This window comes from Rissa tridactyla, chromosome 6, assembly GCF_028500815.1.
Source record: "Rissa tridactyla isolate bRisTri1 chromosome 6, bRisTri1.patW.cur.20221130, whole genome shotgun sequence".
In the NCBI taxonomy this organism is placed as follows: domain Eukaryota; kingdom Metazoa; phylum Chordata; class Aves; order Charadriiformes; family Laridae; genus Rissa; species Rissa tridactyla.
The window spans coordinates 45,169,450-45,407,852 of record NC_071471.1 but is presented as its reverse complement, the minus strand read 5'-3'; the positions used below and the strand labels follow the sequence as shown (position 1 = coordinate 45,407,852).

General features: G+C 38.7%; 2 protein-coding genes across 7 annotated transcripts; one reads left to right on the top strand and one right to left on the bottom strand.

The window, feature by feature from the left end:
- The first annotated feature begins 4,544 nt into the window (after positions 1-4,544).
- On the top strand, positions 4,545-37,858 carry CSGALNACT2 (chondroitin sulfate N-acetylgalactosaminyltransferase 2). 3 transcript variants are annotated; one of them, XM_054206420.1, is made up of 8 exons: positions 4,545-4,668; positions 21,589-22,840; positions 30,248-30,464; positions 31,023-31,124; positions 32,605-32,783; positions 34,366-34,460; positions 35,959-36,040; positions 37,206-37,858. In XM_054206420.1, the coding sequence occupies exons 2-8, from the start codon at positions 22,177-22,179 to the stop codon at positions 37,496-37,498; spliced, it is 1,632 nt and encodes a 543-aa protein (XP_054062395.1). In that variant the 5' UTR covers positions 4,545-4,668; positions 21,589-22,176; the 3' UTR covers positions 37,499-37,858. The 3 variants fall into 3 exon arrangements, with proteins under 3 accessions (XP_054062395.1, XP_054062396.1, XP_054062394.1); XM_054206419.1 differs by lacking the exon at positions 4,545-4,668 and adding an exon at positions 4,919-5,522; XM_054206421.1 differs by lacking the exons at positions 4,545-4,668; positions 34,366-34,460; positions 35,959-36,040; positions 37,206-37,858 and adding exons at positions 4,904-5,522; positions 33,461-34,359.
- Positions 37,859-49,878: 12,020 nt separating this feature from the next.
- Positions 49,879-220,565, bottom strand: RASGEF1A (RasGEF domain family member 1A). Of its 4 annotated transcripts, XM_054204812.1 has the most exons (14): positions 220,446-220,560; positions 106,026-106,140; positions 74,844-75,023; positions 68,144-68,272; positions 62,882-63,019; positions 59,267-59,488; positions 58,900-58,974; positions 58,573-58,665; positions 56,704-56,806; positions 56,328-56,407; positions 55,494-55,685; positions 53,867-53,990; positions 53,564-53,636; positions 49,879-52,512 (listed from the first exon to the last, which is right to left on the bottom strand). In XM_054204812.1, exons 2-14 carry the CDS (start codon positions 106,065-106,067, stop codon positions 52,488-52,490), a joined length of 1,476 nt encoding a protein of 491 aa, XP_054060787.1. In that variant the 5' UTR covers positions 106,068-106,140; positions 220,446-220,560; the 3' UTR covers positions 49,879-52,487. The 4 variants fall into 4 exon arrangements, with proteins under 4 accessions (XP_054060787.1, XP_054060790.1, XP_054060789.1 ...); XM_054204815.1 differs by lacking the exon at positions 68,144-68,272 and having other exon boundaries at positions 220,446-220,565; XM_054204814.1 differs by lacking the exons at positions 106,026-106,140; positions 220,446-220,560 and adding an exon at positions 104,282-104,468.
- Positions 220,566-238,403: the final 17,838 nt, after the last annotated feature.

The window sequence follows — 238,403 nt, the reverse complement described above, 5'->3', positions numbered from 1 at the left end:
TTTTCTAACCGGAATTTCTGAAAGGAAGTAATTTAGCAACTGCGATCTCAAAACAGCAGGAAAAAACAATCTATAGCAGTTCATTTCTCAAACATTTTACAAATTATATGCTTCTAGGTCCAAAATTGAGTACGTTATAATACCAAAGAATTAGTATTTATTTGATACCAAACCACTACATAAATAAATGCAATCCTTCAACACTCAAAGACGTAGAGGCGAAAGGTCTAAGCGTTGCCAAAATCACAATGTCGCTACAATGCAAAATAAAGGGACCAGTAACAATAAGTATAGGAAGATCACTGCATGGTGGGCTTGCTCCGGTGTGTTGGTACAAAGTGAGTTTACATACGCACCGTCTCTCCTGAACCTATCATAAGTCAAGAGGTTATTTCAGCCTCTAAAGCAGTGAAGTAAAATACCCCGACCTTCCAGGCACCTTTAATACTCATTGTAGATGCCCCATGATAACAATTAAGGTAAAACGATAAAAAAGGTACCGCACAAAGTCAGCCCTAGGTCAGCCTTTTGGTGACCCGGCTGATGCTCACGCTCCAGCGTCGTCAGCAGAAGCCGAGGCCGAGGTCAGCATTTCCCAGGCCAGACATAAGTTAATTGTACTGTAGCGTGCCACTGCTCCTACGGCCCCTTATTTCATAGCCCACAGCAACAAGATTGGACAGGACCACCGACAAAGTATTATGGAATATAATTTAGAATAAAAGCTCAAAATTTAGAATAAAAGCTTAAAGAAAATATAAATCAAGACAAGATGATTAAAATACTGTAGGATGGTTTATTTCAGGCTATTGCAAATTCTTTATACTTTTGGTTGCGTTGTTCAATATCTGTTACAAATAACTCGCAACAATTAAAACAAGGATAAAGAAAGCAGCTTTCACATGGGATGGTGTTGGAATTGTGCCATCGGTAAGGCTGAGCTGTGGTATTTGACAAAAAGCCCTGTGTCAAGGCAAACTAATGACTATTGTTTGGCAATTAAAGCTCTGAATTTTCAGGCAAAATAACAGACCATTTTTCTTATTCCACATACACATTTCATTTCAGCTCGAGAGGATAAGAGAACAAAAATACCCACTGTTGAAGGATTGCTTTTTTTTTTCCTTTGGTCTCATTTACATTACTCCTTCACTTTGGCTTCATGTTCTCAGATCAGCTCCTCTCTCTTTTTTCTATTGTTTCTTCCCCTCCAGCCCACACATACACTTTAAAAAAAAAAAAAGGGCAAGAAAAAAAAAAGAAAAGAAAAAACCCCAAAACCACTAAAGGCTGGAGTTAATGCTGTTCTGGAAAACTCTTTCGAATCAGCTGTTGCCAGTCACTTCCTTTCTCCTAGCTGTACCAATTTAAGAACAGCCTTTACCAAAGTTTTGCAAAGCATTTTTAAAGTCCGTCTCTAAAATAATCATCCTATCATAATATTTTAATAAAATTCAAAGCTGTGTCACCTATATATATATACACACACTTAACTGCTTTTGGATGCTAGGAGGTCTGCAAATACCTCTCAAAGGAGAATCCCCAGGCTGAAATGAATTGTGTCTTAAAACACAGACGTTAGCTAAATGTTTTATTGCCTGCTTTATTCACAAACGACCCAGGAATTCCTCTGTAAGACTAACACCAAATAGGAACTACAACATTTGTCAGCATAAATATAGGTCTGAGTTAAGAAGGAATGTCTAATCTGGGAATAGCTCATTCTGACAGAAGAGTCAGGAAGTTATACACAACATTACTGCAAAAACATTGTTTTTCCTGTCCTGGTAGACCTCTTATACAAAGGCAACTATGAATACCCAAGTTGTTATTACTAGAGTTTAAGAAACCTATTCTTCTTTCCTTCTCTTAATCTGAAGAAAAAAAATAAATCTTTCTGGAAGTGAAGGATCTCTGGTAAATAGAGGAAACTGGTGCTTAAAGAAAAAGAAAAAGCATTCTGTGTACAGTCTGTAAGGCACTGTAGAGATCTCCCCACACAGTGGCAACCAGCTCTTGTGCAGAAAAGAGGGACCTGGGAAGCCTGAAGGACAATATTCAGAGACTGGTTGCTCTCTACAGACCAAACGGTGGGTGTCAGAGTTTGTTTGAGATCTACATTTTAGCATTAGTAAATGAAATCAGTAATTTCAGTTAATTCCATTCTGTTATCTTCTTGTACTTCCAAATAATTTTATGTCTACAGAACACTGCAGTCTCTGCTATCAGTAAAATAACACGGGCGTCTAGTAAACACCTACCCATTTACCACAGCACAGAAGACAAGCAGGAGCTCAGGGGTACTCTGTAAGTCATCTGTGATGCACAACACTGAAACTTCGCACAAGGTCAGGTTTAAAATAGCAGTGTATTTACATACTGGTTTAAAAAAAGAATGAACCCACATTTACCTACTTTCAGGAGTGCATACATGAAAATCTAAAACTTTCCAGTAACTCTCCGTGAGCGTCTTCAAATATATTTTTGATGGATACCTAACTCTGACGATCCAGCCTCATGAAAAGCTTCAAAGGACGGGAAAGTGCCCGCATGGACGGCTGGTCGCACCAGCCAAGTGTGCTTTTCCTGTTCATGGGCCAGCACAGCAAAGCAGAGCCTGACTGCGGAGTAGTACGAGGGTTCCCAGTCCATAGGGAAAAACCTTGTCTATTTAAAATCACTGTTTATTGGAGGTATTCCCTGGAAAGACCTTTGTTCTCTGAGGGCTTGAAATCTAGACTGAACAGACCAGGCCCTTGGGCACCCAGCCCCCTCCCAGGCTGTGCGGTGAAGCTATTTGTGAACGAACGGGTTTCCATCTGCCTGAAGACAAAGGGCTGCTCTGTGCTGAGTGGGGTGCAGACCTCGAAAGAGCAATAACGTGACAGAGGAGATGATGGCCTCTGCTGCCGAAACCACTGGGGGGTCCGCTCTGTAAAGCACTTAGTGCCTACCTTTCAGGCAGGTGGGTGGTCACGGGCAAATCAGCAGAGTGCTGTCAAGTGGGGGGTGCAGGTTTTTACAGAATTACTTGCTTTTGCATGCGTGTAACTCCATTTTTGATGGGCAGGGCCAGAAACATTTGATAAAGTTATGAAAGACCATTAATACCTCACCCGCTTCCTAAACTGTTGTTAATCTTACCCTTTTAAGCTGTTAAAGGCCACCCCTCATGCACATGGCTGAAAAGTGCATGAGATCCTAAGCCTGGCTTCCTTTCAAGTCAAGCCCTGCCGAAAAATAAAATAAAATTAAATTAAAAACTAATGAAATATTCCTCTGGAAATACAGAACTGTACATAAATATTTGGGTAAGTAGAAAATAATTATCACTAAATTCTGCTTGTTGTACACCCTGCATCTCCAGCATAAGGGCTACATCACAATTCTACAGTTTTGTTAACATTTGAAAAAATGGCCTCACTGCGCTGCTGCTAGACCTCTGCTAGCTGGCCATCTCCACGGCTGGCACAGCAGCGGCTGCTCTCTGCACTTGTGTAGTGCTGTGGTTGTACCCAGACAATCAGAGTTATAGAACAGTTTGGGTTGGGAGGGACCCTGAAAGGCCATCTAGTCCGACCCCCTGCAATGGCCAGGGACATCTTCCACTAGATCAGTTTGCTCAGAGCCCCGTCCAACCTGGCCTCGAATGTTTCCCGGGATGGGGCATCTACCACCTCTGGGCAACATGTGACAGTGTTTCACCACCCTCATTGTAAAAAATGTTTTCCTTCTATCTAGTCTAAATCTATGTTCTTTTAGTTTAAAGCCATTACCCCTTGTCCTATCGCAATAGGCCCTGCTGAAACATTTGTCCCCAGCTTTCCTGTGGGCCCCCTTCAGGTACTGAAAGGCCGCAACAAGGTCTCCCCCGAGCCTTCTTTCTCCAGGCTGAACAACCCCATCTCTCTCAGCCTGTCCTCACAGCAGAGGTGCTCCAGCCCTCTCATCATCTTTGCGTCCCTCCTCTGGACCCGTTCCAACAGATCCACGTCTTTCCTGTGCTGAGGGCCCCAGAGCTGGACGCAGTGCTCCAGGTGGGGTCTCCCCAGAGCGGAGCAGAGGGGCAGAATCCCCTCCCTCGCCCTGCCGGCCACGCTGCTTTTGATGCAGCCCAGGATGCGGTTGGTTTTCTGGGCTGCGAGCGCCCATCGCTGGCTCACGTCCAGCTTCTCACCCACCAACGCCCCCCAGCCCTTCTCGTCCGGGCTGCTCTCGATCCCTTCTCCCCCAGCCCGCACCGATGCCGGGGGCTGCCCAGCTGCAGGACCCGGCACAGGAGGACGCTGCGCCCCAGGGTTACGCACACCTGCCGGGCCCGAGCAGCGCCACAGGCCGAGCGCGGCGGGCCCACAGCCCCTCAAGGCGAGCAGGGCCCACCCGCGGGATGCGGGCGGAGAGGCCCCGGGCGCGCCAGGCCTCGGGGCGCGCGGAGGGAGGCGGGGTGCGGGGCGCTGGAGGCCGCGGGGCCCCGCCGGCCCCCCCGGGGGCTGCCACACGTGCGGCGGGGGCGGGGGGGCGGTAGCGGAGGCCGGTCCCGCCCCGGAGGCGGTGGGGGGCGGCCGGTGCCGTCCCCTTTAAGGGCGGTGGCGGCGGCGGTGGGGGCCCGCCCGCTCGTTTCGCAGCGCACAGGAAGTGGGGCCGCGGCTCGGTGGCGGGGCCCGCCCGGTGAGTACGGCCGCGCCGCGCCCCTCCGGCCCTCCCGCTCCCCTCCCCGGCCCGCGGCGCGCCTCGCCCGCCGCCTCCTTCCCTCACCCGGCCGTGGCGGCGCCGCCGCCTCATCCCTGCCGCCGGGCGAAACGGCTCTGGGAGCCGGCGGGCAGCGGCATCGCGGCGGGTCCGTCCCCGGCTGCCGGCCGGGAGCGGGTCGGGCCGCACTGAGCGTTGCGGGGCCGGGGGCGGCCCGCGGCGTGGAGGGGGGGGTGCCGTGCGGCGTTGCCGGGGGATAAGCGGATGGGATCGCTAATCTGAGCTGCTCCTAATCGTCCTCGTGGCGGGGGCCCCGCAAACCTAATTGTTTTGGTTTGGGTTTTTGTTTTGTTTTGTTTTTTGTTTTTTTTTTTATCTTGGCGCTATCTCCACAATAAAATTGATCGCTGTTCCCGCTGGCGGCTGCGTTTCCATTGTGTTGGGTGGCCTGGGAAGGCGGCGGAGGTGCGTGTTTGGGGGCGCGGCGGGGCCGCGTCTCCCCGCAGGAGGCACCGCCGCTGCTCCCCCCGCTCCCGCCTCCCCCTCCGTCGTGTCGCGACCGGCGATAGCGGGCCGGGACGGGCCGCCTGTCACCTCCCTCTGCGCGGCGCGGGCTGGCCGGCGCTGGCAGCCCAAATAGCGCAAACCGCCAGAAACCCCAGTTCTGCCACCAACCCCCCCAGAAAACAGAGGAAAGGATGATTAGAGGGCACTTAATTCTTTTCAGCGGGCTATTTAGGCTAGTGGCCTACCTCTGCTGCGCTTTGTCAGCCGGGCTCCTGCTCAGTCAATTCCGTGCTATCCTGAACTGTGACAGTCGGAACGTTTTGGTGGTGTGAGCATCAAAAGTAAAATTGTGTCATTGTTAGCAGTCCTGGAAACCACCAATCCTGAAAACTAACTCGTGTATAGGAGGAATACCAAAGCAGAAACGGGGGGAGTGGGGTTGCAATTTACAAGGCCGTTTTTAAAGCTGAGTATATAAAAACTTAATACTAGGTGTTTTCAGTGAAGTATAACACAGATCTGCTTAATGAACGTTTACTTTATTCTGTGGTTTTGTAGTTTGTTTGTGTTTTCTTTCCACCTCTTCACCATCCCTCTATCAGGCGGAAATTGAGACACCGATCTCTTCTTGCTAAGCTTGTAGATGATGGATGAAGACACTAAGTGTCTTCTATTGCTCTGATGGGTAACACAGAAGAGCTGCTAAAAGGAGTGAGGCTGTTTTTTAACACAGAGTGAATATCCCTCAAGCTTAAGGTCATACAGTAAAAATTCTCTTTTTTTTTTTGCTGTAAATGCTGGGGCCCACAAGTAAGACAGTTTCTTCTTTTCCAGCATGCACTAGCTGAAAGTTCCTATCCTGCTTCAGTGTGTTTAAAGGAAACTTCTGGCATCCCTTTATTTATTAGCCTAAATAGTGAGTCCCCAAACGCTGTTAGAGACAGTGGCTTGGAAGTATTCCCAGTAGCTGTCAATGGAGGTAGATGTGTTTTGTGGATGGGGTGTTAGCTGTGGGCATCAATTATACCCTGAGGCTTTTATGGGAGACTCTTGCCAGTAGTCCTTATCGTAAGGATCGGGACACCCACACTGAATGTTGCTACAGCACCACTGTCCTAAACCATCAGTAAGCTGATAATGGAAGGAAGAACAATGATTTTGAAGTACAGGACTGTACGGCACAAATAGAAATTGTTTAGTTTGTCTGTTCCTGGAGGAAACTCATGAAATCTTCAGTGTGATTAGGATCAGTTGATCGTGAATAGTTCTTTCCCTTCTTGGTCCCATGACTTTGTTTTAGTGCCTTCCTCAGGCTTAAAGGGGGAAGAAAACAAAACAAAAGAAACAGAAAACTCCAAACCTAACATTAAGGCTGCTGCATCAAGGTTGAAGTTGCACCAAGTTATTCTTGAATTTAGATTCTTTGCTTTTAAGTTCCAGCCCCGGGATATGGGTCTTCCCAAGTCAGTGAGAAACATCATCTGAGGGCATAGTTAAACGATAAGTAGCTGTGGTCCATTGCCAGGAAAACCCACAAGCGTATCTGGCACAACAATTTCTACCCTGCACCACAATCTGCTACTTTTGCGCCTGCCAGAAGTGTTCTGTGGACCTCTTTGTAAAAAGCATCACCGAAATGACCTGAACTTCTAAAAGAGTTAAAACGAAACCTGGGGGAGGGAGGGTATGAGAAATATGAGGCCAGGATTTTTTGACTGCAGAAGACAAATTGCACAATATTTTTCTTAGCTCTGAAACAGTCTGTCATTGTGAAGCAAGCTTCATGACTGGCAGTATTTTCTCTTTAAATAATGCTGAAGCAGGATCATGGAGGTGGGATGAAACTCAGGCTTTGGATAAGGATTTGGGTGGCACTGGAACGGATAATGTCCTTGGCTTTCAGTTAGCTCATGTGTCTTCTGCCCTTTTAGAGGACCAGCCCTACAGAAAAAAAGTATGGGAAGAGGCTATAATAATCTTGTTTCTGGAAAAATAAAATCACAAATAGACAGGGATTTCAAGCACAATACTTCATTTAAAAAAAAAAAAAAGTATTTTAAAAAAGGGTTCTCAAAGGGCATAATGGAAAGAAAATGTTTCAGGAGCATGATAGCTTTTATAAGAAAGAAAAAAAATGCTGTGCTTTTTCTATGCAGCTAATTATGTTCTTGCAAGCTTCATGCTGGAAATGGGAAAATGAAATCATAACTCAACAAGATGTTCAGAAATGTAGTGCTTTGTGAGGGAATGGGAATGTAGTTTTACTTCTGAGTTATAGCCACAACTTGTAAGAAGAATTTGCAGAAGGGCACTTTTCACTGTCTGCCAGAACAGTTTCATTTTGAATGATCATCAGAAAAGCCCAGCACTTCCATTAATGTTATTGTTTATTAGAAATAGCTGAAAGTGTGCAGTGACTTTAATACTCTTAATTTCATTTTTATGAAGCTCTTTTCGGGGACACACACACACACACACATATCTTTCTGAAGGCAAGAACACTACTGCAAGTTGCAGCCTTCCTTGTCCTAAGTGTCGTCTTGTGCAAAAGAAGTGGGACAGGATACTGTCTGAGGCCTTTTTTAGGTACATGTAGCTACTGCTTTTATCTAAGCCTGTTTAAAAATTTTTACAGCAAAGCTGCGGGTATCTTGCATATGCCTAAAAATGCAAACAGACGGGTTAGACAGCATAATAGTTCTTGGGTATCTTGTACCTTGTTGTGTGTCTCATCTAAATTGGTGGCTTGGATGGTCACTTACTTTTTTTTTTTTTAAAAAGTAAGACTAAGTAGATAATCATTGCAAGCTATATGTAGTCACTAAAGATCAGAGGTTCAAGGGGAAAGGAAAATGAGCTTTTTTTCCTAATCCTGGAAGACTTTGCTGCACATGAAAATATGGCACTCTAAAATATGTGTGAGAAACTCGTAGTCTTTCTATGCTGGCGCGAGGCTGTCCGTGCTGCTTCTCTTCCGTGTGTGGTAAGGCTGCCAGGAGACGCTCGCTCCACAATTATTTCAGAGTGGAGTATGGTGGGAAGAATATCTTGGAATGATCTCTGCTTTACCTTGCCTGGTTTTTTTTGTTTTGTTTTTTTTTTTTTTAAGACTTTTCCTGTTCACAAACCAAATGCTCTGACACTCCTCTTTGCGAGCTGATAAAGCTGGCAAGCCACTACAGGTGCTGGGAGTGCAAATGTGAGCCTTGGAAAGAGCATCAATGGAGCGTCAGCGTTTCAAAGCGAAGTTCAGAGCATCCAAATATGACTTGAGGCAAGGAAGCTATAGTGTGAGGAAATCATGCATGGAGTTTTTTTTTTTTTTTTTTTTTTAAATCTAACCATTTCCTGCCATTCTTAATCATCTCCAACTGTAATCAGAAATAACTATCGTGATTAGCCGGTTTGCTCATTCGTGTCTGCCTGCAGTACGTGTGCCTTCCAGCACCATGCTCCTCTTGGGTCTAATCGCCTCCTTTTGCCCCCACCATGGTCCTGGGGAGTTCTTGGTCTGGACCCCATCTGCCTCTCCGCCCTGCGGTGGCGGCTGGGCATGTCTGCTCAATAGCTGCATTTGAGGATCTTGCTGTTGGCAGCTGTGTTGGTGGGTGGCAGAAAGGGCAGATCTGCCCGTGTTTTTCTTTAACCTTCTTCCTCCTTCATATTGAACAAGTCTTTTACCGGTGGAGTGTGTGGGTGACAAAGGGCAGGTCTGTCTCACTATTTTTCTTGCCCTTTCTTCCTCCCCTGTACTAAGCCATGCTGTTTCACTGGTGAAGCAGCTTCTGGAAGAGGATCCTTCTCCTTTATGGTACTGGGCTTTCTGGTAGGGATGTCACTTTAGGGCAGCTGTCTGGAAAGCCCAGACCAGCACCTGTCCTCCTGGTGTTGAAAGTGAGTCTTCCCATCAGCTTCTCTACTATGGCCAGAAATGACCTAAGGATAGGCGCAGGGGTAACAACGTTTGCCGGTGGGTGTCTGAGTGCAAGTGCACAACAGGCGACTAAAGAAAAAAGTTGCAGAGCCGAAGCAGCACGGCTGTCGCGGCAGCTGGGGGGCGGCTGGACTGATGCCACCAGAGGGTTGGGTGGGCAGGCACATTTGGCACTTGTTTCCCCCAAAAAACTAAGGGAACTAATTTTACTTTTCTCTAGCCTACTGCAGGGAATTTCAATTAAAGGAAACTGGTATTGCAGTTGTAGAACAGAAGTAAAATTCTTTCATGCCTAATGAATCCTCTGGAGATGGGTCCTGCCTCATACTTAGTGGCTGTCACAGGCAACAGTCCTCTTATTGAGCTGAACTTAACTCAAGACTGTTCCTCACGTGTTCAAAGGTAAAACAATACGACGTAGAATAGCTAGGAGTTAAAGATAGACTTAGAAATACAATACTTGCACTTATTAAATATTTCCAAGTAGAATTGCTAAAAAGCTTAGGTTTTTTTAATCCCTGTATAGATACCTGCTTCTCGTATTTAACTTTGACAAATGAACATCAACCACAAAAGGAGGTTAATGTGTCTGCACTGTTAATCATGGTTTTTGTCAAGCCCAGTGCTTTCAAAAAAGATCAAAAATGTAGGATACCCAGGTTCTTCAAAAAGTTGGATACAAAGCTAGGCTAGTTTTGTATTAACATACTAGGACTTGGAAACCAAGGTGACTAGTCCCAGATAATCTTGTAAGGAAAAGACCAGGCTGGATGGGGCTTTGGGAAACCTGGTCTAGAAGAGATGTCCCTGCCCGTGGCAGGGGCGGTTGGAACAAGGTGATTTTTAAGGTCCCTTCCAACCCAAACTGTTCTATGGAAAAGGGCCCTAATACTTTTTCAGATGGCAGTTGCAGGAGAAGGACGTGGAAGGACAGTTTCTGCTCACAGGTGTGTAGTGGCAGGAAGCCATGAGGGTGCTGCTGTGCAGAGGTGCTGCAGATAGTTCTGTCTGCATGTGGCGTGGGCATATCCCGTGACATCTAGCGTGTGACAGTTAATTGTAGCAAGGCAGCTAACCAGGCAGAGTTTCTGCTACTCCAGTCTGCGTCTGGCGTTTGCATATGTGTATCTTCTCTATAGAAACAGTAGAAATAATACTTAAACAGTTCTGGGATGCGTTTGCGTTGCTGCTGCAAGGGCAGGAGTTGAGCAGCGATGCACAGGAAGCAACAGAAGCTCGTTGGGTACGCTGCTGCGTTAAAGGGGAGGAAATGAGGTAAACAAGCATGTGTTCTGTAGCACAAAATGCTAGTCTTAAGCACGGTTTGGAGTCCTTGGAATTATGTGGAGGGCTAATAAAATCTGTCCTGGAAGAGCATTTTGGGTGATAGCTTTTTTTGGGGGGGTGGATGGCTTGTGGTAGCACTTTCTCTTAAAGGTTTCCCCAAGCAGCGGTGTCAAAAATCATAAGAGGCTTGTCAGCGCTGTTGATAGGACTCACAGCCCCAGGGGCAGCAGATGGCTTGCATGGCTTCCTGGTGCTCTGGCGGAGTGGAAATTAAGACTGCTGAGTAATAGGAGTTTAGTCCATCTTTCATGTGATCTGGGAGCTCCTGATACGGATAGAAGTCTTCTGAAGAAGAAATGTACAGTTTGCAAAGTAGGACGCGTGTGGGTTGCGATTGGTGCCGTCCGGGCAAACTCTGCCCCAATGCTCCCAGGGTTTGGAACAGAACTGAGTTTAACATCCAAAATGCTGTATTAGATTTGGCTATTAAGTAAGTGCTACTAAGCATGTTTCTTTAAGATGGCTTTTTTTGTTTGGTTTGTTGTTTTTTTTTTTTTTCAGATTTCAGACATAATCCAGTGGCTTTGAAATTATTTTTTTTGTTTAACCCTTGGGAATTGCTCCTTAGTTGTGCAAGGTCCTGAGCTTCTATTAGAGTTTCACCTACCTAGATGGAAGTGTGTTGGGGTTTTGACTGTCTGAAGGGACAAGAGGAGAAGGTAACAAACAAAACTTGAAGCCAGTGTTCAAACAGCATAATGCAAGTTGCTGCCGTAGGACCGTGTGTCAAATGTGGCATTTTGAATAGTTTGTGACAAGTGTCTGTGGTAACAACCCCTATGTCCCTGCTGGGAAGCAAAGCTAGAAAAAAAATAAAATAAAATTGTGCAATATGAGCACAATGGAAGCATGGCACAAGGAACCTGCAAAAATTCGGCAGAGGTTTCAGAAACTCCTGGCTTGGCTCCCCCCTAAATCATGATCATCTCTTCCTGAAGAGAAGAGGAGGAAAGATGGTCCGAGTGGTCCAAAGACTGACTTCAGGGACTTGAAAAACAAAACTAAGAGAGATGGAGCAGGGTAGTGCAAAGTATTGAGTGTTTGGGGTTTCTAGTTTTCATACTGGTGTATTTTTCAATGCAAGGCAACTTTAGGAAAAAAAAAAAAAGACTATCAAGATAGAGAGTTCTGACAAGCTGCTAGCTTCTCTGCTTTCAGTGAAGCCTGGTATTGCTAGTCCTTTAAGAGTAAGTTAATGCTTAGTTATAATGTCAAATTGAAAAATTACAGATGACATAAGTGAATCTAGCTGTGCTTCTGGAATGCACCAGATGTTTCTCAATCGTTTGGCATCCAGCTTTCACTTCTGGTGACATTCATGGCTGATACGTCGTGCTGAAAGCAGAACCTAAACTACTATGCTGATTTTTAGCCATTCTAGAGATATTTGTAGGGTCTGTTCCTCCTTCCATCTCAGATTCATGGGCTGAGGAACAGCAAAGTGAGCCCAGTTTTGAATACCACATGTGAACTTAATCTAACTTATTCAGTTTATTTAAGAAAAACTTTAGGGTGATTGATTTTCAAGGCAGCATTTTTCTCAGGATTTCTGTATCAAATTGTATTTCAAACTTGTTTTAGGCATTTTAACACTCTCAAGCCAAAGTACCAGTTGGACAAAATGCACAGAAATGTCTTCCAGTGGTCACTTCAGGAGTTTTATTGCTCTTCAAACTTGCGATGAAGAGATTTCTATGCAAATATTACTTGGTCCAGGGTACACCCCCCCCCAAATTTGGCAATAAGTCATAACTTTTAAGTAAAACATTGCGGTGGTAGCACTTGGTGCACAGTTGTTCAATGAAACTTTTTTATGAAATTTAAATCAATTGCCTTTATATGTTTCTGCTTTTAAGGCAGATATTAATATAAGTCTGGAAGTCTTTTTAAGCAAGTCAGGTGCACTTCAGAATTTAGCTTCTTGCTATTTTCACTTCAACTGCTACAACTTCATCATAACCTGGATTTTTATCTCCTTGAAAGCAGTGTAGCACTTACAATAGAAAAATTACAGAAAAGGGAAAAAAAAAAATATTCTAACTCCTCCACAGCATTAAGTCTCCAACTGTTTTTAAAATGCTGGCTAATTAGCTGTACAACTGTTAGAAAGAGCACCCTGGTGAAGAACTGTCCTTTTTCATCTCTTCTTTTCATAGGGTAAAATAAGAAATCTGTATGTGACACCCACCTGTTAGTACCTTTGAGAGCCTGAGAGGGGATCTGGTTTGCCCTACAGCATTTCCAGATGTGCTTCACAAGTGTAAGGAAGCTGGGCGCGTGGCCTCTCTCCTTACCTCCCGCAGCAGGAAATCGTGCACGGGCTCTCTGTGTGAACTTGGGTGATGACTATCCTTTAAAAATAGCACAGAAGTTTACATATATTGGCATATGTATCTTCACTATGCTCAGGGTACAGTAACTACGTTGTCTCAATCTCCATGCGTAGGGAATTAGATGACAATTGGAGAGAAGTGAGAAAACAGAAGACGACTTGATTCTGCGAACGTAGTTAGATGTGGTACTTAGGTGAAGTAATGCCAGGAAAGCCACATCATTTTCAGCTCTTTGTTTTTGCCTGCTGCCATTCCCACGATGGACAATTTCAGTCATTCTCAGTGTATGTTTTTTTTTTTTTAATGAATAGCAAATGGCATCAGTGAAAATAAAAGCCGAGCTAGGATCACTAGTTACGTAAAAAGTGACTTATTTTTTATGAGATGTTAGGAATTAGTAGAAAGTGCTTCCCTGATAACTGAACTGAGGTAGCTACTTGTGCTTTTGTTCCCATCTCTATGGTGAACTTCAACAATGTATAGGGTAGGCAAAATAAGCGTAGTCATATAATACTGCTGTTCCTTTCATTCCTTTACAATAAGGGGAAGAAGAGTTACTTCTCTAAGTTTGGAGTTTGTGGGGCTTTTGCCAAATTTAGAAAGGGGAATAGTACCTACAGCAAGCTAAATAACGTAAACTATAGGAAAAGATGTGTAAAATAGAAAAGTTATTTATCTTACGGAAGCCGAAGGTAGTGTGTCATTTGGCATAGTTACTCAATAATAATAGTTTAAAACCAAGCCATTAGACAAACAGAACTCCTTCTGCTAGCCTTACTGAGGACATTTTACCTAACTTCTTTCTTGCCGAGCAGATGTCTCTTCATAAAAACAGTAAAGTGACTATGAGTTGACTTTTATTTCCTGGCCTTATCTGAAATAGGATGATCCTGACCAGATTAGTTAAGGTGTAGCTGGTTGTGTTTCAAGTTCCAGTTTCAATTCAGCAGTTTCCAGACAAATGGGCTTGCTCTGGCTTCACCGAAGCCAAAGCAGGCCTCCTATTCATAAGCTCATTGCTTACTTTGGATTAGGTATAAAGTAAATATTGTGAATAACGTTGTTCTTTCATTTATCCACTTAACCATGTAATGGATTCAGTTTTGTGTAGGAACAACAAGTGCTGGGACAGACGATAATTTGCTTGCTTCTCTAACTTACGGAAGATAAAACCACTTCAGCAAAAGGCCTTTTTTTTTCTTGTCATTTCACAGTAGGTTACGTAAGGATTGCATTTTAGCCGTTTCAGTACAGTTAACGTTTCCTTTATTTGAGGATGACAGCATTGATTGCTTTCTCCAGGGCCTGTTCTGGCAAAGCCATCACCATTTCTAGGTTGTTGGATCTCACCTGCTGCCTGCTTTCTCTGCTATGGTAGCTGTAGCACTGACAACAGAGACAACAAACCCCATATTATTTCCTGTGCTTTCGGCTTGGCAATCTGATTTATCTTTTGGTCATGTACGCAGGGTGGGGATGGGGTACGTGGTGCGGGGCAGGACAGGTCCTTCGCACTGCCCTGCTGGTCTGTGTTGGTGTTGTAAACAATACAAACAAAAACAAAAATGGCAGTGAACTCGCTGAAACTGAGGATGAAATTCAAGAGAGGGTTTGGGAAGGCTGCAAAGAGCAACACCTGCTTGATTGACCTTCATAGGCTAAACATAGGTAGACTCAATCTTATGATGATTAAACTCCACTGTTAAAATGAAACCTAATCTTTTTGATCTTTTCTTCTTAAAGAAGGTTGGTATAAAGTGTGCCGCTTCAGTTGCATCTCCTGAAAAGATGCAATTAGTGCAAACAGGATCGGAGCCTGCAAAAAGGCAGAACTTCTTATTGATAAAGTTTCTCTCTAGCATTGAGAGTGGTTTGATCTATTGCATGAAACAAGGGAGATAAGAAACCCTGTATCTTCCCCGTGTACTGGAATCTCTAATATGACAGTGGAAACTTGTGGAGGGGTAGTCTTAATTTTATTTTGGAGCACAGCATTTCTGCTGGCAAAAACACAGTGTTACTTTTGTAAAATAAACCATTTGTATAGGGAATATTATTTTTTGAGTAATAAATCCTGTGACTGTTGTCACCCATCACTGAAGTAGCTTTTTCCTGTAGGTTCCTATGCCTGAACTCCTAGTCCCTGCTGTACTCTGAGTACTACTATGATCCTTGTGCCAGAGGCATGAATTTTCTTCCTTCCCCTTTAGGAACTAAACAAATGCCTGAAGTTACCTGTTGCAGATGTGTTCAAGCATTTGACAATTCATCACATGCTGTTCATAGGCATAGAATTATTTAGGTTGGAAAAGACCTTTAAGATCATCAAGTCCAACCACAAAAACCTAACACTGCCAAGTCCACCCACTAAACCATGTCCCTCAGCACTGCATCTACACGTCTTTTAAATACCTCCAGGGGTGGCAACTCAACCATTTCCCTGGGCAGCCTGTTCCAATGCTTGATAACCCTTTAGGTGAAGAATTTTTTCCTGTTATCCAATCTAAACCTCCCCTGGTACGACTTGAGGCCATTTCCTCTTGTCCTATCACTTGTTACCTGGGAGGAGAGACCAACTCCCATCTCGCTACAACCTCCTTTTGGGTAGTTGTAGAGAGCGTATAATGTAGGCAGTAGTTCTTGTGTTGACTGTGTGGTGGGTTGGTTTTTTTTTTTCCCCTGTGTCTTTAATTAAAAATGAGGGAAGATGCTCAGTGATCAGTGTGCAGTCCTTGTCATCCCCCTGCCCTTCTCCGTGGGACTCTGGCTTTGGCAGTGTTTGCCAGTGGGAGTTTATAACAAAGAAAGTGGAGGGAGACAAAAACCCCCAACCTGTGAGTGAATGGGAGCAGTGCTAAACTGATAGCTCAGCGTTTTCCCTGGCTGTTAGTTGATGAGCAGCCAGGTGAGGTTGGCTGCAGAAACACAGATGACTGCATATCTGATACTGCTTGGAGTCTGCTGCGTGACAGAGGGACACAAGCTGAATTCAACTGTTTTTCAGTTATCAGCCAGGTTGAGCTGGTAAGTTTATAAGAATTAAGGACCACGGTTTTTTGTGGAGTTGAGTTAGATTTGATGAAGAGCTGATTCTGTCACCTAGTCTCCCAAGGCAGAGGCCGTCTTTTTTGCTGTTGGGTTTTTTTATTTTTTTTTAACTCATGGACTTCTGGTTTACGCCTGCAATGTGTGGAAAAATAACTTTTTGTAAGAATTGCCCTGTCCTGTTTGAGGAGTGCTGGTGTGTGCCCTTGCAGGTATTACCCTATACAGGTTGGTCCATGTGAGCGTGCCAAGGTAGCATGCCATGCAATGGGAATGCTGCAAAGGTACAGGAGGACACAAGGAAATTTTGATGTAAGTCATAAGAGGTAGGTGGAAGAAAAATTCACTTTCGTCTCAGTCAGATAATGTGAGTAGCAAAGCTGCAGTTCTGCGCTTACAAACTAAACTTGCATGTCGTGATGAACTGGAAGTGTGTTATGCTCTAAACTTGCAGAAGTTGAAAATAAGCTGCTGCTTTTGCCTGATGTGATTGATTTACCATGGCTAGTGGTCACAATGTGTATAAGCACAACTTTCAAATTCTTCAGGATTTATTATTAAACCGGTAAGGTCTAAAAATATCTCGTGATTATTTTAGCTTTTCTGCTGGTTTTATTGAAATAGATTTTGTTTCCATAAATTGACAGTGGCTTTCATCTTCTCTCCCATGAAGCAATGCGTGTGCCTGTGTGCTCTGGAGGCTGTAGCTGAAAGCAAATCAGATGGTGGAATTGTGATAAAAACATTTTATTTACAGTCAGTCCAATGAGGGTGAGATACTAGACTAAAGATTAGTTTTCTGTGGAAAGTGAGAACGATGGCCTCTAACTCTTCTCTTGGATATTTTTTTCTCTTTTTTGCTTTTCCCTATTAACCTTCCCAACAGCAGAAAAATCTGACTTGGATACTCTTTTTGGCTAGAACTGTATGATAAAGCTCTGAACAAATGTATTTCTCTTCTCTGAAGCTATACCTCAGCACACTGTCTAAGCCAAGTTGATGTGTTTCTGTGTACTCTAAAATATGGTTTGAGGTTTCTCACTCTAGGGTTTATGCAGAGATTGTCGACAACAGCAACAGTGGCCAACTTTGTGTTGGTTTCAGCAAGCGAGAAAATAACCGTGTGCAATCTTTCTCTGGCATTCATAAGCAGTTCTGTTTTCAGTGACACTTTTCTTCAGAGTAAGATGGAATAACCAAGGGATGATATTGGACCTTATGTTTTCATTGTTTAACTTGCCAAGGAGAGAAGTGTGTGTGTGGAGGGGGTTTAAAACAGTGAATATCTGTGGCATCTGGGTGAAATTATGAACAATAAAATAGCTATGAAAATCAGCTGGAATTTCATAAGCAGCGAAACTATGACCATCTAGGGCATGCTGAACAAAAAGGACATGTCTGAAGTAGAACATGCAAAAATGAGGAATGTCCGTGCAGTCTGGCATGAAGCAAGTGCATACGGAATTAGGTCACTGCTGTAAGTGTGAATGTTTCCCTCTTTAGAAAGACATACTCATCCTTTGCAACAAGGAACCAAAACAGAATGCTAATATAATAAAAACAAATTTAAAAGCATTTTCAATTAGCATGCTGGTCTGTTCCCTTGTGCTTAGAGAATCAATGAGCTCTTTTGTAAGGAACAGAAGCATTTCCATAGTTGAATATACATAAGGCCCTGGAAATGCAGCAAGAATAACAACCAGTTGCTTCTGGAAAACTTGCAAACCTTTAAGCATTGTATAAGATGTCTTGTTCTTTGGAGATCATAGGGAGTATTGCAAATAGGCTTGTTTCGAAGAATTGAAATAAAGTGAAATATCAGCATGTGGACTTTGAAGATTTGGAACTTAATCTTTAAACACTGAAATGCTGATCCTAGGGACGTCTGCACAATTACTTATTTCCAGGTAATCTTACTGTTCTTTTTTATAAACTTCAGAATGTATTGTGTGACACTGAATTAATTTTCCTATTGTGATTGTTGGGATCCTGTGTGCTTTTGCTAATTCTGAGGTTTCACAGCCTGCTTTCTCTTGTAATCGCATCTTCTACAGCCTGGGAGTAGTTAGTGGAATTCCTAAAATAGTGCTGTGCCAGGCCTAATTCATATCAAATTTGGGTTGTAAATACATGAAACCAGTACTTTTCTGAAAAGAGAGGGTGGTGAAATAAAGGGCTCATAAACCTTCCTTTTCTGATGGGATGAGAATTAAAATTCTTAGCGGCCTCCCTCACTCCGTGAAGGACGCAAGGTGAAATCTGTGTCTGATTCCTTTATTATGACCATTCTCATCAGAAGTGGGGAAAAATGGAGGGGATAAAAAAGGTGGGGGGAAGAGATGTCCAAATTGGCTCAGTCCCTACTGCTTTAGTAAACTAATTTTCCTCTTCAGCTCTCCAGGTGCAATTTAAAATTTTTATGTTCTTTAACATAACTGGTTGCACAAACATTCCTTGCCTTTAAAGGCCACAGGGAAACTAGTGTGGAAAATGCCTGTTCTTTATGGTGTCGCACAAAAACTGTCAAAGATAAATAAGCAAGGCCTATCTCTGTGCAAAAAGGCTGCATTGTTAATAGGATTGTCACTGGCTCACTAAAAAAGGGTTTTGGCTAATGAGGGAATAATTAGAGCCTGGGAGGAAAAGGACCAGCAAGCTCTCTGCAGCCCACCACCTGTAGTTTCCATTGCTTCAGAAGCGGCCTGTTGTTTCTCATCTCTAAGCACCCCTTAAGGCAGCTCTCCAGAAAACAGCCCTCTAGTGTAAATAGGTAAAGTGCCAGTAGGAAGGCTCGGAAATCTGCAGTTATTCATAATCTTTTGTTCTTGCATCGGTGATGCAATGTGAGCAGCGAGGCCCTGTGGAGGCGTGCTGACTTTCTTAATCAATGCTTACCATACTGATGTACATTTGGCCACGGTTAAGTTATTAAGAACAGAGTTGTTCTTTCATTGCCCCCTGCTATTGTCTGAGGGAACCTTAATCTCCTGGTACATTGTGTCCTCTTGACACCACATCAGGAAAACTGTTGTCACTTGCTTCTAAGGCATGAATGAGACCTAAAGAAACTTAGTGACTCATCAAAGTTGAACACAAGGCAACTTACTGGTAGAGCAAGAATTGAATAAAGGCCTACTAGGCTAATGCCCCAGCTTCAGGGTGTCTATTTATCGCTTAACAGTTCGTGATTGTTTAAAGCCCATGGTGGTAGGAGGTTGTGCCACTTAAGTGGCTTTAAGCTTAGGGGTTCAGCGTTGAACCAAATCTGGCAGTGGTTTGTAGCCGCTTGTGCAAACCATCACTGAGCTGTACCTTGGTAGCCCAAATAATCTCTTAAGACAGTCTTAACTAAAAATATTTTCCCCTGCTTTCTAGTACATGCTTCCATTTTCTTGAGTTATCCCATAAAAGTGAGGAGAAAGTTGAAGGAAAAACACAAAGCGTGGTTCTTCATGTCCTACTGAGCTGTGAGCCTTCTTTCCTACCCTGTCCCCAGTACCAAAAGCATCTCTACTTGAAAACCTGATTTCTGCAGGGATATGGTGGCTGTGTTTGTGTATACAGCGACGAAAAACTGCTGCTGTTCTTGACAGCAGTAATAAGTCTGTGCAGTGAAAAATACTTGGTACTGGATTTGTCAATATTTTATGCAAGTCAGATAGATTGATCTTTCTTCAACATGCCTTGACTGATCTAAGATGTGCCAGCTTCTGTGTGGAGTGGCTTTAGGACAGCCTAGCATTCATCTAGGTTTAAAGAAACATATGGTTCTTTATGTTATTAGTTGTGGCTTCACCTCTTGCCTTCTAACAGAACAAGAATTCAGAGAGAAATGTGCAAAAACATCATATGGGCAACTTTGTACTAAAGAAAGTTCGGGATGATGTTACATCATTTCTGTGAAATGGTTTTATCCTGTCGATGGTTTTTTCTTCTGTCTCCCTTGATTCACCATATCTGGACCCTGGTCAATAGTCTGAGGATACATCTGGTGTTGATCACTCTTTATAGGCGTTTGACTTGCATTTATATAATGTGTTTGCTCAGTGAGGAGTGACTAATTTCTGTCTTACTTGGACTTAAAAGAATGTCATCTAGAATTCAGTTGATAAAACTGTTGCTTACTTTGTACCAAAGTGTCTGGTAGCTTTACATGAGTTCAAAAAGCTTAAGTTTCAGATATCTACTGCCTTTAAGCTGCTGTATTAAGAATTTCTACATAATGGATATTATTTATTTTTGAGCAGGGTCATAGGCAGGGACTTTGGCACTAGAAATACTAATAACTGCTTCAAGCAGTCCGGTAGCCTTCAGCTGGACAACACCAAAGTGGGCAGCTCTTGTAAGACTTCATGTGCATGACACGCACACAAACTTAGGATCAGCCATCGCAGGCGTTGGTGTTGGTGGTGTGAATAAATTACTTAATCTTTCAGGCCTTGTTATTGGAGCTTTCTTGCAAATGAGGATGCTGAGTATCATGATACCACTGATACGTGGTACCTGGTTCTCACTAAAGCAATATCCTGGTGCTGGAAGCCAAATGGGAAAGGAGAAGTGTCGCAAGGATGTAATGGGGGGGAAACGTTGTAAGGTGGTGTAAGCAGCTGGAGTGCATTGTGGCACCGTCACTTATTTGCAAAGATGGAGGAAGATGGGGTTTGTGGCTGCGAGCGGCGTTAGACAACAATCTGTCCAACCCATAAATAAGGAGTATTGGAGGGGGCATTTTTTTTTTCTAATCACATAAACATACTCAAACTAAACTGAAGTTACTCAAGTCCCAGAACTTCTCCCAAATAATAAGTACACAACAAGCCCAAATGGATGTAGAGCTAATAGATCTCTGGATAAATTTTAATAAGCCTCACTTATTTTCTACAAACAAGTTTTAAATGAAAGTATTTTATTACTGTTAGAAAATAGACTAACACACATTGAGCTTACTGCTTAGCCCTTTGTGCAGTCATTGAAGAGGCCCATAAACTGTTTAGCTGACTATTGTTTCGTAACTGTTTCTCCCTGGTCTCCTCCTCCGAGCTGGTTTGGTCAGTGGTGTGAGAGGGTGACCCATACAAACAGACAGTGCCCCTTCACAGTCACCGAACCAAATCAAAAGGTGTAAATGTTAGTAAATGGATAGTCTGAGGCTCCCTTTCATCAGTCGAGAATTGGGGTTTGAATTTCTGTTGAATTTGACCTGTTCTGAAATGCTGTGTCTGTGACCTTTGATATTTAAATTTGCAGTATTTTATTTATGAGTGAATAATTACTCCCTAAAAGATACTTACTTAAAGTAAAAGCAAATGGAAATGCAAGCTGCTGCTGCTTCAAAATAGTTCTTGGAATTTTTTTTACTGTAGAGGAGTAGGAAGGGCATGGGTTTTGTTGGTGGTTTTTTCCTCCCACAGAGGAAAACAAAACAAAAAAAACAAGAAGGAATGGGTGAGTTAAAGCAAGTAAGACTTGATGAAACTAGAAGAACCCTTACTGCTTTAGCTAGCTATGTGAAAAATGTATTTCATTAGACTGTCCATACTGCTATTTTCCAGACACTATGTCAAAGGGAATCGCTAATGGGTAATGCAATGGAAAGAAATAATGTTTTCTTTCTCCTTTTCCCACCCCTTCCCCCAGCAATCCTTTGCATCCATGTGTTACAGCTTTCTTCATGTGTTTTTCAAATGACTGGCTGCTTTGTAGTTCTAATATGCACCTTTCTTTTAATTTTAGGTTCTGTCGTCTTTTTGCTGACTCAAACCGCAGATCCTGAGGAAAGGAGGGGGAACTGGAATAAAATACTCAAGTGCCAGAGGAAAAGCCAGACTAGTCAATGAAAATTTCTGTTGCTAAACTGTAGACTGCTCTCACTTACACGTAGTGGGGGAAAAAAATTGCTGTCAATTCAAAGTTTATAAAATGACTTTTGCAGACGTTGCTCACTGAACTTCAGATAGGCTAAAACCCTTCAACTAGGGTTGAATTAGAAAATGGAAATATGACTTGTTGCTGGTGTCTTCCATCTTCCTCCCCTTCTGCAGGGTTTTTTTCGGTGGGTAGGAAATCCTGAACAAATTGTATGGCGTCAACCAAACTTAGAGTTGATGGTTATGGATGACATTGGAACTTCAGATTTGTCTCTCTGCAATGACACCCGATTAAGGCAAAGGTTGAAAACTGCCCATCATCTACTTTATCAAAACTTGTAGTAACTATTATGGTCATGCTTTCTCTTTCATTCTAAGCTTTGAACTCTGGGGTGATGTTCCCTGGAAGGCATGAGCAGATAAGTCATCTTTTTGGATTGGAAACGGAAATAATATGAGAATGCCCAGAAGAAGTTTAGTAATTCAAGCCAGGACTCGTTGGCTATTAGTGGGCCTTGCTTTACTATTCAGTTTAGTCTTGCTCATGTATTTGCTCGAGTGTGCTCCACAAACAGATGGGAATGGATCTCTACCTGGTGTTGTAGGTGAAAACATGGGTAAAGAATACTATCAAGCTCTCTTGCAGGAACAAGAAGAGCATTATCAAAACAGAGCTACCAGTCTGAAACGTCAGATTGCCCAGTTAAAGCAAGAGCTTCAGGAAATGAGTGATAAATTGAAATCCCTGCAGGAAAAAAAGACCCCCAAGGTCAATGGTATGAACTACCAGAGCACCAAAGAACAAGCATCCAATGATCTCCTAGAGTTTCTTCATTCCCAGATTGACAAAGCTGAGGTGAGCGTGGGGGCCAAACTGCCTAGTGAATATGGCGTCATTCCTTTTGAAAGCTTTACGTCCATGAAAGTGTTCCAATTGGAGATGGGGCTTACTCGGCATCCAGAAGAGAAACCTGTTAGAAAGGACAAACGAGATGAATTGGTGGAAGTTATTGAGGCTGGCCTAGAAGTTATCAATAATCCAGATGAAGAAGATGGACAAGATGAAGATGATGGAGTGGGAGAGAGGCAGCTGTATAGTGAAAATGATTTCATAGAAGGTATGACTATTACATGCTTTCCAGCCTGTTAACAGAATGTCACAATGGGCATTTAATGGTGTTTGTATTTTTAGGGGGTTTACCCACTTGAATGTAGTCTTGAACATAATTACCAAGTAAGAACCTTTATTTCTAATTATGAGAGTATTACTGCTTCATTATCTTGTGTTTTGAGTAGGGAGCAAGAAATCCATTTCAGAAGAAGGGCTTACCACAAGAAGTGTACAGGGGAAGTTGTAACCGCTTAAAATACTGAGGCATTCGTAGTTGATTGTAGCTGAAGTCAGTGTGAGACAACTGCTTATGGTACTGAGTAACTGAAAGGCTTCCAGTGAAACTGGTGGCAGTGGGAGGGAGAAATTGATTCATCTCTCTTGTTCCAGCGTAGTTAAGAAATTCAGTATGAAGCTACAGGGTTTTTCTTCGTTCATCTCTGTCCTACTTTTAGTTAATATTCAGGCTTTTGACTTGCGGTAGAGCTGGCATACTTATATTGGAGAGGGAGTGTTGGTAGTCCTAACATGTTCTGGTCATGTCAGGCTGAAGAACTTGGTGTCCTGAATAGACCCTTCATGGTATGCTAGTTATGGGGTTTGCTTAGCTGTGCAACCTTGAACTGTTCTCTTGTTCTCTATTCAGTGCTTGTAAATTTAATTACAGGACACATTATTATTAAGAACAAATGTAGCAGTTATGCTTTCAACATTTAGTGACACCCTTAAAAGGTGCATTAGTGATCATTCCTATGGAAGTTGGATTTCAAGGTATAGCTGATGGATATAAGTATTACCAAAAACTGCCCTAGTACCTCTTTTTTGTATTTACACTATTAAATACAGTTCATGCTGCCATTAAAAAAAAAAAAAAAAAAAAAAGTTGGACCATGTTGTAAGAGCATTACTGTAAAAGGGATTCTGGATCTCAGCAGCACTGATGTCTGCACTATTAAGCAAACACATGCTGGAGAAAGGTACCGTTGGCCTTGAAATAATCAGTTCTTTCAGTCCAAGATGATGTAATCGGTCTATAGCACAAAAAGTCTCTGCTTTTAACAGCTACTGTGCTTAAAGTTTAATGCAAGTACTCTTCTTCGTTCCAGAAGGTGAGGCAGGGCGTATAATCCATTCAACTGTCTCGGTGTAACACAGCCAGCACAGTGTTAGCCTCTTGGTACAGTTTTCACTTAAAACCATATTATTTTGTCTGAAAGTAGTCATTCTTGCAGTCTTTTAATTGTTTTATTTTTATATTAAGCGTGCAGCTGCTTTTCCTTTACTGTTTTAGGTACTGCTTGTACTCTACCAATTTATTTTTTTTTTTACCAGCACTGAAATAGTTGTTCATTTTAGTGTATTGCCTTTAATGACTGCAGACCTCCAACAAAACAAGGAGATGTAGGACCTTAGATCTGTACTTGCACCTCTGCCTCTGTTTACACCAGTATATGGGTAATTCGTTTTGGAAGTGGAACTAGTTTCCTTTTGTTGTAAAGGCAGCTTCTTCAAGCATAGGTAGAAACTGTAGAAAAAATGCTCAGCACTTAAAAGAAAGTATTTTTATGTTGTAGCTCATATGGCCGTGTTAGCAACTAGCCATAGTGATACATAGCAGTGTCTTCTTTCAAACAGAAGTTGTGGGTTGTGTGGGTATTCTGGTTTACATGTATGTGAGAATACTACTGGCTAATTTAGACACTGGGCCAGCAAAAAAGCTGCTTCTGAATAATAACACCTCTTCTCTTTTTCCTTCTGTCTTTCCAAAAGTTAGAGGTGAGAAATGGAACCAGCTGGTTCCAGTGGTACCTGCAGGTCCCTTGCCCTGCAGCCCCGTGACGGGGCTCTAGCACCCTACCTGGGCTGGCAGCTTGTGCATCGTCCTTGTTTTGGTGCAAGTGCAGTTGGAAAGCTGATGTCTTTCCATTTAGGAAGTACTTAAGCTATCATCAACTGGTGGGTTCAAGTTTCATAGCAGACTTGGTGTATCTACTGAGTCACAACGGTTCCTGTAAATGTCCTAAGAGCACAACTAAATTGTTGCTGGATTAGCATTGCTTGTTTAGAGAAACAGTTTGTTTAAGTCAGCTTGAGTTAAAACAAATAGTTTGTCACAAGTTCTGTATCCTCTTCAATTGCTAAAGATTATTTTCTAATATGTGATTTAGGACTAAGACTAGTGTTTTATCCGAATTGAAATGGGGCTGAGAAACTTGGTGCATGGATTATTGGGGGGAGGCAAAAGAGAAAACTGATTCTGCATTAGTTAATGCATAACCATCATATTTTATGCTTGAGATAGATGAACTGATTTTGCTGACATGCAGGATTTTTTTTTTTAAAACTAACGCATATCTGTCTACAAAAACTTATCCACAGAACTGTGCCACAAGTACGAGCTAAACTAGAAACAGGCGTTTTTATTCTAGAAGTGTTCTAGCTTCCTACCTCATAGGTTAACTTTTCGTGTAGGCAAATGTTTGGTTCTGGGAATTATTTCAGCTTTTTTTCTAGACTTGTGGAATACCAGACTAAACCTTGAGCTATGTAATCTTTTGTGGTATGTACTTTAAGTTGTATTAATAAATCTTTAGAGAATTAGGTGGCTGTTTAAATAAGTTTAGAATCTTTTCTCTTACAGACAATTTTACCTTACCTAATGGTATCTCTTCATCACCACTGAATGCCTGAAGTTCTTCCCCAGCATTTACCTCACATGTCTTTGCCCACTCAGTGGATTATCACTGTCTTGATCTGTAAAAGCACCAAGAATTTTTTTCTTACATGGTAGTCTGAATCAACGGATTTTTATTACTCTAATTACTACCACGTGGGCCAAAAAACTTCAAAATACGTGCTGGTGGATGGTAACTTTATTGTTGCTGCTCTGTTTTTTGCTCTCTGCCCTTGATTTAACTGTTCAAGCAGCTCCTTTGCTGCGTGCTCAGCCTCGGTGGTCTCTACACAAAGATACTCTGCCTTCTACCAGTGGCGCAAGGATGCTGTAGCCATGATAGGGGACAACCTGGTCAAGTGTTATCCAAATTGATGCTCTTTTTTTTAAGTGTTTCAAAACAAAGGAGTGACCCAAATGTGTTTTGGAGTTGTGATTAGGTGGAGCTGCTACGGCCACATCATGGCTATTGGCAAGCTTTGAACGATAACACCAAACTAGAAAAAAAGATTTGCAAATATGTATTGCAACTATAAAGATACTTTCTGAAAGCTGCAAATTATTTTTTCTCAAGGCTTGCTGTGCTAGTGAAGAGAAAACCAGCAAGTTTCTCAGCTCTGCAGGGCTCTGTTTGCTCTATTGTTACCTTTTTTGCTCTGCTGCAACCCAAAATGAAACTTACAGGACTCTAATATTAAACAGAACAAAAACCTGACCTTAAAAAAGTCTTGTTCTGCAGTTGCTGTTTGAGAAACACTTTGAAGTTTTTTTTCTTAAGATTTCCATTAGATCTTCTAACTCTCAAGGGTATGAGAAAAATAGGTGAAGAGCACCTGTAGAGAGGATAAAAGTTGCAATATTACGTATTTTCACAAATGAAGGGGTCTAGGACTAAAAACAATGAGCCTAACTGCTGAATTGAGCATTCTAAGATAGTCCTTCATGAAAAATAGGTTTCTTTGAGGTCTGCGTTTGATAATATTGAGTGACAGAGAATAAGTAACATGGGAAGAGCACAGCAGTATTACCTCTGTCTGTCCCCTTTCTTCAGAAGCCTGAGACATTAGATCTTGAATAGTGATGCAAAATGTATTGAGGAGCCTTCATGGACATCTGTACTTTACTCTCAGTGTAGCTGGTTTATTTAGGTTACTTTCATCAGTGTAACTGGTTTATTTCATCAAGAAATTGAAAGCTCTTCCATTGGGCAGACATTCAAAATTAACCTTTGGAAAATAGAGGCATTAGCATATTTTCAGTTTCAGCAGCTAATTAGCAATTAGCTAGTCTCTAATAAAGGTCTTGTTCCTGAATGTCTACTGGAATTTGAGTGCTGCTGTTTGGGTCCACTTCTCTTGCTTCTGTGTTTCCAGTTGGAACTGGGCAAACTCCATAAACTATCTTTAGGTCTGACTCTCAAGGGAAGACTCCCCACCCAAAATATGTCCTTGGCATGTAAAAATTGTTTATCCCGGTGCAGCAAGCTTAAAGTCAAAACTCTTCCAGAGTCCTTGCCAGGTATAGAACAGCGTGGACTGTTTGCCATGCGAACACCCCTTTTAGTATGTCCTGTGTAGGACTAGAAACTGGCCAGTGTCCTGGGAACTTCAATGGTGAATTTTAATACACCAAAAAAAAAAAAAGGGACCTATGTCTTAAATTCCATAGACCAAATACTTTCTTGGTAGTTGTAAAACAAGTAATAGTATTCGAGGCAAGAGAAGAACAACTTTTTGGCTTTGATAGTAATTGATCCCCAGAATTTCTAAGACTTGATTTGTTTGGTGAGAAGCAGAACTTCTGCAAAGGCAGTAAAGCTTCATGGACCAGGAATAACAGCTGTTAAATTATTTCTGCTGCTTTTTACCTCTTTGCTTAGAGAGCTCTATTTTGGATGGCAGCCAGTGAACACTAGTTGGAAGGTGAGATAGCAGTTTTTACTACATGAGTCAGTCCCAAGTGTTAAAAACCTGAATACGCTAAGAAGTAAAACAGATGTGGGTTCTTTTTCTGGTTGTTCTCAATTCTGGCTTCTGTGTATAGAAGTTTTAATCCCATAAAAGTATTCAAATTAGTAGATTTCCTGTGGAGGTTAGCTCATAGCAAGGAGAATACCTGGAGGAGCATATAATATTTAAAAGTGGCTTGCTGGTAGGATCACAGAATATCTTGAGTTGGAAGGGGCCTATAAGGATCACTGAGTCCAACTCCCAAGGATGTTGAGATTCAGAAGTTTAGAATCTTACATTCCAGCAACTGAAAATTGGTGAGGCAGTACTCAAATTTGGACTTGCATATTAATGTATTTATGAAGTTACAGCAGAGGGGGTTTTCTTGAAGTTACTTTAATCTGTAAGTTTTTCTGTCCTACGCCAACCTTCTGTTGTAGACTGACATCTAAGCTTGTCCTTTGATTAAAGATAAGCCATTGGCAACTGTGACATGTTTTTTTAGAGACTTCACTGAAATTGTAAACGGTCATTTCATCTATAAACAGCTATTGGATACTAGAGAAAGGAATATAGTAAACAATACTGAATGTTACTTTATGCAAGAGTACAAGCACAAAGTATTTGCGTATCACATGAGAGCAAGGTCTGCAAGCACTGTGGTGCATCAGCTGCTGCCGTAACTAAGAAGCTGTTTTCAAGCTACAGCGCTGGGCTACTTGGCGGAAAGGGTTGGACTGGAAAAAGATCAAGAGGGATTTAAGACTTTTTTTGCTCCTAGCAGTCAGCACTGTGGACTTCCATTGTTTGATTTTTAACATCCTTTTCAGTACTTGTAATTAATACTGATTTGAAACTGTCATGCTTTTCACGAGCATTAAAGTGTGGTGCATATTTTTATGCATCTCTGTGTTCACAAAGGAATAAATGTGGATTTCTGTCTCTTAAAGCAGTGCATTGCAAAACTTTGTTGAAAGGGTGAAAAGCATTCAAGTTGAAAGGTTAGATTCAGTCACTGTTAACTTCTAGCTTGTCTCCCACAGACCCTGTGTGGTGGTGGCCATCCACCCTTGCTGTCGGGTCTGCCAGTCCACGCACCTGCAAGAAAGAGTGTGTTAGAGCTGAATATTGGAGGTGGACGGGGAGCTTGTTGTAAAAGAGAGGCCGTTGGGCAGATATAGGACAGGGAAAAGAGGGGACATCAATGAATGAAACTGGATGTGGTTTGGGGAGGGAAGCTGGAGCAAAGGAACATGGAGGGGGTTGGGTAGTTTCAGGGAAAGGACTCTCTTGTAAGCCTGCGATATAGAGGAAAAAATCTGGGGCAAGGTGGTGTACCCACCTGCAAGCTGTAAGATCACTTCTTTCTTGTTCCTGAGCTAGACAAAACCAAGCTGCTCTTTGAGGGCTGCTCACATACCTTGAGCCCTCCTGATTTCAGTTGCAAAAACAACAGTACCAAAAAGGACAGTATCAGTGCTGAGCCAGACGAGTTCATCTGTCTCATCCCTCGCCATCTTCTTTCTGGGTGGGAGGCCAGGAGAGGATTTCAGAAGCGGGGCTGCAGTAGCTGCTCGGTGCCTGGCTTGCAGGAGAAGAGGTGGTTCAGGCCACCCAGGTGAAGGGAAGTACACTGCTTGTGCGGTGTAAAGGCAGGTGTGTGCATCGCACTTTGGGGTATGCAGCTGTTGCTGACTTTCTCGATGGTCTGCGTGGCCAGCTCAACTGAAAGTTACTTGGTTCATAGTGAACCTTATGTTTCTTTACTGTGATATATCTTTCTCTTGTGGGGGAGAGAGGAGAGCTGAGATGGGATGAACATAGGGCAGTTCTGTTGGAGGATCTTTCCTGTCATCATTTCATACTCTCAGGTTGGTTACCAACACAGAGCTCAGTTCAGTCAAAGCCACAGACGAGTCTTGGGCTTTTCCTTTGTGGTGTAAACTTAAGAGAGGCTGTTGACTTGACTTGCTTCCTTGATGGTCCTTAAATGAAAGCAATCAGCTAACCTAAATATTTGTTCTGAAGGGGATAGATTTCCTTACCTATTAGGAGTAAAATGTCTCTAAATAGGTAATCCTGTTTATGGAGAACTGGTATTGTTTTCTCAAAGTGTTACAACCATGTAGAAAACTTCTGCTTATGTCTTTAGAGGACCATAGTTTCAGTAAAATGCCACTATCCTTATTTATGGGATAAAGGACTGTATCTAGTGGTCAGCAGTGAAAAGTTTTAAAGCATTCCAGCATTTATCGCACAGATTATTTTTTTTAGATATCGAATTTCAGATGTTACGGGCTTTGTCAAGCGAGTTATTGTGTCGTTTGTTCTGCCCACAGCTTGTGTTGTGTTGATCGCTGGCCAGATGATCTCAGCCTTTACTGTGGACTAGCTCAAGGGAAGATCCTTACTGAAGGGCTTTAGAACAGGCAATATTAGATTTCAGCCACCCTTTTCCATAGCGAACAGTTGAATTCCCTTTTTGTTGGGAAGACTCAACTCTTAATTCTGCCTGAGAAGTTGCTGCAGGACCATAAAACCTATCTAAGAAGCAGGAGAAGCTGGAGTTTGTTTGAGATGGTTTTTCAGATCTGGTGTAAGAGGGTAGGAGGGTGATTGTGATTGGTGGCCATGGTTTGTGGATGTTTTTATTTTTAGGAAAAACCCAGAAGCTTTCCCCCCAAAGCTTTATTTTTTCATTTCTTTATAGTTCTCAGGAAAAACAGTGTTTCTGAAATATGATTGCTGAGATCTTTGACTTTACAAATTACTTGTGTGACTTATTCTTCAGGTTACTATCGTACAGAAAGAGATAAAGGGACACAGTATGAGCTGTTTTATAAGAAGATGGATGGCATGGAATACAGGCATGTCACCTTGTTCCGACCTTTTGGACCCCTCATGAAAGTGAAGAGTGAAACGGTCGATATTTCTAGATCAATCATTAACATTATTGTCCCTCTTGCTGGAAGAACTGAGGCATTTGCACAATTTATGCAAAACTTCAGGTAGGTGCATGAAATTATATAGTGAGCTCTATTGCTGATTTTCAGTATTTTGTTTCCTTTTCAAAATGAATTTCTGTTCTGGTGGATTTGCGACAGAAATAATGATTCCAACATTGTGTGCAACTGCCTTGGGATGTTGGTAATTGAACGAATTGTATGGAGAAAATATTCCTTCTAAAAGGATTTAAGAGATTCTCAAACTGCAGACCAAATTCTCAAACTTTTAGACTGAACGCCAGGGCCACTGTGAACCTGGACACAGGTGAACATCACTTTTGTATTTGTGTCAGCTTTTGAGCTCCAGTTTATAAAATAATGTGTTAGAATGAGACACACAGTATTGGAACCTTCTGATTCAAATGGGAAAGATGGGGAAAGAAGAGTTGAAAACCTTTTTTTTTTTTTTTTTTTTTTATTTTGTTTTCTTTAGAAGCTAGTTGAAGTTTGACTGGAATACTTAGATCTGCGAATACTTTTAAATGCAATAGCTTTTAAGTACCTGAAGCTTCTGTTGTGTTGCAAGTGGTTATTGATATCAGCTTATCTTTGTGCTTATAGGGATGTGTGTATTCATCAGGATAAGCGTGTCCACCTCACAGTGGTGTATTTTGGACAAGATGGGCTGTCAGAAGTAAAAAGCATCTTAGAATCCGTAGCAAGGTAAGTGTGTTGATCCAACATCAATCAATACAAACAATGTTGATTGGCATTTAAAATGGCTTTTAAAAAGGATGACATAATAAAAAGGATAATTTTATAGTCCATTACAGGTTAATAGGGAAAGTAAGCTTTATTTACAGCGCACCATTTTTTGGTTGGCATTTTACAGCTTAACTTGCAAAAGTCTCCTGAAGACTACTAAAAATCAAGTTACAGGCCAAAAAAGATTAAGAGCAGTGGCTTTGACGTTTCTTTCTGACAGTCCGAAAAACAAGAGGGGTGAGTTTTGCAGTGAACATTCAGTCATGCTAACAGATTGATCAGAGTTAAAGTTCTTTGGAGCTGGGATGTACATTTCAATAGCTCTTTCGCTAGAAAATCAGTTTTATTTAATGATAAGGAAGAGAAATGTAGTCGAAGTAGGCTGCTGGGCTGCTGAGTCTGAGAAGTTAAGCTTTGCCCTCTGTCCTCTGGGTACTAGGTAATTGGGCCCATACTTGCCCTCTGCTATAAAACACCTTTAAACACTGTTTCATCGTGGCTGTCTCAGCAAATAACACTACAGTAGTGCAGATATAACATGTGACGGCGAGTTGGCCTGATGTGCACAGACATCTCCTAGGAAGGGAGGAGGAGTGCTTCTGCCTTCCTCCTGCAGAGCCTCCCTGCCATCCAGCTTGCCCAGTGCCGGCCGCCTCTCTGCCTCTGAGGCCTCTCTGCCGCCTGCCTCGCTCCCTGTGAGATGTTCTCCTCTTCGCACAGTGTGGAGCCAGATTCAGTGCTGCGAACTCACTGGGTGTTTATCTGGTTCTTTATCTTCTCAGTGGGGCTACAATTGAGTATCTTCAATCTGTTCTCTGCGAGCATTGCCCTCTGAAGCATCCCTGAAGTGGGCACTTAACTTTGCTTGAAGATGTTCCCCGGATGTATTTGCTTTCTCCCTTTGCTGCTCCTTCCCTCTCCTGGGATGAGTACAGGCATGTGTGCTACTGGTATGAAATAGCAAGGAGAAGCAAACTGACCGGGCTATGGTGGCATCACCACACAGGTGGTTCTTTGCCTCATGAGTTTGGTGGTGCCAGGACTCTGGCTTTCCGTTTGCCCTCCCCACGGAGATATTGCTCTATTAGTCAGGACTTCTTAGTTTGTGGAGACAAATTTTAGATGGCATTGTAATTTTAGAGAATACTTTAATTCACATCAGTTGCCAAAAGGCCTTTTTAATCTGTCTGAATGATTAAAGGCAAAGCGAAGTTATGAAGTAAGACTGAGGTCCATCTTTTTTGCAATGTCTAAACTCTCACACTTAAAATAGGCGCTAAGTGGAAAAGATTATTTTTTTTCTCATCCTGATGATATAACTTTTTCAAAAAAAATTTCCGGAATGAAATTACTGTAGAATGCTGAAAAAGTATAAATGGTCCTGTCTGCCCCCTCACCCCCCAGATTAATTTTGGGTTTGGCTGTGTTTTTCTTCTAGAGAAACTGACTTCCACAATTACACGCTCGTCTCTCTCAATGAGGAATTTAACCGAGGCCGGGGACTTGACATGGGCGCCAGAGCCTGGGAAAAGGGCGAGGTCCTGATGTTCTTCTGTGATGTTGATGTTTATTTCACAGCTGAGTTCCTTAACAGTTGTCGCTTAAATGCTGAGCCTGGTATGTTCTTTTACAGTATGTTCCTTTACAGTTGCTGTAAGTGAGTCTTGTAGTCTTCTTCGGTTTAAACTGAGCTGTGTTGAGCATATAGAAAACTAACTTGAATGGTGGAGCTTATTCAATATCATGCACCTAGGAAAACGGAAAATACTGTGTGCACAAAAGACAATAGTACTTAGAAATAATTTTTGCCTTAGTGTAGCTTGTTTGAAGAACACATCTTTCTTATACGGTAAGTACGGCTTTCACAGTTTCTTAAGATTTGGCTGTCTAAAAGAAAGATGGACAGTTTAATTGCTTTAGCAACTAGGCTGCGTGTAAATTTGTATAACAAAACTCAATGTAGCACTTACAGTGGAAGAAGATTTTTGCTGAAATCTCTAACAAGTTTGGTTTATGTCTTCTCATGCTTGTATGGCCAAGGCATCGTGTAGAAATGGCTTTCAGTAGAGCTACACGATGTGCTCCTTACAGAGACTGGGCTAATGTTCCACATTTACATCCCAAGATCTGAAATTTTCTGACCATTTTTCTCAAGTTTGTATGAAGCTTGCTTGTTCTACAAGCTTCTGCCAAGAAGGGTAAAGCTTCCTTGAGTTAACAGGCATGCTAGTTAAGACCTTCTCCTGTCAAACATTTGTTTGGGTTATTTTTTTTAATGGTTACTCTTATTCCAGATTTGTTGCAGCCAGAAACCATTTTCTCCAAATGTCAATTTGGAATGAATAGATACTTTTTCTTCACATAATAAACAAGCAAGAAAATCTGCTATAAGCCAGATATTTGGATTCTATTTCCTGCCTTTTCTTTTATTTCTGTCTTGGCACTTCATGAAACGAGTTTTATAAATAATTGGAAAATCTTTGGAGAGAAGCGTCTTGTGAGCTTTCACAAGGAAGGGAGTTTGAGAGACTGCTTGACAAGTCATACTGACAGTTTGTCACCTTTGCTTCTCACATGTTCAGAGTTCACGCCCAAATCAAGGTACTGACTATTCTCGTGGGCTGTCATTGATAACATTTGCAGCACTGACAATGCAAGAGATACTTGGAAAATAGTTATCTGGCTTCTGTAATAGGCATAGAATTGGTGTCACAGCGTAATCAGGATACTCATGATGCTTAACGCCCTTGCAGGACATCCTGGATGTATGCACTTTTAAAATGCTTATGGAGAGAGGCAGGTTCCTAAAACTCAAGCTATGCAAGGTGTTACTCAGACTTGGTATTTTTTAGCTTTACTGCATACCATTATTGCAGGGATTTTTCACTGTCATCTAATGTGATATTGTGATATATATAATATTTTATATGCATATAAGTATGTATAACTACATATAAATGTATACCTATAGGGTATATATAAATATGTGTACATACGTATTTTTTTTAATCCTGTGGGCTCTACCCTGCTAGATGTTATGGGCTACCTAAATGGGAAATCTTAGCAGTTAGACCTTATATTTATTTGTTTTCACGAGATGGCTAATAGCTAATATTTTACATAAAGGGAATATTTCTGGTTTCCTTTTGGCTTCAGAAAGCGTGCCCACAGTGAGTAACAATTACCTTTTGACTTGCAGGGAAAAAGGTTTTTTATCCTGTGGTATTCAGCCTTTATAATCCTGCTATTGTCTATGCCAATCAAGATATACCACCCCCTGTGGAGCAACAATTGGTAAGCAGAGTGATTTATTCTGGATAGAATTAGTTGTGCTTTGTATTAAAACAAAAGTAAGTGCAACTTTATAGTCTGTTTGGGATATCTTATGACCTTTGGCAGTGCATATCTAAACACTTTCTCTCCATTATGGGCAAAGCACTTGGAAGAAAAGCTTATCAAACAATACAAGACTTGTTCTTAGGTAAACTTGGAGTTCTACCTACATTTAAAAAAAACTAATTATGTTCTATTAATCAAATGAGATTTTAAAAAAATAATAGTGTACTATTAATCAAATTATCTATTGTTTAATTCTGGCTTGGAAAGCCAGTATTTTAGGAGGATAGTGTAATAACATAGCAGCGGCTTCTGTCTTATGTCCCAGCAAACAAAGAAGTGGTGAAAGGGAAAAAAAAACTATGAATGGTGCTTGATAAGCTTCCCTCAGTATTGAGAGTCTTTGCTAACTGCCAAATGGCAGTTGCAGCAAGTGTGCCATGTAACTCGAGGTGGGCTGAGAGGTTCATCAGTTGCTTTTTCCGTGCTGTGGACAGCTGTGCTCTGTGCAGATTGTTTCTTTATCTTGGCCATCCAACATCTGCCAGAGCCGTTGGCTGTTACACAGCTAACTTCATCTTGCTTTTGGAATGAGAAACACTGCTTCCAGGGAAGCTTATAGTCAAAATAATAAACAAATAAACCCTGCAAACATTCAAGAGAATGGGTTTAAGGATAATTTGGGACTCAGCAGAAAGAAGGAAGTACTGTATTTCTGGGTCTTTGCCTGTAGATGGAATGGCCACGGTTAATGTCCAGCCTGACTCTTTCAAGAGACTGCATAAATGAAACTGGGTTTTGCAGCTGGGACTTCTGAGGTAGACAGGCTTGGAGGAGAGAAAGCAGAGTGCAACACAGCCTTACTAAAAGAAAAGAAAAACATAAAAGCCCTTACACCCTGACATTGTTTGCAAGGATCCTCCTCAAAATAGGAGGGAAGCTTTAGCATATGGCCTCAGGTGGGCATGGCTGAGGGAGGAGCAAGCTCCTGCCTGACAGCTCTGCTGTTTGCTTTTTTGACTCCCAACAATTTCGTGGTTGCTGACTTCAATCGCAAAACTTACTTTTCTTGTCATAGCAGAACAAGAAGAGACAAATGTGGTCTTAGAAACCAGGTAGGAATTGGAGTATCAGGAACAGATGATCTGGCAGTAGACTACCAAAAATTTACTGCTTGGTCTGAGCAGATAAATGGAAAATAGGGGTGGCGTGGCAGAAGGTAAACGTGGAAACTGCAATGAGAGTGAGTGTTTGGAATGGATGGCAAAGGGTGAAGTGAACAGCAGGTAATTAGGAAGCCCACATCTGTGCATGGCACAGACATACTAGAAGCGTTATATGCTGTATCCTGCACTGAGCAAATGGTTGAAAGCGCTTAGCTTTCTACAAACCCAAGTGCAGTGCACCTCCTTTGATGTATTTTGCATTTCAGAATGATACTGTTTTAAAATTGCAGGTACACAAGAAGGATTCAGGTTTCTGGAGGGATTTTGGCTTTGGAATGACTTGTCAATATCGGACAGACTTTCTGACCGTTGGTAAGATAAAAGTGTTAAAAAAATTTTTTTGTGTGGTTTAAAAACTGATTCTCTGTTCTTATCTAAAAATAGGAAAGTAATGCATTTATTTCTTTTGTTATTTTCCCAAGCCCAGCAGTCAGACTTGCTTGAGAAGCTCGATCAATGAGATAAATGTTTTTCTAGGTTTTGATGTCCCATCTGATGAGTTTGTTGAAAGTCACAGTAATTTTAGTAGCGACACTTCCACTCTAGAACTTCTAAAAAATTTTTCTTTTTTTTTTTTGTACTTTGTGACTGTCTGAAGCAAATTAAGAAACACGTCCCTCAAGTAAACCTGTAACGTAGACAAGAAGCATTCAAATTCTTTCTTTTAAATAACTTTGAGTAGTCGAACGTAGTTGTTCGAGACTTCAGAAATGGGCTTTGGCACCCCCTTGTGGCATGCTGTTCAAACTGAGAGCAGCTTGGTGTGCTGCAATTTGGAAGACCATCTTGAAGATAGTCTGCCAGGAGGTGTAATGCTGCAGCCCTGGGTGCTGTGTAATGGCTTGAATGCAGGCTGACTTCTAATAACAGCCACGTTGCCATGTGTATGGTATATGCTAAATGAAGACTTCATAATTCTAGAGTTTTGAAGTTGTGCGTGAGTCTGGGTCGATTTTCACTACGGTCCTGGAAAGGCAAGAGGACTTAAAATGGTGGAACGGGTTCCTTTCCTTAATCCAGCTTTTTGAGTTGTGACCTACGGAGCAACTGCTGGCATTTTTAGAGAGGGCTTTTCATATGGTGCATGACTGCTTCATTTCCCAGCTGCTAAAATCCATTATGATTGCTAAAAATAACCCAAAAAGCATAGCCAGTGAGGTTTGCCTACAGTTTTCTGCAGCTGTCACATGGGATGTCATGCATAATGTGATTTGGAGACACTGTTCTAAGAGGCTCTCTGAAGCCAGTAGCGCATGATCTGTGTCCTGGGTGGTTTCCACCACAGAGGATGTGCTATGCTTGAAGCTCCTCTCCCTCAATTTGCCATGCTTTGGTAGGGAGAACTTAAAGTGAATTGCTTCAGAATTTCTGGTATGTTGTACCAGATTTGGTAATACGTTACAGGAGGAGCGTTGCTCTTTTTGCCTTGTGTTTAGCTTATGTGCCAAAATAATGTTTTCTGCTGTCGTTTTTATAGGGGGGTTTGACTTGGAAGTGAAAGGCTGGGGCGGTGAGGACGTTCACCTGTACAGAAAGTACTTGCATGGTGACCTTATCGTCATCAGGACACCGGTCCCTGGTCTCTTTCACCTCTGGCACGAGAAGCATTGTGCAGATGAACTCACTCCAGAGCAGTATCGCATGTGTATCCAGTCCAAAGCCATGAACGAGGCCTCTCACTCGCACCTTGGGATGCTGGTCTTCAGGGAGGAGATCGAGACTCACCTCCGTAAGCAGGCTTACAGGACTAACAGCGAAGCAGTGGGTTAAATGTCACCCCCGTGACATTTGATGACTTCGAATTCACAATGAACCAGCATCATTTTACAGCCTTAATTCAGCTTAAAAATGCAGTGCCTCTCTTTTTCAGTGAAGAAGAGTTTAGGGGGGTTTTCGGTTCTTGTATTTGTTTTCCAAGTAATTCTTTGACTAATATGCTATTACCTACATATCTTGCAAGTTTAAGCACCTCAAATAAATTGGAAAGCGTATGTAGTTCAAGGAATGTGTTCAGTATCGATTGGAAAAATCAGTGGAATGTTCAACTCGACACTTTTCCACGTGGTACATTTCAATTCTTATATTTGCATTACTTTAAGAATTAAATTAAATCATCTTTTGGGTTGAGTATTTTCAGTCTGTATGGCTCACCGTGCTGTGACTTTAGAAGGATGCTATACCTACACTCCATTGTAGAAACAAGAGAAAGGTCTGAAAAAGCATCTCACCGTGAAGGGTATATGGGATGTGCTGACTGGTATGCCAACTGTTCAGGTCGCTGATTTCACAGCAAGGGCTTGGTGCCACATTTGCTTGTTAACAGACATTCACATGGTCGAATGTAGAATGATTCGTGTGAAGCGGCGGGAATGAAAATCTTTTAAAGTGGAATTTTAGAGCATATAATGTAATTTCACACTGCAAAAGAGGCACCACCATCTTATCTCGGTGATGGATCAGAAATTTGGGAACGTTCCAGTTGGGCATTTCTGGGTCTGGTCTTTTCCCACAGTAGATGCCACATCACAGAACTCCTTCTATAAACTGAGCTGTGCTATGAAACTTGTTTGTTTAAAGGTTTTGGCCCCACTCCTCCATATTCAAAGGCCCTGTCTGTCCATCTCGTCTGTTAAGTTGAGGAACCATCTTTTCATTTCCACATAAGTTTATTAGAGGCCCATTTGCTGTTATGCCAGTATTGCCCTTCTGCTTTCTTTTTGTTTCTGTCATTTTCCTGACGCGTTTTTGGAAGGCAGTCATATACTCTTAGCTGTTTCAGTGACTGAAAAAGCAAGTGCTATTACAGTCTGTCTTCATACAATGCTCTCCATTCCACTGATTATCCTAGTAGCCTTATTTTTCACTTTTTCAGTTTGAGGGGTTTTAGGGTGATTTTTTTTTTCTTTTCCTCCGTTTTTTTTGGTTGGTTGGGTTTTTTTGAGCATGCATAAGCAGAATTATGCTGTGGTCTCGTTAGTGCCTTGTACAATGGCACTACTACGTCGCTACTTCCCTTTGGGGTATTTCGGGATGCATAAGCAGTTTAAATGCAGGCAGGTCATTTTTCTCCATGTTGTCTTATATGCTACCATATGGCATGCCTCATTTTTAATAATTTGTTTATAGAATGAATGCTGAGAATGCTAATGCAGTGGTTAAACCATTTGCATGGTCTCCACTGAATTTAGAAATTAGTTGAAAACCCTTCTCAAGCCAGGTAATTAAGATCTGTTTATGAATTCAGTTTGCTTCAAGAATTCGGAAGGCAACTAAAGATTTAAATTGTTGATTTCTGAATAGCAGATATGCTGTGCAAATGGTTCTGGGCACTGATCCTTTTTATATGTACATAAAATTTGCCTTTATGTAACTTATTGTGGAGAACAGTGTACTGTATTGTACTTAGAGTGAAGAGAACACATTGCAAGACTTCTTGCAACTGTTGTTCTCAATATAATAAATGGAATTTCTGCATTTTAGAAATTGTTTTAAGCTGTTTCTTTGAAATAAGTTTTTACAATGATATTTTACGAGGCAGATGACGTGCCAGAATGAAGTAAGAATATTTGCAGTGAGAAGTTCGACCAGCTCATTTTTGCATTTCAAGTGAGTATCTCCCCAGACCAGACACAAAAGTGCGGTTAGTTCCCCAGACAACCTAAGCTTAAACCGGATGTTGTCTTATTTTATCTTGGTGGCCCCTAACAAAAACAAGGTACCAGTGAGGAAAAGATTAAATGCATTGGCATTGATGATTTGGGGTAAGGATGAAAGTGGGACCTTCTGCTGAGACTCTAGCCCTTAAAACTTCAGCTACTACTGCTGTCCTGGCTCTGCTGCAGGAGAATAAGCATCAAAAGCGCCTCTCGCTGACGCCACCACTGCTTGGCATGCACAGGAATGGATACAGAGGGTGTGCGGAGGTGTTGAGCATCGCTGCAGCTCAGCTCTGAGCACTCAGCCACTACCCCAGAAGGAGCTGGTTGTCCTAGTTTCCATGTTTTGGAAACACGGCAGGCTGCTGATGCTGATATCCAGATCTCTTACCTTTTGCTATTTTCCACTGAGTGGTTGTGCTTATCAGCAATGGTGAGGAAGGAGAACAGCGTCAACTGTCCGCATCCGTGCAATCAGAAACTGCCTATGGTGTCGGTGCTGGAAGACAGTCGGGGAAGTCTGGAGCTGAATGCAGTCAACAGGAACCACTTTTGAAACCCTGTTTTCCGTTCATCTTCCCAAAATATGGGAGCGAATACACTGGAGTTAAAAGGAAGTCAGAACTCTTTGAAATAGTAAATGTCAGGGTTGGGTATGGACACGAGTAGTCCAAATGACTGATTATTTGAGGACTCCTGTGCTTTTCTGGAGTTTCTCTTGTCTTAGTTCAGCTCCCTGCAATACCTGCCTGTGTAAGAACATGTTGGGATGGCACTTGTCAGCTGGGCAGCTTGTTGGGAGCACAGGCAACCATCACCTATTGCCTTTGTTACAAAAGCCAGAGATAGTGGTACAGGCTGTGTGCTGTGGTAAGTCAATGCGAGGTACTCGCAGCCCAATGGTAGTAACAAGAATAATTTTAAGCATGGGATCTCCTTGGATGTGTTTTGCTGCTGCGCAGTACTGGATTTGGTGCACACACCTCACCGTGTGCGTCTGCAGGGAAGAGGGTTTTACTGCTCTGAAGCAATCTGTAGAACATTTACAGCAGGAAAGTACTCAGCCCCAATAGTGCTTTACAGGTTTTGGGGTAGCTTATTAGCCACTTTGACACTGGAAATTAAATCAGTTACTTAAATAAAAAGCTGTTATTCATGATTTAAAATTTCCACTTCCAGGGAATTATTACTAATCATGTACAGTTCATGTTCCCTAATGACTTATTATTTTACCTACTCATTTGTCTCTAAGTTGTTACATAATTAGATTAAAAATTATAAATAACTACCTTAAACTTACAGCTTTCAATTATAATTCTCAAGTATTTTAAACTTTGCTTTTGGGCTAGGCTACAAGCTTCGACTACTTCATTAAAAAAAGGTATCTAAAATTCTTAGTTTGGATAATGATTGTCCCTCAGTGACTTAATGGGTATTTTTTCAAAATAAGATGCAATGTTTCCCTGTCAGCAAGGCCCTCACTGAGCTGAATTAACTGATGAATATTACATGGATGGGTTATTTTGTCTGTTTTAACAGGGATTCCCCAGAGAGGACAGGATGCTTTATATATCCCTAGTAATCCCAAGATAGATAGAGAAAAGGTTGAAACCTACAAATTGCAGAGAGAATGATTCTGTGCAGTGCTCCAAAAGTTACTCAGATTTATACCAATACATCATAAGATTACTGCATAGCAGCTACTTTCCTGGTCTTGTTCTGCTTTTCTTCATTCTTTGTCCAGGAGTTTTTCTGGCAAAAAAAGTCCTCTGGAGGCGTTTTGCTTTTTCTTGCTCCTCAACCGCAGTCTTGGGGAAAGGCATGGGTAGAGCCTATTTCAGGACTCAGCATTTGTGGTTGTTATCAGTTACTGCTGCATTACCCCGAGCTAACTCATCAGGTGTCGTCTTTTCTGTGTGGCTGTGGATGATGGCAACACATTGATTATGTACCTGAGGAGTCAACACAAAGCTGAGTCACTGCCCAGCATTGGTTAGAAAAATGCATGAATCTGGGGAGCAGTTTGTTTTGCCCAAGTCCTTAGCATACCTAAAAGAAATTACATGTGCTGTATAAATATATTATATCCTGAAAACTCTTTTCTTCATATAATCATCATAGAATGTTTGGGTTGCAAGGGACCTTAAAGATCATCTAGTTCCAAACCTCCCTCCCTTGTGTGCAGCCATGCAGCCAATTCCTTATCCACCAAGTGGTCCATCCTTCAAATCCGTTTCTCTCCAATTTAGAGACCAGGATGTTGTGCGCGACAGTGTCAAATGCTTTGCACAAGTCCAGGTAGGTGATATCAGTTGCTCTTCCCTTATCCATCAATGCTGTAACCCTGTTGTAGAAGGCCACCAAATTTGACATACGCGAACCAGTGTTTGATTGCCCCATAATGGAACTAGAACAGAAATAGTAGGATATGCTTTATAATAAAAGTGAGTTTACAAGTGATTGCAGTACCTGAGTGTATTGAACTTCTGATTGCATTTTGGCATAGCCACGATACGAGCGCATGTGTTTGTGTACAGCTCTGCTGCTGTTCCAGTTACTGCTGTGTGCTGTAATACAGCATAAGTTTGCTCCTTCCTAGTAAAACGTGACTCGTCCTTGAAGGTGTTTCCTAACCTCATCTAAGAAGGGGAGGGAGGAAATTAGTCATGTTTCAAATATGAAAATATCTCACTTGAATAATAAATTCTATTCTGCAGGTTGCTTTTGGCATAAATCTGGCTCAACGGCTGGAAAATGTTAGCTAAGTGTCTAGTCTCAAGCTCATACCTGCTGCCGGGGAACTGCAGAGATAACATTATTCCCATGTGGATCCACAGCTGCGTGTTGCACCTTGGGCACAGAGCCCAGCTGCTGGGACGGGAACGGCGCAGCTGAAGGCTGCAAACTCAGCATCACTGTCCTCCCTGCTGGGGAGAAGATCCTGGCAGCCGGTGCCTGCCGTAGGAGCTGCCGGCTGCCTGGCCTTCTCCTGGTGGGCCTTGGTCTGGGTTTACTCTCTACTTTGGCAACAAACATGGAATTGAATCATAGAATGGTTACAGTTGTAAGGGACCTTAAATATCGTCTAGTTCCAACCCCCCTGCCCTGGCCAGGGACACCTCCCGCTAGACCAGGTTGCTCAAAGCCCCGTCCAGCCTGGCCTTGAACACCTCCAGGGATGGGGCATCCACAGCTTCTCTGGGCAACCTGTTCCAGTGCCTCACCGCCTTCACAGTAAGGAATTTCTTCCTAATATCTAATGTAAAACTACCCTCTTTCAGTTTAAAACCATTATCTCTCATCCTATTGCTCCACTCCCTGATAAAGAGTCCCTCCCCATCTTTCCTGTGGGCCCCCTTTAGGCGCTGGAAGGCTGCTATCAGGTCTCCCCGGGGCCTTCTTTCTCCAGGCTGAACAACCCCATCTCTCTCAGCCTGTCCTCACAGCAGAGGTGCTCCAGCCCTCTCATCATCTTTGTGTCCCTCCTCTGGACCCGTTCCAACAGATCCACGTCTTTCCTGTGCTGAGGGCCCCAGAGCTGGATGCAGTGCTCCAGGTGGGGTCTCCCCAGAGCGGAGCAGAGGGGCAGAATCCCCTCCCTCGCCCTGCCGGCCACGCTGCTTTTGATGCAGCCCAGGATGCGGTTGGTTTTCTGGGCTGCGAGTGCACATTGCCGGCTCATGTTGAGCGTCTAAACCCCAGGGGTTTCTCTGTGCACAGAACAAATTCAGCAACTTAATTATTAATGCGTCCGTGTTGACACTGAGCTCATGTTATTGCTGGTCACCTCCAGCCTGATCCGGCGCAAAAGCAAAACCCATCAGCTCGAAGGGCTGAGACCCTTCGGCTGGGGCCACAGGCAAATTCTGGAGAAAGGCGGAACAGCAAGGTTTTGATGGGTGCTCTTAGGTCGTCGTCAGCTGTGGCAGCTCTGGCCTGCCCGGGTGGCTCCTGGGGGTCAGCACTGGGGGTCTGCCATGCAGCCCCCATCCCTGTTGGGCCTGGGCAGCCCACCCCTGGGGCATCGCTATGATAAACGCCAGTGTTGTGCTTTGGAGCCGGCAGGTAGTGCCCGCCTGGGCTGGGCGGGCGGTGCTGGGCCCCGCTGGGTTTTGACAGATGCTGTTTGTATAACGCACCATTTCCCTTTTCTAAGCTGTGGTCTGTGTGTAAAAAGCCAGCTGTGTTTTCCTGGAGGAGTCACTGCATTTTAGTGTTAGAGCAATAAATATAGTAACATGCATTTAAACAGGAACATGCTCTGCTGAATTGAGAAGTAATATTTTTATATTTGTTTTTAGTTGCTGTATGCTATAGGCATTAATTGTAACCTTTTCCAAGGAACTTGCAACCTGCGGAGGAAAGGGGAAGTGTTCTTGATTAAGGGAAGTCAAAATGAGATTAGCTCAGGGCATGCTTTTTTGTTAGACCCTTTACAGGAATGAATTCAGGTCATGCTTTTGAGTTTGCAAGCTTTAATTTGTTTAAAAATATGTCATTCAGTGGGACTAGTTTTGGAAATCAGAAAATACAGGTGAAAAAGTACAGGGAAATACTTAGTTCTGGGTCCACTGCCTCCAGAAGGAAATACTTTGTGGCTTTTTTTTCTGATTTCATGAAAGCCTGTGACCCTTTGGACTTTGAGATACACGCGCATACAAAACACTTATTAAAACTTCTTTGTAAACTGGTTAGATTGTCCTGGTGAATGCTCAGCACCTCTCAGTGTTTTGGACTGGAGAATTGCGTAAGGAGGGCAGAAGCGGTGGGTAAGCCATAACTACTTCTATCTGAACTCAGGCACATATTTAAATTGCAGGTTTTAGCGCATGCTGGAATATAAACTTTAGAATAAAATTAAACAACTTTTTGCTTCTTCAGATGGGTGAATGAAAGGGAAAGAACTTCAAATAGCCTTTAAAGTGACAATTCAGCATAAATGCAGTAACTAGTTGACTGCTGCATGGGTGTAATGGTAAAGCTTTCTGTGTGGCCACGGTGGTTTTGGCCTTTGTTTGGCTGAGGTGCCCTTGCTGTGTGTATGACCCCCCAGCTGCATCTTAAAGAGATCAGTCATTCGAGTTTCAGTCAGCTGTGAAGTAGGACGGGGAACGTGGGGATAGGGCTGAAGTTAGGCAGTGTTTGGTTCATGCCCCCGTGGTGCTCATCTCCTCCTTCTCAGGCCCGGCTGCAGCCGAACTAAAGGGCCCCACCTCTTTCTTCACTGAAACAGCTTTACGGCGGAGGAGACTTTTTACATGTCTGTGGTTGCACTGGCTCTGCTGACCCCTGCTTTTACTGATATCAGTTCTTCTTAATGCATCAGGGCGAGAAGCCCGTTTGGGCTGCCTGGCTGTAGGCATCAGGGCAGCTGTGTGGGACACAGCTGGGAGCGGGGGTGCAAACACAAACACAACCCCCCTATTCTGCGGGCTCCATGCCTCCAGCTGGTCTAGATTTTAGCATCAGGATTGCCGTCAGCCTCGTGTGAATTTGTGCCAGCTGGGAGATGGACCTGCATGTCCCTTGGGAAGGCGCGGAGCCAGTGCTGTCCCTTGTCGCCGGGCGGTGGGGGAGCAGAGCTGGCCTGGGGCTCACCCGCACCCCACCGTGAGGGGCTGCCTCTGCCACAGCTGTTGCATTTGCAGTAATGATGGCAGCTGTGTGCTTAATTAGGGCCTTGTGAAATAATGGGCTACTCTCATTCAGTACCTGATGCTAGCAGGAAGGTTCTTCTGCTTTCCTCCCTAGCAACGTGGTTTCTGTCCTTCTGGGTTGGAACAAGGTAAATGTTTTACTGATTTTTCTGAGATTTGCTACTCTGAGATGACACCAAAAAGGGAATGGCTTCCATCTTTTTTTAACAGGAGAGCTTGTGTGCTTCTGCTAAGGATGTGTTGTGCTGGGTTTGAAGGACAGCTGGGGTCCGTATGGCAGTACCGTGTGGCAAAAGTACTTCTGAACTCAGCGTTGAATGTTAAATAAATCCCTTTTAAGTCTAAATGTTTGCATGTATTAAAGCATGGTTGTATTAAAGCACAGGTCTGATTTGGTTAGCTTAGTGCTGTCCTGGGATAAGTGAAATAAGTCCCTCTAAACTTGAAATAAAGTGCCCAGGTAGGAGTTTGTGGTGAGATTTAACTGGTTTGTTTGAAGTGCTGTAAGTTTGTGTGTAATGTGGTGAGTTTTTCAAAAATAGCGTTTTTAACCCCAACAGTTTCAAGGTTGCTTTATAGCTACAGGACTCTGTCCCACATGACTTAAGCCTCTTGACCCATATCCTTTCGTTTTTCACTGCAACTGCTGTAAAACCCCTTTGCTGATGCAAGTTGACTTAGTTAAAGGCTTTATCGTTTTCTTCCATAGGTAGAATTCTTTGCAGTCTGTACTTGAATTGCATGTAAAAGAGGATTTTAACCCATTCCAGCTATTTTCAATGCCTAGTGGCTCCCCAAACTCTTTTCAACGTGGTGTTGTGTTTATGATTGTGGTGGCGTCTGATCATAAAAATATCAGCAAGTAATTTTTTTTTTTGTGATTGCTTTGGCATTTGTCTGTCCATGGGGGGCGCACATGCTCCTTGCTAGCACCTAAGCGTTCTCGGCCTCCTGCTGAAAATGCTGTTTTGGAAAAGAATGTATCTGTCTGGAGTAAAATAGAATTTAACATAGAGGCTATAAAACAGCCTTCACAGCTGTGGGGTACGACCTGGCTGGCTCCTGCTGAAGCGTGGCCCGGGCAGCAGAGTCGTGGTTGTGAAACGAAGGGGGAGTTTCGGTGGGGGAGCGCAGGGGTGCGCGTCGGCAGGGCGCGGAGGGTGAGCGGGAGCCGGGAGGTGAAGCCGTGCGGGGCTGTGGGAGCAGGAGTCGACGGGTGCCGTGGTGGCTTCGGCTCCGGGAGAGCCGGAGCTCTTGCACGGGTTTCCAGCAGCCTTACGCAAACTGGAGTGGCTTCTCTCCGACTTGGTTACAAGCCGTGGGGAAAATGACATTATTAATAAAGGGATAGTTTGAAGGAAAAAAAAAACCAACAAAGGAAAACGTTTGAGGTTGCGTGGTGCTGAGGTGTGCTCTGGAGAGGAGCTTAGAGACAGATCAAAGCTCGGGATGCTCTCGGTGTGCGAGTTGCGCGCTCTCCCGGCCTGTGGAGTTACTGGGGAGCAACTGGGACAGGGTTCTGGCCTGCAAACGTAGTCTGTGCAGAGCAGTTGTTGGGTGGTTTTGTGTGTATTTGCTTTTAAACTCTTGTCAAAGTGACTTTTTGCCTGATGGGTTCTTGTCTAGTTCTTCTTGGGATACTTGGGTACTCTGAAGTTTCTGAGAAGTGAAGTGAAATAAGAGGTATGTAAGAAAAAAAAAAAAGCCTGAATTTATGGATTTATTCATTACTTGTTTGGATTTTACATTTTTGAAGTATTTTATGAGTGATTTTTTTTTTTTCCCCAATTGAGACAAATTCTTCAGCACTGACTAGTTCAATGTTTCATTAAATTCTGCAGGTGCCATAAGTGTTAAAGACGTTAATCAAACCCATCACTTAGAGCCGTGCTTGCTGAGTCCCTGAGCGCTCTGTTGCTGCCACTGATGATGTGCTGCACTTCACTTCTCTATTTTAATAGATATTTTGGGAGGTGGAGTGTTGTAATATCTTCTCTGAATTGAATGTAAACAACTGGATGTTGATTAAATATTTAAAAGGAAACTTTCAATGTCAACGCTGATGGATAGCAAGATTCTTTGAATTTAATACCCCCCAGAATCAGAAGAGGCCTGAGGATGCTCACACGACAGCAATTAAAAAGATGTTAAGTACTTTTCTGTCCGTGTAATGAGTTTCCATTGGACCTCGTTGGACTTCTGCCTCCAAACAGAAATATATTAATTTTAGGATTAAGATATCTGCCAAATCTGAAGAAGCTAGATAGAATTAGAACTAATGGAAGCAAATTTCCACTAAATTTGAAGCTGCTTCTTTCCTGACCCAGATGAGGTGTGGATGTTTGTATCTGGTGCCTTGGTTTGTGTTTGCTTTCAGCTTTCTTTCAATCTTGTGAAATGGTCTCCATGCCTTGCCTCGAGGTGGGGTTGTTAACAAGAACCCTCTGTGTGGCAATGGCTCTGGACTTTGGCTTTTTTGTATGTTTGTGGTTTTGTGGGGTTTTTTGTCGGTTGGGTTTTTTTGTTTTGGTTTCTTTTCCTTCTGGTAGGTGCTACTAATAGTCTCAAGTAACTGTATAGTGGTTTTGCAAAACACTATTTCTTATGGAACTTCTTATATAGAATTGCTTTTTATTACTATTAGTTGGTAGAAGCCTAAGTATTCTTAGTATCATAAGGTATGCATCCTAGTAGATGAGAAATGGTATATTTACTGGCTTAGTATTTTTAAATTAATGGTGCATTTCCTGGTCGTTTGAATTTCTTCCTCATCACATCTCTTGAGGAGAAGGCAGGGTATCTATCTGAGACTGCATCAGCTCTCCCTGTGTGACTTAGAACTTGATTGCTTTTTAGTATTTCATTATGAAAATAAAGTAATATCCCAAAGTTACTTTGCAGCAATCAGCCTCATCCATTTTCTGCGCAAAAGCAGAATGTGGTATTAAGAAGCCACAAAAATGCTGATGTTAGAAATTACTTACAAGGTTGGAAATCTTAGAAACATTTAAATTCTTTGCTGCTATGAATAATGTTGCAGAAATGGTTACGCTTCAGATTGTACCTCCAAATTACTGCAGAAATGCACCCCCCAAAATGTTTCTCTCTTCCAATGGCCACCCTGGGGAGCGGTGGAGGAAGGGAAACCTCTGCAGAGTCAGGGAACCTCTGCTGGAGGGGTGATGTCCTCTGTGCCGAAACCTCAAAGCACTCCCAGTTATCTCCGCCTCTCCAGGGGCAAGCGTGGAAGGAAGAATTTGAAAGCAGCTATTGCTAATGCTCACTGGTCTGGAAACTTCCTCGATAGCATGCACTAGGGGTCTAGGATAAAGTCTTTCTGCAACTTGATTTTTTTTTTTTTTTTTAAGTATCTCACTGTCCATGCAGCCCTATTTAATGGCTGCAGAGAGCCATAAGACAAAACTGTACTTCCATGTGCTGTTTGCAGGCTTTTCTGATTAGTTGGGAATCTGGGGTTGCCCTGATAAAATTATATACATTGCAGACTGAAGAGGGAAGATCTGTCTGCACATCCTCGGAATTGCTGATTTCCCTCCAAAAGATGTGCTAATATCGGTTGTCAACTGGCGAGTCAGATGAATTTTGCTACGTGAGTTATTTGCTGAAAGCAAGCTGTTTCTTGGGAACCATTAACTTGATAAATCAAGTTGCTGCTAACGTAACTAAAGATATCTTACTGGTGTTGAGTTGCTGCTTGTCCTACTGCGTCCTGCTCTAATGGCAGTAAAGTGCCTGGAAAGCAATTTTATTGTTTACTCTTATGCCTGTGTAAATAGCTAATTTATCCTAATGACTGGATGGGACATAATTGGAAGTGAGTTTTCAAGGATGTAATATGCATATTAATTATGAGTGTGAACTGGCCATCAGGAAGGCTCTTGTCTGCTTGATCCTCTTAATGCTGGTAAACATCATTATCTTTTCTAATGAGCCATGATGACTGACGGTAGGACTGTTCTACTCTGGGAGCCTGTTGTGGATGTCTGGTTACCAAAACCATTTCCCCAGAGTTTTCAACAGATTGCCCGGTCTAGCGGGAGGTGTCCCTGCCCAGGGCAGTGGGTTGGAACTAGATGATCTTTAAGGTCCATTCCAACCCGAACCATTCTGTGAAAAATGCTTGCGGGACCTCCAGAGCTCCTGCGCTTGCAAGACCTAATGTTTTTTAAGGCTTATCCCTGGGGAAGGAGGTAGCACTGGGGCAGTGCGTTGGGAAAGCAGGATTCTCCTCGCAGATCTGTGCTTGTTCTAGTCCCTGTGTGACCTTGCAGAAGTGGCTTTGCTGGTTTTGCTTCTGTAAAGCAGGGCATGAAAAAAGGTAGTGGTTGCAACCAAAGGTCCCAAGTGTTGAAATGTCAACAGAACCTTGCTACAGGAAACCCTGCGGTGTGCTGCAGCCAGAAAATGTTTCTGCACTTTCCTGTTAAAAGGATAAATATGTGGGAGGAAAAAAATGCAACTCAACTCTTAGGACATACAAAATGTATCTACACAGTGAAACTGTTAATCGCTTCTGTTGAGAGAATGAAGATGTTCGGTAGCAAAGACAATATATCAAATCCATAAAATACTATTATAGAGAGAGAAGACATTAGAAGTATTAGCATATTGTTGCCTTAGTGTTGCTCTTGCCTTTGTTGGAAGATGTTTAAATGTTTCATAATGTATCTTTATAAGCCTGAACTTTAATTTAAGTAGCCAGTTGGTTCATTGCAACTATATTGCCTTCCACAGTCGGTTTACCTCCTTCAGACGCTGGTTTGTGGCTTGATCAGTTTGCAAGTGAAAAATAACCAGCGGAAAAGTTAAGCCTGGTTGAAGCAATTTTTTTTTTTATTAATGCAAGCACATCCAGTCAAACACGGAATATCCTGCTTTATGGTACAGCTTTATATTTAGCATTTCAGCTCAGAATAGCAAAACACAGTATTTAAGGAATGTATCAAACTGAGGGAGAAAAAATAAAAAGGAACCAATGTGGATACTGCATTTATTTCAAGTATATACTAGGACTGATTGACCAGTGAAGTGCACATTCATGTGAAAGCTTTTTTTTATACATTTACAGAAAGTGTTCTAAAATTGCATTTCAAATATATATATTTTTCTTAAATTTTAAGCATCCCTTTTAAACTTCAATTACATAAACAAAGCTGATAGACAATCCCTCTTATAGTGTCTGACAACATTACTAACTAGAACATCTCTGAAAGTGCAAAACACTGTAATAATACAGTATAAATATTCTTACTCTAATCCAGGGCTGAAGGTCAGTACTTCAGCACAGGAAAAATAGCAGCAGATCATAAGAATTATCCCTTCCCCTTTTTTGGGCTGTTCTTGTTAGTATTCTACTTCCTTCTTCAAAAGCATAACTTGCTTTTGTTTCTCTTTGATGTCAATGCTATGGAATCAGCAAAACGTTGATTTATCTCCCTTCCTTACCCCAATGTACTCTTCTAATTTCAAGTATTTGTCAAGGGGGCAGCTGGAACAGGGAGAGAGGGAAAGCTCCTTAATTTTTCACCACACTACAGGGCCAACACAGCAAAAAATTTCTACTAAGTGATTGCAGATGCCCCATGAAACAGTGGCACTGCTTTTGGTTGTAGGCACTCAGCAAGAAGAGTCTATGGGACTGGAATAAACTAAACCCTCGGTCCAGCAAGTATTGCCCCTTCTTCGACAGAAGGCAGAATAAGATAAACCCCATCTACTTAGACTCAATCATTTTTTAAAGAAGCTTGTGCAGAGGTCCTCTGCGAGGCTCTGAGGGAGGCTACAACCACTGTGAATTCTACAGGGCTTTTTTTTTTTTTTTTTAAATAAAAATAAATCTAATAGTCTGGCTCAAGTCATTATCTTTACAAATATCCAGTCCTCAAGCCTTAAGAGAAAAATTACTGGAAAGGACAATAGATAGTTTTTAATCTAAGCCTATTTTTTTTAGTTTTTAATTCAAAGATCAGGTGAGAAAGTAAGTCCTGAACTGTATATTTTCTCCTGGAAATAAATACCATGAATCTTAACATAAGTTCCTCAGGTGCTCATTTAGACAGCCAAATCAGGTGTAAACTCAAGGCTAAAAGGAGAAATTAGAAATGGTACGCATCAGCGAGTAATTTTGGTACTGACCTGGCTTCAAAGGTTTGAGCAATTTCTTATGGTGTTTTCCCTTAGATTTCAATGGGGTCTGGCCCAGACAGTCAATCATAGCTTTTAAAATACTAGAAAAAGCTTATATCATAAGTTGGTCTTTCCTTTAATTGTCTGTAAGTGCAGACTAGCATTTTCAAAGGAAATAAGGCAATTAAATGCCCTGTTCAGTGGTGATGAACTCTTCTTAAGCTTCTTTGGAAATTTTAGCCTTAACTTCAAATTGGACATCTGAGTTTTCTTCCCTCTCCCTAGCTCATGTGTGATTTTTATTTTCCAAAAACTGTTTTCAAAAAACCATATTTAGCCTGTTTTGCAGAGATAATCTAGGTTAGACATCCTTCTCTTAAACAAAACAACAAAAAAAATTTCCCTGATTTCTATAAAGGAAAACACAAATGATTCTGACAGCCAGAATTTAAAGGATAATTTCCAGAAGTAATCAACTTAGACATGTGTGCATCTTCACACATGCACGCACACATACTCACACACAAACGCACATCCCCCAGCAGCTACCCCATCTTACCTCTTTAAATCATGTAACAAAAATATGTTTGCTGCACCATCAATGTTACAGGCAGGTATACTCTACTTCGTGTGCCATATTCTCCATTTTATTTAAAAAGTACATTGTAGCTGGTTTCAAGACATCCATATTTTTATTTTCTTTACTTCCAGTCCAGCGTAATAGAAGGTACACTAAACGATATCAGTACCTTGTAAGGCACTATCTTCTGATGTAGGAGAGGAACACGCTTGCTGCAGATGTCTAAGGCCTTGATTCTACAAACACTAACACATGCGAACGGTATCGCTGATTTGAAGGACACCCTTCACTTCAAAGATAGACAGACATATTGAGTGTTCTGCAGGATACTACTGGTCCAATGGAGTATTTAACCTGAACACTGGCTTTAGTTGGGATGTGTGTTTTAGTTTTTACTTATTTTGGTGGAAGTAATAAAAAATAAAAACTTGGATGCTGATAGAATAAGGTCTCCCCAGGGATACCAACTCCCATGATACATTTCATCTCTGAGAACAGGGCCCTGCCCTTATATTTAAAATAAAAAACCAAAACCCTTCACTTAAGTGCCTTAAGGTTGACATGTGAAATATTTACCACATTTTATTTCATAAAAGTTACTGTATATACAAAAGAAACCTCAGCCAGTGAGGTCTGTCTCAGCTCAGTCCAAGTCCTTCAGGTTGTAAAAACACGTTCATTCAATGTGCTTCAAAGTCTGCAAATCAGATCCAAAAATCTCAGGCTCTATTAAGCAGAGTTGTCCTAGAAGAAGGTAAAAAATAAATAAATAAAAATTATCTTTTCTATCACAACAAAAAGTTTTATGGTTTTGGTAAAGGTTGGCAATAGATCTATCTTGCATCATTAGCTGGACACCTTTCTTCGAGGGAAAGATTTTTTCAACTGTTATAAACTGGAATCCATCTATGAACTCCAATAAAGATGCTGACTTTAAATTAAATGAAAATTTAACCTTCGTAACGTTACTTCAGGCCCTTAAGATGTGCTCAGGCAAATAACATATGTTCCTCTGTCATCCTAAACTATTGCTTGCTGAACAGCATCAGATTTAATACAAGGCAGATTGCATGGGTGTCATAAGTGAAAAGCTTATGTGGCCTTCCTGAGAAACACTGGGGTCACTGGGAAACAGTGTCTTGTCTAGGACAATGCAGTTATAACGTAGCTCAACTGCAGCTCAGGGCATACAGACTTCTACATTCTTTATCTGATACAGATATGTCAAATCTAAAGGCTTAACATCATTTACAAAGGTCTAAATCTCTCTTCCTGCCTTGGCCTCAGTATTAGAAGAAATCTAAATTAACGTCATGTAGATGGAAGAGGTTGATCCCCCTCTCAAAGAGGGAGGGGGAATTGCTGAGATTTCCTCCCTTAAGAGTAGGCTGAAAATTAGAATATTCATTTAAAACTTCATCCTTTTATAAGATTTGTAAGTGTGTAGATGATAGCGCCTTCTAAGTATCTTTATATATTTGTTCCCCTGAGAAAATCATGTTTGAAAACTGCTACAAATGTAAATTCTTTTACTGTATTCAATAGCCTAAACAAAGCACATTCTCCTTCATAATCTCAGCAGTGATCCTGCACCCTGAACTCATCTGTCTGGAAAAGCTGTATCAAAATCCAAGCCCTATTGAATTTTTTCAGATCTTAATTTTGAAGAAAAAAAATAAATTCATACTTGGGCCAAAATGGTCTTAAGCTGGGTATGCTTGGTAAGGGAGCAAGCTGATGATCATGTGCCTGTGTACGTGTGCAAAAAGACTCATGTTCTGAGGAAGCTTCATACCTGAGTGTTTTCCAGCTGTCTTTTTCCATGTGGTTTTCTGGACCTTCACTTTCAAAGGATGCAATGAAGAGAGCTAGTAAATAAAATAAGAACAATCAGACACATGGGTTCTTTAACTTAAAAAAAATTAAGAGTTACAATAGAGCAGGTTTAACTTAGCAGGCCTCCTAATAAAGTTTATTCTCATCAGAAGCCAATATAGAAGTGGTAATACATACTTATAAAATATTTTTTTTGCATGTTAATTTCTTTTTTGTCTGCATTTCAAGTAGGAAGACTCACTATAATGTTCAAGGATTTTACCTTCTTCACTATAAATGGGTGCTGTGAGTAGATAGCTCTGGATCTTCTTGTCTTTTTCAAAAGGGCACTCGACCTGCTTCCATGTCAGGAAATCATTAATCTGTCTCGAAATTTCCCAGAATTTCTGTGTGATGTAATTAAAAGAATATTATTAAAATCATGTTTGTTTCTTTCAAATTTAATTCTTTTGTTTCAATTTCACAGCCTCTCAGTCTTGTTCTTATTTGTGCTTCTTCTGTTATTATCCTTTATTCAGTCCTCCTTGTTATCCCTTCTTCTTACTGCTCCCTCCATCTCCCTCTCTTCTAGTTCCCCATCTGTTAGCCTCTCAAATTTAGAATAGCATATCCCTGCTAACTGCCTGGTCTCTTGCATTCAATTCTTTTCATCATCAACCTTTAATTCATATATAATCAAGTACTATTGGCCTGTTTTCTCTGTCTTATCTCTAAATTAGCGTGTGAGTGGAACTGGTCAGTAAATGGCTTTTATTTACTTAATTTACTTTCCACATTTCCAACCTTCAACTTAAATGAAATATGACATATTTAAGAAATAACCAAAATAACATATAGAAACTATAGATATGCATAACTATGCATAATTACTTAGGGATTGTCTTCTATATTCTGTGTGCTCCCCTACCCAGCCTTAATAATGGCAAAAAAACCTTTGAAAGTATTTTTGCCAGGCTGTGGTCTTCTGGATGTGTATGTTTATTAGTCAGGGAGAGAGAATCCAGAACACGTAGAAACTCTCTTGAAGACCTGCTAAATATCAGTTGCTGGTTGCATGTGGCGTTTATAGCTAGCTAAATTGATGAGGCTAAATCAGCTAATGCTGATGATTCAGTGTGAAGTTACCTATTACAATTCGATCAGATAGGACAGCTTGCTGCTACAGAAAAGCTTACTTTCTATTCTTTACTGCCTTCCGCTTCCCCCAATCCATTTTGAACATCAGGCAGGTGCAGGGCTGAGGAGTGGCAAATTTTTGTCTGCAATCATACGTGGTACACTAAAATTCTTACACTTCTTGATTTCAAGTTCTTTCCTTCATTTTAAATGTTGCATGAGTACAACATTCCTCCAAGAGACTTCCCCTTCCAACTAGCTAACATTAGACTATTTCTGTATTACTTAAGTGATTTGTAATGCTGGGGGGGGTGTGTTGGCTTCTGAAATTCTTATTTTCTTCTCAATCTTTTCATGCATCAGTTTTGGTAACAAATTAATGTTACTCCAGTTATTCCATGAATTTTATCTTTTGCGGTGCATCTGTTCCACTTCACGTAAAACTAACAAAAAAAAAAATCTCTAATTAATTATATTTTAAAACTAATCTTTTAACTGAAGGCAGTTATATTCCAACAGCTTTATGGATTCTTTTCTGTATATGCAATTGTGGGCCTGCTGGATATGGAATATAAATATGGCAACTGCAAGCACTAGCTTTCACAGAAATTTGGTGAAATCATTTCCCCTAGATAATGATATCACTTTATGTCTAGATCACAACAATGCTGAAAGAATTGCTAATATAATGAGACAGAAGTTCAAAACTGGCAAATGTTTTTAATGTACAATGTTTAACTAGCATTACAGGTTCTCTAATAGCAAACTCCTACCTTGAAGTTTATCTGCCCATTGGGCAAGCGGTTTGTGTGTATTTTGTGCAGAAAGTAGATATCTTTAATAAACAGGTTGAAAACTGGGATTACTATTTTCTCTCGATTGCTGTTGGCAGTCTGAGATCGTTGTGCTGCTCCTTGCAGGGCTGTGCGGTAATTGCAAAAGTTGCTGGATGGATCCATGTGGTGCTGTTTTTATGGAGAAGGGAAAAGGGCAGTTAGGTAATACATAAATATAAAAATCTTTGATCTAACCATCAGGGAGTTCATTCTTTATGAATTCGTTGGGCCCTTTTTAAACTTTCGGGATAAAATAGCTTACACTGATCAGGCCTGGATTCAAGTTTTTGTAACTTCTATCTTGTTTGAGAGGAGGGTTCTGTACTGGCTTTAAATTTATGCTTTGCTTCAATGGTTAATAGAAGACTGAAAGGAAATGATAAACGACTATTGGAAAAAACAAAATTCTAACTTCCTGTCACCAATCTGTCTGATGACGATTTCAATTAAGTTTTGTTTTCATTCAGATCTCCACTAGATGGCGTATTCTAATTAGTTCTACGGGTAGCAAAATGCACTGGAGTGAAAACTACCTTGATGTTAAATTGGAAAGCATATGCAAGGAAGAAATAACCTAAAGAAAACTTGCATCCACTTCTTTTTGCAGGCAAGTAGGGAGTTTGAAATTCAGGAAATGCTCTTCCTAGTGTTTATACACTGGTGACCACTGACAGAGGTGCCTCTGTGATCTTTGACTTAGTTTCATCCAAATCTCTGCTGTGGAATTACTATCTGGTGGATTTCTGTACAAAGTCTAAACTTTATACATACCTCTAAAACATCAAATTTGGCTGTTTTGACCTTGGACCAAGTTTTCTTTAGCCGTGCCACAGGACTCAAGTTCATCCCAGCTGAATAGAGAGAGAAGAGACAAAGAAAGAAACAACTGAGTTGAAAAAATACAGGGCTAACATAACTCTGTGTTTATGTATTAGCACCACATGTTTTGGAAGGCAGTTCAGCTTGACAAACAAAAGCTGTAGCTAACGCTTGCCCACCCGCACATTAATATGTCACTGGTACATCCTGCCCCTGTAGAAGTGTGCGTGCTGATATGGGCAGCCAATTTAGGGCAAGTACGAGCATAGTCTTGTCAGTCAGGTTGTAAAATGGAGTGCCTTTTGTCATCTGTGTTAAGGGTACTCACAGATAATAGCCATCATTGAGTTGAAGTTTCCAATATTGAAGCATTCTCTTGCCACATCAATGAAAAATTCCACCATTCTTGTACGCTGTTTTTTCTTTACAACCTGGAAAAAGCAAGATCTCTTAAGAGGGAAGGGATGGCCTGAATTTTGGATGGGATGTTCAGTCAAAGGTGCTGTAACACGTTGATTGAATAGATGTTTCAAGCTAAACCTTATGATATAGGCTTGAGGGTATTTTGTTAAGATTAACTTTTAATAAAATAGCAGAAGTATTTGGGGCTACTATCAATTATTTGTCCAGTTATGGGGGAGTGTAAGTTTTTGTTTATACAAAAAGTTCAATGTTTTAGGGAATCTTGCATGAACAAGCTGGACACTTTCAGCAATTTCCTGTTACTGGAAAAGGGAGATAACATGAAGCTGCTTCAGAAATAATATAAAAAAAATCTAAACCTCAGAACAAGGGGGGAAAGCAGTGGAAAAACTTAAGACCAGGGACCTGTAACCTGAATGTGAGAACAGGACATGGCAATTGTTCTATTTTTCTCATTTTACTGTGTATGCTCTTAAATGACCTCTTGAGAGCAGGTAGTGATGATGATCAAATATACAAATACCCACTAATGCAAACATCTAAAGGATCTAGCAAGTGATGCTAAACATCTGCATTGCAGATTCTTTTATAAATGACAGAGCAAAATTAATATATAGCACTGTTTCCAAACCTTGTTTCCAAAAGCCATCAATCTTTGTCTCCTTTTTCCTCTTTTTCTTTAAAAAAGCTAGTATTATTGCCTAGATTACATTCATTGATCAAAATCCTTCCTATATTTAGATCTAGAAGTTGGGTCTGGCTTATATAAATATGGCTCTGGAGTGGTGACTGCTGACTACTTCTCAAGGGAATTCCCTTTTTCTTTTTTTTTTAAAAAACCTCTTACCTAAATATTTCAGTTTCTGTGTTATATCAAAAGAAAATGGTTCAGTAGTCAATGGCTTGGCTTAGCCCTTGGTATGCTAAAACCTTCTGTTTGACTGGTTTCTAAAGGTATTGGCCATCCCAGCCAGCTCTGGAAGATGTCTTGGTGCATTTTTGTAGTACGTTTCTGTGAGAGCAGGAAATCTTAAGAGATTAGGATCCATATATCTGACTTCATGAAACTGTAGTAGACATCTGGATTTCCACAGAAGAGCTACTGACCATGCAGGCATAGGGAGAAAATTTTCCATTTGCTAGAATTGGTGCCTATTAATAGGAATCTAAAAAGACAGAGAATACACATGCCGGGGGGGAGGGGCAGGGGGAAGTTTCTAGGGCAGTATACCTTCCATTTCTTTGCTTATAATATGATAGAAGTTACTTTAACCTCTAAAAAGGCTGTTCTCCCTCTTTTTTTTTTTTTTTTAACCTCAACCTCTCCAGTAGTCCACTTTCTTTCCAGACTTCTGAGGAAAGTTTATTCCTGATTTTTCTATAACAGATGAATATGACAGTGCTAATGATACCTAAGTGCAGTGGAAGGACAGCTATTTACTGGTAAATCTGCATTTAAAGACAAGTACCTTTGCGATTTATGGATTTAAAAAAAAATAAAAATCTAAAAGAGCTCCTAACTCAAACTCCACAAAAGTTCCATTTCACTGTATGACTAATGCTACTATGGAAGATACAGAAAACTAAAGAATATATGCAAAGCCAAATGTAGCCATGAACTCTTCATCATATAAGCAGGCAAATAATTTAATGCTTGAGTAATGCTATTATCTTTAATTGCACTGCTAATGTTTAAATCTCTATTAGACCACTGCCTGCCTTTCATCCTTAAGGCCAAGACCATTTTGCTATGTTGTTTTCTACAAATACCTACCCGACAAATCTCTGTAGCGACCAGCATGCTGAGACAATTGAACCAATTGTCATAGGCCTCCAAATTATAGGTTTTGGTCACATCCCCTCGGCACTGTAAGAGAACAGGCCACGTGTTAATCCTATCCTGTATCATGATAAAGTCAACATACCAAAAGATAAACCTCCTTTTCATGTCTTGATAAAATCTTGTGGATATTTCTTAAGGCATGAGCTTAAAGAAGATTAGAAAATGTCAACCTTTCTTGCACAGGGTATACTCAAATCGTGGAGGTTCTTAACTCTGCTTATTTTTTGTTTCTTTTTCCCTCCATGCCCCACGTTGTACCTTGTGATTATCCAGGGAGTCCATGTGGCTGACAATCTGCATCAGATCCTCTGGGTAAATGTTGCTCACCCTTTCCTGTGTTTGGAAAGATGAGGGATTGTCACTGGGTAGACAAACAGGGAGTTCAGTGAAAAATGCATCAATAAAGCCAGAGTTAGGAGAATATTTTGGTAACTTTCATCTTCCTACAGTCTAGGTATGTGAGGTGTGTTTATTGGTGTACCTAATTGATCTTGTTCATTACTTGTTATTTTTTTGATTAAGACATTAGAGGCTTTCAGTGAAGCCATAGCAAAATTAATATTGATGAGTATATTAATACTTAGTAAATGGAAAACTAAGTAATTCACACAAACTAGCGCCTCACCAGTTCAATATAGGTCAGCTGCTGTGCCAAGATCAGAGGGTCACAGCACACACTCAGGATGTCCTTTTGAGTTGACTGTGTCTTGGTCTTGAGGATGGTGCCTTTGTCAGTAACAGGCTGCCGAAATTTCTCTCTGATTTCCTGGTACTGGCTCCGTGCGGAAAGGGCCATCAGGAGGTTCTGTGTCATCTGGCTAATGATCTTTTTCACTGTTCCATTTTCCTACGCAAAAGGAAGAAAAAATGACTGCTAAAAACCTTTAGCTCTTGCAGACACAGATCGCCAAAGAATTTCTGACTGGGAAAAATAAATGTCTACTATCCATTTTTCTTTCATCTTATCTGAGCTTATCATCCTGTGACAAATGAACTTGTCCTAGCTGCCCGCACAACTTCATTATGACATTGTTATATCTGCCCGCCTTCCCAACTCTGTTTCACTTGCTTGGCTGGCCTGCTCCTCGCAGCAGTTTTTGGCTATTACCCCATTTCAAAGGCATCAGGGTAAACAGCTTAAAAGTGAGTATAGTGAAAGGTGGTTGAGTTGCTTGCACAAGGCTTCCTGGATCCTGAGGGTACCAAGTACCAAAAAGCTCCTTCTCATTCTGATAAGACCCACTGATGATCAATGCTACCTAGCCCAGGCAGAATCCAGGGAATTTGCATTATGTCCAGGAATATACTCCTAAAATACCCTGGACTGGCTTTGAACAAATATAGCATCCAAAGATTTAGTAAGAGCACAACTGGACAACTAAAATGCCTTTCTGTTCATCAGATTTTAAACATAGGAACTGTAAGGATACATAGTGGTAAAGCCACAGAACTATAATCCATCCACTCAGTATTCTGACAACTAAGGGAAGCTGAATTCTTTTTCTGACATTGATTGTTTGTGTCCTATAGACGTTCTCTATGAGGCCCACCCTGAAAAGCTAACTTGATCGCTTTTCCTACTCCTCCATCCCTCCTGTTACTGCTTTAAATGAGCCAAGTTCTCTGACTGTTCTTCCTGCTGCTGGAAAAACTCCTTCTACCAAAGACAGTCCTTTTCCTCTTTCCTACACAATTGTTCTCTTGCTTTCATGCAAATTATTTCTCTTGAAGTTAGCCACAAGATTAACCATTAGTTTACAACCTGCTGTGTTGGTTTCTGCCAGTCAACTGGATGCACCAGAAAGAACTGCAATGAATCTGGGATCGTTCAAAGAAACCACTAATGTGCAGTGATGACTGAAATTATGTAGCAGATGTGAGAGACGATGACTACCAAATACTTGTATATTGCATGCTATAATTAAGCAATAGTAGTGTCAGAATGTTGCTTTACAAGGCAATAATCTGACTCCCAAGTGAAATCAAATGAAAAGCTGAAGGCAGCGTAGCTCATCTTGATGAGGCAACTAGATTACCACTGAACAGCAGCTGGCTGGAGCCATTTCGGATATTGTGCTACAAGTGTTCAGAAATGCCGAGGGAGCATGGCAGGGACTAAAATAAAGCGCTAATTCTGCGCTCTGGTATGCCGAGCTTTCTATTGTAAATCATTTGACTTCAGCTGCTATGCCTGACTTACCCATGTGTCCGGGAGGAGAGACTTCCTAGATATGGATCATTGAGAATCAAACTTGAAGGCAGGTGAGAGTATTGCAGATATTATGTGAAAGTGAACAAAGAAACTGCAGTGACATTAATAACTATGGCTTACTTTAGCTATTGTGAACTTATTAGCATCTTAATAATTAGACAAATGCCCTTAAGAGTTTTAGCAGTTTCCTTTCATTACTAGTCTTACCCTAAATTTCTTTACAACTTTGGAAAATAAGGCAATGAGTGTACAATAATTTGTCCTTGCTCGAGTTTAAACAAGAATTTGTACTTCATTTGGGGCGTAACTCTATAGCAGTAGCTATTTGGTATGCTGTCTGATAGCACTATGACAAGCACCTGACTGCTTTGTGCGAGTTCTCAGGTTACTTTCTATCCTATGGATGGAGAATAGTGTCCTGAGGGGATTTGGAAAAGCTTTAAAATACAAAATAAAACCCCAAACCATTACCTTAATCACTTGATGAAGCACAGTATGGGTAATTTCTTTTGGTAACAAATACTGAGAGCCAGACATGCTTTTTGTCAGTGTCAAATTATGTTTCCTAGGGGTCAGATGTGGCATAGCTCTTCACTGATCAAACTTGACTTGTAGGCTTGTTGAGGGGATAAATACTGTGATGCTGTAATTAATGAATGTCATCAGATGCCTCAGACACCAGAGCACCGAGTCACTCTGTAAAGACGTGTTTTTCTCAAACGACAATTTATTCATACATAACAGAGTGGGAGGGAAGGGAAAGAGAAAGAAAGCACATACTAAGATACACACACTAAATAAAACCTCTGCCAAGTCCCTTTTCATGGTAGTATCTCTGCCAACATACACCTCTTCACCCTTGTCTACAAAGGGAATAGAAGGCACTTTGTAATCCTATTTCCTTTTTCCCTCCTACTAAGGCACCGACATTTTCATAGTAGGGCCCAGGTAAACAGCTTTGCTGATGCAACAAAACTGACATACTTCCTTTTGACAACTTGGTAACACCTAATTGTACTGTGTCCTATCACTGATTCATGCAGTACTGTCAAACCTGTTGATCTTCATTTTCTCTGTACTTGAATCAACAAAAACACATAATACAATTGTATTCCCATTTCCTGCTAATTGTTCTTAAATGTAAATAGACGTTGTGGGTTTAAAACCAAGGAGAAGCTTCTACTTCTATACAAGCAAGCCTTCATGTTCATACACACACTTGACAATTAATCCCCTTGCAGTTCTTGATTATATCCTTCTTTCTGTCTGTTGGTAGTTAGAGTGACTTTCTCAATATGAAAAAAGTGTAGGCTTTCAGTGTTGGGGAAAAAAAACCAACAACAAACCAAAAAACTAGAAAACCAACAGCTCTTGTTTTATTTGAATTTGTACTGTCTCTTTGCTTTAGAAAAGTCTTTTGTAAGGTCTAGTCTTCTTCATAAGCTAGAAACTCAGAGCTGTTAAGGCTGATGATTGACTAGCTAGCAGAGCTCAAATATAACTTCCTTGGAAATACTGTACGTGTCACTCGAAACATAGCAACAAAACAGCTGATTATATTGCTAGGAGCTAGGAATAAACTATTAAATAATAAGCATCTTCACCTTAAGCAAGAGTACATTTGCTACAACAAGTCGGTATGTCTTGAGGGACTAGGTGTATAGAGCAGTAACAAAGTACAAAGGACGGTACATCATTCATTATGAAAGTTAACTATTTTGTGCCATTATAGACACTGTTCTTCCCTTTCCTCTTCTGCGCCACATCCATTTTTCATATCGTCGTGACTATTTTGTCTCTTCCTCTTACACTTGATGATTATACATAGACAGTTTCTGCTAATGGACCATGAAGTTCATCACTCAGCCCATGTCCTGCGGTTACACTGACAGCTTAGCAGCTGCCGCTGAAGTCCATTTAGAAAATACTACATGTAGGAGCAAGGGATTGTATAGAATATGATAAACTGTATATGAAGGTTGACAAAAATTGCTTTACTTCTTAAGGTTTTTCTCCCCCCACCCTTACCTCATCACATTGCGTGATTCTGTGAGCAATCTCCTTCAACTCTTTCATGGATTTTTCATCTTGGAAATCATAGGGGAACGTTTCAGTCCATTCCTTCAGGAGCTGAATGATTTTGGCAGCAAAGGATTTTAGCTTTGCCTAGAAAGAAACAAAGAGTTGATTACTGACCATAGACCTTTCTGACTGCAGAGTAAATTACCTGATGAAGGCTCATGTAAAACTAGAGACACTCTCGAAAATACTTTGCATTAGTAGTAGGTGAAGGGGATAATGAAGAATGTACTGAACTGTGAGCTAGATTCCTAAGTAGTATAATTTAGCCTCCCTTCCTGATAGCTTGGTAATGTCTCTTACCAAACACTTTGAAGATATCTTCAAGGTTAGCTGTATAAAGCCAGGAAGATGACAGAATAGTTTAACTGACTTATTTGATTGAAGTCTATGGGACTTAAGCTGATTTATGCCATCTAAGGCAGCAGTACCTTCGTGTTTGCATTCAAATCCATACAAACCGCAGCACTCTACCAAGCATCTTTCACGAGAAACATTCACAAAGACATTTTTGTTCTATAGAATTTATCAGACCCTCCAGATTGAGCTGTATATTGAAATGAATGAATGACAGGAAAGATATGCGTGTTCTCTCCATGACATCTAAATCAAAATGGACTTTGAAAATAAAAAGTATTGGCTCTTACTCAAAAAGCTATCAACCACAGAAAGGGGAGGGAGAGCTATTTTCTAAGTTTTTCTGTTACCCATGAATTGTCTAAGGCTTTTCATCAGTTAGACCTGAAATGGATGCCAATTACTCCACTATCATAGCAACAGGGAGCAGCATCAGTAAATCCAAGGGAGCACTCTTACAAAACTGGGAATGTAGGTGCTAAAAACACTTTTAATGAACAAGAAGAATCAAAACTTAATTCAGTTTATGTTTGTCCTCCCACTCAAGTTATGAGGCACTGAGGAAAAAGAGGAAGCTTTCATTTGCGTTTACCTCCCCACTTGTAAGCTACAGAAGTCCCAGTACACAGTGGTTCTCCCCACACACAATGCACTTTCCTCATTGCACTTTGCATCAGCCTCTTAGGGGCAACAGAAGGTGACTTAGCATGTGAGTGTCACTACAGGAAATTAGTGTATTTTCTCTTAAGACAAATAGAGAATGTCTTCCAAGAATTGGTAGGAACTCCTGCCAAAACATCATCTGATCATAGTATGTCCTAGTTTATTTAATCAACACCAAAAGTCAACTGAACTACGCTATTTTGTGGGTTTTTTTACATCTTGCTGGTATATAGTCAGTTGGAATATTAATACTGATTAATAAGAACTTTGAAGTTACACAAAACACCCTTGAATCCTTGATCTGAAAATGAGCCAGTGGTGCTTGTAATTCTGAAGGGAATTTTCTTGCCTTTTTTTTTTTTTTTCAGGGCTGCAAACTGCACTCTGCTAGCATGCTCTTCCTAGCTGTTTTTTATTAATAGCATTTATTTGATCCCGCTAGTAAGAGAAGCGCAGAATAGTTGGATAGTGAGGGCAAAAAGAGAACATCACCATTCTCTTTGCCAGCAGCAGGCATTCCTATAAAGCAATCTCTGCCAATGCCACTCCTGTGGAGCCCAGCTTCAAGGTATTTCTAAACAGTGTGGGACAGTTCCAGATTATAGTTGTCTGTCCTCCAAACTCCCTTTGTTGTCTGCCTTGGGGAAAAGACAATTTATACTTCTTTGCTAGGAAATGCATGGAGTCTGACAACATTAATCTGTGGGTGGTGACAGAGAATTAATTAGGCAGCCAGTGCGCTTCCATTCAATTAAAGTTAACAGGTATGTGCATACTTCACTTTTGTTAACCAAAAGCTGCTACAGAACTGTGTTTTGGTATTAATAATCCTGACTATCCTTTCTTTTTAACTTCTGAAACTGAAAAAGGAGGAATGGAAGGTTCCAAAATCCTTCCTTAGGCCACAGCAAGCATCTCCATGCGAACACTGACTTCCCATCTCATGTATCTACTTGTTAGTTGCTAGGGTTTGCTTCCTTCATGATGGAAAGATAGGCAGCTGTTGCAAGACAAACTGCAAACCATATTACTCCTTATGTAATTACTCTTGAGGTGTAAAAAAGCTTAATGTTTTATCAGATGCTTTTAATGCTCGTGAAAATAAGGTATGCTTTCTGAGAGCAACACTAAAAAACGTCAATATAGCAAAACATGAGATTCTTGTTTCAGGTGCACTCTGATGAAACCCAAAGCAGCGTGACAGGCTTGATGCACATCATTTGTGCATCAAACAACCTAGATAGAAATCATGCAGATATGTGGGTAGCAGCACACATTTTTTCCTGTTTGTCATGGTTGCAGTTAACTGACCAACCTACTTTTTCTGTAGTCTTTCTCCACATGTGAGCCTCCCCTTGTGAGGCCTGACAGAATTTTCTGGAGTCTATGGGAATACCTCTCCCATAAATATTTCTTTAAGAAGAAAAATACTTCTATTAATTTAAGTACTGTGGATCAGCCCTGATTTGCATGAGATAAGACAGACAGGACTGAGAAACAACTACCAATTAGGAAAGAGGGCAATAGCAGTACTGTGCTTGTAGGAAAGGGAGGTTTAATGATAATGACCTGGTTATGACTATTGTTTTGATTTTTGGCTTTAAAAAGAACTTACTGGTGACAAAACCTGAGGGAAATCATATTTTTTTCAAGGAACTTAAGTATTTTGAGACAGGCAAGACAAGCTTAATAGAAACTAACTTCTACTTTCTCTTTTTATTTCCTACTGCTTTAACTTTTGATTTAAAAAATACCCTCACGCCACAGAAAAAATGCACCACAGTTTTAACAACAGGTTTTCACACTGAGTAATATTATACAAGCGTGTTTTTCTGTGACAATCTTGTTTGGGTCTTTCCAATCTTTAATACGCTTATGGAGAATTAAATGTTATCCTTTATGGTCAAGCATAACATCTGACTTGTATATTATAATTGACATCTTAAAGTGTCAAACCCTTCCTTTTTATGAGTGGCCAAAAGGACTCTTAGGTGGGCTCCAAGATCCCAGAGTGTTTTAATTTTTAATCTACTTTTCTCTGAGTTGTTTTCTATAGGACTCTTTGGCTAGCCACTAATGTCAAAAACAAAGGAATGATAAGTATTGTGGTGCATAACCTCAAAACCTGGCTCCTTGCCACTTCTTCAGCTCACATGCTATTCAGGCAACATGTCAGCCAGCTTCTAATATTGAGCTATTTGCATAAACAAACTCTACCAGAAATGATCAGAGCTGCTTTAACTACTTTTTCCAGCTATTTCCTGCTATGGAGATGCTTAATTAGAAGGTGCTGGTAGCTGATGATACCTTAATGGGTTATGATTGTGAATACGTACAGTGCCTTGAGTTGAGAATTTCTATGCTGCATATGAATTGAGCTTTTATTTGTTGCCAGATAGAAAAAACAAGTGTTTGCAAATGCTGCCGGCCAAACTATTCTGTAAAACATACAGGTGCTTGTAGCAGAGGACAGTAAAGTAGTCATTGGAGAGGGATGTCCAAAGTTTATGTAAAGCTCTCCAAGAATTTTGTGTTTAGTGGGCAGGAAAAAATTACAGTTTATGTTAAGGGGGTAGGAAGGGATCAAGGGCATAGTAGGTAAAGCAACCAGCAAAGCAAGTAAATTAAAGCAACCTCCCAAACGCTTATGTTTTATTGTCATCCTGCTGTTTGTTGGTTTTCCTGTAGGCCCACTTACAAATTGTCAGCAGAAGGTGTAAAAGTGTGGGTGTTTGGAATATGAGCTGCTCTACTAAACATCCTGTTGTTAGGATGTAATGCTATTTCATTTCAATTGAAGCCATGATTTTTGAACACATCTGCTGAAAAGCTAGAATAATACAACTTTACAACTAATATCTTATCTTTAAATGGCCACCAGATTTAGTCTCCAAATACTGTTTTCATTTTAAAATCTCCTAAGTGTATTGTTATTCACAAAAGTTTCATCTTATATCCCATTATTTTTAAACGCAAGTATTTCACATATGTATTTCGACACTAGCTACTGACAGCAGTCTTCCTCTTCATATGTCTACAGATCAGCTTTACTCATTCCATGAGTTTCAGATGGTCCCAGCATCTCTTCCAAGTTCCTACCTCTGTTGTTTAGCTACGTGTTGCTGAGGAACGACTACAATTTACAGAGCATCAGTTTGAGGTTGCTCAGTCACAAACCTGGATGAAAGTAATTTTGCCCGGAGTGGTTAGTTTTTCCTGTGGAGTACTTTTATGACATAATATGAGACCAGGACCCCAGGAACAGTAAGGGAGAAAGAAGCCCTAAGGTCAGTATTGCTGTCAAAAATTCTGTATTGCCAAACCACAAGGTTACCTTTTGTGTTCCCTACTCAGAGTCCTGATACACCAAGAGAAAACAAAATGAGACTATCAACGTTCTTAAGATTAGGAATGTTAGCGTGTAATTTCTCACCATAGAGGAATGGATCCAAAACATGCCCAGGATTTGAACAATTTAGGTCTTTAAATACTTGCTGTTTTCATCCTTGTTTCTGTCGCTCTTATTTGCATCCCAGCTTGGACTATTCTTGGACTTTCTGGTACAATTCCAGTCAAAAGGCCTTCAATACATGCTTTCCATAGTGGTGAGACTTAGATGGACTTAAGTGCATATCATAAACTGACCCAGTTTGGTTTAATTTGTTGATAGTAAAACTGCATAGTCACATGTGTCAGCACAGGCTACCATTTTAAGTAGTGCATCCCTTAATTTTCGTGAGAGGTAACTTTCTGATTTACTGTTGCACCAACGTAAAGTACCCCATCAATAACCTCAACTCTAATAGGATGGTGAGGGTGACTGGAGAAAGGGGAATCAGATTCAAGAGAGACCTAACATGGTGAAAGCCCAAAAGGGAAAACCCCCTTGCTGGGCAGGTTTCATGGCAGATTCACATTGCTCCAGTGTGCTGACTTGAACCTCATGAGGAAAGTTTTATTTCCGGCCACTGCATCTGACTCAGAAAGTAGTACATAATCTATGTTTGTGCCTAGCAAAGAACCAACAGTGCTTCAAGGAAAAAGACACAAATAAAAGTGCATCCACTAATATACAGCAATAACAATTTAAATTTATTCTTTATCAATTTAATTAGCTTTACAATGAGAAGGAGAGAGTGGGAAATAAATGACAGTAGCACAGCTAACTGAAGGACATAATAGTTCATTTACCTTTTCTGCCTCAGCCCCCGTTTCTAGCTGCTGCTTCTGTTTAATGCAGATCTGCCCCACTTTAGCCAGGAGCTCGTGTGGGTGAATGAAGACTCGTGAGCTCAATAGGAAAGTGAAGATGTAAGTCCTCTGTGGAAGCAGGTAGAAAAAAAATAAATACCACAAGTTGAATAACTTTAGCAAAAATAATCTGTCTTCCTTGGAAAAGCTATTCCATAAACCACAAATATAACTTTCTTTCATTTAAACTTTTTATAATTTTTCATTTCTCCAGAGATGTGGCAGTCTTTTCTAGCTCTGTTAAAACAAAACGCTGTAGGCTTCAAGCCTGTTAACTGTCATGTTTTCGGACTCCCAAATTATTTTCCTTTAAAATGTCAAACTTAATATGCCTAACTAGTCATCGCTTAACAAAAAGGCAAATGAAGTATGTCCAATGAAGGGTGTTATGCCTCTTGAACACCACTATTACTGCTGCTTTGTTTCTTTAAGAGTGATTGTTTTTCACTGAGCTGCAGAAAACTGCTTCATGTGTATTCCAAACCACAGCTGTAATTTCTTCATGTGTGGGTTTTCTCGTTCCTTTTTCCCACAATCACTGACACAAGCCCTAGCTTAGGTTGTGGCCATATGACAATAATTTAGTTTTAAGCTTGACTTTACTTATTTGAGGCCTGTTTCAGAGACTTTTGAGTAAGAACTCTGCTAATAAATGCCAACAATTATGATTTCTCATTAGAAATAGCCTCTCCATTTGTATTTTAGAAACTGTAATGCATTGTAATCAGTCATACTCTGGATATTTTAGTTGAAGTGAGAATGCCTTCGTGCCCTAGTCTTCCTTCAGTGTTTGAAACTTGGCTTTTGTATTTAAATGTAATTGCCTCAGTAAAGACAGTAGTGTCTCATAAGCACTTCTGTTTTTCCTTTGGGCTTTTTGACAAAATTAGGAGTTAAGAAATTGTAGGGGATCTCATTGACAACAGATTTCAATTAATCTTTGTTACTTTTGCAGTGTGTAGTGTTACTTTGTACCGTGTTTTTAGAAATGTGATTTGGCAGGCCGCAGCCAGGTGTGCATATAAATAGTCAATGTGCACCCATGCACTTGCTCTTGGACTGGGCAAGTAAATTGAGACATCCAAAACTTTAAGACCAATTTTCTAAAATATGGTATCTCTACTATTATCTACCAAATACTGCTGCTTGCAGTCTCTGAAACACACTTGTAGTGTGTTTTAGGGTATCTTTAGAACTCCAAAAAAGTTATGGGGTTTATCTCCCTAATCACAATAAAATGTGCTATTAATGAAAAATGTTTCCATTCCTTTAGTACTTGGTGTGCCCTGTGATACAAATTTAGCACCAAAACCCTCTAAATAGCAGAAGGGGGGGAAAAGGACTGTTTTTTTTTTTTTTTAACAGAATAAATAAAATTAACTAGAATCACAGTGTTCTGCGAGTGAGTGAACAGTTTAATAGACTAAGCATGTATCTATTAAACATCTAACTCTGTCCTGAGCTTGCGGAATAAGCTAATGAAAGAACAGAGTGGAAATGTGGTACAGCAAAGGGATTTAAAATGCTCATTCTGATCTGAAGTTCTTATTAGCACCGGGGTTCATGTATTAAATTAGGAATAGCATTAATTGTGTACAATCAAAACTGGAGTTAATCCGTAGTCTTTGCCTTGTCTATTGTTTATGGATAGAGGAAGACAGGATGAGAAGGGTTAACTGGATGGACAGTTTGGGTCAGGTGCTTGGTTAGTGTTTCCACTGATACCTACAGAAGATGGACAGCTGCGGCCACCTAACAATAGGGCTCTTGGTGACTTCAAGCAGGTGGCCAGGGCAGTGACAGGACACTGACAGCATGGCCTCCCTTCTTGATGGCGTGGTTGCAAACATCCCACACAAATGTAGTTGGGAAAATTAAAGGCTTCTGTTTGGTATTTTGTTTACGTGTCTCCAGAATTTCAGAGTTCATTTTTACGTTTACAATGACAAAAAAATTGAAGTTATTAATTTTGAAAAGAAATTCAATGTAGCTCCTATGCCTACATCTGGAAACAGTTGATGACGTTGTGTCAGCTTTGGAGAAGCTTTATAAAAATCTATGGTACTGTATGTGGTGTGTTATAGGCACTAAAATTTGGATGAAGAGCTAACTTGATTCACAAAAGAGGACTTGGTTGTGTTATGGGACAGTATATCAGATCTTTTATTCTTATGCATGTGAGAACAAGCCCTAAACTGATAGACTTCCCATTCAGAATGAAAGCATAAGAAAGAGTAGTATTGGGTCGTGAGATATTTTAGGGGGGGCGGGGAGGGGCTTGGACTGTGGTTATTTTTATGTTTTAAACCATGCCTGGCTATCCTCTGTTGTGTTTGGTCTTTTTTTTTTTTTTTTTTTTTTTTTGTAGACAGCTTCTGTGTTCATCAGTGTCATCCCTGAACTTAAAACTGTGAGTCTGGATTATCTGGGAAAGGAATTTAGCTGTTGGGTGTGTCAGCTGTGACTGGGTTGTGTGAAAATTTTTGTTCTGGATATGTGAAGTAGCCCTCACTTCTCCCCTATTTTGCATTTGAGAGAGATGGGGAATAAAAAAAAATTACGGACTTTGATACTTTCATCCCTTCCCCACATTCTTGTTTTGGGAGTTTAGAAGCCTGTCTGAAAGTTGCCTGTACTTGTAAGTAGCAGGGAACCACAACTTAAACCACACTGTTCTGCCAGTGACCTTCACTCCGATAAGCTGTAACACATTCTTTTAAGGAAAGATATAATTTTGCTTCTCGTACTAATTCTAGCGTTGGTCTCCTTGGTGGAAGTTTGTATGATATGGGACAGTGTTTATCCAGAGTGACTCTGAGAAAGGCCCACTCAGACTATCATTTCCCTATTGTTATACTGCAAGAAAAGTGTAACCCAGATGACCTGTGCTTTTGTCTGGTTTTTTTGATAACGTTTTATATTATGATGTTCAAAAAAAGTGCCAAACTGGCAAGATGCAGGAAGATACACGGCCATAAAAGTGCATACTTTCTATTTTAGGCTTGCTGATGTCCCTCTGTAATCAGTAATATCTGTACTGGACACATGCAATGCTTTTCCAAACAACATTGGACTACTAGGTTTTAGAAACAAATTATTATTACTTCTGGAACCCATCTGCAGGTATTTTTATAACATTTTTTTAAAGTCACTTAACTTGGAACTAGGTTCAGTACTTTGGAAAACAAAATTGTTCCATTATGATCAATCAAGATATGCTGGTTTACACTGTATTGGTATCTAATTACGGGGGGGTTTTGGTACTTCTATTGCTTATGCTGGCATATACAAGGAGTAACTGCAATTAAGAACCAAATTAAAAATTATAGCATAGCGTCTGACAGCAGCATTGACACCCATCTCCTTGCCCCTCTGCTAATAGCCACTCTTTATCCAATAAAGAAAATTCAGGCTGAACTAAGCCATACGGTAGGTCTTGGGGGTTAGGAAGACAGTTGTTTTGGATAGGAAGTATTTCATACTAATGTCATGCCTTATCTAGATCAAGGATTTCTGTGATTTGTTGCACCTGTACTACTACTGCTCTGGCAGGGGCGTTGGACTAGATGATCTCCAGAGGTCCCTTCCAACCCTATGATTCTATGACACTATACGCATATAGGCTAAATGTTATAACAGTGTAAAAACCCACACTCTCTCATAAGCAGTCCCCTAATCACGAAGATGATGGTTTGGAGAAGGAAATTTACCTATGAAGCTAGCTGGTTTGCAAAGAACGATTCAAAAATGCTTCCATAAACCATGAGATTGAAAGTTAAACTCCATTTATGCTACAAAAGGGTCAGGTATTTGGGAGGAGAGGGAAAAAATAAAATCCTTTCTGTGCTTGAAACAACGTAAGCTAACACAAAAGGGGCTTGTGCTTTACAATAGAATAAGAAGCCAGATTCCTTTAGTGCCTGAAGTTGTTGCTAAGAGATGAGCTGAATTATATTTAAAAAAAAAAAAAAGACAAGCACGAGCACACAAGACTAAAGAAGGAATTGTTACTCTCTGACCCAAGAATGCACTGATGTCTTTGGCGGGGTGGGGGGGAGCAGAAAAATATTTTCTTTGTGCACTCACTGCTCATTCTGGAACTTCTTGTTTGTGAAATATTTTCTTGAAACGTTTTCTTGCTTGGGCACAAGGGTTGCAGACTGGTACATTCCATTCCTAACCTCCCTAACTCCTCTGTCTCATGAGTATACATTTTTCTATGTGCTGAACAAGTCCCTGTACACAAACAAGCCTCAAAAGAGCAATACGCAAATGTAGGCCCTTATCTTTCCCATCCTCCCTTGCCTGCTTCATGTTCTGCCAACATGGCAAATACATTTTTGTTTGGCCTCTGTAACCAGCACAGAAAGATACTCTATGTTTGCTTTTTCCCCCACCCCCTTTTTTTTTTCTGTCTGGGTTACTGTGATCTTTAGCTTAATGTCCACGCAGGCAAGAATGCCTTCCAAGCATTGTGCCTGGATGTACTAATCCAAACATTTGGATGTGTACTGCAATTTACAGCTATGTCACTCTGAAACTAAGGTAATCTCTGCTAATGTTACCAATAGCTTCTCTTAGTGGGAATTAATTGGTGATGCCTTTCTGCCTTAGTGTGTGTAGCTGGAGACATGAGACTGAGAGGTGTCTGTAACTTGGCTACTCTTCTGACAGGATATCAGTGTAAATGGCTATCACTCTAACCCTCTGTGGCAACTTCCCTAAAAATAAAAATAAGTGTGAAATTAAGTATAAATACATAACTGAACGGAAATAGAAAACTTGGATTTGAAGATCACTCAAATACAGCTCCTCCTTTATGTTGTTCAAAGCTTATTTATCCACTCATTTTATAATTAATCCTTTCAGCTAAATTGGGTGATCTGATTTAACTAAAAGAACGTGTCCTACTGTAGAGATTAATTTGGTTTAATGCTGTTTTCCACCTCTCTTTCCCTGGAGTTCCCTTGATTGCTTCTGTTGTATCTCTCTCAGCTGTCAGCTTGCTGTCTATTTAAACTGCAGCCTCCCACGGCGGGGTCCGTGACTGCTTGGTTTGCAATGCTCCCTTACAAGGGGGTATGGGATAGCACCATGGAAACTAGCAGCATTCCAAAATAAGTTGTACACCCCTTAAGTAATGCTCGCTTTATAGAACCATTTTCAGGGTAGCTGAGTTGTAACTAGATCTTATAACCAGAACTATAAGAGATCTTAAAAGTAATGATAAGGGATGTGTGTTAGCAGCTACTTAAAAAAACTTAGCTATAATCCAGAAATCCAAGCGGCAAGTAACTGTATACTAGTATCGCACAAAAAACAAGGAACTGACTCCTTGGAAGGCTTAACTACATCAGCCTAAAGCTATTCCACTGGTATACCATACCAGCTTTACCTGCTGCTTTCTTCTGCATCTGTTCTACAATATGTATTTGGGAGCAGGGAACAGAGATTTAATGTCCCTCTGTGCCTTATAAAGGACTTAGTACTAAATCATTATCTGTCAAAGGTAGTGCAATTATATGTTAGCCATATTAAAATGTAAGCTCTAGGATTACTTTTGAACTAGAATATTAAAAAAATCCTGGTTTTGCTTTTTTAAAATCTTCTGGCAATTTTCCTGCTTATACCCACTGAACTCTCATATGGGGCGTCCCTTTTTTGTGCATGGCGATTGTGAAGATGGGTGCTTGGAAGTGATGTGAAACCACAGTTAAAAGTTCTACATGAATTAGACTGAGAAACACACAAGAAGATATAGCATGGCCCATTACCACATGCATTAAGTTCAACATACAAGTTAATAGTGATTGCAATTTCCCACCCCCTTGTTAGTCTTTACAAAGAGCTGGGATGCTTCTGCCATAGCTGCCACTTTTTCAGAGCTCAAATGGAATATATGCTATATAGCCTCTCTGATCTTTGGCAATTTGTTTAAATAACATCTTTCATCACTGGGTACAAGGGGTCATTTTAAGTGATAAAATGATCTCTTAATAATATCCTAGGTTCAGAATCTTATTGCATGCCCTGGAGTTATAAATCGTATTTACTTCAGGGGACTGCACTGAGGATGTTTAATCACTTGCAAATCGTTTTCAGGCTCAGGAACATACATTATTACAGTGCTGGCCCATTACGATGTCTTGAGAAAGAGAGCATTTTAATTAAAATCTATTTTTGTGGTTGTTTTTTTTTTTTTTTTTCCAATGGCCTAACTAGGAGATGCATGGAAAATTAAGGGGGGAAAAAACCCAACAACCTAGAGTTGGTTTTAGGTCTCTTGCCCTAGGTAGGAGCCAGTTAGTAGTTAATCTTGGCTGCATTAGAGCTAAAGCAGCTTAGAGGGATTGAAAAATCTGTGGCTAATGCCGCTTTTAATTGGTTCTTAAGGCACCCGCTTGGGTTCAACATGGCTTTATCTTTCTAAAAAGTGCTCTCATTTAAAAACAGAAAGGACGGTATCCCCATTGAGCAATATCTTTAGTGAATGAGTATGCCAAGTAAAATAAATGCATCTTTAGCCTACATCTTAATCTTGAATCAGACAGAGGTAGAATTTCTCGAGGGAACGCCAATCCAGATACTAATGCAGTAAAACCATGGGGGGCGGGGGGGGAAACCATCAGTGCCTACTTACATCTGGATAATAGTCCATGGTGGGTACCAGGCGCTCTATCAAGGCCTCCAGTGATCCAGAAACAAGGTTCCCATCCTGATAAACAGGGTCCACGCATCTTTCTCCCATATCTGGCTGCACTTGTCCACTACAACTGGAACCAAGCATGCTGGAAAATATTGGCGTCTGGGGCATAGTTTCCTGCAGAAGCAGTAAAAAAAAAAAAAAAGGTTAAGCTTTCTTCCAGGATGTCTTATGTGTGGTTTTAAAGAGGCATACACTAAATGCAATTACGTATTTTCTTGAAAGCAGCCTGGGCATTAGAGCTCAAGTTCTGAACAAGCACTTGCACATCTGTAAGCTGGCTTTGGGGTTTAAAGTGCACTTTAAACTATGTCACTAAGGCTGCAGATGTAGAAGCTGTAAGAATTTTCTTCACTGTACTTGATTTTTCCTTTCTCCCCGGTTTTCCCCTGGCTCTTTATGCATGAAACTACACAGGGATGAAAATGTAAAATGCTTTCTGAATTTCAAAGATACTGAAGCAGCGCCTTACTGAGCAAACAAACAAAAAATACTGTGCCTTAATGTCACTCTTTTTACTCTTTTTGGAGTCAGATCTTTGGCCAAAATACTTGACTTGTGATGATAAATCCTTCACCATCTCTCTAGCTAGATGTAACCCAGGTCTTGACAGAAATGCATCTTCTCCTGCACATGAATTTCACTGGAAACAGTGGGGGACGTACTGTCTGAACAAAATTGCCTTTTTTTTTTTTTTTGGTACATGAAACCATGAACTGGGTGGAACTGAAATGCTGTGACACGAACTGTTATATACAACTCTAATAACAGTCTCTTTGGAGACTTTTGCTTAAGAAACAAACCTGCTGTCGCAACACAAAAACCACACGAAGGTTTGGGGTTTCCACCTCCCTCCCCTTGGCCACAAGCTATATCAATATAGTGTAGTTACCAACTGTGAGTAAACTGTGGGGGTTTTTGTTTGTTTGTTTTAAACTGGGCTACTGCTTAAATATATGCAGAAAGCTAAACAAAACATCCTGCTACTGTATGTAAAGGTTGAAAATACTGTTCAGCATCGGTATCAAAACAGGTCCCCCTGGCTGCTAAAATAGTTAAGACTGTTCAGAGGTAAAGTGAAAAGAAGGCAGTGTTAACTCTTTAGCTGCTGTTTCACCCTCTATGAAACAAACACGATAATGTCATGCTCTGAAAAGCACTTGGTTAGATAAAAGGGATTAGGCCATTACCAGTACCTTCAAACTGACAGCTGTTTCTAACCGCACTCATGTCATAAGGACGTAAGTCCTCTCTGTAGCAATTTTTCAAAAACTAGTTTAAGAACTGAAAACCTTAAATGCTATAAGGGGGATTTAATTTTTTTTTTTTTTAGGTAGCACTTGAAAAAAGATTGCACAGCATAACTGTACTTTGTGCCTTGCAATAAAAGAATACCTTCTTCCTCTCAAACTCTGATTCAAAGTGATTATTTATGTTTACAACCTGGGATACAAAACACTTTTTCTGTTTTTAAGCTCCGATGAATGCTGGGTGCGTTCATAAGGAAAAAAATACCAGTATTAATTATACTTGTTCATCAAGGTGACAAATTTACTTATATATCAGGCTGATAACTAGAACATTTTTGTGGCTTTAACCAGAAGACGTTTATGAATTCATATGTGATACAGATATTAGGGAAGTGTAATTCCCGGTAAGTTAAAATATAGCAGCTGTTTTAATAGTCACTAGGGAGACAACTTTGAGCGGAGCTCAGTTTCAGAACTTCAGGATACAGAGTCAAATAAAACAGAAAATGCAGGACTTAATGGTGTATCAAAAGAAATGAAAAATGACGATTCTGCACAAACAGGCATTAAGGTTACTCAGTATTTCACAGATTTATCTGTTAGGCCTCAGTTTTGCAGTGCAGGACAATCTGACACATCACTGGAGCATACGATGAAGCAGCCAGCTTTGCTATGCAGGCTATCTAACTCGCCACTCATTTGGGGTTTTTTTCCCTTTTAAGGACCATAGCAATAGTGCTGAAAGCTACTTCTCAGGCTGTACAGGCTCTGATGGGCGCTGCTGGCTAATAACACGAAGTTGTACTGGGTAAGGGAAGCTAACCACCACTGAAAAGGTGCTTTAGGAGGAAACATCCCGTTTCTGCCGCCAAGTGTTTTTAACTCCTTTTAAGCATAGTTGCATCAGTTCTGTTTTTAAAGACCCTGTAACGACCCCCGCCGGATTGCCAAGGCGCCCAGCCTTTCCTTGGGGGGGAAAAGCCCTTCCCAGCGCTGCCGGCTCCAGCCTCCCCGGAACGGCCGAGGGCCCCGATCCCGCGCCGAGGGGCTGGCAGACCCCCCGGGAGGGCCGTTAGTACCTCTCCCAACCGCCACGGCGCGCTCGGCCCCTCTCATCCACGCGTTCCTGGGAAACTCGCGGTGCTCTCCGCACGCACCACAAGACCCCCGGCTCCGCGGGGGTGGGCGGCGGCGGGCAGCGCCTCAGCCAGCACCTGCATCCCTCCCGCCGGCGGCGGTCAGCCGGCCCCGGGCATCCCCCGGCCGCGGGGGAATTTCTGAGGCAAACCCACCCCTCCCTTTGACCGTGGTGGGGTTCCCCCACCGCTCCCCCCCCCCACGCCGGTACTATCAAGCCGCCACACCGGGGCTATTCCCCGCTGCGAACCGTGTCTTCCCCACCCGCTCGGTGTCCGCACGCGGCAGGTGGGGGTCCCGACGGCAGCGCCCGGCCGTCCGCACTTACCCTCATTTTCCTGGGCGACGTGTACATACGCGTGGGCAGCGCCGGCGGCCCCGCGGCTGTGACAGCTCTGCCCGCCGGCAGCAGAGCCGCCGCGGCGCGGCCCGCCCCGGCCCCGCTCCCGCCGCCCGTGACGTCAGGGCCCCGCGCGGCGCGCCCGTTGGCTGAGCGTGAGCGTGGCCGGTTCAAACGCAGCCGAGCCAACGGCGCGGGGGCGTGGGGGGTGCGTGCCTGTGGGGAGGGGGCGCGCGCCTGTGGGGGCGGCCGCGCCGGTGGCCCGCGGGGGGGAACGTGTCGCCTCTTCCCTCTCCGGGGGGATCGGGCTCACCTTGGTCTGACCGCCGGTGCTTGTCCCGAAGGTACTTTTTTTTTTTTTTTAAACATTTGATCTTTATAGATTATTTGGTTTTGGTTGGTTTTTGGAAAAAAACCCCACCCCGTCCTTAAGGGAGCAGGCCGCTCGTTTTGCACACCCTTCACACAAGTCGCTGAAGGCTGCTTACCCGCGGCCGTGGGGAAGCCGCCCCGAGGCGGCCCGGGGTGCCCCGTACCCTCCCCGCTCCTCGGGGGAGGCGGCTTGAGGGCCCGGGGCCGCCGTTCTCCCCCCGTAAGGCTGTTTACGCCGGCACGGGTGGCAGCGCCCGCCGTAATGAGCACACCGCCGAGGGATGCCGCCCAGCCCTCCCTGCTAATAGTTGTTTTTATTCTCTGTTCTGCTGGAGCTGTTTCTCTTTCTACATTGCCAGGACCAGTCATCTGATAGTCCTGGGCTGGTCACGGACTGCAGGGCTGGCGCTGGACCAAGCCCTGCTGTTTCACAAGCAGGCTGGGTGTGTATCTAGAATCTCATCTCCCATGGAAACGCTCGGTCGTGGGTACATCCAGCCACCCTACAAACTCAGGAACGACTGAGGGTTGTCATTTTCGCAGTCTTCCCCCACAGAAACGTATGTGGTAGTCTAGTGGAAGGTGTCCCTGCACATGGCAGGGGGGTTGGAGGTAGATGATCTTGAAGATCCCTTCAAATGGAAACCGTTCTATGATTCTGTATTTTTTTCCCCATTCTGTTTTTCATCGTACTTGAATTGGTATGTTTCAGTATTTGCCCCGTTGTCTCTAGGCATTCATTAATTTTTTTTTTATTATTAAGCTTCTGATTTACTGGCTGTGTTTCAATATGTAGCAGAAGGCTTCAGTGGTTTCCATGGTGATTAATGTGGGAAAAGCCTTTTTGGAAGTAAGCATGCCAGTCTAGGTAGGTGGGCAGGGTAAACGAATTTGGGAACATGCACGTACTTGGGAGTATAAGGAATATATATTCACGTTTTCTCACCATTTGAGGACAAGCACTGTCATCCATCCTAAACACGCAATAATTATAAAGAGATTTGTAGTTACTCATCATCTTTACAGCTTGCCTACTAAATTCATTTTTGGTTTCCAAATCTTAACAGGTATACTATAGAGCTTATTTTCCGTAATAAAATGAGCTTTTTCTCTTAAATGACAACTTGAAAAGTCAGTCCTCTTTCTCCCTGCCAAGTCTGCTTTGCTGTTTGTCTCACTCCCGTATCTTGGCTGTACTCCACAACCTTTAGAGCATGCAGGTGTTGTAGCAGATCTGATACCTGTTTACTCAGAGGTTTTCCTCAGTTACAGCAAACTGCCTGCCTGGGACACCAAGGAAGTCCCAGGCGGCATGAGCTTTGAATCCAGCGGTCCGACCTGCTGCACTAACGTTAGGATGTTAGTGTGTAATGCTAGAGGGGGGTGAGGAACAAGTTTTGTCAAGTCTTATTTAAACATCTTTAAGGTATTTGTAAAAGGTTATCGAAAGCATAGGAGGTAGGAACGCATAGGCTAACACTGTATAATAAATATGATAATATTTCTTTCCGAAGGCTATGAACACCTTTTAATAACTCATCTAATATTTACAGCTAAGAACAACACCAGCAAATCTGCAAATAAGTACACATGAAAAACAAGTATCGGATCTCAGTCTGTTTCTGTGCTAATCTGTTTTCCCACCTTACTCAAACATTTGCTGAGGCTTGTAGTAGTATATGTCCATTAATCTTAGCAAAGCATACATAGTTAATTGAGCTCTAGTCACAGATTCAATCTGTTGTAAAAACAATCCCTCATCTTTTTGTTTGTTTGTGTTTTGGGGGTTTTTCTGACATCAGAAATTAGATCTAGCCTGTCATTGGAACTAAGAAATGTAGGAATTTAGGAATGTTCTAATAGAATTAAGGTAAACTATACTAGCTAGGCATGCTCTCTCTTCTCTGAGAGTCATGTATCTGTATTCTGTTCTATAGGCAAAGGCCTGTTATACAACCTCACAATAGGCACTGTGAAGAGCACCTAAGGTTTCTACCAAGGTTTGGAATAGCTGATGGACTGTACTTCTTCCCCAGAGTACAGATTGTATAGGAGCTGATTCTTGCTATAGTTTGATAAAATCCAAAGTAATATATGTAGAGACAAATGGCTGAGACTTATCCTGTTCTCTACAGTTCCTTATATTGTGCTTGTTGGCACCATATCAAAGTGTTTTTCCGTATTCCTCTGTTTTGCATTCAAGCAGATTCCCTTTAGATTTTTTTTTATGTATACATAAAGGGGTATGTGTACATACGTGTATATTTCTTGTTTATATACATACCTCTGTATGTGTATATAAACGTTGGAGTGTGTATTAGAGAATGCAAGTTCAGGGAAATATATTTTTTTTTTCCTTTTCTAGCATACACTGTATTGCGTAGTTTTACAATGTTGTTGGAAACGTTTTTATAAATCAGAGAAGTTGAAGACCTAAATTCAGCTTGTATAGCATGTAACAGATGAATCATATTATCCTTTTATTTCTATTTCTCTATCTGTAAGGTGTGGATCATGACCTTTAGCTATCTATATGCCAAATGTTGAAATCTGTCGATACAGAAACTCTCTAAGGTCTAATTGTTTTTGCAGTTATGTAAGTTCTCTTCCTTCTCAAATTGCTTGCATTTTGAAGACGTTTTCATTAGGCATTGCCTCGTGTTACTGGTGGGTGGACCCTAGAGCAGGTTTAATCATCAGAGCCTGTACTTGTTCTGCAGATTACTTTTGAGGCAACGCTGCTGTGGTTCAATCCAGCTGGTCAGAGGAGTATCTCACTGCAGAGTGAGTCAGCAGCAGTCACTCCATGACTGCCTCAACCTTGAAGGTTGCTTCAGCCCCTCCTACACTGGCTAACATCAGTATGACACGTTCTATTCTTTTACGATCAATAAACTGGACTGGCATTTGCAGTATTTGGATTCTATTCTTGCTTGTGCCTACAGACTTGCTGGACAAATTGTTTAATCTCGTTGTGCTTCAGTATTCATCTGTGAGATGAAGGATGTTTTCACACCGTTGTGCTTACTTTTTTTGTGTTTATATTTGGACAGTAAGTTTTTGCTTTACGGCGTTTGGATACAATTTCCTAGTAGAGTTACATCTCCTCTTAAGTGGAAAGTTGCTGGTCAAAAACTTGGTAAAACTGAGGAATATTAGCAAAGAAAAATGGGTGAAAGTGAAGGAGAAATCAACTTCAGAGTGAAGATTATAAAGTTAGATGTGAGAGTCAAGGAAGAAGGAATGAGGTTTTTCTGCTGGTCTCAGAAAACAGTGTTTTGGAAACAACTTACTCAAATGTGTCTGTGTGTATGTTTAAAACATAACTGTACTTAAGAAAAGCGAGTAATTATAAATGTCATTAATGCTGATCTGAGGCTGTAGCCTTACATGTAAAGGGACTGTCTTAGAAATGATGTCTTTGGAGCTTTCATTGTCAAGCTACTCAAGTCACTTCTTGGTCACCTTCCACGCAGATCTGGTGATTATTAACATTTGGTTTCATTTAACATAGTATGTCAACATGATTTAAAGCCCCAGCATCTGCAGTGAAGGAAGCAAAGAGGGACAAAACCAGAGGAACCGGCATGGAAAGTGGACATAATTGTGTATGGTATGCTTCATAGTGTTGATTAAATAACAAAATGGGATCAAGTCTTCATCTATCCATTCCCACCTTTTTATGTACACAGTAGGATGACTACAGCACATCGCTTTGGTCTTTGAAGCACAACTGGGTTTAGTGCACAGCCTTGTTTCTTACTCTGAGGTTGAGTCTGAGCTGTTACTCAGAGACCTACAGGCCTTGAAAGTGTCCATGGTATAGAAGGTCACTGTATTTGCATATTATATTCTGTTCCAGTAGTTTATTATATCTACAGAGCAGTATGATTACAGAAACTATTTTGTATGCCCGTCACCTTTACTAGTATAGTTATAGCAGTATATTCTGGTTCTTGCATTTTGTAAGGCTCTGAGGCATATAGCCTAATATTTGGAACATGAAAAAGATTGGTGAATTTAAAATGTGCATTATGTTCATGGTTTTTATTGATTGATGGCCTTCGTTATAGACTGAACCATTTTGTCTGGACCTGAAATAAGGAATTTGTCCAGGAAAAGCCATTAAACTCCACAAGCAGTAACAGCAGTGGCCTCACATGGGTCTCTTGCATGGATGCAAGGTAGCATGGACCATTTGTAAGAATTTATAATTTAAGGAGTAGAATGTAGGTAGAGCTTCAAAGCCCCAGGCAAGTGTCTTTAGGGAATGTTAGGGTTTTGGTTTTATTTGTAGGGCTGCACAGATATTCAAGATTTCTTTGTTGCATACAAATCTTAAGATACGAAAGCTGTTCTCAAACCACTTTTAGATGAATTTGAAGATTTCTGAATTTCAGAGATTCATGCTGCAGAATAACTTGATGGCATATTAATAACTTGGCAGCAGATGGGAGTGGGAGAAAAGAGTTTTAAATCGTGATTCTGAACTGAGTAAAGCTTTTTAAGCTTGAGACTTGAATTTAGGTTAAACGTTCTCACCATTAGTCTGTGGTTATTACTGACCATGCCTTTGTCTCTCTCTCTGACCTGGGACACTGAATCCTTCCACATAATAGTTTTGTCAGAGCCAATAAATGTTGTGGTTTGAAAATGGCATTTTCCATTTTTAAAATGTTTTGCTGAAGAGGTCTTGACCAGCCCTACCCCTGAGATATCCAGCAATTTTCAGATCAAACCAAGCTGAAAATATAAGAACAACTTAAGATGTGGTTCATCGCTATGTCTATTTTCAGTTCTACCTGAAAGGGAAAACTAGTTGTGAAAATTCAGTTACATATCTGTGGAGCAAACTATGTTTTCACTGGCATAAGGTCAGCCCTGTGACATCATTGAGAGTAAACTGCTGAGCAGTGTGGAACTGTTTTTTCACTGATGCTCAGTACTGTAGCTCCCCCTTGGATTGAAAGGAAAGCTCTTCCCCAGGATTTAGAGAAGACATGGTGCTAATCCCCGTTTTTTTGTGCCTCTGCCAAAATCGGAGATGTAACATAATCTGATACAAATTGCCTATGATACTGGTGTGTGGCTGTTAATTAGTGACTGAGATTTTAATGGTTATTTTGGCACAGCTGCCTGAAGAAGTTCACTAGTAGTCAGTTTGGTTCTTGATTTTCATAGATGCTCCAGTCATAGAATTCCGTAGTTTTTAGGAATTATCTTGCCTGCTAATTGAGATTTACAGTACATCCAGTTGTGAAACAACACTGTAATAGATCATGGATGTCCTTATTATATTCTTGATTGCTGTGGATGAATCAGCTTTCATGTAAAAAAAACCAAACAAAAACTCAAAGGCACATAAAAAGGAGTGATACTTCTCCATTGAATTAATGATGTAGCAAGAGAAACATCTTGCAGGGGTCTGAGGACCTCAGGTCATTTAAATGCATAGGAGAGCTAGTCAGGGAGTGAATGAAAGGAAAAGATCTCAGAAAAAGATAGTTGGCTTAGCCTGCTCTGCTTAAAGGCACTGCCTCAACTTGTCATGTGTAAATGATAATTTAGGCAATCAGGGTGTAGTTAAACAGCTGCTTCTACTATAGTTGTAGATTTGTTCCATTCTTATTCACGTTTTCTGGAGGTGATGGAGTCTGCTCACTGTTTCTCATGTCTTGTTTTCCAAGACAGACCAGAAAAAGCATAAAAAAGCTGGTTTTAATGTTTGCGATTTGGTCTGATTTTGACTATAACGTGAAAGAACAGAGGTATGTTAATGTAATATGCACTCTTTTTATTAATTTTATTTGAGGTCTTTTTAAACTGAATATTTAAAGGCAACTGATATTCTATTTTAAATTGGGTTAAAGCTTGGGTTCAAGATGAAGGAGTTCTGGTCTTATCCTAGCTAGCGTGTCCTTCACTTGCATATTCATGCTCTCTTTGACACAAGCTATTCCAAGAATGTGCCACCCTGCAGAAAGTGAAAATCAATTATGCCAAGAAGGGAGCATGTATATACTTCAGCAATTTGGTGCCCAGGGGAAGAAAAATCTGCATGTCTGCTGATGTCAATCTTCTTGATATGATATTTTTGTAAATGCACATGGGTTGCTATTTCTTTTAACTGTCTCAACAAAAAAGTTTATTTTTAGTGTTATAAGCTTCAGGGCATCACAATTAGCAGATCAAAATTGCCAGTCTGACTAGTCAACCTTCTGTTTGCTTTAGCAGAAACTATGACAGCACGACAGCAACATTGTTAGCATTCCCACAGGTGCTTTGGAAGATTCGGTGATCAGTGATGGGATCGATTTCGCTTTTTTTTTTTCTTTTCTGTTTTCAATCTCTTTAGTTTTACAAATTTTATTTTACAGCTGGTGGTGAGAAATGCTGGGCCGTTGCACTCATTTGCAGTAACTCACTTGCAGCTGTACTAGTATACAAACAAATTTCTATTAAACGTGATGTATCTGTCTTACCTGAATTACTGCAAGTAATTCAGTTCCTGTACACATCTATTGCTTGGATTCTTTTTGCTGACACAGCCAAGACGTTCAGCAGCAATTATTAGGGAATTTTTAGAGTGGGCTAAAATCTACTCAGTTTACAGGGCAGTTAACAGCTGTTGGTTTAATTCTAATTACTTTATTTGGAATAGAATTAAGGATGATAGTTTTAACAATATCTTGAACAAAAGATATGGAGAAATATTGAGAAAATAAAGTTAAATATGGTTTAAATTTAACAAGAAGTTGTCACCAAACTAAGTATTCAAAAGTTAATTTATTTTTACGAAAGCATTTTGATGAACAACAAGAACTAGCGAACAGATGGATGAGCCCCCAAGCCTACTTACAAATGTGCGTGTAGATGAGACTATCAGCTACAGTGTGTTTCAGCATAGTTTGAGCTACTTGGGAAGGTCTTGTACTATCATATTACAAACATGGTGAATAAAAAAATGTATATTGATTTGATGCTGAGTAGCACAGAATACCAGACAATGTCTCATATATATGTATATTTATCCTATCTTATATATCATAGGTCACAGCCTCAGACTGTCCAAGCATAAACTATTGAACATGAAACACTAAAATATGATGACCTATACGGTCAGATTTGCACTGGATTAAGGTGAGGACTAATCTGCAGGTGAACAAACCCCCTGTTATATATGTGCATAAATATTGAAAATAATAAAAAAAAAAAATTCAGAGAGCTCCCTGTATGCTAGTGTAATTAACTGAACAATTATTTAGTCTTCTGTTTTGCTAAAGCATCTTGACATAGTCAAGTTTTGCTAAAGCAGTTCTGTTTTGCTAAAGCATCTTGACAATCAGTCAGAGAATTAACATGACTGAGCTATACTTCAGCTCAACCCTTTATGACAATATCTGTATAAGGAAATAAATGAAAGTCAACTACAAATAAATAAGATTTAATGTCTTCTGGAGCTTTTATTTTCCCAGTGCTCAGTATTGATCAAGTCACAATTCAAACAACTGATGACGAAAAAACAGCGTGTGCCTTGAACCTTTTTGGCTTTCCCATTTAGGAGTGGCACTCTCTGAAGGCTAGCTATATCATAGCATGCTGAGTTTCTTTAATTTCCACTTGAATATATCTTTTTCTTTCTTTTTTTTTTTTTGAAACACTTACTTATTTTGATGTCAGTAAGATAATTCTTTGAATTCGTCAGCCTTTTCTCTGCCTTTTTCAAGTTCATTGTACCAATATTAAAGATCTTTTAGGGAGGCTGTTTTATTATTTTACTTAAATGTTACACTCTATAGTTCCCCGCCCCTTCTCACCAGAAGAGGGAGAATCAAAAAGTATAAAACAAATATAGTGAATTCAAGAGCGCTGTATGCTCTGATGTGTCTGGGTTTCAACCTCACTGCTGCTGTTTGTCTCGCTCCAGTGGCGTGAAACAGATGTCACATCATCTAGCAACTTCAAAGGGGATTCCCCAGGCATGAACATGTGGCAAACTTAAAGCTGATATTGTTTCCCCATGGGCGGCATGTTCCTTCTGGTGCTTGCTTGTGTTCCTCATTAGACTAGGTTCTTGGGCCTGCAAAAGCTGTGCATAAAATGGGCAGAGACGGTTTTACTCTTAGCTCAGGTTTGGAGACTGCTTTTAAACTTATCTGTGTTTACTTTTTTTTTTTTTAAAAATTATCATTTTCATTTGTGTGGGCATGCTAAAGCTCCCTAAAATAAACAATCACTTTGGTGAAAGATTTTGGAACTAGAGCTCAAAAATCTGTAGTCTTTGTAGAATTCACAGAGTGCTCCTGTGGTTGATGCTACTTTCCCTGTATTTCCTATTTTCTCAACTACCTTTTTTCTCCAGAGCTAGAAAAGATAGAAATGTGTCCAGATCATAGATATATCTGAGGAGAGAAGCTATAGAGAGATATAGGCTGGGTATGCAAAACAGATAGCCGTCTGTAAATAATGGCTGCAATAAAAATAAATTCAATAAAGAATTATTAAGTGTTTTTCAGACCAGTGGCCTCCACTTGTTCAGGAAAATATGGTCAACTCTCTTATTTAGTTTTCTCTCCACAAATTTTCAAAACGAACTGGCATCACTATACGTGCAAAATGTAAAATACTATGTAAAGCTCATGCTCATATCTATATATATGTGCATATATTACATAGCAATTAAAAAAGTAACAAAAAAATATTAAATAACTTTGGATAGCAAGATTGAAAGGGATTTATTTTTCTTCTCTTTCCCCATCCCTCCATGGTACCAGTCTGTGTCCTGAACTAATACATAGTTACCTACTGTCTGAGAGAGATTTAAGCTGGTGGTTTAAAAGTAAAAGCCTTCCATGTCATGGCAGATTTCCTAAGCAGTCTATTCATAAAGGCCTTAACTTTCCTAATTATAAGGGAGTTTTGATGAGGTAGTACTTTTACATTTCTGTAGGATCTATATGCAGGAAAATAACTCCCAAGGGCTTTGCCTTCAAATGCAGCCATTTAATAGTAACGACTTAACTGTGTTGCAGTACTGATTGATAATTTGAGAACTTTCACTGAAAATGGGATTATTTTTTATTTGTGTAGGAGAATAATTCCTTATGAGCAAGTTATGATTTTCTCTTTTCTCATTAGCGGCTCCCACAGGACATGTGCATGGCAAAGATGAGCTAGAAATCCTAAATTTACAAGACATCCCACTGGGATGTAGTTGTGCTATAGATTTAACTAAAGGGAAATCAGGCAGCCTAATCCTGAAGTAAAAAATGCAGCTTGGTTCACATGAAGTTTTGCAAATGCATTAAGTGACTTAGATAACTATCTTTTCAAATTTGTTAATGAAGTCTAACCTAACTTAAGTCAGTGAGATTTAAAAGTGTTTAGTTGTGCATGTTCAACATGTTTTATTAGACATACGTTAATCAGGAGAGTTCTCTGCCTAACTGAAAACACTGTATTGTATGGTTTTATGTTGTTCCAAAAATGATTATGAGCATAATAATAAATATTATTGACAAAATTATCCCATGATTACACACCAGTCTGCATCGCATTACTGAAATAGGTAGGCTGAGGAATTTGTCGTACTCTACTTTGATGCAAGACCAGCCCAGAAAAGGAGAACAATTACATTGTTCCTACTTCCAGGTTCCTTATTGGATCTGCTGTTTTACTGGCATAAAAATTGGGTGACGCAGGAGAAATTTGAGACTATAGAGGCACTCAAGTGTTGGTATTTTAAAGGTCTCTGTTGTAAATTGAGCACAATCCTGCCGTATGCCCTTGGCAGATGAAGTCAAACGTCCACCCCCTCTCACACCTACATCTGTTGAACTAAAGAAGGCTTTGTTCAAGTGGAGCAGCTGGTTCTAGGAAATGGAATTGTAATTTTAAAACAAAAGATGAAAAGCACTGTATATACTAATGCTTTTTATTGGTAGTTATTTTCTAAAGTAAATGAAAGCCTAGAATTGCCCTAGCATTGCATGGTATAGAAGATAATAATTCATAACAGCTAGTACATTAATTAACTTTTATAACAGATGTTTTATGGATTTGTTGAAATGTGTGCTTTGTTGTTTTGTAGTTCCCAGCGAGTCTATTGAGTGATATAATATTTTGTTTTTGCTAAAGCTTGTTTGCTGCTACCAAAGATCAGGAGAATATGGGATTGCTTTATACAGTCACTTTGTTTTTATGCTGTGAAAAATACTAGCAAACTTAAACTGAAGTCAGTGAAGGAAGGCAACGCAGGATTTCAACAAGGGCATCTAAATAATGGTAGAGATAACTTCATGCACAAACCACGAAAAATCATCTCTGGCCTGTTGACAGTTATCCTTGTCAAAACTGCCACTAACAAGGCACTGTGCTCAAGTGCCAGCCACTGCCTTACTGGAAAGGTTTGCTTCAGATTGCCACAGAACTATGAGGGTATACAAGGTAGATAATGGAAAACAGATCTCTGATAAGAGTGCAAAAACCAAAGAAGTAGCCATATATATCTTCTCATTCTTACAATCTGGACTATCATGATAATCTTCTGACATCAAATCTTTTCCCCGAAATCTACAAAGTAAAATAGAATTGTAGGAATATAAGGCAATGTTGTAACGCCACTGGGCATCTTTATCTGGAACGTGGTATGGACATCTAAGCAAGAATAGCTTGTCCAACTAGAAGCGTTACTACTTGGAAGTTGTTTATTACTTAAGATGCTAGATTATTTAAATTGGTAAGCTTTCTGAAATGAATTGAAATATACTGCTTAGCACCCTTTGAGGATCAGGGTCAGTGTGTTGACCTATCTGTTGGCTAATGAACCTTCCAAGGTGCATCCTTTGACTTGGAACAAACTTCTCGGCTACTGTGGTAAATGACAAGTGTTTTGATGTGGTTATTTCTTCTAAAAAAACCTCATAAAGAAGTTAGAGGAAGTTTCACAGAAAAGTTAGGCTTCTAATATTATCCTGAAAACATCAGAAGTGCATTTGAATGCAATTTATAATCTGTCACAAACTCCGTTTTGACATATGTTTTGTTAATTGAACTTGTGAGGATGTGCAATTCCAACGTGTCTGTTTAAGGAAGCAGTGTTGCTTACCTGTTTCCACATATTCACAGCTAAGTTAAACTTTCATCTTTATTCTGCTCAGTATTGCTGTTTCTACTAAAACCTAATACATTATTCATACCTGCTTCTAATTTTGGCCTAACTTTGAACTGGAGATAATTGGAATGTCTCCAATTGTCTTATAAGTTCACACATCAAAGAGCATCAAGTCAGCAATCAGCATTGTTCTTGTGCTATATGTATCTGTGTGTTTTGAAGAGTGAGGAAATACTGTTTTGCTAGTTATATTGGGATATTCCCCATTCTTCTTTCAAAAATAAATGAGGATAAATTCATAATGGTCTTACAGAAGGGGAGACATAGGTTCTCATGTCCAATGCTGCAGGTCTGGGTCTTAGCACAAAACTCATAGGAGGCAACAGAACTCATCTAAGTAACTTCAGTAGGTTTTAGATAAAGCCCCAAGTTGATTTTCAGTGTTATTGAATCATTCCTTTCTCTTTGGTACCGCAAGACTGTCATGGAGAAATTGTGAATGCTTCCATGTATCCTAGGTATCCTTTATTTGCTTTTCTTCTACTCACACCTGTTTCTTCCCCCCCCCCCCCCCCACCTCCAAACTCAACCCAAATTCAGGTGAAACTGGTAAGGAGTGCAGTGAGAACTGGAAAATGCTTGCTGTTCAAGTAGTGGGATTTGCTGGGTAATTTTATTGAGTACTGCCTGGGAGGATGCAGTGTGTAAGGTCCTGCTTTGCTGAATTAGCCTTTGATGTACAGCAAGTTTATGGCTTGAAATGACACCTGTTTCCTAAGAAACTGAGAATGTAGTAAAATACATGGGTTGTCCTGCAGGAATAGGAGATATGCTGAGTATCTGAGACTTTGATTAGGATGGGGAGAGCAGGGTTTATGTATGGGCTAAAGACTACTGCTTGAATTGCTTTGCATTGCAACTGGTTTGAATCCGATCACATCAAATGAAGGAAACTTGCAGAGGCTCAAGTATGTCATGTGCCTAATTCCTGTTTGAAATTTTGCAAATATCTCATAATAACTACAGTTGTTTAATCTTTCATGTGACCTCACAAATATTACAGTGTCGTTTTCTTCCTGCAAGCTAGATGCAGTTACAAACAGCCTCTCGCTAGCACACACTTATAGATATTTGCAGTGTATGAAATGATGAAAACTGCTTTTTTGGGATCAATATGCTAGGCACTTTACTGTATAATTTTCAATAAACCATATTACTTCTTTTCTATAATCACAAGTCACTGTTTTCATTACTGAGCTAAATGGCCTCATTTTTTTACTACTCTTTTTTCCTTATAATCCCTTCCTCTACACTGTGAGATACACTTGACTTTCAAAGTCAGGTTCTGTGTGTGTTTCGTGTTTTAAACACAGATACAAATTGTCTCATTAACATGCCTAGCAAGAGCAAAAATTAAAAATTTTGCTAATGTTTTAAGTCTGGATATACTATCTCTGTCAAAGTGATTATTAATATTTTACACATCTAGGAGCTCCACCAAATTGAGATCATAGCACTCCAAACATTACAGCACTGAAGTCACACCCCAAGTCAATACACATAGGTAGTACTTGGATTTATCTTGAAGTTACCCATTCAATTTCCTACTAGGATCTCTGCTCAGTTTAGAAGATAACTCAAGTTATTACAGACTGCAAGTGGCTGATATGTCTACCTTGGCAACAGAGAAAAACTAGCAAAATACAGTTTGAACTAGATTCAGGCATCCATAGATACCAGCAAGATCAGTACCAATAAGTGAAAATCTAGTCCCTTGTTTTATAAATGGATCACAATTCTTCTCTGCACCTTTGAGTTTTTCTTTTTATATTGTTGATGAATAAATAGTAAAAATGTTAATTAAAAAAAAAAATTAATAAACTTCCCTGTCTTGAAGAATGGTTTTTACTATGTCTGTTGGGCAATCAGGTAGTTTACTTAGAAGTCACTTAGTTGTTTTTAGAGAGTAGTTAATAACTAGGGACATTTATTTATTCATTTTAAGCACTTTGGTTTCATATTTTGCCCCAAAAGAGATCTTTTGCAGTTGATTATTGAAATACTGAAGTAGTTAAAAATGAAAAGGAAGGATGTTTAGCAAGTCTCCTATGCTCAAATAGTTTTGAAGGTGATAGCTCTAAGTTTTCTGTGATATTTTTTGCTTTTGTATAAATTATGTGTTGTCTTGCATTTACCAGACTTTAAATTTTACCAGACTTTGGACTAGATCCTGAATGCACATGCATCTGTATGGCCAGAGAGCTCCAGTTGTTAATAGTTTGGATTTTATTTGCAAGTCCTGTCTGAGGATACTCTATAAGTAAGTCCAGTGTTGTGTGCTAACTAGGAAGCTTACAGGTAAATTAACGGCCTGACTTTATGAATACAAATAAAATCATATCCTTAGTTCAGTGTGTGAGCTCTGATCTGAGCAGTGATCTGGAATAAGACAGTAGGATAAAATAATGTGGAGTTTGCCTTTAAGCAACAAAATACCCATTCCCAGAAGTTACAGCTGTGGATAGGTCCAAACACAGCAGAAAACTTCTTGCTTCAACAGGTGAACGAGTTGCTTTTGAAAGATGTGAATACTAATTCAACTAATAATATTCTATCTTTTAAAAGCATCAATCATGTCTTTAAAATTTGATATTTTACAATTCACATTACAAAGGAAGTGCACTTACACTGCTGCTATAATAATTATGATGTTTCATGTTATTTTTTCTTTAAGCTTTTTTTATGCTTAAATATCTTAAAACTCATTAAAGGTACTTATGCCCAAATTATTTGAATAGGAGTTTAGATTCTGTCCCTTTAAAGTACATGTCAAGGCTTAGACACGCTGTTGCTCTGTGTTGCCTTTTGCCTACAAGCAAGTACCTGTCATGGGCATTTGCCACATGTGTGGATTTCTTTCAACTGTATTTTTCATCTTCCCCCCCCCCCCCCCCACCCCCATACAGAAATAGCTAGCTGGCAATACAGTCCTCAAAACTGAACTAGCTAAGTAATCTGTTCACAGTTATGATTGCTTTGAGGAGTGATTCTGTATGGTTATGGCAAATGTCCCAACATTATTTTTCATATCCTTTTAGTGATAATCTGTGTTCAGCTTTCAGCTGTAAAGGACTAAAAGAACATTTCAAGCCCACACAAAGTCTGATGAGAGCTCGCGCCTGTGTACAATTTAGAACAGCAAGCTGCATGTTGCCTGTTGCAGCAGTAAAGATGGTCAGGATTTTATTTATTTAGTACTTTTTTAGCGTTACTCAAAAATACAGCTGATACCCACTAGAAAAACAAAAAATTGAAAATCAGCAATTTTTTTAGTTCTACGCTGGCAGAATAAATAATTTGGTTAGACTATGAGAAAGTAGGAGGGTAAAGCTGGATTGAAGATGCAGGGAAGTTTTCTTCATAACATGTTAGTGGAAAAACAAGGAAAGAAAAATCAAGTCCAGGAAAGGCATCACTTACCTTGTAAGCTCCTATCCTTTCTCCAAAGGCCTGTCCTGCAAATCCCTTGAAGTCCCATGTTCAGCTACCAGCATTTTTTGCTACCCATCTTTTCCTTTCCCTCCTCCAGCCATCTTCTTCCCCCTTCCCCCAACTTCCTATTAAAAGGAAAGCTACCAAGAGCTCATAAGTAACAGGCTCATGCTTTCAATCAAAGGAGGGAGCTGAATAGCCTTCCACCCGGAGTTCAGCAGATCTAGGGTCAGGGCCCCTTCATTAATAAGAAAGGAATCTGTCCACCTTCCGAAATCTTTCGGCGCTCCCCGAAGCTGCCTGAACCACACAACTTGCATTTCTCATAAATTTCCCCTCTGTGACCACAGTTCCATTTCGCTCTTTCTCTCCATCTCTTCAAAACCAAATGTGCAAAGGTAATTTCCCTGCTCTTGCATGAGTAGATCCTGAGGTTTCTGATCTTTATTTGCTCATTAGGAGATGCCATTTCAAATTAATTCCCTCTTTTCCATGGCCCCAAACCCTTAGTTTCAGTGCAAAAATTAGTTTGTTTTAGAATTATATGCAAGGAAAACTAGCATTTCTGTCAGGCTTGCCAGGCATGTGCGCAGTACAGGTCCAAACATTGGTTTTGATTCTTGGGCTCAGCGGTTTCCACTCACAGTTTTTTTTACTCAAACCTCTTGTTTCAGTTCACACCAACTGAGTTTTGCTTTGAGTTTATAAGGGTTAGAACAAACCCTGGAAATTCAAATGCAAAGCTCCACTGAAACAACTGCTGCTGTTTCTTTTGATGCAAACTACATTACCACCTAAAGTGCTAAAATCATCCTTAGCTCCTGAAACTTAGCTCAGGTTTGGTGAAAACCTCATTTGCCTTGCATGACACCTGCTTGGTTTGGGAGATTTTGTTAGCTGATTTATTTTAATTTTTTTGCACTAATTCTATATCGTAAATATTAATATGACCTCAGTACCCCACCACATTAGGAATTGTATATCTTCATTTCACATGTTGTCATAAATCGAAAGGCATTATTTGTCATTATTTCAAAACTTATTTTATTTCTATGTCTCTATCGATGCTATGTCTATAATGTTAAAAAAATAATTATTGTGAATAAGAAAATAAACAAGAGAGGAAAGACATCATGTGTGACTTCTATCAGATGGGTCCCAACTTTGCACAGGACAACTATCTGGTTGTTACTCTATGGATGGTCTCATATATAATACTTTGATCTGGGGACTGATGTTTTGGTAGCACTCCTGCTATCATCACTTATGTAAACATAAATGACTTTGCTTGTGACAAGTATGGGGGAAGATGCTCTGTGTGTGGGAATGTGAGTTGAAACGGAGTTAGAATTAATAAGAAATGCGTGCTTTATATATTCCATGTAGCTGAGCATTGGTTTAGTTTCGATAGTGCCATTGACATCAGTTTTGATTCTCATAATGTGCAAATGGTTATGGCCAAAATTCAGACTGAATTGGCCAAATTCAGACTTCTGTTTGTCTTTAGATCCATTCTACTTCACTTCACGAGTTATCTTTTCCTATTAATGCATAACTGATAGTGAAAAATCTGTCAATTTCCCTAGTGGACTCAGGAGAAAAAGTCATAATATATAAGAAAGAGGAAACAAATTTTTGATTGTTGAGCTCTGTTTGTTATTTTATGTTGATAGTTCATATGCCTTGAGGATATGGTGACTAACTGAAACTGAAAATTAAGTGAAAAGTACCTAGAATTCTTGAATAAAATACAGATAACTTGTCAAAACAAGCCCTCTGCAATAAAGATTTCCATGGGAGAAAAGAACAACTAGAGAATGCACAACAGGAGTACAGTGTACGTAATGTTAATTGCTGTGGGTGCTGATTGCTTGCTGATTTAAATAGATATTGTGAGTGCTTAAAACTACGTTATGAAGTGCTGGCAGTAGCTTTCTCTGCCTGACAATTAGGTAAAAGAATAATTTGTGGTTGGAATTACAGATACAGCTGTAAGACACAACCAACTATGTTTCCCCTCTTCTCCCCTTCCCAGTTATTTTTTTTCATGCCTAAAGTAAGTTAATTGAGGATTGAAAATAATTGGATCAGAACACAGGGATGAAGGTATCCCAAGTGGAGGTCAGTAGTACTGTAGCAGTAAGTTAAGATGCTGGTGTATCGCAAAGCACATCACTGCAGTAAGTGACTGTAAAATCTGCCAAACGGAGTGCCAGTTTGCTGTGACTCAGTCACTGGCACACAAACAGCCCATCATTTTTTCCTGGTGTCAGTGGTGAATATCCTTAAGGCTACATATTTGTGCTCTGCCCGTGCCTACTCTTCCAGCTGTTCAGCAGCAGTGCCTGCTGGCGTGCTCCGCAGCAGCCTACGCAGCAGAGGCGAAGCATTCACTTCTGCTCTCCAGGCTTGTTCAGTACCAGCAAGCATAGCCGTTTCTTTCCTTGCCATTATTTGAAATCAGGGAAGGCAGCTACTGCTTGCCAGGACTGCGACCTCCAACTGCTCCTGTAACCAGGCTCACAGGGTGGCTGCTGTTCTCCTCTCCCCTGCCTGGGGAGCTCGGCCTCCCGCAGGGCCTCATGCCCCAGTGTTTCCCAGCCGGCTGCTCAGCCTTGCAGTCCGACTTGCTACTCTGCCCTTTGAAAAATCAAGAAATCAAAGCTTTTAAACTATAAAAGTCCTCCTTTCTCATTGCTTGGCACTAGCATTGCTTTGAAATGTAGCTAGCATTCCCTTGTACTTCAAACAAACCACTGAAACTCCGGGTTAATTCTCACAACACACCTATGACTGACTGACTGTGTGTGTGCATGTGCTCTGCAGGAGTACCTTGAGGCCCTGTTGTACAGCTGTGCCAAAACCAGGCGGCACGGAGCCGTCCTGGCAGCAGTCCCCAGCCCCTCTGTATTGCATGTGGGGCAACTGAGGAAGGCAGAAGTGGAAGTAGCTGGCCTGGGTTACATGCTAGGTGAATCATGGGGCTGGAAGGAGAGCTTGGGTAGCCCAGACCTTTCACCACTCACCTCCTTCCCAAGCCCCGTGTTTCATCTGAACATTTGACTTCCATTTTGCAACCTTGATTGGCTTCCCCCCTCAGGAAGCATGGGGATCGTTTGAGGCCCTATGGTGCAATAGCCTGCTTTTTTCCAGTTGGGCTCACCATGAAGAACAAAACTCCTAGGCATAGCTGAAGTTCCTTGCAGTGATTAAAACCGTGCTGTGCTTACAGCAAGTGGCATGAGAACATTTCAAGGACTGCTCAATTGTGAACTGCTCCCTGCAGCTGTGCCCAGAAGTTTATTTAAAACTTGTGTTCCTATTTCAGTTTTCTAAGAGACGGGTGTTCAGGCTTTTTAAAATTCTGCCCAATAGAAACTAAATTAAATCTTACTGTCATCTGTCCTTCTATATTATTTTAGAATCGATTAAAAACTTGTTTACTGTTACATGAGCTGCTCTGGATTTTCAGGTAGGCAAAGAATGTGATTCTTTGAATTATTTAAGGTTGCATTGTTTCAGTTACCTATTTACTTTTTTATTGCTACTAAATTTCAGAAAAGGCTAAGGGGGGTAAAAAAAATCCTGTGTTTATTCATGCAAACAACTCTACAAGTCCCACCTTTACCACACAGGAAGGTCCATACTTAAACCAATTGAAAATTTTGGGCTGTGAGCCTTTGCCTTCTGTTTTGTTACTGCTGAGGTTAATGAGTCAAGGGTCAGGGCATTAATCAGTGACTACAGTGCAGAAAAGAGTTGCTAAACTTTTGGTGAAATAGGAGCTTGCTGTCATGGGAACAGAGTGGGAAAGGCAGCCTTTGGGAAGAGCCAGCCTTACCACGCCACCGGCAAGGGGGAGAGCCTGGTAAGGGCACTTTTGCCTCGAACAGTGGTTTAGAGCTGATTTACATCGGTGTGTGTGTACTCAGCATTTAGTCTTAATTTTTATGGTAGTTCCTGTATCCTTTAACAATTCACTAGGCTTCTACAGTCTGTTCCCTAAAAATTAAGTTCAGTCATCAAATGTCTGATTATTGTTGCTTGGTCTGAATGCTGATAAAGTAGTAGTTAGGGGTGAACTCCACAACACCAAAAGTTTCTGAGATGTTATCTTTGCCCAGCAGTAACCGAAGCTCTAAAACCTTCTTTACTCAGTTCACTGGCAATTCTCCATTTCCTTTAGCACAAACAACCCTTTAAGAAAGGAGCTTTTAGCAGGGTATACAGCACTGGAAGGTGCTGAGCAGATGTAATGCCCATCAATTTGTTATTATTAATTACAAGAGAGGATGACTTCATGCAGATTCTCCCTTTCTTTCATGTGCTCAAAGACTGCCTGACTTTATTTACTTTTTTCCTGTTTAATTTGTGATCAAAATGTGAAGATGCAGCTTTTGTAAAGAGTTCTATCTAAATTAAGACATTATTAATTATTTCTTTAGAATATGCAAATCAAATTTCGTGTTCTCATTCAAAGCAGAGACTCTTTTTCTCTGGGGTACCACCAGTCTACAGGGAAAGCTGTTGCACTTTAATATAATTCCTGAACCATTAATCACGCTGACTATAGTTTTGCAAGAGACAAAGCTGTAGTTGCTTACAATCCGTTCTTTAAACTTAAGCTATTTATTTACTGTGCATTCTCACTCCTCCCTTAAGACCTTCAGAAATGAAAAATGTAAAGGGATACCAGTTCCTTCTCTCACTTAAGTATGCAAACGCTGTGTTCAGAGGGTTTTTTTCTGTACCAAAAACAAGGTCAAAAGATGTGGCAGAAGATAAAATAACGTGTCCAAGCTATATTCTGGTTATAATTTGGAAGCATTCAGTACTGCCATCAGTTTTATAGTCCTGAGACACATATGGATGCTCCATAGCAGAAGTCAGAGAAACATGATAATTGCTCTAATTTTTCCGTAGTCTCTACTGCTCATGGAGACCCAGGCACACCACCAGAGATATCTGGGGTCTTGTTGTACACCTCAGCTTACTGTGTTTGGCTGCTGCTTTGCTTTCCTAACTTGCCCATGTCTCTTTTGTACAAGCAGTGCAGACTTACTATTCTCATTTCAAATGATTATCAAAGCTAGCAATATCTTATTCAGTGCTACCTCCGCAGACGTCATCAATAATGCTAGTCTTGATGTCTTATGGCTGTTCTAGTTTATTCTCAAAAATCCAGATTGGCTAAAATTGTTGCCTGTATTACTGAGAGACTCACAGTACCAGTTTTAGGTTTCAAGTTACTCTGTGTTGTAAGACAGTCTGTTACTTGCATTAAAAAAAAAGTAATGTTAATTTCCATTATTGCTTGGTGGCAAAAACTGTAATGGATGCCTATTGCTGATGATAAACATGTACAGTCCCTGAAAGCAAATTAAATTTGGCCAGACTATTCCTAGCCTAACTTCTTGCCCTTTGGTGGCTAAATTGTATTGGTATTGCTTTTGCGGATTATTTTTATTTAATTTTAAGACCTGTTTCTCATTTTAAAAAAAGAATTAAAACCTATATCAGAAAATCAGCCTTATTTTCAATCTGATATTTTTCACTGTCAGTTTCCTAACCTATATCCTTCCTCAAGGGACTGAAATATATGAACTTCTAAATACAGATAGGCAGTTCTTATCCTTCTTCTATTTCTTTTCTTTTTGAGGGAGGTTTGTTGTTTTGTTTTGTTTTGGTTTTTTAGTGTCTGTGAGGCTGGAGCCCTAGAGATTTCAGGCTTCTTTCATCCTCCAAAATGTCAGCAATTTCAAAGAAGTGGGTTCCTGTGCACTTCTTTTTACATGCTCTACGGTACTCTTCAAACTTGACTTACAAGCTCTTTCTCTGCAGGTGAGAAGGGAGTGCGGGCAGGGGACACGTTTATACCTGAGACTCTCTGGCTGAAACAGTCACCCAGGGAGAGGAAAGCACCCTAGCACAAGCAAGCTGTGCATAGTCCAAAAGAGTGACATTGCGTTTTGCATCTCCACCCTCTTTTTGTGGCCTCCTTCTGAAGTTTGCAAAGTAGCAAACTCACGGAGCTGAGAGCAAGATGAATTAGGATATCCTAGCTTTCTGTCCTTGTAGTGTAAAGAGACATTACAAACCATCAAACAATCCCAACTATGTCAAGTCCATTTCTGTTGTTGTCTGTGATCTACACGCTGCAAGAACTCTCAGTCTTCAGCTAACGTTTCTTCTTTGTGGGTTACAAACTACCATTTGTCAGAGCTGGAGATTTGTAAAGGCCTGCGTGTGTGGGTCTAGCATATCTCTTCATTTAGACCAGAAGATGATGGGGAGTGAAGGGAAACAGGCAATGGGAATAAATGCTATTCTTGGTAACTGGTAACCAAACCCAGCAGTGTAATGAAGAGGCCAGCAATTGATAGCAGAGGAATGTAATTAAGAATGCTACAAAAAACAGCTGGGCTGCATGACCAGATTAGTATGGAGAAGGGAACAAGGCAGAGAGCAGGTATGTGCTAGGGGGGAACAGCAGGAGATGTGGATGAGCTGGGAAAGTATTCTGTATAAGGAGGGAATGCAGAAAAGCAGATGAAGAGATAGGAATGAGGAAGTGGGACAAGGCCTAGTAGAGTGTGCAATCATCTTTGACCTTAAAGCATTAAAGCCATTTAAAACTTGTCAAAAGTTATTTTCTCCATGGGTGCATACTGCATATTACCTTCTTAGAAGATGGAAATTGCTTCCCATGTTAAGTCCTTTTATATTTGTGTGATCTATTCTGGGCAAAAATGAATGGCCGTGTTTAAAACAAAAATATCTCTGTGCAATAAAAGTACCTTTTTTCCTTTTTGTTTGTTTGTTTGTTTTGGGTTTTTTTTAGTTGTTTATTATGATATTGATGAATGGTTTCTTTTTCCTTTTGGTCTGTTCTCAGGATTTCCTTATTTTGTAATGTGTGAGGGGGGCAGCTATTGTACCACTTTTATTCTAATGGTATGAGCAAGGGCATAAGTGTAACATAGAGAAGTGTAATTAGAGAATATTGTTTGACAGTTCAGGAGAGGATCTTCTAAACATTTTTCTGTAGGATATGACTGCTACCCTTCCAAGGAAAAAAAAATCTTCTGTCTGAAATGTCCCACAAAATTTTCACCCCTTAAAGCATAAAAAAATCAATCCACTATTCCCAGGCAGTCCTCAGAAGATTGGTTCTTTCACATTCTTAAGGTGCAAACCATAGTTTTTGGATGTTAAAGCTGTTATTGAATCTTAATTGAAGTCTGCACAGTAGTAACCTACAGGCAAGGTTCTGCAAAGCATGAAGATACATTGTTTGAGTTTCTTGGAGCTTGGAGTAATCTTTATGGCTGTAGATACAGATGAATCTCTTTAAGTATCCCAGAGTGTATTCAAGGCAAGTCTAATTAAACATTGTCAATTATTGTTCCTACTCTGCGCCCCCTTCATTTTTAAAGTCTTTTTCAATTCAACATTAATTACTCTGTCAAATCTTTCGGTAATATACAAAAAGTTTCTATGAAAGAAAGCTAGGATTATATTAAGAGAAACTCTACTCCTTTTTTTCTGAGTGAAAAAAAAGCATGACCCGTTTAAGAAAAGAGTAAAAGAATTTCTTGGACTAAATTTTGAAGAAAATTTAGTGTTTGTGAAAAGGATCAAAGTAACAACCTGGAATGTGTATTTTCATAGGTATATTTAAGTAATAACATTTTATGTAGAAGAAAATCCCAGATTTAATTATTTTTTTCTCTTGATATGTTTTTTTCTACTCCCATGGAAATAAAATAAATAAAGGATCTAAATGCAATGCTCTGTTCTGCTAAACTGGAATGAAATACACAATTTGTGTCCTGCTTCATGTTGCTTTATCCTTCGAAGCATACAAGAAGCAAATTTGGAAGTTGATGTTTCATGGGAGTTTGTGGTTCCCAGGCTATCACAGTGTGTGTGATCTTGTCTCCGGTGGTGTTACTGAGTATGACAGATATACTACAATTTCCCTACCACAAATAAGAATGTTTATTTTACTTATAGGATGCTAATTACTTAGCTATCATATCTTGCAAAGCTGTGTGAAGATAAGGAGGAGGAGGGAACACTTGAAAGAAAGGAAAAATGAAACCATAGTTTCGGTGCTGTCAGAAGAGTGGGTGTTATACGTAGGAGGTAAAGGCGTAGGGAAAAGGAGTGACATTTACTGAACTTACTGCTCAGGCTCCTTGTAGTTCAGATATGCCTACTCATGGTATTTGTAGGGGTAGCTCGTGTGAAAGAGGAAAAAAATGACCTTATACTTAAAAAGGAAAAATAAAATCTCTAGCCTCCGTTCTGTCTAAATCAAAAAACACTTTTAGCAATTCAGATTAGTCCTTTGTGCCTTCAGAACTGTCAAATCTGTCACATACAAAGACTACATCAGTGAAGGGCATGTATTATATTAGAAGTGTTTAATGCCAATAAGTAAAGCCTGTTGAAAATGTAAGAGTAGGTACAGGGATCTTTTAGCTATTGACTGCTAAGATTAGCTGAATGCCATATGGCTCAGTTGCATGGTTCTCTGACTTGAAACATCACCAGTAATCCTGCAGGCAGTGTAATATCTAAAACTAGAAATACTGCAGAAGACAACCGATATAAGGCTCTACAGAGAGCAAACCTATCTGCTCTTTATTTACTCTTTAAATTTTTGGTGGGTGAAATGAACTGGGCAGCACTTTGACCACGTTGTTATTTACTCCAGTGAAAGAAGTAAAAATATTTGATATGTTATTTTCATGCTATTAAGCTTCTGAAAGCTAACTACTAGGAAGAAGACAATGTAATATTTAGTCATCAAGTTTGGGATTAATGGATTAGGATGCATGTTACTAAAAATCAGCACTTGTCACATCTATGCAAGTCCTATGAGCTATAACCATCTTGAACATTTCTATTGTTCCAGTCGATTTCAATTTTGTTTCCCACTCTGCAGAATTTCCCAGGAGATGTGATGGGTCAGTAGCAGGCCAAAGAAGGGCTTCAGACCTAATCTAATCAATATTGTGACAAACGTAATGAAAGAAGCTATGTCACCTTGGAATCCCAGTACGTTTTATCAGCTCTGCTCCTAATGGGATGTGACAGAGAGGTTGATCTGTGTCTCCTTAGGACAGGAGAGAAGTTGTGCAAGGGCTTGTGCAAGGATGGCTGTGTGACAAAGGGTAATCTAACTCCGTTACAATCACAGTTAAAGGTTGAAACTAGAGGTCCTTACTTACACCTATTTACTTACTTACTTACTTATTTCAATAACCCTCACTTTCAAGTGAACTGTTTATGCATTTATTACGTTTTTAGCTCCTCTAAAATGTCATCTGTATTAAGAGAGATGGTAACTTTCTGTCTTTCAGTGAGAAGGTTCTGAAATTGGTTTGCACAAATTAAAAAGCAGTAGTCACTGGCTTTATGTGTATTACAAGCAAAGCACTTCAATCCTCTGTAATGTTTTTATATTTTATTTTTAATTACCCCTTTTTGCAATCATATACAACTTGATCACTTGTTCCACCAGTATGTGATGCTTCTATGAGACTAAAGTCAATGACTTTTACTTCTTTTGTCCTGTAATTTGCTCCCTTAGTACTACTTTATCCTAAATTTAGCTGCTATTTTGGTAGTCTTCACTGATGCATTCTGGTGTGCGATCTCAAATTTTTGCGCCATTCTAGTTTTGAGGTGGCAGCTTTGCTAAAGATTTTTTTTTTATGATAACCTCATTTTCTGTGCTGAGGATTGCACAGACTTGTACAAGATTGTACCAGACTTGACAGTTTCTGTCCTTAATTCTAATCATTCTATTTTCTCTGCCAAGCTAGGTTCATCAAGACCCTCCATCTTTTGACCCATCTTGTCTGTTGTCTTTACAGTTTCTCTGTTCTTAGGTGTTGTCCACATACATGAAGTTACCTCTACCAGGTTATTCTCAAGGCACTTGCTTGCTCTGTCCCTTTACCCTTAGCTTTCCACCTCAGGATTAATGGCAATTACTGTCAAAGTGTTCCCATGTATAGAAATCCTGTGAACATGTAAGACTATCATTTGGCTATCTGGAAACTTGCAGAGATGTTACTATCATAACTATCAAAGTTGGTCAAGAAGCTCTCATATCTAATTTCTTTTCCTCAGGGAGAAAACCTTTAAAATATCTTGTGAAAATTTACCAGTTTCTTTTATACACATAATATTTCAACATGAAAAATTTTATTGCTTGTCCTTCAATTTTAAAAGCAAGGTGTTTCTGAATCTCATTTTCCATTACTGAAGTTTTCCATATAAGGATTGATATGCCTTGATATGTAAATAGTGGAGCAAAGCTGCCTTATACTTTTTACTAATCCTGCAATTACATTCCGTAGAGCCTTTTTACTTTCCTTAATATGAAACTAAACCCTCCTCTCACCTACTCCTTTACATAACCAATGCACTAAGAATTATGGACATGACAGCTAAATCCAGCTTTTAAATCCCAGGCATAGTAGCTATGTGCTATTGCTGCTCACTGTTTCTTTCTAATAAGCTGTAAGCAGTGCAATATCTTATTACTTAATTTGAAAATCGTTTCTCAAGGGATTGCACGGCTTATGTGCATCAGGTCCCTACCAATCCACTTAAAGCTTAAATTCACCAGACTGAGAAACTCAGTGCGGGATTGGATCTTATTTGCTGCAGCAGAAACATTCATTTCCCTTTAAAGTACCGGGACAGAGTTTCTGACCTAGTAGAAGTTATACTGAAAACACTCCTGAACCACCTTTTCTGGAAGTGGTACACCCCACGTGTGTGCAATAAGACCTCTCACTTTCTAATTGTTTTTCTTTGTAATATACCAAAATCTGCTTTTTTTTTGATTTTACAGAAAATATTCTTTATTTTGTTGTGTAAGCTAACAGAAGGCATATTTTGTTGCAATTCAAATGCCTTGTTACTGTTGAAATTTCAGTGGTTTTTTCTTTGTTTATTTAATTACTTAACCAGGAAAAAAAGTGACTGAGAATGAAATCTTTGAGCCAAAATACCTAACTTTGACTTGGATATCCGAAACTTGATTATTAATGTTCTGGGGAGCACCACCTGGGTTTGCGATGGGCTGACCCCAAAAGGCAAAATCAAACATGCCTGGAAAGCTGAACTTTAGATTCTGTGATTAGGGTCTCTCAGTGCACTGCATCACTTTAAACCTGCCTGCACAATACTGAAACAATCACATTTGGTGAATATTGGTTCAAACTGATGTTTCTGTCTTTTCTGGAATTTCACTCAAAAGGGGGAAAAAAAAATTCATGTGCCACAACAACATGAAATATCAGCCTCTGTTTCCATTTCTCCACAACAGCATTGTATAAAGCTACCACCACATAATCTTCCTTCTGGATGTTATCAATGCATTACATGTGATCTAACTATGACATAAGACACAGAACAAGCAGTGAATTTATAAGCCGCATCATAATTTTAAATGCGCTTTCTCTGTAGCATAGTATTAAATTACTCTAAATCACACATGGCTAGCTGTCTTTCAATGGCTGAACTCTGGCGTCACTGCAGTAGCAATACCTCTTGCTGTAGTTTGCTCAGAAGCGTATATGCCTCCTAAAACACCAGTAGCACATGGGAACAGATAGTAGAGAGCACAGCACTGCGCAAAACTTACCGGGGTCTCAAGGACCATGTCTTCTTGTAGCTCGGGCACCCTGTGCACCGGAGTCTGTCCCAGCTTTATGCTGTCACGGAAGCAAAGAGCTGCTTCACTGCTCTTTCACGTCTATGTTCAGGAAAAGTGTGCTGGGGACTGCGGTGAGCCCTGTGTTTTCCATTACAATTATACCCCAGAAAAAATGAAAGTGCTACAGAGGGTAGTGCACGAGAGGAAATTCTGAGTCTCAGCTTCCACTACGTAGGTGTCGTGTGCTGGGCTGACGGGTACTGACTGGGAACTTCCATTCCTGCTATGGTCCTCCTTGAGCTATAGCGAAACCAAAGTTGTTTTGCTGTTTTCTCTATGTATTAGGGTTATAGGAATTGACATGCCAGTTAGACCAGTGTGCAGATGCTGGGAAGGAAAGGAAGTATGTTTTGGGCAGGTATTTCTAACTTAGGCTGCTTTCTTATATCATTGCTGCTAAAATTTCTCCAAAATTGTGGTTTCAGTTTAGTATGATTTTAGAACAGCATCTCTCAAATGTCTTAATTTGTTTATCTTTTTCAGGAAAATATAAAATTCCTGCAAAGGTAGTTGCAGATTATTTACAATGTTTTCTATGGAAATCTGACAGCTAAGCACCAACACTCTGGAATTAAACTTGTTGATTATTTATTTATTTATTTATTTAAAAATCAGTTTTCATTGGATCATTCTTTGTACTTTATTTTTACACAGTAACATCCACAGTATACCAAACATTCTTCAGAAGCTCAGTTAAATCATACAGAAAAAATACCAGATATATTCTGTTTGGAAACCTGAATCAGTTTCCTTAGTGGTATTATATCCTTGATAAGTAAAATAATAAGAAGGAATTCTCTCTATCCACATACGTCTACAGTCTGAAATCTTCCAAGCAGAGGCAAATCAGGAAACAGCAAAAAGAATTTTCTATGTAGGTGATGTTAGTTTGTAGTTAATGAAGACAGCATGTCAGCAGTGGATTTGTTTGGTTGTGTATTGGATTTTGTATAACGGTATAGAAATTTAAATACGGAGGTGGAAATAAGGAGACTAAGGAAACTGAGCAATTGGCAAAGGAAATGAGGAAGAAAGCATAAAGGTGACCGCAAAAGATGGCAAACCTTTATGGAAATGGAGCTGGCATTTCCATAGAGGAAAAGGGGAGGAATGGTTTAGAAAGGGAAGGTAACAAGATAGGGACATAATTATATGCTAGTAGCATACATTTGGAAGAGGTTGGTGGAATATATTTAATTTAATTTTGTATGGGGCGTAGTATCTGAGGTGAATGATGATAATAATGGATAAGAAAGATTTGACTTTTACAAGTGATGTGTATGTTTAGATGAGATCAGAGGAGTGGGTGACTGAGCAGCACGTAATGAGTCCCTTAATCAGACGTTTGTCTGGAGTGGTGGAAGGAAACGATGGATAGGTGAAGGAGGATAAGAGGGTTTTGAAAGCAAATATCAACAATATTGAATTTTACAGTGAACCATTGACACTGTTCATTGTCATTTGCCTGCATTTCCCAGTGCACAATTAGGCTTCAAAAAGATTCTTTCTGCACCTGCTTCTAATGTCTGAACTAATTCTTATTCAAGTCTAAGACTGCCCAGTGTGATTTCTGAACAATATAAATCTCTAACTATAAATTATCCTACACCAGTGCTTTCAAATAAAAAAGAAACTTTTACGTAAGAATCATAAAAAGTAAAATAATACTTACTTTGCATTTCTTTACAGCAGTATTGCACAGTGGTTCTGCCATCCAGCCTTTCCCAGTGGGTGGACTTCCAGCTATTTCACTCTATGATTTTTGTCATGTGTCTTGCCTCCTTCCCCTTAAAACAAGGGGTGCAATGGATTACTATTCAGAACACAATGTTATTTTCCACTGAAAATGTGTTGTTGTGTCAGAAGAAAATTTGACATGCATAGTTTTAGAGAGGGGAGAGTCATAAGAAGGAGGAAATAGCACAAATTACGGTATTACAAAAAAGGGAAAAAGGCAGAATTTTAAATACTAGGTGCTGAGAGAAGGGCAATAGGAAAGGGGTTGGGAGGGTTAATTCCCCCCCAGCGCCAATGACAGCAGTTTTGTAATAGTCATTAAGAAGCAATATTTAGTAGAATATCAATAATATTTACGTTGCTAAATTGGTGGGTTATTAAACTGCATTCTGAAAACTGTTTAACAAAAGCCTTAGAATTTAGAATTTTATTCCTTAATGCAGTTATGGTGATAGAAGAATAATAGATCTTCTTTTCTTCTTGGGAAGTACTATGGCAGTATAAAGGAAAGTGACAGCACAATCATGTCTCATCAGAATGATGGATAAATCATTAACTATATAGGTGTTTAATATCTACTAAACTGTCTTAAATGCGACATAAAGATAAAGAATATAGAGAAACTGGCAACAATTCTATTGGCACCCTAGATAAAAAGGACTGAAGACCATCCAAATTTAAGCTGTTTCAAGACACACTGTAGTTATGATAAACACAGAGATAATTCACCACTGACCGACTTCAAAACAGACTCTTGTAGGTTTTTAGTAGGACTTGAGATTTTTTTTTAATTTTTTTGCTGCAGAAAATTCACTGTTGCTGCATTACTAAGCTGATCTTTATGTTGTGATTAGTACCACTGAGTTGGGTGGAGGTGTTTGTAATTTCAAGGTTTTTCTTTTTTCTTTTTCTCCCCCCCTAAATAAAAAATTAAAATGGAGCTGTGCGCGTGCAGGCTGGTACCGGCCACACGGGTCTTTTACAGCTGAAGCTCTTTTCCTTCAGTGGTGGCACTAACCTGAGTTGTTCTTCTCTGAGCAGGTATTTCTTTAGCACCAAGACCTCTACGTTTTTCACATCTGAATTACTCACTGGAATTAACTATTGAGGGAGCTTGATAGACAAATGGAATAAGCACACAAAACTTATTTCCCTTGAAAATCAGGCTAAAAATCCCCACTTATTTGCATAAAAAAAAGTGTGGGACTAAACGTATAAATATTTTGTAATATTTTACACCAAGCAGGTTAACAGTCAGTTATCAGAGCTATAATGACTTCATGGCCATAAGGAATTAAGGACTAAATCTTCATTTACTTGTAACTTCAAGTCTGAATTTTCCAAAGTGATCCAATGTCATCAATGAATTTTGTTTTCAGTTAGTGCTTGATCAATCTCTTAGTTTAAACTGACTTTTAAAAAACTCGTAGGGCTCATGTGGTCTCAATTAATCTATGGGTTATTTTAAATCAAAGTAACTCTGTTTTCAAAGCAAAATCTGATTCCTTTTATTTTTTTTTTTCATTGTACAAACAAAAGGAAATATCGGAAGTAAGCAAGAAACATGAAAAATGCAATTTTGAGTTGGATGTACATAGTTCTGTTACTTTCATGTGGTACAAGGTTTTTCCGTGTTAATAATATCAATGAAGAAATGCTGTTTCACTTCCATGCTAACAGCTGCAGATTTTGCCTGTAACTGAAGCGAAAATATTTTGTTTCTGTTTTTTTGTTTGTTTTTTAAAAATCAGTAAATGTGTTACTCATTGATGAGAGCTTCTCCAATGACTTTAAGGATGAAGGTTACTTCTGTATAAATAATTCAAAGACCTTCTGGCAGGCCTTCCAAGCTCTGCTGTAGATGCCATCAGAACCTAATGCAGTAGGAGCACACAATTGTATTTAGATTGTCTTATTAGTAAACACGGTTACCAGGAAGCTGGCTATGTTTATGCAGCTTCCTTGTAAAGATTTCTTTTTCCAGTAAAGCCTAAAGTGCTCTAATAAAAAAGTATTAACTTCCTGTTGTAGGGTATCTCCTTTTGCTTTTCCTGTCAACTCGTGAGGATTACAAATGAGTCTAGAGCAGGACACAGAATCATAGAATGGTTTGGGTTAGAAGGGACCTTAAAGATCATCCAGTTCTAACACCCCTGCCATGGGCAGAAACACCTCCCACTAGACCAGGTTCTCCAAGCCCCATCCAGCCTGGCCTTGAACACTTCCAGGGATGGGGCATCCACAGCTTCTCTGGGCAACCTCTGCCAGTGTCTCACCACCCTCACAGTAAAGAATTTCTTCCTAATATCTAATGTAAATCTCCCCTCTTTCAGTTTAAAACCATTATCCCTCATCCTATTGCTCCACTCCCTGATAAAGAGTCCCTCCCCATCTTTCCTGTAGGCCCCCTTTAAGTACTGGAAGGCCGCTACAAGGTCTCCCTGGAGCCTTCCCTTCTCCAGGCTGAACAACCCCAACTCTCTCAGCCTGTCCTCGTAGCAGAGGTGCTCCAGCCCTCTGAACATACTACATCGTGCCTGAGAATCAGAGAAAGCCTCTTAATGCCATAGTGTGAATGTGATCCACGTGCAGTTACCAGGCAAAGTTTGTCTTGACCTTCAGCATTAGCAAGATGTGACCTTTTGTAGTTGCTGCATTATGAATTAGGCATACGCCTGGGTGCAATCAACACTTACTCTGTCATTTCTTATTCTGCTTCTTGCAACCACATATAACACTTGAAAAGACTGAATGGGCTCGGCTTTGGCAGAAGGTGGATATGCCCATATAGGGTTAAATTAGGCTGTGACTTCAGAAGACTGCAGGCAGCCAGCTTCCCTTTTTGTAAAGAGAGCAGCTTCCTGCAAGCACTGATGCTGCAATATACCACTATGTATATAAACTGGAAACCCCCATCGCCCTCAAAATTTTATGTAGTGGAACCTACAGCAAGTGTAAAAACATAATGGTATGTTTATTTTTGGAGAAGTGGGAAATTACTGTGGGAGTAAAAAGTTCTCATGGGTTTTTTTCACCATCCACCCAGTTACTTTATATAGTAATTTGGAGGAAAAGACAAAAAAAGCTAATAAAATCCCAAAGAAATCACTGAATTTGGGGGTATATTTTTGCAGAACTTTGTATTAGAGAATATGTACTTGGTATTAGAGAATACAACGGTGACTATTCCTGTATATGAATACATCCTCCTTGTGGAGATATTATGATAATATTAAATTAATGCCCCAAATATAGTTTTTAAATGTGTAAGTACTGTTTATTGTTGAATGCAAACAGTTGTGACTTTTCCTGGTATAAAAGACCCATATATGCTGCAGGCTTAAAATTAGAAGCACTATACTTCCAAAGAAAGCTCTAAGAGTGCTGGTGAACAAAAGATGTCTTATGTGGGTAGATTTTGATTAATATTTCTAATTGTGAACACAGACATAGCCTTTTTTTGATCACTGGAAGTCACTGACTTTGAAAGGAGACACTTTTTCCCCTCCATTTTTTGATATGTGAAGATTGGCTCCAAGTGTTTGGCAACAGAGTCCATTTCTGAATATTACTACTGCAGTTTAGTTTTGATGGAATATTATCTCTAAGCAATGTCAAGGCTGCTGCAACATATGAATATGGATATAACTTTATTTTTTTTTGTACCTGCATAGTGCCTATATTTTGACTTGCACTTCATTATGATGCTAAAAGTTATCTTGGTGTCTCCTCTTGCTTGATACTGGTTTGTTGTCATTATTCATTAGTGCCATTGATTCTGCTGTTAGTGAAATGGAACTTTAGGAGGATGGGAAATGCAGAGAGTTGAACAGTTTTTTATTTCTAATTATTTGAGGATCGTGAGCAGTTGGATAGCAAAAGATATATATCTTGTTTGCCAGGTAGGAAGTTGTCATAGTGTGTATTCTTGGAAGTCCAGCACATTTACTGGCATCTGAGAGATGGAGCAGCGATGGGAAATAGTGCTGAGGCCTTTTCAGTTGGCTGCCTTTTGGGGCTACTTGCTGTGTTTTAGTCCAGGTCCACAGACGAGTAACCTCAGTGGTGTCAGCACTGTGGTACTGATGGAGAAGTTCGACTTATCTGGCACCCTGCTGCATCTGCGGTCTTTCTAAGACACCAGAGACTCTGCTGCAGTGGCTGTTAAAAGTTACTACACATGGTTCTGCCAGCAGGTCCTGCTTTGAAGAAATGCTGACCTAAAACAGGCAGCTGTTACTAGATTTTCATTGCTCTTTTTGCCAAAAGGGAGAAGATGCTCATCATGAGAGCAGGAATGCCAAGTAGTGTGTTCTCATATAGGATGGGTAGCAACTTGACCTGGAAAAAGTGGTTATTAATCCATTATTCTACTACTTGACTATTACTCTAGGAAGGCGTTTGCAGGGATTGCAGGAACTAAGCTTTTTTTGATGTTGAACCTTTTATTTTGAATGTAAACTTGGAATAGTTAAAATAAAAGTGAAAGAGATTAGCCATGATTTTTTAATATGCAGGAATTTTTACATTTTTTTAAATTTTAAATCATTTATTGAGTAGTGAAGACTTTGAGGAAATACTTCTCTGAACTATTTATCTTATATTGTGAATAAAAATGTGTTTCCTTTCATTTTTTTTTAAAGTAGGAAAGAGGAAACACTCTAAAAACAAAGACCAGAATATCTTTGCATGATGTCTGATTTGTGGCTTTCTGAAGGTTGTCTTTGATTGCCCAATATGACTTCTTGTTTAAGAGAGTGTTGGTGAGAAAGAGAAACTGTGCTTGAAACCAGCTTCTGTATTTGAAAGAAAGCCTTTTCTAATTTCTGATAATCATGACAACAGGATGCAAACTAGGTTTGATTATGTTTGTCAGTTAAACTGTGAAAATATAATAAACCTGGAAATATATCAAGAAAACATATAGATTATGACTATCTTAAGCTTTTACTTTAAAATTGAGAAAAATTTCCCTTTAGCTGTCCCTTGGTACATAGCTCACAGGTTAATGGCTAGCAAAGGAAGTGAAAATTTGTAATTCCTTACAAACATCTAAGAGCACATCTTCACTGTACAATGCAGGATCATGCAGATACCCCAGGCTGTGCTGGTTTGAGGCGCTGCCTGCATGCAGTGCAGATCAATGCTGTTAGAAGCACTTGGTTACATATGGAAGCAGCACCACAGCATTAGCCCAATATTGTGCCAAGGCTTTACACCAAATTAGGTATGTAGAGCTAATTACTGCATTTAGACCCTTAAAAATGGACAAAAGATGCTGGTAAGATTACTCACTTTGACAGTTATTTTATATGCATGTAAGAAGATGGATTTATGCTGCTTCTTTTTATGGTGCTTTGGAAAGTGACCCTGGGATGTTAGATTTTAGCCTCAGGCTTTATCTATGGCTGTTGTTTCATGCTAAAAGCTGCTGTTAGGCTCCCAACCCTTGTTCCTCCCTCTGACACCTGTTCAATTACATCCTTAATGTTTAAAGGGTATGGAGAGAGACAGACTGAAAGAAAATGTTTTCTTCCACACTGGTTTCACTGTGAGCCCTTTTCTTTTGTTGTTAAGCAAAGACACTGTGGAGTAAGTAATTCCCATAGCTGCTTCTGCAATTTGCTGAAGGCATTCTTGTCATACTGATGAAGATGGCATTAAATGGTTTTATTACTTTTCAGAATGACATAATGGAAAATAAAGATGTGGACCTTAGGCCACAACCTCCATGGTCCCATCTTTGCCAGGGCCCATCAGGTATGAGCCAAGCACTGACTGTCATGCTACAAACACTAACTAGACAGACACTATTTGTGGAGAGTTTTCAGGAAGACAATAAACGTTTTGGACAACTGAGTAGGGAACAGCTGTGGGGTGTTTATGGCAGAGTTTTGCTCATGTTGGCAGTACTGCAAAGACTGCAATCCCCCTTTCTCCAGGTGTTGTAATAGATCATAGCAGAATATTGATCCTTTACAAAGAAATGCAATGATTTGCTACCCATAATGATTATAGAACACCTAGTAAGGCATATGTGCTCACAGAGAGTTTAGCTATGTACTGGTACTATAAATCTGATTAAAACAATGTGATCTTGGGAGTGTCTGAAGACATAAGTTGGGACCAAGTCCGTTTTCTGGTTCTGCTATACATTTCTTTGTTTGTGAGCTGTTTGTCAGCTCCCTTGTCCTTGGTTTGATATTCATGTGGCTGTATCAGCATTGACTCTTCTTATTTTTCTGAAGCATTCTTGGAGAAGTGGAGGATGGAATATATACTTTTCCCTTTCTTAATTCAAGTTTCGTCTTCATCCATGTCCCAAGGAACATTTTAATTTCAGTACTTAAAGCTGCAAGTGGGCAACTAATTGGCAAGGCTGTATTATGCCTTACTGTTTCATTGTGTAGAACCCTTCATGATGCCGAATACAGGGCTCAAATTACTTGTACTGAGTCCGCTGCTTTTTTTGTTTAAAACTATTTCTATTTGCAAGTCAGAAGGGGAACCTTCTGGCTGTAGAATTGCTGTACACTTTTTAGGAAATAGGCTATTTACTGGGGATTTCCTTGGTGAAGCGGATTGCTTGGCACAGGCTCAACGTTTTAAAGTTTTGAGCCAAATTTTCAGTGGCGTATCTCCATTCCTGGACCCTATCTCCATTTTTGATCATCTTAGCACAAATATTTATACTCAGATCACACGGGAACATTAATTTCCTCCAAAAACAAATGTCATCACTGGTGAATCACTTTATATTACCATTAATGCTGAACCATCCTTTGTCTCTTACTAAACACTCTCTGGTTGAAAAGTCGTGTTAAAATGTGGAGGTTTGGCTTGTGGTTTTGTTTTTTTTGGGGGGGGTGTCTTATTTTGAGGGCTGTGTTTTGCTTTATTCATTGTGTTCAGGTGGTTCTCTATAGTTTGTTCAATGAGAGCAATCAGTGTATGAAGTGTATGAAAGCTGATGCTTTCAGCTATTATCTGTTGCCACAGTCTTGTGTTTTCTGATGTCCCCCAGTGCTTGTCCCAGAATAGAATGAGGATCCTCCTCATGAAGCCTCAGGCGGTCACCCCATGTGACCAAAGGAGAAGCTGTGGAAAAAGCAACTATCCTTAATTCTGAAAGGAAAAACCCAGCAGCACAAGTGAGGAGAAAAAAAGAAAAAAAAAGTCCAGCTTGGAAAGCACCAAACAATTTCTCACATAAATCTGCAGCATTTTTTCTTGTTTACAGGCAACTCCAAACTCTTTGATCTCAAAATGGTTTGTACAGTCACAATATGAGAATTGTTATAAAAGGTGTTTGAAAGTGATAATGTGGAAGAAGGTGAACAGGTTTGAGAAGCCGGCTTTATTCCAAGAAAAAAGGCAATATGAAAGAGGGTAAGAGGGTGCCGAATACTTATGGAAAGAAGGGGGGCTGTTGTTGCAGCCAGGTTGTGTTTCATTGGATTGAAGTGAAAAGGAAGTGTAGAAATACTTGGACTTTGCACACGTTATGTAGCCATGAAAAGCCAGACGTAAAGAGTTTGAAATTCTCTGCTAATAAAATATTGCTATTATGGTAGTGCAGGCTTACAAAATAAGCGTGGACACTTCAGGATCTGGGCTGAGGGCCAGCAGACAGTGAACTCTGCTTCTACCATGACTCACAATGCTGCTGTTTTTCTCAGTGACACGTTGTTTTCATGGTAGATGCAAAAGTCCACTCTATGGGAGATTGACTTGAATGAATAAATAAAGGTTGCTGTGACAAATGCAACCAAAAAAAAGAAGAAAAAAAGGCCACAGCTTGATCACTGTTCCACACCACTCTAGAAAATGTGCCAAGAAAACCTCAGCTGGTGGATTCTTATCTTATGGCTGTGTGATATGTACAGGAGAAAGAGCATGATTCACGTATATCAGCATAAAGCGGCAAAAGAAAATATAAGGCACTTGGCTTCACAATAGTAAAGGATTAACTTTGGTCATATCCTTCCTTTTTTGAACATTTATTTGACCATATTTTGTGTGCATCTTCTGGCATTCCTTTGTCACATAATTCTGGTAGAAGCATCCCTTGCTTTTTACAGTTTCTGTTTCTGGATGGACTTCTTCACTAAAGCTCAGGCTGAATCTCTTTCTTTGGGTTGTTTTAGTATGCCACACTGTCATGTGGTAATTTATTCTATCTGTGTATTTATTTCAAACAGTGAGTGTTAGGCTGTGCTTTAACACTTTGGGAGTGAAACATCATGCAGATTGAAAAAACAGAGAAGAAACTCTGTGTGCCACCATATTACACCCCTCATTCGGCTGGATAGAAGTATGGGCAAAGCATTGGAAACCAATGCTGTGCTGAGCACAGTCATGAGAACTACATCACACAGTGCAGCATCGTTGATAATGTGTAGCTGATTCAGGGTATTGGGAAGTTACTGAGTCCTACTCATTGGACAATGTCTTCTGTTGGAATCTACACCATGCTTTTAAATTAGTTTAATGAAAGTTTTTTTTCTATATCTACTTTGAAAGTATGATGGAAACTGTCACAGGCTACTATAAACAGCTTAGGGATTTTATTGAGAAATTCTAAGAAATCTTTTAGAAAAATTATCTTCAAAAAAACCCATGCAAAAAACATCAGTTGCCTTTCCTTCAAGCAACTCTGCATCTCTTTACCCTTCTCTTCTCATAACTGGTGGGTGACAGGGTAGCGTATGATTTGATGCTGATGGCTGTTGAGAATTCCTCACAAAAGAAATGTCTCTAGTTTGCAGTTTGAAAAACTGTTCTCTGTTTCTTGGAAAAACTTCTCATTAGCAATACACGCTTGCTGTGGTGAGGAAAACTTGACCAAGAAAGACACTCTTGATAATTACAGAAATGAGACAGTCATCACAGCAAAGAGACACGGGGGAAGGGAATAAATCCCTAGTGAGTGCTGAAAATTTTTATTAAGACCTGTACTTCCAAGTCCCTCCTCTGCTGTAGCAATTACTTTGTGCATCAGTTACCAGCACCTGTTCAGCAGTTCTTTGCACTTAGGTTTTCCCACTGTGCAAGGTAATAAATTCTTGGGTTTGGTTTTGGTTTGTTTTTTGTTTTGCTTTGCTGCTTTTTTTCTTTTTGGACATATTTTCCCTGCCGCTGATGATGTGGGAGGCACAAGTCAGGTGTGGTGAGCACTTGGGTACCCAGGAGTGGTTTTCCCAACAACAGCAACACAAGGAAAAGGCTCCCCAGGGTCACCCTGGGGCCGGGCCAGGTGCTGGTGTGCCCGCTGCAGCACTGCACCTCCATACAAATACACCCCCCTCCTGCCCTGGCATCCTTCAGTTTTCTACTTTACTCAAGAGAATCAGTCCAAATCTGGCAGTAACAAGGTGAAGTTCGGAGGTGAACAGGCACCCTGGTACCTGTCAGTCAGCTTGCTTAGCAGAACATAATGTCTACTCTTTGTCATACATTTGTCTATGCCTCAGGAGAAAGACAGGTGTAAGTGTGACATGAGTGTGACATGAGCAAATACAAGCTGAGCTGATCAGGAATAAAGGCGAGAATTGCAATTTCTGTCCTGCCTGATTACTTTAAGCATTTATTTTCATAAATCCATGTGTTGGTTTATGCTCGGTATTTTAGCATGAGGTTTGTGACAGTGGTATATGTCTTCTGATCACACTGCTTTGAAAGCCAGTGTTGGTATTTAGCGGAAATTTAACCTCATCAGCTAAGTCTAGCAGCTACAATGAGCTAGCCGCCAACAACGCATCACCCAACTGACTTAGTAATGCATAAGCTGACGTACCAGCTATATAATGTAGCACTGGACACTGCTGTGATCCCTGGAAGGCGTCTGGAGCTAAAGCATATCTTAATGCAAACTTTAATAGGAGTGAACTTAAAAGCCACCATTAGAAGTGAAATTTTATTTTAATTTTCAGGTCCAAGAAGGTGACAGTGTGTGAGATTCTCAGCCGAATTACATTAAAATCATTACATCAGCTGAAAATGAGGCTCAGTGCCATACAAGGCGATATATGTGAATAGATGATGCCAAAACCATGTCCTGTGCTCTTGCCTGCCACAAACCTGCAGGCTGATTCTCACTCAGGCACTGGGAATATGTCTTCATGGAAGGGCACAGAGAAATTTACTGTCTGTCAGCAGTCTAGCTTGGTAATTCACAGGAAGTCTAGCCTGAGAGCCGTAGAAGCATTCTGATCTAGTGCTGTGCCCACAGTGGTGAATCCCACCCGGTGACAGATAAGCATCATGTTGTTCTAACACTTCTGCTCTGCAGATTCCAGGTGACAACTGCCTTATACCCAGCCAGCTAAGACACGCTTCTGCCCGTTCTGCCCTTCTTATACAGACATATGCTACTTTTATCCCACCCCGCTGTCATATTATCAGGAACTTGACCGATGATCCTTCTATTTGTGTACATTCACATTTTTTCTTATGTGCCAAAACAAAGGCTTTGTGTAAAGCCTTTTGTTCCTGAAATCAGCGTTAACCATTTGTGAGACATCTTTTGTCTAAGGACTCTTAAGGTGTGCTACAAACAACAACCAATTAATCTTTCCTGTGGGGAACTGGATTTTATTGGATATTTTTGAGCAGCTAGGTTTGTTGGCTACACGATGTTGAATGAGTTACCTAAAATAGGGTGCAAAGACTCAGGAGTGCTCTTGTAGTTATTGTATTCTTTGCCTCTCAGGGTAACATTAATTTAGTACTCTTCCTTCATAGACTGAGAAGGATTCCAAGAACATAAGCGGTAGCACTAAATTTAATTTTCAAATAAGGCAATAGGTTCTCTGCTTAGTGATTTTTGTCGTTCTGAATTAATGGGAGAGTAAGGTAAACAATCCAGATCCCATGACATCCAGTCCTGTGATCTGTTCACTTAATGGTACAAAACCGACAAAGAAACCCGTAGCAATACTGTCTCTCTTTGACCTTTCATCCCTCCTTTGTAGGTATGTGTGGGAGGACCCTTTTTCATGCAGATTTCCAGTAGAGATAATGTATAGTTTGTACAAGTGAAGTAATTTCAAATGCCTCTTAGCTTTCACTGAACTGAAAAGAGAATTCATTTTAAAAAAAGAAAAAAGTTTTGTAAAGCTTATTCATAACTAATCATAGCCCTGTGAAAGTGAGTTGTGATTTCTTATAGATAGTTAACATAGGCATATGAAATCACCTGTGGAAAGCCCGATTAGTCTGCATTTATCAAGCCTAATATAATTCCATCCACTGAGGTCAGTGTCAGAGTGCCAAAATATTTTAAAAAATATTTTCTGAATCTTAAGTCCTTCCTTGTCATCATTATGTGATACTAAATACATCTTAGCTGATTTGGAAGACAAGCATTGTTATTATTTTTTTTTCTACAGCTGAAAATGGAGTTCTCCCCCAGTTACTGGATGCTAAATCTGAAATGAGTAGAATTCTTTCTTCATTTTTTTCATTTCTCTGATTACTGTATCATGTAAGGACACTAGGCTTGATTGCTCTCTTAATATCAAGGGTACGTTTGATAATTTCACTGTATCATCTTTTCATGGTGTATGCTTCTCTTGAGAAGAATGTTATACAGTTTAATTTTAGATTAGGTACAGATTAAGTAGGTTTTTCATTTTTTACTTCTGAATTATATGGTTTACCTAATTAAGTTGTTATCATTTGCAAATCTGTTGTGTAAACTTTTCTGCTTTTACATCTATTTTATACAGTGAAGACTTTCAGTGGTGGGGTTTTGTTTTGTCTTGTTGAAAATACCTCAGGAAGAGCATCATAGAAATGGGGCCTGGAATAGACCTGACTTATCACTTAAAATCCACCCAAGATAAGATACACAGTATTCTTGGCACATGGCTTTGAAATGCGTGTGTTGTAAACAAAACAATTGTACTCTTTTCTTGTAGGATATTTTCCAGTATTTTTCATCTCTCGCTTTTCTCTGGATGCTTCCTGGGTTTTTATAGTTTGGAGCTCAAATGCGGGTACTGTATTCCAGCTGGAGAGACACCAGCATTGAAGAGAGTGGAAGAGTTACCACAACTGCTTGCATATAACATTCCTCTCATCTCTTAAAATTATTTTTTAGCGCTCACACTGAGTTACGTTATTGGCTCATATCATGATCTGCTACACCTCCTGCTTACTGAGTTCCTCTGTTTGTGTGAGTGCATTTGCTAGCAGTTCTTCAGGCTCATCACGTACATGTCTAATTTGAACTTTGTCCTATTTTTTTAAAATTCTAGTTTGCCGGAACAGTTTGAATTTAAATGCTGCCATCGCAAGTACATCTCCTCCCACTTTGGTAACATTCCCAAATTTCTCATGTATAATTTATATAATTGCTGATGGTGTTAATGAAATACTAAACAGTCTGGGCAGAACAAAGTGTAGACCCCATACAATCCCACTGGAGATGGCTTGCTAACACAGTAGCCAAGGCACTGATAACCGTGGGTCCATTATGATTTTCCATTTGATTGTGGAACCTGCTTATGCTGATCTGCTGTGGAGGAAACTTTCTTAGGCTCCATTTGAGACAGCTTGACCAATAGCTTGAGCATGGTTAGGGTATGTCACTCTTACTGCTGTATCCTTGTTGATAGGCCAGTTACCCTATCAAAGAAGGAAGTTATACTGGTTTGACATGATCTGTTCTTGACAAGTTCATGTTGTCTATTTCTCATCACTTTATTGTGCTCTAGGAGCTTATAAATTGATTGTTTTTCTTCCTGAGTCTTCCTGAGCATTACAGTTAGTGTCCTTGTATGTAATACAGCAAGTCCCTCCTGCTTCACCTTTTAAAATGCTGTATTTATTTTTCTCTAGTAATCAAACATCTCCTCTTCTATGCTCTTTGCTGGTTACAAAACAGAACATTATGGAAGTGGCACAAATGGAATATTGGAAAATTAATTACATATCTATTCTCATGATCTTCTCATCTGAATATTGCAGCTATTAGAGGATTAGTTAGCTTTAACAAGCATCAAATGTTTACAGCTAACTGACTTTTCAGCTTTACATCATGCACAATACTATTATGCTGAATTTGGTGTGATTTTTTTCTCACAAACTTCAACAACAACAAATCCTTGTTACAAATACAGTTAGTTTCCAGGACAACTTTTGCTGGTTTTGCACCAACGTACTAACTGCCGTGCTAAGCTGCCTTGTTCCAGCCCCGTTCCAAATATACACTTGAGTCTCTTCAAGAGCTCCTAAAAGCAGCATGTCTGCAATCCACCTTAACAGCCGTTGCTCAAATATGTCCAAGTAACTTTGACAAAAAATGGTTAACAACAAAAACTGGTGCTGATCTCTCTGCGTTTCTCAGACCTAAAGATGCACAAAAGATATAGCAAAACAGGGGTGTAATTGAAATGTCAGAATCCAGGGGTTTATTCCTTTTCCATATTTGCGTTATCTGTGCAAAGCCTACGTTGCTGTATTGCACATCCTTTCTCAGATCCTTATTTATAAAGAAGGCGTGTAACCATTTAAAATTTGTTGTTGTTTCATTTAAGTCAAAGAGTTTATTCTCAAGCTTAGCATTAAGCATACTTGCAAGCAGTCTCAGGAATGCGCTTCCAGGAAATCTGCTGCATTTCTCATGAGCGTTATCACAAATTCAGTTGACAGAATTTGAAAGAGCAAAATACTTTGAGTCCTTTTGCACCCGTTCATGGTGTCCTGTTTCATGAACTGGTAGGTCCTCTTGTTGCCTCATGTAACTTTCAACCTGCACTCTTTAGTCCTCAAAAATACCAATATATGTTTATTTTAGGACTGCCGATTATGATAAATGATCCTCTGACTGCATTGATTCTAATAAAAACATTAAGATAAGATATTCTCTGCATGCAAACTACTTGAGTTACGTTTGTAGAAAGAATTCATCTGTGTCATTTAATGACAACTCTATTTTAGAATTGAATTTGTAGACAGTTGCTGTCAGCCTTGTTCCTAGCACCTTACAAGCCTGCTGTGAAAAAGCCTGTCCTGAATAAAGACAAGTATAATTTATCATTTAGAACTTGTAGTTTTAAGGAGTCTCTGTCAGACAGGAGACAAGGTATCTTGTTTACAGAGCTGAATAACAAAACACAACAGTGAAGCATCTCATTCAGAAATATTAGTGAGTTATTCTGAGCTTTTGCCTCTTGGGTTTGGATTTGGCTTTCCTGGATTTGATTTCCTTTTGAAGTTGGTAGGTGGATTTCTGTTGATATCTAGGGAAACTTACTCAGATCTCTCATGAACAGATCCTGTTAAAAGTCACAAATTTAGTAGGATTGTTTTGGGCTAAAGATCACCTAAATGCCATCAGTCTACTATAGGTGGGGCTGCTAGTGTGTTTTAATCGCAGACAATCTCTGTTCTGTTGGTGAGCATTTTTCTATGCAAGGATAATGACCAGAACCATTAATAACATGTGTGATGACTTCTGTGCAGAAATTTTTATAGCGTAATTCCAATTTCTAGAGAGCAAAGCATCACGATTAAGGAAGCTTGCTAGGGTACTAATTTATTTTTCAGTCTTAACAGAAAAATATAGATTATTAATCAGACTGCTTTGAAAATAATGATGAGCATGCTAGGAAATAAAAATACCACTGTGTGTTATTCCCCAACACACTTACGGGTAGGTCTTCCGTGAAATGTTCAAGGTAGGGTAGCCTGTAGAAGCTTGCAGAACTTGCAGAGCTACTATTCAATACATGGTGTGTAAAGAGAGGAATTCTGCACTTGGTGTTAAAAATAAGCTTTTGTCTTTTAGAGTGTAAATCCATATTCCCTGGCCTTTTGGAGCATTGCTTTAATTCACACTTAATTCTGAATGTACATTTCCCTATGTTCAGACCTAGATTTATTTCTTTGTATGATGAAGTTTCTTGTAATTATATAGTTAAAATTTTCTTCTATTTTTTGTCAGTTTAGAAAAGAAGTAAAATGTGCAATATTTCAGTTCTTTGCACTTCCTTAATATATATTGTTGTGGTAGGATAATAATTGAAAATAATACTGCTACAAACTATAAAGTAGTGTCTCCATCCACATACCATCAGCTCGTATTGTCTTGATCCCAGCTTTACTATATAACCAGAGGTTGACCAGGCCATTGAATAGGGATGATGCAGTATTGTGTGTGATGAGTTGGTGTTAGAGTCTCGCTAGTTTTGTTAAAAATGTATTAATATTGATTTTTGTGTGTGTTAAAAACCTGCATAGTGCTTGCCATAATCTCATTTGGATTGACTAATTGTACTTTAGTGGTTTTAGATGTGAAGTGCTGATGGTGATGACAATATAGGTGGAGAAAATGGTGAGATGCAGTAGCTATGGAAAAGTAGTTCATATTCACATAGTCACACAGAAGTATAACTTGAGATGAACACAATAACAATTGTACAAATATCTATCAATAAATTAATCCAATAGGACTATACACAGTTTGAGCACTTGAAATAAACATCAGCTTTATGTTGACTTGCTTTTTCCCCATAGACCTTTGATTGTTGTAAAGGAGGACAGGCTACAGACTTAGCTTTCACAGCTGGTCTGTGGAAAGAAGTGCAGCACAGTTGCAGGCTAGGGAGTATAAAAACGGAAATATAAAAAGTCACAGAGCAGGGAAAGATAAGAAGTGCCTTTGAAGCTGATCTTATTTGCCTTCTGAGGATCACGGTGCTGTTAGCGGTCTCTGATTGTAAGATTTCTGTCATGTAGTTGAATATGTGAAATCTTTTTCTCTGCTACTCGTAACAGCAAAAAGGATCAATGAATTCTCCAAATGGTACAGATCAAAAAAAAAATAAAAATCTGCATTCAGAATTTGAGCTGGGGTAGTTGAGAACACAGCTACTCATATTTGTGTTAAAGGAATGTTCACATTTTTTTATTATTCCTATCTGACTTGGTAAACTCTTCTTCCTGAACTGTGGGATTTGTTTCTAGAATGGTTGCTGTTTGTCCTCAAGTGTTGTTCTTTCTCTAGTCTCCCAAAGCAAAACTCATACTCTGTGCACTTAGCATATAGATTACAAACTCAATCAGTTTGCTTTGTTAGTCTGTGTATTTCAATAGTAAAGCTAAAAAACACATGGTTTTTGTCCTTCAACATATCAAGGAAAAGTGCCTTTTCTTTTAGGTGTGAGAGTATTTTAGTTCTTTAAAACGTATTGTTACAATAAGTATATTGACATTTTGTAATGAATAACAAATGGTAGATATTGCTAAACATGCCTTGAGTTGCTCTTGGTTGCTGACTTGGGAAATAAAATTGGTAAAAGCAGACTGTGTTGGTTTTGTTTGTTTGTTTTACAGTTCATATTCTGGGTAACACCAAAGGAGAAACCTTTGCTCCTACATTCCCTTCACACCTGATAAGCCTCCAGTTAGAGCTGCTTCCAAAAGTAAGTACAATTTCTGCCTTTTTCCTCGGGTCCCTGTTGCTATGGGGTGTGCAGGGGAGAGGAAATCCCCAGAAGCAATTCCAGTCCTTATTGCCATCTATTCAGCATTCACTGTCGCCACTAAATGTTGTGAGAAAATGATTTGCTTTTGTTACTTTGATGAGCTTCCTACTGACTTTGCATGTTGAAATGACTTGTTGAAAAATGCAGTCAGTGGTGGGAACTGATGCGAAAGGAAGGGCCAAAATTCATGGCCTGGAGCAAGTGGATGCAAAGGCTGGAATGGAGGAGTCGGCAATCAGGCAGGCTTGGGCTGCTGTGGAACTGCGGCCTCAGTGGCTGCCTCTGGTGTTTGCCTCTCTGAAATCTGGTTTCCAAAATGAACAGCACCTTTACTCCTTGTCACTAAAATTCTGAGACCTCCACGTGTTTTGGCCCAGGAGGCTCGATTAAAGTTGTGCTGGAAAGCTGTAAAAGAATTGCGAACAGAAGTCTGTCTCTAAACTGCAAGTGATATGCTGTGGCTTTCTTCCTGTTTTGCTCCCATTTACAAATTTCCAGAGGACTAGAAACAATCTCAGTTTTATTTTGTTTCTGTGGAAGTTCTTTTTTCTTCAGCTAGCAAAGAAATATTCTACAAGTTTTATTAGTGAATATGCTAGCAACAGAGCATCTCACATTAAAAAATGCATTTTGACAAAGCTGATACTGCAAGGCTTGTAAAAAAATTTGGTATTCCTTAAAATTTACCAGTTCAATATGTGTCTGCTAACCAACCATCTTCAGGGGTCTTTACTCAGAGTTTCTTTTTTGGCCATCATCCTTCACTGCTTGTGATAAAATAGTAGTGGGATTTAATGACGTATCCCAAATCCCTAACTTGCCTAAGCGTTCAGTACTGCCCTTGTATGTGTTCATCTAGATGTAACTTTTGGTGCAGTAAGACTGTGGTATGGAAATGTAGATAATGAATATTGATATTACCAGTCCTTTCCTAATGTTTCATTCAGTTTCTAATCCTTAACAATTTTTTCTAGCTGTTTCCACTTAAACCCATGAAATTCACAGATGTGTGTAATAATCCTAACAGATTATTGATTTGCTTTTGCAGCTCCCTTTCATACTTGTTAACTGTCACTGCAAGGATATTTTACTTGGAAACATAAGAAAGTAAAATATCTGGCTTTGCTGTTATTGATACCTGATTTTTGGATGCCTAGTAGGACTGGCTGTAGTATGAAGTGTATTTTTTCTTCGTGTTAGCCTAATGAATTAGACATTATTATTAGCATATTAAAAGAAGAAACTAAGAAATCTAGATTGATTCAAATTCATATGGTTAGTTGCAAATACAAAAATTGTCTGGCTGCCATTTTGCACACAAGCAAAAGAAAATATTATATTGTTTCTCAGTGAGGTGGCTTTACAATCCTGTGTTGTAAAGCCTATCTGACATGCATTTCTATTAGCCTCTTCTATCTGAGCAGACTGGGTTGAGGAGTAATGGATCCAGTCATCCGTGGGTGGAAAGGTATCCCTGTTGTAAAGAACAGAAGGAGAAGACCTTTGCTCATCGTGTCAGCAGAGAGGCCAAGGAGTAATTCTGCATAGACTAGGATACACTTTCAAATTTTCAGATCAGCAGGAGGGCAGCATGTATAAAGGAAAGTTGTCCTCAGCATGCCTGTGCCATGTTTATGATTTAGATAAACAGGGTGCTTTATTCAGCCATCAATTTGTCATTTCCCATACATATTAAAATTCACCTTGAAATATAACAAAGAGTTATTCTTATCAGCTCTGGAAAAGACCACAGGTGCAAAAGAAAGAACAGTGCAAGAGCATCTTATATGTTATGCTTTTATTAAGAGATGTCACAGAACCATTTCTGATAATTTTATGTACTGCATTTAATGAAAATTTCTAGCTAATGCAAAGTAAACTCTGACAAAAATCCTTATGATAATTTTTGGCGTTTGTTGCTCCACAGAGGCATTCCACATGCTCATCTAAAAGGATTTTGTACAGAGCTGATAAGAACCTAGTCTGTAAATGATCTCTTACTGAAAACAACATTATACTTAGCTTTTATTCATTATGAATTTCCCATAAGCAACAGTATCTGTGGTTTTAATATTCAGCTCTGTGAAGGGAGCCATAAAACTAGTTGCACAATGATGGTGTGTAGATAGTTTAACCCCTTTGTCTTCCCAGAGCTTCTAGTGCCAGCACAATTGGAAGATACTGCCAATTATTATAAATTAAGTTTGCAATTTGAAGGAGATGTGTTTTGCCAAGTTTGTGAGTATGTACCGAAAACATAATGTGCTGGTTCAACCAAGCGCTGCTCAATGTATAATTTTAGCTTGGTCAATCATTATATTATGCTAAAAGCTTGCTACAACCTTATTGCTGTAACGCATTAACACAGTGTCTGTAGGCCTGCATCTCCATTAAGTCAATTCCATTATAAATGCATCTCTAATGACATGTATTTTGCTGTGGACTAGTAAATGATTTTTCCCCACCAAGCATTTCACTTCTACGTGTAGGTCACTCTATGGTAAATAAAGGTTATGTGAATTAGTGTGATGTGGGAGATACTTAAAAATCTATAACTGAATCTTCCCTGTTACTTCCAACACCAATGCCTTGATTGGAAACCTTACAGATTAATTCATTGAACTCAGAAACATACAGCAGTGATAAAGCATAGCATATACCCTGCAATTTGCAAACACAGCAGTAATTGGAAATGAGAGATAATGTGGAAGTTATAAATCTCAAAAACATAAACATCAGTTGAACTACATAAAATTACTGGTTGTGTCTGTATTTCAGGGTTCTGTTGTTTTCTCTCATATAATTTGTTCTTTTGAAAAGAAAAATGGAAATGGAAAGGTGTAAAATATGTTAAACCTGTTACTATTTGTTCAGGTAAATAAGTAAAAGCTGCATGAAAACAGATGCTCACAGAAACTTTCTGTAGAGCCATCTATTTAAAAATAGGTGCTGCAGAGTAAAATAAGTGCAATAACACAGTGCTTGATATTTCACATGATAAAAGATGGAGGTGACAGAACTGCCAGTGGTACGATCTGTAACCTTAACGCTTCTTGCTGCAAATAGAGATGTCTTCTTTGTGGTCTCCTTTTTCCTCCCCTTCCCAGCTCCCAGTGTACGCTAGGCCATTGAGAACAATTAATGCTGTCCACTTTACGGCAATTTTTTACTTATCGGAAAATGAAGTTTGGTGCTCTTTAAATGAAACAATCCAGCTGCATTTCCCAAGATGTGTTTCATTTCTGCTTCTCTCTCCTGAGCGCTGTGTGTTGTCTGTATCCGTTCCACTGTGAAGAACTCCAGGTTGAGCCCAGTATCCCATTTTGAACGTATTGACAAGAAAGGTATGATTACCTCTCCTATCTTGCATATAGCATATAATATTCCTGTCGTTACCTAGCAGGACTACTTTTATTTTTTCTGCAGTGTTACATAGTTGACTTGACTATGATTCATATTACACTCTGGCAGTTTTCAGCAGTGCTGAAGTGTAGGCTGACAAGTTCTCCTCCTTCACATTTAAAGAAATTACGTTCTGCCCTTTAATCCAGTGGATTTACTTTGTGCGCTCCACATCCCAAGTTATACTTTGGAAAACTTGGGCATTCAAGATGCATCTAGTGGTACACGCTAGTCTTCCAAGAAAAAATACTTGCAAATACTAATGATGAAGTGTTTAGTTTTAAGCTGCATTGTAAAATAAATGTGGCTGTCTTTGTTGCTGTTTAACGTGAATATGAGGTCAGCTAAGTTGCTCTGAAGAGCCAGTTGTGGATGAAGAATGACATTTTTCACGTGCAAAGTGCCTGCTTGTAGGCCAAGTATAGGACTGACTAAGTCTTGCTACGGTATAGTATGCTAATGGCTGCGTCAACTCAATTTGAAAGGAGTTCCATAGATTATCAAAACTGTCATCTTTACCATAAGATTAGGCAGAGAAGGCAAAGATTATGTTGACCTTGAAACTGAGTTCTGTTTTCGTTTCAAAGATGATCCATTTAAGCTCAGTCACATTTTTTTAACAAAGTACCTCATATGTATCTCAGTTTCTGTTCAAGTATGTTTGGCCTTTTGCTTTCTTTAGGAAATTGTCTTATTAGTAGCAAAAGTACCAAGCAGGTGTCCTTTTTTCTTTCCTTTTGTTTCTTATTTTCTAATGCACACAACTTCTGCTTCACTGGAATTGCAGAAAAAAAGGTCTAATAGGTTTTAAAAATTCTTGCTTGGAGGTTTATAAGCTATTGCTAATGTGAGTATATTCCATTAGCAACCACTTGACTAATTTTGCTGCTTAACTTGCTATGAAAATTGGTCCTAATGTGTTTAATCTTGTTGGTTTCTTTCTCTTGAAGTACACAGCTGCTGAAGTGTTATATGGCATAGTGTATCAGGAAGTGACTTTGTGTTACACTGTTTGTTTGAGAAATATCCTCTTTAGTACCTGTCTACATTAGTAAAACATAATTTATCTTGATTAGAGTACTAGTATTTCTTGCCCAAGGGGTAAAACTTCTTAGATCATTGTATACCAGAGAAATCCCTTTCCTTTCACAATTTCAGCTATGTAAACATATCTTCTCTGAGTTCCCAATATCTAAATATTTTTAAAGAAGTTCTGTGATTGCAATAAACAAAGAAAAAAATATATAAATTGCGCTGCCTTAAAGACTGGCATTGGACTGAGACCTCCAAAGAATTGTACTAGTCTGAGGGACTCAGATTTTGTTTTAAATGCTTTTTTTGGCTTACATTACAGGTACATTTACTGCTCTGGTTGTTCTGTTTTTATGCCCTCTATAGTCAGTGCATGCTGGAGAAATTCACATCTTAATGCGTCAAATCATCCCTAAGAGAAAAGCCTGGTTTTGTGAAGTCCTCCAAGATCAGAGAAAACCTGGTTTAGGAAAACAGCCTACTTATGGTGCTGTCCTAGGTTCAGGAACATTGACACATACATCAAAACTAAATTATTTATAATGTGTGCAAAGCAAAGAAAGCCAATGCTTACTTAATTTAAGCAGCCACGTCAGCTGAATGGCCTGGCTACAATCCAGTACCAAAACATAATTTTTTGAACTAGTCACTTGGTTAAAAAGGTGGAGTCCCTACCTCACTAAAAAGCATCAGACTAAGCTTGTAGAGGTGTTCTGCCCAGACGTTTTCTCACTGAGAAATCCAGATTTGGATATATAAAATATTTCAGAAACTCACTTTTTTTTTTTCTGTGTTATTCACTCAAACAATACGACTTTCTTTCCTTCAACAATGAATGAATACATAAGCAAGCTATTTTGCAGTTCTTCTGAGCTGTTAGAAAAGTTAAGGCAAGTTGCATGTTGTCGCCGAAAAGCAGGGGTAGATGTCAAAAGAGGGAGTCTTGTGTTTCTCAAAGGGAGTTTACCTTTTTTTTCTGTTTAGAAAGTTTTTTCTTGTCCTTTTTATTTTTTTACAAAATCATTCAACAGTTTCTGTAGCAAAACACTGCAAAAGAAAACGTGCTGAGTAAGAATCGTTGTACACTTCTGAGTTAGCTCTTGCATTCCTCTTGGTCTCTCAACAATACTTTAGATGTTTGGGGCCACATGGTGTACTTCTGTAAAAAGGCTGGGGTATTTTTCTTTAAAGAAGTCTTGTGCAGTTCTCTCTCAGTTTCTTTAATCTGGGAGTGACTTGTCAGTTATGATTTTTTGCCTCAGAAAGCAGTTATTTCTGTTAAAAAAAAAAAATTGCCAAACCCATTTGATTGAAATATTTGGCACATGAAGGAATTTAAACTAGTGCCTTCATAAACTTATATAATGGACTGATGTTTTCTTTCTTCCCTTGATTCTTGCTGCATTAAAAGCAATGTGGAAAATATGCAAACATGACAAAACCTTTCAGAATGGAAGAGAAGAGAAGGGAAGAGAATAAAAGCTGCTCAAAACCTATGGGGAAATTCAGAGATATTCTGTCGATTTGTCCTCCAAGACAATCCGACCTTTTTAATCCCAAACCAGTGAGAAGAAGAGCAGCTTTGAAGAAAATGGCTGAGACAGGAGGATTTTAAGAGAGAATCCTAGGATGTATTTGGTCATGCAAGTTCAGATTGATTTCAGTATCTCTGATTCTACAAAGGCTCTGTAAAAACTTAGGGATGAAGCAGCTTGTTTTTAGAACACGACAGCATCAAATAGAAACATGCTTTTTTATTTGGAAGGTATTTTAGTTGGGTGCTACTAGTATAACAGAAAGAGGCTTAAGAGATTTTCTACGCTGGATGTCAAAGTTGCAATCCAAAGTTTGATGCCGAGTAAGAAACTTCATAGCTGCAAAGAAGGAGATAATAGTGCTTCCTCCCATGGCAGGGTGCGGTAAAGACTCTTGGTGAAGCATTTGGATACTAAAGTGATGGCCACTGAGGGAAAGCTCTGTCAGAAAGAATCCTGTCTTAAAGCAGTTTTCGGTTAGTATGTAAGTTGTCATTATGTCTTATGTCAGTACATGGTAGTTTACACTGAACAGAGAGACTAAACCAAATTGTTAATTGATGTCTGGTTCACTGCCTATTGTGTACTTGTTGTAATAATTGTGTAATAGTGAGCAAAATACAATTATGTCACTTGAAGACTGGATCGTAACACTCCAGAGGGGATAGTCAAGATTATACAGACCTCTTTAATCACAGCCTTCCCTAACTTTGAAATGCTTTGCTTGTACGGCAATGATTACTATAATCATTTTGCAGCCTTAATAACTTTCTCCTTAGCACACTCTTGATTTTAATTTTATATCCCATCTCTTCTTCACATGTAACATAGGAAGATATATGTTCCATTTTTGTTCAGTAGCAATTTGTTACAGATTTCCCAGTCTAATTAAATGAGAAAGAATAAGTGATCTGGGAACCATGACCCACAGTACACAAAAATTATTGTAGAATACTCAAAGTATGTGTGCATATTTTATGTTTTTGTGATTCATGTGTGTGTTTGCATGTGTAAGTGATCAAGAAAGTACCTCTTTAATGTGTATTATTTCAGTCTGTAATTAGTCATCTGTCTTTTCCCTTCCCTCTTCTTCCCCTTCGCCCAACAATTTTTGATCACTATGGAATGAAAAATGTCACTGAACCATATGTAAACTCTTGAAGATATCAATGCAAATTCCTAACGATTTTCAGGGGAGGAGTTTTTGGCATGCAGCATCAGCTTATGCAGTCTCTTCATCTTTCAAAATGCTGAAGTTTGTTTAATCGTTTATGTTGTTTGGCATTGCCCGCCAAAAAAGCAAACGCATGATAGCAGTCCTTACTGATGCAGTGTTACTCTTCCAGGGATTTAACACAGAGACTTTTAACAGTAAGGCAATGACTATACAAAATCTGCTATGGGAACAGCTCATCTGAACAGCTTGAAGACTGGGATGCTGTAGCTGTCATGCTAAAGCACTGTAAATTGAATGTAAGATTGTGAGCTTAGCTTTACTATTTCCTTAAGTTTCTGATATCTGTATTGGAGTATATCGACTGCTAACAGGAAATTATTTCACCTGCAGTTATGTGTAGATAGGAATCAGGGGACTCAGTCACCTGTATGGTGTTCTGAGAAGACAATTCCTTTGGGGGATAAGTAATAGTTGATTCTTTCTTTGGAGCTGCAATAAAGTTATATTTGTGGTGTTCTTAGCTTCGTGTTTTCTGAAGTTGCTCTCATCATTTGGGACGGACTGACCACTGAAATGAATGACAGTTGCTGTCCCCTACCCCTCTCTCCAAGGAGAGGATCTAGATGCAGAAGAGGTTGGAGGCTTTCTTCACTGGCTACTGCTGTTGGTCTGTTGGGGACCACCACTGGAAAGATGTTTCTTTTAAGAAAGAAGAGGAAAATAGTAGTGAATTATGCCCCTTAAAAATCCTGAGTGAAGCAATGGATGAGAGAAGCTTTCTAGCTCTTACTGTGTAGTGTTGCAGTCCGACCATTTTCCAGATCAGAAGACTTATTAAGTTCTGTGAATATATTAAAAGACATAGTTGCCACTGATGTCAAAGCAGCATGGAGGTTTTGCGATACGGACATATATTTATGCAAGGAAGTTGAGAAATCTAAATGTCTCCATTAGTACCAACCAGTATGTACACAGTTTGGCATCACATAAAGTTGGTTGTTGCTCCCTAACTTAGATTGGCTCTATATCCTCCACTCCTCCTCTTCCTCACTTACTGAGCAGCTACCAGATTTTCTCAGCAAGTCTTCAGTTAGAGCCATGACTGTTCCTGAACGATGTTGCAAAGCTTGAAATGGTAATTCAGCAGCAAGGCTGAGACAGTTTTCAGTGCAGTGCTACTTAGAACAGCCCCGGCGCGCAGCATTAGGCAGCAGGGTCATTTCAACGTCTGTGTCAATATTTAATGCAGTACTGCAATGCCAAATCATTGAACTTTTCCTTTGGACCAGACATTTCTTTTGTAGGAGCTGTTATTTAGAGTGGATCAGAATTTTATTTTCACTTTATGCAGTTTAGATTTTACTCTGGTTGATGCCAACCCTTTCTTGAGACACTCTGTCCATTAATTACTCATTTTTCAGGGAATGGTAAGATTACAAAATCAATCTTTTCCTCGGATTTAACTGTTGCTTGCACATAAGCAATCATCCAGCCTTCTTTCTACTAAACAAACGGTATTGTCATTAAATGTGTAGCAGGCCTGAAGTCAGTCATCTTGAAGTTAATGTCTATTGCTGACAATGCAGCTGAGTGCCTGTTATCTTGCTGAAGTGAAACACGAAGAGGAAAGCAGCAGATCAGTGCTGCTTTCTGGTCTTACTAAAGAAAATAATTTTAGCCTGGAAAAGAAAGTTAAATTCCTTTGGTGCCATATGCTTGAGTTTATAACAGGCTTTTGTGTTCCCTCTTAGCTGGATCAGATTGAAAGTGGGATAATTATCAGTGTGGATTAGAAATAAAATACTCAGTTTGCTATGTCAAAATATCTTCATATTTATGTCGGTTGTGCTGTATTTCTGGTATAGTGAAAACCAACTCCAGGTTTAACAGCAACAGCACAATAATCAAATGTCAACCCTTTACTTGCAATTGGTCATTTCTAACTGTGGTTGGTATGCTGGTATTAAGGCTGAAAGTTTTGTATTGGTAAAAATTATAAGCAGTACCCCCCCCCTGCACACATACACACAAATCAGAGAATAATCAGGGTGAAAATAATCATTTCTTATTTATCTCCATTTTCCCCCAATAAGATTCAAATATGAATCACCTATACTATACAGAGTTTGATCAGAATTGTTATTTCAATGTTTACTTTGAATGCTCAGATGCAATAGCTTTAATTGACTTGGACAGCTGAATGTTTTAGAGAGAGATCAGTGAGTTTGCCTGGTATGTCAGACTAAAGATAAGTTTATTGACATTATCTGTAGTGATGTATCGACATTTATAAAGGTAAGAAAAAGTACAAGGAAATAGTGCTATTGCATGTCCTACTATGTGCCTGTGCTTCACACCCACTGTAAATTAAAAAAAAACAACAAACAAACACACCAACCACAAACCACCAGTAATTTTACTGGTTTTGCAACAGTAAAAATTTTGCATTAGAATATTTGCAAAAGAAGCAAGAGCAAACATTTGGTCTTGTAGCTATGGTCATCCACCCCTTGTGACTTTAAGAGTCTGTCTGGTTGAGTTTGTCTCTGGAAATGTATGCCAACACTGTGTCTAATTAAAGAGCTACTAATCGTTTAAGAAATGTTATGACCTAAAGGATCTTGCAAAACCAAGAATCTTACAAAACCAAGGATCTTTAAGATACAGAAGGGAAGCACTAAAGTCCCTATTGAGATTTTTTGTTCTTTGTACTGTATTTTATTATATAATTTTAAGGAAAGCTCCAGCAGTTGTAGGTGTTGGGAAAAGATAAGAGATTGTTGCTATAGATGACTTGTATTGCCATGGAAATAGTTATTCAGAAGTAATAAAGGTCCTTCCTATTATGCATTATGGACTGCTAATAAAGCATATTGAAAAAGAAAAAAGAAAATGGAAAAAAAGTAAATGAACTTACTTGAGAAATAGGCAATAATAAATGGGGTTTTTAGGATAATGAAACAAGATATTGGGGTTGGATAGCAAAATTGCATTTGTTTTACAATGGGCAGTAACAGAATTATCAGATGATTAGGCTTTGAACATTTTCCAAAATTCAGTTGGTACAGAAGGATAGAGTTTGTTTTTGATTTTGGCACATGGTGATTCATTTCATAAAATCAATGTGCAAGAAATCTGTTTTCTGTACTGTCTGGCTGGGTTTTTTCCCCCTGGATTTCAATTGTGCATATATTATACGATACGATAATATAATAACTGTTGGTAACTAAAGAATCTGTCATGATTTGTATAGAAATAGGCTATTTGTTCTTCACTCTAGTTTTAATTTGCATAAGAGTAGATAACTGTTGTTCTTCGGCAAATGGATAATAGAATCAATACAAGTGTGAAAGTGTTTGGGAAGTGTTCATTAGTGGAAGCATTCATTAATTTTCATTCCTGTAAATTTCATTTATCTGAGAATAAAATTCTTTCCCTGATTTTCTGTAACACTGCTCGGAAAGCCTAAAAGCTATTTCCAGACAGCTCTTATGAGTTTTATTTATTTACATTTCACTATTTTATATAGTTTTTTAAATCTTAAAATACTGGAAGAAGGGTAAGAGCCAAGATGTGCTCTATCTTATTCTTTAGTGTGCTGAAGCCACTAAGAGTCTGTTGGCTGACTATAGTTGGTTTTGGACTTCCCAACATGGGAAAGAGATTTCAGTCTTCCGCTTTTCTGTGCTGTACAGTATGGGAATAAAAGGATATGAAAGCAAGTATACATAAACAATTTAGAGTAGAAGAGTGTTACTATAGCTAACTGGTTGAAAGCACTGTCATAAGACATCACCTAGGGCAAGTAATTTATCTTCGTTCAAATACATATTTGGGACATGATTCTGTTGCCTCAACAAGGATAAGAAGAGAAAACATTCCTGCTAATGGAGTGTCGTCTTTTTATGGAAATCAGTCTGATTTTGACAACTCTTTTTAAAGAATTGTTGTTAAATCAGAGAAGTTCATCATTACCATTGCATGTCTACTGATTGTGTTACGATCCTAACAGGCATGTAAAATTCTTAATGGCGCAGTAATAATTTCAGCTATTTTAGGAATGAGAAATTCTCCTGCTTCATTGTGATTGGGATAAATGCTACAGACTTGATCCTGACCTGGGTTAAAGGAGTCCTTCAGCTATCAGTTCCCTCCCTCCACAAATACACAGTATTTTAGGTATGTCAATTTTCCCCTATATTTCTTTGTTGTCTTGTACAACTGAGGAAAAATGTCAGCTATGGGCATGCAGATAAGATATGCAGAGACAGGATCCTGAACTTTGAGCATTGTCAAAAAAAGAGAAACGTAAATTAACACATTTCCACAAATCCTCAAAGAACTGTCTTTAAAATGACAAAGCATTTTTTTCTGGTATTTTTGCCAGTTCTTTTAGGTGTGCCTTGTAACTGTAAGAAAACAAGCTAGGTCCTGTTTTGCAGTCTTTGCCCTTTATTAGAATTCTGGACATCTCATTCTATTAAGTGTAGACTATATCCACATCCTTTTGTTAAAGCAGGCAGAAAAAACTGTGCTGTGTAGGTTTTGTTTTTTCAACTAATTTTTCTAAAAGAGCTTTAAAAATGCTTAACTAGTTATAAAAAAAGAAACAAGTCAGATTTGCTGCAAACATTTTATATACCGTGAGGCGCTGTCTTCCCCTGAAGTACTTCGATACCCCGGTTGCCATGGCAAGAGAGAAAAAGAATAAAAAATTCCTGCAGCGAATACCTTTATAACTCCAAAATCATCACTCAGCAGGGCTGTGTGCTTAATAACTCATAAAAAATGCTGTGGATTTTTCAGAAGGCTGTGAGGGAATTTCTCCACTGATTTGTCTTGTTCTGTTCAGATGATTGCACATGCTGCTAAAGAGCAGACGTGACGAGGGGTAGCTACATGATGGTGTGATTTTTAGCTTTGACGTGGGCGTGAGCGTGTTCAAGCCTTCAGGCAAAGAGAGCCTGGTTCCCTGGCACAGCATGGAGGAGGGTGGGATGGAGCAGTACTGCTCCAAGCAGCTTAAGCGGCATGGGAGGACAGGGAGACTGCTAGCGTCCCTTGTGCCTTCTCCTTGCAGAGGAGGAGGAGAGACGGGGTAACACGTTTTTCAGCCTGAGGATGATTTTTTTAGCTGATGCAGTTGAAAGCTTCAGCTTTTGCAGCCTCACGTTCAGCAAAGGGTCCCTAACCCACATGCCTTGTAGCTCCAAAAGTGACAAGATGCCGCTGGTCAGTTGTCACCTTTCACAGTGGTGAGCCATCCCCTCTGTGCCCAGCTCACACCCCTTCTGGCATGCTAAATGGCTTGAGTATGTCTATGTTATGCCATGTACAAATACCTAAGACTTCCAAAAGCTCTGGGCTTTATGCTAGAAGTAGGGGAACATTTTTGCTCAGTGAATACAGGGTACAGATCTCCAATGTCCTGGCTATTTTAAAAACATCCCAAGTCCTCTTAAGCCATAGGAATGTAATTTTTGAAGCTTTTCCAAAGAAGTCTGACACAGACGCACTTGGTTCCCAATAAATCATGTTAGTACTTGGAGAATTTCGCAGAGTTTGGGTTGAGACCTGCAGCAGGGTGATGGCATTTTGAGACTTTCAGTGATAGATGAGAGTGCCCGCAGTCATAACAAGTTGATGCAGCATCCTACTGCTAGCACCATCTGCTGCAATTTTTAAATATAGAAGGGGATTTTTCTTAGTCAGCATGTTTCTGTCAGAACTAGCTCTTCATAGACCTAATCTGAATGCTTCCGCAGAGCTTCAAACTTCATCATCTTTCTAGTGGAATAACACAACACAGTCTAATCTCTTCAAAGCGTTTGCCTTTTCTTAGCAAATGGAATCAATTTTTACTCTTCAGTGATTTCTGTGGCTGTGTCTGCACTTATGTCTAAAATATTTCCTGTCTTTGCACTGTAATTTGTATTTCTATCAAGAATGATTTTAGGGTTTGAGAAGCCATCAGCTGCTGAAATATATGGAGAGCTGCCTTTTTGCTCAAATATTGCTATGATAAAGCAAAATATGTGATAACCTCACCAAACAGCTACCTACCTTGCTTAGCTTTGGCTCAATCTCTGTATTTTTTTAGTGTTTGCCTCAAAAATGTGTACAAAAGCAATGCTAAATAGCCATGGCAACTTTCTGCAAAATGCCAGATAATTTTTATAAGATTGTTTAAACATCTGTCAATTAGGAATCATGATAGTTAAATATCTTTACAAACCATTCTGATGATGAAAATAGCTGGTTTTATGGTATCACTTGTTGGAAGAGTGCTGTGTGGGTACTGATCCCAGTGCTGCAGCTCTCTGCTTACTGTGCCAGCAAAGCTTCTTGGCATCTAAACTTTGCATCACTCACGCTGTCCAGTACCTCCCTGTACTGTCCATCTGTATGGAAAATGGCTGCTTCTGAACATGGGGACAAACACACTCAGAGGCAACAGCAGTACATACTGCAGGAAAATATTTTTCCTGAACTGACAGAGGGCTTAGGCCAATACAAGCCATCAAACCAAGCCAGTTCTATTCACTGGCAGTATTTCCTGCTGCTGTTCTGTCCCCTGCTCAAACATTTTACACATTGCTGCAGGCTCCGGATGGCCTCAGGCAACGGCCAGAGTGGGCTGCCGTGCTGGCTGATCCTTCGCCCAAGTCTATAAGACTTAAGTGGTTGTTCCAGGAGGGCACAACTTTTCCTCATTTTCAGAGGCCTTTTTTTACCGCCTCGTGTCCCTTGGACCCCAAGGAAGATGTGACACAATAAGGATGTCCCACAGGGTTGACACCCACTGGCTACTTCTTCCTCTGATTGTTCCCCCACAGCTGTTCTCCACACGCTTCCTTCCCTCACTGCCCCTGAATAGCAGCTTGAGAAACTAAACGTGCAAGGAATTTCTTCCTGTGTAAATAAAATACATTTTTACATATGTATCTTCTGCTTGCACATCTTAGAATTTTAGCCTGGTCTACTTAAGAAAGATTTCTTTACTTAAGAAAGACCATTGATAAAGATATGAAAAAGAACAGGCCCCAATACTGAACACAACTTGTGACCAGCTGCGAACTGGATTCAATTCCATTCACCACAGCTCTTTGGGCCTGGCCACCCAGCCAGTTTTTTGCCCAGTGAAGTGTAAGCCCATTCAAGCTATGGGCAGCCAGTCTCTCCAGGAGAATGCTGTGGGAAATGGTATCAAAGGCTTTACTAAAGTCCAGGAAAACAACATGCACAGCCTTTCCCTCATCCAGTAAGCGGGTCACCTTATTATAGAAGGAGATCAGGTTTGTCGAGCAGGGTCTGCCTTTCATAAACCCACGCTGACTGTGCCCGATCACCTGGTTGTCCTGTATGTGCCATGTAATGGCATTCACGATGATCTGTTCCATAATGCCCCCTTCTGAGCTGTTAGTCTGTTCATCATGCAAATATATACGTCATTTATTCGCTGAACTGAGATTTTATATGTGTATTAGTTAAAGATTCTCTTGAAAAATAGCTACAGTAATCATTCTTCATAGCTACATATCATGTCTGACATATAAAATGAAAGAACAAAGTCACTAGCGGAAGTCTTGGGCAGCAGATGAAATGTCTGACTAATAAAGCCTGTTAACCAAGATTGGTGACAGACATTATGATCATCCTGGCCAACGTGAATTTAAGAACCCTGAGATTATTTTGCTTGAAGGGTCTTAATGAGAAAGAGTGAGAATCACTTGCTAGCAGAGCAATGTGAGGTAGGTGCTCTTTGGAGGGGTGGTGTTAGCGCTTAAGGAGATTGTTGCTTCAATGTCGCCTCTTTCCTGAATAGCACATTTGCAAAAACAGAAATAACAACTCCTCTTTTTCTACATCTGCTGTTCATCTAATCCTTTCATTTATACTTTTTGTTTCTCTTTTTTTCTTTTCTTTTTTTTTCTTCTTTTTACACCTGTGAATTACCACAGCGAGCTTCAGCCTTGCCTGGCCTAAGTTAGTGCTGCAATAGTACGCAAGTAAAGCACTCCAAAAGAGGGGACTATGCGGTGAAGTGTATCGACAGCAAGTGTCAATGTTGAGGCTAATCCCTGGGATTTTCTTCTTATTTTGAAATTTTAATTCAATATTAGTCAGTGAATGATCTGGTAAATGACTGAGAAGCAAGGCTCCATATCTATTTATTTTCAGAAAAAGAAAGTCTGCAGTTAGGTTTCCTATAATGGCATTATATTTATGCACAGAATGAGTACAAAGGTCTACAGGGCAGAAGACTAGGAATGATGGGTTCGTGGGATTACAGGATAGTCATGATAAAACAGACCTTAGGCAGTCATGTAGTTCAGCCCCCTGCTCACTTTTTTTAGTTGGGTTTTTTTTTTTTTTCTTTGCCAGAAGTGTTGTCTGGTTTTGTGTACATGGTTCAAATTTTCTGTGCTCCCCTTTATATTTCAACAGAGGGATAATATAAGTATCAAATGCATTATCTGAGTGGTAGGCAACTACATGAAATGTTGTGAGAGCTAAGGTAAGCAATATTTCTTTAAATCTGCATACTGTTTTTGATCCATAATCATATATGGCACCAAGCAATTAGCTGAGTAATCAGAAACAATTTCTGTAAGCCTACATGGCAATAGCTACAGTTACTGACGAAAGCAGAATATCTGACTCAAGGTGTCCATTGCACTTCTGGTAGTGATTCCAGTTTAAGAATTGCAGTAGTTAAGTGCTCAAATGACTTCATAAATACAAAGTACACTTTGTCTATCTCTGAAGCAAATTGCATTTCTGATCTAGCCTTCCTATTCATATTGTTAAATTAGGTAAGATGATACATTTACCTGATTTGAGAAATGCTGAGCTCTGGTGAGGTTGCAATGAATGTTGAACTTGCAAGGAATCCACAGGTGATCTGAGAACACCCGTGGTTTTCACTGACTTCTGTATTAGGTTTCTCGCTTCCAGAGCTGTTATTACGTATCTCGTAATGATGTCTTGTGGGTTCTCCATCAACCCTGGCCTACCTCAGGCAGCTGCAGCACAGACAGGAACTGCATTGCAGGAGTGAGTACTGGAGTCAGACGTTGGCTGACACAGATGATCAAATGATCAAATTGCAGGTGGTGTATAGTACAAAATTCACAGCTGTGTCTGCTGTGAAATGTTTTGAGGAAGCTGAAATTCTCTAAATGACCTCAGGAAGGAAATATTTCTAGAGCTACAGAACTGATGGAATCATGATAATATATTGGTTCCATGCAGCTCTTATCAGTAAATAATAGCTATAAGAAAGTTGCTAGGAAGATAATTCTGGATGCTGAAGGCTTCCTATTTTCGAAGCAATTTTCAGAAAACTGACAGCTAATGTACCATCTATCTTGATAGATTCTTTTTTGTTAGGTGATACAAAGATAAATCCAGAAGGGGGAAAAGCCCTCTCATGCTTATGTATTGTTAGGCATCAGCAAATGGTCTTTGAATAGTGTGTGACCTTAATTTCTGGAGAATGATATCTTCTATAACGCATAGCTTGTGATTTTCAGTTACTTCTGAATTTAATTTTTTAAAAATTTTATATCTGTATGTTGTATTTCACATCTACTCTCCATGATATGTGCGTAAATGAGTTCAGTACTCTTATTTCAGACTCTGATGAATGCATATCATCTTCCTTTGTAGTTTTTTTAGATTGAAGTTGAGGCTAATGGAATTGTTACAAATCAAATTTAAGGGAAAAGTGGAAAGTTGATCCCTAAAAACTCTCACCTCCTTAGCACATTTTAAACTCTGAAATACCAATGATTAATATCCATTTACTAAGAAGGCAAGTGCTAGTGAAGAATTTTAAGTGTTCAAATTTGATACTAACCATGCACGTTTATCTGGGGAAGGGCTACAAAATGCAGATACTTTCCTAAACTTTACACAAAGCTTTCACCTGAATTCTTGACTAGAAGCCTCTCCATGTTCCTGCCTTGAGCGGAGAGCTTCTGGTTTTCCTATTTGACAACAGACCAAAATCACTTTTATTTCTTTCCCCAGGTTTGGCTTGTGCTCTGTGGTGAAAACTTAAATTAGTTCATAGTAGAGCATATTTTTTTTCTTCTTAGGTGATGTGCCATTTTATTGTTTGGGTGACAACTATTAGCAGGAGAAGTAATTTTTACATTGTAGATCTGTATACTTTTTTTTCTAATACATGCAAACCCATGGGGCATTAAAATTGTCATCTTGGTTTTATCCCATGAACTCCAATAGAGTCAGATTAAGATAATTTATTTTTTTTAATCGGTTATTTGGAAGACTGGTCTCCCAAAGCCACTGGTGTGATTGACAGATCATGCTCCCTTGGAACTCATCTGCACTTCAAGAATCTGTCCATGAATGCTTATCTGTCCCCAACAGATATAATGAATCTTTCCCCTGCTATTCAGGATCCTATTATTCATATCCACTTTCTTATGACTAGTAATATTAAAAGCAGCCTTTCCAGTGTAAAATTTCTATACCCAGATAATCACAATATAATAAGGAAGCATCAAGCCTGTAAAAAGTGGATGATGGAAAATTTGTATTTTTTACCTTTTAATTTGCTGTTGAAAATGGACACAGAATGGAATCATAATTGGGTTCATGACAATTTTGTTAATATAATTCTACTTATGATGACATCAAATGCTCAAAGCTTGGCAAGGGGAGTTTTTAAAATTGGTTCTCTGTGTACTTACTGATGGGCAGTTTCTCAGCTTGTGGTAGTTGTTACGGATATCATTCATATGCAAGATGGTTAAGAGTATTGAATTACTAAAATTTACAGACACTTCCCATTACATGTTGGGTGGGGTTTTTTGTGGATTTATTGTGTTGCTATTTTGGTAGGTGGTTTTGTTTTAATTTCAGCTATTTTTGATAATAAATTCAAGTGGACATTTCTTAGAATAATATTAGTGTACTTTGTGGCAGGCCTTTATAATCAGTAAGAAGAGGGTTGTCATTATATTTCTCGTGGATTTGCCAGACAGAAGTTATATGTGTCTGGGCTTCATAGCCTGTGCTCAGTGAAGTTGTTAAATCCAGGAAGCACTGAGCTTCCTAGGCAGGTGCTGCATGGGTGGCCTGAGTGATGGGGTGACTTTTTTGTGCTGCAGAGTGGCTTTTTGGAAGTGTGGTGGCATGTCCGGGTGGCTGCAGCTGGCCTGTGGGATGCACACAATGTGCAAAATCTGCCCTGTCTGCCTGAGCAAAATATTCAAATGGGGAAAACAAATGTGTGTTGGGCATGTGCTAATCCACACGATCCCTACACAATTCCAACCCATTTGGGACCACATTTTAGTCCAGCTAACTACATTTTTATCTCCTAGAAAGAATGACATCTGCCTTTTCCTTTTTTTCCTTTTTTTCCTTTTTTTCCTTTTTTTCCTTTTTTTTCCTTTTTTTCCTTTTTTTCCTTTTTTTCCTTTTTTTCCTTTTTTTCCTTTTTTTCCTTTTTTTCCTTTTTTTCCTTTTTTTCCTTTTTTTCCTTTTTTTCCTTTTTTTCCTTTTTTTCCTTTTTTTCCTTTTTTTCCTTTTCCCTCCTTTTCCCTCCTTTTCCCTCCTTTTCCCTCCTTTTCCCTCCTTTTCCCTCCTTTTCCCTCCTTTTCCCTCCTTTTCCCTCCTTTTCCCTCCTTTTCCCTCCTTTTCCCTCCTTTTCCCTCCTTTTCCCTCCTTTTCCCTCCTTTTCCCTCCTTTTCCCTCCTTTTCCCTCCTTTCTTTCTTATTTTTTTTTATTGAGTGAGAGGGGTTTGGAATTGATTTGTTTCTATGGAGTTTTACAATGCGAGTAAGTTATCAAAATTTTCAACAAACTCTAGTTGACTGTGCTGCTGACTCACACTGGTTTCAGTATATTGCGAGATGCTAAAAATTCTGAGTTTTTTTCCATTTGTTCTTATGCATGAAGGCTGTATTGTACACATTATTAGACTTGCAGTGTCAAGTGTTAATAAATTGACACCTTCCACTGTTACTTTTATAGCTTAGTATCCTTTACAACTTCTGCTTCTTTTATGTGGATATTATTTTTTACTTTTTAATTATGGTAGTGGCTTTTTTCCATATGTTCTTTGAATCATTTAAGTGTAGGATAGCTCTCTCTTGTGAGCATGACTGTTTTGTGAAACCTCTGTATCATGTTGTACAAATAGAGTGTGTTACCCATTTGGAGAAAAAAATGCATGAAGAAATGCAATATTTTAAGCTATCTTGGAAAAATGAGTTTTCTCACAGTCTTTATCACATGTAGATATTATCATGATATACATGTACAAAAGGACTAGATTAAAGTTCTGTAGGAATTTTTTTGTTATTTGGTTTGTATTATGTTCCACCTTCTAACTGTTTGACTTGGCAGCTTTAGTAAAGTTTTCCTAACTTGCTTTTTCCTGTTGTTCCCTTTAACGTATTACTGAATGACTACACTTATAAAAATTTTTATTTCCTTCTTTTTTTCTTCCCACTCAAATCTCATCTACTATTTGTCTCAGATCGAGGAAATTCTTTACATTTTGCAATAAAGTCAGAAGATGAAAGTATGTGCTCTGTCAATATTCTTTTATTAACTTCAGTAGCTTACATAATACTGTATGCCTTATTTTTTGTGTTGCCTATTGCTTGCAAAAGTTTCAGGAATGTTGATTTCTTCTATGTGCTTTGTTCAAGCAGCTATGCAAATAATTCCCCTGCCTGAAATGAAAGCTGCTTTTTTATTATTATTATTTTTAAAAACATCTGTCTGAAAAGGCTTGTTATAAAATTTACTGGAGCCCACGTAGAGTGGAAGTAAATTCCTACTGGTCAGTCAGGTCTTTGGGATGGTGGTGATCCATGACAAGGATGGTAGAGTCCTGTCTGGTACAAAACGTTCCAAACCCATCAACTGATTCTATAAAAGTCCATGATTTTTAGTCTGTTTATGGTCTTAAAGCTTAGGGGAAATTAATTCAGGGATGTTGAGATACATGTTGGATTCTTTCAGAATTAGAATTTAAATTGGAATTAGACATTACAAATATACAGGTGTGGTTTGAGATGCAAATACCCCAAATAACAATGATGAATGTTTCAAATATATATCTGTCAGTAAACAAGTCCTCATCTCTCTTCTGCTACAGCGTTTCTTAGCAACTGCTGCATTTCTCTTTGAGCTAGTGTTTCCTTGACAATACTCGTGGCATATTGTACATGTATATAATGCATTTTATTCAAAGGGCTTTACAGTCCAAGAATGTATTTGTAAAGCATCATTGAAATGCAGCTATTGTTTGGCAAAAAGCAGAATTAAGCAGGCACAGCCCTGTTGCATGATTTGCTAGAAGGAATGGGAGAATGGGAAACAGGAGTTTGGGCTAATCATGACAGGGATCCCTTTAGATGTAACAAAGAGAAAGTTTGTGGCTAAAATTCACCCATTCTATCTTCAAGTTAGCAAGGTGTCTTTTAGACTGGTGAAGGAAAGCAGGGGAATAGTCTATCTTGTTAGGGCATCTTTTGAGCAGAACAGTGAAGTTCAGCTAAGTTATCGTCTGCTTTGTTCCCGAGGAATTTTACAAACCTCTAGTCCTTCGGTAGTCTAAGCCTCTTCACATGCTATTATTGAAATTATTGATCCCTTTTTCTACATCCTGGCTTCATCCTGTGTGTCCAAGACGCTAGGTTTCTGCACTGTTAAATAGCTGGACCTCTCGGTGGCAAGCTGTCTAACTAGCTATGTCTAACTGTGTATCTCTGACTGGCCTTGTCAGCTCCTGCATCACAAGTAAGCAACTACTGTATTCCAGCTGCCTGGAATACAGACAAGGTGCTACCTTTCTTGAGATCTAAATATATCCACAAAAATCTTGTATTTAGGGGATCTCACCAGGCAAGTCACTTTAACATTCTGTATTTCTGTATTCTAATATTAAAAAATTAATATTCTTGCTGTTACTTGAGGATGTGGTTAAAGCTTTGCAATTACTTCCCAGGGAAAGCAGAATTTTTGTTTAGGTAACTATCGGGTCCAGATAGAGAAATGTTATTGTTTTTCAGCTCCCCTATTATGATTCTTCATTAATATTATCTATCTAGTTTTCCAGACAGTCTGTTTTTAGGGGACAGTAAAGGACATGAACTCTCAGATGCTTTTAATTGTATGTTTCTTTCCATTTTTCATGTTTGCAGCTTTTGTTGCTTTCCATTTCCATTTGTCTCATTTAATTTTGTGAGCAGAAAGTATTTGGAAGCTTAAGGCTATTGGTCTGGAACTGCTCATCAGCTAGAAAAATTTGTTATGGATTGTGATTTAACATTTTGCTTCATATATTTTCTTCAGAGGATGATTGCAGTTTAATGTTATTTTGAATTCCAAGTAGTTGTAGATTCCTTGTCTGTTATCAGACCATAAGACTTCTTTCTGAGCTCTTGAAAAGTCCTTCAGTAGCTCTCAAAATGCCTGTCATTTGGGATGCTAAAAAGCAGGTTGAAATTTCAATGGTAATTTGTTACAGAGCAATCCATGAAATTTCAATAAATCAGCAAATTCCTTTTTCCATCACCAACCCATTTTAATAATATGAGCATTTTTAAAAGTTTAGTTTATGAATCTGTTACTGATTGAAAGTTACTTTGGCACACTACCCTAGAAATACTAACTTGAAATCAGTTCAAGGGCTGAAAATAGGTGTGCAATAAAGATTTTAATGGAAAATGAAGTGACTACAATTGGCTGTTATCTGATTAAGCTACGTGAAATGGATTATCAGTTTGGGCCTGTCATATATTTGCATTATAAAAATGTCTTTCCACCTTGGGAAAACAAAACAAAATAACCAAAACCAATCCTAGTTGGCATACTTTGGAATATCACCTGAGAAGAAAAAGCAAGGAAAGCAATTGCTTGGGGAATCACTGCTGGCTCAGATGCATTTCCAGGACAGTTAGAAAAGAACTACCACAGTGGCTTCTGTAGTCTGCTCTGCTGGCTGTTGTGCTGAACTGTTTCCACTCTGTGATTAACACTGAAGTTTATCTTATGGAGCTTTCATTTTGGCATCTTTCACTAGTACAGCAATCACTTTAAGGAAAAAAAAAAAGGGGGGGGGGCGGGGAGGACAGACACGGGGGACGGGGACTTAAATTGGCGCCTTTATTTTTGTAATCAAGAACAGGATGCACTAGCTTTTAAGTAAACTGGCCCTTTTTGTACACTTGAGAAATAAGTCACAGCCAGAACCTCTTAGAATAGGTTCTTGTTTGTGGGAAGATAGACAGACTCAAATTCCCAGATATGAATGTGCTTCAATGTTTTCATATGGTAGTGAGATCCAAAGCAGCAAGGGAAGTAGTTTGAAGTTCTTGGTTTAGAGTTCATAGATATGCTAAAGTGATGATAACCTTATCTGAGATGTGTTTATGGTGACATGGTGACACCATTAGATGTGTCAGTTAATGTAGCATTTTGGGTGCTAAACTACTGAGTAAAAGTAAGGATGTTGATTTTGAAGTCTCTAGTGTACTCCGTGTACGTTTTCAGTCCATTCTTTTCAGAGTGTGATGTTTTCACTCCATTCTTTTCCTCAGAACCTCTTTCATAAAGGTATTAGTGAATAACTGCTTCTGGTTTTGGAGCATGTTGAGTTTAATCGCATTACATTATCTTACCTTTTGTGTATGTTTTCATTTAAGTCACAGACTGATGCTCATGCAAGGGTTTCTCTCTCTTTTTCTGTCTTTCTGATTTCTCACTAATTTTGTATGCACGCTGCATTTGAAATGCGCTACTCTCTAGAGTGAGAAGCTAAGTATGGGCAGCCACAGGTTGGATAATGCAGATCTTCCTGCTCCTATTTATGACTGGCTGCTGTTTTGTATTCTTCTCTGCCAATTGGAATGCTATTTCTATGGCTGCATTTCTGACTTGCTATCTAAAATTTCCGCTTCTAAATAGAGGTTACGCTCTCTACTGAACAAAAACTGAACCTTTAGTTCAGTTAAAAGACTGTCAATAGTGAGGTATAGGCCTTATTTGCCCATGTGAATGAATCTGACTGTGTAAAATTGAGGAGACGTAAAATGCAGTTCCCTAATTAGAATATGCCTTCTCTGTTTGTCCAGAATCGGTTTTGATTCTGTTATTGAAGCCCAGAAATATCTACCAAAAGAAACTACTTACAGGAGCAAATGTTCTCGCAGTTAGATTTCTGCTTTCATTGCTTTTGGTTGTCCAAAAGGAGAACGCTTCTTTGGTACAAATTTAACGGAAGAATTGCAAAGCATTTATTTCTGATTTAGAGCAATCTGTTCTATTAGCTATGCAAAGTGTAGGGGTTTCTGCCTCCTGTTGTACACAAGAGTGATGCTATCATTTGCCACTCACTGCAATGATCTACAACCTGAGTATGAAAAGAAATGCACTCCAATGCATTAAAAAAAAAATAAAATCATACTATTAACATTTCAGCTGCTTTTTGCGTTGAACCTTGTTATATTATTTTAGTTAAGTCAGTCAGTAGGATGATAAAGATTGTTTTGCTTTAGCATTTATTTTGAACTCCCCGAGCGGATTCCAATTAGTTTCCAGCTAGGTGCTTATCCAAAAGTATGGTCTTTTGGAAAGGATGATCTCTGGGACAAAATTACAGATCAAAACACAGTGTATGTGAAGTCATACAATAGATAAGGGTTGGAACTAATTGTTTGTTAAAAACGTTCTGCCCAAGATTAAAAGTTTATTCAAAGAAAGCCATGACAAAAATCAATTGCTCTCTTTAGGCAATATGAATGGTGCTAGAGATGCTGGAATAGGAAAAGGCACTAAAATGTCAATAGGTGATGAGGAAGAAGATACAACGCCCCTTTTTAACTTATATGCGTGCATTCAGCAACTTGATCTGTATCAAGAATAGTAATAGCAAAGATATTATCTTCCCCACGGATAGCTTTAACTGGAATAGAATCAGTCTTAGAGTGGATTTTTATATAAGAGACGGACATACAGTTAGTAGCCTGGAGGCAGACTGACAAGAAACTAGCCTATAATCTTAAATGTACATAAAAGGAAAAAAACCTGAATTTAAGGAGGTTAGCTACAGGCTTAACATTTCGTCAGCTGGTTTCACTAACAGATGTAGAAAATCATGTTCTAAATAAAAGCAGGAAAATTCAAATTAAATTCACCATCCAGATAAGAACTGAGGGTGTGCTAATAACTAGAAAAGAGAGAATGCTGAAGCATTCTTGAAGAGCTGAATACTAAACTGAATATTAGGAAGCAAATTGCTTACATAAAAGGCATACTGAATTTAGATGGCATCTTAGGTGGCAACAGTGAGTACAAGACTCAGAAGAAGGAATCAAAAAGCAAAATAGAAAACAGCAGAAAAACCACAAACCCTCTCATAATGATATCTTTCATGAACCAAAAGTAGAATCTGACTGCTCTAGTAAGAACAGTTGGAATATAAACATCTGGATGAACTGCAGCAGTCCAATAGGATTTATGAAAATGATGGTGCTTGAACCCTAATTCTGATACCAACATTTATAGCTAAATATTAGAGTTATTGTTCTGTATATGTTTTAACATTTTTTTGCATTAATTATTGCTTAGACAAGTTTTAGGCTGCTAGAGATATAGCAGTTAAAAATCTTACTGACATGTAGGTAAGGCTCCTCTTCTGCTTCCATTGTCATGTAACCAGATCTTCAGTGTGACTGAAGGGCAGACAGGGAAATATATCTATATTTGCTAGATTGTTTGCAGTAAATAACTCTGCCCACACTGCTATCAATATTGTACTACTATGTTACCTTTGGTTAAAATTAATGCAGAACAGTGTGCATGGTTTCCTTGTGCTCTCTCTTTGAAGAAATAAGCCTTTTGATAAACGTTAAATACAAATATGTCTCTTTCTACAGTAGGAAATTTTCAAAGCCTTGCCTTAGAGTTGATTTGTGAAAGGATGTTATAACACTGTAAAATAAAACTGAACCTTTTGGGGAAAAAATGTAGGCTACTATAATAATGAATTTTTGGCATTACACATTTTAAGGAAAAAAGACAGATGAAAATAATAGGAGAAAAGTTACTTTTAAATTTGACCTACAGATTTTAATTTTCGTTCATAGGGTTAAAGGCTGATATGTAAAAAAAAAGAGGCCTAAGTCTGAAGAGTTGTTAAAACTCTCATGGATCCTTGGTTCAGGTCTGCCTTTGCGAAAGCTCAGCTCATACTCTTCATGGTCTTGGACTGAGGTTGAAGCATCCAATGGCGTTTTCCTTCTACTAATTGTGATCAGGTACTTCATGTAATCAATGGGTCTACATCAAGGGAAGACAGCACATTGAAATAGTGCATTAAAAATAGCAATGAATAAAATAACCACCAGTGTTATGAAATACAAGGGGTTTGAGTTAGTTAATTCCAGATTATGTGAAGAACTAAGTTCAACAGTATTGCTGAAATGTTAGTGACCATTTTTGTGATGGAGGGGAGGTGGGATACCAACCAAGCAGAGTACAAACGCAGTACTTGGACATTTGAACAGGAGGAAAAGATGTAAATAAATCAGAAGCCTGTTAGTCTGTTGCATGAGTTATAACTGTGATGCTTGAAAAAAACACCACCAAACCCATGAGAGTGAATGTTTCAGCAATCAGTTGGTAATGTCAGAGCCCTGGGGACACTCACAGGCCTCACTGGCCCTGACCCCTCTCCCCTGGGGTCTTCCCCCGACCCTGCCCATGGCCCAAGACCCTGTTTCAGCCCAGCCCAGGGCCACCATCTCCCCACAGCCCTGCGCAGCCATGGCCCTGCTGAGCCGGGCCTACCCATGTCCCCTGGCTGGGGTGGTGGGTTGAGCCCTGACCCCAGGCCCTGCCCTGCCCGACCATGGGGAGCCCTGGCCACCACAGTGCGCCCCAACAAGTAGCCCCGCTGGAGATGAATGCAACAGTAAATCACAGACACTCTGGGCTTGTCAAGAGCAAATTAAATCAGGATTGTCTATTTGCCTTCACTGAGGGGATGGCTGGCCTAGTAAGGGAAAGTGAAGTAGTTGGGTTTCTGCCATGTTTCTGCCTGTTTCACACAACGCTGTCACTGCTGAGGAAATGGCCTCCGACCAGCAGGTTGTGCACTCGTTTCAGCTCCTCTGGAAGCAAGAGTTACTTCATGAGCTCCACCTTATATACTTACTCAAAACAGATAAATGGGATTACTTGTGACCGGGCAGAAAATGGCTTATAATACTATTAGTGATCTGTAGTTTGAAGAGCAATGCTATCAGCAAACTTTCCATGAAGCGAGTTAACAAATGGCTGTAAATCACTAAAATACATCAAAGAGGAAATCGCTTTATCTGATTTCCTGGAAGGGACTAATATGTTTCCATGTCTATTCGTACTCCTCAGTATCTTAGGTAATGTAACTGGATTAGGTAAACCCTGCAGGTGACACCAAGCTGAGGGGAGCTGGCAGGGTGGAGAGCAGAGCTTGGTAAACGGACAGACAGCCTCAGACCAACAAGATGACACTCAGGATGACAATGGGAAAGTATTGCACTGAGATGTAAAGCCACAAATGCAAAAAAAGGGAACAACTGGCTAGACAGCAATACAACAGAAAAGAGTATGGAATTTTATACTGGACAACAAACTAAATGGGAGCCAGCAGTGTGATGGTACGGAAAAACGTCAGTGTCTGTTCTGGGTGGAATTAGCAATGGCAGTGTGTGTAAACCATGGGAAGCAATCATCTCCCTCTAGTCCCTGCCAGGGCCTGCAGGTAGTGAGGCTGGCCCCATTATGGGCACTGCATATAAGGGAAGTGCAGAGTGAGAGGAAAGAGTCTAAGGAACTGCAAAAACATCACATTTTTAGAAAACGTGATTTATGAGGAAGGGTTTGAGGAACCGTTTGGCTGTTTAGAGACAAGAGCAGACTTTTAAAAATTTGAAAAATATTGTCATAAGGAGAGGAATATTCTTACCAAGGGCAGAACAAGTGCTAAGTTGCTTAATTGCAGCAAAGAAGATTTAGGTAGTGAATTAAGAATGCAAGTTTTGTAGATTAAGAAATAAACTGTAGACCTGTCTCCTTAGGAAACTGCAAAATAGCTTTTCTTGGAAGTGTTAAAAATTGATTAGATGTATATCTGCAAGGATACTAACTCAAAGCAACGGTTCGCTTAGATCATCCCTTCACCTTTCCCTTCCAGCTGTGTGTTGCTACATTTCCATGATCTTTAGAAGAAATTCACTGCATTGTTTATTCTGATAAGAGTGGTTCTCTTCCATATATCCAAACGAAGCTACCTGAAATTGCAGTTTGGATTGCTAGTCTACCTCAGACCAAGCATTTGTTTTAATTGTTTGATAACTAAAGTATAGCAGAAAATCCATGGGAAATCAATCCTGTGAATGACTAAGTTAATAGCCAATGTTTTGTGGCAGTGAATGCTGGAGGACCTCAAAGTATTAGTCTAAATTAATTACTCCTCAATTTTTGTACTGAACAAGTATTTACATCAGAAATATCTGCTGTAAAAACATCTAATGCCAGATAACACAAAATAAAGAAAGGATAATTTCCTGGGTTTGGGAATGGTCAGTATTTGCCGTAAAATGCTGTATATGAAGTTCTGATTTGAATGAAGATTTCTTTGTGTTTAGAGCACACTATAACATTTAAAATGCAGGAGAAGGATACAAGTAAATGATTTTAAGAATTTCTAACCATACGGTCATCTTCTCAAGTTCTTAGACTGAACAAAACCATGACCATGATTTCTGGTCATACTTGAGCCAATTAGAGAAATTGAGAATCCACACTGTAAGTAATGTCTGAACATTCCTTGTTGTGTCCAAATTTTGAAATTGTTTAAATAGTGCAATTCACAACTAAAACAACCTCATAACATTTATATCTCAGCTGAATAATTTTGAAAACAAGCTGAAGTGACCAACGTGAATTCAAATCAAGTGAGCTTTAGCTGTGTGACCCATTAAGGCTGGCTGGAGCCGTAGTTGGTATATAATTTGTCATTTCAATCTGATAAGTTACTGACTATGGATTTTCAGTTTATTTATTTTCTTAATGAAATTGGTAGTTTCAAAATATAGTTGGTGAATGTATACAATTTGTTTCCAGTGTTTCACCTTAAGCACAAAACCTTTGGGAAATGCATTGTATGTTGTTCATTGTTGCTTTAGGGTCTACCCTCAGCTAATACTTCTGGAGTTTTAATAGTCTAGTCTGAATTGTTTAAAATTTTTTGAAGTATGGGAAAAAATATCATAGCAGCCAATGTGAAACACTTGTGCTGCTGTTCCTCTGCCTATATCCAGCTATTGTGGATTAGTTATCATCCATCAGATTCTATAAAAATTAAATCTCCTTCCTTCCCTGGCTATTGCTTAGGCCTACCTTCCCCATTTCTCCTTTTCTGTAATACATCATGGTATAGCACTTGTACTCTTGTGAATTGTTTATAGTTATTTCCCTTAATGTACTTAGTTCTTTGCAAAGCTTCCAACTTTCACTGTATGTTAGTATGCCCTTCCCTCTTTCTCACATCTCCCATATCTCAGTAATCTCTCCATTTTAAATAACATCAACCCTTTTCTCTGCTACCTAGATAGATAGAGTAAAGGAGATCTTTAATTTATTCTGTTGATTCCTACAGGGAAGCAACCACTGTTAATACTAATAAGACTGAGGGGAGGGCACTACACTGCAGGTATATTACAATAATATTACAGATTGTTACAAAGATTAAATCATGTAATCTTTTAGCTCAAAGTATGAATGCACATTTCAGTTCCAAAATCATGGCTATGCTTTACAAATTTGAAGGAGAATTATTTTGTGTCAGAATTAAAGAATGTCTTCCTTATCCAAGAGAATGGAATCTGTAACATTATCTTCACTTTCCTCAGAAAGCATTTTGTCTTTGTCGTTTTGTGTCTTTATTTAGTGTCAGTTCTTGAATTGGAACCAGGACAGAGGAGAGAAATGTACAAATATGCGACTCTGCCATTTTGAAAATAAAGTAGTGGAAGTTTGTGGTGTCCACTTGTGGAAGCTTGTAGACAACAGGTAATTTATGACAATCTACAGTAACAATTTAGGAAAAATAAGTTATTACTGCAAGTTTTTAATTATGTTACCCTCTTAAGAGCAACCCCATTTTTCTGTCCTGTTGTTACTACATGCTCTTGCAGGTGGACTTTACTGTGGTTGTTAACTAAATACATACAGAACTTGTTTTATGTTTTCTATCAAATGTACAGTTTAGTGCAGAGGTTTGGATTTGTTTAAGATTTAAACCTTTGTAGCATGGTCATATTGCAGAGCAAGGGAGAGGGCTTTTACTGAAGTAGAAAAGTGATGCAAATTTATGAAGGAAAATTAAAAAAAAAAGTTTATAATAACACTCATGTGAGAGAAGGCATCACGACCCCTTTCTTTTTATGTATTCTATCACATGTCAGAAAAAGCCTCAATCGTTATCAGAAAAATCCTATCAATGCCTGTTAATTTGGAATCTTACAGAAATGTCCTGCTGGTTAGCTCATGCTGATGGCCGAAGGTAATGCAGCACTGATACTGATTTAAAAACACTGATGCATGACAGTCAAATGTTAAAGAAGGTGCATTGGTGGTGCCTCTAAAACTAAAATCAACAGGGCTGTATGGGAAAATGGTTTAAATGTGTGTGGTTTGCACGTGATTGTAAAGGGTTATTTTAAGACCTGAAAGTACAGCAATATCAATGTCCATGAATGTTTTCTTTCAAAATTACTAATAACTCATAAACCAGGCAGGAGCTTAGTCCTAGAAGTTTTTGCTGTGTTGCTGTGCTTGGGAAAGCTTTTGGTCCGCCTTGCTGCACAGTGATTCAAGAAAACATCAAATGTAATAGGTTAAAAATGGCTTTGTTATTCTTTCCTTGTGCTACTATCTACCTTCTGTCAAATTGGTCGTTTAGCATAATCAAGTCAAACTAAAAGTATAATTGATTACAGCTGGTACTTACAGTGACTGCTTCAGTTTCAGACTGAGGGAGATCTTGTGGAGATAAAACTTGTCTATTTTTCCCAGCAATATCAATTGGTCTAATTTAAAATAAATAACTAACTTTTGCACAAATTATATGGTGGCAAAAATATATACATATTAAATGCGATAAGCTTACAGCAATAGGGAATTCTCTTTATTACACCTAGCTGAATTCTTTCAGCTGTAATGACACTAATGACTTCTAATACAGTAGCAGACTGTTTACTTTAATCTCACCGAGATGAAGGAAATTCCCATTACAGACAGGTTTTTCAAATGCCTAATCATTTCCTTTTGTGGATAACCACACTGAAATCACTAATTCTCAGGGGTCAGAGGACTTAGCACATTCTCATAGGGAGGCCTCTCTGAGCCAACATCTCAGGCTGGGCTTGGGAAAAAAAGACTCCACATTTGCTGTACGCTTTCTTCCATAGCTATGTCTTGAAGTTTTTTCCAAAAATTAATATTCACTGTAACCCATGAGGAATGCAAGACTCACACATTTTACAATATAGTAAGTATTATGGTAGTGTCCTAGAGATCCCCAGCTTTAGATCATTCAACGAAGAGAATGCCTTTGTCACAAAGTGCTGTTGAAGCTTTCTTGCTGAAAACAAATGTACAGTCAGAAGTATGTAGGAGTTAGCCAAGTATTAGTTTTGTCACTTTTCCACACAGATTTAATGACATAATTGTGAGACTGCTATTATCCTGATTAGGTTTCCATAATAATGAATGTTGCTGTTATGTTTGGTCTTTAAACACGGCGGTGCCATTCATGGACTTAAAAAAAATATATCCTTAAAATACTAGGCATCTGAACTGTGAGGTGCTACACTGTTGAGAAGCCACCTGACTTGCTATAAAGTACAAGGCGTTCATGTATAAATGCAAAAGACAACCCTGCAAAAGGACTTCAACGATGCTGGTAAAATTAGAAATATATTCTTCCTTTGTGGTATTATAGTAATGTGAGTAAAAAAGCATAGCTTATTTCATTGATTGGGGTATGATGGTATAATACTATTTTGTCAAGCAAAACAGGGTTTGTGTCAGGGCTTTGAAGTAGTTTGTTGAGAAATTTTAGAGGCGGGGAAAATTGCAAAAAATGTTGAAATGTTACATAACAGTCAGCCGAAAGATTTGAAATTATTTTATGTGTTGAGAACATCAGCTTGGAGTGCCTGGTAGCCATTGACTAAGGCACTTTTGAGCACGCTTGGGAAGACACTTCCATTGTAGCCTACCTCAGTTCATTAAGAACTCTCTATGGGCAGTGGGCTGCAGTGGCATTTTCACCCATTTTTCTTTTGTGGGCGAAACGTGTGGTCGCAAACTTTTTTTTTCTGAAGAACAAGGAGAAAAGTATAAAGGATCTGTGCAATGAAACCATTTGGTTCAATGCACCTGCACAATGCACAGAGACGGCATTTCTACAATTGTAATTAATGTTCTTCATTTGTGCACACTGGTCATTTGAAATGCTTGTCTAAATTCGTTCTTTATTTGTAATTTGATACTAATGATTTGACTAATTTCTTCCTTTTTTCATGTCTACGAACTGTCACTAATGGATGATTTTTTTCCCGAATGTATTTCACAGAAAATTTATCAAACAATTTCATCAGCTAATTAACAAGCAATTGTGAATATTGGTTATAGGAAAACTGGCTGAATGTTCTGTCCCAGCTGCATGGTCCTAGATCCTATGCCGACACAGGAGGTGTTTCATTAACTTCTATCACGTTTTATTCCTCTGCATTTATTATTTTTGTTATTTCACTGGAAGAGCTCCTTACTGAATTGAGTTTGGTGTGAATGCTTGCAAGAAATGAATTCTGTTTACATGAATTATGCTGCCAGTAACTTTATTCATTTAGAAATGCTGCCAGTAAATAGACTATTCCGAGAAAATAAACACAGATGCTTGTGCATACAATGGCAGATTAATTTAAAATTTCAACTAGTATTCATAGAAAATTGTTTTCAGTATTTTTGCAGACCTATTTGCAGTAGTAAAATAAAAATTATTTTCCTTGTTCGTGATATTACGATGGGGTGCAATGTATGTTGTATGTATGCTCTTGGTCACTGTTAGAGTGCAATTAACACATATCAGGGATTTATTTTCAGTATAGCTTGCTGTTTTTTTGAGTAAAAGCTGTAATACCAACTATTTTAGAGGATAGTTTTAAAATGGTACAAAGAGCTTCAAACAGTTTGAGGCCCAAAAAGCAGCAAAAAAAGGCATTTTTGTATTAATTTCAAATTTTTCTGTGGCTGGGTATTTATCTCAATCAGATATTTTCTTTGAACTTATAAAAAGTAAGTTTCCTCTTCCATGGGTATTTGCCTTTGGTAAAGCGATGATTATGAAGTGGCTGCTATTATCTGATGTGAGCTTTGTGCTGTAACTAAGGAAGCATAGGAAATATGGTAGAAAAGATATTAGGTGAAAATCATTCCAACATTGCTCTTTGTCTTTTGTACTGTGCTACATAAAGCTTTTACGTATATAAAGTAACCTTAGTCATCTAAATTTAAGACAAAGGAATAGTGCCTAAAACTGCAGATCACTTGAGGCTTCTTTGGTGCTAATTAACTTACTTAGCTCAGTTGGTTGGCAGTTTTTAATCACTATAAAAGCTCCTGTGGATATTTTAATTTGTTTTCGTTTTAAAAGCAGAAACATATGGTTCTTTAAAAGATGTGTGGCTTTTTCTGTAGTCATTTGAGAAATCATAATTAATGTTTTCATGTGCAGGCATACATTTAGTTTCATAATTGCGCATTTTCAAACTTAACCCCTTGGAAACATTGACAGAGTCATTGTGCTGAAAACAGTCAGCCTATAACGTCATTTCATGAAGACCTTGCCTTTTTAATCTTAATCAGAAAAAAAATAAATGGGTTTCTTAAGTATTTCTACCAAAATGACCTAGATAATAGTACAATCTCTTAAGCTTTCAAAATGTATTGATAAATTGTTTAAAGTATAGGGCCTATCTCATTTAGACTTTCAATGTTTGTCTTTAATAATTTGAATAACAAAAGCTACAGAATAGTTGGTCTGCCTTCAGACACGCTGCTTCAAGTCTTGGCCTCTCCATGCTATTCACATTTTGCTACCCAATCCAACTCTAAGCAACTCCTCTGAAACAGGTATAATTTTTTAGTTGAACTAGTTGATGTAGACCAACCCCAGTCTTACAAGATTGCAAGTCCCAGGTATCATATATTCTCTTGTGAGTAGGTAAAAAAAGGCCATTATGAGGCAAGTAAGTGAAATCCTCCTGTGTGTGATTTGGCTCTCCGTTAGTCAAACTATTAATGAACCATTAATGAGTAATTTAAAAAGCAACCTTAATATGTATGCTTTCATGAAACAGACATATGTAAAAGCATTTATATTGCATATTCTGTATTTGTGTCAAAGACTTAACAAAATGGAATGCTTATTTCCCAGTTATTCCACTGTTTCTCTGATTTCATTTCTAGTTTTGTCCTACAAGGCAAGAGTGGGAGTCTCAAAGTTACGGATATTTCTCCCTATGAATTCTATGCATTCAGGTTAATGATAAATGTTCCATCATCACCGATGATTCCAGAGTCAACATCTTAGAGTTTACAGGTGCTGACAGATAAGTAAGGTTCAAAATACAGTGTCCACGTCTCATTTACCAAGTGGTATTAATTTATCCAGTGGTAGTTCCAAGTGCAAAGGCCGGATTTAACAATGTTTTTATACACTTGGGCTAGATGTTGAAATTATATGCTAAGACCATTTAAGGTGCAGTTTTATCATTTTGAGTGTGTCATTTTGACTCACTTGAGTCTCACCGTTACTGTTCACTATCACTGTTACCATTCAATGTAGTTTTAATTTGATATAAATTCTGGAATGAAACAAGTCAAAGCTCACGAAAAATTTTTATGTGGAGTGCACTTAATCTCATTTCACATATTGCTTGAAAATGAGTGTGTTTGACAAAATACTTCATGTTAATTAAAAGACATCCCCTCAGTCCCAAGCCCCAAAACAGTGCTGTAAGATAACCTGCAATATTCTGCTCTAAAATAATTCCTTTGCGTGGTAGAAACAGTAGGAGGGGAACCCAGAACCGAGCATGTCCATACTACCTTTCCCCTGAATCAATGCTGTTTGCTGTAAAATATGCAAAGAGGAATCCACAGAGTCATTTTTCTCAGAGCCCCTGTGGTAGCACTGGAGCGTTACCAAGAAGAGCCCTCTGGAAGTTTGGCTGCAGCTGGGCTGAGGTTCTTTACCGCAGCAGCAGTACAGTACCAGATTGTGATATATTTTCCCCCTCTGCTAGAGCAAGTGAGTTTTCTGCATGCTCTGCCAATAACCTGGCTTGCTGATAAATTAGTCATTGTCATTAGGAGGAAGGAACACGTGGGGCAGGAAATGGTGCCTTGGTTGTGGTTGTTCTCTGGAGCAACCACATCTGTGCCGAGATACTGGGGAGAAAGGGAAGCAAGGATTTCCACTCATTGTGTTTAGGAAATGTCTTCACTGATTATGAAGGCTCTTAAGTAGAAGCCCTTTCCTGCACTTTCAGTTAAAATCTAGTTTTATTGCATTTCCATTGGGAATTACCTGACTTCAAGTCAGTATCAGCCCAGCATGTGTTTCTGTTATGCTGAAAAGAGTAGAACTCTGCTCTCCACAAGCATTGCATCAGAAAATACGGTTATAGCTATGGCCAAATGAGGATGTTGTGCCCCTTTCTGTGACAAAATGAGTTTGAATATGACTGAAGAGAGTGAATATATGTGAATGCACTCTTCATTCATTTGCATTTTACAAAATTGTTTCTTTTTGTATTAGTGCTGTGCATAATACTGTCAACGCATACACATTAGCTGCATTTGCATTGGATTTCCTTTTTGTAGCAGTCATCAAAAATGTTTCTGAGTGTTCACATTTAATCAGTATTACACACCTGGGAATGACTACTAATACAGTAGGATTTAAAATGACCTTTCTGTCTGATAATTAAAATATAAGAACTTCACACATCAGTAAAAATCCATATTGCCTGGGAAGTTATGGAGTAAATATATCTAAAAGAAAAAAGGATAAATGTAGCATACAGGATATGTTTGTACAATGTTGCCATATGAGGATGTCAGAAGACAAAGACAGGTTGTAATGCAGAGGATAGCTGCATTGAGGCAGCCTTCTGCAGAGCTTAATAAACCCTTAATTTCATCTTGGAGTGCCTCACTAGAGAGGCGCTGTTGCTTCAGAAAACCCAGGTCGAATACCTCCGGGAACATGCTATGGTGACTACCAAATGGACATCCACATTTTTCGCCTGTCCACCTCCACTTTTCTGGGCTGTACTGCAGGCTGCAGCGGCCTCTGTTGGAAAATCGCCATCTCCTCTGACTGCCTTAAACTAGAGCTGTCCAAACTCTCTCAGCACCTCCCTACTGCATCTCTTTCTCCTCTTCCTGGGGCTTGCAAGGGGAGATTGTCCTTGTCCTTCAAGCACTTCCAGGCCAGAGCAATTCCCCTGGCTGGCTGGGGGCTTTCATTGCTTTACGGATTAACTATGCAGTTGGTTCTTCAGGAGTAAGGAAGCCTTTCCCTGTTTTTCATGCTGCAGTAGTGCTGACAACAGTAATGCCATGTGGGAAACCAGGTATTAAAGGCAGTGCATTTTTGCTTTTTTGGATGTAAATTGTTCCTCTCTGCAGAGATGTTTCAAATGTATGGCACAGCTGGGAAAGCTCAGTATTCACCATTATCTCCCTGAAGCAGTAGAAGTAAGGGCAGATTCTGGACTTGGTTTGGGTTAGAATATCTTGGCTTGCCCTGCTTTTTGTGATATTCAGGTGATGTAATTGATATGGCAGCAATAGCAACAAAATGAATGCTCTATTAATAACTTCCCTTTAACAGCCACTTAACCCAGAACCTTAGCTTGGTATTGAAACTTTCACTGATAATGCTTTGCAGCAATTGTACTGACAGCGTGTCTTGAAAGTTAATGGGATGCCTAGGAACAGACATTTGGCAAGATTGTCAGCTTTTCGAGGTTTATTTCAGGTATGGTTTGTCTTGGTATAAGAGACTTGAAAAATCTGTCCCCAGTGTGTATTCTAGTTCTTTCTCATCCCTTCAGTTCTGTGCATGGAGTGATTTCCCTACCAAATTTGCAAAGGTATTATTTGTTCCTTGTTCTATATCTCTTGTAATAACTCTCTTTGGTTGTAACACTAGTAGAAATCCAGTTAATTATATGCCTACATTATATATATACACAAATACAATACATTTACATTATATAAATTTAGATTAGCTATGTATGGAAAAAATGCATATTGTAATTTGCATTTTCCAGTCTGTAATTTCCTTTCTTTCTCTGTATTGAACAGCAGTGTGTATATTATCAGTGCTACAGATGTAGTCTGTACCAAGGTATTCCAAATAGTGGTAATACGGATATTAAAATGTTAAACAACAACAATGAAACCTTTTTGACAGTCCCCAAATAAAATGAGGGCAAAATTAAGTTTTTGACCTTTGGTAATTTTAGTAATTTTCAACGTGTTAGAATAAAGCCTTTGTTACTTATGTTTCTTAATCTGTTGGTCAGGCCTTAATTATGCCTGGACATATGTTTTCCTGCATTTACACAATTGAGGGGTGAGGGAAGAAGCATGAGACCAAATATTTAATTACCAAAAAGCATTCAGAGTGTTATACATAAAGCATCCTGAACAATGAAAAGCTGCTTTAGGCTTTAAATGAATTTTATGGGATTCATACTAGCTACAACAGGAAGATATTAAAGAATTTTAAAATTTGACACAATATCTGTAGTCAGGCTGTCTTAGGAATAGGGACAGTTAAGTCAGGTTTAGATTTAAAGAGAAGTGACCTACACCTACAGCCAGATTTAGAATTAAATAGCATCTGAGTTTAGACATGGTGAATGTCATTGTAAAAGGTGGGTGTACCTGCACAGGCACCCTGCTGACCTTGTAATGCATTTTTGCAAAAGCTTCATTTTACATACAGCACAGAGAAACATGTAGAAAAATTTGAAGTCTAAGGGAGTGGAACACCCACACCTAGGAAATGTGTTGAATTGTCTCCTCGTTTGCACTGAACCAAGTGTGTCTCATTTTAATTAATGTTATAGAATTTACATGAATATGTAAACATACATAAAATTACTGGTCATTATTTATTATTATTGTTTTTGCAACACACATACATGTGTATGTATATGTATTTTTTTAGCAGTTGTATTCCTCTGTGACATAGCTGACAGTCTTTTCTGCCATTTGATTCACAGTGCTTTGTAGTCTAAAAAATCTTAATGTAAATATAGTTACTCTCCTATATGGAGTCCTGTTTCAGTCAAAGACATAGCTGATGAGATTGCAGCTGGAATGAATCTTGTTACATTTTGAGCAACAGACCTGTAGCTTTCTGGTAAATCTTATATTTTCTTTTGAAATATTTTCTGCTATAAGTTACATACAGCATTTAAAAGACCATCTACGATATGAAGAAAATTTTGTTTATTCAGTTTTCATTTTGCTTATAGATATGACATGTTACAGACATATTTATTTAAGTCTTTTAATTTATTTAATATACTGGGTCAGAGTGTGATGAAACACTCACTTTCACAAGCAGTTTGCTCACAAGGATAATCCAACTGATCACTTATGTGGTGTTTAAACTTACATGTTTAAAGCTTATCTATCTATTGAAAAGTAGGAAAAGATACAGCTAAAATCTGCAGGAAAGAAATCAATATACTGAACAAATGTTACATAGGCAAAGAGCTCAAAAGATATGGCTGAAAATGTGAATAACACTTTAACTGTGTGTGATGGAATCTATATTCTGGAAAAGAATGATAGTAGTCTAAAATGGGTGTACTTCATATATATGAGATAAAGGCAAATGCCCATTTATGTCTAGTTTGGAAGGGATTGTAATGTAGGGGGATTCAGGATTTTCCTGCTATTCAGGACATCTCTGCTGTGCTACTTGTGTTACAGTATGACCTTAGAAAGGTTGCACAGTTGCTATGTTTTTCTTTCTCTAGAATGGGAAAAATATATGACCTTTCCTGTAAATGCTCCCACATCCTTTCATGATATACCACACAATTTTAGAATGACGTGACTGAAAATTTTCAACATTTTTCCATCCAAAGGGTATATTTTTGACAAAATATTTAACTTCACTTTTTTTTATTAACTTTTGCAATTCTTTTAATATAATGTTACAGTTAGACAGATTGAATCAGCCATGTATACATGGTTAGTATTTGAATGTGTCTTGTTCTTGTTCTGCATCCCATGGGAGGAAAGAGAAATTAAAAATGCTGAACATCATTAACTTTTAGCAGCTAAACTAGAGAAATAACGGATCAGCTGAGACCAGTAGTAAGTGCTGTATACTGGTGCTTAAAGGTGCACACAGTATTTTGTGTGTAATAGAAATCAGTAAAAAAAGTGCTACTACAATGATGTAATTTCAAGTTGCTTTGCTGCAGAAGACCTTGAACACTCTATCTGGGCTTTCTCATACCGCATGCAAAATCGCGTTCTTTGATTTTTTTCTTTTTAAGGATCTGGGTTGCCTTTAGTGCAAGAAAAGGTTAATAGAACCTTTCCTTGATGCAGTGGACCAATACTGAAGAGTTAAATGCAGATCTTCATCTGAAGTATGTAGCAGCTCACTGGAAACAGTGCAGGCAGCTGATGGTCTGGCTCTGACACCTCCAATTCTGCAAGTACTTATGTGTGTCTAAACTGCTTTAAAATCAGTGCGATTTAAGCAGACACTTAATGTTAATTACATGCTTAAGTGCTTTGCAGAACCGATGCTTTAAGTAATTCAGTAGATCATATATATTGGAAGCAGCTCTTACCAATACTGCAAATATTGTACTACAGTTTTATAGTCCTCAGGTATTTGCAATGCTATTGCGGCATTGAATTATAACCTAGGTCACAGCCTGCAGTTTTATTCTTATTCTGGGATTTTTCCACCTTTCGTTTGATTTTTCGGTTACATAACTAGTATTTTAGTTCTTAAGTTTCCCAGGCTTTTTTTCTCACCCTTTTACAGTTACACTCAGAAATAAAGTAGATGCCTGTAGGGAGAGGAAAAAGGAAGGGGGAGTGCAAGAAGTAAAATGAATCATGCCTGTGCATGAACAGGGATGTGGTAGCTATTTATACTATAAATACGAGATTAGTAGGATTTAAAATGTTATTGCTCTGTAGGTCTTAAAAGGCATTATAAACTCTTAGGTTAGTTCTGCTTCACTACTTTCAAGGTAGACTTATTCAAGCAGACATTTGCTTTCATTTTTAAGAGGATTTGTAGCACATAGTGGTTTTCCTGGACTCATAAACTATTTCCCCACCCACTGCTTGCTGTTTGAAAGAGGGGCTGTCTTATGCTTGCCAAGGAGAAGTGCCCACTGATAACCTTGCTCCTAATCTCACTAGCTCTCAAATGATTCATTGCACATTGGTGGACTGTGCTCTTGAGAATCCCCAAACACATTTGGCAACCTGTCTGTACTACACAGTCAGTACTGGGTATGGATTGCCATTCCTCAACGAAGAGGATACTCTGCTTGTCCTATTATCCCCAAACTGCTTTATTATGTGGGGGGAAATAGTTATTTCTTGTTAAGTAAAAGAATAACTTTTTAATTACAAATTTGGCAGCAAATTCCTTGAAGAACAGAAACAAAAGGTATTGTCAAGATGTACTGAAGCATGCCTGTATACTTCTGAGTGAAGATCTTTTCTGTCAGAGCAAACAACACAATCCTGAAACGCACGGTGCCATTCTGAAAGTTATTTCTTATACTTAATCCCTTTCCTTGTTCCATGTTACCAACTGGCACACCTCATTTATTAGGTAACTACTAAGTGCAAATTAATCTACAAAGCAGCCTCTGGAGCAGAGCTGTCGCTTCTGATTATTCCTTTCAGAGTTCTAGCCCTCTGTGGTAGTAAAAAAAATGCAAACAAGGCTTTTTCTAGGCTTGTTTAGGAGACACAGCCAATTCTGGTATATTGAGGGCATTATGTTATATACGTTTATTTCCATAGTATGTCCTAGCCTAGGAAGTTTATAATTCAGTTGATACTAGGTGTCTCTTGCAGATGTCTTAGGGAGAAAAAACATCTCTGTCTCTCTCAACATTTTGGCATACAGTTCATCCTTCACCTGATGTGCTTTATTTTATCTGGTCTACTATTTTATCTGGCCGTGATGATTTTCTCGCCTGTGAGGCAAGAGATGAATGTCAGTCAGCGTGCATGAGAAATTGCTTTTCTCTTGTGTAGATTACCTTTAAAACACTAAAGGTGGTGTTGGCAGTAGAGTAGACTGATAACAGGATTGAGGAGGGTATTCTTGTTTCAGCAGTAGCCGAGGAGGGTGAGAACTGACTGCAGGCTTGCTCCAGAGGGGAGGATCAAAAACCAGCCTTTGTGGTGCATGCTGAAAGTTGTTACAATTGTGGGAGGAAGCGTTTCTTAGTGAAAATTATTTGAGAAATGAGTAGGAAAGGAACAAGTATTCTTTACAACTCATGTACATACAATACACTCAGGCCATCATATTTCAGTCATCTAGTAAAGTCTGGAACCAGAAGCTGCTGCTTGTGTTGGAAGCTGGCTGGACGGAAGCCTGGTGGGCTTGAGGGAGCAATGTCCTCAGATTCGTCTGAGGACAAAGGTGGTGTTGATCTCAGAGCCATTGTTAGACCATCCCCTTGAACTGGATTTGGGGCTGGTGGTAATGCCAAACGTGTTTCATAGTCCCAATGGAAAGTCTATGAAAATAGAGGAATCAGCAAGTAATGATGTTAAGAAACCTATTGTCCCTGGGGAAAAAAGACGTCTTCCATGTAGCTGCTGTAAGTGTCAGGTAAAGACATTAATATGTAAAGTGTATGTTGGATCTGAGCTTCTGGTATGACAAATCACTGGAATACAGAGTAGCAAGGCTGGGGGCAACTGAATCTTTTGTCAGGCTAATTAGTGATTAAACAAAGCGATTGTGTAGGGATTAGTTTTTCTGGTAGAACTGATGTGCATCTAATAGGTGTTAAGTGCTTGCCACACAATGTTTTAAAGAATTCGTGCAAATGTTTTTGTCTGTGGGAACTAATTATCTTTGCACATAATCTTCTGCAGTCATGGTATGATTCTAGCCACCTGAGAAAAACTGCAATTTATTTTGCTATAGTGCCATGTTTTCTTTTAGGGGAAAAACAAAAACCAAAAAACACTACAGATAGGATGGGACCTATATGTATTTAATACATAGGAGGTTTAAATATTGTAATGATTAAAAAAAACAACAGTAGCTTTTTTTCTTTTTTTATAGTGGATGAGAGTATAGTATGGATGATTGGTCAGATCTTGGTAGAGTTCAGTTTTGTTTGGAGGTATCTGTAGAGATCTGCTAGTCTAGGGTTTGAACGATAGGAACATAATTCCTCACAGGCTGCGTGAGCTCCCTGTGCTGTTTATGGATGATTTAGAATGCGACTGTCATAATTCTGTAGCTCTCAGGGAATGCATACATGAAAATGGCGTGCTGATACCCCACTGAATGGAGTCACACACAGGCAAAATGAATGTGGTTGAAGATCAATGCAAAGAATTCCATATAGTACTTTATTTCTTTTTTTCTGCGTCTGTCTTGCTCAGGAGCCAAAAAAGTGCTCTCCTTGAAGCGCTGTGCGTGGAGTGCTAAGTATATTATTCCTCTACCTTTTTCAGCTAAGTGTTAAGAACAGTGGATGAACGTTTTCAAATCAAAATTGCTGCTCTGCAGAGTTATTTTACTATGTGAGGTGCATGTTCAAGTGTGCATAATTTCACAGATTAAACCCACAGGCTTTTGCTTTCCTGTGCTTAAAAAACGTGTTCTGTGAAAGACTGATTTTGCTTGGCCTGTTTCAAGATGCAAATCCATTTTCACATTACTTACTAAAATGTGCGTTTGACATCTATATCATCAAAATTCATCTTCATACTCAGTATATTTGTAGGGAAAGGTGAAGAAGAGATGAAAATCAATCAAACTGTATTCAGTCCAACTGGAAATGAAGGCAGTTTCACTGATATTCTTAATAATATTTCAATCATAACAAATACTGCCAGTTTCTAGCAGTATTGCCATTTTTTTTAGAATTTTTTTTAGACAGCCTTTTTAATTCACAGGCTGTAAATGAATATGTAATGACAGCATTATATCAGTTTGAGGAACATCAATGTCTAGGGAGACGAGGACTAAGACACCAGGGCTTTCAACTTTAAACCTCTGGTTCAACTCCAGTGTGGGGCCATGCTGTCCCCTTCCTGGAAGGCTCTAACAGAGAGATGTGTTTTCCTCCCTGGATGGGTGGTTCAGCACTGGAAGAGGCTACCTGCCTACTTTAGCTACTTCTAAAACATCTGCAGGAGAACTTGTTGGGGACTCACGCCTATAGGCTATTGCACACCAGTACAGGTGTCGCCTGCCCCAGAACCACCAGGCAGCAAGCTTAGCTCAGGGCATGCAAGTCCTAGGAACCATTTGGGAGAGGGCAGTATACAGTATTTGCAAACATTTCTTTGGTGTGTTTGTTCCTAATTCACATGCGCAATGATATTTTTTTGGTTGCCTGGCAACCAGCTGGGGCGTATGGGATGGAAAATGGGATGTAAGTATATTAATTTAGTTTTCTTTTCAGGCAGTGTCGGAATAGGTGATACTATGTTCAGATTGATTAATATTTAGTTTGCATGTATTATTGCAACACTGTTTTTATTATTGATAAGGAACTATATTAACTGCCTTGGCTGCTTGGACAGGAAAGCAGCACACTTGCTAGAACCCGTGGAAAGCAGTCTCTGTGAAAGCCGCCCCCCGAGGGGCTCTGCCACTGCAACTTTGTCTTGTCCTGAGCACTCTAGTCCTGACCCGGAGCTCACACTAGAGATAACCCAAAGCTGGATGGTCTCTGGAGTGGAAATAAAAACACCACACCCATTGAAAATGAACAGACAAAAAAGAACGTTTCCAAAATGCTGTGTTTCTCTTAAGATGGGGTTTTGGTTTCTTTCCTGCCTGTGAAAACGAAATAGTAATAGCACTAGCTTTTTAACCAGGGGCTAGTCAGGACCAATATTTTTGTCAGTATAGATTTCACTTTTTCAGTGTCAAATTCTTTCATTCAGGTACAAAATAAAACACTTGAGTCATGAAAATACAATCTGTACCTAGCCATTATCATTAATTTTTATAGAAAATGAAAGAAAGATGAAATATATACAATGTCACACCATGGTAGCTGGTGTCCTTTCTGACATGTCATATGAGGCACTGCTACCATGCAGTGTAATAAAGTTGCAATAATGTTTGAAAATTATTATTTTTTTTTTTGAAACAAAGCAGAGGGGAAATGGATTTTGACTATGTGATAAGCAAAGGTGTCCAAGAATCCTGATGGGCTTCCATTTGACCTGAAAAGTTGTTCTGAATTGCCAGAATTGCCATGAAAAAAATAAATTCAGAGATCTAATTGGCTCCAAATCTTAATTGTTTTGATTCTTTCAAATGCCTTGAGCAATCAGTGTGATACCAACTGCCACCAAGGTCAGTGAGGTTGCTTATGGTGTTATGTATTGCCCAGGGGTAGATAGGCTGCTAACTTTGCAGTTGTGCACTGTGAGTGTGATTCCATTTTCTGGAGTAGTGGCCAGCTGTCAAAATGAATGTTTTTGTTACGTGCAGAAATGGGTACCTGAATAAGATTATTAAGGGGTTTTGCTGTTGATTTTTTTTTTTTTCTTCTCCTGGAGAAATAAGCCAGTATTAGATGCAGGAAAAGGCATCTTCCCTGCCATTTCACTTATCTCTCAATATGTTCTTTTGCACGTCTAATTTGTGAAAACACTTTTGGACTCTGAGAAGTATAAAAATATGTCCACATAAATATGAGAAATAGGATGATAATCAGCAAAAGGCACAGGGGTATGAAGCAGTGATTAGGGTAGTGCATGAAGTTGTGTCAGAATAGTTCACTACTTCCTAAATTCAATGTGATAATTACAGAGATAGATCTTCAAGGATCCTCTGGGCTAGTACTGAAAGAGATATGAAGATTAGATGGCTAACAGTGAGTTAACATGTATTTAAGCTATAGCCTGCATTTATAACTCTCCCTCTCTCCTTGTTTGTGTTTTTAGTTTTGGTTTTTCAGGGGGTTTTTTGGTTTGTTTGTGTTTGGGTTTGTTTTTTTTTTTTATTTTGGGGCATATATTTCATTCCTGCATGTCCGCATTTTAGTAATAAGTGAAAATTTTAATTTGAAAACATAAGGAGATAATTTTTAATTGATTTATGTTCTTTTGGTTGCTGTTGGTTATTTCCATGCAGGTAAATAGGAACTATGTAGACTGCTACATATCTTACAAAGTAATTTTATACCATATGCTCTGTGCTTGCAGATAAAGTTGCTGTTATCAGTGATAGCAAGCGTGTTACTTTGTGTAACGTCAATGTGAGTTATAATTGATGTCGAGCAGTTTGGAAACAGCTCTTATCAGGAACATACAAAGATTATAGCACAATCATTGGTGGTTTAAATAGTGCTCACAGAGATTGTCTGGTGCTTCCTGTTGGGTATCTTTGACAGCTCTTAATATATGTAGGTTGGCACTTCTGTTACAAAGCAATCTTCAGTTACTCATTTTTTAAAAATGTATTCAAAACCATTAAGTGTTTGCCTTCAGCACAATCGGGACCATGTCATTCATTCAGGGCTTGTTAAAGGAATGCAAGCATTCAAAATATATAATTCATTCAAGGCTGTTGCAGTTGTATATGCTACACCATCCCTTGCACGCTTGGGTAGAAAAGGCATTTAATATTATTATTTTATGTGTATGTTCCTGTTACCGTATCTTCCCTTTTTGCCACCTGTGGCTGCTCATGTCTGTATTTATTTAGTGCATTATCAAAATGACATAGTGCATAACCTGTTTGGTGTTTGTCTCTACTCCTGTCTGTTTTCTTTGTGTCTGGGGTGTTGGGATTGAACCTCATACTGACTCCTAAGAAACTTGTCCTGGAAACCCTAACTGCATTCTAGATTGGTGGGGTTGGCCAAATGTTTGTATATGCATGTTAAAATCTTTAAGGGATGACGTATTACATGGATGAATGGAACATGATAAAAAAAATTAGAAAATAGGAAAAAAGTATTATGTGCTATTTGCGGAGGGGAAACTGAGACCCATCTCAGAGAGTATTTGACTGAGGTAGGAATTACACCTGTGTACCAAAGTTAGTAGTCTGGTTACCACAGTTCTATCATCTGTTTTATTAATAATAATAACGGATCATTAACCAAGCCCTGGATATGTTTGACATCCTAATTTGGGAAGGACTTGTGGCTTATGAGCCATGGCTTTGAGTGTGGCTCTTGTGCTTGTCAAATGCTTTGTAAGGACATGTGCTAATGCTATGTCAGGGATTAGGCAGTGGCTGATAAAGGTGTCGAAGGTAATCTCGCTTTAGGAACAAGGCACATGCCCTTAATATTTCTGCTCTGCACTGGAATGAAGGAGCTCCAGGAGTTGTATCTCCTCCTGCCTTAGCAACACCTGTCATCATCTGCTAGAAATCAAAGCCTCCCAAGACTCTTCTGTTCTACTTTAAGCTCTTTTCTCTCTCCTTTCCTCTTAGAATACCTTCCTTTTTTTGTTTTGTTTCCATGTTTCCACTTCTTATTTATTTCAACTTTCTATGTCTTTGCCTCTTTTAGTGGCTCGGTTTATATGTATGATTGGTAACATAAGATCATGTATTTTCCTTTTTCTGATTACTTATGGAATATTTTCAGACTTCAACTATAGTAACTTATTTTAACTAAAATGTTATTCCAAATTCTAATTGATTAACTTAATAAAAGTCTGACCGTTCATGGATATTTTAGTAAATAGCTAGCATTTACTATGATAATTGTGTATAACAGTAAATAATATAATTCCACAGAAAAAAAAGTGTCGTTTTGTAGCAATACTATTGTTTTTTGTGTAGCTAGATAGGTGATTAACTTTTGGAACTGGAATGGCTAATTGTCAACTGAATGTAACATGACTTCTTTTTTCTTCGTTAATAAGAAGTGCTTTTAGAACATGTATTTCTGTCACTTATTTTATAAAGGACATAAAGCTGTTAATAACTTTTTTTCCAGTAGAGTATAGCTATTCAGAAATATGTTAAGGGCAAATGCTTGTTCAGTATTTATTCAGACTTTAGTGAGGCAGTATTGTCATTAATATCAGTCTAAGATTTGTTTGTTTTTTCTTTTTTCCCGTTAACAATTTAGCTAAGGACTCAGTCTAAATTACAGATATTTGCTACTAGTTACCAAGTTTTGGCTCTATCCTCTTGCTGAAGAGCCTATGCTTTACAGAAGACCAAGCATTCTCATTCGTTGACTCTTCAGAGACAATTCATCACCATATAGTGCTGCTTCTCTACAGTACTTCTAGATGCGAAGGGAAAGAACATTTAATTTCCCTGACACGTACCTCTGTCATTCAGACAGACGCAATCAGCTGAATAGCTGATGTGCTGCAGTCCTACATTTGTACTTTTAATTTTTTAATCTAGGAGTCTAGGCTTTGAAAAAGTGACTTGGTTCCCTTTAAAATGTACTGGCTAATTAATCATGTTTGCAGAGTGCTGTTGCAGGCAGCTTCTTATAACATTTGATTAATAGTAAGTGCTGATATGGGGAATGTGTTACAGTGAGCAGGATCACATCTGGCAAGTCATCGTGGCAACTCACTGTTCTGCACTGTAAGCAGTTTTTCCCCCCAAAACGTGTTGACCTGATTCTATGCTGTTAAAGTCTCTAGTTACTACCTTGTAGTGTACATCATATGTCCAATTCACAGTTTGGGACTATGGGAAGCTGACATAACCTGAGACTGCTCTGCAGGCATTTAGATCTCTCAGCCCACCACCTATTTTTTTTTGTTTTTTTAAGCAAAATATTTTAAGTATCAGATGGGCAAACTTGTCAGTGACTGCAAATTTTGCCCACATCTGATCAGCAGTGTGATTATTTTTAAACAAATGCTTCTGAATTTAAAAGAAGATTCTGGATTCTGAATTTTATGTGTTTAAATATTTATGGAAAAAGTTAAGCTAAAATAGTTCAATAAGCTAGAGTGCCAGAACACTGCTCTCAGGGAAAATGTGGTCTCATTTTTTTCTCAGCTGGGAGAGGCTAAGTATTTTCACAAGCAAATGATCCCTTTGTGGATTATTCTTCTTTTTGTTAGTGGGACTTTCAATCAAGCCGCTCTTGTGTGAATCTCCCACGCTTTTAATGTGTGAACCATTTCTCTCTCTATGTTACATAGCAAAACAAATTTGTACAGAACATATATATTCCTTTCAAAAAAACACCCAACCACACCAAAACAAAAAAAAAGAAAATCCACTTTTTGTTTGTTTGTTTAAGTTCTTTCTACATCCACACAAAGGCAAAACTAGGAATGGCAAGTGACTAACATTAAAGAAAAATTTTTTAATTAATACCTGAAAGGCAGTTGTGTAACACTTTTTTTTGTATTATAATTTTCTATGATATAACTAAGTGAAGAATCTCATGAAACCCCTAAGCAAGGACTAAATACATCATAACTTCAAGCATAAACTCCATGAGACTATCTTTCAGGTGTTTAAAGATAGCAATTAGGCCGTAGGTCTTTTAGATTGCTTGATGAACATACCTTTGAAACATTAAAGGTTTTAATTTGTATTATAGGTTGAAATGCTTGCAAAGTACAATTGAATATGTTACAGATTATTATATGGGGGTTTTGGTGTTTTGAGACAGGAGAATAATTGTGGTTGATAACTCTTTAAGTTAGGGCTGAGACTTAGCCTGCCAGACTATGTTAGTTCATTTTCAGTGGCTAAGTTTTAGCCTAATGAAAATTGCAAGGAAAGGGTCTTGGGTACCACAACAGCAGAATATTTTTTCACATAATGTGCTGTGATAAGCTTTGAGATCTTTCACTATTTATGTATATGAATACTAATTGTTAACAATATCAACATTTATGATGGTAAACTTGTTACTCACTTTTACCATCTGCATTTCTTACTGTTTTCTTCTTCTATTTTTTCCCCCCAACATTGCTGCAATAAGGAAAACTTGACTTGGAATTAACAGAGAAGAACTTATGCCACCTTTCTCTCTGAGCCATGGAGGGAAGGATAGGCATGATGTCAATATGAGTGCTAGTAATCACTTGTGAGTCTTTTCATCACACAAAATGAGAGTTTTCCTTGTCTTCAATTCGGAGCTGTTTTCGATACTAACTCGGAATGGGCTAACACCAAGATTTGTAATCAGCTTGTATCCTTTCTTATTGTTTCTATCAGGGTATATTTTCTTAACCATAAAAGCAATAATTTAGTCATTTGTAAAAGCAAAGCTATTCTGGTAACCATGCTGAATTGTTCCGTAACCCCTGTCAAGAGAAGGAAAAAACATGACTGAATAGTACTGCAGCATTGTAAAAATTAGGTCTTCATCAAGATTAATAGGATGCTTATAGCAAATTGGTGCCTTCCAGATGGGCCAGACCAAACAGCATTAAGATGTTTTATACCTGTTCTATCTTGACAACACAATCCTGATAGCACTGTGGTTTTAAAATTTAATGAATGAGAATGTTACTATCTATTCAAGTGTATAGTCTGTTACCTGTACTGTAAGAACTGTATAGTTCTTACCACCTACACTTCATAAACCAATACTTTAATGAATCAGATACGTATGTCTGTTTATATGACATAACAGGACTCAGACCATATTTTGATACGATAAAAGATATCTTAGGTGGAGGCTATATAAAGTCTAAATATGTAAGATGGGGACTGAAGTATAGGAAGAAGGGATAAATTGTTCTTTGTCACAATAGAAGAGTGTTGGAAAAGATACTGTAGTCTTTGTCTTTGGAGTGCCCTGTCGGTTCTTCTTGAAACATAAAAGGTAGCTTTTAATTTCCTTAATTAGGCTAATAAGAACAGAGCAAGAATACAAAAATAGTAAATTACATTAGCAGAACTCATGAAACTAGTACAATAAGCGTATGTGCAAACTATATACATCTCTGCTGCCTTATTCAGTATCTGCTTTTGTCTGCAAATTTTTCAAAGCTAAGATGCTCACAGGCAGAAACTGCTGGTCCTTAAAGGTGCAGGATGTAAAATCCCTGTTAGGACTGAAGAGCATTCCTGGGATCAGGAACAGTAATCCGATCATGTAATAGGATTGATATAAATATAATCCTATTACTAAACCATGTGCTTGCATGTCAGAATGAGCAGTGAATAAAAGCTAGAAGATGTTTGGATTATGTTGCTTTTTCAAAACAGATAATGTGCACCATTGTAACATACACTGATTTAAAAGGCGGGTTTTGGTGGAGGCAGCAACTTCATGCCATAAATTAATTTCGCTATAAATTCTGAGCTGTCAGTTTTTGGGGGGTGTTTCCCCTCTCTTTTCTCCTCCAGCAATATTAAAAAGGAAGGCTGAAATGATTTATTTTTTAATAAACCTCATTGCTTATGATAACAATAAATGATACCATATGAAGTAAACCCCCATAGAGCATCAGAATCATCTATCTATGAAGAATATCCCATTGTACGTAGCTGATAAGAATAAAGCTAAATGGCTTATGTCATGTAATTGGCACAGTTATAGTAAATTAATCCCTTAAGAACCAGCAAGCAGTTGTTGAAAGCCAAGTATGTATGGTGATTGAACTGGATTGCTGAGTCTCTTGAATTGTAGTCATGAAGAGGTTAGCAAATTAATCACCTTTGTCGTTTTCTGACACATTAATCTTGCAAAGAAGACACTGTGAACATTTTATGCAAGTATCATGTCAAAGAATTGCTGGCAGTATCTTTTTTTGGCCCACTTCTTGTCATCGGTCTTGAGGTAGGAGACACCCAAAAAGGAACTGCACTCCACACTTTTTCTAGTTTTGAACTAAGATAAAAGTATTGCCAGTAAATTTCCTTTAGAAGCTTAATTTCTTAAAACATGCCGGGTATCACATTCTTCCGTGTGCCTGATTTTGTTTCAGAGGCAGTGCTAAATGTCTTTTTCGGATACAATATAACATAGGAAGTTTTCTTTTGTCTGTCTATGTGGTATAACTATCGATTATGTTAATCTGATTTTGGTGAACAACCTTCTAAACTATGCTCTCGTAGGTAAGCATGCATGCAAACATATTTATATGTGCAAATGCAAATATATATATTGATATATATTTATATATAAATATATCTATATATATTTCAATATATATATTTTTATATATATATAAAAGTACATGTATTTCAATATATAGTTAATTAAGTAGGAAGTGACACTGAATTACCTACTCAGCCCTTGACATGGTGTTTCCAGTTCAGGGTCTACAAAGCCTTGTGGGGAATCTTTGTGCTATTGCCACCCATCAGATACCTCATTGCTGTCTTCAGGTGGCAATGTGTATTCCAAGTGGGAAAACATTTGAATTACCATCCTATCAGCATATCGGTATCTGGTAAAGGAGGAGCAAAAAGAACTGTAAAAAAAAAAAAAAAATCGAGGTGTGTGCCACTTGAACGTTTAGAGGTGTATCAGTCTGTACTCTGTTGACTAGAAAAGTTTTTTCCAGCTTTGGTCTAAGAAGTGAGATACTCTGCAAATACCTGAAGACTAGTAGAAGTTGAGGATGTGCATTTGTTATGTTGCTATCTAGAGTTATCTTGATTTCAATATTTATCTTCTCTACTCAGAAGATTTAATACAGTAGAAAGGGACAATGCCTCATCAAAAAATTCAACAGTCTAAGCAGAGAAAGGGTTTATATTCTCTCTAAAGGTAGCATTGGGAAAAGAGGCAGAGAAAAGCTTGGAATTTAGTCCATGTCTTTTGAATTCCAAACAAATCCTTATGATCAAAAGACTCTTGAATCTCTAGAATATTTCATTTAGTACATACACAGTTTATACTTTCATCCTGAAGCAGCCTATTTTTCATCATTTCAATCTGCACATAGAGAAATTAATTTTGTGGATGGACTATTGGAGGAAATTGTTGTCTGGTATTAGTGTAATTTATGTTAAAAGCTAATATTATGTGAATGTGCAGTATTTAACAAATCTCACACCTTTTCTAAACCTAGTTGAGGAACTTGCTGTGGTTTGTCCTCATCATTCTTGAGTTATCTCCTGATATAAATATATGATTTATCAGTGGTGACAGATGCTGCCTTGGCTTTGCAGTTCCTATTATGTTAATGGATCATAGTTTGCTGGAAAACAGCTTTTCTCAAATGGCCTGTCCTTGTTCAACAGCACTGTTCAACAGCACAGAATTATTGTTTCACTAGCTTTAGTTTCTTCTTATAATTAACTTTTGAATGTGCTGTAGGAACATAAGGAGCAAGCAAACTCATTTTACAGTTAACCCGTAAATGAAACCATTTCGAAACCAAAACTGACAGTTAATACCAAGCAGTAGCGCAATTTGCTGCCACTAAAGAGAGTCATGAAATGAATTACCCATGGACATGAAACATTGATGAATTACTAACACTACCTCACTTCATCCTTTTTGTATATACTGTGCACAAAGAAGGGAATGGAACAGGTTTCAAAGTTTACTGACAAAGTTTACCTTCTTATCCCCTATAACTATTTTCTTGTGTTTTCTGATTAGTCACATAGGTTACTTATCAGTTCCTGATTACTAGTTTTATGTAGTTTACCAATTTTTGCATGATGTGATCTACTTTAAGAACTGTTCTAATTCATCTTTCATAAATGACGGTGTTGAACATCTCCATGCTCCTAATCCAAGTCTTTGTAGACATGCTAGTGGTTGTTTGTGTTATATGGTCTATCACAAAGAAACTAATCAAAACGTTCATTTTTTTTAAGTAGGAATCAGTGGTACTGGAAGAAAATGTTCCTATTAAGTTCCTTTTATAATCAAAAAGCATAGATAACTATAACGTAGTACTGAACCATATCCTTTCATTATATTTACTTGTGTTGCAAAATGTTCAGCCTTTAATGCTTTAAGAAAAAGTATTTATGCAGGTCAGATCTACAAAAATTCTCATTTTTTTTTAACTCATGTTTCTTTAGAGCATCTGTCCTTGTGATTGTGGCTACATAATAATTGTTTCCTAGCAAGAAAAAATGTTATTTTAACTCTTATTGAAAAAAAATTCTTTAGGGTAAGGCTATTTTGTAACCATAGAGTAATATTTTTAGTCAAATGTTGATGATGTACCTCATGTATCTGAAATCAAAACCATATGTTTTGCAGCATACCATCATTTTTAATAGATAAATGTTGGCCACAGAAATACAGGAAATTATCGTAATTTTAATAACTGAGAAATAGTATTTAGCTTATGCACAGAGCTCTTGGAATCCATGCAGTTATACATGTTCCTTTCTATTAAAAGGCACAAAGAAGGATGGCTTGTTCCAGGTGACCCATCAATGCAGTGGCAGAACTAAGGGTTGAGCCCTATGCTCTGGAGCCCCAGTGTGTTAGTGCTTCCCTGATGTGGGAAGCAGAAATTTGTCAGAAAAACAAATTTGGAAGATGTTACATTTTTACAATTTTTATCACTTTATTTTCTAGAACTATGAGCTTTATGATGCTCCCATGAAGGTCATTGTGTGGGGGCAACTGGGGAAACCTTGGGATCAGGGAGAACGATGGATGACAGGGCTTCTCACAGTAAACAGTTGCAAATTCTTTTTAGAGTGTTTTTTGGAGAAATGCAAAAGAGAAACCATACGAAGACAAATCTTGCCTTAAAGAAAAAAAATAAACCAACAAACCAAACAAAACAACAACAAAACCCACACAACAAAAAAAACCCAAACAAACAAACCAACCCACAAGGCAGCAGGACTTGGGTTTTGCAAAGAAATCTTTGCTCTATCAACAAGACAAGAAAAACACTCTAAACCTTAGGAAGGACTTTAATAACAATAAAAGTGTTTCTGACTTAGGATGACTCTTCTAAAAGGAAAAATGATCCCACAAGCATATGGTATTGTTTGCAATCACACAATTTCTGGATAATACCAGTTTTCTTTTTCTAGATGCTATGCTACACACAAATTGGCAGCTATTTTTAATGAGGTTCAAGCAAGCATGGGGTTAAGACTAGAAATAACAGTAGTGAGAAGGTTCTTGGTTTCATAGATTAGGAGGAAACAGATCTCGGTTTGATCAATTATAGTGTTAATTTCTCTGCATTAACAAGACTCAGCTTCTTACTACTGGAGAGGAACATGGCGTAAAACTGATAACCAATGAAGGCAGTGCTGGATTACGGTTACCATTATAGATTGGTGGCTTTATGTGAGGGCTGGGTTTGAGGTTTTCTTTCTTTTGGTTTAGTATTTCAAAGCAGGGAATTTATTGGATTAGTGTTTCCTATTTTATTGATGTCAGGATGTTCTTTCTGTTCCAACAAGCTTTTACCTTTTAAGAAACCAGAGGTCTGAAAGCTCTATTCCTTGGACAAATTATGCTGAGGTTTTCCTCTTCTGCCACTGATAGCAGTTGTTTAAAAAATAAATAGAGATAAATAAAAAGCCCTTTGACCAAATCAATACTTAGATAAGAGATATTTATGAACCTCTTAATGTAGTTTACACAGGACCAGTTTTGTCTTCCCTGCGAAACTAATCCTATGGTTAGAGGAAGAAGGCCTGCAAGCATATGGTGCTATGCCAAATGTGTTAGAGATGCAGGATTTAACTTCATGCTTCCAAAACATGTTGGTATAATTACAGGTCAGCTCTACAGAGAGTTATATTGTAATTAAAATTTAAAAAAATGAGGCTTACCAAAGTCCTAAGATTGATGATCTTGTTTGAAAAAAGATAAAACAGCAATGCTAGTGCAGTCTGTGCTCTAATCTAAGTCCTACCAACAACAGTAGAAGGAATAGGAAAAGGCTTTGCAGAAAAAGGGAAATGTTACCTCACTATTTAGAAACAGATGATTGGGTTGATTTGTTGCAATTTTATTAGACTGTCATATTGATGATTTTTTTACCTATAACGATCTGGAGGAAAAGTTAAGCCCTACTAATGGGAGCAGAAATATCATCTGATAGCTAGCACAGTCGCATTCACTGGGAATTGTTTCTCAAACCATCTAATCAGGAGCTAATTTCCACAAAACAAGTAGCGATATCCTAGGAATGTGAACAGAGAGGAGCAAGGTCCTTCTTATCACTTCCTGCAGACTATACTGAAGATAGACGTATCTAAGGATCTTGGGCATAGGGTCAAATTTGACTGTGGCCTTCAGTTCTTAAAAAAATAAGAATAAAACAAACAAGTGCAGATTACTGATGAAAACTTATAGATGAACACAATGTGTTGATTAATCTTAGTTATGTCCTTTTCTTTCTGTCTGTAGTGTTTGTACCAATTGCAGTGCTGTTTTTCTATTAATGTGATGTACAGGGAAAAGCTGGTCTCAGCAAAGCTGAGGCTTGACCCTTTGAGTTGCTGAATGTTCAAAACTCCCATTGACTGTACCGAAAACGTTTCTGTTTAATCAACCTCAATCACGTGGGGGTCTCAATAGCTGCTTTCTGTGACTGACATTTTATGTAATCTGTGTTCATGATTGGTTTCAACCAGCAGATTGCCTAATTTACTCAGCGTCTCTTTTCACTGACAACTGTGTAGCAAACCCCCAAATCACTTCTCATAAAATGCTCTTTGAATGTGAATTATAAATCATGGGATTGTGAAACACAGAGAAACAGCTGGTCAAAGACAAACGATTTAGGAACATTATTGAAATGTCTCACTGATTTTATTTATATATGTATTTAATCTTCTCAGTATTCATCTGTGCACACTGGAAGTTTAGAATTTGTTTTAGACTTATTTTTTAAATTAATTTGCTCTTAACTTTTTTTTCTTCTATCTTTTTATAAATGTACACTGGCTGGCTTCAGTCTTAGAATGGACTCCCCCTGCATCAAATTGCTGAAGCAGTTTCTCCACTAAATGAATAGAAACTGGTAAACCTAGACATCCTCACGGTATCTTCACAATATCACAAAATAGCTGCCTTCACAGTATCTCCAGATTTTGTTCTGTTTGTGTTATGATTATAATAGTGGACTCATCTGGATGAGAAGCTTGGTGGGTTTTTGCTTGTTATTTCAGCTACGTTCTGCACTCTGTGCTGGCAGATGGAAACAAGTTGTTAGTACTGAAGTTGCATGTATGCAATCAAAAAACTACCAATTCTCCTCTATCTGTTGGATTTTTTTTTTTTCCCCATTTAAGAGGTTAACACCCAGAGATTAATTTCTTAATACTATCTGGCACGTCAATGTGACTAGGTTGTAGGGGTGGAGTCATTTAGAAAAGTACTTGGTGAAAGTCATTTTTCAAACCTGAGATTGATCTCTACAGGGTGAGATGTTTTCCAACTTAGATTGTAACATAATTAATTTGGTAACAATCTGGGTTTTTTTGGTTACCACCTCAGCTAAAATAAAAAATAAATAAAATAAAAAAAAGAAAAGATAAATCTACACAATTAATGCATAGATAACCTACACAATACTAGAAATCAAATCAATTGTAACTGTCTCCCCCCACTCCGCCCCCAGCTCCAAATCCCTCTTATCTATTATTCAGCCTAAAAACCTTCCTACCAAATCTCAGGATCGTACACCCAGTTCAGACGTGGTGTGATGGTTCTTTGCAGCTTTCCACTCGCTTTCTCTCTTTTTGTCATTCTGTCACAGATTCATGAGCATTTAAAAAATAATAGCTAGTGAAATTCCCCAAAAACTTTTAATAGAAGTCATAGATACTTGACAACTAAAAAAAGAAGGTTTTTCCTTGTGCTGCTAGTTAAATCAGTATTTGCTGAATGCATACGAAATATAAGTAGTATGTTTGCTACTTTTTTTTTATTGTCTCAACAAAACATGCTTTAAATTCTCTGTTTTATTTCACTCTTTCTCTACTGAGTATTTCCAATGGGATTGCATGCCCACTTACAGAATTATGTTATACATGTAAATCACAGCCTGATTTATTTGTAGGAAAGGTACGAGAAAAATCTGATATAACGGGTGACATTGTTGTACCAAGGAAAAGATGATTTCCTGTCTTCATGGAGGAGCTTGCACCTGATAAGAGTGTTATGTGCTGGTAGCTCGAGCGTTACAACATATGTGATACTGATGATGAGAAAAAAATACACCTGTGTGGAATTTCTTAATTCCATCTTAATTTGGAAGAAGAAATTCCTGTGTGGAATTTCTTAATTCCATTCCAGCTTAATTTGATGACATAGTTAGGCATTCTCCATTTTTTTGAGACAATAGATGAAGAAAATGTTTTTTAATATATAAATTTATTTTAAAGTATTCTTCTATCTTTCAGTGATGCTTTTTGCATACCTAAAGGGTTACAGATTAAATTAAATAGAGGTTAAATTAAATAAAAAAATTACAGATTTAATCTGGTACCTTTTATTTGGGAAATCTAATTATGATTTATAAAACCATTAAGATATTAACTAAATATCAGCACACACCTCTGAAGAGGTATGACTGAACCCTCCAACAGCTGGCATGATGAGGTTTTGATATACCCAAACCATAATCAATTGTAGTTCTGGAATAAAATCTGTAGTAAATCTGGATTTTCTACAGATTTTGATATGCAAAACTCCATTTCAACTAATGGCTGGTAGTCCTTTGGAGGAAAGTACATATCGCTGTGCTTACCTTCTGTCAAAACACACTTCTTACTGGCTAGATAGCTGTAACAGCACAATAATACTTTATGAGACTGAAGCGTGTAGCATATTCTGTCTTTAATTCATTGCAGTTCATGCATATCACTGATACTCAATGCCATGTTTCTATGGGAATGTGACATCATGTATTAAGTGATGAAGTATTGGCCAATACTTGAGCAGACTTTAGTCTGAGTTTGTGTTTAGAATTTAGGGCCACGTAATTAGGAGTCAAAACCTGTGCCTTCCAATAAAGTCCGTGTCTTGAGGTGGTTTCTGGTGAGGTCTGTTCAGACACCTTTTAACAATAAGCAGAAAATTTTCTTTCCAGTTGGCATGTTTTAATATATAGTGTGCTGTTAACATAGGATGCTGTTACCCAGCCATCATTATTCTGGAGCCCACTATGTGCCAAGTGGCCTTTGATTGGAGGATTCAGAAAAATAGGAATGATTTGGGGAAGTTTTCCAGTGATCAGACTGGCATGAGATAACAAGAGTGGCAGACTGCAGAAGAATGAATCTATAACTTTAGTTTTTCCATCTAAACTGTTTTCCTCTATTCAATGACTCAAAATATACGAGTTGGAACTGAACAGACAAAAGATGCCATCAGGTTACTTAGTCTTTTGTCTGAAAATGGGAATAATTCTCAGAATTGTGATGGGATCTTTTGCCAAAATAGTATAAAATTTTCAGAAAATGACAATGCCTTGGCTTAAAACTTTACCATTTTCATTAAAGTTTGTGTTTAATTTATGTCCACGATCCTATTTCTTGTCAGAATTATAAACGTTTACACCACTGCCCCCACCCTGCTTCTCTAATTGCTGATAGGGAGGAGTAGTAACACCCAATTTGGATGTCAAAGATGCAGATTCAAGTCCCCATTCTGCCCAATTTGAAGCAAAGACTAAAGTTGGGAGGTCTGTCTCTGATAAAGACAATATAGTTAACCTTAATATTATTATATTAATCTCTCATCTTCCTGATTTAAATTTTCATGATTTTTTTCCCATTGGTGCCCTGGTTTCAGTAAAGCTTGTTAAGATTTTTCAACGCAACTTTTTTCCCTTACAGAAAATGCTGATTTGATTTTTCAATGACAAAAGCAGCTTAAAGCAAATTTTCAAATTACTGTTCCCAATATTTTTAACCTGCTGAAACACTTAACATCAAACTTGTTTTTCAGTTTAAAACACATGAATATTTTTTCTGAATAGAATAATATGAAGTATTTAGCATCTCTTATAGTAAATTCCTTCTGTGGGATAGTCTTAGATGGCTCTTCGTAACCACTGTGATTCTGCACTGCAACTGATTGGACCTTTATGTAATATTATCTGGTATATGCATTTTTTTAACTTTAGTACAATAATTCTACTGATACTAAAAAGAGAGCTTTTAAGAGATACATAGGAAAATTAATGTTTTGGGACAGGAATAGTCACTAGCTTCTACCTAGGCTACAGAAGTTTTTACTTTTTCTAGAACAATTGTAACCTAATCACTGGATTAGACAACTCATACCAACGTGCTGAATAGCCACTCTTCTGTCATTAGAGGAGTTGCCTGCACTGTGCTGGGATGGCTTTACACTGCTCACCCAACTTTGTTTTGCTCATCTGGATCTCACCACAGCCATCACTCTCAAGGCAGTTTAAGACACATATTTGGAGGATTGCGAAGGTGCCGGTAAGTCTTACAGTTAGTGCTGCTAAAATTCCCCCACTATTAAAAAAAAAGTTATTTCCTTTTGTCATATTTTGTTTGTAACATTTAAAAAGGCAAACCCAGTTATGAAGTGTGAGATGTTGTTCCTCACCCAGTCTTGTGAAGAAGTGGCATTACATTAGCTTTACCATAAACTCAGTGTCTGCAGGTTCCTGTAGGAACTATCTGTGCTGTACTACTGCGTAAGGAGATACTTTTAGTGTTCAGAATCTGATGGGAAATACGAAACAGTGGCAATACTAACATTTTCTCACAAGATTTTCTGCCAAGTTCTGCAGACTTGTAAAACTTGGAGAAACATCAGATTTTTTTAATTTATTTTTTTTTTTAATACTTATTCCAAACAACCCTCAGCTCGTGATCTGTTTAAGGTACTCCCGTCACCAGTCTGAACACTTGGTGGTTAGGACACACACAGAGTCATCTAGTTTTTCTAACCAGAAATCCCACCAAGTAGCATAGCAAACTTTCTCATCTAAGCTGAAAGTTCACCTTTTATGTGATCTATATCAATCCTGTAGTGTAAACAAAAAAATTTAGTGCACAAAATCTATTTCTACCAGTTGTTGTCGGAGTGGCATGTGTAGAACAGCCTGCAGGATTGATCTGTGAAGAATAGCTGACAGTGCAAATTAGGTATATTTGGTTATTTATGCAAGTACCATTCTCGTAATGCTACCGTGTGAGAGTGCAGAGAAACAGGAATGATGTCTGGGGTAGCAGTGTTTTAACCTGTTACAGTAGGATGTGCTACAGCTTGCGTGTTATAGCCCTGGCTTTTTGGAAGCATGTTCTGAAGATGATGAAGCTGGTGCCTAGGTGCGCTATACAGTTCCTTTGGGTGTCATCCCTGAACTATGAGGAGCTGGGCAAGAACTGTCTGGCTGTGCAATGTTTTTGAGCCATTTTATGATTGACTATTTGGATCTCTTATGTTGTTGCACTGATTTCAAGTTATGCTCCTACCCGTGTGCTTGGACCCCTGGCAAGAGCATCTTCCTGTAAGCTTTTTCTCCCTGTCCTGCAGCATTTAATGCACTGAATCTGTCACATGACGAATAAGCTGTTTAAGAATGAAAAGAAAACAAACTCTCCAAGTGCATAACCTTAAAGAAATTTTAATTAATGTCAGCAGGGAAATCTCTGTGGGGAAAAAAATAGAACTGTAAAGGGTTTGTTCTGGTTTCACAAAGTCTCTCTCCCTCTCCCCTCCCCAGCTGGTTTCCTCCACAGATAAAAACCACAGTCTCCAAATGTAGAGAGATAAATATTGGCAGATCTCAGGTTTGCTTTTCATCCCATGCCTGATGGGAAAATGCCAGTCAGTTTTCAAGCTTTTCCAAGTGAGCCTTTAGGGGCTTATTCACCAGACTTTGAATTTCTGGTAAACTGTTCCCCTGCAGCTTTGGTCATGAGACATAAAATTCATTTGTATCCCATTTTCAGTTTTTGATTTTCTGCCTAAATTTATTATGAATAGATTCTTGGAGGGTTTTTTTGGTTCGGGGTTGTTTTTGTTTATTCTTTTTTAACTCTCCTGAGCTTTACTCGCATTGTTGTAGGTGGTCTTTTTAAGGCATACCCTCTAACATAGTTCTAGTTACTGTCAAATCTTGTCTTTTTGCTTCCATAATGTTTCCATAAAAGTATCCATGAAGATTTCTAAGATATTTGCTAATGAGAGGTGATTTTTGCTGTATTTTATGGACCATGAAAAATTATTCCAATAAATAATGAAGGATTCATCTGGAGGACTGTATAGGTTAGAAAAAAGCTGGCCCTGTCTGGCCTGTGCTTTCTGCTGGGAACAGTTCTGCAGTGGATTATCCTTCGAGGGAACTGGTATCATTGTTTGTAAAGTAGTGAGAATTTTTGTGAGCAGACAGGTGTTACAGGAAATATATTTCTGAGCTTAGTGACTAAGTGGTAAGTTTGTTACTCCTCACAGAAGGTGTTTTATGCATTATTACAACAAGGCTGTGCTGCTATCTAGAATGAACTATTTTGCAGGAACTTGAGTATCTTCACTTCTGAAAGTCTCAACATTATATGCTGTAGGGATAAGGCACGTTACAGATAACCTTGCAACACTGTACAAGAAGAGAGTGGAGACAGTGGCCTCATAGCAGTGAATTCCGTACATCATGGTTTCACAGTTTTGCAGTAGGGTTAATACCAGCAGGTGTTGATGTGGTGCTAACGACGTCAGAAATTATATGAATAGGTGCTATATAATCTCCTAAAACAGATAATACATTATCACATTTTTTAAGACATTATGTTTTCCCTTATACCTGTGCTTTTTCCCTTTGATAAGAGGGAGATTCAAATTGCTTGAGAATATTGTAATCTTATTGCCCCACTAATTTGGTTTGAAAACATGTTTCACTTTTGTATCTTCTACACATCTCCTAAAGATACCATCATAAAATGGATGTCTATACCTTAGTGGGGCTAAAAGATTACTTTTTTCATTGGATGGTAACGCCATCTCAGAAGAAAAGATGTACTCTCTTTAATAATCGAATGGGAACAATCATGGATTAACTGAATTTAATCTGATAAAGACAACTCAATACCTAATTAGTCTCCTGTCTTTGTTGCATGTTTTGAAGCTTGAGGTTCATCATTAATGAAAGTAATTAAGTGAACAAGTATTTTATCACCAACAGCATTCTAAGAGAAGGGGACAGGTTGGCAGTGAAGGGATAGAACAAAGGCATGGGTGGATCAATAACATGCAGGTCTGCCTTTCCTAATGACAACTATTGTGCTTTAAATTATAATTGCTTTGATGGCACCCAGGGAATCTAAGTTGAAGTGTGCAGAGGTGAATTGAGATGCAGGATTTACGCAATAGTCTTGTAAAGGTGACCGCTGTACTTTGAATTGCCACCTTTTTTTGTTGCTTAGAGAACTTATTAATCAGTGATGTAACTTCCTAGAGCTTGTCCAAAGGACAAATGGAATAGGCTCTGCTTAGCAACTCATAATATAGTTCTGATTTTCTCTTGACAGCCAAGGTTAAGTTGCAGATTTGTACTGCAACTCATTACTGTCTGGAAAGGATTAGCCTTTATATTGTTGTTCTTCCTTCATTATATTAAAGGTCATTTGCCAATTGTCACTCTTACAAAATGAAGATAATCTACATATTACTTAAAAAAACAATTGCTCAAGAAAATGTGCTGATAAAGACAAAATATTTGCCAGAGGGTAATAGTGAGATATTGTACTGACCTCTGTTGCATTTGCTAGTCAAAATACTTAGTAGGTAGGATTAAAGTAAGCAAAGGTATTTTGATATATATTACATTTTGAACATGGAACAGCTATTAGAAATTCTAGATTTCATAGACTTAAAAACAAAAGATTCTTTTGGGCAGACCCATATGACAAGGCTAAAATCTAATATTTAGCGCCCACTGAGCATGGATCAGAAAGACCAGGAAACTGACAGTATACTAGATGAGGAAATACAGAACCTGTGCTTTAGTTTTGCAGAAACTTACTGCATAGAAACACAAATAACTCCCAAATACCACCTAGTAACTTATGTCCTAACAAAAGGATTAATTTGTATTGGAGGGATGATGGAAATAAATGGAGCTGCACACTGTTGCCTTACTGTTAATGTATGTGTTGAAAGCCAATGATAGTTTTTCATGAAGGTCCGATTGTAAATGTTCATATAGGAACTGAAGAGCAGGGAACATTTCTGAAAAATTCTGATCATTGTTTAGATACCTGTTAGAGGTACTTGGGGAAAGGGGTTGTTTTGAGTCTAACAATGTAGTTTTGAAGCTGTGAACAGATCATCAGATCTGTTTAGAGAAAAGAATAGAAAAATCAAAAAGAATAAAGACAAGAGTTTCATGGGGCAGGAGCTGTGGAGCTCAACTCAAAAGAGAAAATAGTGAGAAAAGGCAATACTTTCAGAATCCAGACATAATTGGGATATAATTTGCAATTGGGAGATAAACACTTGAGTCATTCCTAGCAAGCCGGAAACTCCCTGTGGTAGTGTGACTCAGAAATGAAGGCATTTGTAAGTATTTCCATGGCAATATGCTCTTCCACAAGTTTTATTCATATCTTGCAGCAGTGCATGGCATTCCTCAGAAAGGCAGAGGCTGTGATAAATAACAGGTAGCTTTGTCAGTCCCGTTACTAATGGCTGCAATAACAGAAGTGTTTGATATCAAAGAGCTTTTTTTCCCCTTTTTTGGGGTACAGGCTCTTGATTAAGTTGGTAGAAAGGCCTGGGCTTGGAAGCAGGGTGACTTTTCAAATAGTAGCTATAATGGCAATTTTTAAAAAGCCATGGGAAGATTTAGGAAGGAGATGTAAATAATTGACGAGTAGAGAAGAGCTAATGATTATTAAGTTCATCTATTATAGCTGACATAGAGACTCCTGCCTGTTTTGGACCATGAATGAGTGGCGTATCAGAGGAAGGCCTAGGATGGAAGGAAAAGAAATAAAAAAAGAAAAGGAAAGGATCAGTTTACCGCTGACTTAAAAAGTAAAGATGTTGCAGCAATGTGAGTTATAGCTTATTGATCCTTAAACTATTTTTGACACTCCAGTGGCACAGTGGGAAAGAAGATGTATAGATCTACAGAATGGTTGGTAAATTGTTGAATAAAATAATTATCTGGGATTCATGGGCTTTTGAGGACTTCTAGCTATGTTGCAAAATGAGATTCTTTTACCAGAAAATTCTTGTTTAAAAGTTCTAGTTGCTATTGCCAAAATGTCTGCTCTGTCACAGCACTTAGACACCTGTATAATGGCACTGGTAGGGATCATTGAACTGAACTGTAGTTATCCTAAACTTCAAAACACCTGACGTGCCTGTGCCATCTGGGAGAAAACAGGACTAAAGCAAAGACACGCAAAGAGGTTTTGAAAGGATTTGAAACCATTCCAGTTGGTATACTTTTGAATGTCCTGTCTCAGAAGAAGAGAATATTCTGAGTCATTCTTTGTTACAGTAATGATGTAATTTAGAAAGCAATGTTCCTTTCTTTACCTCCCCTTTTTCTACTCCTTTAGCAGGCAATTAATCACTAGGTGAAAAACACGTATGTTTTTCTCTTGTTCTGAAAAGTTTTGGTGTCTCTGATAGCGGAGGAGAGCAGGGGGATCTCTAAAGTCTCATGAGTAGAAGTGAGGAGCAGAAAAGCTTTCAGCACATAGACCTCTCTATAGTGGGGGGTTTGCAAAGGAAGGGGAAAAAGGTACCAGCTTACCTCTGCAGAATCAACTGCAGGGATGAACGAGAGGCGCTAACCTCAAGGTTGGCCTGTTTAGATTCTGTGAATTTATTCTGACAAACCTAGCCTGGGTTGTCTCAAGTGGTCTCTTCAGAAAACACTACACAGCTAACACGTGGGACTTTTTTAAAAGTCCCAGCTGTACTTTACAGATGGAAGTGTGGTTGGGTATATAAACTCGATAAAGAATGATGATTTACTGCTTTGGGTGACACTCTGCACTGTAGGCTGTCGGTTGCCTTCAGATAGGCTTCTGCAATTCCTTACTGCGCTCTCTCTGTAATCTGTTCAGTGCTTCAGGTAAAAGATAAATAGGGAATTTATAGTAATTATAGTGACAAGAAACCCATTCATGCTAACTGTAGATATGAATACTAGCAGTTATGGCCAATGCTTGATCTGGAGAAAGTTAGCCTGCATTTAGCTACTGCCACGTGGTGCAGTGGCAGTAAATTGGGTATTATACAGGAAAAATATTAAACACATATTTCTTAGTACACCAGCTGCCAAGTGCAGACTAGATAGATGTAAAATATATATACACACAAATTATATACATATAAAATTTATTGGGGTTTTTATAACTTTTTATTTATAGTTGTCCATATATGCAGTTTTTCTTTATGGCTGTTAGTAAATCGTATTTTGAACCTGCACATAGAAAAGATCATATAGTTGGTGTGTCTCTAGATTTCAGAATCTAAAAATCAGAACTTTGTTATAAAGTCTATTATACCCTAAAATAAGGCTGGTGGTATTAAGGTTTTTATGTGGAGACTTTCAGCAGTAACAACCGGAAAGAGTAATTTCAGCAATGAGCAGAAGGGAATTCAGTCTGACAATTAAGTGTCTGATGGTTTTGTCTTTAATGCAAGAAAAGGAAGATGATTCTATTATTGACATAATAATAGCATGTGAACTTTTTGTTTTAAAATGTTTGTAAATTTGATAACAGCTTGAGCGACTTCATAAAACATTAGTGCAGGCAAGCTAGCTTTTTTCCACATACTTGCTAAAATTTAACTTAGTTAAATGGCTGACAACATTATAACTTTAACAGTATCATAATAAAAGAATGTGCATGCAGACTTAATCAACACCATAAGATGGTTAAACTGATATAGGTTATAAATGTTGCACAATTTGGATACATTAGGGAAGAACATGTTGAAATGAGAGGGAGGGAGGGGACAGTGATTCTCTAAGATGTTTCATGCATGTTAGAGAATTTTATTTGTTTTCTGTTATGTTATCTTTGGGAATTCCTAATATATTTAACTTCTATAATTTAAGGTTTTCTTCTCTCCTTTCTGACATTTCACTGGATTTTTGTAGTCTTGCACATGTTTAAATGTGTGGTTCTAAACCTGCATGTAGTCTGTGTAAAAGTAGAAAGTCACACATTTAAACCCAGTTTAAGTTGCAAGTAGCAACCAAATATGCTTTGTGAAAAAATTTAGAATTATCTCTAAGTATGTTATAATTATTTTCTGTAATGGTTATGAAAGAAGATACAGATTTGACCTTTTGTAAATGCTTTCCCACTACTCCAAACTAATGAGTATTTGATACGCAAATTCTCATTACAGAAGGAACTGTGGATGATTTTCTTATAAAACTTTGCTGCATGCTGAGAAAGTCTTAGGATTTTTCCATTCCCAGAATAGGTTCTATCAGTGAAATAACTTGTTATATTTTGTCCGCCAGTTGGGCTTTTTTAATTTAATTGCAATTCAGCAGAATAGCATCAGGGAAAACAATAAAAATAAAATGAGCAACAAGTTTCTTGGATAAATAACAACAAACCCACTCCATTTCTGGTTTAGCATCCAGTCAATTTCTATAATTGTTTATAACTGACTAACTTCTCTCTAAATCCACCATTAGGGCAGAAAGTGCAAAGATGCAGTAATCTAATGCAAGCTTGTAATGCTCCATGCCTATAACTTTTTGTTTAAAAGTTTATTTGATTTTTAAATTAAAGGGGGAAAAAAGTATGACCGTGCAGTTACAATGGCAACAATATGATTCCCCCAGAAGATGCCCTGTGTCTCAGTTAACCTCACTTTTGCCTCTGTTTGCCGTCTTATGAAATGGAGATAATATTTCTTCCATAAAACCTACTGTGAGAATACAGACATTTTTGAGAATTTTAAGAAGTTCTTAAAAACATATACCAAAAAATACTTAAGCAGCTTAGACATAGTTTAGCCCACGATAAAGTATGGATTCTCACAGAAAAAAATTGTAAGTGCGCTAGTGAGATAATATGATAATAATTAGCTATTGATAGAGAAATTTAATCACTGTAAGGGGAAATGGTTTTATATAAGAAAATAAGGTTTGGTATTTTGTTCTCTACGTCTGCACTGTCACAATGACTGAATAAAATATAGAACTCATAGTAAGAAGAACTGAGTCCCAAATTTATAATGTCTTTTTAGTGCACATACCTGTGGTAAATTTTATGTGGTGGATTTTGTAGCTCCTCTGCTGAAATGAATTTCTGGTGATGACTCAGCAGTTTATTAAACAAAAGATAATAGCAACAGTATTTTTTTAAAATCAGTAGAATTGTTTTCCTGGTCATCCCAGGTGGTACCTATGTTTTCAAAACGGAAGAATTAGTTTGCGTTTGATAATGACTGGTCACCAGAATAGACAGAAACATGTTTTTACTTGAATGTAGTTTTTTGTATCCAGAACTGCAGGTTAGAAAATACAGCTCATCTAAAGGATGCTGAAGAGGAAAAAGCTCCCTTAAGCCCTTTGGCTCCAGTAAACTGTGGATTAAACCTGTGGGTGAGTGCAAAGCAAAGGTGTATGCTGAGATAGTCCATGATGAATTAGGTAGCTGAAGACCATCAGATATCTGGATGACTGACGTGTTGTGGTGCTTAGCAAAAGAAGACACCTCTTTGAAATGAACTTATGTGACCTGAGAAATTTATTTATGGGAAGAACAAATGAATGTGAAGAATGAGGTCATTCTGATGCTGTCAGGGAAGCTAGAGCAGCCATGAACCTGAAAGTAATGATGAACATAACTCAGAAGGTTTTGTACAGATAAGCATTCAACTGACTAGAAAGCAATAAGAGCAGAGGTGCGCTGAAATTTAATGGAACCTATTTCAAAGTTCAGAAATGCATTCAGGTTGTGCTGCAGTTGCTAGAGTTCAAGACTGGTGAATATGAAAGAGCTGTTTCATCCTTCCCTATAAAGAAGGCATCCAATTTTGAATGTAATGCCACTCTAAAAACTTTGAGGATTTAACTATGTGTTTAGATCTAACAGAAATAAAGGGGAATAGCATGTATGCTTGAGTGCTCTATTGAATGTGCTCAATGGTAGGTCAATATACTTGTAAGTGCCCATTCTCATACAGATATTTCTACCCTGTGCAGTTTGCCACAAGGAATTTAAGGTTTGCTTCCGTTGAGTGTTGTGGTACAACTTACGGATTCTTTGCTACCCAATTTGAACCCCTAATCATGTACCAGCTGACTAAAACTGTGCATGATAAATGCAAGAGTTAATGTTAATTAGCTGAGCAAGCTTTAGTCTTCATGAGATCTTGTGCTAATATAGATGACTGGGCTTTATCTGGAGGAAAGAATAGGCTGGTCACCATGTTCTGTATACTCTAATAAAAGGAATTTGCAGTAAGCATTTGTGCTGTTGTCTTGGTAACTGTCATGCTTTTGCCACAAACCATAGAGCTAGCATGATCTCATCTGCACATGTGGATTCGGATCTGAAAAGCTCTGAAAGACCCTTCTTTATTCTTATTACTGCAATTTTAGATTGTACTGTGAACTTTGCATAGCCAAATTTCAGTGTTAACATTGGAAAGTTGATGCTCTGTCATTTTATTCTCTCTAGGCAGACATGCCCTTTAGTAAATCATTAAATCTATCTTTTAGTTCAAAGGGAAATTAATTATTTTTGTATTTAGTTAGTATTCTCATTAATAGATCTTCCTATCTATTAGGGAAGATATTATTTTCTGTCCAGGTAAATGCCTCTGTCTAAGACAATTAGCTGGTTTCTGTTATCACGGTATCTGAGTAGCCCATATCATAACTGCAGTTATCTTCTGCATGCTTACGTTGTTTGCCTTTTCCCTGAGTTGTAGAAAAAAGCATAACCTATGGCAGCAGCAGGGTGTGGACTCCAGAGCGGCAGAATGCCAGTGTGTGACTCTAATGAGATGTTTCCTTCTTTAGAAAACTGACAATACAATACTGTCATCCTTGCCCATATCCTCTTCTGTAAGGAGCTTGTTGGCATAGTAGGGGATGTCATGTTTATTTCTAATTAATATTACTGGTGCACACCTGAATATTTTTTTAAATTTTTTTTTTTCATACTCTCTGCAACAGAAGTAAAAGCATTAATTCAGTCCTGAGGGGAGACCTGCATGAAGGTGGCAATGATAGTAACATAATTGAAGGTGCGGAATGAACAGCAAACTCTTCTGTAACGTACTTTTGTCCTCTATACCTTTATTGATGAACTAATCAGATTGGGCAGGCTCCAAATTCCCAGAACAGACAAAGAAACTTTGAAAAGAATGAAACACAGCCTGTGAGCTCAGAGGAATGCACACTGATTAAATCAGGTTAAGACAAAGGCTTCTGCACAGACATTTCATCTGTTCCCAATTATGGGAGCTACTTGGAACAAGTGGACCTCCCAAAACTTGCAAGGAAAACTTGCATATGGGTTCTATGTGCTTCTTTTTTACCCTTTTCCTCTTATGTTTTCTTGAACAAATAGCATTTTGTTTTGAAGAGTCACTTCCTATTTCAATAGAAATCAATAAGAGAGATCAAAGCCCAATTACTTACTGAAATAACATTAGTTATAATTGGATGGTTGTGACCTAGGGACTTCATTTATATATGGGGCCATGCGTAGGCATATGATGGTTCCATTACCATTTTCACATGTGGAAGTGTTCAGAGTACCCTGAGAGAAACAATTTGTACTTGAGAGCTGGAAGTACTGAACCATTCCTAGATCTCCAAGCCAATTTTATGGACTCAGAGTTCTCAACTGTGCTCTAACTGGTCAAGCCAACTCATGCTTTACTAAATCAGTCCTTTTTCATAATAGAACGTAATTATGCTTATCGATCTACTAATTAAGATGAACTTACTTTTTCTAGCAGTAGGGTGTTTTCTCCCAGAGACATACTAATTGCTCACTCAAAAAAGCCTTCTACAGTCTAAAGGTTTGTTGATCATCCTTTCATCTGAAGATTCGTCTTGCTTTTGGTTTGCTCTGTTACAATCTTTATGCAATAAATAGAGGTGAAATAAGCAGTAAAATCAAAATGGTTATCATGGTCATTTGTCCTTTGCTGTGGCTATGTCCAAACATATAACCTAGAATGGCATTAAATGCCTAGCTTCAATGTTGATGTATAGTGAAGGATATGCATAGTTAGCTAATTACGTTAAATGGAATTACTCTCTATAGTTTGCCTGTAAATTCCATGTCTTTAGAGAGAAAGAAAAAGTTGTCTCTCTGTAAGTGCGTCCTTTTTGATGATATCTGTTGAGGGTGTTGAAGATAAAAATGTTCTGTAATGAAGAAACATTTAGTAATTTTAATCTTCGAGGAGATCTACTGATAATAAATACGGATAATATTTTCTCTAAAGCATGCAGAGAAGATATGCTTTGACTTTTGCAAGAATAATTAAAAATAAAAGATTTGGCTAGTATATTGCACTTTTGTCAGGTCTGTGTGCTGCTGAATGGAATCTTCCACTTTCAAATATTTTTTGTTTAATTTGATAGTCATAAAAATGCTTGACTGAAGGTTGTGGATAGTGTCTCTTCCGTGTTCCCAGAGCTAAGGGAGAAATATTAGAAAGTATTTCCTTTGAACAACATGCATTTAAGTTTTTCAATGAGGTTGCTTTGGTAAAGGACATACCCCTTTGAGGGTTTTTTAGCACAAATATTTGTGCAGTGAAGCATAAATGTTCATACTTGTAGTTATAATTTTTTAAGCATTCTTTCTTATGGGCCATATTACAGAAAAAAACATTGGAATTTGATGAGTAAAAGATGAGTGAAAATAAACACATTTTCATGAATATTCCTGTGCACTATAGTTAATTAGAGAATATGTAAATATTATTTAGAACAACAATGTGTGTATATGGGGGTGACCCATAGTTACTTCTCTCTATAAGTGCACATCCTAGTTTATATTTATGTCTGTTGCTGTAACTTCTATTAAATCTATTTTCCTAAAATTATTTATGAATAAAATTAGAGTATCTCTACATATAGGAGAATTTTGGGAGTGTGTTATACACTAGCCTCTGGATGGTATCCAGCATTTAATTGCCATGACATCTAGGCTTATTGTGAGGTGGGTTAGACAACACGGTACTTAAGAACATCTGCAGCCATATGGCGTTCTTCATAGGTCAGCGTTCCCAATATTGCTGTTTATGGTGGAGTACTGGATGAGGTGAGTACTGGATGAGGTAAATACTGGTGGGATATTACAGGGCTTGACGTAGGTTAGGACACAACTGGCAGAGAAGAGTTATTAAGGACAGCTTAAAAACCACGTGAGGCTTTACTTGGGGAAGTATCCAATTTAGACAAAAATGTGTAGGAGGAAAGACAGAGGTAACTAAACCACAGTCTAACCAGGACACTGTCTGATCTAAGGCGCATGACCTACACTTGTGAAATTGTTCAGTGACTTTGATAACCAGAAGACACTATTATTGATTCATTATCTTCTCAAATTACAATTTCCTTGAATATGGGAATTAGTTTTCTGCTTCTTAATGCCAAGGCAGTTTTACTCTAGCTATGGGGAAAGTGTGATAGGATGAAAAGTGCAGTATGGTATAGTTGCAGGCAGAGGCAGGTAAATTAGGGAACGGAATAAAAGTATAAATCCTTTGTAGGTTAGCTTTTTGGGATAGCACACATTGCTGGAAACATGGTGCATGATTCACTTTGCTGAATTTGATCATGACTAAATTCAAGTGCTACTGAAAGTTTGAGAGTTCTGAATTCATGCAGCCTTTTCTGACATGATAAATAACATCTGTTGTTACTTTTTGTAACAGCAAATATGCAGGTGTGAAGCCCTGGGCATACAAAATCTGTTGTAGGCCCTTTGGTTTTGGATTTAAAAATATAAATTTACTACTTATCTGTAAATCTATCTTCTCTACATATTTTTTCCATGTACAATTAACAGTATGTAGATGCATTTTTAATGAAGTGTTATACGAATGAATCCCCTGGAAAATTCCTTGTCAACTATATGTTGTTGGAACACACTGCCTACACTGAAACGCAGAGCTCAACATGTACGAACAAGACTTTAACTTACTTTCATAACACATTTGACAGCTATAAAATAGGATATCATGCTTTCATGGAAAGACATTTAATAGCAGTAATGAAAAGCTGGCAGTGGCCTGGCGTCAAATTACTCTTTACTAGTCAATAGTGGAACATTTGGAGAAAAGCTGGGTGTAACACCTCCCTATCAAAGGACTATTTGTGCATCTTCATCTGTACATTCTGTTCTTTCCAATGGCAGTTTAATATCTGCACAAAGATGTTGCCTTTATTATTAGGCATTGCCTAAGATAAAAACCCTACCTGCTAACATGCCTGAAATATTCTAGACTTTACAAATCTGTTCTATCACTTATAAAAATAATTTAAAAAACTCAGCAGAGGGATCGGTATTTTTCTTATTTCAAGTGGAAACATAAAAAGACGTTATCGGTGGTGTGTGTTCTCTCCAAGGTCTTCTCTCAGGCTGGCCGCGTACATGTTCTTTGTCCTTTGTCATTGCTTGATCTGTCTGTTATGTACAGCTGCTCACAGGGCCTTGACAAGCAGGAGGCTGGCCACAAGGTAGTGTTATTGTATTTCATTTGTACACAAAGTTACAAATGAAAAGCTTCTGTATGGTGCAGTCGTGTCTGCTGTTAGTTGAGTGTAAATTTTTTTCCTCTAGCGCTTTTTGGGTGGATGTGTTTAATGATTCTATACCTCTTTCTGGCTGTCCATAAGGACAGCAGCAGGTGGTAGTATGCGAAGCAAACTGAATCAGGTCTTAAGCTGCTTTTCCTAATTTTGAGTGACTTCATTTTGGGTGGAAAACAACAGCTAACTATTTTAATGATTTGCAAATAGAATTGGCTGGATAACATCAAAGATCACCACAATAAATTACCCAGCAGCCAATAGAAAAAATAAATCAATAATTTTAAAACCAATACCTAAGTTTAGTTGTCAAATCCTATTCCCAGACTTAAGTAAGAAATGAAACTATATGAAAAATGGAGTATTTTGAGGAGAAATCAAATTTCTATTGTTGATGAATTCAACATCTTTGCTTACAGACTAGAAAAATATGCAAATTAGCGTTTCACCTGGTTTTAGTTCATGAAAGAATCTTCCTCTTCTGCAGGCAGTGCTCTGAGAAACCATGTGCCTTGATGGGTTTGGTTTCAAAGTCTAAGTAACACATTTGATAGAAAACTATCCTGTATTATAATGACAGCAGTCACCTCCTTATTATAGATGAGAGCACAGATTGGAGTCATTAGAGAAATGTATGGGGTTCTGCCAGGCTTTCAGGAAAAGGGTATCAATTGAGAAGTTGTTCGTAGAGGCATAGTTTATACTTTTTAATACGAGTTTTTGTATGTTTCCATTTGCGCCTCTTCATTATACTTTCTTCCAATTATTAATTCAAGATGGTGTCTAGTTCTAGAACGTACACTGCATGATTTAAAAACAAAGGGCAAGTAAATGCCATGTACTTTTTTAAAATGAAAAATGCAGAGTACTGGGAGAGGAATTCTGCACAGCAAAAGAAAAACAGTTCTTGGAACACAGATCGTATTTATAAAATTTCCAAGCAATAGCAGGAAATAACCAAGGCATTGCCACCCACGATTGGCATTTTAAAAAAGAAAAGTAGTGGTTTATACCAAATTGCTGTGATAAGATGTTAATGTTTGAAACCTGGAACGGATTTCTAATTCCAACTTTGACTTTGCAACCTTTTGCAGTGAAGTCACTCATGCTATGCATGTACGTTTGTTTCCTTGCCACAGAGCTTATATATTTATGTGTGTGTTAAGGATCTGCTTGCTTTGCACAACTGTGCGATACAGGGATGGTGGATATCAGAAACATGTGTCCTTAGAAAATGTTTTCCAGCATCCCTATTGGACAGCAGGGTTATGTGTTCAGAAAACCAGTATTGTTTCTGCCACAAGGCTAATACGTCTTCAATGAATTAGCATTTCTTAGAAAATTTTGTGTTTTAAAATCTTGTATGCATTGGTATTAATGCTTCTGGATTGAATGAGAACACAAAAGGAAATGATAGGCTGTTATCCGTGTTTCTCGATCTTATGTGGCACGCAGCTGAACAATAAAAAAATGTGGAAGGGACCTCAAAAAGAAATTATTTCTGTAACAGTAACAGGGGTTTTGCATCTCTTTTTACAAATAATTTTTTCTACTTGTTCACTAAGTCCAGGATGGAGGGAGGTGACAGGTGGTCAAAGTGTGGTCCTCCAATTCAAAATCGCTTTCCCTACTCACTGCCACATCCTGTGTCAGTGAATTTCACGGTCTACGTATGTTAAATGAAATGCCTCTTTTTGTTTGTTTTTAACCCACTACCTTAGGTAGTGGTAGATGAAATGATTATAATTTCATCTGATGCACTCTACTTGTGTTTTCACATAGAGAATAGCACTAACAACTTTATTCTTCCTGTTGCTCATGGTTTTATAGATTGCTGTAAAAACATCTCTTGATCATACCATATATTTCTAAGACAGATGGTGCAATCTTAGTCTACTTAGTTTTCCTTATATAAAAGTTATTCTATACCTTCTACTGATTCCCAAAAATGTTTTGAGAAAGATTTTTTTCTTTTCCTTACTAATTTAATACTTGTAAAACTGCTGTCAGAGCAGAGGTGCTTGTTTGTACATAAAATAGGTGATCCAAGGTTACGTCAATGCCAACATTCTTGCATTCTGCCCTGCCCTTTCGGCCTGCTTTCCTCTTGCAAAGTGCCAGTTCATATAGGTGTGGACGTTAGAGTTATGTATTTTTTCCATGCTACCTACCAAATCAGTCAATCTCACACATACACATGTACACAAATTTGGCAGTTTCTCGTGATATTGTAGCTTCAATGCACAAATTATAATTCAGTTTCAAACCAAAAAATAATTCTGGCAACCATTTTATTTCATTAAATATGTTGTTCAATGCTGAAGAGACTAGCTGCTTGTCTGTTAAAATTTTGTTTCATTCATCATCAGTTCTTTGTCTGCTTGATTATTATCTGGGTTCCTACTCTAACTTTTATCTGTGTGGTGTTGCATGCAATTACATTTCCAGAACAGGGAATATTTTTCTGTTATTTATGATGATGGAGTTTCATTGGATATTATAAATAAACCTTTTGACCTAAATTATTTTTCGCTCTGCACATTGACCTTCTGTGATTTGTTTTGCTGAGTAGATTTAGTGTGAAAGCATGGGAAAAATCCATGTTTTTCGACTACTCTTTCAATTCTTTTGTTGTTGAGATCAAAAGATTTATTAATAGGGATCGTACTATAAGAAATTATCACCACATGTTTAAAAAGGGCTCTCTGCAGAATCATACTTATCATTTAAGTAGAGCTATTTCATTAGAAGTTAGTGAATCTTTTAATAAGGCCAAGTATACAATTTTTTTTTACATTGTTCAAATAATTCTTATATTTTTATTCTTTCTTCTGTTTGTTGTTATGCCATCTTATATTAGTGCGTTGGTTTTTGCTACTGTATACTCCCCAGTCTCCTTCATATTATCTTTTTGCTCTGCTCTTTCATTATCAACAATATCCCCACTCTGAATTTCCCATGTAAATTTCTCTATAGGCTATAGCTTTGTATCAATTGGGATTTTAACATAACCCTGCTAATGAAACTATCCTTTCTCATTGTGTATAATGCTAGATGTTTTACTGTAGTAGGTGTGCATTAGTGTTTATACACATCTTCTACATGTTCATATTGTCCTGTGTTGAGTATAATTATCACTGTCTAGAATGAAACGCTCTACTATGACGTATCTATTTTATTTATTTTGAGTGAACTGGGCATAAATTGATTAAAACGCATGGTGTGGGTGTGGAGGGTGCAGTAAGCTAGGTTGTTGGAAAGTTGCATAATTGAAGAATGGGTGAATGAGTAGCACATAGGTAATATCTCACAGCACATACTTCTAGAATTTGGGATTTATTTTAGGAAAATATTTATAAAGTCATAATAGATTTTGCCTTTACCCTTGGTGCTAGAGAGAGGCTGATATGTATTAGCTGTGGAATTACAAGGGGAAATTTTGAACTGTTCATTTCATAGACAGTTGTCCAAGAAATAAATACCTTAGTAAGAGTGAGAATTTCCTTTACAAATTCATTATATATTCCTATTACTTTTTTGCAGTTTTCACTGCTCTCATTGGGTTTGCTTCCTGGTGAGAACTAATGCTTACTGTACAAGGAATTTAGTAGTGGTGTTATCTGTGAAACCTTAGGGGCTCAGAAGGACGTGCTCCAGGAACGACATGCAAATCCTAATGCTGCAACTTGAGCTAAACAAACTTTTCTAATAGAATTAGCACACAGCACAATCACAGAGGAGGAAAGAATGAAATATTCTAATGTGCATCTTGACCTCTGGGAACCAAGAGCAGCTAATGTACAAGGATCTTTAAGTCCACCAGTGATAAGTAGTTACGAATGGGGTGTAAAACACAGCATCTGTTTAACATAGCAGAACACTGCCAAACTGTTGAGGACAAATAACTTCCCTTGCTCTAGTCTCAAATATATTGAACAGCTTGAGCCAAAGTACAATCAGCTTATTGGCAGAGGGTGGAAAAATGTACTTGGCTTTCCCCTCATATAAATAAATAGCTGAGAGGAATACAGCAACATGGATAAAGAAAAAAAAAAAAAAAAACAAAGAAAAACCCCCTGTATTAAAATATGCATTGATTTATATCCATTGGGATAGAGAGTAGCTTAATCTCTCTAACATCTAATACTATCTAAAAATGAGACAGATTCTGAATATATTAAAAAAAAAAAAAACAAAAAAAAAAACCCAAAAAACCAAACAACCTAAAACCAAACAAACCTCTTGAAATAGGTTAGTTTAGTTGCAGTTGCTACCTGCACTTGGATGCAATGAAGAAACGGGAAATGATGTACACGTAGCCACCCAGTGAAGATGCTAGAAAATTGCCAACTCTGACATCGAGTGAGAGAAAGACGGTGATTAACACCATATGTCATACTAAAATGGTAGTTATGCATTAAGGATGAATCACAGGACAACAATGTGCAATGCCTTTTACCCACTGAGTGAAAGAGATGAAAAAAGTAAGAGAAAGTGAAGACAAGAGCCAGTGAATATTGCAAGGACAGAGAATAGCTACTAAACTTTTGAGGAGTGAAAAGGACAGAGTTTTCCTAGTTCTTACTTCTTGCTGACATAGGGTGAAGACTTCTAGTGTTCATTGAGTTTAGTCTTGAAACTTGTAAATTTTCCCTGAAATAAATAATATAAATAAATAAATGTTGCTCTCTTGAGAAAGAAGTAAAAATGGTCTTCGTAATATATTCATCATAAATGCTATACTTTGTAAGGAACTTATTGTACTTGGACAATTTTTATGAGAGAGTATTGTAATTTTATTTTTTTTTCTTCACAAATATGATGCCATTCCTTCTAGAAATAGAAGCCTCTATACATTGCAAATCAAAGTTAATAGGTCTCCATATGCATCTGAGAGGGTTACATGTAAAACCCTCCTCTCCCTTTGATACACTCCTTCCCTTTGACTGAATTATTCATTGATCTTTCTATGCATGGAATGTTTTTCCTTAAATATCTCTGGGTTATTTTTGGCAAATCCTAGGATCATAGCATAAATCACATTGGAAGGGACCTCAGAAGGTCTATAGGTCAACCTGCTCAACACAGAGTCAGGTATGGGATCAAACCAGGTTGCTCAGAGCTTTATCTGGTCTGGTCTTGAAAACATACAAGGATGGTGACAGCAAAACCTCTCTGGGCAGCCTGTTCCATTGCTTGGCTGGGTTCATGACAAAAAACTTTCTTTATACCCAGTCTGAACCTCTCTTTTGTTTTTTTCAACTTATACCCATTATCTTGCGTCAGGTACCACTGTAAAGAGCCTGGATCCATCCTCTTGATAACCTTCTCTCCTGTGTTGAGCAATTGACTTTTCTACTGTTTGTCACTTTTAGTAAGCATGAGTTTTAAAGACAGTCAGCTTTACAGCCTTACACTTCCTTCTTTTAATCTTTTTTGAAGTATCTGGCACTTTGTAGGCACTACAAAAAACCCAAAACATTGCAGCCTGGACAAAGGTGTTGCAGTAATTTCTATATTGCTCTTCTACCTGCATTGTCTTCCTTTCTGACCAGTGACTTATGTTGGTTACATTGATGCTTGTGCAGTGGTGCCTGATTTTAGCTTAAAGCTTGAAGAAGAGCATTTGAGCGCCTGTCAGGCCTAGGCTCGGGCATATTTTCAATTGGACAGTTACTGTTATTTACTTTTGTGCCACCTGATGAACCTGCCCTAGCTTGTGATGAACCTTGTGTAATAGTAGGGCAAACAAGCTCTAGACAAATAGAGCATTAATTGATAGTGAGGACATTTACGTTCTGCTGTGTTTCCACACAAATGAGGGAAATAGTCACAAAAATGTCTTATCCAAGGTCGTGCAGGTGGGAATTGAACCTAGCTCTTCAGTGATGCAAATATTGTAGCCATTCCATGTTGTCCCTGTACCCTTCCCCACTCCCACATTCTGATGAGTGTCAGAATGTTTTTCAGGGTGTAACTCTCAGCAGTTTTGTATGTGTGCCTGTGAAAGAGCCTGAGACTGGTGGGGTGCTGTAGCTGCCTCTTCTTTTGACTTCCACTTCTGAATCTTCCCAAGTTACTGTGATACTTTATGGCTTCCAGTAAAGGTCTTAAAATCACTGTGTAAAACCTTAGAAAGGAGCAATGAGAGGAATACCTTTGGTATAAAAAAAATGAGCTAGTATGACAAAGAATCTAGTTTTTCTTTTTGCTCTCTCATAGTATTGTTGTCCTCTTCAAAAGATCTTGTATTCTGTGAATGTCGAGATAGCAGCAAGTCAAGCATTATTGATGGTGACTTCCTTTTTCTTAGCATAGAAATTAAGAATAGTATAAATTGGACAGTAGCAATATTCAAATAGGGTAACATCTTTTAAATATTCCCAGCAGCAAACTATAGCAGTAAAGGTTAGGGCTATGCATGATTCAATAACATGCCGCTTTCCCTGTATGTATCATGACTGAAATCAAGAAAGCATGAAACTGGAGGCCAGGATATCTCTTAGGGGTGTCTGTTAAAATAATGAAACAAAAGGTTGGTTCACAAGATCAGTAATGGCATAAAGAATCTTTTTTTTCCTCTGGTTATTGTGACAAAAACATTGTTACTATCTGTCAGCTGTTTGGCTCTTCATGTTCAATAAACTGATGGGTCTGGCTGATGGCCTGGGGGCAGCTGTCCACACCACGCAGCTGGCACTCCCTGACAATCGTCCAGTAAGGCCAAGTTTTGTATGGGTGTAGATGTGCAGTGCTACCCTTGTGCTTAAATCTCTCCCCTCATGGCCGTGATTAATGTAATTTGGCTGTCAGAGCAGTGGAGGCAGCTTGCACTGCTACTACCCGTGCTGTACTTGTCTCTGCTTTAATGGAGTGGTTCAATTTCCATGACTGTATCAGTCTGGCATCTTCCTCAAGCACAATAAAAATTCCTTGAAGATGCCACATGTGCACTTTTACTTAGTTACCAAAACATTATTTCTCAATTAAAAAAAAGAAAAAAGATTATTATATTAACTGACTTCTTACATAGAGTGTGATTTGGCACAGTGGGCAGGCAGTTAGTCACAAAAGTCAAAGGGCCTTTTTTTTTTTTTTTTTTTTTTTTTTTTTAATGGCTTGAAATCTGCCAAAACCGCCTAGTGCTCCAAATCTTTGGGACATAATTCAGTGTCACACAGAGATGCCTATACTTTGCTATTTTGGCAAGGTGCTTCTCAAAAGGATTAATGAACCTGGACAAGGGAGTACATTAAGGCAGGTCTGTTACTTTACTGGCTGGCACACTTTGCTTAGTTTGGGTATCACTGCATAGCATTACATTATGTGGTACTGACAGAGCAAGATGCATCTAAGTTACTCAATGTATGATAACCTGCTTGAACTTTGGAAATCTGAATGCTTAGGTCTTGCTTGCAACTCTGGCACCGGATCTTCCTCGCATGACCAGCCAAGTATGGAAGAAAGATCAGCTGGTGAAAGCTCATTTTCTTGCATATGTTGAACGTGGCTGGCCTCCCTGCACTTGTAAGCTTTTATTTCAACTATTTGCCTTACAATTCCAATATGCCTGAAGTAAACAGAAGGAAAAACCTTCAGTCATAGAACCCTAAAATTATCTCAGCCCTTCTCCAAACCAGCCTGTGCAGCATCTAGAAGAACTCCTAGGAGACCCAGAGAAAGTGTTGCGTGTAGTGCACACGACTGTTAAACCTGAACCATGCAACAGGTAAGCACCGGCAATAAACATCTCTCACTTGTTGTATTATAAAGAGAACTTTCCTGAAAACAGGAAATGTTGTTTCAAAAAATAGTTCTTAGAGTTTTGAAATAGGGACTTGCCTATCCCACATAGGTACCCTAGGTTACTAAATATTGTGGAGCCGCTTCTGTTTTAAATCACAATGTTCATCCTTGACTGGAAAAATCTCAGCCTTTTACAATTAAATGTCTTATGAAAACTGACAATTTCTTTAAACAAAGAACATTTTAAAAAAATCTTATAGTAATGCTGATGAAGAATGCTAGTCTGTGAAACTAATGTTAATAAGACACAAAATCAATACTGCATAAGCTGATGGACATTTAAGATCCATTTGATAGCTTTTACACCCTTGGTAGTTTTTAAACCCAGAGTCTGAATATTTCCCCATACTATGCGGTTGTAGCATAGTATACATCTACCTGAAATCTCCCTGAAGTGTTAAGTGGACATATTTTTTCCTTCACAGCAATACTAAACATGTAGATTGTGGTAGTATTGAGAGCTGTCAAACTGCTGCGCGGCCTGCCTGGGGTAGGTGAAGTGAATCCACTCTATGGTATATTAGGTTTGTGAGCTATTTTTAAAATAGAAGCTGTTCTATAAATGTTTTAGGCATAATTAGAATATATTGGGAGAGAACTCCCTATGGAAATAAGCACAGAGCCTGACTGGCTGGTGCAGACTTTCCAAGGTGCTACCTGCCACAGAAATATAAAATGTATAAAGAGCTCAGTCAGCTTTAAAGGTAGGTAAATTAGCAGCTGCTTATACTAGTAAGGTGATATGGCTTGCAAAGAAAGAAAGAAAGGAAATTTGCCCTGATGGCAATGAATATTTGCTGCTAAAATTGTCAAAATGTTAAAGCTAATCTTTCTAACCCTTTACAGAGACATGGGAAACTAATAGGGGAGGGAAGGAGGAAACACCTAGAAATGCTTCTTCCTAGCAGCACCTGTTTCAACTCAGTTTTGCAGAATTTGAGGAAAAAGAGTGGACTTAAATAGCTGAATGCAAGTTTATCTATGGTTTGTCAGCTTTATCAAACCTACCAGATATGGATGAAAGACACCCAACGGAAACAGGCTTTTTTGTAGTGGTAGAAAGAAATCGTAGGTAGAAAGAGTAGTGCCTTACCCTCTTTTCAGATAATAGTAGCCTGTTTTAGCTAAAGGGAAAGCACATTTGTTTGAATTAAAATAAGGAAAAACAGGACTTAATTTACCTGCTGTAGGAATCTTCTGTACAGTTTTATCTCAGGACTCTAGCATCTTCCTCAGGTAGGAATGGATAGTGGAATGAAAATATGTAATTGTAGCAATCTAAAATGTTGTCTGTCAGGTGTCATGAGAGTGCACTTCCGTTGATCAGTTTTTGACATGGTGCTAGTTAAGAGTTTGGAAGAAAGCCATTTTTGGAGCCTTTGTGAAGTGGTCCTTTGGCTAAGGAGATGAGATATGAATTCAAAATAATCCTTCAGCTGGCTATGTTGTTTTGTTGTTTTTTTTAAGCAAGTGTCTGTACTCATACACTGTGGTTGTATTTAAATAGATCCATAAATTCTCTGCTTATTACATGATACTGTTTGGGAAATTTCATCTGTTTTATTTGGCTGATTAAAAAGCTGAGCAAATGCTTAGGTGTGGAGAACAGTTAATCACCTCTCTGTGTTTACCGTGATCTGCGGTTGATCGTGCCCCTGACTTTTCCTGTCTCTTTGAGATGGGTTCTTAGTTTCTTTATCCTTAAAATGTGGCCGTTATTTCAAATTAATAGTTTTGACTGATATTTGAAGCGCTTTGAAGGAAATATGAAGATGGAAGGGACTAGAGAAGTGCAAGCTATTATTACTATTATACTTCAGCTAAAATTAAATTTTGCTCTCTCTAGAAAGAAAATCTGCCTAAACTAATATTTAATCCGGTGGACTATCAGTAATTTATTCAAAAAATGCATATGAACCACAAAAAACACGCAGTCTAAATGTTCGGTTGTTGAAGTCTGTGTAATTTAGCCTTTTTTTGTTTGTTTGGTTTTTTTTTTCAATTTTAAAGGAACCAACAGATTCATCATTAATTTTTGGATTGTGTACAGAACATTGTCTTCTCCTTTCCATCTGTCTCAGAAGATTATCTTTTGCCTTGCCTTTTTTTTTTTCCCCCCTTCAGAACAAAAATGCTAAGTAATCGTGAAGACAGGAACTGTATTTATAGTCCCCCAGTTAGCTCACTGAGAGAAGCATTAACGCAAATCAGTTCATGCCTTTTAAAGAATGCTGCAATCGCGTGATGCCTTTCTCAGACATGAAAGACAAGGTATATCAAATTTAGAGGCTCGTGGTATAGGTATGTCCTCTTAAAAACCTTGCTGTTACAAAATGGGAAGTATGCAATAAGGAAAAACACAAGTGATGGATTTATGTCAGCTGGTAAGTGTGTATTTTGGGGGGCGGAAGCTAACAAAAACCTGTTAGACTATCCCCAGCTCCTGACGATCACATCATTTGTGTAAAGTCTATGCTGCTATTTGTTAATATGGTTGCTATGACAACTGAAAACCTACATCTCTTCAAGGTAAGATGAGAAGTGCAGTGAGAGTGGAAATGCAAGAACCGACTTTACACATACACAAATGCATGCTTTGTGTCTTCTGCCTCTTTTCACAATACATAATGATAAAGCTTTTCTCTTCATTTTCTTTTCCATTCTGGCACGGGGAAGGATAATTGTGAGTACTAAGTGGTAAAATGTGAAACCCACTGGGGAACTGAGAGACTACTACCTGCTGGACTGCCAGCCATTTCTTTGACAGATGGTATCAGGTCTCAAAAGAGTCTAATTGGCTTATCATAGCCAATGCACGTGTTACAAGTGCTTAGATAAAGCCAGAAAATACCCATTAGCTTGATGACTTGATTTTGTAGCTGTGCTTTTAAAGAAAAATATAAGCAAGACAGTACAACCCCATTTGAAAGTGCTGGATTCAAGCCTCTCAGAGCCTGCAATCTTTTGCTGGAGTCCTGGTACAAATTAATAAAAACATCTGTGGTTGATCTCCCAGGCTGGCACAACCTGTGTGTTTGCATAGGAAACTCTCTGCTGTCCCTACTATAGGCGTTAGCCTGCTGCACCACTGGTAAACTGCCAAAGTATAGGTGACTTCATAAGAGCTGTCTCAAAAGATCCCTCTGAGGTAAATGTGTCTTTTATGAGTTTTTCTAAAGAGCATCCACTTCAAGATCTTGGCATATGTAACATTTAAGTACAGCTCCTCTCATCCTCTGACTGGCTTGTGCACAAGGAAAGACTAGGCTGCTGAGCTGGCTAAGGAAGTGACAGGTGAAAAGCAGCTTCTAGCAAGGTCTGGACTGGGGAATCGATAGGATCAGCTTACTCTAGTTCAGTAGGGAATTTAGCTCAGTGGGTCAGAATAAAAAAAAAATCTGGTTGAACATACAGGATTTGTTTTGCTCCTATCCAGTCATTTCCCATTTCAAAAGATGTTCTGAAGTTAAGCGTCTTTGAGGACTCTCAGGGATTGTTCTGGGGGTCAAAGGACCTCAGAAATCCAAAGGAAAGAGTGTAGCTGATCTGAAAGTGGTTTTGGCCAGGGCATAACGCAGCTGTACCAAGGATGTAGCAGATGAAGCAATCCTAGAGTTCCAATCTGCTGTACCAACTGGCAGAGCCAAATGATTCATTGCATATAAGGGGTTTTGGTATTATGTTTTTTATTGGCTTTAAAAAATATGTTGGCCACTGTGCCATCATGAAGCTCCCTGTAGGCCCACAATGTTGCCTCGAAAGTAACAATAGAGCTATCAGATCCTCAGGCTGATATGTGGTAGATGCCTTCTTTGTAATCGGTCTGAGTGAAGAAGCTAAGGAGATGCTGGTAGATGGTCCATCTGTGTGAACACAAAATAGGACCTATGTTGGCATATAGTGTTGCCTCATCATCCTTCCTCACTAACTGCCATATATATATATACGAAATATATATTCATATATAAATATATGAAATAGGCTAATGAATGTTCAATCACTTGGACTTTTTTTAAAAGCTAAGTTCAAACACAGACACATGTGTCTCATGGGAATTATCGGGGAAGATCAGCTACTGTTTCTAAAGCATTGTCGTGGTCTGTAAAACATTAATGATTCATATACTGTATTTTAAGGAAAGTTACGGAATTTGGGAAATTGTAATTTTGTGGGAAGCGGGATAGTCTTGTTAATGAGCTATATCTGTCAGTTTTAATGAGCACAAGGAATTTTCCCAGTTCAGTTCTACAGGACTTATCAACAAAGTAAGTCCATTCCTGATCGTAGGGTTTTCTGAGTTTTTCAGTTTTGTTGCAAGGCTTCTATTGAGCATCCAGTGTTAAGAAAAATAACTAAAACTGTCTGCAGTTAAAATGTGTTTTTTCATTTTCCTTTTTTTTTCTTTTGTCCATTTTCTCATGGTTCCCTAGATAGCAGAGGTGGTTCACTAGATCCTAGATGAAGCCATTTAGCGTCTGTTTGCGAAACACCACTGACTTTGCAGCTTATCAGTGCTTGTCGGTACTCCTTCTGGACCTTCCGCCCACTATGATTTGCCAGAAGGTGATTCTGGCAAATTTTTCATGCAGATGCTTAGTTAAGCTGGTTAGGAAAGCCTGCCTTAGCCATAGAAATAAGCCATTTGTTTATGTTCTGCATTTTCAAAAATCTTTTTTGTCCTGCATTGAAACTGCTTTTTTCTACTTCAAGAGCTGTAGAATGTGTGTCCTCAGTGGGCAGCCTAACTTAAAAACAATAACAAAACCAAACAAAAACACTCAGAGAAGATAATTGGCTCTGTGTGTCTTTAACATATAATATGCCATTCAGGAAAAAGTAGCAAACATTAAAATACAAACAAAAAAAGCCCCAATCTCTGGTCAGTTTTTTGCAAACTTGCAAATGCAAGAGGATAAAACCCTGAGTTTGAAAGAATCTGTGGGCTTGTCATGTGCAGACCATAGAGGGAGAATAATTCTGAATCTAAAAACAGAATTAAAAGAACTTTTTCCCTGGGCAGTTATTGCAAGATTTGAAGGCCAGACACCTTCAAATGAGTCTGGGCGCAGAGATGCCGCATCAGATGGCAGAAGGAAATTATCCTGTGGAGAATGACTTTCAGAGATTCATTGGATTCATGTAGTTACTGTTAGCATACTGCAAACAGGGGCACAGAAGCTGCTTTTATTGATTTACGCAATGAGATTATAGAAGAGTGGAGATTATAGAAAGGGAGTAGACCCAGGAACCCACAGAGTATTATTTGTTGAGCATGATACTGAAACAGAACTGCCTACAAACCCTGATTCAGTTTCACAGTTCCTTGTAGGATTCATCACAGGTTCACACACCTTTTGCAACATTTGCTGACTGCTTGTGGGATAGATTTGTTTGTGACTCCCCAGGACCTGGTTAGCAGTCTATATGACAAGTAATATTCTGATTTTTGTCATGCTTGGATTTTGTGTTATGTTTCAGTTTACAAGGTGTTTTCAATTTGAACTTTGCTTTTCCAGTTGCTATTGTGTTAGAAAGTTACAAAAATATGAGTATATGTCAATTAGCTGCACTGTTCTTAAATTATTTCTTGTATGGAACCATGAAGTTTGTGGGTAAAGACTTACGTAGGTCCCCTCCTCTGGATAGAAACAGGCATGTCAAAAGGTTTCTCTGAACTATTTATATATAGGGAAAGCAAGCAGTCTACAGAAACCAATAAAGTGGCACCCTGCGTCTCTAAATTAGCAAGCAACTAGAGTTTGATTAAAATTGATAGTGGATTCAGCAAATCAGAGAGTTCTTACCTAGAACAATCTATAAAATTAATCAGCCACAAAATACCACATGCAGATTGGCAAGTTCTTCATCCAAGAAGTTTTAGAAAATAAGCACAACTGGCACTTCAGATCCCCAGCACATACGAGAACAATATGCTTCACAGCAGCTTGTCACAAAACAGCATGCATATTAGCAATTCATTACTCATTAAGACGGCCACATGTGCAATAAATGCACATACATATGATGCAGTTCCTGGGAGTGCTGCTTCATTGTATGGATTGGTTATGGTGTCCGTTGTCACTCAGAGTCCCCTCTATAAGTAAATGCTTGCTTCTGGTTTCACAGATGCTGTTTGGAGCGCAGCAGGGTACAAGCCTGCACAAGAAGTTTGTTGTGATGATAGCTTAAAGGCATCAGCATTGCAAGTGCCCATTGTACCACCCCTGGAGAACCCTAAGGAAAGTAATGTGTTTCTTCATTTAGATTTTAAGTTCAGTGGTAAAACCTCAAAAGCTGTGGCAGGATGGGCTTAGATGAGTTCATGCATAACACTGCACCCCAGTAGAGACCTAGCTTGGAACAAAGTTCCTAGTCAGTGGTCATATGAAAAGAAGTTACGTGTGTCTTTAGTTGCAAAAAGGCAGATGTCTTCAAAGCACTGTTGTTTGGTATCTCATTAGTGCTTCCCACACTGCTGTTCATAAACCTTCTTCTGATGTGCTGTACAAGCTCTGCGGAATGCGGGAGTAGTACTCCTTGCAATTTTCAGCTCTAGGTAAACAGTCTTCACCGTAGTATTAAAAATCCTCCATCCCAGGTTGCTCCAGGCCAGTAGCCCAGGACCTTATTTCCCAAAATCTCGTTTATTAACCATGAACCTGTATCAATGTTGGATGGCCTGGGGAAGATAGTTTGTAGACTTATACTGAATAGGGCTTTCTGTTACTATAATGTGATGGTGAAGGAATGGGACAATTTTTTTGTCCAGGTCTGTGATTGGCTTAGGCTGGATTGTTTCATGCTGAGCTTCTGGAGTAACTATGATTGCAAACCAACCAAGTTGCATTTAATTGGCGTATTCCCCGGGTACACAGCGAAATTCTGTCACAGAGTCGTCAAAATCTCTTTTATAACCTTCTTGTCAGTTTCCAACATCCTTACACATTGCTGCAATCCCCAAAAGGGCTTTCCTGGACTGCTAGTGCAGTAGATGCTTCTCTGGATATCCTTCTGAATTGCTGCATATGCTGACTGGAGTCAGCAGGATCTCCCTTAGTCAGTCCATACATCCAGCCCTCTGGAGAGGGATCCACAGGGGATGTGACCTTAGTGCGTCACCTTAGTGTGAACAGTGGGGTGGATAGAGGTATATAGTTATAGTTTACCACAATTCAGAATATTTACTGTTGTTCAAGCAAGCTTATAAAAAAATATTTTGAAATGGTACTGCAATACTGAGAAGGTAGTAAGGTAGTGTTGTTTTTTATGGAGCCGCCTTTCTTATTGCTCCAGTCTAGTCCTTTTGCTCAGATGATACTTTATGTCAAGGTCAGTTCGTTCATTACTAGAAAGCAACGGCTGATTCTCCCCAGAGTTTAGTTTCCGAGTCTCAGAGATACTGCATTGTAAGACAGTAGATGGTTGGAACTGATTTTAGAAAATTATTGTTCAAGATCATTGTTTATTATGTTCCAAGGTTGCTACATCATACTTTTTCATAATTACAATCTCCACTTCACCAACATGTTTCAAATGCTTGGGTGATTTGAATTGAAGGAGGTTTTAGCTTTGCGTGTTGTTCTTTTTTCCTTTTTTCTTCCGCCCCCCCTCCCCCCGCCCCAATTGAAAATTAAGTAGATAACTAAGTCTTATATGAATGCTCTTTAAGTATGGAGTGTAATCATTTGTCTAAATTGTACTGCATGTTTTGACTTTAAACAATTTGGCCCACGTAGTTAATTTATAAGTTCTCATTTGTGCTCAGGCATAAAATGAGTGTTAGCAGATGTTGGCAAGAGGAAGGAGCTAACCACTGTGCAAGTTTGTGGCCCATACTTGATGACTTCCAGCAAGATATATCATTACTCTCAAGAATTCTTGATTAAAAATCACTCCTCCTCTTTTTGGTTTGGTCAGCAGAACATTGAATCTAATTTTATACCAGAGCTGACCTAATTTTAGGAAACTGAGTTCCTGTGGGGCCTGTATTACTCCCTAGCCTATTTTCTCCAAGCCCATCTTGCAAAGGAGTATCTGAGGCTTGCCTTGGAGTCCAAAAACCTTAACGAAAGGCAACACGTACAGTTATTTTCACGTAGGCTCTTCTTGCTTGCATGAGATGTACCCTGCTGTAACCTTTCCTTTAAGGTTTCGTTTAGGCAGCGATTATCGTGGTTTATTGTCACTTGTGGTCACAGTGAGGGTATGGGGAACAATGGGAAATCAAATTATCCAAATTTCTTTCAGTCAAATACATTTCCCAGTCATGCTTATTTTGAATGCCTAGTATTCAAGCCTGCTGGAGTATCTCTCATTATGATGTGACAGTTTAGGCCTGTAAATAATAAATTAAATACATCATACCAAACTAAACAAATGGTTTCTAGGAAAGGCAAGTGATTTTATTCACTCACATCATTATTTATTGCACAAACATTTATACAAATTGGAGGGGGGGTTATCTTCAACCATTTTTCTTGGATCACAGACAATCCCCTCTTTTCTTAAAACAGTGATGATTCTCAGAGCAACAGCTGGAGAACAGAGTGAGCTGAAAGAACGTAAGTGCTCCTTTCAGGGAGGCTAAGCACGCCACCATGCCTGCTTCCCTTTGACACAGCAAAGGAATGCCATTGTTCGGCTATTGCTTACACGCTTTTCCTGTTTTAATGTACCTGAGTTGTCGCTGTTGAATAGTATCCATTGTCTGTGATAAGCTGTGAATAGGGGATGATGAAGTGGTGTGGTCTGCTCCGCTCCTGGAAAGGAGCAGAATTAATCTTCAGAATTCCCCATCCCTTATAAAAGGCGTTCTGACAATTTGAAAACTGACAAGTGTGAGCTTTGTTAAAATTCATGTGGCTTGGAAAAAAGCTCTGTTGGATTGCCCATTTAAGCACATTTTTAGGCTGGAAGCTTTTACTAGCTAGTTACAAATATATTGATTTTTAAAAAGAAATTATTGACCTTCAAAACCCTGGAGTCAGCTGCTGCCTGGTTTATTGGAGACATTTGATTACATATATTCACAGACGTGTATGTAAGAGCCGGCAATTTTGAGTCAGACCCTGAGCAATGATCAGAAACAAGGGGTGGGTGATGAAAGCACTGTATTTACATGAAATATAATTACACAAGACTGACTGCAGAAGGCTGAGATACCACTTACAGCACATTGGTCTGCATTTCAGAGGGGGGACCTTAAACTTTGTTTCCTCACTTCTTCCTCCACCCCCACCCTGGGACAATTATCATACCATCTGCAGTTTGAAAACGTTGGTTTATTCTTCTGTGCATGTCCCACATGTGCTGTGGTAACAGTTAGTAGTAACTTTTTTTAGTAACAATAGCAGCTTAGCGCTCTCAGAAATGTGTGTGATTATCAGTTTCTGAATGAGGGCTGAATGTATGTACCACTAATTGTTGTATTTACCAGAGAAGGACTGGGCTATTTCTGTTGTGTCTTGTTGTATTTACATTTTCACCTCAGAAAATAAATTGTTTCCTAAATTCAGGCAGAAGAACAATTTTCTGGCTGTCAAAACATATCAAAAAGTAGTATATGAATGGGATATTTGTTACTGTTAGTTAACACTACAGATCTGAGGATAAAAAACAATGCTGTTATTTAGCAACTATAGATTGATGATAGATTAAATACTATATATTGGGTTGGTTTTATATTGGTTTTTCTTCTGGTTTTCCTTTCTTAAAATGCTTAGTTAATATCACAGACTTTCACAGTCCCAGCAGGTTAACTGGTGTAGAAAGCTTGGCTCTGGCATATCCAAGACGTTCAGTGAAGAAAGGTTGTGATGATTTAGCATGGCTCTGAGTCACAACAGGTGAAAATCAAATCCCTACGTAGTTCTACAGCTTTCAGTTTTTATACTAATGTTATACTGGCACTCACTTTTCTTCCCTTCATTATTTCTTGCTTCAGCAGACTGCAGATCTCTACTATTTCAGTATTTTTAAGGAGATGTTCGCACTGTGTTCTTTTTATTTCGGTGGTTGTACCTAGGTCTTTTTTTTTCTTTTCTGCACCACAAAATCCACCGCCCCATACCACCTCCATCTACACGACTATGCTCCTTCTGGATGCCCACCCTTATATACTGGCAATAGAAGAATAAAAGACAGTATGGATTCTGCTGTCTTGACAATCTATGGATACTGAACTGACCAACAGAAGGATCAGAATTCATGTTCCCTATCCTGCTGCCACAGAGGAAATTCATTTGTCCTGCAGCGCTTCAGAATGATGATTGACAAGATGTTGAATTGATTTTGTAATGTACTATAAACTAATGTCATGGTGACAACCATCTTTTGCTATGGTATCTGTTCTCCAACACCACCAGCCCCCATGCCCACCCCACCCCCAGCAGGCATTATCCCTGCTTCCATTGCACAAGGATTGTGAGCTGAAGGTGCAGATGCCCTTGTCAGAAGGTCTGGATCTAAAAACTTATGTTTTGGTTCCCACCCACAATATTGACCATAGGACAATCCTGGGTTTTGGGGAGATGACTTCTGTAACATCACCTATGTATTCTATTTGCCACTTTATTTTGTTCCATTTGTATTTGGATTTGGTTTGGTATTCTTTTGTATTCATTTGTATCTTAATCCTTATTTCTTTACTGATTCTTCCCTAAATCCATTATAAATGTGGGAAATGTTGAGAGTAAAGGTGGGGAGCAAATACTTTTTCTCTCCCTCTCTCTCTTCCTCCCCCCCCGCCCCAGCCCCATTTCTTTCCTTGATTTTCCAATGGGCTCTCTCTCTCCCTTTCTCCCTGAGCTGTCTTCGTTTTATTCATTAGCAGAAGCAATGCTGCAAACAGATTTTTTTCAGGAGGCAGTAGGGAGCGCACAGAATGGCTGAGGGAACTGAGGAGTTTTCTCTGTCACTTAATCCTACCATAATGCTTCACAGGGATATTAGTCTCTCCTGGTCCTGATCTCTCCCACTGCATAAAAGTGTCCTTTCATTTTTTTGAATCCTTTATGGTATGTATGCATTTAGCTCTAGAGATCTTTATACACTCCCTTTGCAAGGCAGTGCACAGAGAGTAAACATTTACATTTACTTTTTGAGGTACAGCGCTGATAAACTTTTGATTAATATTAAACCTAGCAGTTTCTCCTCTTTCCCCGTTATGGTATCTAGGAACAATACGCTAAAGGAAAAGCACATTATTCAGGCATGGAAAAAAAAAAAAGTAATAAAGTAATGTTGTTGCAAGTCTCCTGAGACTTCTCGAATTATTAATAATGTGGGGTTTTTTAATAGCAAGTGGTAGAAGTGCCTGTCATCTGTGTTGAATTCTAGCTCATGTTCTCTAATCACTTTTTCTTTTTTAAGTTTCTCTCAGCTTTCTGTGAGAAATGCATTTTGAGATTAAATTGCCATGCTTAGACAGTGTGAATGTGTTGCAAGGCTTTAGGTTAGCTGCTTTGAGTTATGTGCAGGGAGCAGAAGGGAATGATCCCATTCTGTCATGATCAGCAGTTGTAAGGTCCTGCACTTGCAGCCTGTATTATCATTTTCAAGATCTGAAATTATTTTTATAACAATGAACTTATCTATACAAGATATTAGGCTTGACGCAGGTAAAATTGGATGAAATTACAGGGTTCCTGTGGTATGCTGGCAGTAAGACTCAATTATTCAGTGGTCCCATTTGGCTGAAATATTTATGGATCTTTCTGTTAGGTTTTTTTTTTTCTTTTTCCATCAAATATCAAACTTCATTGCAAGCACAAATATCCAACTTAATTATTTTCAACTCCTGAGGTTTCAAACCCATTAAACAGCAGAAAGGCTCAGTAATTGTTTTATCACTGATACTGAAAGTGTAATAATACTAGTGGCAACAGAGGACAGTGAGGAAAACAATGAGAAAAATGTAAAGGCATAAATAGCATCATTAAAGCTGTTTCACAAAAGATAAACACAACTGTCAGGTTAATATTTCAGACCACAGATAACAGTTTTAATTAACTCTTTCTTCCATTTCCCTGGTGAAGAGACTAGCTGTAAAATTATTTTACTTTCTTAGTAGTGCAAAGCTTTCTGTATTGTTTCGCTTCCTTTCAAATCAGCTACCAGCTATAATGAAGTTAACAACTATAACGTAGGAGATGCTTTCTGCAGTTCCTGGGTAACATAGAGGTCATCGGTTTTTTGGTTTTTTGTTTGGTTTGTTTTTTTTTTTTAGCCTAGTATTTTTGTCAGTTCCTAGTTCTGTTCTGCCCTGGCCTCCAAGGCCAGTAAATGGGGTATGCACGGTTCTTAGTGCCTCCTGGGAGGATATGGCATTGCTCTTCTACACACCACTCTAGTGGTGTCCCCAAGATGGAAGCCTGAACTGTGTCCTGGCGTGGCAGGGTCTTATGTGTTTTATAGCCTGAACTGTGTCCTGGAGTTTTATGGGATAATTTCTAGTTTACTATACATTCAGTATAGTAGAAATGATATAGTGGTGATGGTAAAGTTGTGAGGATGTGGTTGTAAGCAAGGCAGAGTTTGTAGGTGCTTTCAGAACTGAAGAAAGGCTAGTCTGCTCAAAGCTTCCATGTTCTTTCCTACTTACATGAGGATGCCTACTTAAATTTATTATTTCTGCCTACAACCTTGCCTCAAAGATAATCAGATGTGATTTGTGAAGTTGCAGCTGTTATTTCTGTTTTGGGGGTGTTTTTTTGCTTCTTTGGCATCTGGAGCTGTTATGGTGTCATACATGCACATTTATCTACACACAGCACGCAGGTTTTTGAGTGGGTTATCTTTTTAAATTTCATGAGAGGACTTATAATGTTTAGGATCCAGAAAAAAAAAAAACCAGTTTTTTCATTGTAAAAGATGGAAAGAAGTCTGTAACAGAGTTATGTATTTCATTTGCTGTCCCCAGCACACACTTTGTTTGTGCCCTTGTACGTCTTGATGCATTGGTCTTGTCCTGTAAAATTCCAGTATCTCTGCAGCATGCAAATTCTTCCTTTGCTATATGGTTTTGAGTAGTGTGTGTCTACAGGCTCCGAGCTTCCTTAGAAATCAACAATCTCAGTAATTTTGTTAGTAAAACCTACTCTTGGATGGCTTTTTATTCTGGTTGCTTCACCCAGATCATGGTATTGTACTCTATGTAACCTAAAAATCACTTGGATGATAGATGCTTCGCTAAACGTTACCCAACATTGCTGGTGCCCTCAGGAATAAGAACATTTTTCTCAAACACACACTGTTAACATGGCAAGGTTGGCAAAGACACAAGGAGAAATAGGAAGGAAAAGCTTCATAGAGCTTGTTGAGTATAGCCAAGATCAATTTCAGATATGTCATCCACTGGAATGCTCTAGAGAATGTACCCTTTGCTCTCAGAAGGGTTTCCCTTTGAACTGTTGTTAGTTTATTCACACAGATTGTCTTTAAGGCAACATTCCCAAACTAACCAATAACTCAATAATGAAATTGCCTCAGAAACTTAAGAGGCTGCATGCCTGACATACTTAGTTTCCTCATCCTTTTGGAAATTTGAATTACAATCAAAGGAAAACAAACGAGCAAGCTGATAATGAATGAAAGGACTTTTCACATGTTAATGAAATGAAGGAGAAGAAAAAAAGTATTTTTCTTTTGTTTCGTTTATTGAAAGACATTAGTTTTCACAAGTCCAAATTATATGACAAAGCCTAAAAGTATGGAAAAAGCTACTTTGTTGTGAACACAATGTTGTTTTTATTTTGCTTGAGCAAGACAGAACTAAAATGGTGCCTTGGAAACAGCACCATCTGTGTTTTATCTGGGAGAAAATACAAATCACTGCTTGGAATAAATAAAGAAATAATACAGATTTTAATGGAAAAGGAATTAGTCCTAACAAAATAAATAAATAGAAATTGAAAACTGCTGACATTATTTCAAAGAAGAGTCTGTTAAAACTTGTTTGTGATTGAAGTGGATATAATACCTTGTATTTATAGTAGGTTCTGACACTACCTTCATACAGGTATTCTGAGATACGCTACACGTTTCTTACATACTCCCTTATGTTTCAGTTGGTTGTACGCTTCACTGATGTTGGTTATCAACAGTTCAAATTCTATTGGACTGAAAATGCTACAAAAGTCTGGTCAAATTTGTTAAGGAATACCAAAGTTGAAGGCAAAGAAAGCAACAGTACCTCTCCAACAGATTCGTTCATGCCTAATTTACAGGATGTTTGAAACCAAGACTTCTTTACTCTGAGGAAAGAAAAATTATTTCATCAAAAGGTAATGTCTAATCATAAGGGTTGGATGCTTGTTTTGCATAGCACGCATGCCTTACTTTCATCCCCATGAACATCCTCAATAGGCTAAGATTAGATTCGATCATAATTGGTGGGAATGTATTACCAGAAGTTTCTGGAAAGCAATATAGCAAGTGTGGGAAATGTCTCCTGTTCTAAAACTAGCGCCTGTGTACAGTTCAACTTAAAATAACATTTTATTGATGATTAATAAAACTGTTGAAAATGTTACCTGTAGATACTATGCGATGAGGAGGAGGTAATCTTGACTTTGTTCAGTGTGCAATGAATAGAGCTACAGCTGCCTTAGTTAGTGACATTAATAATGAACCATGACAGTGGTTAAGTGGGCTTGTTGCAATGGAGAATGAAGTTTTACCCATCTTTGCATGTCTGTGTGCAGGAGAGTGCAGTTTATCAAGAAGCTGGGATGAATTTAATACCTTTCTAGAGGTTGTTATCAAGAGCTGGTATGTTCCTGAGGTATAAAACCTTGTTGACTTATTTAGAGCTCTTCATCTTTCAAATGAAATCTACAGAAATAAGTGAGAACTGATGTGAAGCACCTTCTATTTAAGTTGATTTTTTGAGCTGAAGAACTTGGCTGAACCTTCATCTTTTCTGAATGAAATCAGTTATAAGACTAAATCCACTTAACTAACGACAGCAAAACTTCTGCCTCTCCTGACTTCAGTTTGTAGAGGTGAACTGCCAAGAGGGATGTGAAACTCAGAGTTGAGGGCATACCCGACCACCTGCCAAAGCAACTGCCTGACTCCACTTAGCTCTTGTGCCTGGCTTAATCTTTTTTAGGCTCAATCAGAGCTCCAGATTTGAGCATCTCTGTGTCTTAGGGATGTTTGCTACTGATTCCAGTGTAGCAGCCATGTATCTTACGCCCCTTGAACATGTAGTTACATTGATAGTGGATTCTCTCTTTGGAATAATATAGGTAGGACAGTAGCTGGTACTGCACTAGTGCTGTCCTCCCAGCTCACCGGTAAATGAGTGACCCAAGAGCTAAAGAGCATTGAAAGTGCTTATTTGTTTATTTTAGTGAAAGTATTACACCAGAAATAAAGCTTCACAGAAAGGCCAGCAATAATCCCATTCAACTCATATAAGTCTTATCACTTGGACTGTAGCCAGACCACTTTTTTGACAGGGATATTAAGTGCCATACTTTTCCTTAGTGATTCATGTTGCAACAAAGAAGCCTTAAATTAAAGCATGTGTTTCTGCTTTACAAACTGCTCCTTGGACGTGTGCTGACTTTGCAGCTGCTTCCTGCCTTCTTTGACTTCTGTAATTAGGACAACCGGCGAGCCCAGCTAATGATATTAAACTGACTGGTCCACAAGTTTAGAATGTCATTTATCTCAAGGGTTTAATTTGCTGAGTACGGGGCAGCACAATACGAGGTTTGCATGCGTGATGGATGTAACTTGATTTTTTTTTTTTTTTTTTTTTTAGCTCTGGTTGCCAAGTTACAATAAACTGTTATCACAGTAGATTGTCTGCATTTAAATGGACCAAGATTCCACCTGAAAAGAGCCTACTGATGAAAACTGTAATATACTGTTATCTCTGAAGAGAGGAAAATAAAACAGAAAAACCCAAATTGTGAACAGGATAATTTTGTATTCTAGACATTAGCCAGACAGGCTTAAAAATAGCTGTTCAGACCCTACATGTGCTACAGTAGCAAGTGACTAAGAGCTTGCATACAATAAATAGCTACTAATTTAAAAATAAGTAACATGAATATTATCAAGTGCTTAAAGACAGAATCACAATGATCTGTTGTCTGAATTGCACTTCAGAGTTACTTTCCTGAAAATAATCTGATACGATCGCAGTCAGGTATCGTATCTAAATGTCAAGAAAAAAAGGTAATTTTTTTTTTTAAATGTACTGAAGTCTCTGCAATTGTCCAAATGATTAGAAATAATCTTAAAGCATAATGCTGGTAAATGCTTTCCACTTTTATCAAGTGGAAAAATGTACTGTCTTGTGGTGGAAAATGAGGTAGAATCCATGCTGACACGTCAAGCTGTTGTCCTACCTCTTCCTGAAGACCCGTAGACCCGAAGACCCGTACCAAAGTCCTTTACATTCTCTGAAACAAGAATCTGTTTTCCCCTAATCTATCTAAAAGATTGCACGGAGGGGCAGTAACTAAGGGGAGTGTTTATTATTGCCATCTTTTGAGTTCGTTCCAAAAATATTGACGCTGGGTCAACAGACTGTGGGTCTTGGTGGCTGCCTGGAAGCTGAATAGTGTTCAGTGTTAACTGCTGATACCTGTTTGGTCATCTCCATAGATATGATCAATGTGGGACCTCTCATCGTCTTTCAGTAGAGATTCCTTTTCATAGCAATAATGTCAGGGCAGTACTTCGTGGGTTTAAAAGTCACCTCTTAATAAACCAATTGCCAGTACACAGGAGGTCTGAACAAATAGAATGTGTAAGATATTGCAGAAAAATACTGTATAATGTATATGAAACATCCAGTTAAAATTGCAACACTTTCCACTGTACAGAGAACATGTAAACCAAACCAAATATCCTCACTGCAGTTAGACCAATAATGTTCCAAAGGTAAGATTGTGCAATTCTGCAATGTGCAGTAGCTAGTCTGATACTCTGTTTATAGATTCAGAAAAGCATGATGGTGGGTTAATTTTAAAGGTGTCACCTTCTGAAGTAAGCCATTTGGTAAAAAGCATTGGATTGACAGAAATGTAGCTGTAGACATTCAGTGAAATCTTGTCATTAAAATCACAACTAAAAGCTGTTAATCGGCCCCAGCAGAAACCTGCTTAGATAACTCTGCTTGAAATACTGTACCTCCTCAGAAAACAGAAGAAGGGAATTTTGCCAGGATTTCAGAATTGGGAGAAGAAGCTTCTCTGTTCACTTTAAATTGCTGTGCCAGAACCATGTACTGTCCTTGCAAAAACCCTCCTGCAACGCTGATTTTTTGATTCACAGCAGAAAAACCACAGAGAGGAATGCAAGCAGAATATGTAGTGCAGCACTGTCTGTGCTTCAGCAGACTTGTACTGGTGGTTTCAGTGAGCACTACTTTTTGAAAAGCCTGAAAATGGATCATATCTATATGATCCTACAAGAATCGCTCAGAGGGAGAGGAAATGACAGGGAAGCGTTTCTGTGGACTGTGGAATTTCAACTCATTAAAGTGATGAAACAACTGCTGTGGGAATGAATCCACGCAGGGTCCATGACAGATGCCTGATACGCTATATTCCCAGTGGCAGAACACAAAAGCATGCCTGATCATTTAGCAATATTGAGAAGCTTCTTGCATTCACAGGAGCAGGTGGTAGTGCTGCTGTAAAAGTTGCATTAAGGGAAGAAAATGCAGTCACTAGGCTGTATTTTGACCTGCCGCTCTCCCCCTGGGCGTAGCTGGGTGGCACGCACAGGGTTAACACCAGAAAGGCACACTGGTGGCATGTAATGCCAGGTGTTCAGACACCCCCCGAATTAGTTCCAGTGCCAGCTTTTGTACACAGCTTGGCACCCTCAAAGCGCCAGGCGGCTTTAGCGTAAAAAAGACTTTTAAATCTCTTACCTTGGTCTAGTCCAGTGTAGCTTTTTGGTTGTTCTCCGTCCACTACCAGAAAAAGAGAAATTAATGCCAGATTCCAGTGAGTCATCCTAAATGACAGAGTAGGCTCACTCTTTGCACCGGCTGCTGGCTGCCTCCGCTGTGTGACAGCTGCCGGCTGGCTGGGGAACAAGCGTGTCCCATTCTGCAGCCTGCGGCAGGGGGAGAGGGGAAGGCAGTGCTGGGGAGAGGAGGTGGGAGAGAAAGCCAGAGAGAAGGACCAAAAGAGAGAGGAGAGAGGCAGAGGCAGGAATATACCATGTGGCTGCGTGCTCCCCTTCCCTGCCTGGTGCTCAGCCTCGCAATGCGCTGCCGAAAAGTTACTTTTTAATATGTGATGCACTCTCTGATTTTAGAGCCTTCCCACTCCTGCCCTCTTTTCAGTCTATGCTCAGAGGAACTTCTCAGCATTTCGGCGATTGCATTATCATCTCTCTCTCTTGGAGGCTGGCATGGATGCTGTATACAGAATACGTTCAGTAAAGGGTGTCTGTCTTGTGGCTGTGTGAAAAGCAGCCACTTGGTTTCCTGCAGCAATTTTATAGGCTGTTTATCTGAGAGTGGGAAACCAGGGGCAAGGGTGGTAATTCTGGCATCAAAGGAAAAAAATAGAAAAAGATATTGGGAAGCTCAAAATTGTGGACAAGATTGTCGGGGAGGGAGATATTTCTTGGTTACTCTTAACAGAAAGGAAAGTTGGGATAATTTCTGAGCCTCTGGTTTATCATACTCTGATGTGTCTCTGCAGATCAAAAATCAGTGCCAGAGATAGGACCCTTCCTGGGGATTCCCAAAATAAATCTCAAGAGGAAAGCGCAAGCTGTTGGAGTGGGTAGCATTGCACTAAATGGAAGAAATTTCTCTGGGGAAACACTGCTAGTTTCTAATCACCCTGAGTCTCCAAAGTACAGTTTAGTCATTTCCCCACACACTCCCCTTGTATGTATATGTCTGTTTATACAAATATTTTTTTAGGAAACTAGTACAGGGCAGCTTCACAGAAGTTGGTGATTACTGCTAAATACTTTAGTGTCACTGGGGAAGAGGAAGAAGTCCTTAGGTTCCCACTGTTTGCTAACTAGTTCTTAGCCTCTATCAAAGTGTAAGTCTGGCAGGCTTTTGCGGGCTTTCGAAGGCTCTTTATTAAAACATTTGTAGCAGGATCTCAAGGAAATCAAAAGTGCTGCTACCTGTGCATCCAGCTATGTTCAGATGCTCTGAATATTTGTCAAATTTATCTGCATCTAAAAAGGGTGGTGTTTCATATTTTATATTCCTGCAGTGTGAATGTGAGTGGATGGTCTCAATCCTGTTTAATTGGCATATAATTCCCAAAGAAAACTAGGGAAAGAAATAACAGCATAAAGGTGGAAGAGCTAAAATGTGCGTGCATTCTTGATTAGAAAACTGAATGTATGATAGTTTCACAGGTACCGCGAATGCTTGCACCAGTTAAATATCCATTAGGTGTTCTGCCTGTGTTTTCCTTCTGCAGACTACAGAATGGTGTTTTCTTTTATTCTGGTGTTATTGGATAGAGACGGTCCTGTGAGAACGAGATATGAGGTCTTCAGATCTTTTAATGTTTGATTTAATTATATATATAATTCTGACTTTGTTAAAGGTATTTAGGGATTTACCAGCATCATAATTCATAACGAAGCAGAACAGCACCCATATTCAAGAGCCTAGTAAATGTTTCCTTAGGCCGATTGCAGACAAAATCATACTGTATGAGGAGCTTTCTCCTTCAGCCTGTGAATGAACAGCATAAAGAATATCCACAAAAGTGTTTAATCAGAACTCCCTGTTGACATAAATTCATCAGGAGAAATAGGTCTTTGGTACCATTGAGTATTGAACATGAAGTGCATCATCAGGGATAATCAACTATGTGTAAGTCGTCTACCCAGGGTTCATCCAGGTCTCTTAGATGTCAAACAGAATTGCATTCAAATTCAAGATTAGCTGTGTAATAGACCTCAACTGAAAAATGGTTGGGTTGAAGAAGAAAAGGACTTTGTGCAATGGAGTACATCTGCTGTAACAAGGACTAGGCTTCAGACTCCATATGTGGTGTTGTCCCTTAAGATCCTGTGGTGCTGGGAAGACTCCATGGGGAGAGGCAATGTAGGGACAGGTATGAATGACAGAGGGCACCACAAAATAATTAAACACGTTTTTCTGAAGTGACAGATAGCGGTGGCTGAAGCTGGGTATCCTCTATGGTAGGGTGGGAGTGCATAGAGATGTCCAGATGTGTCTGGAGTGAGGTCTGAAGGTATCTGGGAGTCTGGGCTGCTGACGTCTAACCACAAACAGGCTGAGGAACAACAGGGTAATAGAAGGATGATCGTCCTTGGTTACAAAAGTAAACTTGGATTAATAATCCGCTGATGTAGACTAATATTTTGTAATAGCATTCTCCTGAACTTTAATAATTCCTTTATTAAAATTGGTCCAACTTCTTTCATGCTAGTTGTTTTCCTTCTGTGTACTTGGAATTTCATAGAGGATGCTTATTAACCATGTGAACCCTGTCTGCAGATGTGAACCTGAGCTGCATGTTTTGCAGAGATCTTTAGTTAATTGAACTCATTTGTTATTGTTGCCAGCATCACCTGGCAAAACAATAACACATACATGTATGCTTCTGCCCACATAACCGATGTTTGTGTAATCCGGAGTTGGCTGCTTACCCAGACGTTTACTGATGGGGAAGAAATGAAGCAGGTGGGTATAATCAATTGTTGTCTTTTTTGGAGCAATTAAAGTGACTGTAATTGACATTCATGCATGCCGAGAGAACCACAGACTTAGTAGATTATTCTGTAGTACAGTTCATTCTACCTTTCACATTGATAGGAATGTCTCTGTATTGCCAACTCATATTCCTATCAACAAGACATGAATATTAATATCAAAATGAACTTGAAAAATGTTTTAAAAGTGGGAAGATTTGCTTGAAATCTTTCTTTCTATAGCCTTGTCCTTTAAATTCCTGAGAGAGGATACCGTATTAGTTCTTTGCAAATTCTATTCTCCAATGAAATTTGACCCAATGTGAGAAGTTAAGGAAGAATAGACCCAGTTTGGCTGCGAGGATTGCTGCTGTTGTTTTGGCAATGAATGTTTGTATCAGAGTAGCAACATGGACTAAATTCTAGTTCCAATTACACTTGTACAGCTTGATATTACAAGAGTTGTATGAGTAAGACCCTCTCAGGTGTCTGTTTATTTTTTTTAGTGGTACCATGATTTTTTGTAAAAGCACTAGCTGATGACAGGAATGATATTTTCTGGAGAGGTTAGTTGACATCCTTCTTGGGAGCTGATAGTGAGGATCTGAGTATGTCAGAATAGTCTTTAGGATACCAATTGGCAAAATAATTGGAAGTCTTTGTTCCAGAGATAGTGACCAGGTCAAGAATTAAATTAAATTGTAAGTCAGAAGTTGGCAGGGTAGTGTACAAAAACTTGTAGTTCAAGCGCATCTGTCTGTAGCTGCCGTAAAGCCCAGGGTGCCTGGGAAAACTGTGACATCTGTATCATTGCAGTATTCAAAACCAGTTCAGGCAAGCACAAGACTACAAAAGGGCATCCAGAAAAAAGAACATACTTTTACTCTGAATATGGCTGCCGTGATTTTATTTCTTTTCCATGTGCAAAGCAGTCGCTGAATATACAAATGGAATGAGGTCAGAGCCGGTCCTTTACATCAACTTGTTGTTGAATGCAATAAAATCACTTGATTGTAGAATCACATTTTGGACTGTTAAGTTTTATTTTTTGCGTAGCTGGGCACATTCCAAGAACCAGTGGTTTTCCTGAGTTCTTCTGAAGCAATGTAAGCCAGGTACTTATTTTTTACTCTTCCTCATCCAAGTTGTTATTGATTCTCAATTTCATCCCTTCACACCTCTCTGTCTTTAGCTGCAAACAAGGAGAGAATAAAGCTTTTTTTTTATTTATTTTGCCTTTTTCTTCCAAAGGCATACACTTTTGTGTTTAGTTGCAGTTAAGGCTCCTGCTGACGTTACACTTAAGTCAAAATTTTGCATTTCAATCTAGGTGCTGAAAAAATTATTTTAAACTCCAGTAACAAGTTCCAGGTGTTGGTCCTGCTATATCTCCCCTCACAAGCATTATTTTGAGGTTGAAGTAATGGAGTTTGAGTTCTGGAAAGTAATATAAACTTGAGAGAAACTTTGACCTTGACTGCTCAGGGCAAACCTACTCCAGTGATGATCTGCTAGATACAGAAATCATTGATTTACAAAGTACAATTCCAGAGTGCAAAACCATTACGGAAGTTGTATTTTTTTGGTCAATACTCAGTTTGCAGCTGTTAGAAATGTATTTAAGTTCAAGAGTCTGAACTTACCGTAGCACCAGTATTTTTTAATGGCAGCTGTTATGTCCATAGAGTTATTCATATGAAAACCTATGATTTTTGAACCAATGAAAGAAATGGTATGAATGAGTGCTTCAGCGGAAAAGATGGCTGTACACAGCTGTCATTGGCTATGCGTAGATATCTGTGTTTCTGCTTACTTTACAATGCCATGAGGAATGGCATTGAGGGAGAACAGAAGTGGGCCATGTAAAAAAGAGAAAGGACTTCTTGTTTGTAGATAAATAAGCTGTAATATTAACTGGTGAGAACATTTCATGATTGCTGAAGCTGACTGAAATGCTGAAAGAATTTATTTCTTATGAAACTGGTAAGTTAAAAAGAAAATCTCCATTTTGTGAAAAGATGGAAATTTTTAAAATCACAATTTAGCAAAAAGGCACTGCATTGGGTCTATTTCATTCCTATACCACAATGCAGCTAAACCTACGTCATTTTTGGTTTTCCCTGCACTGTCCCTGAATACTACAATGGTATGGATTTCTCTGTTGCCCCTGGCAACCTATTCCTGAAGTTCATTATTTTTGTTGTTAGGAAGTTAGGTTTTTTTTTTCCTGATGACTAATGCAATGTTTCATCAACATGCATTGACCATCACTTTTTGGCCTAATCATGAAGACAGGGAGCTGTCTGATACTTTCCTTTTTCTTCAGCAGCTTTTTAAGCAATTGTGTCTGCCCAAGTATCATCTTCATGGGGTGGGCAACCCATCTCCGAAAACATTTGCCTCTCACTATATTGTCACATGAGAGGATACTTTAGAAAGCAGATGGAGCAGTCTTCCTGCAGAGTATTCAAGTAAACTTAATTCTGTAACGCTGTATCAGTAAATCAATATCCCTGAGCATCAAGGAGATGATCTCAGGTTTCTAAAACAATAGCCTTGATAAATAACATGCACTACATGATTTTACATGGATGCTGAGCCCTTGAAAACGGATTTTGAAACATGTTTGTAATACTGTAGGTTAGTTCAGTTGCACCTCCATTATGAAACAATATTTTGTTTCACAAATTCCTGACAAAAATCTCCTTGATTCAGTTGTTGTTTAAGGACGTGAGCCCTAGGGCTTTTTTTCTTTCTGTATTAAATTGTGACAAAAAAATATTTTGGTCATTGTTGCTTGTAGAAGACTCTTGCAATCTAATTCATATATATTGCAGAACCAAAACTCTCAACATTTATCTGCAACTGAGAAAGATGCAAAACTCAAAGGCTGAATATTCTTTAACAAAATATTTTTTTTACATTAGAAAATTAATAGCCCATTGAAATGCTAGGTTAGCAGCACTTTTTTCCACTTCTTTCCTCCTCCTTTCCCACTGGAGATTTGTCAGTTTTGGTATAACTTCTGGAATAGTTCATCCAGATGAATGAAAATTCACTTCAAATGAATGATAGATTCAGATCCACCTAATATTTGTGGTTAAGACTCTTCTTGGAAACCAACTTCAAATTTATGCCTTAAATTGAATCACAAAGGGACTGCCCCTGACTCAGGGGAGTTGGGAAGTGTGCCATATCAAGTGTTACCCCAGATTGCTAAAATGTCTTAATTTTAGATTGCCATAGAACCCAAATAAATTTGAAGTTTAATAAAAGCCCCAAACCCCAAGAAGTTTGTAGCTGTGAAGGGAACAGATAGTTGAATAAGGGGTATATATGTGGGTTCAGAAAAAAATTGGATGCCTTTTCTCAACAGAACGCTTCAGCTTTATTCTTATTGGAGGCTGCTGGTATGTACGATTGTCTACTGTTTCTTCAAAAGCATTGTAAGTGCCTCATGGCAAGTGCACTCATGCACTCATGCTGAGGTATACTCAGACTGATATTTGGGTAGTGCTAACTGTTCCAGAAACAGTAGCTCGAGTTGGGTGCTCAAAATTGGAAAACATACATCTCATTTCCTTTTTATGTAACAGCAATACAATTCTACGCACAAAGACCTTCCTCTTAGTGCTCTCCCTAAAACATTGTGGAAGCATCTCTCTCAACCCCAGACTAGCCTTTTTCACTTTGAATCTTTTCAATTGATGCAGTGTGGGAAAAAATTCAAATTAAAATTGCATTTTTTTGTTTTGTTAATTAAATCAGTTTGTTTCAATGGGAGGAATATAGTTATATTTTAGAATAAATTGCTCAGAACCCTGAAATTCTGAGTAATTGCTATCTGCTGTTAGCAAAATATTTACATACCTGTACCCCAGAAATCTAGTTAATAATCTGTCATTTGCTTATCTCCCCGATGGTAAAGCTTAGAAAATGCAACTTGCTTCACTGAGCTGGCTTTTGTTGCTGGCAGAATTGGTGCTGTGCCAGTTCGCTTTTGTAGGGGAAGGTAGTAGCACAGTCTTGCCTGGCACAGTAGCTATTTTGGGCTTAAGAGGTAATGAGAGGTTAAAAAGTGTGAAGAAGGGTTCCAGCTACCTGGTTTTGATAGTCCATGCATCCTGGAAATTTAATTACATATTAATGGCTCTTTTCTGTGTTATTAATGTTGTGAAATGGCCTGCAAGGGAGATGGTCTCAATTAGCCCTTGCATTAACTCTTTGTCATTAATGTGTGTCAGTATTGATGCTTTTAATTGCATGAGACTTGTGGAGAGCTCCGAGTAATCGCACAGGGAAGCGTGATTTGACTGAAGTCTACCCTCTGAGGTCACAGCAATACAGAACAATTGCTTTTGGTTTTTAAAAAAATTCAGAAATAGGGCAACCAGTGGAAGGAGATATTCTATTTTTACAACACTAGGTGTGTTTTGGAGCCAGCTATTATTTCTAAGTAAACCTTTCCTCTTTAATGACAGAGAAACTGTCAGAGAATCTGTGACTTGTTTTAAAATCTTAGGAAACTTCAACTTCTTTTTCTTGTCTGACCTTCATTTCTTTTCCGTTGACTCTCTCTCTTCCAGTGGCTTGGCCTTTTAAAGATTTCCTACCTTCCTGTTGGATACCCAATCCGTTAGAAAGCATAGTGACAGAATGGCCTAGTCACTATGACATCATCCTCAAGGGTCAATATTTTTAATACAGGGAAAATTTAAGGGAAAATACTTAGTGCCAAATGATTCTATTTTTGTCTGAGTAAAATCTCCTGATTTTGGAACAGGAAGCGCAGGACTGTGAAAAGGATCTGGTTGGTATATGGGATATCCTAGAATTAATTTCATGTATTCATTGCAGGTATGATTTTTTTCAACCTTACTGAATAGATTTATTGAAGTCACAGCAATATAAGGTTTTTGGTTTTAGGGGAAAGTATTAGTTTGGAATGTTTCACCCTCTTAAATTATATCTAACTTACCCCTAAATCTATCTGTTTTCCCTTGAAGATTACATCTTGCTAAAGCCAGACCATGTAGTTTGCAGTTTCTTAATATGTTCATTAATTAAATACAGTTTACTGCGTTTTCTCTTCTCTAGCCATGCAATACCAGACCAGGTCAATCAACATTATTAGAAAACCTGGCTTATGTATTTACAATGTCACATATTAGTTCCTTTGCAATCTGATCTGGAGGTGATCCAGTCCTCAGTTACCCTGATGCTTCTTTTCTGAATTTTGATTCTGCATTAGTGTGGACACTTCCATTTCAGTACACAGATGCTTCAGTTTCTGTTTCATCAGTCTTGTATGGAAAAAAGGCAAAGGATTTCTTTAACTTTTCACGGTCATCTTCCAAATGTGTGACCACTGCGATTTGTTTCAATATAATTTCCAAATTTTAACTAGCTTGACTTTCAACAATTCTTACCTCTACTACAGCAATTTTAAAAAATAAAATAAAATAAAAATATTTAATATTCATCTCTACTTTTTTTGACATCCAAAGTGTACTGTTCTTCCTATTTGTCTGAAGCAACTTGCTATTGCTCCACCCAAGAATATTTTCCAGCCTAAGACTGCTCTTCACCAAAGCCAGACTAACAGAAAACAAAGGAATATGTTGGCTACAACATTGAAAAATATCTGGATTATCACTGTTAACTACTTTTTCTTTTTTTTTTTTCCCCTCTCACCTGGAAAATTAGTCTTTCAGAATAACCCAAACCCTGGTTCTTTCTGTGAGTCTAGTTAACAACACAAAGATTTCTATGTGCTTATATTCAGTCCTGATGATATGTAATACTGTCTCCATTTGCCTTCAGAACCACATCTTCATAATCATTCCCTAAAGGGATATTATATAAATTGACTCTGTTTTATCCATACTGTGGTTTTACCAGCCTCATTCTTAATGTACAGATCTGTTATACTCACTTAATCTTTTCTTGCATGCAGCACACATTTGTTAACTCTGTATCTGTTTGGCCCTTCAGAACTCATTCTCAAGCCTCTGCTTTTGTTGCCTTGTTCCCTGTTCTCGCACATGGTATTTCACTGCTCCTTAGTCCCTTTCAGTAGCAAGCACTGTGCTCTTACCAGTGTTACTTCAGCCTTTATTGCCATGCATACATGGCTAGGCATAAGTATCAGCGTACCTAAAGGGCCTACGGTTGCATATTAACCCTTAATCTCTTCAGTGCCACATTTTAAATCATAGATCTATGAGATCTTGCTGCCCCTGTATACATACGTCATTCAGTAGTAATTGTAGAAAGCGGGTATGCAGCATCACAATTTAATTGCTGAAATACATTTTGGTTTTGTCTGGATGATGTGAAATAATGTTGCATAAAATTTCAGAAGTATTAATTAAAGGTAACCCTCAAAGACTAGATGCCTGTTTTAACAAATAAAGAATCCATTTAATAAATGTTAGGAATATCAATAGCAGTTTAGACAAGCTGCTTATCAAGGACAGCCACTCTTCCTTGATGTAGGAAGGGTATGGGTGAAATTCTTGTAGGTAGTGTGTGTATGTATGTAGTGTAACTTCAGTTTTAAGTCCTCAGTAGCTTTGAAATTAGTGGTGGCAAATGAAGTGCTTTAATTTATCAGCCCCTAATGAAGTCAGGCTTTTGCAGTGTGTGTCATATTTTTGTAAATGTCAGCGGCCTAAGGTCCCACCGCATTCTGCCACATCCTCAGTTCTATGTAATAGGTTACCATTTGGGTTTGACTGTGGAAATCCTCATTGGCTTTCCCTTCATTTCTTAGCTTATTTACTGCTGTTGTGATTAGGCTTTATTAGTACCATGCAGAAACCTATAAAAAACACAGAAAGTGGACTGGTGAACATCAAAGGTAAAAAGCACTGGAAACGCAGGAATACCATTCTCTGCTTTGCCAGACTAGTGCTGACAGTCTTCAGGGAATTCCACTTGCAAAACTGAACTGAGCTGTGTTAACTGAAAAACTGTAAAGTTTATAGAGGGTTAATTTTTATGGATTTATTAATGCAAGCAGCATATTCCCTACCAAACTAAAAATATAAGTCAATAATGTAAATTGTGGGTCTGCTAGAGCATGTTTGTGTCAGAATTATTACCTTTTGTAAGGGAAAAATATTTTTTCCCTTCTCTTTCGCATGGGAACATGCGTGAACACACACAAATCTAATTCTGTATCAGTAAAGTGCTCAGCATAGAAAATTACAGCTGACCTGGTTAGAATTTGACAAAATGGAAAAAGAGTCTTATAATGGGGATATTTGAAAGAAAGCTTTTTTTTTTCTACCTTTCTAGTATTTTCTCCTCTTAAATATGCTATAATAATCAATGACTCTATTATAAATATGAATAACAGCCCAAATGAATAATACATTATGCTATTAACTGTCTAAACCAAATGCAATGCAGCTATTTTTACTGTGATTTTAGGGAATCTTGTGGAAAGTTGTCATGCTAGACTGTTACATACACTAGTCAGAAACAGTTTGTAGTATCAGGGATATAATCATATATAATGACAGAAATGGAGAGAGGTGTAAAGAGAGTGACAGTTTGATTAATAATGACAGTTGTGAGCGTGCTGTTTCTCAGCCTTGCCCAATTATGAAATCTGGATGTCATTTTTAATTTTCACAAATTTGAGCTAGTAGAAATGGTAGTGTTAGTCTTTCCAAATTCATGAAGACCAGACTTCTACATCTGTTAGACAAACCATGGCTGTTTCTTTCAGTTACTTTCCTAATTAAATGGTGGATGATGTTTAAGTGCAACTGTATTCCTGCCATGCGTATTCAGGTGCTCGATAGAAACATTTTCTCCTGACTGCTGAGTAGGTATGCATCTATTTTTTCACTGCAGAAGCTGCAATCCATACTTAAGAAGTATGGTAAGATTTTAAAGTTTAAAAAGAAATAATCTGGGTAATTTCACGAAAAGGAGAAACTTGGAAAGTTTTCTCTGATCGTGTGTTAACTTTGGTATCAGCGTAACTTGAAATCTGAACATCTATGTCTAGGATGTTCTTAATATAATTTTAAAAATGCATCTTTTTATTAATATTGATATAGCTGGTGCAGATAAAACACAACAAACAAAAAAAAAATTAACTTTTCTTAGGTGTGGCATCTGCCAGTTCTAATTCTGTTCTGTCCTTCTCCTTCATACATTGAAGTGATCATGCAAATAAAGATCAGAAAAACAATCTGAGCATTGTGTGTAAGGGCAAAAGTAAATGCTGATAATTTATATAAGCCTAGGTATCGTAGAAGTTTAACCCAAACATCTGAGTCATCTGCTATTTCTGCAACAGCTTTGTATTTTCTTTCCAGAATAGTTTACTTCAGTCACAGTTCAAGTAGTGGAAAAAGAACCGTAACGTTCTTGTTAGGAGGAGCTGTTCTTACATCCAAGGCTTGCAGCGGAGGCGTGTGATTCCCATTTTCTCTTACTCTTCCGGCCAGGAGGAAACAATACTTAAAACTGAGTATTTTCGGACCTTCTATCCAGCACTGGGGGCTGCTTGAGGAATCCTTCTGGCTGGCCAGCCTGGAGCTCTTTCTGGATGCCTGACTTTACTCTGGATTGAATTCTGTTCTTGCCTTGCAAGAAAGCAATTCTTGCAAAATTTACCACCTCTTCCCTACATCTGTCTCACAACCTGAGTTTGTCCCTCCCTTAACTACAGCTGTGTCTGAAATACCAGGTACCAGCTTGTTCTTAGTGGTGGTAATTAATGTTAGATTTTTAGTATGTTAAATTTCATACATAATTCAGAAATAATAGTTACTAATTTGACCTATCTACAGCTGAAGATGAATTGCTTTTCAAGAGGGTAAGATCAGTTCTCAACAGGTCTTTTAGTTGCAGGGAATGGACAGCAGATACACAGTAGAATTGTTGTGTACAAAGAGCTACACCCAGGAAACCATTTGAACCAAACTGACTTTTATTAGCCATAGACAAAGTGTATGACTACTAAGAAGCCTTTAATTAGCACCATTTTTAATATTGCTAAATAATATACCTATACTGAAAATGTCCCAATTTGTAAGACTGGCTTGTAGGAGTCTTAATGAATTTCGGCTGTGCTGCTGTCTGGGGCTATAGCACCAGTCACCGCAGCAGCAGATGTACCAACCTGCTTCTCTGTTTTGTGCTAGCTCCGTGCCACAGGACTCAATGTGCCTGTGGGAATAAGACACAGAGTAGCTGTGACCAGTTTACTTCATTAAGTAAATTTACTTAATAAAAGAAGTTAATTAAACATCTTGCATGGGTAATATCTTTCAGTGTATGCTTTTGGAAAATATATTGCTTTTTCTTTTCGCTGCTTTTCTTTAACTGATACTTTTGTTTCATTGAATTCCAGAATCAGTCCATCTGCATTAAAATTTATTTCACAGTTTCTGATCAGAAAGTGTATAACAGGAGAGGTTCTGAAGTTAGAGACTGTAAATCAGGAGAGGTTCTCAAGTTTCTTTTGGTTAAGGATTCGTTACTTTGTCTCAAGGAAATTAATCAAAAATAACCTTTCCAAAGGATGTTTGACATTTGTTTTGTTTTGGTTTGGTTTTTTCTCAAAAACTCCAAACAAACTGGGTTTGGGGTGGTGGTGGTTTTTTTTAATTTCCCAACAAGCTGATTTTTCTTCAGGGTTACAACATAAATTTTATTTTGTTTATTTAAATGAAATTTTGTTTAGTAAATGAAACATGGTACTAATGCTACAATATCCGTATTTGAGACTTTGAGATACAGTCTTTCTAAAGTGCAACAAATAATGCTCTCTATTTTTGAAAATAGGACCTGTACAAATTTAAAATGCATGAAACTTTAAAATTCATTGTTAAACAGTTTACTAAGCTTGGTCTTCATTTATCCCACCTTGATATGTTAATTTGTTGAGCCAACTCTTCCATGTTTCAAAGCATCCAAGAAACGTATTGCGCCTCAAATCTGTGTTCTATTCCCTGACTTTGCAATTATCTATGCAGTTATCTCAAATTTATCTTGTTCACCTGATTTTGTGCCACTTCTCAGTTAAATATGATTTCATTTCTTCTGCAAATTATTAGAAGGATTTCTTTATTTCCTATGTAAAGTAAGTACTTACTATGTAAGTATTTCTCAATTAACTGATTAGCAAATTTGGCTGGGAGGTTTTTGTCCTTTCTTTCTGCTTCAGTATTTTTTACCCCCATTTGAACCAGAGGTTTCAAGAATCCCGATCACTTTATTGTTGTTTGCTTCTTGTCAAATACCTTCCTGCTAAATTCATTTTTAATAATGTCAGTAAATAAAGATAGTTTTGGCTTGCTTATTTATCAATTTGGTTTTGTTCCAAAATCTGTCTTACGTCCGGAAGAGCCTTTATGCCTTTACTGAAAGGGGCATAAAGAGTCAACTACTTTTTTTGTGCGTATGTTTCGCAACCATGTATATCTTCCAATTCATCAGCAAAATGGCACAAGACATCTGAATATGGTTGGCAATTATTTGTTTTAAAAAACTGACCAAAATTTGTAAGGAAAACTTGACATTTTCCCACATGTTAAAAAAATATATAGAACGTTCTTGACTTCCTTCTTGAAAGCCTTACTCTCTTTTGCATATCGCTAGGGATTGCTATTTGCAATAAATATTGCTGCTATTCTTTTTGTTGCAAATTTCCAACTGCACAAAGATATTTACCAAAAGAGTTCCTAAGATGTGGCATGCATCTTAGGGGTGACTGCATTAATTTGTCCCTTTATTTGGATATTTGTTTTTCTAAAGATTTTGCTGCAGCTGCAGCCACTTTGTGAATTATGAAAAATATTGAGGCCGGTAATTAACATCTAAATCCTTTCTTCAAACTGAAAGGCCAATTTATATTTAAAGAAAATTATATTTGGTGTTTAGGAGATTAAGCCTTCTACAGGCTGGAATATTAGTTCTCCCAGTCATGCAGTTCAATAACTGACCCTTATTAGCTATCACTATTAGATTAGTTTAAACATGAAAGGTGAAAACCTACTTTTATTAAAGTTGTTGGCAAAGTTCCCAGTGACCTCAGCAGAGGGAGGATTTAGCTGTAGAAAGGGCCTCTCAGAATTATGTTCTGTTTTGAAGAAAGAAAAACTCTACTCCCATTTCCACAAGGAAAGAAAAACTGGAAATTCAATAGGTGAATGATTTTATCACAAACTTTTGCTTAATTCTTTTTTTTCCTATGCATGTCTCAGCTGGATGAAATTTTTGAATCTTGTAGTGTTAGTACTGAGTCAGTAGGTCTTTGCAAAATGAAACCTGAAACCTAACTAGGTGATCTTGTGAAAAAACTTCCACTGCTCTGTAATATAGGCTGCAACAAAAAAAAAAAGATGGATTTTTGGATTCTAATTTGAAAACAAGTTTTCATTGATTCTGTGGAAGAAGAGAGGAATGCAGAACTTTAAATCTGCACTAACTCTCACTATAAACTCTGGCAGAGTTGCTTTACTGTCTGAGATGCATGTTTGAGTGTGTATAATTTCATAGATTAAGCCCACAAGCTATCAGTTTCCCTGTGTCTAATAAACATGATCTATGCAGAATTGATTTTGCTTGGCCAGTTTCAAGATGAAAATGTATTTTTATCTATTTTTCTAAAGTGTTTGTTGAGGTCATTTCACATACTGCAGCAGGAAAGGTGAACATCCAGTATTTTCATGAGATAGGTGAGAGGCAAGATTGATAAAATCTTGCTCGAATGAGTTGGCCTGCACCAAATTAATCCAATCTCAATGTGTAAATGAGACTAGGAAAAAAAATGTGCAAGAAAGGCAAGGTACAAGCACAAAGCCTAATGTTTTTCATAAGCCCCATGTAATACTTTGTCTTTCATCTTCCCTTTTGGACAGTATTCTGGAATGTGTGCCACACTCCCATGAAACGTTAGGGTAGGGGCAACTCGGATCTTTTTATCTGTGTTTATTTTTTCCGTCTATTTTTTTTATACTACTCAGTACCTCTGTATTGGTCCTGGCCCTTCAGCTGCACAGAGATCAAATGCAGGTGAAAAAGCCCAACAGACTGATTCTGTACAAGTTATCTGAACGATGACTATTTGACTGGTCATCTAGGACATGCCTCTTATCAGAACCTCTGGTGAAACTGGTCTTATCAGTTGTTTGGGTTTGTTCCTCTTTATCAGATTACCAGCAAGAAAGACACTACAGTAATGGGGGTTTTGAACACTATTTCCCTGTTATTAATTAAAGATGTAAAGGCTGTAAAGAACGTCTAACATTGATCCAGAACATGGATTTACACAAACTTCCGCCGTATTTTTTGCAATACTTTCTGCCTCCCACTTATTCAAGGGTGTCTAATATTTTCTATCCCCATAATAGGTGTCTGAAATATAGACTTTGTCAAACTTGGTGAGACTTTTGCAGCATCCACGCTGATCCATTTTCCAGTCAGTCTCTGACTGAAAGAGTAGAAAGAATCCAAAGAGCAAACAGAAAGTTTCTCTGTTGTGGACTGACTTTTCTAAGAGCTGGTAGAAAGAAGTCCTGTCTCTGATAGTTTATGTAGCTTTTCTTGCTTTTTATGTCAAAAATTTGGATGCATACATTCAATAGCAAAAAAGTATGCTAATAGCATGTTGTTAGTTCCATGTTAGTTCCAAATCACATTTTTAATGAGAGAGAGAAATCCTCTCCAGTGAGAAAGATTGGAAACTTTATAAATGCATTCTGCCTTTTCACTTCATCATGGGCTTGAGTGAGTGACGCTGTGTTACTTGATTTTGAACCCATTGCTTAACCTATTTTTTTAAAAGTGTGCTTGGACTACATTAGCATTTGAGCTAACAAAATAATTATTTTCACTGTGCGTCCATGTGGGAGAGAGGGAGCATTAGTATGTTTTTCTGTAGTTATTGATATATGTAAATCGGGAAGGGGGGAGGGAAACAAATTGTTTAAAGTGACCTAGGGCACCTTTTTCAGGTAAGTCTGTGCTGATAGAGGCTGAAGTGAAAAGGCTAGTTCTAGGCAATTTTCAGCAATCTATAAAGAACTGAAGATTTTTACAGCTTTGTGTAAATATGTAATTGGTTTTCCTTTATATTCTTTTCTGTAGAAAAATGAGGAAACACATCAAGATAATTTTTAATGATGAAAATTTTCCATTCGTTCAGACACACTAAATATTGAGGCTTTAAATATTGAGGATGTAAATACGAGCTCTCATTGTGTCATACTACGGATCAAAATATCTGCTCTTACATCTTTTGTAATAATATAGCATGTATAACATTTTCTTCCTGAGATGACCATGTGTTTACTTGATGTATTTACCATGTTTTAAATGACCACACAATATATAGTACCAGTAGCACTTTTGCCCAAGCAGGAATGAGTTAAGATAATTATTATAATGGAATTTTCAGATTTCTCAGCTCTTGAGTATTTGGTTTCTTAATTAACAGTGTTTTTATTAGGGGAGCTAGGGATAGATATGATGACCTAGGAAAGCATCAGGATTTCTGTTTATCTTTGAATTCATCATCTTTCCATATCTAATAACAGAAGCTGCTAGGAAAAAAACAGTTGTTCACTATCAGCTAGTTAATTGGAAATAATATAGGTAGATACAGAATAAACATGTTTAAAAGTCCCATACATATATTTTAGTAAAAATATATTTAAACTTAATTTAAGCCCAATACTTTTTAATGGATAGTGCATCAATTTAATACCATAATAAAATTGTTAAGCACAGAAACCTTATGTATAACTTTCTTATCAGTAAGCACCAAATACGGAGTGTGACTTAAGCTGACCATGAGTCTTAATTTTTTCATTTAAAAAACTAGAATCACCACCGCACCATAAATATGACTGAAGAGGTTCCTAAAACATGGCAGTAAGTATTCCTCTTTGCTCTTACAGCTTGAGTCATGAGCAAGGTTAAAAAGAGAAGTGGTTGTCTAGCAACACTAACATCTTTATTTCTTGTTTTGGTACTACTAACCTGTAGTAGCATCTGCATCTGCAGCTAATGGGAACACGTAGTTTGGAGTTTTTTCTCACAGCTCCATATATGAAGCAAAATGAATTTTTAATGGTAGTGCAAGAAGCTAAATATGACCTTCATTTTAAAAAGACTGTGTTGTCATTTTAATATCACTTAGTTATGCACATATATGGTAATTTTTAAAAAGCAATTTAAAAAATTGTATTCCTCAAAAACAATTCCTGACTGTAGATTGAATAATTCAAATTCATAAATTACAGTAGGTATCCTTTGGATTCATTTGTGTATCACCAAAAAAGATAAGGTATTTTTCAGCTCTTTTTTTTTCCTTGTCAAGTATTTTTTAATCCAGTGACAACTAGATTTATATGGTGATCTTTTCTGTTGAATTAATATTCTTTGGACTTTTTATCCTCAGTAGATTGAGGTGTCTACTGACCAAATTTCTTTAAACCAGAGGAACAGTAGGCTGAAAGCATAAGGGGAGGAGATGACTGAACTTGGGAAATGGATGATTTCAAGATATTCAGCCAAATTCTTAAACATGAAAAGGGTTCAGAGGGCGGACAGGAAAGGAAAAAGATGGTGCATCAACGTAGAACTAGGTAGATATGGTCAAATCTAAGAGGAAGCAACAAGAGGTAGAGAAGGTCTGGAAATAATAATGTAGTTCTGAATTGGATTCAGATATGAATTCTGGTGTGGAAGACGTAGTCAATGTGGGCCTGTGTGACTAAGTTAATAGCTCATTGCTGTTATGCTTGCAAAGGGAGGACATCAGTGAAATACTATTAGTAAAGCTGCTCAAAAATAGACTGGATACAGTGATTCTGTTTGTTAATTGGTAGGTTTGTATTTGTAGAGTAAAAAATTTTAACTCCGAGGGTAGAGGTGATGTTTTTTCAGAGGTAGAGCAGTGATAGTGAAGTTTTTCTTTAAACCAAGTATTTCCAAATCAATATATTTCACTTTGAAGTATAGAATTTTGAAAAAAAGAAAAACAAACAAACAAAAAAACCCAACCCAGAAACCAAAACCCCAAAACCAGGAGAACTGAGATACTGGTTTTGATTAAAAGTTCTCATGGCTCCGTATCCTTCTTGAGATAGCAACCTGTGAAGGTAAGAAATATTACATATATAGAAAAACCTGCCTTTGGTATATCTTT

Bases quoted from the DNA above. Each gene is read 5' to 3' on its own strand.
- RASGEF1A (XM_054204812.1), bottom strand. From the start codon at position 106,067: ATGGCAGAACCACTGTGCAATACTGCTGTAAAGAAATGCAAA. The intron at 75,024-106,025 runs GTAAGTATTATT...CTGCTTCTGCAG, and splicing joins CTGCTGTAAAGAAATGCAAA to GAAACTATGCCCCAGACGCC. The intron at 59,489-62,881 runs GTAAGGGTGGGG...CCTTTTGCGTAG, and splicing joins GAATCACGCAATGTGATGAG to GAAAATGGAACAGTGAAAAA.
- CSGALNACT2 (XM_054206420.1), top strand. From the start codon at position 22,177: ATGAGAATGCCCAGAAGAAGTTTAGTAATTCAAGCCAGGACTCGTTGG. The intron at 34,461-35,958 runs GTAAGCAGAGTG...TTAAAATTGCAG, and splicing joins CCCCTGTGGAGCAACAATTG to GTACACAAGAAGGATTCAGG. The intron at 36,041-37,205 runs GTAAGATAAAAG...TCGTTTTTATAG, and splicing joins GACAGACTTTCTGACCGTTG to GGGGGTTTGACTTGGAAGTG.